The sequence below is a fragment of the Phodopus roborovskii genome, unplaced genomic scaffold (assembly GCF_943737965.1).
Source record: "Phodopus roborovskii unplaced genomic scaffold, PHOROB, whole genome shotgun sequence".
NCBI lineage: Eukaryota > Metazoa > Chordata > Mammalia > Rodentia > Cricetidae > Phodopus > Phodopus roborovskii.
In genome coordinates, this window is record NW_026126416.1 from 17,145,149 (window position 1) to 17,433,506 (window position 288,358).

Genomic DNA, 288,358 nt, shown 5'->3' on the forward strand with positions numbered 1-288,358 from the left:
GTCAAGCATCCATGGATGATTGTTGTCTGACTTATTTGTTACTCTGCTTGTTCTAGCCTGCTTCTTAAAGATACATTAATAGAAGTTAGTTCACTGACCACCACCATCAGAGTGGAGGAAGGGCTCATAAGGCATGCCCTCCCCCACTCCGTGAGGGACTACTGGCAGGTAAAGGTTGTTGGGGCATACATTTTCCTCAATGGTGTAGCTAAGCTAAATTATAGCCCAAAACCTATGCTCACAAAAGCAAACCTAGTTAAACTAAGACTCATTGGGAAGAGGTGAGGGGTCAATAGGAGGAAGGAGACAAAAGAAGATAGAGGGGATAAACATGATGAAGATAAACTATAGACAGGTTGTTTTTTATTTTTAATGTAACAAACTCATTGTTATAATGCAACTAATACATGCTAAGAAGACCAAGAAAATATAACATTCCAGGAACTTAGTTCACTGACTACCTCCATAAGGCTAAAGAAAACATCAGAGTGCTGGAGAGATCCTCATTCACAGGGCAAGGGCACCATAACAGGAGAGGGAACGACAGGCTACAATGAAAGACAGGCTACAATGAGTGCAGTTCCATACAATACGCTTTCTTTTATCCTGGTGTCTAGAGGGAGGCAGGGGGGATCACTGACTTCAGAGGTGAGAGTCAAAATCTGAAATCACCACACCATATTCCACGCCTTTGATTCAATATCAAGCATTTTCCATTATGATTACAGGCGGCCTCTCATCCAGGGCATTTCCCCCCTTTTGTTTAAATTGTTTCTTGAATAAACATCTCAAAATTTAGGATGGCAGCCAACAGAAGATCATTTCCCAGGGGAAAATGTTGGAATCTTTACAATTTCCATCAGCAAGAAGCGGAGGATAATGAAAAGTTGCCATTCATTTCCAGAGAAATTGTACTACACAACAAGGTCTTCCACCTTTCAATCCAAGAAATGAAAGGTAGTCTTGGAAAATGTTAGATTTTATAACTGGCAATACAACCATGCTATAAGATTCCCAAGGAAACAGAAACAGGCATGCACTTACTATGTTCATTTGCAAAGAGCTCCTGTTCCTTGTATGAGGAGTCAAGGATCTCGGAACACCGATCTGTTAATTACCAAGAGAATACTCTACAAAAGAAACTGTAACCTACCGCTTAAGGGAATCTATCACCTACCCCCTGTGGGATTTAGCTTGTTCACGAAAAATAAGCATATTTCCTTCAGGACAGATGGGAAATGTAAGGTGAAAATTCATTCTCCATGAAAAAAAAAAAATGTGACTTTTCCAAGAGGCAAATTCTCACCTGAAAGTGTGAATAACCCTGTGCATGAAAAAGAAATATCAACTCAGAGATCTGTCGACAAGAATGACTGCTGAAGAGGAATTGTTCTAATAAAACAGCTTGATGGAAATGAAAAGTAATTCAAAATAGAGTGATGAGGTCCAGCCTACAGGTACCACTGTGGCCAATCACATCTTTCTTCCCACTGAATAGAGCCTTGACAACAGGAGTGAGATTTATACACCTATTGCTATCATACGTGTTGTGTAAACATAATTTATCAAATCCCTGCAGCCCAGAAACATGAAAAAGGCAACATATCTATCTACACATGGAGCAAAAAGAGTTTCATCATGCTGCAATATCCTACATGGCAGGCTTTGTTGTATTTTAATGTGCACTCATACAAAAAAATACATTTATTTAAATGATTTTTACCAAGTCACTACTTTGTGCTAGATACTAGACTATAAGGGCTCTCAATACATGATGGAGAAAAAAGTACAGTCCCCAATATGTACTATTGGCACACTGAACTAATTACAAATAAAAGTAATTACATCATTCCCCCAAAAAGTTACAAGTGTATAGCATATGAGCAGACTCTACTTTGTTGTAATTCCAGAAGCAATATAATAGTGTAACAACTAGCTGCACAGCATTTACATTGCACTTGGTATTTTAACTGGTCTATAGATGATTACTTTAGGTGAACAGCCAGGTGTAATAGTGCACAACTCAACTCTAATCCTAGCACTTAGAGACTGAGACAGGAGGATCACAAGTTCAAGGTTAGAGAGTTTCAGGACTGCTTAGATTTCACAGTAAAACCCTACCTTTAAAAAGTTATAAATAAATAAATCATAGAGAATATGAAAAACTATAGCATCTCATTTTATGACTTTAGCAGTCTCATATCAGATGACTAAAGATGCAAATAATGTAACAAATAATGTAACATATGAATGGATTTTGTTATTATAACATTATAGTTTGTTTAAAAAAATTTCACAAAGATCTATAATTTCCATTAAAATGGATTATGAATTATTCATATAATTTTAATATATTGAGTAGATATATTTTTTAAAATATAAAAGATAATAATTTATAGGGTTATTATTCCCCAATATGTGCAAAACATTCAATAGAAAAAATGATATTGTTGCAATAAAAGCACTTTTGTTTTTTGTTTTGCAATAATAGAAATTGTAGTTGAGGCCTTAGCATACTAGACAAGCATTCTATCATTGAGCTACACCCTCATCCCTTATTGATATAATTGCATTGTATTTTTTTCAAATTTAATTTTAAAAGTTGGGGCATGTTTTACACTTCAGATGTCTCAATTCAGGTGATAAATTTTCATCAGAATATTCTACTTGAGTTTTAATTTCATAAAAGCTTGTGGTTACAAAAAGATTGACAACATCTAGAGAAGAGGCTGAACAGGTGAAACATTTTCTGCCCAGAGGTACTGAAGAGATGGGTCAATGGTGAAGTGTGCTCTGCTCTTGCAGAGGACCTAGTTCAATTCCTACAACCATATCAGGTAGCATACAACTACCTGTAACTCCAGCTCAAAGGAGACCTAAAACATCTGGCCTCTGAATGCACTTGTACTCGTGAGCACACACACACACACACACACACACACACACACATACACACACACACACACACATACACACACACACACCCATGCACAAAGAGCATGAAAACTAAATCTTTTTTATAATGAGTTCACACCTATAACCCCAAATCCTAGAGGTAGCAGGGATAAGAAGTTGGCCGGCTGCCAACCTAGCTAAACAACTCAGAGGAATAAGGCAGAGAATGATAAAGATACCTGAAGTCCTCCTCCACCCTGCCATGTGCCCAGGCAGCAATAGACACCACATACCCATCACATTCACACAATATGTTTGGACAGATTCAAGTTGTGCCCAATATTCTTAAATTTTTTTTTCAAAGAATGGAAGCCAGTAGGTATGACTACTAATCTGGATTGTCAACTTCATTACATCTGTAATCAACTAAGACCCAAGCACCTGGGCACACCTGTGAAGGATTTCTTGATTAGGTCATTTGAAGAGGGAAGACCCACCCTACACCAGGGCCACACCTTCTGTGTCAGCTCATGTAAAAGAGCACAGAAGAAGGAGACTTTTGCTTTTTCCCTGCTTGTCCTCACTCTTGCAGTCAGTTTCACCTATCATGTTGCTGGCACATTCCTTCCTTGGTATTGGAACTTACTTATTTGGGTTCCCAGTGTTGACTGAAGATGAGTATCTCTCTAGGAATCCTTCAGGACTCTGGCTCCAAATTGGGACTGCTGAGACAACCAGTCTTGTAGACTGAACAACTACAATGTTCTTGGCCTTTGTCCTGGGAGACAGCCATTGTTGGAATACTGAGATCACAGCCTGTAAGCCAGTCTAACAACTCCTTTAAACTATATGGGCTGGAGAAATGGCTCAGCATTAAAGGCTAGGCTCACAACCAAAAATATAAAATATAAATTATATACATATATATACATATATGTATATATACATATATATGTATGTGTATGTATATATATATATATATATATATATATTCTACCAGTTCTATTCCTTTAGAGAACCCAAACACAACAATGGAGGAGAATGAGAACATGGGACTAGTGGCTGTTGCATTGGTGGTATGTATACCTCTGAAAAGGGTCATTTCCTGGGAAATAGAGGAACTAGACAGGGCAGGCATGCCTATTCATATTATGCTTATGAAAAGAACACAGTTTGTGGGCTATCACATGACATATCTATAGCATCTATATGTATCTGCATCACTGCAGGGAGTGGTGAAGTAATACTTCAGTCCCAAGATATCCAGAGCTGACTAAGAATACCCTTTCTGTATTACACAAGAACGTTGGATCCTATTATGTTCATAGAGTCTTACATGCCTAAATTTCAAGTTTGGACTAAAGCCAGCTCAGATTCACATTAGTCAAAGAGTTGACTCTCCCCACAAACTCATTCCATTGGCCAGGTCCAAACTTTCTTTTATAAATCTGAGGTTGAATGTTTCTCAATAAAACATGCATTTTCTAGTTTTACTATGTGTTCTGCCATCCCCATCATGTATGTTATAGCCATTCAGGTTCTCTCATAATTCTTTCCCAAGCCTTAGATACATTTGAACTTGCAAAATGTGGTGCGAGTGCCCCCCCATAGTCATATGTTCAAATATTTGTTCTTTAGTTAGTGAAACTGTTTGAGAAGGATTAGGAGATGGTGTAGCCTTGTTGCAGGAGGTGTGTCATGAAAGGCAGGCTTGAGAATTCAAGGGCCACCCCCTCCATTTCCCCAGTGTGCTCTCTGTCTTCTGCCTGCAATTTGAGATGTGAGTTCTCAGCTGCTCCTGCTCAGATGCCTTCTCTGTGCCTTCATGGATTCTAGCCCTCTGAAACCATAAACCCAGTTAGATGTTTTCCTTTATAAGTTGTCTCAGTCATGATGTTTTATCACAACAATAGAGAAGTACCCAGTATACAAATCCAGTGAAGCAGGTGGCATAATTATAAATTTGCAAGCCAGAGAAGAAAATGAACTAGTATTCCTTTCAGAAGCCAGCCTATACCTCCACAGGTCCAGTTGATAACAGTAGAGACTGATAACAAAGGGATTCCTTTAGCACTGGCCTCTTCTAAATCAATTTTCCTTCTTTTAAATGTGTCTTCTAGTTCACATGTAAATACCTTTTTTGAATTTGAGTATGCTTATAACTATTATTAATTCTTAAAATAATATAAAATATTTTTAATCCCAAAGTCTATCTTGCGGAAATTTTTAGCCAATGTCTCCAGGAAGTTTCTAGGGTAATTGTGCCCCACCCTATCTCACACACACACACACACACACACACACACACACACACACACACACACGCACGCACGTGTGCAAGGAGTGCACACTGATTGGCCACTGATTCAGATAAGGGTTGCAAAGATGTCAAGCTCTTTTCTGCCCCTCCTTGTTACCTCCTGGGAAGAAATAGATACAACCTATACTTTCCATTTTCTGTGGATTTATTTTTCTTGTCAAGAAAAACCGTGTTAATATCTCCTCTTGGCTATATCACAGGCTCCCAGAGAGCATACTATAGTGGTAGTTTTGTCATTCTATCTAGGAATGTTAACTTTGAGATTTTGCAAGGATGTGGAAGTGTCTCAACTTTGAAAGACTCATTTCAGAAGCCTCCTTATAGGTATAAGATCAAAAGAACAAAAGTAACTAAACAAATAAGAAATAAGCCGACTGATTCTATCAGGATAAGTGTGTTGATCTGATGTGGTTATGATACATTATAGCTTAGGGGAAGGTAATAATTTGTTTGAGATAATTCCATGTGCATACTTTATACTGACTTTTAGGTAAGTATCAAAGTAATTTTATGAGTTAATTACAGAAATCTCATACACATGTCATTGTGGTTTGTTTTCATTCATTTCTTCCCCCACTCCCTTACTGTCTTAGGTTCTGTAATGGAACAGAACAGATAGAATGAAGTGGGTGTATATAAAAAAGGGTGTTACTACAGTGGTTTACAGGCAGTGATGGGGTAGTCGAACAATGGCTGTCTCCCAGTAGAAAGGCAAAGAACAGTGTAGTTGTTCAGTCTACAAGACTCAGCAGTCCCAATTTGGAGCCAAATTCCTGAAGGATTCCTAGAGAGATACTCATCTTCAATCGACACTGGGAACCCAAATAAGTAGGTTCTAATACCAGGGAAGGAATGTGCCAGCAACATGATAGGTGAAGCTGCCAGCAAGAGTGAGGACAAGCAGGGAAAAAGCAAAAGTCTCCTTCGTCTGTGCTCTTTTACATGAGCTGACATAGAACGTGTGGCCCTGATGTAGGGTGGGTCTTCCCTCTTCAAATGACCTAATCAAGAAATCCTTCACAGGTATGCCCAGGTGCTAGGGTTTTAGTTGATTACAGATGTACTCAAGTTAACCAAGATTAACACACACACACACATACACACACACACACACACACACACACACACACACACACACACACTTTGATTCGAGAATGAGAGAAAACATCTGATATTTGTCTTAGTGAGTATGTCACATTTTGCTTAACATAATGATTTCTAGTTGCATCTATTTTTCTACAAATGCCATGACTTCATTTTCTTTATGATTGCCTAAAATGGTATATATGTGCCTCATTTTCTTTATCATGCCTATCTTTGATGGACATCTAAGCTAGTTGTCATGAGTGATGCAAAACTGGGAAGAGCAGACATCTCTGATTTGTTAACCTAGAGTATTTCTGGAATAAAGCCAAAAGTGACGTAGCTGGGTCATAGAACAGCTTGATTTTTTAGTTTTTGAGAAATGTCCTGCAATGGCTGAAATGGGATGTTAAAATGATGCCCATATGCTCATAAGTTTGAATGCTTGATCCTAGTTGGCAAAACTGTTTGGGAAGGGTTGAGAAGCATGACCTTATAGGAGGAGGTATGTCACTAGAGGTGACCCCCACAAACCTGCTCCTTGCTTGTGGATAGAAGACAAGTTCTCAGTTACTGCTGCAGGATCATGCCTGCTTGCCTGCTGCCATACTCCCTGACATGATGGATATGGATCCTAACCAAGGGCCCCAAAGTTAGATGCTTTCTTTTATAAGTTGCCTTGGTTATGGTGTTTTGTCACAGTAATAAGAAAGCACTTCCATACTGACTTCTGATTAGATACACACATTAACAATCCCATCAGCAATTAATATAGGTTCCTCTTTCCCCATAGAGCAGCATATGCTGCCATTAATTTACTTGATAATTGCCATTCTATCCAGGTTGTGATGAAATATCAAAGCAGATCTAAAGATCTGCTGTTTATTATTTTCTCAAGTATTTACTAATCATTTGTATCTCTTTTGTAAATTGTTTATTCAAGTCATTGACCCACATATTAATTGGGTGATTTGGGCTTTTTCCTAGATGTTCTGTTCTTGCAGTTCTTTACATACTTTAGATATCAGTCCTCTAATGTGTATGTAGTTAGCCAAAGTTGGTTTTCCTTCTGTAGGGTTTGGTCCAGGCTAATGACCATTTTCTTTGTTTTTCAATTTCCTGAGATTCCATCATTCAGTCCTAGGATTACTTCCCAAGCTATGGTGTCCTTTTCAGAAAGCCTTGCCAGCATCTATGTCTTGACATTGTCTCCTGTAGCAGCTTCTAAGTGTTAAATTTGGCATTGGCTCTTTGATTCATTTTAATGATTTGGCAATGCATGTATATTTTTGTAATTAATGTCAGAGTGTATTTTTCAGTATTAAGCAAATACTTGTTTGCTTGAACCTACATTTTTCAAGGATTATCTTGAGTAGGGAAATCTAATACAGAGATTCTGAAACATAAGCATAAAAAGTATAGAGTAGGATGTGGGAAATGATCCCAAAGCAATAAATATTACTTAATTAGGCTACAAAATTTGGGATAACTTGCACTGTAACAATGTTAACTGATATATAAGACCAGTACCTAAGCCTCTGTCTTTTCTCTTAGGCAAATCTAAATGGACAGCAATCCCTACCTCAGGAGAGAACTATTTGTTACTTTAACAGATGAACCCACGATTAGATACTTGCTATTGGACTTCAGTAGGTGTTTGCCATGACCCCAGAGTTCTCCCAATATTAGTGGATAAAGATAATAGCCAAACATACAGCCTAAGAATAAGAGCAAAGTCAGATTCCAGATAATGAAAATAACAATGTAAATGATATTTTAACTTTTATTTCATACTGTGCAAATATGCATATCATGGTGTTTATGTGGAGATTTAGTTCTATCCTTCTACCTTGTGGGTTCCAGAGATTAAATTTAGATTGTGAGACTAGATGGCAGGCACCTATATATGCTGAGCCATCCCACTAGCCCCAAACTGACATTATTTAAAATCATTGCACAATTAAAGATCTAAGTCCAAAGTTAATAGAGTAATTTTTATCAGTGCTCCATCAGAGTCTAGTTCATTCATTATAAAAGGACAGAAAATGTATGCAATATATTTTTGAATATAAAAGGAGATACATGTAATCTGGCATTTGTCATATTTCCTGTAAAGCCCATCTGGCCCATTTATACTCCTCAAAAGCTCTAAAATATGGTCTTTCCATACTTCCCAAGTGTAAAATCAAAATTAAGCTTTTGTAATAATTCACATGTAGTTTGCTGACTCTTGCCATTGCTGAATTATTCTAAACTGTCCCATATAATAGAACTGGAATACCAGAGAGGCTAGGTCTCATAAAGAAAAGTCATCTCTGGGTTCTTAGAATATATTCATGGTTTGGGAATCAGCTGCATCACTCTCTGATTATAAAGTAGTGCCCATGGCATAGCTCTTAAGCAGTGGGCCACAGCAGAGCACCATATGTTCATCAGGGTGTCCCACAATGGCTGTAAGTCAAGGGTGATGCTTTGACTATGAATCTCTTTACAAACTCAGCTTAACATGAATGTTAATGTAACTTGAATGGGTACATTACATTTACAAGCCAAAAGAGTTACTTCTTTTGTTTGACAGATAATTATTTCATGCCTACAGAAGGAAGAACAAAGCCTGTCAAAACCTTGATCTTTCCTCATCATTGACCATGTCCAACACACAAAAAGAGAGAGGAACCTAAAAAGTTCATTTGCCCACTGGAGCAAATATTGGCCCCATTGGCCCCACAAAGTTTCCATAACTTTCTTAAAGCCATACTCTTTATAACACAAAATCAAAATGTCCTCCAAAAAGACATAAGCTTAGAAACTACATCTTATCATATTTCATACAATTATACAGAGGTTACTTATGAGATGATCCCCTACACCTTATAACAAATTTTCTACCAGGTATAGGTCCTACATTTTTAAAATAATCCCACCAAAAGGAGAAGTGTCATTGTACAATCCTCATGTATGAAACAAAAATCAAATGCATCTCTATACACTAACATTTACAGAAGATACACATTCATTTTAAGCTAGACCTATAGTGCATTAGGATTTTTGGTTGTGCAAATCTTGACATTAGGCTGTTTTACTAGAAGCTCACTGACTTCAAGCTCAACTTACCAACACCCTAGCAGTGCCCTCTTAGTGTGAGCAGTCAGGGATGATTAACTGAAAAATATTTCCAAGTTAAACATTGATTTGCTTTCTGCCTGTATTTATTCCTATCGTGAATGACCTTTCCATTTTTTTTAAACAAACAAAAAAAAAAAAAAAAGCAGGCACTAATGGCTTTGGATTCTTAGTGTGGAGCAGATTTTGTATTTGTTAGTTCCTATGGTTTTATCCTATAAGAAATTAAAAAAGCTGAGGCAATCCAAGAGATGTACACATTTACATATAAAGTCACACAAATAAAAATACACATAAAACATAGGCAAACACACACATACACATATCAAGATGCACACACAAATGTAATATATACACAAGGAAAATACACACAGATAGCATGCATACATATCCCACATACACACCAGATAACACACACAAACATCACATGCACAAACACACACCCTATTTATGACTTGAATGAAATCTTTTCTATAGTCACATTTCAATATGTTCTGCTTCAGTTTTCAGTTGCTTAATTGATGAGCTAGTTTCATTATTTTCTTGCTTTGCTTTAAGAAAAAGACTATGCATATATTTTATGTCCCTGAAATGGGTCTATTCCTTTTTAATTAAATTTTTAGTTGGCATACAAAATAATGAGCTTATTTGTGATATTTTATATTTGTGTGCTATTATAACTTTATTCATTTTTACTCCTGTAAGTCTTTCTCCCACTTTTCTCTTCTTCCTCTCAAATAATCTTCCTTCTGCTTCCATGTTATGTATGTGTTTGAAAGAGACAGACACACACTTGTTTCTACTCCCCATTATCATCTCTCATTTCCCTTTTAGAATCTTTGTAGTCCCCCTTTTACTTTTATGTCATATGAAATGTGTGTATGTGTCTGTCTGTTTCTTCTCAAGTCTGATCTCATGTATGCCAGGCTGGCCTCAAACTCATTATATAGCCATGCTTCTAATCCTCCTCCCTATACACTGAAATTATTATGGTGTTGCCTATCATACCTGTTTTTATTTTCGTCCTCCTTCAGTCCTGGTGATATATAAGATATGAACTCTATATCTTGAGCCATTATTTGAATTCATCACCAAATCCTGCTGAGTTTGGATCTCAGACTGACTCCTAAGCCAATAGAAATGTTTCTGGTTGATAGTGTTTTGGTTTTTGTTCATTTGTTTATGAGGTTTGCTTTTGTTGTAGAGATCACAACAGTGAGAGAGAAGGTGTGAAAGCCAAGAAGAAGGACCATCCTGAGGGGAAGCATTATTTGGGGCTGTTCCCTTCTCTCCAATCCACTCAGCTATCCTCAGGATCTGATACAGAAAACCAAAGCATCTACACTACACATAAGGATGCCTTTGCAAACTGACCTGTAGTGTTATCATCTACATTTTCCATACAGACATACCCTTTTTTCTGCGTTTTAATCTCCCTAATAATAGCTGGCACCAGCTTATACAGTAGGAGGCAAGCATCTCTGTGAATAAGGCTTTTATGATCCAAAATCATCTAAAGTATCCCTTATTGAAAACTAAATCTAAAAACCAGGTCAGATCTTTACAAATTTTGATTGTGAGAATATCATAAAATGACTATTTTGGTAGTGATTAAGGAATTATTGTTAATATTGTATTTATTTATTTGAGACGGGGTTTCTTTTTGTAGCTCTGGCTGTCTTGGAACTAGCTTTGTAGACCAGGCTGAACCCATAGAGATTTGTCAGCCTCTTGAGTGCTGGAATTAAAGGCATGTACCATCACCCCAAGCTATTGTTAATATTTCTAAAGATGATAATGTTGCTTTTGGTTTGAGTATAATAGCAAGAAATGATATCCATTGGAGTCAGAGGTCGTCCCCTCTTGAGCAGGTTAGTGCCTTTAGCTACAATATTTCCTATGGTTATTGAATCTGAGGGCAGTATATTTGTTGCATTTGTTTCAAAGTTTCTACAGTAAATCGATGCTTTTCTGTTTGCTAAAAACATTCCAAGTATGACACACTTGCTTCCTTTAAGATAAACCTCTTTCCACGTGACATTTCATAAAAGTTTCCAGTGAAAGGCATGACATGCAGAGGCTGGGTATTGTTTCTTGGAGTCTTAAAACCCATTAGCATCTTTTCCTGAAAGACCTAGTGGGCTCAGTTATTTCTCTCCTCTTTCACACATTTACTTCAGGTTTCAACATCCACACATTAACCGCAACTGTCTTCCTCCGCCCTGTGATTTTTCCTGCTGGCAATTATCTAGACACCCCTGTCTTGGCCAGTGTGTGTGTGTGTGTGTGTGTGTGTGTGTGTGTGTGTTTTCCCTGGGTAGTAGAATATGGAGCAAAGCTTATGTTGATTTTGTGCAGCCCACATTCCTGGAATGTTCTTGTGGAGTACAGCATTTGACCTGTAGCACGGTGAAGAAAGAGTTCAAATGCAAACTCCAGAGATATTTATCCCACAGAATAAATGCCAATAAGCAATTTCCTTTCCCAGACTACTAGAGATTTTCTTCAGATAGCCCATAACAGACAGAACCTGTGCCAATATTTTATAACCCATAAAATTTCTTCAAGCAATTGTACAGATTTCGAGCTACCCTTTGATCAGTCTTTTGTAACAGTGACTCTGGGCCATCGCCTAAGAATGATTTATATATATATATATATATATATATATATATATATATATATATATATACATACATATGGATCTGGCCTTCAGAAAGCTTCTCGTGAAAGCAGTAATCTGTTCCACCACATTCTTCCAGGACATAGCGATCAGCACTGGAGCTGGCCTGAATGGCCAGTCCTAATAAGACTGATACAAACGGCTTAAGTAATTGAATTGCTATATGGGATTGAATGTCTGACAACAAATGATAGCCATCTCTATTTGACCACCAAAGCTTTGTTCCAGCAATGAATTCATTTAGCAATGCACTTAGAGGCTCCTGGAGCCAAGGACAAATGACAGACTTGAGACACAAAAACTGGGCCAGCTGATGAACCCAGAGACAGAGACAATTCCAAAAAGTTAATTACAGCAAACAAAGGCAGCCAAGGATGACTTGTTGATTCATTACCATAATCACATTACTGCACTGGTCTCCCAGCCAAGGGTAGCATGGCTGCTTCTCATTCTGACCATGTACTCCCTACTCTTCCTCCTACAAACTACTACTGCCCATGCATGGCTCCTTGGCTGATACACTCCTACTGAGGTAACATGTTTACATGTTCTCGACACTGTTTTCTTATTTAAATATGTTTGTCAATCAAAAGATCCTGAGAATAAAAGACACTAAAATAGCATAAAATATTTGAGATGATGAATATGCTAATGACACTGCTTTGATCATTATGTGTAGGTATGTATATGTATAATTATTATATCAGTTTAAAAAAATTTTTAAGTGACATAAACATCACTGGCAATAAAATTATCTCATGTTTTCCTCAAATTTAGATTTGGGAAAGGCTTATTTTCTACTAAAATAGATTACAGAATCAGACTCATATCTGGTTCTATAATTTCAGATAGAGATCAGCAGGGTTTTATTAAATTATAATGCCAAATGTGCCCAAGAAGAGTTCCCATCAATTAGAGTATTGATGTTCAAATCCTACCCCAGGGTGAAAAGCAGCAAGAAATCCCCAAGGCCAGTGAGTGTGGGGCATCAACAATCAGCCAGCGTTCCTTGAGGCTTCAACGGAACTTTTTTTTTTTTTTTTTTTTTTTTTTTTTTTTTTACTACTGGGTATTTAGTTTCCCTAGTGGTGTGACATAAATTATCTTCGCATTTAACTCCTCTGCAACATATTTTGTCTGTCTGGAATGAATATCAGTCAGCAAGTGAAGCATTTCATTTTATAATCAACAGAGACATTGGCACAATAATCATGGCCAAAACCCTGACCCAGAAGCAATAGCTGTAGTTAGTAGATGCAGCATTGTTGCAAAATAACTATTTTAGAAATGCCAACTTAGTTAGGAGATTTGATTTTTTTCAAGATGAAGTTCTGCAAGAGGAAGCAAGAAGCATTCATCCTACATTAAAATGGAAACAAATAGGAAAGCCAGACATCTTTGCTTTTTCAAACAGTGGCACCAAAGAAGTCCAAATACAAATGTCTTAACATCCAGTCCAATCCTCCACATCTTTAAATAGCATCTTGCAGCCAGGGTTCCTTGCCCAACTTGGCAAAGGAGCATAACCAACTTCGTGGTCCAAATGGTGCCTTTGGATCTAAACTGAAGGCACATGAGCACATGCTGTCCGAACATGGCAGGTTTCGCCTTCTCAACTTACCCTTCTGCCAAATGGAAAGTGTAGTATCAAGAATACTTATGCTATGGCTACAGATCGCATCTTTGTTTTAACACATCATGAACAGAATCTTAAGAACAGTGTAATCCAGCCTTCTGAGCATGCATGTCTTAGGACTTTGCTGACATCTTTAAGAAGTTTTTTCAGAGGACAGACTTGTCTCACTTCCCTCTAATGGGCAGTAATAGTTTTTCTAGTTATCATAGTCATAAGAACACACCATCCCTATAGTTTCACATTCTAGAAAACTGAAGTCCTCTTGACAAAAATGACCCAAAATTCAGCAAAACATTCCAAACATCTGCTTCAAATACCGACTTATCCTCATTTTCTCTGAGCAAGTGAAGTAGTAGTAACCTGTGTATTGGATTAGCAGGGACAGTGTTTGCTGTGCCCAAAGTCATGATTTCTGAGAAGAGAGAAATGGATCTGCCTCCACTCTCCCTCTCCTACCCCTCCAGGACTGTCTCTTCCACCCCCACATTTCTTTCAGCATCCACTACATCCTGCCTACATTAGACTTGACTTTGCTCTTTCTGGGATTATGTGTTTTACTTTTCTTCCAATCATAAAGCCAAGGATGTGAACTAGTGGGTCTTGGATCCACCATTCCCCAAGGCCTAGCCAAACTGGCATTGCATAAGAGTACTGCAGATCCATTAAAGTGGACATGAAAACATGAAACAGACAGAAGTCTTCAAACTTACATTCAATGTAAATACATAGTCACACTATGACTTCCAGGTCATCATCACTTGACCAAGGAAACAATGAGCTTTCAGTTCCAGTGTTTGCTGTATTTCTTAATCATCTAAGGTGTGACCAGTACAAACCTCAAACCTTACAGCCACTCACTGGGTTAAAGGAAATGTATGTCTACAGTCTTAGAGCGGTAAATACCTAGGGCGCCTGTGACTAACGGTGAAATCACCTCTTTGCTGAGGTTCAACCTGGCTCATCTCCCAGCAGTCCCTTGATGATGCCAACTGTACAACAGTGAAAGTCAGGATATGGATGCCCATCTTATGGTTATTTCACATTTCACTCCTTTTTTGTTCATCCCTCTCAGCCTTGCCTCCTCCCACTACATGGCATGGAAAAATGTTTCTTCTCTGGAAATGTATGGGAATCTCAGAGCAAAGTACCCTTTCCTACCTCCTTATGGCTGCTCATCGGCCATGGAATGAGAGGCCTACAAGAAGCTCAGGCTAATATCTACCCTTGGTCTTGCTGTCTAACACATCCTAGAGCCTGATATTCACTCACAAAATATATGATTTCCTAGGATTTTCCAACCAGAGCAAATCTGACCTACAAACAAATTTTATAACCCCAAACTCACAAGTTAAACTGGGTCCACAAATGAGTTTTAATTATTTAATTTAATACTAGCTTTAGCTGGCTTGAAGAGGTGATTACCAAACTTTTTAATCAGGAAATTTTGTCTATTAATTCAGATGGTTACATGTTCTTTAGAAATTAGATTTGGCCACCTCTGGTTGAGGGAAGCAGAGAGATGACTGCTCTCTGACATCGAAGCAGCAAAGCATTTTCCACTGTCTCCACTGATCCTCATATTCTTAAACCTAGACTGTCTCCATTGATCCCCATGGCCTTACAACTAAACTTATTCCTCACCACAGTGCACCAGCCATGGCCACAATTTGGCAGTAGGTCACAAATGTGAACTTTAATACATAAGACTATATCACTTTATGTCTGTTCTTATGCTTATAGCAGCATTGTTCACAACAGTTATGATATGAAACAACCAAAGTATCTATTGATAAATGAATGGATAAAAAAAGATATGGTACAGCAGAATATTATCTGTCCTAAAAAGGGCAAGAAATCCTAACAAGGTATGGTGTCACATGTCTATAATCTCAACACTCAGAAGGTTGAAGCACGATGGTCCAGTTTGAGGCCTGATTACTGAGTTTTTGCTTTACCTTATATTTTATATTGCCATGTTTGGTTGTTATCTCTTAGAAGCTGTTTTTTTTTTTTTTTTCTAATGAGACTGAAAGGGAGTGGATCTGGAGGGGAGGAGAGGAGAGGGAAGGGGAGGGGAGGGGAAGTAACTGGGTGGAGTAGAGAGAGGGGAAACTATAATCAGGATATACTGTATGAGAAACGTGTGTGTGTGTGTGTGTGTGTGTGTGTGTGTGTGTGTGTGTGTGTGTGTTTTAAGACAGGACTTCTCTGTGTAGTAGGTTGTTCTGGAACTCACTTTGTACACCAGGATATACCTGCTTCTGCCTCATGAGTGAGTAGGCATGCTTTACCACCACCCAGCAATAATCTATTTTTTATAAAAGGGGAAGAAAGGAAAAAAGAAAACAAACAAATCATGAAGTTCTGACACATGCTATGATGTGTATTAACCTTAAGAACATTATTCTAAGAAAAATAAGCTAGCTACCAAAAGACATTTCCATGGTTCACATGCTGGAGAAACTTGATGCTATCAAAGTCACACAACAAAAAGTACAACAGTAGTTGTCTAGCATGATGGACATGGGGTTGGGCAGTGATAGCTTACTCAGCACAGAATTGCAGTTTTACAGTATGAAAGTAGTTGTGGAGATGGATGGTGCTGATATTGCACAACATTATGAATGTGTATAATACCATTGAAGACATAACACTAGTAAACTTCCTAAATATTGCTCCAGACTAAAAAAACAAAAGATTTTTTTCTCTCATCCAGCCATATAATGAGGTATGGTTATATAACTGAGTTTTGACTATACAGTATATATGGAAAAGATATGTGTCACTTTGTGGTCAGGGCCATAAAACTCCACACATGTCATTCCCCATTCTCTTTCCTCCTTCAGCAGATATAAGCAAAATGAGTGTTGAAAATCATAGTGCCTTAAGATCAAAGATCCCTGGCTTACTTTTGTCTACCCACTCACTCACCCAACCTTGCTATAGACTCTAAGCAAACCAAAACTGAAGATCCTTCTTTGAGCCTTTATGCATCTGGAATTTGTTACAGCAACTAGCATGATATAAATACAGCCAACTTTGAGCTAGAAGACCCAATATCTTCTATCTGACACCTTATCGTTAATCTGGGATCTCGGCCAAAAAGGGAGGTATAATGACTGACATGGCAAGGCCCCTCTTCATGTGATCTTTCATCTGCCAACAGGCTTGTCCAGGCTTGATCTCATAGTAGCAGATGCAGAGTCTTCAAGAGCCTAAGAGCATCAAGAAAGACAAATATCAAAGACAAGCATTTGTCACTCATATCTACCTTTGCTATCCCCCTGGTCAAAATAAGTCACATAGCTAATCCTAGTTAAGAAAGGAAGGAAGGAAGGAAAAAGGGAGGGAGGAAGGATGGATGGAAATAGATTTTTGTATGTGTGTTTAATAGGATTTTACTATGTGTGCCTCAAACTCATGTTCCTTATTCCTCAATCTCCTATGTACTGGAATCACAAATATGTACCAACTGCATGTCCAGCCAGAAATAGATTTCTTGTTTGGAATATCTTCAAAATGAAATTGTAAGAGATCATGCAGGTTAAGGTGGAAAGAATTTAGGTACATTTTCACTATTTCAAGTAACTTGTTTTCTCCTATCTAGTGTTTTCTTCCATATTTATAATCTAATTATAAATATAGATTATAAATATATATTATAAATATGGATGCCTTTTTTCTTCCAGTTTATTTTACCAGTATAAATTCTGATTTTTTTTTTACAGTTTGTTGTGCATTTGGAAAAAACACCAATAGACGTTTCACCACAATTCTCTAATAGCATTTTACCACTCTTTCTCAAGATCAATTGAGGTGCAGGCAATATTTCCCTTCATTCCTAATATATTTGTGCTTATTTCCAAAACCACACTTTATATAACCACAGTAAATTATTAAAAAGTCAAGGAGCTGTCTTTATGATACTATTACCTGGTAATGCCCAAAATGGAAGGTCTGTGCTACATGCTACTAACTACCTTAATAAACACTTGGTTTCATGGACATACTAGCCACACTTAAAATTAATGACTACATATGACTAGTAGCTACCATATGGAATAGTGCACAGAATTTTGTGCCATTGAAAATACTAGTAGGCAAGTCTGGTCTATGCCTTTCAAGCCCTGTTTGATATAGTTATAGATCTATAGAGATGAAATTCATATTGGCTACAAGAAGCCAGTAGTTAATCATTATCACCTTTGTATTCTAGATAGGGAGCCAAAGTTAGAGACATGACAGATGCTTCATAATAAATCAGTTCTGTAAGCAGAGATCTGAACATATGTCCGATCGTTTTAAAGGGTATGTTTATTTTTTTAACCATATCATTTTATCTCACATTTTAGGTTGAGTTTTTGAAAACAGAACCCAAGAGAAGAATTAATATATTAATGATTTATTTTATTTTATTTTTTAATGTTCCCAATAAGAACTTGTAAAAGAATGGAGGCCCCAGAACAGGGAACAAAAGGATTCAAGCAAGGAGGAAATTTCAGGCCAAGTCCTAGCCTCAGACCACCCTGCAAAACACTTTCAGGGTGTGAATGACACCCAAGAATCCAGTTGACTTGGAGATAAAGAAACTAGGTTTTCAGAAATACTGAGTAGTCAGTTCCTGGGCTGCAGGCTTTAGCAGGAAGACATAAACTCCCAAATATTTCTAATATCTGCTTGTCATGTAGTAAAGCAGCTGCAGTAGCCAGAGTCATCCTCTAAAGAAGGTAGTCATTACTGTAAGGTCCAAGGACAAAATATCTGGGCACAGGCTTCCAGAACCAGACAAGACAGATGAACAAACACCTGGAGGCCTCCCCAGTGCAAACCATCACTGAGCAGTCCACCTCACTATGCTTCCGAAAAAATGTGGCCACCAAGCATCTCTCCTACTGCTTTGTTGGACTAAACTTTAAAATCTAGTTGGTTTTAGAATAAATGCTCATTTCCTTTCCATGTCCTATTTCTGTGAGATATTTGCTCCAATCCACAAATGGGTAGGGAGGGTGGGGCTACCCTTGATAAGGGACATAAAATCAAAGGGCAGGAGCCATAGAACACAGATCCAAGGACATCCCAATGCAAACCATCCTACTGGGTAGAGAGAAATCTCTTTTGAAGAATCATTTTCTCCTATCCCAGTCTACCTAGAGGACAGAAATCCACACAGTGTAAGCCTGATGGACATCAAAGTTGGACATCCCATAAAAACAAATGTGTCTCTTTCCCTTTCTCATTCCTTTCCTTGTGTGTGTAATAGAGTATAACATTGTAGTTCCTCTAAAGACATGAACCAAAAGTAGCTGTCCCAGTTCAGAGCTCTACAAACCACACTGGCTTTATCATTCTTTTTGCTGATTAGTTGAAATTCTTGGTCAGAGAGGAACCTGAATATCCCATGTCCCATGTTAGGGTCTACCTCTTTCTGGCCTGGCGATCAGAGATCAAGGGAGAATAGGGCTGCCTCATATAAAGACTTTGATGGGTGTCAAGACAATAGTTTGGCAGAGACTTTCTGCCCAAAAATATCCACAGCACTACTTCTGATCTCTCCTACTTTTCAGAATCTTTCTCTGAAAAGGGGGACCTCTCATCTTAAACCTGGGCTGTGACTTTTAACAGCTCTATGTAACTAAGTAAGCTATAGAAGATGTGTGTGTGAGAGTGTGTGTGTGTGTGTGTGTGTGTGTGTGTGTGTGTGTGTGTTTTATGATTTCCAAGGTTGCTGCATGTGGTTCCTGCTAAATGTCCCTTTCTCTGCCTCATTTTTCTCCAGCTACTCCCTCTTGGGAAGCCAGTCATCATCCTGTGAGGAAAGCCTCGCTCTATGAAAAGGTTGCTTGTCAGTACTCAGCCCCAGAGAAGGTATCACCTAAAACCCAGCATCATCTACCTGACTTGTGAGTGAGGAGTTTTCAGACCACTCTATCTCCAGTAAAACATATATGCTAGTGTTGATTGATCTACCTGCTCAGCGGTTGGTCATTTATTCCTTAGCTATAGAAATATCTCAGTAGATTTTGGTGCCCTCATTTTCTTGTCCTTCATTGAATGTGTGGCCCTTTGATTTTACAGTTCAACGTTCTGCTTTTCTGACCTCATCTCATAACTTATCAAGCTAAGCATGAACGAGTAGTGGAGATGCATGGGAAAGCAGTTTTATTTATGGCTGATTCTATGTTTTTGTATTTTGCCAGCAGTGATTTAGGATCACGTCTCTTAGAATATTCAGGGCAGAGAAAAAATACTGTCAGATATATCTGTAAGTAAAAAGTATGGAGAACAAACAAAGGTGCAGTTGTCAGTCCAGTAGTTGTTGCATCTTTCAGAGTTTACACATGGGTAGACTGTTGTTTGCCTTTCTTCCCTGATAGGATGCATAACATGTCCCAGTGCTGCGAATGCTAGCCAGTATAGCGGGGAAGAAGCTTCCAGATCAGTTCCGACTTGATTTCTCCATGTCCTGGTGACTTAGAGATAGATGATAAGTGATTACAGCGACAGCCTTTTTCAGATGTAACAGGGCTGTTACACACATGAGCTCACAACAGCTGTGACTATATACACAAGACCTGCACAGGCTCAAATCAGATACAATCCTAGCAGGAGCATGGGAGAGGGTCATGAAGTTCTTTTTTTTTTTTTTTTTTCAGATATTTTTTTAATTTAATTTTATTTTATTTTATATAACAAAGTCCAATTAAATGAAAACAAACATTTATACACAATATTTGGGAATTTGGGCGTCGTTCTTTCCAAACTACTTCCTGCTGGTAAGGGGCGCTGTCTTGGGGGATTCGAAGAAGATTCAGATATCCTGGCTGTAGTCTGTAGGGCTGCTTTGTCCAGCTGTTTTGAATGTAGGATCAGCTTGTACTCTGTTTCAGGTGGTCTGGCTTGATCAAACCACATTAGTCTGGAAGGAATCCATATCTTTTTATTTTCTGTGGAAACAAAAATAGAAATCCTTTTCCCCAGTAACTTGTCCTTCAACTTAAATTTTGGAGTCAAAGCATTTTTTATTAAATTTAATTTATTATTTTACATGTCGATCCCAGTTCCCTCTCCCTCCCTCCCTCCCTCCCCCCAGCCCTCCCTCTCTCCTTCCCTCCCTTTTACCCTCTCTGCCCTCTCACATGCACTCTAAATAGCTGAGGTACTATTGGCAATTGATGGCTGATGAGAAAGGCAAACTTGGTTTTCTTCAGGGATACAGAAGAGCTACCCACTCTCTAGTGGGTGGCCTTATATCCGGGTATATACTGGCAGTGGTAAGTATATTCAGTGGGGCTTCTGGTCCCACGGCCGAGGAAACTGTAAAAGCTATGCTGAGGACGCTGCAGGGAGCTTGATTCACCTTCATCCGCGCGGAGCAGTGGCTGACCCCAGGCTTCCACCCGGTGAGCCGTCAGACATGAACGAATGGGTGGATTATTCAGTTACGGAGGAAGAGATCAACCTGACGAGAGGACCCTTGGGGCTGGGTTTCAACATCGACCGTGGGACAGATCAACAGTTATATCTCCAACAACAGTGGCATCTACATCAGCAGATGGGGCTGCAGCCCGGGATGGGTGGCTCCAGGAGGGTGATAAGACCCTCTGTGTAAATGGCCAAGACCTAAAGAACCTGCTACACTAGGTTGCTTCCAGGTTCTTGCTATTACAAATAGTGCTGCTATGAACATAGTTGAAAAGATGTCTTTGTTGCATGGATGTGAATCCTTTGGGTATATGCCTAAGAGGGGGATTGCCGGGTCCTGTGGTAAACTAATTCCCATTTTCCTGAGGAACCGCCATACTGATCTCCAAAATGGCTGTATGAGTTTGCACTCCCACCAGCAGTGGAGGAGTGTTCCACTTTCTCCACATCCTCTCCAACATAAGTCATCACTGGTGTTTCTAATTTTAGCCATTCTGGCAGGGGTAAGATGGTATCTCAAAGTTGTTTTGATTTGCATTTCCCTGATAGCTAAGGATGTGGAGCATTTTCTTAAGTGTCTTTCAGCCTTTTTGATTTCCTCCATTGAGAATTCTTTCTTCAGTTCTGTACCCCATTTTTAATAGGGTTATTTGGTGTTTTGTTGACTAGTTTCCCGAGTTCTTTGTGTATTTTGGAGATCAGCCCTTTGTCAGATATAGGATTAGTGAAAATCTTTTCCCAGTCAGTGGGCTGCCATTTGGTCTTGTCAACTGTGTCCTTTGCCTTACAGAAGCTTCTAAGTTTGAAGAGGTCCCATTTATTAATTGTTTCTTTCAGTGTCTGTGCCCCTGTAGTTATGTTCAAGAAGCGGTCTCCTATACCAATTTGTTCAAGGGTACCTCCTACTTTCTCTTCTAAGAGGTTCAATGTGGCTGGATTGATGTTGAGGTCTTTGATCCATTTGGACTTGAGTTTTGTGCATGGCGACAGACATGGGTCTATCTGCAGTCTTCTACACACCCTCATCCAATTGTGCCAGCACCATTTGTTGAAGATGCTGTCTTTGCCCCATTGTATAATTTTAGCTGTTTTGTCGAAAATCAGGTGTTCATAGGTGCATGGATTAATATCAGGATTTTCAATTCGATTCCATTGGTCTACCTGTCTATTTTTATGCCAATACCAGGCTGTTTTCAGAACTATAGCTCTGTAGTAGAGCTTAAATTGAAGAATGGTTAATGAAGATGTGGCACATCTACACAATGGAATACTACTCTGCAGAAAAAAATAATGATATCTTGAAATTCCCAGGCAAGTGGATGGCACTTGAAGAAACCATCCTGAATGAGGTAACCCAGTCACAAAAAGAGGAACACAGTATGTACTCACTCATATATGGATTTTAGAACTAGATCAAATGATCACCAGCCTATAATTCACACCACCAGAGGAACTAGGATACAAGGTGTATTCTAAGAGATTCATATAAAGTCCCTCACAGAACTGGGAGGAGAGGAAGTCATGTGCAACCAGGAGGATTGAGCCTGGTTAGGAATGGAAGATAGGAAAGAGAGAGAGAGAGACAGAGACACAGAGAGAGAACATAAAAGAGGGAGCCAATATTGGTTTGAAGATAAAGGTGAACACAAAGAAAGGTCGAGAGAACTACAAGACTGCTCCCAACTAACAATCTCAGCTTCCGGGGAAAGGCTATCATAAATGCCCTTCCCGGAGAGTGAGATCAACAACTAACTTCTCCATGGAGCCCTCAACTAATGCCTGTTGAAAATAGGAGCAAACACCCATACATAAACACTGAGTCAAACTAGAACCCAGAAACAGATGGAGAGGACAAGACCATGCGGTAGAAGCACATAGAGACAGCTTACCTGAACAAGGAGGAGTTAAGGGCCACTAGACTGATAGCTGGGAAGCCAGCAGGGGACTGACTCGGGCCCCCCTGAATATGGGTCTCAGCCAGAAGGTCTGAGCAGTCTAAGAGACCTCAGACAATGGAGCCAGGATGTATCCCTGGTGCACAAAAGGACTTTGTGAACATATCCCCCATAGAGGGATAGCTGCCTTATTCTAGAGACAGGAGAGAAGCCCTAGTCCCTACTTCACAGGACCTGTCAGATCTACATGACCCCAACTGGATGGCATTCCCCTACATATGGAATTGTGGTGGGGGGATGGGAGGGGAGGGTGTTTAGAGTGCATGTGAGAGGGCAGAAAGGGTAAAAAGGAGGGAGGGAGGGAGGGAGAGGGAACTGGGATCGACATGTAAAATAATAAATTTAAAAAAAATAATGCTTTGACTCCAAAATTTAAGTTGAAGGACAAGTTACTGGGGAAAAGGATTTCTATTTTTGTTTCCACAGAAAATGAAAAGATGTGGATTCCTTCCAGACTAATGTGGTTTGATCAAGCCAGACCGCCTGAAACAGAGTACAAGCTGATCCTACATTCAAAACAGCTGAACAAAACAGCCCTACAGACTACAGCCAGGATATCTGAATCTTCTTCGAATCCCCCAAGACAGCGCCCCTTACCAGCAGGAAGTAGTTTGGAAAGAACGACGCCCAAATTCCCAAATATTGTGTATAAATGTTTGTTTTCATTTAATTGGACTTTGTTATATAAAATTAAATAAAAAATTATAAATAAATAAATAAAGAAAGAAAGAAAGAAAGAAAGAACCTGCTACACCAGGATGCTGTAGACCTGTTTCGTAATGCAGGATATGCTGTGTCCCTGAGAGTACAACATAGGTTACTGGTGCAGAATGGACCTATAGCACATCAAGGTGAAGGAGAACCAAGTGGTATTCCTATAGCTATGGTGCTGCTACCAGTGTTTGCCCTCACCATGGCCACAGTTTGGGCCTTGGAGAGATACAGCAAACAGCTTTTAAATGCTTGCTGTCTTCCAGTGTGTTCAGTGAACCATTTCTGTCACTCACCTTCCCACCATTCTCCCATATCCTTTCTTCTCTACATAGCCAATACATGATTTAAAGTGACCGATTACAGTCAAAACCTTCCTGTTCAAACTCACCAAATTTTCTAATTCTACTGGGAGAGTAAAGGTATTATTTGAAGAAAAACTGGGGCCGGAAGGGGGAAACCTTGCTAAGAACAAGTGAGAACTTACATATTTTACTAGAGCTGCCAATAAAAATTCAGCTATCACCCAAAGAGGAAGAGCTCAGTCTTCCTGTTACCATAAATGACACCTTTTTCTTAGCTGGCATGCTCTGAAGGCTAGCTGTGCTATTTGAAAGGAGGAGCTGACTTTTCTTTCATTTTCAAATGCCTTTCCTTGTGAAGTATTTGTGTTGTGTTCTTTAATTTGTAACTAGGCATCTATAATGGACAGAGAGGCAAATGAAGTGTTTTTGTTTGTTTTTCTTTTACTTCAAAAACAAAATACATATATTCAGTAATACAAAGGCATATATGATAGCATAACATTGATGCCTTATAAGAGGTGATAAAACCATACTGGTTTCCAGGTTTCTAATGAACAATTTTTTGGGGGGACTAGGGGGCCATCATATTCCTTCATATATAATCAAGGCTCATACTGAGCAATGAGTTCTGGCTTGTAAAAAGATCTTACTTTTATACTTGTCTGTAAGTCCTTGTCCACCATAAAAACAAAACAAAACAAACAAACAAAAAAATGTACTCAGTGCTAAGGAATGATTGTAGTTGAAAAACTTCAAGAGCTTTTTGCAGAGCATGGATAATAGGGATAGCAAATTTCAAAGAGAATACTCAATCAGTGTTATTAGAAAAATAATAACTGAAGGAATTAATCAGAAACTGTAAAAAAGGAAGTATATTCAGTGGGAATAAAAAAGAGTATGTGAAATTGGTATGGGAAAATAAGAAAATAATAGGGGAATAAGGAGAGGGGAGAGTGGGGGGGATTTGCTCAGTGCCTATTGGTCCAGAAACTTTCAGAAGTAGCACATGCTATTCTTGAATCTTACATGTGATCTTACTACTTCCTTCTTTACTATATTGGCAAACAATAAGATCTAGGCCTTGCCCAATTCTGCCTTCAAAACATTACTAACTCAATAGTAGTTGGGTTGACTTAGGGATACTATTTCTAAGGATCCCTGTGAGAGTCTTAAGAAAAGTCATTGGGAACAGGCCATTTTGTTCAGATGAATCATCATCAGAATGTGGCCTTGGGCTATATGAGGCCAGCATCACATAAGAATGTACTGAAAATACAAATTATTGATCCCATTCAGAGCTATGGAATCGGAAGCTCCAGAGACAGGCTTAGCAGTCTCCAAAGAAACAGGCTGTCAAAGAAGAGAGATTAGAATTGTTAAACTTAGATTGAGATGATGTTGTTCTCAAGACTGACTCACTTCTGAGGGCTGGGCTTGGAACTCCAAGGAAAGGGCATGGGCAGATGATTGTAGTGTCCCTGAGAATGTTCAGAGAGTAGTGACTAACCCTCAGACTTGAACCAATGGCTGTTGCAAGAACTAACTGATATTGCCATAAAGCTTTGACACTGTTCAGGTGATAGTTGATGAATCAAGAGGTTTCCCCCTCTGACTTTTAGGGCTGCAATCTCAGTCTAGCAATCCCTACTGGCTGTGGTTGGCAAATCTGAAATGGGATAAATTTTAATCTCCACCCCAGCATCACAGAAAAGGCTGTAAGGGAAGAACTGAGATACTACCTTAGTAATGAGCCAAGATATTTGGAGCTATTATTCTCAAGGAATCTTATGGGATCTCCAATCTTTGGGGGTAGGCTGTCACCTAGACCACAGTGAGTGGTTGACAGTGCCTCATTTCAGGACAGGGTTCTTCAGACAGCAAGCTAGACTCCTGTTGCCCTCTTCTCACACTGAGATGGTTAGGGATTCTTTTCTCTGCTACTGAAGATGAAAGCCAAGAAGAAAAGTAGGAAATAGGAGAGCTAAATGAGGAGGAGTTGAAGATGAAGAGAGGAACAAAAAGCTAGGATTGTCCAGAACCTCTACTTGGCTTCAAGAGTCAAACATCTAGCAGAATTTTCTAGCCTATCTCCCAGGAACAATGGCATTCATGAGAAAGACTAACTCCTTATATTTCCCTTGTGCAGGCTGGGGCCCCATAAGCACCACAGTTATTTCAGAGTGCAGTCTCCTAGACTTTGAAAAAGTTAAAATCGCACCTACTTGAAGCGCTCTCTAACAGCAGGCAGCCACACCTCTGGTTCATGATGTTCATCCCGCTTCAGTCCCTGTCAGCTCCCTCTTTCACCATCGAGACACAACTGCCAATGGGACTGAGATGTCTCTTTCTTCTACAATCTTACTCTTCCAGGAAATGAAATGAATGATGCTTAGTGTGGAAAAATGCATGCATAATTTGGAATGGAATTTTTAAAAGGAAACTTTGAGGATGACAAAATAAATTATTTCTCAGGCAATTGAGAATAATGAGGACTCAATGAGAATCATGGATGCCCCCAGAGAGATGTGCCTTTCTTACTATTTCCCAATGAGCCCTAACCCGTATCATGTGACCTTAATTCCACACCATGAAAACAACTTTAAAAACCCCACATAATAAGATCTTTTTGGAGTGAGAAAAGGATGATTAATGGGCACTAAATAATAGAAGTACTTCTAGTGTGTTATTGCATGACAAAGTGACTATGCATTGTAATTATGTACTGTATATTTTGGATGTTTATGGGGAAACAGAGACTTTTTACCCTAAAGTAATAACTGAAGCTAGAGATGATAGCTTATACCTGTAATTCTAGCACTGGGAGACTGAGGCAGGAACACTGATTGTTGTGAGTTTACTACAGGTTACATGGTGTGTTCCAAGCCATTTCTCTCTCTCTCTCTCTCCCCCCCCCTCTCTCTCTCTCTCTCGCGCTTGCTCTCTCTCTCTCTCCATCTCTCTCAAGACATAAGAAAATAAAAGTGCTTGAAGAGGCATACTTAACTTGATTTGAATATTATTTGATTATGTAATTATATATATAATGGCATCAATGATAACCTACTAACATGCGCAATGGATTAATTTGAAAATAAAATATAGCTATAACATCCACCCCACCCCCAAAAGTAAAGTGAGATACATTGTGTATTACATCTCTGGTCACCTGTCTTGGGAAGGTCTGAGAACTCCAGACTGTCTCAATATTTGAGGTTGATTCCCTCTATCCTAGCTTTATAACTTTTCTTCCACACATCTGATTTCATGTAGAGCAACTTCTCTATAACTTTAAATCAAAATGAGTTTAAAAGATACAATATAAGCCTGTCTGCCCTGACCAACTATCTCTTTGTGGAAAGAACTCAAAAGTTAACTATTAATGTTCAAGAGATCCTCCAGCTTTGGGAGACTTTCTAGAAGACAAGGTACAAATCTTGATCCTGACATTCAAGGCCCTCCAATATCTGGCCACTCTTCACCCTTACACAATACTCAATCCACAATACATTCTTACAAAGTAAACAATCCTCTGTTAACAAAGTATACCCATGTTTATGTACAAGTTTTCTTTCTATATTTTATCTAGTGATCAAAATGCTACTGGACCTTTCACCCATCTCTTCTGGGGGTCCTTCTTCAACTGAGCCAATCTGTCTGTGGCTTCTTTCTGACTGTACATATCCCATCAATTCCCAATGGGAATGGCTAGTATGCTACCATGGAATGCCCATGTACTCTCATTGTCCACCTTACACTGTTTCTAGTATGAATATGAAATTCAGACAAAAACTGTATTGTATACATTGTCTTTAAAGCTGAATGCATTTAAAATCCACAGCACAGATATGGAACACACAAGTCAGTGTTGTTGGTTGTCAATAAACAAAAGTTGAAGCAATAAAAAGATGCTATCTTAGAAAAAGATAGGCAAGCATTCTGTAAACAAATATTTCATTAAAAGGTTTTAATAAATAACTCTATAAGGAAGTATGTCAAGTTTACAGGTGGAAAGATTTAAAATTCCAAGGACTTCATCTGCCAATTCCAACATTAATATAATTCCTATGAAAATAAAAATGTCTGCAAAATTTTTATAGACTTTGACATCCTGATTACAAAACCTATATGGAAAAGTAAAGGCCCAGTGGTGAGGTGGCACATACCTGTCAAGCTGATCTCAGTGAGTTTGAGCCAGCCTGGTCTACAAAGAGACTTCTAGGACAGTTAGAGCTGCTAAACAGAGAAACCCTGTCTTGAAAACAAAAGGCCCAAGGATAGGCAAGCCAACTTTAAAAAAGAATGGTCATGAATGGAAAACCAGTTCTTCCAAATACCAACAATTTGTGTGTGTTTGATACTGAGGTACAGCACAGTCTCAGCATAGGAACAAGCAAAGGTCAGAGGAATAGAATGGAGACCCCAGGGACAGACTCATTGTTCCATGAAAGTGTGACAGGAAAGGGACTGTAGATTATTGGGGAAACAATGCACTGGGAATGAATGTGGCTGGCAGAACAGCTTGTCACACTGCTGTTCATGCTCCATGTCACACTCAAGAATCCAGTTTCATAGCTGAAGAACCTTTCACTGAAATATAAAGAACTCAGCTTATGGTTTGAGGATAAGGCAGATTGTCCTTGGCCAATAATGTAGCTCAATGTGTAAAGTCACCTGCTACCAAGCTTGATGACCTGAGTTCCACATAGTAGGAGATGAGAATGACTCCCCTAAGTTGTCCTCTGACTTCCAATGCATGCCATGGCACATGTGCCCTACCCCCATCCCACTCCATATACAAATAAAGAAATAAATAACTTTAAGAACTGGTTTGTGTTTATGTATGACCACAGCATTTGCAAGAATATGAAACAATACGACAGAGTTGTTCTGTTGTAGCAGGAAGGCAAAGTGATATGATTCCCAGAGACAGCAATTCAACAAAAAGCCCACATACTTGAAGTTTAAATACACGTGGTGATGCAAAATCCCCCTGGGGGAAAGAGACCCAGGTTACAGTGCTCTGAGGCCACTCACACTGCCTGAGAGATGTTACTAAAAAGGTACACTAAAGTGGAAGTCAGGTCCTGTTTCCAAAGCAAAGATGTGTATGAGCTCAAAGTTCAATGAGATGTCCAAATCACACCTCAGGGTCTTTAAAGGAGAGGTACCACAAGTACTTCTTCAGTGTCTCAAACAGGATAGAACACTTAGCAATGAGGGTGGTTCTGATTTTTAAATGGAGAGCAACAGCATGCTGTGCAGCTCAATAGCCACTCAGCACCCGCTAGATTTGGGTTAAGCAAGCCTAATTCCCAAAGATAAAATACTCTAAAACTGGTTTTCTACCTTGCTTACTAGGATTCTTCTGAAAGTTTAGCTCAAATTAGATTTTCACAACTGGGGAAATGATGGTGGTCTGCAAACTAAGACATTTTTTTTTTTATCACATTTTAATTGTTTCTCACCCAGGGCACTGATCAACACAACTGGGTTTTCAAGAATGAAAAACGTTCAGCTTTTGCTATGAAATGGTCACAGGCCAGGGCATTTCAGGCTTCACATTTACAGCCAGAATAAATTAATTATTCTGTCCAGTTTATACCAAGAGGGAGGCAAAGACAACTGCCAAAGGTAAAGGAGGCAAGGTTTCCAACAAGGGGCCTATCTTTTGTCTGCTGCTTTTAGTGGCTTCCAAAGTGACCTATTAAAGGGATACCCCCAGCCCCCCAAAAGGGAAAAGAAACTATAGCTTTGTATTCCCAGCTCATGTATCTTCACTTGCAATCTTGCATTTAATTTCAGTGTAATATGAAGAGGCCTATTCTTTTACCAAAAGTTCCCTCTTCCCACCGGGCTTGTTTGTTATTTTATGTGTTTCTGCATCATTTGTAGACTTCGCTTTGATCTGCATTCCTCCTGGATGTGGGGTTTCCTTTTCAGCTACCAAAAGGAAAGCTGGTTTGTTTGAAAATCTGTTTATTTGGATTTTTTTTTTTTTTTTGCTAGCCTAAAGTTCCTATCTTTGTCAGGATGCTCAGAGCGTTTGCATCTATCTGCTAGTCTCAGACAGCACTTGCTTTCCCCCAAGGAAAAGGCAAACTTAGAAAGAATGCAACGTGCCCGCTTGTATTTGGAATACTCTGGGAAAGGAGTTTCAGAGGGTTCCCTTTAAAGCCTAGATTCTTCATCAGACACAGTTCAGAAGCAATGGTTCATACTTACACTGGAAAAAAAAAGGCTGCTCCTTCTCTCACTAGATCTCTCAACAAGCACATGTTTGCTTGAGTGCATAACTGAATGCAGACTGCATCTACACCTGCCACAAAGAAGCTGCACCCTCCCCAGGGAAAAGAAAGGGTGACATCCCTGTCCCCACTAGGCCAGATTATGGTCATGCTGTAAAAGAGGAAAAAAAGAAATCATATAAAGGTGGTATTAACAGCCCATTTCTATTTTAAGACTATTCTCCATTGGAAAGTCAGATCTTGATTCAGAGCTGCAACTAGCATCCAGTCTGACATTTGGGCAATGGCTACGTGAAAGACACTGAACACAGCAGGGATGCTTTGGAGAATGGAGCCATGGTTGTATCATAAAGGATGCTTCCTTGAAAAAGAATCATGTGGGGCATCATCCACTGGATGCAGCTGGAAGCATGTGGCTAGCAGCAGATAGTGGTCTTTGACGTGGTTCTGTAGGTGCAGTGGATTAGTTGTTGAATACAGTCTTGGGTTTTTCAAAGCAACACTGGAGCTTACCAAGCATCTATAAGTAGTGCTGGCTCTAGACCAACACTTCTTCCTAGGAACAGTTCTTCTTAGGAAAACCAAAGCTGGCTATAGACAAAACATAGGGAGGAAATAAAAGGCTCTCTGAATAGGGAAGACAGGAGACATTCTCCCACATCCTCCATACGCCTCTGTGACAGAGAAACAGGAAGTGTCCCCCGAGGACCTCACCAGACAGTCAACCTCATGGGGCAGCCATGGCCGGGACCCTCTCTTTGGAGACCAAGACAGAAGGATTCAATCTGGGAATCCAAACAAACTTAAGAAAACAATAGGCAGGACCAGGAAGGAATGGGAATTATTTGTCTGTTTTTAATAGAATCCTGCCTTGAAATTGCAGCTTTGTGCTAGGGGAAAAAAAAAATCACAGTTTTCTTTAAAGTTACACATGAACAGTTTCTGGCTTCAAAAGACAGAGAACAAAATAAACTCCAGCTGTTGTCTAAGCACCGCCCTTCTGTAGGACAGGAGAACCCAATATAGGTACCGCAGGACTGGTGGTTTCCCAGCACAGGTCTGGAGAGGTAAGAGCAATATAAGCTTGAGGCTTCTTGGAAGTTGAGGAGTTGCAAATTCCAAATAGGAGTTAAGATGCACTTGCTTACACCAAATGCTGGCCTGCTTTGATTTCTCAACATGGCCTTCCATTGACATAGCCTCCAGTCACCAAGAAGCAGCAACCTATCCTTGTCTCTCCCCTTTGGTAACCAAACCTCAAAAACCCAACTGCAGCACATAAAAGGATAGTGATGAGAGTGACTTTGTTTGAGCTGATCATTCAGATGACAGGCTGCTCCTTGTAAAGATACCTGTACATGTTTTAGGTGCTATTTTGGGGGCCCAGAAAAAATGACGAGGTGGGACCCTAAGTCAAACAGAATTTCATCTCAGAAGATGGAGACAAAACCAAGGATTTTATGGAACTATCTAGCAGCTCTCTGAGAGGCCAGCACTGGACATACTTTGTCAATTTCAGGAAGACCATTTAAAGGAGGGCTGGTTGAAGAGACTGGGTATCTTGGTCCTCAGAGTGAAGTGAGAGGTTAGCATCTGCCAGCTGAGCCTTAGTCTGGAGACATAAAGCCCACACGGATGCCTGACCTTTGATCTCTGGAAAAACAATGGACTCTTCCTGTCACCCTTTTCATTTTTCCTGTGCCAATGAGAAGAATGGGCTCAAGGACCTAAAGCAGGAGCCAAGCAAGCAAAGGCTCTTCACCATCCTTCTTGCTTGAGACAATCTCCTGACTTCATCTCAATTGCCCATTCATTATAATCTGCCACACAACATACACACCAAGGTCCTCTTTCTCCTTACTCAGCTCGCTTCTGTTTCTTAGGTACAACAGACAAGCCCAGAAATTAATTCCCCACTGCCAAATCTAACCCAACTCCCCTCCCGTCCCCTCCCCTGTGAAAGCAAGTCTATGTTACCCCTGCCCTAGACACTTACATTTCAACTCAAAATTAACCCAATAAATCTTTTCATTGGGCAATCACACACATACACACACACACACACACACACACACACACACACACACACACACAAGCTCCTGGTTGAACTGTCTCTTTCTCTGTATATATGAATGCCATATATCAGACTCTTTCTTCCAAAAGAAAGTCTCAGGGCTCAAATGCACCAGTCATCATGGGGTTTATAACAGTTACTTTTTACTTCTTTTCTTGGATATTATTCTATATTTTCTTAGGTTCTGACTATGCATTCTCAGAAGTCAAAGGAGAACATTTGGTATTCCAGTTTATCATTATCCTCTTTATTACTTTGAGGTAGAGTCTTTTAACAGAACCCAGAGGTATGCTGGCAGATGCCAAGCCCCAATGATTCTTCAAGGTCCTATAGCACATCCAGCTACACCCAGCTATCTGACATAGGTGTTGGGATCTGAATTCAGGTCCTCAAGCATTAAAGGTAAATACTTACATAGTAAACTTGCTCTCTAGACCCTATTAACTTCTGTTTGTTGCAAAAAAGGCTTGACTAATTTCCCTTAACTGAGGTTAATTAGGTCTCCATAGCACACTACTAACAACCACTATTAAGATGATAACAGACATTTCAAACTTGTAGAGAGCTTGCATGCCAAGAATCAAGCTAAAGTTTTTACATATGTTTTGATTTTCCTATAAACCATAAAAGGAAGAGACTGTTGTTGTATCCATTGTTCAGTTGGGAAGATGAAGGACAGAGAAATTATGGAGTTAATAATAGTGGAGCTGAAGTTTCCACTCAGGTCTATTAAAATATTATTTTTGTAGAACAATTTTAATCTGCTTTTGTACAAGGAACATGTCCTTCTATCATGTCTTTCATTTGTTCTCATACCTCTATTATTGCATCCCACCCTACACATGCAAGAATCAGTGTGGCATTTTCTAAATTCCTGTCTTGGTACTATTCTACATCCTAGTGTGTTTATGAGTCCTAAAGCCCCTCTCCCCCTACACTTCTTGATGAGACACACTTTGGAGAGTCCCTTGTGTAAGAGAAGGTGCCAGTTGCTGGTAATGTCATTTTTCTTCTCACTTGTTTTGTGCAGCCAAGTGCCGGGAGTTTCCACCATGGCTACATGTGTTGAAAGATGTTAACCATCCTTGGTGCTCAGGCTACAACCTGGGCCAATTAAATCAGGATCTCTTGGGTGGGGCTGAGGCATCAGCAATTTTTAGAGTTCCCCAGGTGATTTCATTGTGTAGCTAAGGTTGTCCATGCTGACTACGGATTTAATGTTCCTAGTACAATTCTGATACTATTTTTTTTATGTACTCTATGATTACAAAGCTCTCTGAATGATCTTCACATTTGGTTTTCTCCATAGGCCTCCTGGGTCATCTTACACAGAGTAGAAGTTTAATAAATATTATCCAGCAAGGGGTAAAGATTTTTCATGGGGTTCATATAGTAATCTTCCTTATAAGGAAGTCACCTTTAATTAGTCACCTGAGACCATTTATTCTCTGAATACTGCTTAGGTCCTGAAACAAGCCAAAAGGAATTTATTTTGTGTATGACATTTCCTATGGTGTTTTGTTTTGCTGGAACTGTAGAGACTAGGGAACTCTTATAGGGAATATCTTCCAAGTCTGCAAAAATGGGGTGGGAGAGTGTAAGAGCATGTTGCTAATGACACAGATCAGTGATTCTGGAATATAAAGGATATATTTGATGTGCACAGTATCCTGTATCCATATTTTCAAAAATTAAAGAATTCAGGTGGAGGCTAGTATAACAGTGAGCTGCTCTGGACTCAAAATCCCACTACTAGAGAGGCAAGGAAATCTGGAGTTTGAAGTCCGTCTGGGTTACATAATGTCTGAGATTAACCTGAACTACATAGTCAGATCCTGTCAAAATAAAAACAAACCCAATAATTAAAACCCCCAAAGAACTCAGCTGCTCACCTATAAGGCCTTACAGAGCCAGGTGATAGAAAACTTGAAAGCCAAGCCAACACAGTTTCCCTCAAGCCATGCTATTTTACCTCTGCTCACTGACTTTTTTTTTCCCAGAAATAAATGTACAGAAAAAAAAAAAACAAAAAAAACAAGTGTCATTTTTCTCAGAAAAGTTTAGCACTGCCCAGCAGGGGTGAGGACTCACAGCTTCTAGATTAGGAAAGAGTCAATATCTTGAATAGAGTGTCAAATCCTGTAACATTTCTCATCTCCTTCCTATAATACAGGAATTAAGCCCACATTTACCTTGACAAACTGCATCTCAGGGAGAAAAATGGAAGGGGGAACACAGGAGCACAAGAGGATTTTCATCTGGATTATAGCTTTCAGGTTGACATAGGCGCTGAGCTGGGACAGGGGGCTGTCCCTGCAGAGGCTCAATGAAGGACAGAAGAATAAAATACCTAGAGCTCTGTCAGTGGTATGTGTGCTCTTGGAGTCACATTATCTGACCACAAGGATAGTGACTGAGGACTGCATACTTGCTGGGTGAGAGGTTGCATGGCCAAGGAACAACCCACGAAGACCTCAACAGATGGGTCTGGGAGGGGTCGAGGGAAAGAAATACAGCCTCTCTAGCTTTTCCCAAGCCACTGACTTCAACATTCTCTTGGGTGGCTCTTGCTCACAGTAGCTCCTCACTGAGGTACCCAAAGTGAAATGTGCCTGGTGTTCAGCAGTCAGTAAAATTCAGAAATAATACTAATATGTTCCTAGGATGAATGCTAAATGGTGTAGCCATTGGGAAAATAGTTTGTCATTTTCTTACAAAGTGACCAAATAATACCACTCATTGATACTCATCTAAGAGAAATAAAAATGTGTGTTTAAAGAAAACTCTGTGCCCAGGTATTTCTAGCAGCTCTATTTCATGTAAAGGATGAAATGCAAAGATCTTTCAATTGGGAATGCACAAACTGTTCTATGAGCATGTAATTGGGAAATGTAAAAGGATAGAACTTAACTAACAAATATGAAAACATATGGGAATCCTAAGTACATTCTGTCGAGTCAAAGAGTCTGACCCAAAAAGCTACCAGTTATGTGGTTCCATTCATGGGACATTATAGAAAAGGCAGAGCTATAGAATCTAGGGGATGGGACTGTTATCTAGGAGCAACAAGAGGTAATCGGGCATGATGGGGATGCTCTGTGTCTAGACTGCATTTGTCAAAGTTCACTGAACACTACACCAAGAAGAACTTCAGATGAGCATGGTAGCAAAAGATTATAAGTCTAGCAACTTGAGAGGCCGAGGCAGACTACAGAGTGAATTTAAAGCTAGCCTGGGCAACCTAGTGAGATCTTGTCATAAAAAAAATAAAAAAGAAGGGGCTAGAGAGCAGGATCAAGGGTTATGATTAGGTAATACCATTTCTGAGCACCCCACATCAATTCCCAGCACCCATGTTGGGTGGCTACAATCATCTGTAATTCCAGCTCACAGACATCTGCCTGGACTCTGAGGGCAACTGCCCCCCCACACATTTAAAGTTAAATAAGGTAACAGTTTTGTTTTGTTTTGTTTTAGGCTTGGAATGAAGCTCGATGGTAAAATACTTGTTTATAGCACACATGAGACTCTAGGTTCATTCAGCCACTTGGTACAGGAAACATAACTACAGTAGAAAGACTTTTAGGCTTTTTTGTTTGTCAATTGGTTGATTTCAGAGACAAAGTCTCACTATGTATCCCTAGCTATAGTTCTTGAAAGAACACCAAGATGACCTCAAACTCACATTGATCCAATATATCTGCCTCCCAAATGCTAAGATTAAAGGCTTGAACCACCAAAACCAGATGAATAAGGGAAAACATTAATATGTAAAATTGAAAAAAAAACAGCAACAGGTTGAAAATGAGAAAGGATATAAAAAAGAGTTTTAAAGTTCATAGCACTTACAGGGTTTTCACTCATATTCCAGACCCCAGTTTGATCTTGATGGTAATTAGGAGGGCCAAGTAGATTTCCTTTGCGTGGCTCTGATGAGACAGAGACTCACTTTCTCTCCCTTTCCCTGGAGATCATGGTAAGGCACAAGCTGGGTTTCTTACTCTAATGGTCTCAGCTCCATGAAGATTATGTGGCCTTGTAGCACCTCTTTGAAGTCATTCTTTTAATCTCCTTCTGTTCCCCTTTCAAACTGGAAAAAAAAGGCAAATTATCTTCTGTGTGTGATCTGATTAAAGTACTATTTAGTACCTCTGTCTGCCAGTGGGGTTCAGGGTTTGCACCAGTACTAATAGGATTGAGAACATCACTTTTACAATGGTGCCCTGAGACCAGAAGTATCAGCATCATTGAGGAGCTTGTCAGAAATACAGAATCTGACCTTGGGCCTCCTCTCCTCCTACAGAATAAGAATCTGTATTTTAATAAGGTGTCCATATGGCTTACCTGCAGATTAGAGTCTAAGAATTTCTGTTCTGTGTTTAAATGTCCATCCTAACTACACAATAATCTAGAGTCCTCATAGCCATTATGGAAAAAATAAGGCCCCCGAGGTTCACTCAATCTACCATGACACTTACTCACTGATAACTAGCTATGTAGCTATGGAGATTAGGTTTTGTGCTTTATGGACCTCAGATTCCCATCTGTAACATGGGTATATTAGTGATGGGGTAAGGAAGTTCTTCTGTATATATGTTTCTCTTATTGGTTGATAAATAAAATACTGTCTGGCCAATGAACCAGAAAGATAGGCAGGACTAAGATGATGAGAATTCTGGGAAAAGCAGGCAGAAAGGGCCTGTCAGAATAGTCACCATGTAAGGACAGGGAAGAAAGGATGCACCAGGTATTCTCCCGTAAGATAAGACCACATGGAAAAACACATAATAATAGAAATGGGTTAATAATTAAGACAGAGCTAGCCAATAAGAAGCACTGGTCATTGGCCAACAGTTTAATAATTAATATAAGTCTCTGTGTGTTCATTTGGGACTGAAGAAGTAGTAGGACCAGGCTGGATAGATAAGAACCTCCACAACACAATAGTGTCATTTTTATAGTGTTGCTGTGGGGTTACAGCAAAGAAGAATATAACACCATTCTACTTCTACAAACCAGGATTACATGCCTCAGTTGTCTCACTCTATTTCTCAATGAACCAAGACAACTGAAAACTGGTTGGGAGAACACTGGAAGCCAAATCCCCTATTAGATGAGCCATTTGAAGGAATTAAATGGTTTGGGATGTACATGACAAGAGGGAGAGGCAGATGGCCTTGATAATTGTCCACTTCAGGGATTAGCAGACTGGTGACTCTCAGAGTTTGGTCTTTACAGTAGGACCTTGTTAACAATGTAAATTCTAGGATGTTATCTCAGACTGACTAGCAATTCTGTATTAAGCTTGACAATCACAAGCCTTCCTGATGACCGATGCTTCTACATGCTTGTAGGGCATTACCAATGATGACAAATCCCTGAATTTTCTGCTTTTATTTAAGGTCTTTCATAAAGAAGCAATACTTAGAAAGATTTACTGAATTCCTAAGCTCTCCTTCTGCTTCTAGGTTACTGGTTTTAAATGTCAGTATTAAAACACATTGGTGTGTGAAAACATGTCTACTTTTGTTATGATGTATATTTCCAGCCATCTACAACAGATTCATTCAACAGCTGGTAATCGTGTTTCTGTTATATGTCAGGCACTGGTCCAGACTCCACTAATAGAATAAAACCCTCTTAAGTGATACAATCATCACTTGTAATTGCTTTGTTAATCAAAAACACTGGTTAAAAGTGGAATCATGAAAGATAATACACAAATGCTTCACTTCAACAGAAAACATGCGAATTGATATTTGTGTGCCCATCTTTTATTCTAAAACAATTTTTTATTTACACTGGTAGGAATGCATCCAATCACATAGATAATACATCATTTTTTAGTTTTCATTCTCTAAATTGCAATGAGAGTTAGACACACAGAAAACATTCAGAATGCAAACTCTGATCTCTATTTTTAAGACATTTTCAATTCTGTTAAAGTTGTCTTGGTCACGTTTATTCAACAAGAATCTACTTTTAGCTACTCATATTTATTTTCCTCAAGTTATATTTGATTTAGTGTGCATGAAAGCAACAGCTCTCTTTTGGCACACTTATTTGGTAAGTTTATGTAACATTGTCTGGAATGATGTAATTATAATAACAAGTACAAGTTGGGAACCCACCCAACTGATGATTGGAAACTTTACCATCCTACCCCTCTTTGTAACTGTATTGCACAAGAACCTGAGAACTAAGTTTGTTGACTCCATGCAGTGGAGAACACATAGCATCTATTACAGGAAGGACAGAGAAGTTTGGTCAATCACATGATTAGTTTAAAAAAATTTGGTTGGTTACAGAAGATTAATTCAAGATTTGTTGTAGGGAGGCCTGAAGGTAACTTAGGTACACTGAGCAGAGCAAGTCGATTGTGATGCCATTTTAACTCTTGTTTCAGTTTGCTGACTCAAGTAGAGGCTGTTGAGTTCAGTGTGCTTACTCTAAGCTGCACATAAGTCCCAGAAGCTTACTGGGGACAACAAGCTTTTATTGAATAGTGAAGAGCTGACACTTTGCAGCTCTACTTGGTTTTGCCTTTTGTTTTAAATTTCACCCACAGAGGAAGGATCTTTTGCCACAATAACACTATACCCAACAAACCAGCTCTAAGTTTAACTTAAAAGAATCAGTTGTGAATTCTCACAAGAGTATGGGTTGACTGGAAGGTTCTGCTGACTGAGATCCATTCAGCTGACCTCAGCTGGGCTTGTTCATTTGTCTACAATTATCTGCTGGTTGAGAGAGAGAGAGAGAGAGAGAGAGAGAGAGAGAGAGAGAGAGAGAGAGAGAGAGAGGCTGTTGTGGATGATTTTTCTGTAGAAAGAGCAGTACAATCAACCTAACTCTGGGCATCTGTGCTCAATATCAATCAGGTCAGGGCTTCTTAAACATTAATGTGCATACAAATGACATGAGGGTCTTCTAGAATTGCAGGTTCTGATTCAGAGAGTTCTGGAAGACCTAAGATCCCCAAGATTCTGGTTTGTGTGTGTGTGTGTGTGTGTGTGTGTGTGTGTTTCAGGTTTTTTGTTTTGTTTTGTTTTTTGTTTTTCAGACACAGTAGGAACTCTTTAGGTAGCAGGAACTAGTCTTATACTCTTGTTCCCTTTCTTCAGTCCCACAGGGAAGGAATTATAGGTAGATGCCAATCTGTTAATTCTGAGACTACATTCAGAGGAGCAAGGGTCAAGTATGATAAAGCTATTGATGCTAGATACTCTTTGTGTGTGGATCCAATTCCTAGGAATTCTCCAGCACAACTTCCAGCCAAGACAGAGAATCTCTTGCTCTGCCTTCTTTTTAAAATAGTCCAGAGGAAACTCTGTTCGATTACCTTTGATGGCAAGGATTCACTGTATCCTGGCTGATTACAAAACCAAATTTTGTCAAAAGTCAAATTCCATGCAACCTCCATCACCAAGCCCATTCGAAGCATTTCAAGTCATCTCCTTACTTGTTAGCCTGTCTAACACACTAGGCCTCCTTTCTCCTCTTTCCCAGTTGGACAGTCTCCTAAGTCCTTCAGCTGCTCTCCTTAAAGGTTTTCATGTTAGGGCCTTATATTGCCCTTTCCTAGGCATGGCCAAGTTGGTCAGTATTACACTTAGACATGGTATCCACTATATACTCATATAATTTAAATCAGGGTCATAAGGAGATATTTTATACCCAACAAAACAGAATTATTCAAAAGAGCCGAATGGTAGACACAACTCAATTGTCCATCTCAAGAGAATGTATTTTCAAAAAGCATAATTCAAACATACAATGGCATCAGCATTAAATTATAAAGAGCAGGATCTGGAGAGATGATTCAGTGAGTAAAGTGCAATCACAAGAACCTAAATTCAGATCCTCAAGATCCACATAAGGCCTTGATGTGGTGACACATGCCTGTAACACAGACACTGTGTGGAAGATAGAGGAATCCCTAGACATCACTGGCTAGCCAATTTTGTTAAATCATATGTTCACTGTTCAGTAAGAGATACTTGTCTCAAAAATAAACTAGAGATAAATATATCAAGGTACCCAATATCAACTGCAGACTCAGGATGTGTACATATGGGGGCATGTACCTGCATGCTTACACACACACACACACACACACACACACACACACTTTTTTTTAAATGGAGATTAATTTTGCAGTGTTTAATCTTTGCAATAGAGACAGAGCCCATGTCCTTGCGTATGCTAAGCAGACATTCTACTGTTGAGCTATACCCCAATAGAGAAAGAGAATCCTAATTCATACTGCAATGTGCATAGACCTTGGGGACATTTGCTAAGTGAAATCAGAGATAAACACTCTATGCAGCCACTTTATATGGAGTACCTAGAGACAGAAAGTTAAATGGTTGTTGCCAGGTGCCCAGGGGAAGAGGAAAGACAAAGGGAGTTATTTAGTGGGTTGACTTTCAGTTTTGCAACATGGAAAGCTTTTAGAGATTATTGCACAACATCAATGCTCCAAACGCCATCGAACTTAAAAATAGTTCATATGGTAAATTTGGTTATGAGTACTTTACTGCAGTTTAAAAACAAAACCTAGCTCCCAGACCAGGAGAAGAGTCACACAGAAATATTAAAAGGCTAGTGAAAAATATGCAGGGACTATGGGTGTTGCTTGCTTAACTGCCAATCCCCTATATTTTTAGTAATGCAGTTTAGACCATGGGCAAATTGCACTACTAATGCATATTACTTGTGTGGTCTAGTTAAAAAACAAAAAAGCCCCTAAGTTCCTTTTCACAGAAATAGTTGATTTCTCTAGTTTCTACCTGGCTGTAAGAAAAATATTGCTACTTCAGTGCACAAAATAATAATCTTTTGGAAACTGAATTTCCTCCTTCATTGTTATTTAAAAATTTTCTGTCTTAACTTTACTGACAAAGGAAAAAGGAATCTTTGCCATTGTCCTGAAACAATTTCTGAATAGTACTTATAAAAAGTCTATGCATCAGCAAAGCTATATTATAGCTATCACTGAAGATCTAGACATTTATACTCCTATGCTCACTAATATTTATTTAGCCACCCTTACGCACTCTTGTTATAAAACAACCAAAAAATGATTTACCTTCCAAATGAAAACAATTAAACATAAATGTTACATTCATCCAATTTTGATGTTCTTAATAACTTCTAAATTGGAGCTCATATCAGCTAAAGAGACCACTGGCTTGAGAACAGAGGTGTCAAACACAGACACAGAGATGTAATTTATTGAGAAACATTAACCTAAACATGAAACACTGTGACCATTGGCAGGTGTAATCATTTTTCTTTGACACTCAAATTTACATGTTTTGGAAATTTTCCCAGATAACTCAATATATTCAAGTCTCTTGTTCTCAAGTTCCAGCTACCTTCCTCCTCCCCTAACCCCCTTAGATGTAGAGGTGGATTTCATTCTATATTTCTTTGGAAAAACTGCCTGCAAGTGGGGTGAAAACCGTCCCAGCAAGCACTGGACTATGAAAGTGTTCAAATGCTCCCTCCTTCTGGAAGTGTAATTTTCTTTAGGTTCCTTTAAGGAGATGCAAGTTTTGTAAGAGCATTTCACTTGGCCAGTTGTGCAAATGGCTTCATTTGGGTTATACAAAGTACCACAGAATTTCTATGAACCAAGTCATCAAGACATTCAGGTGCCATCCACAATCCAGACACCTCTTTGTACCAGTGCCACAGACAAGGACCAATGAACATTTCTAGAAGTTTTGTGAACATACAACTTGACAGCAACTTGTACTCAGGATATTTTCCCCTCTAGGATGAATTCTAAGAAAGAAGTATACTTTCCAAGCAGGACCATTTCTGCCCATAGCCCCCAAAATGACAAAATATCACTAAGAATGTTGGGTCCCAAGGAATGAAGTGGATACATCGGTCCAACACTGCCTAGTTTTTGCATATTATGTTGAGAATGACTTTCTGTAATTGGTTTGTTAAAGAAATATGGAAACATAACTCCATTCACGTTGACAGTAAGTGTAAGGCACAACCGGGCCAGGGCAGGCAAAATTATGATGATGTGCACCAAAGGTCAAACCAAAACAAAGTTTAAAATAGCCTCATACTATATTAGTCTTGATGACGCAACATACTTACAGTTTTGGTTTCCAAAAGAAAATTTAGATTTGTGTGTGTGTGTGTGTGTGTGTGTGTGTGTGTGTGTGTGTAAAATGTAAAATATAAAATGTAAAATGAAGCTTTGAAAAAATGTAATTGTGCTTAATTTATGCATGAGCATGTAAACTCATGGCTTATTTATGATTGCTGTGGGAACTATTATTTTAACTCGACTTTTAATACTTCATGTGCAGTCTACCCTTAGGTGGTGGTGGGTTTTCTATGCACAATTTCTTGTAATGAGGAAGAATGAGAAGAATCCAGGATCATATATGGGGAAGTTTTGCTTACCTGGAGAACTGACTAGGCAGGATTTTTGGGAACCTTGACTAGGAGTCTGAAGCAGTGATCCATTTGTAGGACAAGAGGACCTTGGAGGGCATATCAGTATTCTTTGTCTGTTCTTAAAAGGGACAGAAAGGTATTGTATCCATAAAATAGGACTTGAAAGTTGCATTAACCTTTCTGCAAGCAAGGGTAGAGAGAGAAGCTTAAAAGATGGCTTGGCTGTTAAGATCCCTGATTGCTCTTTTGGAGCACCTGAGTTCAGTTCCTAGCATCCACAGTTTGGCTAACTGGCATCGATAACATCTGAAGCAACTTTGGGAGGCCCTCAGGCACTTGACATACAGGTAGTGCACATAAACACAAGCATGCTAAACAGACATATGCATAAAACATATTCTAAAAACAAGGTAGAAGATTTTTAAAGAGTGTACTACTTATTTCTTCTCTTTAATTTGGACTTTACTATTTACTGCAATGAAGAAATGAATGAGAAGAACAAGAAATGGGGGAAAGAGCCATACTTTGGTTACTACCTCTATCTACACAACTTCTAATCCTTGAACATGGACACTTTGTTCTACTCTGCTGAAGTCCAATATTTGGGGGGTTTCTGCCATGTTCTTGGAACTTTGGACAATATGTAGCATATCAATTATTTCCTCAACATTTTATAGTTGACATTTCAAAGAGAGATTTTACAGTGAAGAAGTCTGTTCTCTAGATCCATCAATTCCCTTTTCTCATCACCTCTCTTTTCATTCTTCTGTCTTTCTAGGATCTCAATATATATACCATGCTGGCCTTGAACATAAAGTGATCCTCCTGCTTCCCAGGGGCTAGGCTCAAAGACTTTATTACTTTCTTTAGGCAGTATAGTATAGCTAGCCACCTAGCCATTCTCTACTTTTTATGTATTTGAAGTTACATTGTAAGTATCATTTCAAACATCCCTAAATGCTTTTGCGCTGATATAAGTAATAGACCGGTGCCGCTCAATCTACGTGGCACTGGTTTCAGGTGTGCTTGTAAATGAAGTTGATAATGCATATACCTGTGTCACCCAACCTACATTAAGACACAGATAGTACCCTTATCACATTTGCAGGAAGCACATCAAGCACATCAAATCTCCAATCACCCACCACCCTTACCACACTTCATTTTTCACCCTAGACTAGTTTTTCCTGTTCTAGAGCTTTGTATAAAGGAGCTCCTACATGTTGTACTCTTATGCCTGGCTTATTTCCCTTCACATGATTTCCTTTAGATCATCCATGCTGCTGCATGCAACAGTTACTTCTCAATATTGATTAGCTGATTCTTATCAGTGTTGACTAAGGATTTCAGTTGATTAAACGCTTTAAAATACAATCATTATAACTTGACCGGTCTTCTAGTAAGCACTATGGGAAGTCATTACTCTTTATGGATCATTCAATAAAGGTGCAACACCTTTATTTTGTGGAAATGAAATTGAGGCATCATCCTTAAAAAAATTACAGGTGATATCCAAACACGTGCAACAGGTCCTAGGGTGACTGATTCTGAGTCCCCCCCCCCACTTTCTCTAATTGACATTTTTTATGGGAATGTTGTCTGAACTATTCATTTACAGTTGGAAAGCACAGCCCAAAGGCAGGCTATGGCTTGGCAAGGGGAAATGTCCATATTTGAATTCTTTTTAGTACTAGTTCCCCATTCTCTATGTTGGGGCTGGGTGATCAAGGAAGTAGAGGACAGAGCTTCCACCCAGGGTCCATTGCAGTAAATGTAACTAGCTCCTTGGGGGACTCCCAGCTCACTGGAAGAGCCCCAAGTGAAATTTTTTGAAATAATCCCCTGTAATTCACAACTGTCTTCCTCAAATATGCATTCCCAGGCTCAGAAATGACTAGGGGTTCTGTGCTATTTGTTGTGAGAGTTTATCAGTGATCAGCATTCCTGTTATTTAGGTGCTTTTCACTACTCAAAACTACACTCTTTCCTATTAACAAAGTGAGCTAAACTCACCAGTGCACAGGTACTGATCTCAGCTTTCATGGAGCAGGGAATGTTACTAGCAGGACAACTGTAATCCCAGATAGCTTTCCAATGTAACTCAGGTGATTTGCTCAAAACTTCTCAACTAAATGTCTGAATCTTCAGCCTCCTCCCAGGTGGCATGGACAATTGGATACAGCTTTAAACTTTAAGACAGCTTCAAACCTTAGAATCTCAAGGATTGTACATTCTAAGACCACTCCAGCCTTAATGGGCTGTGCAGCTTGTTTCACACCACCAACCCTTTGCTTTAAAACCATGATTCAACACCCTAATTTGGTGACTAGGGGTAAAAGTGAGGAAGTTGAATGAGAAGTGGGGACAAATGTTTCTGGAAACGTTAGTGGGTAAAACCTGCACTGGCTTAACACTGACAATGCTTTGTATTAGTGATGATTGGTGGTAGGGGGCTGGGACTACTGAGAAATGCCCAGGTGGTTGCCGCCTGAGCCAGGTGATTCTGTGACCAGTTGCAAACTCATTCTGATTTTGGCTATGTGCTTCCCAATTATTAAGTTCCCCGGGAATGATCAAGCTGGAGAGCACTGCCATTAAGAAATCACCTTTTCCAGGTCTTCAAACGCCAAGATTGCTGAATCACCTTTGTTAGCCCTGAACCAAAGTACCGATCAGCTTTCATGGCCCCACTAAATGGTATCTGACGCTCTCTATACGCGGTCTCTTTAAATGTAGATTGCCACATACATCTATTTCTATGCTGTCATAATTCAGCATGTTGGAAACTTTTTTCCTTAACCTATCATGCTCTTTGTCTAGGAGGGTTAGAGTGTGGAACTGATCTAGGGAAAAGTCACGCTTTTCTTCACCGCAGGCCCAACGCAAAGTATAAAGAAACCCCATTAGTCCTGAAGTTCTTTAAATGGAAATCTAAAGAGTTCCGCTTAAACCCAGCTGGAGAGGGGCTGGCAGAGGCTTCAACCGGTCTGTGAGTTCCTTTTGACCTTGATCATGACCAGGAGTGTCTCTGCTAATTGCAAGGCCTAACTCAAGGTGGAAAATGACATCAGTTTCCACCACTACCCAGGAGAAGCCAAGTTCTGTGGCCCGCGACAGTAGTGAGGTCCTTTGCAGGCCGCGCCTCGCCACCCAGAGAGCAACGAGGAGGCCGCCTACAGGTGCAATCCCGCCACTGCGCGGGGGCGGGAGGCTGGCGGAGCCCTCCGCGTCTCTGCAAGCCCTCCCTGAATCCTGAGCAAAGTCCTTGGGTGCCCGCCGCCCTCTTCCCCTGCTTCCCCACGCCTCTGCCTTGGCGCGGTCTGGAAGGGAAGCTGGAAACCCTCCGAGGCTCCACGGACTGGGATTTGGGAAGGGATGGCGCGCGGCCGAGATTTTCCCTCGAATTTGCGGCAAGTCTGGCTCCGGGAAAGTTTTTCAAAGTTCCCAGCAGCGTCTACCCAGCTCGCCTCTGCGGGGCAAGCAGACGGCGGCGAGCGCGCCAGTCTCGCCGCCGCCAGCACAGAGCTCTGGGCTCGTTCGCTCGCTGGGAGCCGCCCGGTCTCCCGGCGGGCAGTCCCTCCTCCCGGGGCGAAAGCCGCAGCTGACGCAGGCGGCTCGGAAGGCGGAAGCCGCCCGCCCCAACTGCTCCGGCCGCACCGCGGCGCCTACACCTGGGGCTTGCCCGGGCGCTCAGGCCGCGCATCGAGGGGGCGGTCGGGCAGAGGCACTCCGGGCGTCTCAGAGCCACCGGCTTCTCCACGTTCCCCCCGGGTCCTTTCTTTCTCTTGGCCCGAGGTCCCCAGAGCAGTGGTCTGCGTGGGGGACCCCCAGGACGACGGAGCCACCCGCCACATCTCGCAGCCCCCCAAGCCCTTCTAAGTTCCTCCCCCTCCCCAACAACCCGGAGGAAAGGGGCGTGCCTGATGCCGGACACGCCCCTTATGAATATTAACAATCGCGCATGCGCCTTGTTCCTCGTGCTGGGTAGAGGTGGCCAGCCCGAGTCGCGGCTCCCAGACGGGCGCTCTGGGTCCCTCTCCGAGAGCCGGGCGGGCACGCGTCATTGTGTTACCTGCAGCCGGCCGGCTAGCTAGGCTCAGGTTTTTTTTTCCTGCTCCCTCCCCCTCGTTCCATGCAGCTAATCTGAAAGGGAATAAAAGGCTGCGCATAATCATAATAATAAAAGAAGGGGAGCGCGAGAGAAGGAAAGAAAGCCGAGAGGTGGAAAAGGAGGGGGAGCGCCTCAAAGAAGCGATCAGAATAATAAAAGGAGGCCGGCCTCTTTGCCTTCTGGAACGCGCTGCTCTTGAAAGGGCTTTTGAAAAGTGGTGTTGTTTTCCAGTCGTGCATGCTCCAATCTACGGAGTATATTAGAGCCGGGACGCGGCGGCCGCGGGGCCAGCGGCGACGGCAGCCTCGGCGGGAACACCAGCGCTAGCGGCGGCGGCGGCGGCGTCCGGAGTGCTCGCGGCGCGCGGCGCAGCGATGCGGTCCCCACGGACGCGCGGCCGGCCCGGGCGCCCCCTGAGTCTTCTGCTCGCCCTGCTCTGTGCCCTGCGAGCCAAGGTAAGAGTCTCTCTCCCGCTCTTACTCCCCGCGCTCTTCTCCTGGACGCGGGCGGCTGTGGCTCCCAGAGCAAGCTCCCGAGTCCTTGGACACCGGGCTCCCTGACCCCGACTCTTCATCCTAGGATCTATAGTGGGTCTGGGAACGCCGGCTCCCCAGAGGGAAGTCTCCGGCCTCGAAAGATAAACTCCTTTAGGCTGGCCAGAGTGTGGTCTTTTGGCCCCTCGGGGCAGTCCTCCGATTTTTCCCGCACTTGGTTTTTATGCCCCCGAATCAGGGCAAGCTCTGAACCTAGTTTTGCCAAATTATTTTCACTTGCCGCCTAGGAGTCTTCGCGGCTTAGGGGGTGGGGAGTCGCAAGGAGTCTCCACTTAGCAAGAAAAAAACTTAATCACGCGTTGACCTTTCTTCCTCGCCGGCAGGTGTGCGGGGCCTCGGGTCAGTTTGAGCTGGAGATCCTGTCTATGCAGAACGTGAACGGAGAACTGCAGAATGGGAACTGCTGCGGCGGCGCCCGGAACCCAGGCGACCGCAAGTGCATCCGCGACGAGTGTGACACGTACTTCAAAGTGTGCCTCAAGGAGTATCAGTTCCGCGTCACGGCCGGGGGACCCTGCAGCTTCGGCTCAGGGTCCACGCCTGTCATTGGAGGCAACACCTTCAATCTCAAGGCCAGCCGCAGCAACGACCGTAACCGCATCGTTCTGCCTTTCAGTTTCGCCTGGCCGGTGAGTGAACCGACTCCCAGATGGAATCGAACGCGGGGACGAGCCCTGTATTCGCTTGAGAAGATTTAATAGCTCCTGGCTTGAATTGGCCCTAAGTGGAGTGGCTTTTGAGGTGGCGAGTCTGAGAGTTCATGCTAGAGCTAGTTAGACCTAAAATGAGATGGGCCAGGCGGGTCTTCTTCCACACTGGATGGTGTTTGCTTAGCTTACTGAACTGGGGCCACTGAAGAGGACTGGGGGGGAGGGGAATTCCCAAGGATGCTAGTTTTGTACTTGATACTTGGAATAGCCACCACCAACCAGGAGGTCACTATAGATGATCTTTTTGCTTAACTGAAACTCAGAGCGCCCTGGAAGGCGACTTCGCACAGTTTGCCCTCCGAACGCTGTCCAAGTTGGCACCCTCCTCTTTCCCGTGAGCCGCCCCGAGGGCGGGTGTGTCCTTCCTGCAGGGTGTGGGGGAGCCGGTTTCCCGCGACTTCAGGGGAGATTTTGGTGTTTTGGAGGGCGCTCTCCCAGCCTAGGGTGGCGGCTGCAGGGGTGTCTCCGGCTAGTGCCCGGGCCTTAGTCTGTGAACCCCCGCCCCCTGTCGGCCCCTTTCTCCCGCCCCTGCTCGGTGTAGCCCTGGCTGCCTCGCTCCCAGCGGTTCCCCAGCTCTGGAACAGCTGTGTTTGCAAACTTCCCCGGGAAGGGCGGGCGCACACTCTCGTCCGGAGGGCACACGGCCTTCACAAGCCCTTCCGGGGCTGTGGCAAGGCTTAGAAGGGGAGGCCCGCTGGAAGTAGTGTTTTCGGGTGCAAGTGCATGCATTCTCATGTCCCTTCACGGCCCTCGGAACAGCTTGAGGCCGGCGTACAGCTGGCAGACTCTGCAGCAAAGCCCTTGCAACATCCCAAAATGGGTGGAAGGAAGATGGGTGCGATTGCAGAAGGGGAGGAAAGGGAAATGGTGGGGGTGTGCCCGTTGTCCAGGAGGCGTGACTCGCTGCCAGGACTGGTGCTTGGCCAAACTTGAGCTCCGAGGGTGGGTGGTAAGAGGGGGGAGCTCTGTGCCCCGGAGGATTGCTTTCCGCCACGTGCTCTGATGGGGTGCGCTCTGCTGCCTCCTACCCGCGAGTTTGGGCTGTGATTGGAAACTCTGAAGAGGGGCGGGAGAGAGGAGCCTGTCTGGCTCAGTCTATGTACGAAGCTGAGCTGGCTCTTAAAGTCTGGGTTTACAGGAGTTGGCCTTTGCTATGGGTGCGATAAGACAGTTATCAAAAACATGCTATTAAAAGGGTCTTATTTTGGCAGGGGACTGCTGTTGTAGGTGAAGTTCTTTTCAGATCTGCGGGCTGTGTCTGTTGTGGGATTTCACTTTTACAAAGAATGTTTGTCTTGTTTGTTAATCCCCTATTAGGGAGAACTGTAAGCTAAAGAGGTTGGCCACCTCTAAATCTGGCTGGGTCCAAGCTTAGGGTGAGTGCTGGCTGCCCTTGAACTGTGTTTGGAGTTTAGGAGGAAGGGGCCTGCAGGTGGTTCCACCCTCCCTAGGACCAGCCCGACCCCCGTGCTTTTCACAAGACCATAAAAGGAATCTTATTAGTGATGTGGAAAAAAAAAAACCCAGCAGGCCTGGCTGAGGTTTATTTTGGAGAGAGGGGTCAGAGGGAGGATGGCTTGGATGAAAACAGACAGGCTTGCTCCTCTATGGGCTAGCTGGGGAAAAGTGACCTAGACGTGTGGCTGTCTGCCTTTGACACCTAGCAGAGAGTTCTTCACAGACAGGGAGGTGAAACCCTATGAGTGGCTAGCAGGTTGCCATCACTGACTTGCTAGTACTCTTCGGTGCCTTTGGGCCCCATGGGTCACCAACCAAGAAATAGACTCAGTTTTTCTAGAAAGAGGGCGACCCACTGGGTCAGCACTGAGAATGTGGTTCTTTTGAAGCTGGGCCAAGTACATGCATCACTCATAAACAAGACTCCACCCTGCTGCCCCAAAAAAGGCCTCCTGTGAAATACAAGCTGTACTTCCCAAGAGAAACTGAAGTTCGGGTGTATTGTTTTAGTTTATTTTCCTCACTGCGGTTAGAGAAACGCTGCTGTCTGTAACTTCCAAGAATGACTCCAGGGTGAGTGTTTGCTTCAGTGAAAGCCTTCAGCTTCCATCCTGCTAGGGGATAGCGCAGCTTCATGCACTTTTTGCTAATTAACATTAGAAGCTTGTCTTAAAAACCTGGTCTCTGGAGTTGGTGTACCTGACAGAGTATGTGCCCAGTATTCTGAAAGGCTCTGGGTTTGACTCCAAGCACCACAAATTTAAAGCAAAACAAAACAAAACAAAACAAAAACTCCCCACAAAAACCAAAAGAAGTTTTTTGTTTTTTTTTTTTTTTTTTCTTGGATAGGTAAGAGTGGAATGTGGTGCATAGGTAATACAATTCAAGAGAAAGACAGAGTTTAAAAAGCAAACAAAAACTCCAGGCTACCTTGGCCTCTTAGCCACATAAGCTGCCAACCCCTAAGCAGACACAGTTGTCATTTGGGCTAAGTCCTCCTAAATTGGCTTACAAGGGAAGGGAAACACTGTGGTTAGCAAGGCTAGTCCAGTGAGAAAGGTCATGTAATACCTGTCTTTTGTTTGGTATTATGGCCCCCTTTCATGGTCTAGAGAGGAAGAAGAGGAAATGATCTGGTCAGATATGAAACACAATCTGCATCCCAGCATGTGAGATGCTCTGAAGTGGGCCTCCCTGCCATATCAGTGTCATGTCTGGTTATATCCCCCTTGGGCTACATCCCACTTGGTGTCAACTGCTCTGGCTTTGTGTCAGTGGCTTCTGGTTGTGTTGTCATTCATATTGCAAGGCAACTCTGCCTCAGCAACCAGCTTGATTTATTATTCTCAATTTGGGGTACTGGGTAATAAGAAGAATATCATTATGACAGGTAATTGGGCTTAACAAGAAATGATTTGGGAATAACCATTAATAAATCACTGAAATGGTTAATTTTCACCTCCCCAAATTAGTTAAAAAAAAAATCCCACTAGTGCCTGCTCATTAAAAATGCATTAGTGCAATTGCTTTATTTTATTTTATTTTTTAAAACCTGGGTCAAACAACTGGAGTATCTGGCTTTATCTTTAAATACTATTGACCCCATTCAGAGTCTTGCTGAGATCCACTTTCATTATTTTAGCAAAAGGTAATGAAATGTGATTGTAACATAGCAGAAGGATGCCAGTGTGAGCTCTTCTCACATTTACAGCCTGAGTCACTAAAGAACTGGACCAGTTAGGGTCAAGTTGCCATCAGGTGGCTAGTCACAGAATGTAAATGACCAGTCCTTGGTTATGATTATGCTCTCTGCCATCTTTCCTGTAGGTGTGTGTGGACACACGGATGACAGAGGAATAAGATTCTCTTTATGTTGTTTTTTTCTGTACCTTACCTGTGTGCTTAACGTGTGTGTAAACAACACCCTTGTGTATGTACTCAGCGCAAGGGATGTTCTGTGTATGGAGAAAACATTCTTTCCCTTTAAGAAATCTTCCTCAAAAATGTTTATATCACTGGACTTGGGGGAACACTGAGTGAGACAGGGTGGCTTGCAAACAGTAGAACAGCTGTGACCTGCACGGACTGCTGTTCCGAGTACTTACTGGTTTCTAATAGTTTTCCTTCTCTTGCAGGTATAACCCTCTGTTTCCTCCTTTTCTTGTTTCTTAGCAACTTGCTCAAACTTCCAGTACTTACAAGAGTTTGCATCCCTCCAGCTCCACACCCATATTTCTAAAGGGACTCAGAACATTTGTAGAAAATGGTGAAGCTTTAGGACCAGTGCTGTTGGAAGCTGAATGGGTCAGAAGAAGAGACTACAGCAATGTATTTAGATATATAACTTCCCAGAAAGCCAACAGTCTGAGTACTGCCTAGCATCTTTACAAGTACCGGGACCTTTGGGACACTTTGTACAGAGGACAAGTGGGAAATTTAGCATGGCTGTAAAGGCTGTTTGTGAGGAAAAAAAGGCCAAGGCCATAAGGAGTCTTCACATTTCACATGTGAAAACAGGAATGCAAGCAGAAAGCTTGGCCAGCCAAATTCAAAGTAGCCGCTGTTCCTGTTGAAGAAGGGCCAAATTTGGTCCCGGTGTCGGGCTTCCAGATTACACAACAATGTGAGGATGCATAAACTGTGGGTGTGCATACAGCTAGCTTGATAATCCATAATGACTACTAGGCCTGAGAATTCTCCTTGCTAAAGTTCTAGAGCTATTTCCCCAACCCAATGTTTTGGGATTCTAGCTGCTCAGAAATGATATTTAACTGCAGCTCTTAAATATACTTGAAAAACAATTAAAACAAAATAGGCTTAACCTTTTCTTCCAAGGGCTGGAGGACATATTTGGAGGCAAGAAAGTGAAGATTCTAACATTGTAGGTGAGAGAAAGTGGGTCTTGGGTTCAGAAACTGTTGCTGGCTGGCTTCTGATTATTGCTTGGTCCACAGCAGCCCCCTTGGCTTTTATTCATGGTGTCAGTAACATCTCTTACTGGAGCAGCACATGTGTGGGGAAGACATTCCCAGGGTGGCTCCTAGTGGTTAAAGGGGACATGTGAATAATCTGAGTCCTCTACCAGCTCAGCCCAGTTTTTATGCACTTTTGGTAAATAAGTAGAAAGGCTTCTTGTTTGGGCTTGCTCTGTGTGAACTGGATGGTTGTGCTTGGCTGGCTTCTTGGTATTCTATCTATTAACCTCACCACCCTTTTGTAACTGGTGCATTTAATTATCAGTGGGATGCCTTTCAAACAGGTAAGGGTAATGATGGGAAAGGGGTTAGGGGCCTCTCATTGAGAGTCTCAAATCTGGATATGAGCTCTGGGGCCCCTTGGTGAGCCTTTGAGGTGGGCTTTGATGAGAAAATCACCCTTTGTAACCAGATCACTCTCTATTGACATGTCAAACCCCACAGAAATGGTTGCTTTCTCTGACTAGAGCTTCAGCTTGCATGCACTAGGGGAGTGGTCTTTTCTTCACCCCTCACCTTGCCAAAACCCTAAAAGACAGGAATTGTGTGTGCCCACACATGGACTCTCTGAAATCTTTTTTGTTTCACATGTTTTGTGACGGGAATATTTTATACTCTGGCCACCCAGACACAGGCAGGACAATAGAGTTGGCTGGACTGACTGAAGTGAGGATTACAGAGAAGAATGGAGCCTCTCCAGAAATACTGCTAATACAGGACAAGTGACAGGAAGCAACAGTTGAGTCAGCAGAGTGCATGCAGGGCCCCTGACAGACCCGGGGCCAACAGGCTATGTACAATGGCTGTGTTGGCACTCGGGGCATTCCCAGGATGTGCATGCCTCTGGCGGGCCTGTCTGTCCCAGTGGTCTGGGGTTTTGGACTCCACACGCGTGCTGTTTGGATGGCGGTTTGTTTGTGTCCGTCAGCTTGGCAGGAGGGGAGGCAGCCACTTCTTAGGGCTTGGTTTGGCTGCCACTGTTGCCAGGAAAAGGAAGCTCCCAGCTGCCAACACAATCACCTTTGTTTCTCACATCCCCCCTGCTTAATGTGGCAATTAAGTGCTTACTGCTTTGCCCAGTGCCAAGGTAACCACCACCATGGAGTGGGGCAGGACAAAGAATGAACCCTAGACCGGCAGCTCAAGTGTAGAGGATAGGAGGAGGTGCCTGGTGACCGAGCTTTGGGAAGGCAACCTGGTGACTGTGAGATGCCTTGGGGACTTTGATGCCAAGACTCTTCTGTAGGTAAAATTGCATGGAAATTTCCCAAAAGGCCATTCTGAAAGCTGACCAGTACTTTTAGATGCTTCACAAGAATGGAAGTCAGCTGCCACACTGCCAGATGTCCTTGAGCCTGGGGCTGGGAAGGGCCAGAAGTGACTCACTTGCAAATCTAGATGGAAGATCTGGTAACTATCCTGCCTCTTGCTTTACCCCCAGACTACTACTTTGGGGAGGCCGAGGACACACAAAGAAACCCAGGGGACTCCTCAAAGTCTTTTATTGTTTGAACCCCAGCAAAACTCAGGGTTTGCTTTTTGTTTGGTTTTGGGTGTGAAGTTAAGACTGAGCAAAACTTGCCTTTCTAAGCCCCTTCCAAACCCTCCTAGGACTGGCAACTTGACCTCTTTTGGGTTTTCATAGCAGCCAGTTACATGTGGCTGATTTGTGACTGGCTATCTGCTTGAGTGACATGAGGTACATGAGGTACACATGGTCTAGAATCTCAGTGTTCAGACATATAAGTTGGGGATGTACAGAGGTCAGGCGTGGGCCTGGGAAAAAATTAAAGCTCCCTAGCAACTAATAATCATTGCCAAATTATCTTGATTGTTGATCTATAGTGTGGGGATGGAGTGGGAGGGAAGAATGCCTCTTAATAAAAGCCTTGGAGGGAATCCTTTCTCTGAAGGCAGGGCACCCATGCCTCAGGAGACCTGGAACTTTAATCCAGGCTCTCAAGAGAGCAAAGTCCAGGCTTGACTGTTGTCACTGCAAGCCCCTACCCTTAGTTCTAGCCCATTTGCACCTCCCCAAAGGAAGACATTGGATTAAGGGATCATACCATCAGCCTTTTCGCTCCAGCCTGGGTAGTGTTGGTCAACAACTTTTGAATCCAAGATGGACCTCGAAGATGGCTTGATCTTACATGTTCTTGTGCAAGGTCTAAGGATGTCTTGTGCCTTGAATACAAAGCTGAGAGAATACTGCTGTGCCAGCTGGTTCCAAGGCACCTTCCTTTGCAGTGGTGTTTGTGGGTATTATGTGTGTTTAGTGCTTGTGCAAGTCTGTCAAAACTCTTGGTATCAATGCATTTAATCAGAGGATTAATTACAGCAATATTGTTGAAGTGAAGGATGTGGGCCTCAACGTGACCAACAAATGAAGGGCTTAATTATACAGAATCAGCCACACATCTGGCCTCATTTCGACTTGGCTCTCACCATGAATCAGTAGAGAAATATAATTTCTTGTGCTCTTAGGGAAGAGTCCTATAATTTGTAGGAAGTCCTAGGAAACTTAAAGAGGCTGTAAATAAGGTGTAACTTTCACTAATAAAATATTAACGACAATAACAATGTATTTGGACCCACAGCCACTAACAGGAGAGGGCTGGGTATGTGTCCCAGCTTGCCTGGTTTTGCTTGCTTTGTGAGCATTTTCCCACAGTTATCAGTGAACGAAATGGAATCCTGCTGTAAGTATGAAACATATTTCGGCTGAATTCCAAGGCAGGGTCTATCACAAGATATTTTTGTAGTCAGGGCAGACCTGCTGTGTCACTGAGAGAGTAATAAGCTGCCCTTGATTTATGAATGAAACCTCCTGCTTTTCTCCCATGCCTTTACCCTATCGGTGCCATCTCTTACCCTGGCAGTAGCGTTTCTGGTGGCGTTGTGGTTATCTGAGCACCATAAGCATTGCATGGGTTCATGGCGGTGGCAGAGCAAGGCTACACAAACCTGTTCCGTTTCTTTTCTCCACTGTATTTCTTCAGTCCTCGGATAGGCTTAGCAAGCTTTGCCTGAGTGCCTATTGTGAGCGAAGATTTGAGTAAAAGTGGAAATTTGCTAATGGCTTGGGTCTTGGGGAAGAGAGGGAAGAATTCAGAGACAAACTTAGAAGACAGCAAGTGCTTCAGTAGGATAGCTGGCATCTTGCCAGTATCCTGGGAATTTGTTAAGTTACCTAACTGATCATTCCAGGAATGTTTGATCTTATTGACAGATACGTTCATCAATAAATATAACCCATGGGTGTGCAGGGGCCTCTCCTTTGTACTTTTCTCCCACAGACTGCCACAACCCACCCCACCACCCAAGCTAGGTTGCTGCCTTTGTCTTAATTCTTTGAGCCTACCCCTCCTTCTTCCTAGAGTCACCTGATACTTGTGGGAGCTGGGATGGTCTCACACAGACAGGGCTTTCAAAGGGGTTCTGAAAGGGAAAAGGGGGCCTCCCTAGGGACTGCCACTACCAGGGCCCAAAGCGTAACCCAAGCAGTTCTCTCTCAGTACAAATACCTGAGTAGGTTGGCTTGGGATAAATTCTTTGTGTGGGTTTTTTTCTCATGCACTAGAACTAGGGACTGGAAACTTTTGGGAAACCTATATGTTACGTGTTCCCATATAGGGAGGTACACTATTTTCTGATCAGTGCTCTGGGCTCCTTGCTTGCTTGGCCTGAGCCCCAGTGTGCCCCTGCTGGGTGAAAGGAGTTGTCAACCTGGAATGAGTGCTGAAGACAAAAATTGAGTTTGGTCTGGCTTCAAATATCCAGTTGCCTTTTTGGTTTTCTATTTTGGGGCGGTGGCAGGCAGAGCACACAGGGAGGCCCAGAGATTGCAGCATCTAAGCATTGATCCCCTATATCTAAGTAACTGAACTTTTGCTTACCTGTCTTGCAGAGGTCCTACACTTTGCTGGTGGAGGCATGGGATTCCAGTAACGACACTGTTCGTAAGTATCTCCTCAGGGAATTCTTCTTTAAATGCTGTTGGAAGTGCAGCGCTTGGCAACTCTGCCAAAGTCCCCAGCGCCCCTCCCCCCACCGGGGCTGAACCTGTCTGTGGAGTCTGTTCCTTAACTTCCTAGAACTTCCATCTGAAATATTAAGTAGCCAGAATAGACTCCCTGGGTTTACTCAGTCCTTGCAGAAAAGGGACCTAGATTATCTCTGGATGGAGATCTTAATGGTTTTACAACTTTAAAACCTTGTAGACTGCTAAAGGATCAAAGTAATGACTCCTTAAAAGTCCATTTAAATTTGAAGTGAGCGTTTAATCTCTCATCAGAAAGATAAAGCCGGGAGGTGCTGGGCTCTAAAGACCAACCTTAAATTTCACTGGGTGTGCAGGTGAGCCTCAAGCCAGTCTGAGTTTCCCACACTGCTCACCACAAACCTCCCATTGAAGCAGAATTTCAGAGCCCCTGAAGTCATGACCTGCCCTGTCCCTTCTGAAAGATGGCTCTGTTTTCTAGGCCCGCAGAGTGGTACAGTGGGGGCTGGTGAGGCAGTGAAGGTGTGCCTAGGTGACAGTGGTCAACTGTAACTTAACATGTTTTCCCTCACATCAAAATAGACAGTTTCTTTTTTTATTACTAGAGCTGGCCTGTCATTGGAAAACCTGATTCTCTCTGAAATTCTTTGTTTTGTTCAGGAAGAATACAGATTTTCACCTTTGCTCTCTGCCTTCTCTGTCATGTGCCTTCTGCTTCTCTGGCTTACTATTTCTTACATTTTGCACTGCTAATCAGATCTATGTCCCTTGTCAACATCATTGTGCTTTTCTATTCTAGCCAAAGGTAGTTAGTATCTGGCATGGGCGTCGTGATGTTGCATTTAAATTCATTGGCATTTCAGCACGGCTGGATTCGTGAGCCTCTTAGGGTCACAGAATCCTTGCCCAGTCTTCATGTGAGGCAGGCTGCCTGACATTTGGGATGCTCTCTTGGTTTGGCATCCCTGCCTAGGAAGGGGCTCATGGAAGGCCAGGATCTCAGCTGCCTCATTATGAAGGTCATTTACACTTTGAGGGGAGTGGTAGGGCTCTTTGCCAATCAGGCTTGCTTATGGTTGATGCCAGCCAAGGTTATGGATACCTGTCTGTTCTCTGTCCCCCTTCCCCCAAACACTGAGCTCTGTGTAGACATTCTATCATTTTACCTTAAATGCAATTCAATGCATAGGGGTAAAGATGTGGACCTTCTACCCACACTGGTACAGGAATGGTATTCAACTGGCAGTTCGAGTAATCCAATGGATGGATCTATATCCATCCTTGACCAGGTCAGGATGTCTGATAGGGACCTGGGAGAGGATTCCCACCCTAGCATCTGTGGCATATAGGCAGTGCTGTCTGTCATCTCACACTCCGGAGTGTGTCTCCAGGGATCTACAGTCCATCCACAGTTCCCCAGGGTTCTCCACATTTCTAGGCAATGGAAATCCGTACACTTTGGGGTTCCTGGATATCTCATCCCTTCCGAGGATAACTAGTTCCTGGGTAGGAGACAAGGAAAACTGAGATGAGAACAAAGTGCTTTCAGATCTCAGTTTCTAGGAAGAGTGGGTGACACAGTCAAAGCTGTCATTGCAGTTAAGAAACTTACATTATGAGTTTGGTGGTTCCTGTACTTTCCTGTTCACCATCTGCATCTTTCATTCATATTTCCAAGGCATCACAAATTCAGTGGTCAAAGCCAAATTTGGGGTCTGTCCTCTCCAAGAGCCCTTTCTGGGCAACAAGCATCAGTATTTGGACAACCGGTGCCGTAAGCCATACAGCTGAAAGTCCCCTGTGTACTCTTTTGTCATCTATATCTACACAGCCTTCAACTTCTGGACGGTCTTGTCCTTTTGCTCTCCATATGAATCCAGCTGCCTCCTGCCACATCTACTGCCGCTGCCCTGGTCCACTTCACTGCCTGCTTGCATCTGAGTTAGCATGACTGCCACATGGTCTGTCCTTCCTGGCTCTGGTCAACTTCCAATATCGTCTCCATCTTTGTTCCTTTTTCTTGAGCATAACATTTGCTGGTCATCCTAATGGTTAAAGCCAACTGCTTAATGGCTTCCCATAGCCCTTGGGTCAGATCTTGGTGTGCCTTTTCTTCCTTTTCTTTGTGGCTTGACCATGTCTATTGTTTCTGTATCTGTGGCTTCTTTAACCATTTTCATCCTTGAGTGCATCACATTTCTTTCTTGTCTCAGGACCTTGATGTGCACTGTTTGTTCTTCCTGGGATATTTGGTTCTTTGTTTTCTTTATCCTCTGCCCTTCCAAAGCACTTGACGATGCCAAGGAGTCCAATGGTGTGGGCTAATCTTTGGTAGCTCATCCAGTTGCAAATGTCCTGGCTTTATATGTAACTTACAGGCAGATCCCTGAGTCTGTGGACAAAATTCCTTTTCACATCAGCTCTGCCTTTAACCCTAATGAGCAGAGTATAGACCAGATTAAGTTCCAAGGCTGGCTCCCACCCTAAGTCTTCCATCCCTTTTTAATGTGGATCAGGACTGTAGCATATAAAGATCCAAGTTTCTCTTTTTCTACCTGAGCAAAGAATTTCAGTATATGGTAATGTTCAGTTGATTAATGGATATGTAAGCATAACCAGGAATCCTTGAGACCAAGGCTTCCACACAGCTGAGACTTCTCTGCTAAGGCCTCTATCTAGGTTTTCTTCTTAGTTCTTGAGTTGTGTTCTTTGTGTTCCCTCCTCCTTTATTTTTGTTGTACAAGAACATGTGTATGTTTCATGATGCACTTTTATGCCATGGAAATTTACCAGGATGTGTGCTAACATTCTTTTCCAGTCCTTGGGCTGGAATACCCCAGCTGAGCTGCCCCTAGTACTTAGTGGCCTGAGCTAGTGGAAATGCTGAGTCAGGTGGCAATGTAGAATCATCACAAAATAAACTCAGGCTCCACAACCCAGGCAGTGTAGAGCATGTCACATATACTGGTGCCTTTCTTCTCAGAGGGTGTGAAGTTGTTTTTATGGCTCTGTTAGCTCTCCTGAGGGTTCTTAAATTATCATCAGCATTTCCTGAAAGTAGATACAAAGTGCAATAACTATAGACTTGCCCATCATTTGGCAGGTCAGGATGCTCCTGACCTCTGGTCTCATGTCTGGGAGAAGCTAAGGTACCTTAGTGGCATGGCTACTGTGTTTAATAATTCCTTCACAACCACGAGGTAATAGCCCGCTACATTTCTTAACCGAACCTGCAAAACAAACAGGCAGTTAATGGAGAGGCTTTTTTTTTTTTTTTTTTTTTTTTTGCCATTCTTTGATCTGTGTATATTTGCAAAAACTCAAGTACAGTGTTACCTGCACATGGTTCTTCTGTGTGTTGCTGCTGGATGTGAGCCTGAAGGAGGTACATGGGCTTGTTCAAGGACTTTTCCTGCCCACACCACCATCCAGACTGGCTGGGGCTGTGTTGGTTGTGGATGGAGCCACCCAAGAGTTCTTCCCCTGGTCACCTGTAGGGCTTGTCTAGCTTTGTCAAGGAGCACAGGCCCAAGGCCTAGAAAAACAGTCATGTGGGTGTGCAAGAATCACAAAGGCATTGCAAGTAGGGCCTAAGTTGCCTCTCCAAGGTGGCCTTGAATTTGACAAGGTGATGACTGGCAGGTTTAAGAAAACAAACATAGCACCAGGCTGAGTGCTGACTTAGAGCCTTGTTACTTGCTCTCATCCTTCTGCACTACTTGCTTCTGGGGTTTGGAGCTATTTTAGTACCTGTCTCTTCTCTTAGATTAGATTGCAGGTGACCTCAGTGTAGAGGCCAGGTCTTATTGCTTCTGAGAACTGCTTGGTCTTTAGACATTTACTCTGCCTAGCAGGCATTTTTTAAGGAGCCCGACTTAAAACGGACACAAACACAATGATGCCTCAACCTACCCGTCTGCAGGCTGAATTACTGTTTATTAATGTGTTTGTTTTTCATGTGTTGCAATACAGCCCTTGGCTTCTCAGTGAAGAAAAGAGATTTTCCAAGGGAATCTTGGAAGTAAAATGGAAATAAAGATTGCTAACCTTACCTGGAATGGTAAAATTTCTGTACAAATAAAATTACCCAAGGGGCAGCCTTCTATAATATTTCAAAGTTTTTGCAAAAGAGTGTGGCTAGCAATATGTTAGGAAAGTCAGCAAACGACATAGAGCACAGGGACAAACACAAATGGTCACTGTCACTGAAGGCCAGTTAAAAGACACTGTTTTATCTGTTGGGCAGAGATCAGACTATGGTACTTCTGCTGGTGCAGCAACTTGTGCTGTTGTGGGACAGACCCACAGGGCTTTGCTGGCAGGGAGTTGGGGATTTCATGTGGGGATGGAGTGTGTTGTTTGTGTGCACTAGCCTCCGTATGATATTTCTTGCTGCTGGCCCCACATTCATGGGCAGATTTGTTCAACATGCTTGTTGCAGCTTTGAATATCATGAGGCTAACTTTAATGACTTGAGTGCCCATAGAGCAAGGATGAGGTGCATGAATTTAATGGTATTGCCAAACAAGAAAATATATAAAGCACCTGGCAATGAGGTTAAGTGATGAATTGGCATACAGGGAAGAGGGTACAGCTTTTTTCCATTACTGTTTGATTTTTGTGTTATGTGTGTTTGTAGCTTGAAAGCGGCCAAAATGGTCAGAGCAGAAGATGGCTATTGTGATGTTAATGAATTTCATCTTTTTTTCTCCCCCTCTAGAACCTGATAGTATAATTGAAAAGGCCTCTCACTCAGGCATGATAAACCCCAGCCGGCAATGGCAGACACTGAAACAAAATACTGGGATTGCCCACTTTGAGTATCAGATCCGAGTGACTTGTGATGACCACTACTATGGCTTTGGCTGCAATAAGTTCTGTCGGCCTAGAGATGACTTCTTTGGACACTATGCCTGTGACCAGAATGGCAACAAAACCTGCATGGAAGGCTGGATGGGTCCTGAGTGTAACAAAGGTATGTGTGCATGCAGCTGGGTGGATTGGTAAATGTTGTTGGCCTATCACTTTTGGTGCCAGGTTCAAAACCGTTCAGTAGTCAAGTGTGAGGGCAGGATATTACTGTTATCTCGGACCAAAGCATGAAGATGCTGTGTGTAGAAGATTCTGGTGGTACCCTGTCCAGCTCTCCTCTACCAGCTGGTGTCCCCATCCCCCAGCTGCTATGAGTGTTGGCTGCTAACAGCTCGCAGCTGCTCCTTCTCTAGGGAGTTGTCCTTGGCCAAGCAGGAACCACTCTCTGCTCCATCCCTGCAGTGAACAGTTACTGAGTGACTGACACTGGGAGGTGGGGGTGTTACAAAGGCCAGCCCCTTTGCTTTAAAGCTGTGGAATAAGATTCACACTCCAGAGGTTCCCCTGGGATCTCTAGGAAGTTGGACCCCAGCTGAGACCATATCCTTGCTCAATTCCTCCTTCAGCCTCATCTGCTGCCTTCCCATTCCTTTCTCCTATTTCCACCTCTCCTCCTCAGACTGTTTCTGAGGAGCCTGATGCCAAACAGGAACAGGCCAGGACAGGGTTGCTCGAACAGACAGCGCTGTGGGGAATAACTGCCCCCAGCTCATGTGTCACTGCAGCTAGTTTCACTGGGCATCTGTGAGGTTGTGGCATTCTAGGGGAGGGGATAGATAGGTGGTCACCTTGTACTTTCATATTCCTTATGATTGAACCCATCTGAAGGAGTCTAAGATTTTAGAGGCCCTTACTGTCTCTTGTCCCTTATATTCCTGGAATTAACAATTCTAATTCCTAGCAATAGAGTTGGGGGCTCGAGCTCATATGCTATTCCCTCATGCACATATAATGTACCTTGCTTATTTGTACAATAATAATTAGATAAACTCTTTGAAGTGTGAGGGATGGGGCATGAGATGGCATGTGGTCTCTTGGACTGTATTCCTTTCTTTAGTAGCTAGTATGACTGACAGCAGTTTGTTTAAAGAATGGCACTTCTGAAATTGATGTCAGATGCTCAATATATTAAATAATTGTTTTTTTAAAATTTAATAGCAAATACTTAAGTTCTCTAATGTCATTCTCTCTCTCTCTGTCATCCTCTCTCTCTCTCTCTCTCTCTCTCTCTCTCTCTCTCTCTCTCTCTCTCTCTCTCTCTCTTTGATATCTTTCTTTCCAGTGAGCTAGTATTGAATTGCTGTTTGAGCTTCTTGGCCACAAGATTAGCTAGCCTTGTTCTTTAGCCCCATGGGATGGTTGAAACCAGTCATTTAGTGGGGAGGCTCACCTGAAGATACTGTGGTGAGAGACAGTGTTGGGGTAGGATGTTTTTTTTTTTTTTTTTTTTTTTTTTTTTTTTTTTTTTTTTTTTTTTATCATCTGTCTCTTGTAAGGGAAACTGGGCCGAGGCAAAGCTCAAGGAATAGACATGATAAGGGCTTTCCCCATCATGTACCTTCTTTTTGTCCCCAAATAGTATTTCATTTTGAAGATCTGCTTACATGGCCTTGACGTTTAAGCCTGGGTTTGTTATTTGGGTTCCCAGTTTTATGCACTCAGCCACTCTCAGGCCAGTGGCCTGCAAGGTATAGGCAGTGTTGTGTACTAATGAAACTTTCTGTTTTTCCCAGCTATATGCCGGCAGGGCTGTAGTCCCAAGCATGGTTCTTGCAAGATCCCAGGTGACTGCAGGTAAATGACGACTAACCGATGATCTCCGGTACTTTCTCCTTTTGTTCTTTTTTTTTCTTTGATGCAACACAGAGACTGACTTCATTGTGAATGTGCCTCTTTTTCTTTGGAGGAGGATGAATAAGTTGGGGGGAAAAACAAAACAAAACAGGCACATCCAAAGCTTATTAAATCATACCAGCTGTTTTGTGGAATGCACTTCTTTTGTGGGGGAAAAAAAAAAAAAAACAACCAAAAAGTCTTAACGGGCATAGCTGGCATCTTCATGTATTAACTGTTCTGTAAATTGATAAGACATGTTTGTAATCTTCCTTAAGTGCTGATGGACTGAACTGGGATGTAGCTTTGTGTTCATGTGTCTCCTCCTCCGCCCTGGCTTTCCCTCTGTCACCCTCCCCCACTTTTCCCATCAATAGGCAAAAGTCCAGCATTCTTTAGAATGGGATTAGTACAATCTCCTGGCCCCTTTGCAGGCAGGAGCTGGGCTGGTGCTGAGAGGTTAATGGCTGTGCTGGAATCTGCTCAGTTGAGGCTGATGAATGTAGACTTTGCTGCTGGCCTTTGAAGTCTGTTCTTTATGGTCCAGGACAATACTGAAGCCAAACGGAAACCTAGCCTGCCTGTTTCCCCTTCCGATGCCGGTTTTGGGGGCTTTTTGAAATGGACATTATGCCAATTTGGAAAAGCCTTGTTTCAGGAAATACCTTTGGTGTCTTTGGCATTTTCACTGGCCCCAAGCTTTATTCTCCCCCAAGCCTTTAAGAATTAGCAAATTCAGCAAGACGCTAAGGGAACCCTTTGGTCCTGTCACCTTTGCTCTGGAAGGCTTCTTTCTCTGACTTGAGCTAAGGTCAGTTTTTAAACAGTCTAAAGGCGCAAACTCCTACAACGAGGTACCTGGTGCTCTCACTGAAATGTAGCTTTTGACTTTTGGGGTCTGTGGTCAACCCAGATGGGTTGGTTGTATTGCCCCCAAACTATAAAATTAACAGGGAACTGTTAGAAGTACAGGTCCCCGGCACCACCCAGTTACCACTGACTTCCCAACCTTTAGTTGGGCCTAGGAGTGTGCATTTGCCAATGTGATTTCTCCCTTAGTAAACACCGAGGCTGCTGCTTTAACTGGTTACCTGTAGGATTGCCCTTGATGACTCTTCACTGTGCCCTATGTTCTCTTCCTGAGCCTTGGGAGGGCTAACTTAAGGCTGAAGAGGGATTCAAGTCAGCTGGAAGTAAACTAAGAACAGGTTGTCCTGGAGTTGTTTCTTCCTGCATTCTGAAAGCTGATTTGCAAGAAGCCTGAACAGGATTTGCCCACTAGAGATGTGCCTGGTCGCAGCTGACTGTGGCGTCTAACAGCATCTCCGTCAGAGACGGTGCTGAAACCCACCTACAGAGACTGCTAGTGAAGGCTGTTCTGGAGAAAATGAGAACAGCAGTTATATTAGGGCCTTGCAGCCTGCTCTCTACTGAGATGAGTATCAGCAAGGCTGGCTGAGATGTGTGCTACTGTCATCAGAATAAACACACTGCTGGGCAGGGGAGGTCCCTCCCAGCCAGAACAACAGGCTTTGTTTCCAGAATTGAGCCCTTTCTCTTTCGAAGTCTCACCTCCCACTCCCTGCCCAGACACGCACCAGTGCCCTTATTTACTTAAGGTGCAACTTTCCCACACGCCATTTGCATAGTCTCCCAGCCCAGTTCCTTCTCACTGCCTTGAAAGAAAATCAAAACAGAACCTTCCAGCTAAGGAAGTTCAGGTTGGGTCCTGCTCCAGAAATAGTTGCATGGCAAGTTACCTGTAAGTTGTCTTTTGGATTATGTATTACATGGGCTTTTTTTTTTTTTTTTTTTTTTTTGAGTCACCCACAGGAGAAAAATTCACTTGTTTTGTTGTGCCCAGGTAGACTCAGGTTGCCCCTTCCTGGGTGTACAGGCAGGTTTAGTGCTAGTCTGCCAATAATATCAAACTTAATTATGAGTCATCATCTCAGGAAAGTCTCTCAGTTTCTCATGAGAATGCTGATCATCTATCATTACACTGGGATAACTTGGTAGATGTCTCAGTTAGGGTCAGGATTTTTATTTGTTTTCATTTGAAGTCATCCATGGCCTTCCATGGTTGCTTTTCTTTTTTTTTTTTTTTTTTTACGCTTGGGCATTACACCTTCATTAATTAGGAGGTTAGGTTGGGTCCTCAGCTGTCCTGCTTGGTTTTATTAGGCAAACTGAAGAAGCATAACATCACTTGGGACATTGAGGGAAGGCGGTATTGCTGTGGTCCTATCAGCTCCCTTGTGTCTCCTAAGATAAGAATACTAATCTGACTGAATGGCTCCCTACCCTTCTACCTCCTGTTAGCTTGGATATCTGCCTCTTACGAAAATCATTCCCACCAAATGACATACTCTGTTCTTAGGTCAGTCTTTTAAATAGTGACTTGTTATTTCAACTGATGGTCTCCTTTACAGACACCAGAGTCCTGTGTCTGATTAACAGCCCCACATTCTAGCGGCTGTCCCTGTTTGGGCTTGGATGGCTGTCTTGAGAAGTTAGGAAGCAATCAGGATTCTCAAGGGTTCAGTGGCTTCTCAGCCTGGGTGATTAGCTAATAGCTAGATTTCTATAATTTTCCCATGACCAGGATTTGCTCTTTGCCTCCAGCTCTCTGGAACTCTTCCTTCTGGTTGGGGAGGGAAGACTGCCAGGGGGTGGGGTGTTGTTGTTGTTGTTGTTTTTCCCCAGAGTCACAGCTGAGAGATTTAGAAGTAGCTGGATCTGATCCTGCCTTTTTCTAGGCTCTGCTCTAGGTGGAATCTTCAGGATCTATATTTGTTCCCTCTTCATGCCTTTGTCCAGCTGCTTGCTGCTAGTCTCTGCCTTTCCCCAGCAAGTAGCAGAGGGCTTGAAACTTGACGGGGGAGAGTGGTCTGAGGCCTTGCCCTCTCCCACTCCAGGTGAAGGTTACACCTACAAAACTAGGTAGACTAAGCTGACCCTCTTTTTTTCTTTTTCTAAAGTGAGAAATAACTATAAATCAGCAAGCATGCCAGGCCAGAGGAATGGGTCATGAATTATCTGTTGCTCCTCTCTCCTACCTACAGAGATGGGTTTAGAGAGCCAGGTCTTTGTAGTGAGGTTTGATTCTACAAAACCAGTGAGGCACTTCCCTGCCGCTCTCAGGTCTCACTGAATTCTGTGCACCAAGGTTGTGTGGAAGGTGGAGGAAGGTGTCACATGCAGCCTGCAGAGTTGTATGGCTGTTGTCACCAGAGGCTTCTTCCCCTTGTATGGTCTGCCCTGACTAGAACCTGGGATTGATTTATTCCACTCCCTACCAGGGAGCCTGAGAATAGAATGGCTTTGTAGAGGGTACCCCATGCTGGCTGCTCCCCAGACAGCTCTCCTTTTGTGGGAGGGGAGAAGGGGGGACAGAAGCTCTAGAGGACCAACTTTAGCCTAACTGTGAAAATATTAATACAGAACTCCTGGCAAGCCTGGAAAGTCTGTCACCCTATCCTTCATGATTAAACAAACAACCGAGTTTTATAACTGTGTATATCCCTAGCTGCTCAAAACACTAACGAAGGGCTATGCTGTCTGTCTGCAGGTGCCAATATGGTTGGCAGGGCTTGTACTGCGACAAGTGCATCCCGCACCCAGGGTGTGTCCACGGCACATGCAATGAACCTTGGCAATGCCTCTGTGAGACCAACTGGGGTGGACAGCTCTGTGACAAAGGTATGACCACTGTGGAGCCTTGGGGGTAGCATGAGGACTCTGCAGGGGTTGAGGAGTTAAGTGATAGAGCACCAGAGCAGCAGCAACAGCATTAATGCATTAATATCACTTTTTTTTTTTTTTAATGTTGCTGGAGCTAAACCCAGGGTCTTGTGTATACTAGTGCTCTGCTACAGCTACACCCTGACCCTATTTAACTTTTTGTCAGGGCTCTTACTAGGAATGTTTGAATTGACCTTTGATATTGTTGGTTGATTATTGGGGGGAGGTGGTTAGCCATATTTTTGAAACTGGAATGGCCTATACCTGAGACAAGTTAGCAGTTTTTTTGGTGTTTCTCTCTCTCTTCTTCTTCTTTTCTTCTTCTTCTTCTTTTCTTCTTCTTCTTCTTTTCTTCTTCTTCTTCTTTTCTTTTCTTCTTCCTCTTCTTTTCTTCTTCCTCTTTTCTTCTTCTTCTTTTCTTCTTCTTTTCTTCTTCTTCTTCTTCTTCTTCTTCTTCTTCTTCTTCTTCTTCTTCTTCTTCTTCTTCATCATCATCATCATCATCATCATAATTTTGGGGTCTTTTGGCAGATCTGAATTACTGTGGGACTCATCAGCCTTGTCTCAACCGGGGAACGTGTAGCAACACTGGTCCTGACAAATACCAATGTTCTTGCCCAGAGGGCTACTCAGGACCCAACTGTGAAATTGGTAAGTGGCCCAAGCTGGGTGGGACCCCTTTGCCCTCTATTTCTGTACACATCATTTGAATATAAAATAGTTTTTGTTTGTTTAAATTTTTTTCTTTTAAGACACAAAGTTGGGTGGGTAGGGAGGGGGGGTTGGATTTTGGGAGAGAACCTTGGAGGAAGAAGTGAATATGATCAAAAATATATTGTGGGAAATCTCAAAAAAAAAATAAATAAAATTTGGAGCTGGGAAGTGGTAGCTTGAGATGTCATGTTGATGGTCACCAAAGGATGTTGGGTTTATTTGTCCCAAATCCAGTGAGTCAACTCGGTGAAGAAATGCAGGACAGGGCTGGACAACTGATGAACAGAAGCATGATTATTACCTAAAATTAGTTAACATGGCATTGTTTTGATAATGGCCTTCATGCATATTCATGGAGAAGCTGGATACATTGAAAATATCAAAAGAAAAACCAATACATTTAATACACCTGTAAAAAAGATGAAACAGTCCCCGCCCTCTTATGAGCCTATGAAATATATTGACATCCCTAACATTTTGAGGTGATGCTGACAGTGGGAGGTTGCTGGATTTTAAATGAACCTCAGTTCTGGCAGGTACTGAAAAAACTAAGGAGACACTTAGTTGCAAAGTTTCTACCCTAGTCACACTGCAGCCAGAGTTAGATCACACATTTGCTTTTGTTGTTTGTTGTTGTTTTAGTAGTAAACTGCTTAGGCTAGTCTCCAAGGCAAGGAGACTGGATGGTGGAGGGAAGGGATGGAACAGGGTACCACATGCCATCTTTCCTCATTGACTGCCTTTGTCATACAAACAGCTGAGCATGCTTGCCTCTCTGACCCCTGCCACAACAGAGGCAGCTGCAAGGAAACCTCCTTGGGCTTTGAGTGTGAGTGCTCTCCAGGCTGGACTGGGCCCACATGTTCCACAAGTAAGTCAGTCCCAGGTTTGGTCCTGTGTCTATTCTGGAGAGGGTAGGTGAGAGAGACCTGGGCTGCTCTAATTTATGCATTAGTAATTAGTCTACCTTGGTGAGAGAGGGGTGGGTACACTCAACAGTTTTGGATGTTTTACTAGCACTTGGGCAATTTCCAGAAGCCCCCTAAGGTGGCTTAAGGTGATGTGTCTGTGGTGGATAGAATTGGTTTCCTTTGCATGTGAGCTTTGGACTTGTCTCCACCAGTCCTGTGGGACAAGAATTTAGATCAACCATTGCATGTTGTCATAGGACTCCCAGAGAAGGGGTTGAGTTGCAGCTTGGCTGTGAGGCTTGACCATATTATTGGGGTGCTTTTCAGTGAAGAGCTCTGGTCACACGCAATACCGGAATTAGGCAGTCTGTGGTCTTTAATGAGTTCCTGGAGTTTTGAGGTTCAGTCAAGTGAAAACCACCATCCTTGGCACCTTAGGAGCAGTGTGTGGCGTGGTTAAGGATGTGGGCTCTGGAGGTGTGGTCCTTGCCTCTGTCCTTGCCATGACTTCTGGAACCCCCCCGCAGTCCTTTTCAGTCTTTCCTGCACCCTCTTAACCGGGGCAGTAGCAGTTCCCATTTGTGGTTGCCATGCAGTCTTGGTGATCAAATTTATAAATGGAGTGTGGCACACATTATAAATGAATGAGATCTCTGGCTGGGGCTTTTGCATCCTCTATGTATGTGATGTTTGGGAAACCGTGTAAGCAGATCACAGGAGTAAGGTTTTCCCTGTGTAAGAAAGTTACGTTTCTGTGCCTCCTCCTTTCGATCTCTGAGCCAGGAAGGGAAGAGTTCTTTTAAAAGTAAAGATTAAGCAGATATGAAAGTCCCTTGTCACTACTGAGTTGATGCTCTGTGTCTCTTTCCCTCCCTGCTTAGGGACGGATTAACTGATCTAGGGCAGTGGGGGATTTAAAGCTAAAATCAAGGCTTGGGCCTTTTCATCACCCTCCTTCCTCATGGCACTCCTTACACTTGGAGTAGGCGTCTAGTTTCTAGGAGAAGGCTCTTCCCAGGGAGGGTGCCCTTGCATTATCGAATTGCCAAGTGGACCAAATGAAATTACACTGCTGCCCCTCTCTTGTTCTCATTGGACAGACATTGATGACTGTTCTCCCAATAACTGTTCCCACGGGGGCACCTGCCAGGATCTGGTGAATGGATTCAAGTGTGTGTGCCCACCCCAGTGGACTGGCAAGACATGTCAGTTAGGTAAGAAAACGTGTTGTGACCATAATTCTTCGCCAAGGTTGGCTCTGTTCATTAGAGCTGTGAGGAAAGATGATCACATGGCCCCGCAGAGTGTGTTTGTGTGTGCATTTGCCCTCTGTCATACTAAGTAATTTATTATCAGGGTCTAATGGATCTGGGAGAGATAACTTACATGCAAATGGCCTAGCATTTTTAGGTCCTGTGGGAAAGTCCTGGGATTCCTTGAACCATGTCAATTGTCTGTCCCAGGAGTGTTCAGCTGGGTCCCAAACAGAGATGAATGAGGAATGAGCTGTCTGCATTCTTTTTGCCACATTTAAATCCCAGCAACTGGGCTGCACTGGGTTTTGCCCAGAACTGCCTGGTGACTTTCTGTCATTCTGTTGGGGACCGATTGTTAGCCAGCAGCCCAAAGGAAAGTTATCAATTAGTGTCCCTTATTGGATAAAGGCTGGGGAGAGGTCGCGGTGCTCCAAATAGAGGACACCTACTATTTCTTATTTAGCTAGCTTGTTAAAATGTCTCGTATTTCAGACCAACACTATGGTGTTTTCTTTTCAAGGGGATGAGTGGGGAAGGGGGAGCAAATCCCCGTTTGTCACTGCTCATCCTTGCTTCTTTTCAGATGCAAATGAATGTGAGGCCAAGCCTTGTGTAAATGCCAGGTCCTGTAAGAATCTGATTGCCAGCTACTACTGTGATTGTCTTCCTGGCTGGATGGGTCAGAATTGTGACATAAGTGAGTAACTTTGTGTCTGTTTTAATTGTATGTGTGTAACAGGTGATGGTGCCTCTTATTAATTCATCACCCCTGCTCTATTTTTGAAACTTCTGTTTCTCTTTCTCTGGGGTGCTAGGGATGGGACCCACTGCTTTGTATGAGCTGTTTAAGCACACTCTGCCTGAATAGAAGGAAAACCTTATAGTATAGCGGGAAGGGAATGTTTTTGGAGAGGGAGGGGCCAGGCTAGCACAGCAAGGAAAACATACAATTTATCAGGCTTGTTAGCTGCTAAAATTGGGCATATTCTGATAAGGTGATTAAAACAATGATGTGAAGTTTCACTCCCTTGTCTGGGAGGATTAGGCAGGGTTCCCACCCAATGTAATAACTTTATCTCACCGGAAGCACAGGGCAATCTGATTGAAACTTTTATCAGCCCTGTACTTTTCAGGTAAGCCCGATTGAATGTCATGTGCCTCTTTAATGTGATGACTTGTTTATTTTTTCAGACATCAATGACTGCCTTGGCCAGTGTCAGAATGACGCCTCCTGTCGGGTACGTAAATCACTGCTTAAATGGAAACAATCTTAAGATTTATGTGATACTAGGAGAGCCTTGTCCCCGTGGGATTAAAAATGTAAGCGAAAAGCTGAGTCCCTCACCAACCCTAGCCTCCTGAGAGCCATTTAAAGGCATGTATTCAGACCTGCTAGTCCACAACAGAGCTTAGCATATGACCAAGTTGCCAGAACCACAGCAGCCATGATACAGCACTGATGCTCTGTATTCGTGAACACATAGAAAAATATGCATGTGTTTCTCCCCCGCCCCTTCTCCTTTTTCAGGATTTGGTTAATGGTTATCGATGTATCTGTCCACCTGGCTATGCAGGCGATCACTGTGAAAGAGACATCGATGAATGTGCTAGCAACCCCTGCTTGAATGGGGGTCACTGTCAGAATGAAATCAACAGATTCCAGTGTCTGTGTCCCACTGGTTTCTCTGGAAACCTCTGTCAGGTGAGCGGAGGCAAAAACTTCAGATCACTAAGCTTTAACATTGAAACATTTCTCTGCCACCGCCCCTTATTACTCCCCATTCTTCCTTGCCCCCTCCCCTACTCTGCTTCTTAGACCTCTGATGTGTGTTAGCACCCTACTGACTTGGGAATTTCTGTTAGACAAATGCTGGTAGAAGGAGGTGTTGATGAATGAGTTTCTTCTTGATGACTGTGGCCTGTTTGCTTGGCTTTGAGTTTCATTACCTAGCCCTGCTTCTGCTCTGTCACTCTGCCGTGTGACAGAATGATTTCCTGGGATGTGGCAGACCCCAAGGTTTATACAGGGGGAATGTTGTATATGGGGTGTCTCCCTGTAGAAATGGTTGGAGGAGTCGGGTGTTTACTTCTTTGGAGATGTGATGGTGACACCTTGTGTTACTTTGATCCTCTCCTTCTTACTCTTGCCATTTGACAGCTGGACATTGATTACTGCGAGCCTAACCCTTGCCAGAATGGTGCCCAATGCTACAACCGTGCCAGTGACTATTTTTGTAAGTGCCCTGAGGACTATGAAGGCAAGAACTGCTCACACCTGAAAGACCACTGTCGTACAACTCCCTGTGAAGGTATTCCCCTTCCCCTGGACCTGTTTCTCAGATCATCTCCTGCCACATCCCCTTCTAAGTGGTAAATGATGGGGAGGAAGGTTACAGATGGAAAATACTTATCTGATCACTTAGGGAAACAAAAACATATGGAGCTAATCTGTCAGGCTGGCAGTTGGGAGAACCACGTGTATGAGTAGCCCAAGGGAGAGAATGTGAAATCCATTTATCATTCCAGTTCAGAAGTGACAGAGTTTGTGACAAAAAGAATTGCTCTGAGGGGCATTGTCAGTGGTGTCCATAAGTTACAGTAGCCATGGCTGGGTGTTGGCCACTAGCATTTAGAATGTCACTAGTGCTTGCCACTTGTGTGTATGTGTGTGTAGCTCATTTAAAAATAAGTATATTGATCTATGGCTATTATATCGGGTAGTATAACTTTAAATATATAGGTTTGTTCTTTAGCTTTACTTAAGATAGAGAAGGAGAGCTAGGCTCAGTGGTGTTGTACACTCTAGTCCCATCACTCAGGAGTCGGAGGAAGGTGTTATAGGCCAGCCTGGTATACAGAGCAATTCCTAGGATAGCCTGGGATGGAGGAGGAAGTGTGAAGGTGGTCTTTCTTCTTTGACAAGCATTTAACAAATCAGATGTTAAGGTGTGATTAAAAGTAACTTTAAAAAATATTCTGTCCACTTGGGAGTCCTAATTTTACCTGTCATAGGAACATTGTTGGGTTTTGGTTCCCAAGTGCCTCTTGATGTCTTAACTCATTAGCCCAAAAGTGGCAGTCTCTAATCAGGCAGGCGTGGGCTAAGTTTTCTGCTTAGAAATGCTGTCTGTGGGCATGTGGTTGGAATCTGATCCCAAGCCTGTTATGTTCAGTGATTGACAGCTGCACTGTGGCCATGGCCTCCAACGACACACCTGAAGGGGTGCGGTATATCTCCTCTAATGTCTGTGGGCCCCATGGGAAGTGCAAGAGCCAATCGGGAGGCAAATTCACCTGTGACTGTAACAAAGGCTTCACCGGCACCTACTGCCATGAAAGTAAGACTGCCCTGGGAATTGGGAGCCCTGTGGGTAGCCAGCTTAGGGAGCATTTGTGTTTGAATTGCTTAGTCAGGAGGTAGACCAGTAAGGGTTTGTTTAGGTTCCATATGGAGGGTAGTAGTTTATTGATAAGACCACCAACAACCTCTTAAGCTTCCCAAGATGATTTTGTAATGTTCTGGAATCTAATGGATTTGAGTGGCCCCTCTTTAATATAGTTTCTCCCCCAGGCCTACCAAATAAGCCAAGTGAGGGTCTTAAAGAAAACAGGAGGTACCTTCTAGAAAGGGTGGTGGTGTTGCAGGTGCATTCTCAGGAGGCAGCTGTGAAAGTCAGCAGGTAGTGCTTGATGACACGATGACATGACCCTTGCCATTCAGGCCCTCATTTTCCCTTGCACTTCTTTCACAGATATCAACGACTGTGAGAGCAACCCCTGTAAAAATGGTGGCACTTGCATTGATGGCGTTAACTCCTACAAGTGTATCTGTAGTGACGGCTGGGAGGGGGCCTACTGTGAAGCCAGTGAGTCTGCTACTGCTCTGGGGGACAGATGGCTCCAGGGTGAGGGGTGGGAGTGGGTGGGGTGGACCAAGGATGCCACTTTCTCTTGGGAAGCCTTTCTTGGCTGAGGTCTTCCTGAGATTTCCATTATGTAAGGAGTACAGGTTTTTCTGTCCGCCTCCACTCTTGTCCCGAATAACACACAGAGACTGTGTATTTGATATTATCCTGTTGGCCAGTTACTAGTTTTTTATCGGCTAGCTTTATCTTAATTATTAACCCATTTCTGCTGATTTATGTATTTCTCTTACCGGGGAGCCGGTGGCATACTGCTTTCTTCAGACTCTCCATCTTGACCCCTCCTTCCTACTTCCTATTTCCTCCTTGTCTCCTAGTCCCTCCTATCCTTCTTTCCTATTGGCCAACAGTGCTTTATTATTAACCAGTATGAGAAACATATACAGAATGACATCTCCCATCACCATTATATGGCAGTCATGATGCCCTTGTCTCATTTATCACCTTGCTATTTACTAAGTCTGCTGGGCAGCACTTGGGAAGAACCGCTGCTGGGGAATGATAGAAACAGATTAGTAGTTAGAGTAAGTGCTTGGAAGGAACCTCTCTGATTTGATTGTAATTTCTGTCCATGTGGATTTTAATTGCCGTTGGCGTTCCAGAGGATTGTATCCTTTCTTGACTTGCATCCATTCTCCCTAGCTGGGAACGTCTGGAAAAGGGTGATTATATTGAATTCCCGGGACAACTCACTTGTTCTTAAAGGCAGCATAGAAAGCCAGGGTTGGCTCTCACCATAGGAAAGATGCCCCTTATTATCCTGAATGGACTTGAAATCTCCTTAAGCTGGGTCTCTTTGGTTCTAGACATCAATGATTGTAGCCAGAACCCCTGTCACAATGGAGGTACATGTCGAGACCTGGTCAATGACTTTTACTGTGACTGCAAAAATGGATGGAAAGGAAAGACTTGCCATTCACGTAAGTGTTGCTGCCAGGGTCCTCCTGTTTGTCTTCTGTGGGAGGGAGCTCTCTAGCAGAGTCACTCATGCTCTAAGGTCTTCTTTCTGCAGGTGACAGCCAGTGCGACGAGGCCACGTGCAACAATGGTGGCACCTGCTATGATGAAGGGGATGCATTTAAGTGCATGTGTCCTGGTGGCTGGGAAGGAACAACCTGTAACATAGGTAACCTGATCTGTGCTTATCTGCCACTAGGCTTTTGGGACGTGATGATCATTTTCTTGGGTCTGGTTCTTGCCCTCTCGGACTACCTTGGATCCTCAGGATCCTTAACCTTCTTTTGTCTTATAGCCAGAAACAGTAGCTGCCTGCCTAGCCCCTGTCATAATGGAGGCACTTGTGTGGTCAACGGCGAATCCTTCACCTGTGTCTGCAAAGAAGGCTGGGAGGGGCCTATTTGTACTCAAAGTGAGTAGCCTCCCTTGAACTCTCCCTGAGCTGCTGCAGCCTATCCTTGACACTCCTGGGGACTTGCAATTGAAACCAGAAACACTGCTGTTTGATGTCCACTTCTGAATCACCTGGGTCCTTGTAATGACTTGATGGGATACAGCCCTGACCTGGTCATGAGAAAGTCACCCGTGAGATAAGTGGGGACAGATGGTTTCTCTGTTCCCAGCTCCTGGTCTGACTAGCAGCCTGCCTCCTTCCCCACCCCCACCCCTCCTGCCCTGCCCCCTCCTCCATTCCCTACCAGGGCCTCTTCCTGTGTACATGTATCCCATGGCAAATGAAACTCAGTATAGTCCAGGCCTGCTTCCAATTTAGACTAGGTTGTCAATATCTGGTGTTAAAGTGTGACTTTATCATTTGGGTGTTATGGAAATAAGTAAATGGTATTTCTGCAGAGAACCCAAAGTTAATTTTTTTTTTTTTTCTTTGCAGATACCAATGACTGCAGTCCTCATCCTTGGTAAGTGTGGCAGCCTTTTGAGCTGGTTCTTGGCTATAAGGTGCATGGGAATCTCCGGGGATGAAGTTGAAAATGTAGGTTTAGATTCAGGAGGTCTATGGTGGGGCTATGTGTTTCTAACAAGCTCCCAGGTGACCGTGCCCTGCTGCTCTGTGGGCCACACTTTAATTATCCAGGTTGTGTCTTCATTTAGAGCAATGATTCTCAACCTTGGGCTGCACACGAGAATTATCTGGGGAGCTTTTAAAAGTCCCAGTGCCTGGGCTGCAAGCGAGACCTAGGAAATTAGATTCTCAGGGGGGCTGGGACCAAGGCATCAGTACGTTTGAGCTCCACAGTCAGCAGCAGATATGGCCTGAGGTGAGAGCTGATGTCTGTGGCAGGCATGGCTTTATATGATGGATGAGTTGTAGACCTGGAAGTTGGTAACTAAGGTCACCTTTAATTTCTTAGTTACAACAGTGGGACCTGTGTGGATGGAGACAACTGGTATCGGTGTGAATGTGCCCCTGGTTTTGCCGGGCCTGACTGTAGGATAAGTAAGTATCACTGTATCTCATTTTCCCATGGCTTTACTTGTCTATCTTTCTCAACATTCAAATCTTTCGTTTTTAAGGACAATTAAGACTATATTAGTCCAATTAGTCTCCTTCCTTCAGCTTGGATTTAAGTACCCCTGGCTGATTCTCTCCCTGGTCATTCTCTGGGTGGCACAGCCTTCCTTGTTCTCAGGGACCGTGCCAGCCATAGAATTTGACAATTGAGCTATGTGGGACTCCCGGGGAAAGTGTATGCCTCCGTCGTGATTAGCATGAAACTATGGCCAAGCTATTGTTCATGAAGGCAGCTGGGTGTCTGGCTTCGTAGACTATTCTGTACTGGGCTTGACCAGGCCCCAGAGAAATAATGAGAATCAAAAATGAGAGAAAAACTGAATTCTGAGTTTTTTCTACTTTTAAAAGCACCCCCTTCCATACACACAAAAGTACAGAATACTTTTCTGTTGTTCTTCTCCTCAAATTCTTTGAAATATTAGTGGTATTTTCAGTCCCACAGTCTGACATGGACTGGACTTCAGTACTAGATAGGTTATATTTGCTTTGCCTTTTAAATCAGACTTTGGCAAAGGATGGTCTGGGGACCTGATTGGTCCTACCTGTTTCTGTAAGTTTTATTGGCACTTGGCTATACTTACTTGCTCTTACCCATTGTCTGCACCTACTTAACAGGGTGCTACCAGACTCCATGTGTTGGGACAGACTTTATGGCCTAATAGAGTTAAAATTTTAACTTTGACCCATTTTGGGGGACCAATTGCCAGCCTTGCTGTATACTGCACTGTCAGGAGAAAGAACCTGAGGAACATTGTGCCTCTTTGAAGGCTCTGGCTTTAGATGTCAGGGTAGTCGTGGCCTTTGGGGGTCAGTAGCTAATAGAGGCTTTATGAACAATTAGTTATCTGTTTGTAGCACACATGGTAATTCACCAAGCTCATTAATGTTTGTGAAAAAAAACTTTCCACTAAAGCCTAAACTTGAACCCATTTCTCTTAGACATCAATGAATGTCAGTCTTCACCTTGTGCCTTCGGGGCCACCTGTGTGGATGAGATCAATGGCTACCAGTGCATCTGCCCTCCAGGACATACTGGTGCCAAATGCCACGAAGGTAGGTATGCCAGGGTCTGGCTGCCTGTGTAACTATTGACAATGGGGGCACCATGCTCAAGGAAGAAGGGAAAAGCAGGAAGGTAGCTGTTGACATCTGTTGCCACAAAAATCACTGTGTAGCAAAGTTTAAATCCTTAAAACCCAGTGGCTTTCGGTGTCTGTGCGTGCGTGCGTGCGTGCGTGCGTGCGTGCGTGCGTATCTTGTAGCATGATGGTTGAGCAGAGTGATGATTCCAGGTCCAGTTCTGGTTGACTGGTCATCAGCTATCTGTGAGGCCTGTACTTTCATGGTAGATGGCAGGCACACAGGGGGCCAGCTCAACTGTGAAAGCTCTGTTAAAGGGTCTCTCCGGTCACATCTGCTGACACTGCTTCAGACAAGTGACCGAAAGTGAGCAGTCAGTGGGGATGGCTAGTGCACGTGCCTGACACTGTAGGAGGAGCTGTCGTCACGTGGCAGAGGACATGGGTGTAACTATTTCTTAATAGGGAGGGGGTAAAAAAAAATTCAGAACCATGATCCAGTCTGTGGCAAAGGAAACTCCTACTTAAAGTGTATCCACCTTTCAGTTTCAGGGAGATCTTGCATCACTATGGGGAGAGTGATACTTGATGGGGCCAAGTGGGATGATGACTGTAACACCTGCCAGTGCCTGAATGGACGGATCGCCTGCTCCAAGGTAGGGCGATGCTACAGTTGCTGCAGTTCCCGAGTGTTAATCATGGGTGGACATTCCTGCTAAGCAACCAGCTCCTGCTTTCTCCTCCACAGGTCTGGTGTGGCCCTAGACCTTGCCGACTCCACAGAGGGCACAGTGAATGCCCCAGTGGGCAGAGCTGCATTCCGGTCCTAGATGACCAGTGCTTTGTGCACCCCTGCACTGGAGTGGGCGAGTGTCGGTCCTCCAGTCTCCAGCCAGTGAAGACCAAGTGCACATCTGACTCCTATTACCAGGATAACTGTGCGAACATCACTTTCACTTTCAACAAAGAGATGATGTCTCCAGTACGTAACTTCTCTGAGAATGGGAATGTGTCTGCTTGTTTCAAAGTAGTATGGCAAGTGAGGGAAGTGGGGGTCATCTACTTCTAAGAGACAAAATTTGGCCCTAGAGAACAAAGTGAGGCTTGAATCTACACAGTTGATAAGACCACGAACCTGTTTTCTTTCCATTGGTTTACATATTTGTTAATGTCTTTTTTTTTTTTTTTTAAATCATTGTAGGGTCTTACCACCGAGCACATTTGCAGTGAATTAAGGAATTTGAATATTCTGAAGAATGTTTCTGCTGAATATTCAATCTACATAGCCTGTGAGCCTTCCCTGTCTGCAAACAACGAAATACATGTGGCCATTGTGAGTATAAGACCATCTCACTGCTAATTATAATTAAGGGGAATTAAGTTAGGCAACATCAAACAGCAATTGCATTGAAAGCATTAGGCACCCTTGCTGTAGTGTTATTTCTAATGATGACTGTCACCTGATAATACACTTTTTTCTAGTCTGCTGAAGACATCCGAGATGATGGGAACCCTATCAAGGAAATTACTGATAAAATAATAGATCTTGTTAGTAAACGAGATGGAAACAGCTCACTTATTGCTGCGGTTGCAGAAGTCAGAGTTCAGAGGCGTCCCATGAAAAATAGAACAGGTGGGTGTCCATTTGGAACTTATCCTTTTCTGGGGGCTGTGAAATTGATTTGGCCACACAATCCAAAAAAAAAAAAAAAAAAAAAAAAAAAATAGCTAGGAATGAACTGATAGCCACTGCTTGCATCTTAGAAGCCCTTCTACTGAAAAAACAGCTCAATCTACTTGCCTAAGGTCACAAAACCTATATTGGTATTGGCTGATGAAGGTGAAGAGGTACACACCTGACCCCACTCTCCCATTAGTATATGTGTACGTACTATCTTGTTGCAAGCACCCATGAAGAAGAGGTGCGATCTAAATCCACTGCAAAGCTCTGGGTCAGAGCAGCACCTGCCCTGAGCTGGGGATGCTCTACAAAGGCAGCTTTGGCTTTTTTCTAAATCCTAGCATAGCTGGTCCTGAGCACTGACAGGCACTCATTGGATGGATGGCTTTAGTGTCTTTTTCAGATTCATCTTTTGATGATCTGGAGTGCCCCCTGTTCAAGATGATCAGAAACCAGGGCTTCTGACTCTGGGGAATTTGCATTGTTCATGGCTTGCCTTGGGTTTCTGTTAACTCTGAGATCTGCCCTGATTCTGAGCCACCGAAGTAGCCACACTCCCTGGGGCCAGAACCAACCCCTGTCGTGTGGAGTTAGGAGAGACCATAGGAGTGCTACTGTCTAGCTGGTGCCGTAAAGGGCCACCAGCCATCTCAGCCATAGCCTATCAAGCTGTGAAGTGACAGACTGTAGCTGCAGTCCTGAAAAGGGACTTGTCCCCACAGTGCCCCTCTTTGGAACTGAATACGGGAGATTCTTCTGTTGCCATGGTGATGGATAGCTTTTTTTCCTTTTGAGTTAATTGGTCTTTTGCCTATCTTACAGATTTCCTGGTTCCTCTGCTGAGCTCTGTCTTAACGGTGGCTTGGGTCTGTTGCTTGGTGACAGCCTTCTACTGGTGTGTGCGGAAGCGGCGGAAGCCCAGCAGCCACACTCATTCTGCCTCCGAGGACAACACCACCAACAATGTGCGGGAACAGCTGAACCAGATCAAAAACCCCATTGAGAAACACGGAGCCAACACAGTCCCCATTAAGGATTATGAGAACAAAAACTCCAAAATGTCAAAAATAAGGACACACAACTCCGAAGTGGAGGAGGATGACATGGATAAACACCAGCAGAAAGTCAGGTTTGCCAAACAGCCAGTGTACACACTGGTAGACAGAGAGGAGAAGGCCCCCAGTGGCACACCGACAAAACACCCGAACTGGACAAACAAACAGGACAACAGAGACTTGGAAAGTGCCCAGAGCTTGAACCGGATGGAGTACATCGTATAGCAGACAGTGGGCTGCCACCATAGGTAGAGTCTGAGAGCACCCCGGGGCTTGTAGTTTCTTTAAACTGTTGTCGTATTCCAGTCTGAGGCTGTTGACTTAGAATCCTATGTTAATTTAAGTTTCGACAAGCTGGCTTCCACTGGCACTGGTAGTTTCTGTGGTTGGCTGGGAAATCGAGTGCAGTGCTCACAGCTATGCAAAAACTAGTGAATGTGCCTGGGTGTGCATTCCCTTGCAGCCGACACATCGGGGGCCCCCAGGAGCTGCCCAGCCCTAGGCCAGGAGCTGCCACTTGTGCCAGCGGTCCTAATGGTGACGCAGCCTTAGGATCATAGTTTTATTTATATTTATTGACTCTTGAGTTGTTTTTGTATATTGGTTTTATGATGACGTACAAGTAGTTCTGTATTTGAAAGTGCCTTTTGCAGCTCAGAACCACAGCAACTATCACAAATGACTTTATTATTTATTTTTTTTATTGTATTTTTGTTGTTGGGGAGGGGGGCTTTGATGTCAGCAGTTGCTGGTAAAATGAAGAATTTAAAGAGGAAAAATGTGTCAAAAGTAGAATTTTTGTATAGTTATGTAAATAATTCTTTTTTTATTAATCACTGTGTATATTTGATTTATTAACTTAATAATCAAGAGCCTTAAAACATCATTCCTTTTTATTTATATGTAATGTGTTTAGAACTGAAGGTTTTTGATAGCGTTGTAAACATACGACTTTTTTTTTTTTTTTTTCCTCTTTTGGTGAACTTTTCTCATTACATGTTGCCTGTAAGCCAAAATTAAGGTGTTTGGAAATAGTAGTTTCTCTTGAAAGGGTAAGATAGGCTTCTTCACCTGGGGATACTGATGGAATTTTTTTTTCCAAGGTCAGGTGTTTAAACACTTCCTATATAGCATCACTTTAAGACAAAGTTTAAGGACTGGCTGGGGCAGATTGAGAATTAGTCTAGAACAGGTTATTTCTTTTCTTCTTCTTCTTCTTCTTCTTCTTTTTTTTTTTTTCCTGCTTTAGACTTGAAAAGAGACAGGCAGGTGATCTGCTACAGAGCAATTTAAGGGAACAAACTGAGCTATGACTTACTGTAGCCAGAATGTGAGTGGTTGAATCTCATAAAATATCCAATTAATTGTGTGAAGTTGGAAGCACACCAATCTTACTTTGTAAATTCTGATTTCTTTTCACCATTCGTATATACTATTGAACCACTTGTAGCTTTGATTTCGTCGTTGTTGTTGTCTACTGCATTTAGGGAGTATTCTAATAAGCTAGTTGAATACTTGAACCATAAAATGTCCAGTTAGATCACTGTTTAGATTTGCCATAGAGTACACTGCCTGCCTTAAGTGAGGAAATCAAAGTGCTATTACCAAGTTCAAGATCAAAAAGGCTTATAAAACAGAGTCATCTTGGTTCACCGTTGAGACCTGGGAAGATACTTTGTATTGTCCTATTAGTGTTACACGAACATAAGACTGCATCTTTGATGTGTTGTTCCTGGCAATAAATTTGGAAAAGTCATATTTATTAAATGTTTTTGTATGAAAACCCGGAACAGTGTGGCCTCTTCTGAGCTTATGTAGTTCCTTGCTGCCTTTTCCATCCCACTGTTTGGTGCTGGCCATTCCGTCTGATGGAACATCTGGAAGGGGCCAGGGTGATGCACTTTTGAAGGCTTTCAAACAGCAAAGCCTCTCTGAGTTCTCAGAAACATCTTGGGGCTGCTGTGAAGGCGGGAGCTGTGGGGGAGCCCTCGATTGATTCCCTTGTTATTTGACAAGTGTGAATACTGCTTGAATAAATACCACTGGATTAATGGCTTGCAGTGTGGAGGTGAATTGTTTGGGAGCACTCACAGGGAATGCCCGCTGCACTAACAGGGTTTTAAACAGTTTGGGATTTGGTGTTGGGGTGCAGAGGGAGACTTAGTGCTCTCTCATTTTTTTTCCCTCCTACCTGTTTGGATTGGATTAATAGTGATACCTTGCTGTCATTAAATACCACACACTATGGCTTTGCATGTGTGCCTATCCTGGAGATTCTCTATGCCACACAGTAGGTAGTCTGGTGTTAGGGCCTGTCTAGTCACCACCTTGACCTGGAGAGTGAATGTTGGGTATCTGGCTTTCCAAGAGCTTACAAGGCCCAATTGCCCTCCATATCTGTAAAGGATAAGAGCTGTAGCCCCTGGTGGCTTCAGGGGGCCTTGTCTGTTTCTACACTGCCAGGTTCAGGAAGCTGGCCTCTGTTTCCTCTTCAGCAAGGGATGAGCTGTGAAAGCCACATGGATGCATTCCAGCAGCTCTGCAGTCACCTGGAATCCCCTGCTTCTGGTTAGGAAGCCAAAGCTTGCCTTTGTCCTAATGCTCCCCAGCTCGTAGTAGGAGCCTGTGCAGGAGCCCCTGAACTTAATGCTGTAACACAAACTGGGTGAACCAATGTGGAAGATGTATGCTCTGCTGTTTGTGTCCTGGGAAGTTTTCTCTGTTTCTCTCAGTCTAGGGATGAGTGAAGGGCTTTAAGTGTCCCTGAACCCCTGTGCATGAACAGAAACCATCAAAGGCTTCAGTGTCTCTAACAGCCCTCACAGTGCCCAGCAGTGTTTTGTTTGGGTGCCTCATTGAGGTACTTCAGAAGGATCCAGATAGTGATGAGTTTAGATTCCCATAACATCTTGCCTTGGTAGAGCAAGACTTTGTCATTAATCTCTATGGTAGACAGCTGGTTCCTGCAAGGTGGCTTCAGAGAGGGAGAAGTAGGGACCCTATGAGCCAGGAGACAGTCTTGTTAAACAGATTCAAAAAGTATTCTGAAGTAATACCTTGTTCTGATGGTTTGTAAACTCGGATTCTGCAGGACTCTAGAATTCCTTGGATAGTTGCCAAGTAGTTTTGTGCCAAGAAAAAAAAAAAATTAATGAGCTTCTGCAGTTCTTCATTCCAGGAGGGAAGTGATCTTAAGATTCATGGGTGTTGTCTTGACGAGCCTTTGGTCCCGACACTGAGTAGTGGGAGGGCATAGGTCAGGCTCCTGTGGGCACGGCTCAAAGCCAGGATTGTGGAGAGAGAAGGAAGCAAAGGAGGCGTGGGTATGCAGAGGTCAGGGGATAGAAAAGAGGACTCAGCTTTAGCACCCTGGAGATATTCTGAGCCCCATTGAAGCTTTGGGGGAGAAGTTTCAGTCCAGAACCTCACTAGCCAGAATTCTGATGTTATATGCCACGAAACTCCACAAGAGACTTACCCTGCAGCTGGCCATTCTACCTGAGAAACTCCCCAGATTCTAGACAACTGTGGAGCAGGAGTCAGGTGGATACTTTACCTAACTAAAGGCAGGTGAGACTGTCAGGAAGCCTCCCACTTTGTTCAATGCAGAACCCCAGGCCCAGCCCAACACCCTGTAGGATCAGAACTCACCAAAGTGGAATCTCAGAATCTCCTTTCTTAACAAGCTTTTGCCTCTGTCCCTTCCCCCTTTTGCTTACACACAGTAAAATCTGAGCACAGCTCCACTGAAATATTAAAGTATACACTCTTCATTAATTACAATGTTTTCCCTTCTTGTTAAATGGAATTAAATAGCCTGGAAGCCAGTTTGTTGCTAAATTACCACCTGACATCATTTTTAAGTAAAATGATTACACTGCCCCTTAAGCAAGTTGTGGTCTATGTGATTCATCTTTATTAGCTGATCTGAGGGGTCAGTGAGTCAAAGTTAACTTATTTAGTGGTATTTCTTTGGTAGAAAGGAGCCAAAGCATATGTATGGTCCCTGCCTTCCTACATGTTATACCTGTTTGTCTCAAAGTGAATATGCTGCTGAGTAGCAGCTGCTTCTAAAGAAAAACAAAACAAAAATCATCCTGAAGGCCTATCCGGGTTTGAACTTTAGCTGAACGAAGCCCCACCACTTCCGTTTTGACTGTGGGTAGCTTTCTTGCCTTTACTTGGAATGAGAAACAGTTCAGAGGTTCCCGGGCTGGGAAGACATAAGCACACGGGTTATGGGAAGCCTTCTCCTGCTAATGTGTATTTATACTTTGTAAGCTCTGATTCATCCAAGCATTGGAACACAAATCTGCTTCCTGAGGTTCAGTTTTTAAATAGATAGTTTGCAAAAACAACAATTATTTTTCTTAACATTTTTTTCCCCCTCACCACACAAGCAGCTAAACATCCTGGCTCAGACTATGTCAGTCTTTAACAATGCCAACAAATGGCTTCGTTATCTAAGGTAGAATGGGCCCCCGAGGCAGTTCTTTGAGGTTCTTGTCCCAGAAGCCTTAAAAACAAGGTTTAGAAGTCATTAGGACAATCTTGTTGCATCACTTCAACTTCATGCAGTGTTTCTGGGTGTACTAAAAGCAATGAATTTTCCTTGGTGAGCAATTGCTTTCCGGTGGTCGTGGGAAGGGCAAGCAAGATTGGGGGTGGGTGCTGTGTGGCTGCCTAGCAGTCAAGGAACCAAACATCTCTATGGCATCCTCTGAGACCATGTTAAAAGGGTGTGGCTCCCTTGCTTTGGACATACATTCTACCTGCACTACTTGCTCTTGCATGCCAGGTACAACCTTTCTGGCATAGTGTGTGTTTCTTTCAAGTCCAAAGCAGCTTTTACAAGTCTCAAATTATGTATCATTATGCATGGGTCCAGTATTAACCTGTGATATGCAAGTCAGGGAAATTATCTTGGAGTAAAAGGCTCTTAAATCCAGTAAGAGCCTTGAGTAGAAGTCTGCCCATAGCCTCCTCAACCCTCCCCTCTAAAAATACCCACACCAGAGTACCAAGGGTCAAATTCTTTATCCTCAGAGCAAAAACAGATACCAGCAACATGAAAGTTGCAGCTTTGTTTTAAAGTCACACAGTCCTGTCAGGGTGTGTGTGGCTCCCAGTGACTCCAGGGGAGCCACAGGTCTGCAGCTGCCTTTCTAATGACTAGTCAGGCAGCCATACCCACTGTCCCCTCTGTGATTAGCATAAGGAGGTTGAAAAACCTCTTTGCTTCATCCTCACAGACACGAAGTTAAGAAGCCTTCATTGCAGAGTCACCGAATGCCAGTATAAGCAGTGATCTTCCCAGGCAAAGAATCCCAGAGGGGCAAACTGAGGAGGCCTCAAGAGGTTTGGGGCTAGAATTTGGAGCCCCTCCTTCCTGGGCTGTTCTGTGTCATGCTTCTTCATCTGGGGACTTAACAGATTTATGCCAGGATCCAGCCCTGGCTGAGATCTCCATGAAGCACTGTGATCAGTGCTAAAGGCTCCAGGGAAAGACACTGTGACATACTTGAACTATCTGGAAAGTGGCATCTCTGAGTCGGGGAGCAATAGGTGCTTTCTGAATCACAGATGAAGTCCCAGCCCTTTGGGCTGTTGCTTTGTTCTTGGGAAGTTTTGGACTTCCTCTTCAGGTTCTGCTTCATAGAATTAGAAATTGAATTGCAGGAAAGGGGGGTCTGACAGGAAGTAGACAGGTCTCCATAGGTTTCACCTTTCCCTTGCTCGTGTGCACATGCAGTTTTGTACACACACACACACACACACACACACACACACACACACACACACACACACACACAAACTTCACGGGCGTTTTGTTTTCATGACTGTGCTGTCACTGCTGGGTTTGCCTGTCTCCCCAAGGCAAGTGTCTTGTTGGGTTGTTTGGTAGTAGCAGTTACACAATTAAGCCTTATCCCATGTTCCCTAAGGGATGGCTCCTTCTATATTATAGTAGAAAAATCACCATTTAAAATCACTATAATCCAGACTAAGTGTATGAGCCAAAGGTGGCTATGTCCAGCGGGCCACTGGTTGCTACGGCTGGCTGCTACAGACATGTCTCCACAACTGCCTGGCCGCAGCTCTGCTTTCCCTTACTAAAATGCTACTCACTCCCTGCCTTCTTAAGCTGATGAATTAGAATCTCCCCTTGAATCACCTTTTACCCATCTGTCCCTGTTTGTAATGTGAGTGTGACCAGACCATCCCTTTGCACCAGGTACCCATGAAGGAATGATTCGGATAAACTACATCCTGTGGAGAGAAATATAAGTCCTCCAAGTTCAAGTTGGGACATTCAAATACGCCCTATAGCTTTGTCATGTTGGAAATATATTTTACAACATTCATATCACAATGCAGCAGCAGCATAGGGCAAATGTGAATGGCCTACGGGTTTGAATAAAACTAAGGCAACGTGCCCCTGGGGTAAAGAAAAGGGGGCAGGAAGGAAGGGGTGAGATGGCAAGAGGGTCAGGTCTCATCATGCCCTCCTTTCTCCATCCACACCGAACCATCTTCAGCTTCCTGTGAGTTCTCATTAGGACAACGCTGGCTGTAGTACAGTTGCCAGAGAGGTTCTAAAACATTTCTTCCAGAACTTCTGCTTCCACACTGGCCTATCGTTTGACTGTTACTTTCACCCTCTTGGTGTGCAGGCCAGACTGTATGCTCAAAGGCAAGAAGAGCTTTCGGGCCAGACTTCCTTGATTACAGTAATGTTCTTCCATCCACATTTCCACTTTTGGAATTTTCTCCCACTATGGCTTTGTTTCTGTGCTTTCAGTTTGGGCTGACTTGGAAATCTCCAGAATTCTTTGGGCCTCAGTTTCCTTGTCTACATACAGCATTGAAGAAAATAGGATGCTACTAGGTTTTCAACTGTGGTATGATAAGAATCCTTTACAAGATAAAGATACTCAGTTAGAGCTGTAAGCTGCAGGATCTAGTGGTAGACCAAAATCTGTAATGGCCTTCAAGGTTTTCTGGCCTCTTGTTATTTAACAAATACTGGTACTACAGTGATGGATGTTTGTAAATGTGATGTCTCACTTGGGTGGACATTAAAATATAAATTTCTCAGGGTCACCGCATAGTCACAGTACCGCAGTAATGTTTTTGTTTGTTTTTAGAAGAAACATGTCTCTAGTCACCAAAGGAGAAGTCAGTGGACTCGGTGTGTGAGATATTCAAGGCAATGGAGGTTTCTCCACGAATGAGGTGGAGAGCACAGATCTAAGAAAGGCTTCTAGGAGATCCCTGGCATAGTCAGATGGATGATGAACACCCTTCATCTGCTGTTTCAAGGAAGGTTACAATGCAAGGGAGCTCAGGGATGGCCCTTTGCCTGCTTGAGCCTTCAGATGAGAAAGAAATGTGACTAATATTCTATTTTCAGTGTTATGAAGATGATGAACAGAGGATCTAGCTAAAAGGTGTCATAAATGATGAGGAAATTGGTTTATACATTGTCAAGGCACTAAATCCGTAGCAACTGGTTATATAGCAAAGGAAAGCTACAGCCCTCTTGTAAAGAGGATTGAACCAGGCTGTGCTCACATCCAGAAGCTCTGTTTAATGGAGACGATACAGAAGGTTGACTTTTTCCTCCATCAATTTAGCGCTTGCTACCAGTGTAGCAGAAAGAAAAGCCCATTCAAGATGAGAGTGAACTACAGGACTTCGGGAAACAAAACAAAAATAAGCACACATACCCAAACCAGCCTGGGACCAGTTTAATTCCACACAACTGTGTGGTCTGCATGGATACATTGCTGACTACTTCATCTGACTAATGCAGTTCTCCCTTCATCCTCCTTCATCCACTAAAAATCAGTGCCCAGCTCAGAAGATGCCTGTCTTTGGAGAGCATGACAGGACTAGGTTCCCATTGTTCTGAAACGACTAGTTTCTTTCTTTTTGTTTGTTTGTTTTTGTTTGTTATGCTTTTTGTTTTCTGAGACAAAGAGTCCGTCCTGGAACTCACTCTGTAGACCATGCTGATCTCAAACTCATAGAGATCTGCCTGCCTCTGTCTCCTGAGTGCTGGGATTAAAGGTGTGCACCACCACCTGCCAGTGTTTTACTACTTTTAAGGGTTTTCATTAGACTGGGCATTTCAAAAATACCTTTGTAATGGTTCTTCCCCTATAGTTTTCCCCAACAATTACGTTCACACCATGATTGTCACATTGCTTAGTAGCCTCTCCCCCCCCCTCCATCCAGGACTGAGAACAGACTAAATGTCTAGATCTTCTCCCTGCTGTGTTGCCCTCATGTACTAGGCAGCTGTTCTAGGCAGACATGCATAGAAGCTAAGGTTTCTTGTAAATTCAGTGGGCATTCCTAAAATATTATAGTGATCTGGGATTAGACCTAACAAACATGCAGAGCAGTCACCCAGTTCATGTACAACCAGGGTTCAGGAGAACATCAGATTGGTAAGAAATGTCACCTTCAAGGGGATGCATGCCTGTTTAGAAAGTTCACATGGAGCATGTTTACCTTCAAGTCCTTTCCAAGTAGAGTTTCTTAGCTTCCCAGTAGATGCATGCCTCAGCCCTCTACACCTTTGTACCTGGTCCCAGAGATCCTTCCCAATGGACTGAGCCCTTCTCACTGGTGAGCCACTGGAGAAAGCTTTTCCATGTATTTCTTGTGCATCTCCCACTAACAGAATAGGACAAGGAAAAAGCTTACTTAACAGGGTAACATTTTAGGGGGGAAGATATGTAAATAAAACCATGGTGCTATTTTATAAGCTTCTGGCATCCTTAGAAGAATGAGGCTTTTTCTAGGTTCCTTCTTTTTGGGATATGTACCAAATGCCCAGCCCGACGCTGATTTACCAACTCAACCTCCCTCTAACGAGAATGAATAAGTTGGTATGAGCCCTCCCAGGCACCCACAGTGGGTTTGGGAAAGAAACCTCTGTGTTCTCACCAGACAGGCATGTGAGGGAGGAACTAAATAGGCCTCAGAGCCACTGGGCCTAGCAAAATTTCCAGGCAATCCATCACCTGCCTCCCCTGGAGAAGGGCTGCCAATCTGCCCACTGCTTGGGGGGCAGGTGGGGAAAGGGTGTGAGACATTCAGTAGGAGTAAGAGCTGTGTGTGTCTGTGTGCTTGTGGTGCAGTGAGTGCTCTGTGCATGGGGACAAGCAGTAATAGAAGAGCAGGCGAAAGGGCGTGGGAGACTGGGGACTCCTTTATAGAAGCTCCTTTGCCCTAAAGCAAGTCAAATCCCTGCTGCGGAGTTGCTTTCTCTTCCTCCCTTTTGAGTCTTCTGTGCTGAGGTGACCTCTCCCCCGTGGAGGTCAGTGCTCTGCTCACCCTGACACACTCGCCTTCTGGGGCTTGATCGCCTTAGTGCCTCAGGAAAAGTCTCCAGCTAGTTAGTTTCTGAGAGAAAGGCTGTAGTAAATCTCCTGCAGAAGCAGAAACATTTTCTTTTTAAAAAACACCACGTGCGCGCACACACACACACACACACACACACACACACACACACACACACGCACATACACACACACACCAACCACACACGAAACGTCTGGGAACTGTAGAAAGCAACAGACAAAAGAAAACTGCAAACTACACATCATCATGGAAGCTTCTCACAGCCTACTTCTGTCTCTAATATAAATCAGGCCGGGTAATGAATGAGGTTTTAAGAAATGTAACCGAACTTAAAATGCAAGGTCAGTATCTCATCCTAGGTAATCCTTCGCAGGATGAGAAAGTCTCCTGATTTTCCCACAGGGTTATTTCACATGCGCTTTCTGAGCCAAACTATTTTAAAAGCATTCATTCTTCCGCTGCTCTGCCAAATGCTAGCTTGAGATTCACATGCGCTTTTAGAGAGCCTATTAATGATATTAATGATCGTGGATCAAAGGCAAACCCCAGAGGTTTATGTAGAAATTCCAGACAATTATTTAGGCACTTTGAAAACTCATCTTCTGAATGAGGGTAGCAATATCTCAATGTGGGGAATGCTGTTTTTGGATGTGTAGGGTCTAACACAACAGAATAGAAGAGGCTCAGAAGTAAAGGAAACACATCCCTTTGATTAAAATGCATAGCTACTAATTGACCCCTCATCCCTAAAGACTTCCTACTCATTTGTCTGAAAGTAGGTGTACTCTGAATTTGGGGAAGGCCCTCTTACAAGGGGTACTTGTCTGTCAACCCTGTTTCTTAACATCCTGCAATTACATACCCCATACTGAAAAAATAGTTCTTAACTATGGCATCAGATGAGAATCATTGTTGGAGGGTCTTCAAAAATACTAAAAGGCAGGCCCAACCAACCCCAGGGACTTAGACTGAGCTACAAGCTACACAGCTACAACTAGTATCCACTGTAGGGAAACACATCTGAACAAATGGAGAAATTAACATAGGGGTGTGGAATGCTTATTTCAGTGCTTAAAGGGTTGTGGGTTACCCTTTAAATACTAGACAATTTTGACAGATTAAGAAATGAAGGTTAAGTGACTTATATTAAACCATATATTAAACCTATAAATGGCAGTGCAGCTCCTGGACCTAGGGTTTGCAGCTTGCAGTACCTTGCTGTTACATTGTTCCAGCCCTCCAGCCCAGGTTCCAGGCCCAGAGAAGGGATGACCAAAACACTTAGAAATAGATTTGCTCTCATTACATTTCCAAACTGACACTGAAACTCTTTTGGAGGGACTTATGTAGGGCTACCTGGGAAATCTATTTACAAGTGACCGAAGACCCAAGGGCCTGGAATTTTAAGGTGATATGGGAAAAGAGGTGGCCTGAACTTCAATTAGTCCCAAATAAAAAAAAGACCAGATGCTCATGTAACACGAGTTCACATGGTGAATATCAGGATTCTCTGGGAAGGTGCACAGATCATGTAAAGCCCTGTCTAAGAGGTCCACTGAAACTCATTTGGGAGCACAGTGGGAACAGACTCTTACTGTTAAGACAGCCCAGAACCTTAAGGGTCAATTTAATCTTAATGTTTCTCACTATGTTTTCTAAACCTACATCGTTAAGGGTAGTGGTTCAAATGGTTCCTTTAACTTAGCAAGATTTCCAAAACCCAAGAAATGCCCATGGGAGGGAAGAAATTCTTGCAAGCAGAATATAACTAAGAATAACATGTTCAGAAAAGGGTGCTTTGGATATGCATATTTGAGCTCAGTTCCCTTGTTTTTGAACAGCATGTCTCTTTCTTACACACACACACACACACACACACACACACACGCACACACACACACACACACACACACTCACACTCCTAGAAGAGGCAGGACCCAGACTTTGAGGTTAGTGTGAGCTACATATCTAGTTAGTGAGGACCCCACACCACCCCTGCCAAGTAAGAAATTTGGATGAAACAACACAAAACCCAAATATTTATCCATAAAACAGGTACATTCTCACTGCAAAAATGGTTCTATTCTGTGGACATTCAGACTGTTTAAGTTCCTTAAATGAGAGGACCATGGTTCTTTTGGCTATTTGGCAGTATCCAATTTCACCTGGAAACTCACTCTGAGAATCTGTCAAATTACCATCCATTAGCACATATCAGATGCTTTGGGAAGCCAAATGCATGGTTTCATTGAGTCTTGCTTCAATAAAATACAATTCCCAATCTCTGGTGATGGAAACTATAATGCAATATGGTGATATTCTGCTGCCGATGAAACTCACCTGGATAGACTCAAAGCCCAGTCTGATTGAATCCACATGATATAGAAAAAAATCATTCATCTGAGGTACCTGTTAGGCTACTTATTGACACACATTTTCTCCTTGTCTTGTTAAATATATATGGAAACCAAATTAGAGGGAATTCTGTGCAGATTTCTGAGAATTTAATTATACTCTGGAACTGCATGACCGATGATATATTTGGTTAGATTTTTGTACTGAGTGATTACTTGAGTTAACTTCATTTTACAATGCTTAATTTATTTTGTACTGTGGAAAGCTTCAAGCTATTTAAGAGAAACCAGTTTAGTTTTGACCTTTTTTTTTTTTTTTTTTTTTTTTAAACTTGCTTTGACATGTTTCAGTTCATCGCTGTTTCAATACTGGGGAATGAACTCTCTTGTCTTGACAAACCAAATGTAGTGATTTCCTCATAAGAGAAAAGAAGAAATTAAAACAATTTCCATATTCTAGTCCCAGCATGCTGCACAGGGAGGCTTTTGGCTCTTGAAAAGTTGCTTGTTGTTCTGAGAGCCATTCACTACCGTTTTGTGGAAATATTACAGTAAGGTCTGCCAAGGAGCTTAAGGAAACACGAACACCGCCACTGATCCTGGGCCATTTTCTTGGGCACAGATGTTTCCCTCCCTAGGTGTCTGTTTCAATCAGGGCTCTTTCTGAAGCCAGAGGCCACTGATAGTAACAATCTTTGCTGAAATCCAAATATGACATCAAACATAAAACAATTATACTAAGACCCCATCATTGTCTCCGAGAAGTTTCATGCTGAGAAGCTACAAAAATCAAAATACAGATTGTGTGTGTGTGTGTGTCTGTCTGTCTGTCTGACTGCCTTTTTCTTTCTTATTGGTACCTTAGGAATCAAATCCAGAGTCCTTCGCATGCAAAGCACCCACTTCACCAACAGCCCCATGAGTCTTTTTAAAGAATGAAATGCATTTCGATATTTCTTTAGCATGAAATAAGGGAACAAGAGCATGTAGCCATTACTCTGTTTCTAGTGCCAAGTGACCTTGAATACTTAAAGAATCACATGTATATCTGGTGAGTTAACCTCCAGTGGCAAAGAAAAGCAACTGTACAAGAAAAATCTCAGATTGTTCCCACACTTTTTGATTATATCTGCTTGTTTTGAGATAGGTTCTTGCTATATAGCTCTGGTTGTCCAGAAACTTACCATATAGACTAGGTTGGCCTCAAACTCAGATATCTGCCTGCTGAGTGCTAGGATAGCACCAGAGGATTTTAAATGGGAAAGGGAAAAAAGAAAAGAAGAAGAAGAAGGAGGAGGAGGAGGAGGAGGAGAAGAAGAAAAGACCTAACCAACTCACATTTATTAAAATGTCACGTAAAAGTACACGAAGGTGGCTTAGTATCCCAGACCCTGAGCATCCCAGATACTGAGAAAGTTCTTCAGTTACAATAACATTAATGGAATTGGATGGACACCTGTAAGTGTCAGAATCATAGGGACCTGAATATAAGTTTAATTTGGAGTATCAAAGGGTTGAAGAACTTGTTTGTGACTATCAACACTGATAGGATCTCAGACTTTCAAATGCCAAGTTATTACAATTGTTAAGAATATAAAAAACTCATAATTCCCAATAGCAAATAATATTTAATATCCCACCTGATATATAACAAAACACTCGGGATTAATTTTCCCCTTTGTCTGTATATTCAAAGAATTGTAAAACCACTCAAGAAACAAAAGATGCAGAGGTGTTCCAGATATACTGCAGGAAAATGCTTAAAGGCGAAGAAAACTCCTTAAACATATGCCACAGTGTGGGAGCACAGAGCCATTCCCTGCTAATCCTGTTAAAATCCACTGTGCATAAAAGGTTGTGAGAAAGAATACATCTACATACAGTCCAAACATACTATTTTTTCCCTCTCATTGGTCAAAATAATCATTATTTCTACAACAGAACAGATTTGAAAAACAAAACATTTCTTGCAAGTAAATTCTTCATTTAAGTGTAATTAAGTACTGACTATGGTCTTAACCATTAAAGAATTAAAACCCTGTTTATTCCGGATCAGAGTATCTTAGTTCTGGAGTAGGAAGCACCCATCATTCTGATAGGACAGGTTTTGACTCTAGGATCTGAGTGAGCTGCATCTTGGTGTATAATGCCCATACTTCCATTGAGGATTCAATGGTTTGAAGTTGACTCTCAAGAAAAAGTCTAGATGGGAAAGTAAAGGAACACCAGCAAGCAGTTTCTGGCCCTCTGAGGCTGGGATTATCAGAGGACACTTCCAGGCTGACAACTTAAGCTTCTTGTCTTTCTTGATAGGCAGCTATAAAAACAAAGAGAATATTTAAATACCCTGTGGATTTTTCCAATTGGGAACTGGAAAGGCCATTGAGCTCCTTTTGGGTTCTGCTCTGTCCTAATTGTAACTAGAATATTGGAGATGTGAATGAGGACAGGGTCAGACCCATGCTACCCAGAACCCAGCTGTTGCATGTACATCTCTGGCAACTAGAGCTATAACAGCTGCCTAGGTGCTGTGTCCATCCCTTAGTAGTGCTTGGGAGCTAAGTGACACACACTGGCCCCAATCTAAATGCTCTACAAGTCCAAGGGAGCACTGGGGTGGGGTGGTGATGGTGGTGGTGGTGTACATGTCCACATGTGGCTCCAGTGGATAGAAGCCATAGTGGCCAGGCTGGAGGAAATAACTCCTAGGGAATTCTTAACTTTAGTGTTCTTTCAGAATCCTAGTTCCTCAAAGGCTCCAATGCCTGTATTTCACACAGAACCACATGAAAAAAACCACTAACCTATTTTCATTGTCAGGTACTCCTTGGTTTGAGGAGCAAGAGGACTGCAGCACTAGAACTGGCCAGCAGCCCATGGCACTGTCTCTCTGTATCCCATCAGGAGATCTTCACAGTGATGGGGTGACAATGCCCAACATTACTGAGACATTGCTTACTCCTTGCCAGGTGGAGGACTCTTTGTCAATACAATCTTTTTTAGAGACAGTTATAAACTTGATGAGAAAGTAACAAGCCTATTAGACAAACAGCCTCCAGGAGGTGACTGTGAAGACTAATTCCAACACAAACAGTTGTGTTTTTTTTTTTTTTTTTAAGATTTATTTCATGTGTATGTGTGTTTTGCCTCCTTGTTTGTATGCATACCATGTACATGCCTGGTGCCCATGGGAGCCAAAAGTGGGTGCTGTGTCTCCTGGATCTGGAGTTCATTCATGATGGTTGTGAGTCACCTTGTGGATGCCTGGAACTCAACCTGGGTCCTCTTCGAGAGTAGTAAGTGATCTTAAGAGCTGAGACATCTCCCAGCCTCCAAATATTTGTTTAATGTAATTACCCCAATTCTTTTCAAATCCCAGGAACTATATACTTAAGCTTTTCTTGCCGCTACATCCTCTGCTAGAACTTTGCAGCTTCTTTCTTTTTTTGCTTGGGCCGCCTTGAACTGTAGCTAATCTTTCATCAACTGCAGCTGAGCGGTTTCGCTGCGCCAGCCCTGGGTTGTTTGTCATAAGGTGTCTGGAGGAGAAGTTTTCCGAAGCATGTAGCTCTTCTTTAGCTGTGGCTTTTGCCAAATCTTGATTCAAAAGCAACCCTGTATCTGACAACTCTAACGCTGGCAAAACACTGACAGCTGTGCTCTCCTCCACCATCACATCTCCTGGGATTAATCCATCATTTCCAAGAGAAACTCTCCTGCGGTGGCCAGAGTCTTCCACAGAGCCACAGTTCCTGCTTTTCTGTTGTGTCTTGGCTGCTCGTGGACTTTGCTTTGGACCTGGTGATGCTGACTCATAGCTACACACAGGGCTCCTGCTTAGAAGCCCCGTCTTTAACCACTCCCCAGGATGAGGCTGTTGCTGGCTGCTAGTGTCTTCTGGCTGAGTCTGAGAAACATTTTCCAGCTTTTGAACAGGAAGCCCCCGGTGGCTCTTGGCTGCTTTTACATCATCTTGTGCTTGACCCATGGTTTCTGACAGGAGAATGGCTGAGGCATCCCTCCTACTTGGTACCAAAGCAATGACTGAGTCACTAGGTCTTCCCACAAGGTCTGTGCTGGTCTGTGATTTGCTCTCAGCATTGTTTTTTGCTTTCGTTCTTCTCACACTAAAACAGACAATAAAGATTGTATGGCATGTGAGGTTCACAATTGGCATGGATTCCTCCAAACCCCCCTTGTTACACCTGAGAACAAGGCATGTGCCAGCTGGTTCCTGCCCCAGCATATCTAAGAAATCCCCAAAGCATATGTTGAATACAGACTGGATTAAGTAATATCCTCCCCATTTCCCACTAAACGAGGATATGTTTTAAGTTTTCATTGCTGGTTCAGCAAAGGATTCATGGTAGAATCACTTTAAAATTGAATCACATTAGCCAAAGCAAACAGGTATGCATGTTTTAGATGTCAGAGTCAAATACTCCCTGGGGTTGATATACTGACTTTTACTAGGAAGGAATGGTTACGTACATCCAAAGCACAGGATGTGTCTGCATATCCACACATATGCACAAATACACACACACATGGTTTATAGTTGTAAGTAAATACTAATCTGAAAATTCCCTCATTACATTTTAAGGTATTACTCAGCAGGTGCCAGGTTTATTTATCAGCCCTATGGGAATAAGTCTCAGTTAATCAGACTTGGTCAGTCCTAGAAAATAGTCACACAACTAACATTAAATAAAGTACAACATATTTACTCTATCATCTATCTATCATCTATCTATCTATCTATCTATCTATCTATCTATCTATCTATCTATCTATCTATCTATCTATCTCCCTCTTCTACAGGAAACATGAGAAAAGACAAACTTTAACTATAAAACAAACTTCCAGGGCAGGACAGAAACTTCACAGAAAATTGAAAGACTAAAGCCCTTAGTTTTGGCAAGGAGTTGACAATCATACATTCACAAATAGCAAGAAATTTCTTCATTCACTAAAATCAAGCACCGAAGTTAGATTATTGACTTTGGCTAAGCTTTGTGGAAAAAAACCCATAAATATGTTGCAGTAAGGGGCCCAAGGACTGCCATAATTACACTAAAGTCATAGCAAACTTCTCACAAAGGGAATGCAGTTTTTAGGTCTGCAGTTACCTCACGAGCTGTGTGAAACACACCACTAGCAGGTGCTTTTCATCTTCAAAGAGCTTGTAATTAATCACTCCTTGCAACACACACACACCTGTGAAGCAAGGAGTCTATTCCCACTGTCCAGAATACAAGAGCAACAGGAAGGTGGGAAGGACATGTACTAATATGTGGCTGTGGGCCAGTAGAAACTCCAATGGCAGAGGGGCTTCTGATTAGGTTCCATACACTCTCAATAACTCAACAGACCTCTGCTGTACTAGCTACACAGGTGGTCAGAAAATGAGAAAGAGGAAACATGCTGGACCTACATTTCTTGTAGAGCGTTTCTCTTGCACTTTGTAGCAGGAGAAGGAGAACTCTTTGCACACTCAGCAAAATAGTCAGACACTCCATGGAAGGTTCTTTTTGTCTAGTCCAAAAGATAACAAAGGTTCAAACAAGGTCTATTAGCTTAACACCAGAGAAAACAGTTACACCAGGAATGCTCAGGCAGACAGCTTTACTTCTGTAAAGACGGAATAAAACAGATTCCTGTTTTAGGCTTTTTCAACTGTTTTCAGTTGGGATTTTCTGGTGTCACAACTAGTTTTATATTCTTGTCTACACAATTTATGAATTAGTATGTACCACAAACATACAAAACCATAATGTGAAACATGAAGATCCCAAGCCATCTAGAACAATATCTGGTCTCTGTTTTGCCCCAAAGGGCAGAATCCCCGTGCCAGCAGCTTGTGAGAAGACAGCAGCCAGTATCCTGACGATACCGAGATTTCCCCCACATTTCCCTATTTACCAATATAGCCTTTCTTAGCCTTAAAACAGTATCAAGTTAAACCTTTTAATATTGGTACTTTTTTTTTAAATGGAGTTTTTAAATCTTGGTTATTAAGAAAACAAACAACAACCAAAAAAACTAGGAGTCTCTGCCTTCTTCTAGTAGTCACTGCCATCATTTAATACACAGATTATCTATCTTTAAAAAACATACCCATGAAGTTTCATAAAGAGATAATTACAAAATTTAAATTTCTTCCAACCTTTGCCAGAGCTGACCGATGTAATGTTTTTGGAATTTCTTCCCCTAGGTTAGAAGCTGATGGCCCAGATAAGGTGTTATCTGTTGTTGTTCTCTGGTATGTTCAAGTACTCTTCCCCATCAAATTCATATAAAATGTTGTAACCATGATGGCCAGTTGGTTCCTATTAGTTGATCTTTGTTTTACATAGGCTTACATAGGAGTGATTAGTGATAGTCCCTGAGATTCTGAAGGATGGCAACTACTAGTATTTATTATTACAGAGTATCTGGAATTGATTTAATCGGTGTTCACAACATTAAGTTACGAGGGTCCTTGAGCTCTGGGACATGCCTGTGCTTCAGACATGGGCCAGACTCTTTCAAACACATGTCCACTTGTAACCTAAATTGGTTTTAATTGTCAGTCAACAGAGTATAACTAGCTATACTGGATTATATTGCACTGTAATGCGTCATTCTTTTAATTTGTTGTTTCCTAAAATTAATTTTTGGAAAAAGAATAAGTTAAGTCAGAGGGGGGTAGACAAAAGAGGGGAGGCTGAGAGAGATCGGGAGTGATGGAGATTTATATGTGAAACACTTCTAAACATGTCCTGCATACCCTTTAAATACAGTTGATTTTCCCCTCACAGCCACACCCTGTAAATGCTGTATTTTCAGAGCTGAACAATTAACATAAGGAACATGAGTCAGGCTTTGAACAACTCTGTGGGAACCAGAAAGCCTTTTGCTATTAGGAATGATGTAAATTCCCCAAGGCTGGAAGAAGTCCACAATGGAAGGCAGACTGGGTCATAAATAACAACAATGGGTTCTGCACACACTGTATAAAGTATGATACGGCCGTAGTGACAGGCTCTTCAAATCTCAATCTCAGTGTGGACTCAGCCACTCACTCAGTTATGTTTTAAAACCACATGTATTTCCTCTGGGAACTTCAAAAACGTCTTTAAGAAATACAGCAGGCTATTCTTGTCTTAAAGCCCTCTGACAATGGGGTCAGGGATGTCTTTGGAAGAAAAGTGACAGGGAAATGTTCAGTTCAAAAAGTATGAAACCTGTGACTTCGAAAAAGAAATGGGGAGAAAAAGAGAAGAGGGGGAGGGCAGGGAGGAGGCGAGATGGGAGGAGAAAAAAGATGGGGGAGGCTCAGGAGGGGGGGAGAGAGAGCACACACACAGTCCTGAATGTACACTCAGCAAGGCTTGTCTCTAACTTATAAATTAAAACCACATTCAGCAACTTGTTGAAAGAGACATATTTACATTTGTATGAAGACTGGGTGGGCAGGGGGAAAAAGATCAGTCTCCTTCAGTCCTTGAACTGTCAGGACTCATTACATGTCTCTTGTTTATACATTTCTAGGGTCAGTTCACATCGCTTTGTTACTACATCACAGCTCATGCTCTCTAGTGTTCTAGTCCTCACCTCAAAACACTAAAGAAGCAGCTGTCACCTGGGAATAGGATTTCCCTGAGGGATTTTCTTATCTGGCATAAAAATGAAATCTGCTACTTATCCAAAGACAAAACTCAAAAATGCAAATACATGGAGCACATAGTAGGGCTGCAGGGCCTCTGAGGCATACAGGGTTGACACCACTAGTTTTTAGATTTCCTGTGAGCCATGAGCCGGCCTTCTGCAAGGAACACAAACAAATCTACCATATTCAAAGAGGCTAGCATTTAAAGCTCAAGTCCAGAGTAGGCATGCTATGGAGGGGACTTACTCTTTACAACCCGCAAGTTTGCTGTCTGTCTAGGCCAAGGATAAAGTTCTGGGAATATCATTTCTTGGTATACTCTATTACTAACCACTTGGCCAGTCTCCACCACTTCATTTTGTTTCAAGTTTTGGTAATATTTAAGGGTTCTGTTTTAAGAGCTCTACCCTAGAAAGTACTAAAATGGGAGTGGAACAAGGCTACTGACCCCAGAGTCTAGCCTAAGGAAAACCCTGCCCTCAGCAACTTGTACAGCCCAGGTAGGCCCCAGGGCAAAGGTGGCAGGCCTTTCACTTTCTCTCTGGAGCCCAGGAAATACACTTCGAGTTTGAAGCCAGCCAAGCATGCCCTCCTATACTGGTCCAAGGGAAAGGTTGAACAGGAGTGTAAAAATACAATGAGGAAGGACAGTATGCCATGTTGTCTGTTCTGACCTGGAAAACATTAAATTCCTGTCAGAAAGGATGACAGAGGACATCCCCACCAAAACAAGATAGGCAGCTATGCCACACTTACTGTCTTCCATTAGAAAACATTCAAGATGTTTGTGCAACAATGGTCAATATTCATGTTGCAAAGGTACCTGGCATCTGTGAGTACCCTCAGAGTTCATCCTACAGTGACTGGGCGTACTGACCAGAAGTTTTGAACACTGAGGGACAGATGAAGAAATGGGCTTAAAATGACAAAGAAAACACCCACTTGCTCCTGAGTTCCGATCTTCTCAGAGAGTCTGGAAGGCCAGATGGGACTCTCAAAGGCTAGTAGAAGACTGCAGAAGGCTGGCTGCAGCAGAGGCACCAAGGGAGGTCTGTTTTTTTTTTTTTTAACTAGATTCCTTGGACTCACCGTGGAAGTTCTGATTCACAAGCTCTGAAGTGGGGCTAGGAGATCTATATTTAGGTTCCAAAGTGATTCACATTCTGCTGATATACATGAAACAACATTCAAGAAGAGAGCAATAGAGAAATTAACTTAACCTGGTACACTGAGACAGTGAGACAAACTTGGCAAGGTGTGCTTGCATTATCCAGCAAAATCACCTTGGGAGCTTGTTAAGAAATGTTATAGATTCCACCCAGAATCTACTACATTTCTGTCCCTAGGGGCTGGGGTCAGGACAGTTATATTTTAGGCAAGCTCCCTAGTGATTCTTATACCCAGAATTAGTGAACAGGTTTTTAAAACACACAGAACTGGTTACAGCAGAATCTGGTGGAATGATCCAATTCGGTATCTCTGAACTATGGCAAGCATAGATTGGAGACCTTAGTGAAAAGATGTAGACCAACAACAGAAAAGACCTTGCTCCATGGAGCTTCTGTCAACAGGGGAAACAAACATACAACATTGTTTGCTTGTTTGTGCTCTCTGATCCCCCTCCCGCCCCCACCGTCACAGTCAGCTGTTGCCAATGTGATGTATTAAGAGGCAGAACTTTGAAGATGTGATTAAATCATGAGGGTTTTGTCCTTATGAGTACCATGATACTCCCACATAGAACTTGACAGAGGAAGTCTGTGCTTGCCTTTCTGTCTATCATCACATGAAGATCTGTTCCCCTTTTCCTTGTAATGATGTAGCAGTAAACTACCAACCTGAAAGCAGGGATCAGACACTCCCCAGATAGCCAAGCTACTGGTCCTTGTTCCTGGCGATCTCAGCTTCCAATACACCGAAATATATTTCTGTTCTTTAGTTATCAATGCAAAAGTGGGCGAGTCTTTGCATATGATGTTCAAAGCCCCTCAGACTAGAGCTACAGGGGAACAAGTTTGCATAGAAAAAGCAGATGAAAAGATACTAAAGATGCAGAAAAGGAGACAAGGAAGTGTTGGTAAGGAAAGAGGATGAAGCAAGAAGAGAAACAAACATCAACAAAAGTGCTACAAGTGGCATGCTGCTCTTAGAATCCAAACAAAACCCAAAGGATCCCTAGGCAGGAAGTAGACCTTTTAGATAAAGTGCTGAGACTTAAATACCCATCATAGGTGGAGGGACATCAAGACAATAATAAATACCAGAACTCTCTGGTACAAATACAATGTGAGCTGTACAAGTAGCGTGTGAAATTTTGTACACTCCACCTAAAGAAGAAAAAGGAAATTGGTGAAACTAAATTTGAATATGTACCATTTAATAACCTAAAAGTATTATAACATGTAACTGATATAAAAATATTGAGCCATTTAATGCACTGAGTTTATGGCAGCCAGTACGTACTTTATACAGAGTGTATAATTTCTGACTTGCCATTCAAATGCTTATAGGCAGAATATAGTCAATGGAAACCATATTAGCCAGTGCAGGCCTAAACAATACTTTGGGAGAAGTTTTCATTGAGAAAAAGCAGAGAAATAGAGGCACAATTCAAAGTTATTCCTGACATAGCTTGGTGAGGCAGGTTTTATTACTGTTCCCACAGCCCAGGGCTAGATGGTATTGGTCAGGGACTAATTCAACATAAACAGACAGAATGAGGCAGCAATGCCAATGACTACATGACAAATGTAGTTTCTTCTGGGAAAGTTCTGTAGCCTGTTTTCTAGTATTTACCTAGAGACACTGGGACTTTATTAGCTGAGGTCGGAATGGAGGTTGAGATTTGGGAGGCCAGGTCAGGCCATTGATCACTCCTGTGCATGATGGACACACATAGTTTACTTGCTGAATTGTACTCTTGGTATATCTCACAGCCGTGGCTGCCCCTGTACAAGGGTTCAATCACCAAACTGCTGTTCACAAGATTGTAAAATATGTCACATGAGGACAGTACAATTCTTCCCCAAGGGAGTAATCAATGTAATAATATATTTTTGTCACCACAATTGTCATCATCTATCGGGAGCTGAATCCAGTTTCTCACTATAATGTAGAAGAGTGTCTTCTGATTCTGTTTTGTGCACCCCAAGTTAAAGTGATAGTCCAACTATATTTTCAAAGGAGGCACTTTGCCAGTATTATAATACGTGTATACATCTGAGGCACACTCAAAAAGTCACTGCTTTTCATTTGTCACGATCACAGCTGCCGAGGTGATATATCCAGGACTTATCAGCAAATCAAATGGCAGAGAGCATGAAGCTGAAGGACAGTGTAGCACAAGATCCCACACTCTCTGTTGGCTTGTCCCAGGGCCAGTTTTACAACCTCCTAATGGCCCACTTTCACTTTTGCTTGTGAGTAAGGAGAACACTTGGAGCCTGGAAAGTGTTACACTATCTTTCTTGACATTATTGGTTAAAACAAACAAACAAAAACATAAAGAGACCCTGATGTCTTCACAAATCATTTGGAGTTTGTAAAAAAAAAAAAAAAAAAAAAAAAAAGGAAAGGATTCTTTCTATACCTAAAGAAAGTCACAGTTCCAGATCCCTCCTTTTCCAAACATCTCATCTGTAGGGCTGCCCTAGGCAGTGCTTTTTCTTCTCTGCAAACTGGCCACATATCATTGGCTGTCATGGTGGGATGCAGGTGTAGCAAGAGTCAGAAGTCCTTGGCTACAGTTCCTTCTGGTCATTATCTGGCTCAAAGATTTGGAAAACTGACTCATCTTTGTTGAGCATCAATTTCTTAATCTCTCTCTCTCTCTCTCTCTCTCTCTCTCTCTCTCTCTCTCTCACACACACACACACACACACACAAGGCAACATGGCTTGTGTTGTCTCAGGTCTCAGTTATAGTTTCTGCTGCTGCACTAAAGCACCATGGCCAAAGTAACTTGGGGAGGAAAGGGTCTAGTGCATCTTACACTTCAGTATCACAGTCTATCAGGAAGTGAGGGCAGGAGCGGAAGAAGAAAAGAAGCCATGGAGGAATGCTGCTTACTGGCTTGCTTCATGGATTCCTCAGCCACTTTTCTTATAGCACCCAGGACCACAAGGGGAGGGGTGGCACTGTCCACAATAATGAGGGCTGTCCCATATCAATCATCAGTAAGATAATGCACCACAGGCTTTCCCACAGACCAATGTGGTGGCAGCGTTTTCTCATTGAGGTTTCCTCTTCCAAAATGAATCTAGCTTGTATCAAGTTGATATACAACTAGCTGGCACAGCTGTCTTAGGTGGAGGTCTGTTCTCTTTCCTCTGGGAAGAAAAGACCTTGAGATGCCAGGACCAACCACCATATACAGGCAGAGTACTGGCACAGAGGCTGGCAGAGCTAATAGTGGGTGGGAAACTGAGTTTTCAGAATACTGTGTCTCTGACCAATCTCTACTTAAACTCTGGAACTGTCAGGTACATCAGTAAAAACTTGCTCTGCCTGTCTGTTGAAATAAAAAGGTTCAAGACTCATTGAATCTCTCCTCAAGTTTGTTGTACTGAATAAGTTATTATAGATGCCATGCTCCTGCACTCTGCCAACAACACCTTCTATAAACAATAAGAGCACAATAAAAGTGTAATACATCATATCCATCTATTTAGGGAGCATGGAACAGTATTAAAGTATGAATCTGAAAGCATTAAAGTATATAGTGTTACTCTAGTGCAGTGACTAGTTTCCAGTCACATCTGGGTTCTGAAGTGTGACCCAGTTTGGAAGCTGAGACATTTATAAGAGAGGCAGCTGAAATGAAGCTTGAATATGGGAAAGACATCATCTCAGACCACAATGTGGCATAGCCATCCCAAGCATGAATCCTAACAATGAGAATAAGGCATCGTTCAAAGTCCATTTTCAATATTTTCTTAAGTTGTTCAGTAATAAGTTAAATAAATAAAAGGGGACAGACAGAATATGATCATAGCAAAGGACAGACACACTCAGGTGCATCATGCATCAACTCAATGCACAGAATCAAAATGGAATAAAAGAAACAAATGGGAGGTGGCATCTTATGAATTCCACAGGACTGAAGTCATTTTTCTAAGGACAAAGGACATAGACATGTGTTATGTCACTTTAAGCAAAGCAGGTGGGACAGGGATGAGCAGCTCTTAAATGGAGCTGTGTGATGAAGCATGTCCTTCTCCATTTCAAAGGCTCTATTATGCTGAGTCATCTGCCCATTTCTCACAGTGAGGGTAGAGTCTTTTTCTCCCCTGAGCCTTTCACTCTCCAGCTTCCATGAAAAATTGAGTCTCTAGGAGAGAGAGAACCAGGCTTATGGACTGTGCTGTCACCCAGGTTAGTCACAAATATTATTATTATTTTTCCTTTAAAATAATTAAACAGTTTTCTTTGCATAGTGCTGAGGATGTAGTTCATTTTAGATAAGGTACTTGCCAAGCTTTCTTGAAGTCCTAGATGTGAGTCTGAATACCGCATAGTCTGGGCATGGTGGTCCATGCTGCTAACCCTAGCACTGAGTAGACAGAGGCAACAGAGTCAGAGAGCAACATCATCCTCAGAACATAGTGAGTTTGAGGCCAGCATGGGACACGTGAGATCCTGTCTTGAGAAAGAATAAAATAATTCTTCTTTCTTGAAGCTGTGACTGGGAAGCTGCTGTATACAAATCTAGGGAAATACCTGTAAGTAACTGCAAAGAATGCAGCCTTAAAAATGGTATCTGTGAAAAATCAAGGAAGTGTACATTCCACAGGGATTTTCCAGTTTACATTCACCTGCCCTTGAGAACCTAAAAATAAATTCTGACCGACCTTAGCTACTGCTGAGTCTTGGGTACAGACAAGTATGACAAAACACAAATCTTATTAACATATAGGTTTGTGTCTCTGGCTGACATGGGGAGCTACTGACTAGTATTGCAGTTATATAAAATTCATTTAACTTTGATCAGATGAATATTCAAATACACCATAAATTACCTTAGGGAAACTTGGCCTATTTCCAGAGTCTCCTCGTTAAAATGTTATCTCCTCTACCATATCTGTGGCTGCAAGTTTGTCAGCAACTGTAGCAAGTAGCTGGCCCTTCATTCAGGGCTCAGACTGCTGTGACTTCTCAAGTGGCTAAGTTCAAGGCCTTGTACAGAAACAGAGAAGAAAGTGGTAGGTACGGCTTCGCTATCCAGGTAGTACAGCTGGCTAAAATGGTGGATGAAAGAAGCCAGGATACTAGTGGGAAAGAGGCAAAAGGCCAGAGAAACATCACAGATGTCTGTCTTATTTCAAATTTCTTTCTAGATATGGCCCCCCTCCGCCTGAGGATATGGAAGAAATAGCTCTTGCAATTTTCCTTGAGCACAGACAGTCAGGCCTCCCTCTTTCCAAGACTCATATCTCCTGATAGGAACAGCTTTTGTGGACTTGTCTGGGAACCTCATCTCTATCATGACATCGTTTCCTTGGGAAAGTGAGCATTCTAAGACATCTGCTTATTAATGAATTTTCCAAACATAACCCATTCACACATTGAACTCTGTCCCTATGGCTGTTCTGTGGGGCATGGGCTCCTAGAAATTCAGGCCTGAGAAGTCTGCTATGTCCCAATCCCTAATATCTTAAAGAAATGACTGGGTTTCTCCTTCAAGCTTCATCTCAACACAAGTCTGCTGACAGCTGCTATAAATTCAAGGTGCTTAGAGGGCTAGTCTCTATATTTCTTCCTCCTCTGCAATTGTCAATAGAGCTCCACATGACCAGCTGACTACATGGACGTTTATAACTTAGCCTTTTGCATTTTCAGTCTTTGTAGTTGCAAAATGAAGCTGAGATGAAAAGTAGAGACAAAAACAAGGGCCTAACCCTTCTTGGGAGAATGCTACGTGCAAAGGGTATTACCAAGCATCACTCTCATCTCAGGACCATGAAGAAGACATATAATCATTCGCTAATCTAGCAGTATAGCATTTGTATTAACTCTTCTTTGGGGTAGAAGGAAATAATGGTGATAACAATTAGTATTCACAAGTGCATCAGAGTTTATAAGCCATTTGATTATTTATTGTTTTACTTGACTCTCAGGAAAACTTAGTAAGGCTTGCATAGCATATATCACGTCTACCTCTGTGTACCAAGTCAGGGCTGATTTTCTAATGCCAAATGCTGTCTATGTCTGAGGACTTCTGGCAAGTAATGGCAGATGCAGTGTTCAATGCCAGGTCTTTATATTTTAACTTCAATGTCTTTCCCTCTAGTCTATTCCATATTATATGTTTTCTAGTTAACCTGCAATACACCTGGTCACTGAGGGGAGTTTGTATGTCTCTGAACATAGAAGACATCATGCAAAACAGGCACAGAGAGGATCAGAGGGCCAGACATGTCACTTTCAATTACTCTAGCTAATTACCAGTCTTAGCGTTTAATTCAGTATTGGTCAGAATTACCTGCTGGTAATGAAATACAACACACCTCATTTGCAATATTACTGGTTAAAAATTTGGGAGGGTTTTAGTATTAGGAAAGGGGAAGGAGACCTCAGATTACTATAACAAGTATGCTATATTTAATCTTTAAAAATGATATTACCTGAGAAATAGTTTTTTTCTAGTTTTCTGTGTCATAGTCTATAAAAATAAAGCAACAAAGAACATCTTCATTGCCATCACTAGCAATTTCTTTAAGATCAGTTACCTGCCAATCCTTTTAAGGGCTGTGGGCAGGGTCCTGCTAAGTCAAACAGTTCCACAGATGGCACTGCCCAGATCTGTCCCTTGTCTATCTGCTGAGCATGGAGAAGGAATGGGCAGTCAGTTTCTACAGGGAGCAAGCACTGTGAGAATTCTTTAGCACTAACCCATAGTCTGACTTAAGAGATACACTTAACTCAATGCTTACCTCTTGTCTTTTGTCAGGATATTGGAGCATTCCTTCTAGCAAGATAATGTTCCAGTGAGGACCTGTCCTGTGCAGTTGACAGCATTTTCAAGGGAGAATACCAGTGAATATTTCATTCTAGGGGCAACAGAGAAACCTAAACCCTAAGAATGATTGTCATGAGACCTAGATGGTGAAGGCCATCAGTGGAAGTAAGAGAATATTGCTTTCCCTTAAAACCTACATACCATGATCAGCATGAAGTTGATCAACATACAGAATAAAAAGGACTCCACATCTCAAACTCATAAATTATAGAAAAATACAACATCAAGACTTTCCATAGTAGAAATCATTATGGAAAAGACTCGGATTCCTCCTGTTATACATCAATGACATATAATGAAAGACAAATGATAAGCTCACTTAAAATTACTCTCCTTAATCGATACGGATATTTTATATAGTAAGTAAAAATAGAACATCAATAGAAAAGTGGAAACAAATTAATTTATAAATGAATAGGGTCCTAGCTAAAATAAATATGCACTGACCTTAGTTATGACACCTGAAGAAACAAAGATCAGATTGATACCAGAGGGCTGGGAGTTCATGGGCTGGGATGGGAGTCAGAGGTAGCTTTCACTTTCCTTGAGCATATTTGTATTTAGTCTTTTGGTACAGTGAACATATGGGATTTGCTAAGGAAGAACCAAGTGTGGAAAATCAGAAAGTGGGAACTAGTAAATAGTCTTTCCTCCAAACTTAGAGGCCTTTCACAGGTGTTGCAGGCACATCCTGACAGCTCCATGTAATTCATCATGAATCCAAAGTGTAATCGGGGACAAGAATGGCTTTGAAGTCTATGATATTTCATCCAAAACTTGGAAAAGTCATGGACTACTTATCCTCTCATCAGAGTACAGAAGTTAGTTAGTAGACTCAAATTTTTAAGTAGTATATTTCTTCTGTTCCTTGTATTTCGTTTGTTTTAAAAACATAAGGCCAAGCTAGGTGGAGTGGCACATGCTTTTAATCCTAGCACTTGTGAAGCAGAGGCAGGAGGATGTATGTGAGTTCGAGGCCAGCCTGGTCTACAGAGTGAGTGCCAGGACAGGCTCCAAAGCTCCAGAGAAACCCTGTCTCGACCAACTCCCCTCCCCCGCAAAAAAGTAAAAATCTAAAACATAAAGTCTAAAATCTTATAATTTTGTTTTTATCTTTCCTAAAATGAAACATGACTCGATTCTGTAAGATTATTGTTGCATTAAAAATAAATTTATCTTGTGTGAAAAGCATATTAAAATTCTTACTTAGTGCATTTTCATTTTCTTTTTCTTCCTGACAGAAATCCCATCTGAGAAAGGATTTTTGGGATAATATGACACTGTCTTTCATATGGAGGAAGACTCAGCCAGCATTGGTTGGACTGTGCACAGCTGAGGACCATAAGACCCGTGGTCAATATAACTCGGTCTTTAGTAGTAGTTTATTGCTTGAGACTAATTTTTACTTCAACCTTATATTCATAAAGGAGTTTTTTTTTTTTTTCTTTTTTACAGTAGCCTGGCTTAAGAGAGAAATTCAAGTTAGTATTTAACTGCTGTTCATTGTCAGGACTGCTTAGTAATCTTTCTATGCAATCCATGTTACAGAAAGGACCCTGCCCTGATTGCTGGGATGGGTGTGCAACTTTGACCACTATTTTCATAGCTCAGCCACAACCCAGATGAAGAACAAGATGGTAAACCCCAAGATCTGCTTTGGGGCAGCACTAACACTGTGTGTCACTTTCTAATTTCCAAAAGGATCTCGAACTTAAACACTGTACAGCTTTAAAAGAAAGAATGGAGGTCTACCATGCGGGGCTTTCTTTTGGAATTCTAGAAAGGGTATGACTGATTTTAGGTGACCAGGATACTCAGCAGTAGTGTCAATCTCCCAGAATATAAGCCGTTAGAAGGCAACACCATTTTCTTATTTTTGTGTCATTGAAGCCCAGTAGAGACCCTGGTATAGAGCCAGCACCCAGAACATTCTGTTCCATGTAATGGTCAACGCAGATGGGAACCATGGTCTCCAGAGACTAGGAGTGGCTTGTAACTAGCACACAATCAAACAGTTGCTTTGCAATGACCCTGAAATGTCCCAGATATATACAAAGGTCCATGGTTATTTACATAACTTCAATAAAGAAATCACAGAAACTAGCAAGTAACTTCAGATCTCTCCAAACCTTCAGGGTTTTACATCTGAAAAAGAACAGTCTCTACATAGGAGACTTAAGTTTGGGATAGAGGTAAAGGAAGGAAAATAAGAAAGGAGGGAAGTTAATATTGTGGAATAGAACCAAGCACAGTAAAATTTGACTTGATATTCTTTATTGCTAAGGAAATAGTACATGGAACAAGTGAAGGTAAAAACTGTCTGAAAGACTCTGGCTCCATATCCAGCAGTAGGTCAAATCTGAGGCTACAAGAGTTTTGAGTTTCTTATGAGAAACTCTAGTAAGAAAAATACAGTGACTCATTTCATAATAATGCCCTTGCTTCCCAAAGTACACAGCTCAGTTCCCACATCCCAAACATATGAACACTGAGCAGGGCTATTGCAACACGGAGCACCTTCCTCTACTGTCTGCCTCTCTTATGTTGTTTGATCTGGGACATGTTCTTCAGTGCAGCTATCTTGAAGAATTAGCATGGTAAATACTGCTGGCTTCCTAGTCTGAAGACTGAAAGACTCCCTCAGCAGTTTTCAATAGATGCTCCCAGATTTCATAACTTAAGGCAGAGAACACTGGAAACTAAAGGAAAACTTCCTAAGGACTACAGCCCCGATGAGAGGTTGAGGCTACTGTCAGGAACAAGACCACTCCCCATCTTATAAAAAATTATAAGAAAATAACTGTAGTTTATTGCCAATAGAGCTACATGGAGAGCTAAGTTCCCAGGCCTTGCCTAATCAGAAGTTCCTTGGGAAGGACAATCAAGAGAGAATGAGATGGATCCTGTCCTTTTGTCAGATGGATCCTATCAATATAAAATGAAAAGAAATTCAAATTCTTGGGAGGGGGAAACCTGACATCACTAGATTTGGGTGTTTGAAGTTCATCATAAGAATGGATTATTTCTTCTTCTTTTTCTTCTCCTCCTCTTCTTCCCCCTCCCTCTCCCCCCCCCAGGAGGCATCAGAGAAGGAAGGATTGTTTATTGTTCCCCAAAAAGCCGAGACAGGTGGACTCTAAGAGGTCAGATATCAATGGAGGGAAGACGTGTGGCTGACTTGTGAGGAATTTACAGGAGGGCCTGGATATTTCCCAGCTTCTCCTGACAACATACCTGAGAGAGTAGTGGGCCGAAGGCCCCGAGGAGGGGGGTGTTCAGCTGAGCCTGCAGCACATGTGGCAGTGGAGCTGTTTGGTAGTACCAACTGTTTCCCTGACTCTTGTTTGTATTGCTGGGAAAGTGTGCATATGAGGGGAAATGACACGTAATTAAAAAGAGCCACCAAAAGTAACGGAAGAACTGTGTGACATAGATGACGTTTTGCTTATGAGCTAACATGGTCAATTTTGGTAGTGTACGCAATGAAAATCAGAACATGTTAAAGATGAGGAAACTGAACTCCCTGTGTAAAATGTTCAGACTGGTTAATGAAATGAAAATCCACAATGAAAGTTTTCAGTAATTAGGAAGTTCTCCAGATTGCAGGGTTTATGTAACAGCAGCTACAGAAAACTTACATCTGTATAAATACTAGAGCCCCCAAGGGGATAATGTTTCATTTGTATTCAGATTCTTTAATTCCTCCTTAACAATTTAAGATATTAAGTATTAACATTACACATCAGATATAAGATTTGATTTCTCCTGTATCCCATCTGTAAGCAATAACATTCTGGTAGAGGTAATAGTTTTTTTTTTTTTTTTAAGCCATAGATCAATTCTTTCTTGCTCTGAAAAATCAGTTAAGCAATATTTATTAAAATACAGGCCAACATAATTACTTTAGCATTTATTAATTTACTGAGATAATGCAATGTCCTGGAAATATTTCAAAAAACAAACTTTTAAGGCCTTTGGCCAAATTTGCTTCGCTGATCTTATTTTATGTATATATGTAAAGTGTCTTTGAGGGAGGAAGAGGAAATAAAAGGGTTACACTGGCTTTTTTAAAAAGGGTCCTTTGCTCAAAACAAAGGAACCAAATACAAGTACCAGTTTCCAGCTCTTTGCTTCTCCTGGGTCTCACAGAGCATATGAAACACTTATGTATTTACTTAAGATGAGATAAGAAGCTGCTTTCATACCATGTGGGCCAAATTCCAAATTTCTTATGGGTTAAAAAATAATAAACAATAGGGATAATCTAATATCCCCACAAATTATTTTAGAAGCACAATAATCATGTCATACTTTAAGGCTGGGTTAATGTCTTCACTATTTATTTTCCTGTTCATTGACGGTTCAAGCCATAGACCTACTCTTTTTTTTTTTTTTTTTTAAAGGGCAATTTAAATAGACCAAACTATGACTGCAACAAGATACATATACACACACAAGGACACTGTCAAGAGCACATGTTAAGATTAAAAGACACAGCTGTAAGCTATAGCATTTTGAGTAGGCTTTCTACATTTCGTTGAGTAGAGAACTGCAGTGAAACAGAACGAGGCCTTGATAGAGCTCAAGCTTAGCATGAGAAAAGAGAGCAAGAGAAAATGAACTCTATTAGCTATGAAATAATACACTAGGGAGTAAGATTCGTTCTCATGAAAAAACGTCAATGATTCACCATGGAATACAATTCAGAAGACACTGACCCAGTGGAAACTTCCAGTGGAAGCTTCAATTTCCGCTGTTTTTCATTTAAATACCATCACAAACACCATCAAGGTTTTCCTGATGTGCTGATGCCTCACTCAAAGTTGAAAGTGATAAGATACTGCTTATCAAACTAAATATTCATGGTATTAGAGAGGGAAGAAACAAAAGCTCAAAAGGCTAATTGATCAACGAATTAGCTGATCAGTGTTACCATGAAAAATAGGAGATAAGGCATCTAATCTCTTAAAACACACAGAATAACTGCTAATAGAAGGCACCCCCGACACCACCACACACACATTACCACTACCATCACCAGACACACATTACCACAACCACACACACATTACCACTATCATCACCATACACATACCACCATTACACACACATTACCACTACCACTACCACTACACACAACACCACTACCACACACACACACACACACACACACACACACACACACTACCATCACCACCACTACCATGGTCACTCAGTACTAAGAAGAATCTATCACAGATTTTTTTTTCATACATACCGACTTTTCATTCTGGCTTGCCCAAGTACCAGGACCAAATGCAAGCTGACTAACACAGACCACAAATCTGTCAGGAAATATACGAAGTTCTGTACAAAACAGAGAAGACCAAGTTACTAAAAGCATGAATACCATGCAAATAGAAATTCTTCTTCCCAGGTTCTTGGGGAATGTTTTGTTATGGCAATGTGCACATGAATGTGGTTGAGATCTCTTCTCCCTTCTTCTTGCTACAGGGTTCCAACCACTTGGGCAGGGTGAATTCAAGGAAGAGACAAGGGTTTGCAAAATGGTCCACCTCAGCCACTGAATTAGTAGAACAGACCATTATTACTGCTCTCTGTCTTAGTATGTTGGATTCCTATTTGGGAACAAATGGTTTCTAATCAGCACACAGACTTAAAGAGAAAGAGGAAGAATGAGAGACTCAAATCTTTCATGTTTTTCCCAGGTAGTTTCTTTTGTAATCTTCCTTGTCAGTTGCTCCTGAAGAGAACTAGAGGGCTAATTCTGTACTAGACAGCTGGCTTCTAAGCTGAATCAGGACATGAAAACAACCATTGCTCTTAGGAATTGATGGCTAGCCTATTAAGGGTATGGTTAATTATGCAACAGTAGAGGTGGCATTAGGCCTCAGCCACAGCAATTGCCCAAATCTTTTTTGTAACATATACATATATTGATTGCTAAAAAACAGTCATTTCTCTAAAATGGAACGATTCCTTCTCAGACATGACCATGTTTTTAAGACAGTGTTATTAATTAGCTTAAGTTAGGAATCAAGTAAGTGAACCCTTTCAACACTCTGCAAGTGAGGTACTGAATGAGATAGTAATACACTTCCAGTTGGTTCAACTGTTCACCACAAATGTGTTAATTATATAAAAACATAATATGAACACAGGTAACACCTTGTACCAATTGGCTAGGTCAGAGAGTACCAAATACCCCTACACAGTTGATGTTCCTGGAGTGGTCCCACTGGGCCACTGCTGTTCCTTTGGTCACTACCATTCTAAAGCATGCACCTCAACATAATAGGTCACCTCGACATAGCAGGTCAGATGTCCTGGTTTACTTGGCTCCCACTACCTAATGAGGATGTGCCAAGTACTCAGAACTTGCCTGACTTCAGCCCAACCTGCTGTTCTGATCTCAGTCAACCAGGCCTCCCATAGGAAGGCTTTGTTGTAGATGGAGTCAGAGGTATGTCTAAATTTCAACCACATGCAAGAGTTAGATCTGAATGGGGACCTCAGATATTTTTGGAAAGCTCTCAGAACAAAATTACAGAAACAATTAATATTTATGTATTACTTCTTGAAATAAATTATTGCAATAGGGATTAAGTGGTAAGTAACCTCTGTTCTACTTAATAGAGGGAAAACAAGCCATAGAATTCATTATTTCTCCCCTATTAAATAAATAAGAAAATTAAAGAAAAATATGCTATTTGGGAGATCAGAATTGAAATTCAAATGATCACTCCATCTATTTTATATTTCTATTTTTCATCTAAAAAAAGAGTGATAGATTATGAATATTTCTGAATAAAATATGAATAGATTATGATAGTCAAATCAATTCAAAAGTATCTTTTGTATCACTTTACTTGAGCAAAATTTGATTTGTGATACTTTAATACTTAAATAAATATTTAAACACCAGTCCTACCAGGATGAATAGCAGATTGCATTGTAGGAGATAAAAGATTAACTTTTTGAGTAAGGTAAACAAAGTAGATGATTCCATTAAGAGGCTAATATAGGGGCTGGAAAGATGGCTCTGTGGTTAAAAGTACTAGCTGCTCTTCCAGATGGCCTAAGTTTGAGTTTTATAACCCATCATGGTGGCTCACAATCATCTCTAACTCCAATTCCAGGAGATCCACTTCTAGCTTCCAAGGATGCCTAGCACACATGTGGAACATACACATACATGATGCAGGCAGACCTCATACACAGAAAATAAAAATAACAATTGTTTTAAAAGAAGGTCATATATTTGAGCAACATTTAAGAGTTAAGAAAGTACAGATAATCATGAATATTCTATGAGCAAACCTCCATGAAGGCAATTCCTAAGTTCCTGTTTCATATCTAATATTCATAAGGACATCATCCAAAATAGCTAACTTTCTAATGTTAAGACCTACACAGAGGGGATGGCCATTATCTCCTGATTTTACTGTGGTTGATTGGACATGATATCATTTTTGTATCATGATTTGCAGAAGTGAGAGTTGTGACCTGGCTTCATTAAATACTTAAGGAAGGTTTTCTGGATCTGGGCTGGGAAAATGCTTTCTTATTTCCAAAGCTCATGTGGTGCACTTACCCTGACAGAATTATCCAACATTCACATATTCACTGAGTCACCTTTGAAACCTAATGAAAATGCTGCTATGCACCAGGAAAGTAAAGTCTACCATGGTCCACTCTGTTCTTATGAGCAGTAAGCACTATGAATGGAATATGAGGGATAATATATGCCTTGAAATAATACCAAGTGATGTAGTCACAGCAGCAAATAGTAATGTTTAAATTTTCAATCCTCTTTTGGACAAATTGTGTAAATGCCTGATCCAAACTACTGGATTCTTACCAGTGTTCTGTGAGCTCTGAATACAGCGAAGATGTATTCCTCTCTTGACGAAATAGGCTGTGATCTGAAAGCCATAACCTGTAATATGACAGTGACATCGTTAGATTATAAATCTGTCTAAATTCCAGAGACCCTGCCCAATGCCTGTCATACAATAGACACTCAATAATTAAAAAATAAAAGAATAAAAGAAGTAACAGAGCCTTCACACAAGTGGACAGAGCAATATTATCTTACTGGCTTTTCTAAGAGGCAAGGTCAAAACACCTGGCATGACCCTAAGTCTCTGAAGTAGCTCAGTCACTTCATCTGTAAAATGGGACAAATGAGGACGATTAACGTATCTAAAAATTAATGTTTTCAGATGAATGATAGATTAAGTCTAAATTGATGCAACAATCTTGGCCATCTTCTAATGTCCACTACTTATTATACATTAAAAAATAGTTGTATTCTTTATAAATAAGTCACTCCTTAGTTCAAGTGCAGTCACATCTTCATAAAGGATGAGAAGTAAGAAATACTGCATGAGCTGAAAACCAAACAAAACACCAACAACATCCATCCCCCCTGAACTCCCAACTCACTGGAACACATAGAAAACAAGACTACAAATATGTGGGACAATTGGAATTCCCATATGCAGTTGACAGAAGTACAAATAGGCACAGCCATTTTGAAAGAGTACTCAATACCTAAAGGTGAAGTTTACAAATATGTATATTTCCATTATAGCATTTTTTTTTACAATGGTCTCAAACCAGAGCCAAAGTGAAGATCCAATAAGAGCAGAATGTTTTTAAATGATGACATAGTGTGAACTATTATGTTTCCCTTAAAAATGTGGAAACTATAGCTACTGCATAAACTCTGCCCCAAACAGAGAATCCAATCTGTGAAATTGCCATCAACTCATCGCAGTGCTAAGAGAACTTCAGGCAATCCACAGGAAGCATTTGCCTCCCTCCTTTCTTCAGTGCCTCTCCTCCAGTTTTCCTTGGGTGATACAATACTCAGCCGAGTTTTCCTGAAAACATCAAGTAACAGTACTTGTAGTTACCAAAGTCTTGAGCATTTCCTGGCACTGAGACAACCAAGAAAGCTGTTACAGAGGCTGAGAACCATCAGAACCTCTGCAGGGAAATCAAGCCCATACTGTCTTTAGCTTCATGGCAAAGTTTGTTCTGAAAACATGTGTAGAGTTGAAACACAACTCTTCTGCATTTACTACCCTTCCTACCATCCTGCAAGCAGCCTGAAGACATAGGAGAGCACAGACTCGATGATGTTCTGTCTAAACATGCAATGGCTTTGACAGCACAATTACTTCAGTCATTGTGAAATGACAGGGACATCCACGAAAGGATAATCTCCAGATTTACAATGATCAAATATATTCTTCTCACCACAATAAAAATCAGACTTATGCCAGTCATATTGCTTGCTTCTGCTAAGTTCTGAAAATATGTACAGGGCTGGCATTTCTCTGAGTGCTTTAAATAAGTGTTTCGTTCTTTAGGTCACTGAGAAAATATAAGTCACCTCCACATCTGCTTATTTGCCTTACTCTGTGTGTGTGTGTGTGTGTGTGTGTGTGTGTGTGTGTGTGTGTGTGTGTGTGTGTGTGGTTATAGGAGAAGAATCTGTAGCAATTTGGAATTCAGGAACACATCAAAATGTAGAAGTGAATTTTCACGTAATTGTTTATGAGTCTTACAAAGGACTTAACAAGGAAGAGAATGTACAATAGTCCTTGCTACTCTGCAGGTCTTAGCAATTATGATGCAGATGGCATGTTCAAAATTTCAAATTCTTCCTGACAAAAATCTCAGCATCAGAAAGTTATAACCAGGAAGGAGCTAAATGTAAAGCCACTCATGAACGTCACCGTTCTGTGTTCATGGAGCCTGCTACCTGGAAGATACCACCTAACTGATAGAGAAACTCTACACCAAAAAGTCGTAAGGAGTAAACAATCCTAAACAACAAAGCTCTAATACAAGATCTTCTCCAACAGAAAGTAGTACAAGGCATATAACAAATGATTTGTTAGTGAAATCATTAGTATTGAACCCAGTCCCATGAACCTATGCCCCACTCTGTTGGGCCTAAAGAGGCCTGGGCTCAACCCCTAGTGGAACTTCCTGAGCCTGACTAAAGTTTGGCAACCTGTCTTTGGCCTGTGACCTCCAGTGGGAGTGACTCAGCAAGGCCCTATGTATGACTGCCCCCTGCCTAGCTAACCACTAGCTTGGTGGAATATTATTGGCCCTTTTTCTTCAGGTCGCTTTACCCCATACTAAGATTCCCACCCCCTACCCCAACCCTATGTAAGTCCCCCTGCTTCATACAATAAAGCAAGTTCCTGCCCTTGACCAGGCTCCCTGTTGAGTCTGATTGTCCTTGGGCTTGGGCTGGGGAATGGGTGGACAGTATGTTCACCTTTCCTCTGTCCTCTCCTCTGAGGGAGGAATTGCAGAGGGACAACCTGGCACCATCCCACCCCTAGGACAGAATTATGGCCAGGAATCACTCCTAAAGTGGCTTGTATTATTAGTAATCTTAGGAATTGTAGTTCAGTGGTCCTTCAAACGAAATGTTAACTTAAACAGAAAAAAAAAAAAAAAAAAAGATTTGCACCTGCTTAACTGAATTCCACTGGCTATATGAAACTTTATTGTTTAAAGAGAGATTAAACACAAAAGGTACTTGTGTTAGTTCTTAAGGCAAACTAAACTTGATATATAAACAGAGCGAATTACTGCCACTGAAACAAACTGAACTGAAATGCTTTGGGAGATGTATTCCATTTCCATAGATAACAGGGAGAGATAAAGACTACTACATTCTTATCTTTATTCTTAATGAAATTGAGTTTACAGAGTTCAAATGGCCACTGAAGTTTTAAACTCACTCTGGGTTAAACCAAGGCTGCACACTCTAAAGATAACAGTAATATGGCAAAGAATCCAGATGTCTGTTTCTCCCCAACTCATCACCATCTCCCAGCTTTCTATACTTACATTCTAAAGGCAGAAAGACAAGTTAGGTTCTCAGCCATTGTCAGAAGTCTGCAGCAGGCTGTGATTAATACAGAGACTCATAACCGGTAGAATTACCAAGAGAGGATGGTCCAGTACTTGGCCCTAAGTGGGTCACTAATATCACCCTTCCCAAAGTTTAGACAATTATGAAAGAGACGAAGGAAAGACTGAAAGAGACAGAGAAAGGTGAAATGTTGCAAAGAAGACATCTGGTCATGACATTGCCATAACACTCAGAAACACTCACTAGATCTGTGGTTACCTGTACAAGATTGAGCCCATCATTATTCTATTATGAAATGGGGAAGGGCACATGAGGCCCCAACCCTTCCTGGAAAATTACAATTAGTAGTGTGGGGGAAGGGCTGTCACCTCTGTGGTGTAGCCAATGGTAAGTTGTCCATGCTCCAGGAAAATAACTTTCTACCCATCTTCCCCAAAGCAACTCTTAACAAGCTCAGTGGGTAACACACACAGAGAAGACATCAAAGTAGGAGGGGGACTTGCTGGGAAGGATTTCAGCTGCAGGAGTGGAGGAAGAGACATAGTGATGGGGTGGGTAAAAACGACTGAAATCCACTGCACAAACAAATGAAACTGCCAAAGAATAAAACATAGATTAAAAATCCCAGCCAGGAGACTGGGGAAAAGATACATATAGAAATAAGTCTCTTTTCATCTCAAGTCCCCAGCTATGTCCATTCCTAGATATAATATTTCTCAGTTAATTAATGCCATATGATTGTTCAATGCTAAAAAGTACACCTCATCTCTAGGCAGCCCCCAAGGAAGAGTCTCCCTTTTGCATTTCATGCTTGGATAAGGAGCTGATGTACTTCTCTCTATACTTCAAATAGCCTCCAGCTCCCCACTGAAGGCTCAAACGAGGACCAGTTGCCACAGCTTCTCTACTGGGCTCCACTGGCTGTACACAGAAGGTATACAGATTCTTAAGAAACAAGAGTATTTGTCTTAAACTGTCCCACTCTCTCTTTGTTAGGAATAAGAGGACTTAAGGCTGAAGACATGGTTCACAAGAATGGTCCCTAAGCCACTTGCTAATAACCTAGCCCTCTGAAAGTTCTTGAGTTGGGGCCCCACATTTGCCTTCAGCACTGTCTTCCATGCTCCGATGATTGTGGCCCATTCAGGCCTGCTTAAAGCATCCAAGTCCAATGTTCCCAAATCAAGCCTGTCACAGCAATATGCTACTCCTTGTTACCAACTTCTGTCTTAGTGACTAGTCTATTGCTGTGAAGAGACACCATGACCCAGGCAACCCTTACAAGAGAAAGCATTTAACTGGGGTCTCACAGTTTCATAAGTTTAGGCCACTATCATCACAGCAGGGAACATGGTGGCATGCAGGAAGGCCTGGTGCTAAAAAGTAGTTTGATTTGAAGGTGGGGGTGGGGACAATACAGGATGGATGGGATACTTGATCGGACAGACAGAGGCAGACACACATTGAGCGAGGCAGAGGCCAGGTTTGACATCAGTTTCACAGCAATAGAACAGTAACTAAGATACTAATTTTAAAGGAGTGGCTATTTATTGGTTATTATAATTCATAGTGCCAGGACACTGAGAGAAAATGGCCCTTGAATTACTGTGAAACTATTCAGCCTCATTAGCTTTCCTGTGAACTCATAGCCAAAATGACTTGAGAATCGCTGCAGCTGCCAAGGGAAGTTGGTAGTACAGTACCTAACACAGAAGTTCCACCCTCAAACTGTTCTGAGACCATGTATGGGGGAAGCTGTGTGCCCTGCTGGGCCGATGAGATGGTATGGCTGGTATGCACTGTTTCACAGGTTTCCTACAAGCTCTACCCACCCACTGCATGCTTTCTTCCTGCAAAGTTTCCTCCCAAAGCACAAGGCAAGTTCAGGAAGAGCTTTCGTATCCTTCAAACTTCTCTCATGGAAAGAACTTCAACTGATCAAATGACCATAAAACTTCAAATATTCAGAAAATCAAACCAAATGCCAAAGTCCAGCAGTTCCACCATCTAGACTCAGCAATGCGTAATGACCAATCTTTTCTCATATTTCATATATATATATTATCTAAACCATGTCAAAATAAGTTAGTCATCATGAAGACTTACTTTCCTAATATGTGAGTATGGCTCCAAGAACTAAGGAACATCTGCTTTATTACCCACATAAAACAGGCTGAACATACTGAACCGGAAAGGTCAAACTCTAAAAATCTGGAAATCTTTGATCACTGACATGACAATCAGAAAGTTTCAGATTTTGGAGCATTGCAGAATTCTGATTTTTAAATGAGAAACATTCAAACAACGAACTCTATATAAAAATTCCCAAATCCAAAAAATTCTGGAAGCCTGTAACATCTCTAGTCTCACATACTCTGCATAGCAGACAGCTCAGACAGCCGGTGTAAATTCAGCTTTCTCCAACTGTCCCCAAGTATAGACCACCTATAACTGTTCCTACAAACTGGGACCCAACCTACAAACTGGGACCCAACCAAAGATCATGCACTTTAGTAATACTCCTCCCCACTGATTGAGCTGTCATCATGAACATTTTTTCTTTTTTAAATTATATGCACTTTTTTACTTTTGGTGTTGGTGGATACCTGCTCACTATGAGCTTGTGGAAGACAGGAGAAAACTTATGGGAGTTAGTGCTCTTTCTACCACATGACTTCCAGGGAATCAAGCTTGGTCATCAGGCTTGGTGGCAGGTTACTTCAGCCTTTGTAAATCATCTTAAGAGAATACCCCCAATTCTGGATTTGAGCTTAAAAGAAAAAAAAAGAAAAAAAATCTCAGCTGCATTTCATCCTGATTTGCATAGTCTTTTAGAATGCCAGAAATGTTAAACTTCTGACTTCTTTAACTGTTGAAGGATTCTGCGGGCAAAAATCAGAGCTATAATTGCAGTTCAAAGACTAGAAGGCCAGCAACTTAAATATTTAATTCTGCTAACGACGTCAAAGAAATCAATGGTACAATTGTAGATTCCCAACATTTGACACAGGTAAGCTCACTGAAGTGGTGGTGTATAGTCTCATTTTTATTATGAGAGACTGCTGTGTTCTGTTAGAGTTGACTGCATGCCAGCACACACAGGGGATGGTTCCTGGTCTGAAGCCAGGAGGAACAGCCCACTTTCCATTTGAAGACTTGGTGGCAACTGAGTAAGAGAAAAACGCTGATGTCTATTACACACTGACAGTATTTTGTGTACTAGATTAGGTCAGGGACACAGAAGATGGGGAGTATTTGTTTTATAGCTACTTCACTCAGAAAAGAAAGCATATAACTCATTACTTTGTAAACCACATCTATTCAGAAAGTTGCACATGTCCTTAAGAAAATGCCTAAGACAGAGAGGGCAAAGAAATTATAAGCTCAATACTGCCTGCTAAAACATAATGAGAAACTGAGGCGTGGCCTTTGGAGAGCCTCCATGGGGCCTTGTGAAGCTTGTCACTGGCTTACATGTTACCCATACGATTGTTGGTGATAGGTAGGGCTGGTAACAGGGATTTCATGGGAACTAAGACTCAAGAGTTCTGCCATAAACTTAAGAATATGTTCACAGGATCCTAGACTAAGATGGCAACTGACAAACATATAAATAGAAAGGTTCACCAACCTTGATCTATTCCAACAGGACTGTAAAATCACAGTACAAGACAGAACCCTGACAAGCATCTTGTCTACTTCCTGACTTTTGATCAGGATATAAAAAAAAAAAAAAAAACCTGAAAACAAAACCAACTTGAAACATCAGGAGAGAAGATTCTGTACCTATATGCAACTCCATCCTTCCTTATCAATGGAATCTAGTTATAAACTGCATGCCTTCAAGGCAAAACACGTGATTAAAAAAAAAAAAAAAAAAAAAGCTTGAAATTTGCTGAGAAAGCCAAAGAGAACCACCTTCTTCCTTCTTTTTAAAAGGGGACACAGGCCATTCAACTCCAGCCACCAGCTACTAATAGAAACCTAGGACTTGAGTATCAGAAAAATCAATAATGCAAACTTCTATATAAAAACTATTCATACTTTAAATTGGAAAGAAATTCAAACTTAAAATACAGTGTACAGTATTAATACATTTTTTCTGATATGCAGCACAGTCTGGTGCTGCCAGTTTGTAGTCACCGTATCAGTTCCTCACACTAGGGAAGCCTGCTGCTTGGTGTCTTTGGAAGAGCCTATGGAAAGCTGGCCAGTTCCAAATGCTCAGATAAGTAGTACTCAGCTCCGATTTAGTCATTTATTCTAACCTAAAAATTATCAGGTGCGGGACATGTATATCTACGTGTGATTCCCCTTGACTCCCCTTGACTCTACTCTAAAGTCCCAACATTAAAGATACATGCATGGATCCTAGCTTCTACTATCTGAGAGCGATTATGAGTATAGAAAAGAATCATGATGGGGAAAAGTGTCAGAAAGAGAGACAGAGAGGAGAACAGAACTCACATGATAAAAGAAAAAAAAAAAAAAAAAAAAAAGAAAGAAAGAAAGAAAAAAGAAAGTGGAATAGGAGCAGTCCAAGTTGGGGAGAGTTGGGGAAGAAGGAAAGGAACAGAGAGGACCAGGCAAGACAAATCATGTGTGGAAATACCAGGAGGAAATCTGTTATTTTATATGCTACTTTAAAAAAAGAAGTAACCATACAATAATTTTAAAAAATTATGTTAAAAAGAAAATTCAATGTTGTTGGTCATGTTGGCACACTTCTGTAACCTCAGCCCTTAGGAGCAAGAGAAAGGAAGGTGTGCAGTTATTCTAGGCTATACAGTGAATTCAAGGTCAGCCTGAGCTATAGAGCAAGGCCCTACCTAAAAAATGAATAATAAATATTTCAATGTTATTTTTCCACACCCCTTCACATTCCCATTTGTGATTTATTTATTTTATATTACATTTATTTGTTTGTTTTTCAACTAAAGGGGTGGGGTATATATACCATGGCACGTATGTGGAGACTAGACAACAATTTGCAGAGTAGATTCTTTCCTTCCACTGTGTTCAGGGTACCAGGTACCAAACACAGGTTTTCAGGATTGGTTGCAAATACCTTTATCAGTTGAGTCATCTACAGCTCCCATGTATGGGTTTGTTTAAGACAGCATCAAGTCTAGCAATGAACTCCAATGTTCTTCCTGCCACCTCCCAATGCTGATGTGTATGTACAACTACACCTACGTAACATGTTCTGTGGTGATATATTATTTATGATTTATTAAAGTTTGCCTGAAGGTACAGAAAGCAAAGGTAGCCACAAGCCATAGAGCAAGCAATGGTGATACCCACTTTTAATCCCAGCCACCATACTAGCTAGTCATAGAGCCAAGTGGTGGTGGCACACACCTTTAATCCAAGTACTCAAGAGACAAGCAAATGATTTCTGTTAGTTCAAGGCCACACTGAGCTACATGAAATTGATCCAGTCCTATAGAGAAAAAGCTCACTCAAATGTGATCTCAGCACTTTAAACACAGCACTAGGGAGAGGTATAAGGAAAAAACAAAGGATCCTCATGTGAAAAATTTGTCTTCAGCCACACTGAAGAGAGGCAGCAGTCTGGGATTACACTGTGAGGCTTGGTGGAGACAGGATTGCAGTATGAAATTTGGTGGAGAGCACCGTCTTTGAGGTCTTTGAGAATTCATGGAGACAGGACTGCCATTTCAGTCTGATGCAGAGGTTAAGAGCTAGTGTCTAGGCTGCTTTGCTTTTCTGATCTTCAGCCTAAAGCATGAACCCCAATATTTGTCTCTGGGTTTTTTTTTTTTTTCATGTCACTACAATGTCCTTTAGATAGTAGACAACAGGCAGTGACTAATGTATGTCTTGAGATAAGGTCTTTCTAAGTAGCCCAGGTTGGATCATCTTACTAATAATGCCTGAGCCTTCTGAGTGCTGAGAATATATTCATGTGCCAACACATCCCAGAGAAGTGTTATTCCAGTATCATTCATATTGTATGTAAAATCACTGTCACAGATGAGAAGTTAAATATCAGACAGGAGGCCCACATTGATCCACAATCTCAGTTCTGTCATGCATGCCTTTTTCTGCATTCCTTTTCAATTACCTAAACTTTATTTGTAACAAGTCTCGATGTGGTAGAGCAAATTCTTCTCTTGCTCCTCAATCCTTTCTTTTTCATCAATAATACTTGTTATTCCTGGCCTTTTGCTCTTTCATTTTCATGCAGCTTGTCAAACTACATGAAAATAATCCTTTTGGACATTTGATTTAAAAGACTCCAAACCATATAAAGATTAGTTTCAAGAAAACTAACATTTTCCAATAAAATTTATTACAAATTGAACATGCTAAAACTCCTGATCATTTTTAAGAGCTTTAAAGTTTTTGCAAAAAGTTAAAAACTAGTTTTATGCAACTATTATACTGCTTTGATTACTAAGCCTAATAATGAACATTATTATGGAGTACTGCCCTCTGGGTATAACTATTGCAATGCTGAATTTTCTGCAGCTCTGAATACCATACAGATCCACACAACACTGACTAAGGTCCCTTCACAGATGGAGGTAGGGCTCATAAGGAACACTCTTCTCCAGGATATAATCACAATATTTACTGACAAACTTTTTAGTTCCATTGTTTCTACCTGTGCTTTTGCATCCCTTGTGTTATTCTTTGGCTTGAGATTTCTGGTAGACCAATGAATATTGTTGCTAGCAGGCTAGTAACTGACACTCTCAATTATGAAGTAAATACTTAGTGTTAGCTTTAGACAGTTTTATATAGTTCAGGCTGGCCTTGAACTTGAAATCCTCTTGTCTCAGGATCCCAAAGGCTAGGATTGTAAGCATATATATCATCATATCCAGACCCACACTGATCCCCTCCCTATGCCAATAGACTTTCAGTGTTTTGCAAAATATACTCTTGAACAGAATGTGTCTGTAAACAAATAAACAGCAAATTTACCTTAGGTGAACAAATTCTAACTGATTATTTTTAAATGCATTAATGCAAATTTCAGAAAGCCAAGTAACTGATCTGTTAAATAACTGGAGACTTTCCATTGAACTACACTCAGGGTTAATGCCTATCCATATAGCCTAACCTAGTACTTTCTTTTGCTTGTGCCATGTTCAGCCTGGAAGAGCCAGCCACTCCCAGTGCTGGAGGAGGGCTCTCTGAACCACTTCTGATGTGGAGTACTGTACATTCAGGAATTAGTCTCTGCTTAAATGAACTCCATTAAATTAACTATTGTCTCAAGCTTTTAACAAAGCCTAGTGGGAGAAAATGAGTTTTATCAGCAGTCATAGGAAAATGACAAATGGACACACGTACAAGGGACACCATATACAGAATCAGAGACAGGTTGTTAACTCAATATATACAGAAGGATGGATGTTGATGAGTGTTTCACCTTTTGAATTCATCATAGATAAATTATAACTTGCCAGAAACATGAAGTTTATGGAGAGTTAAAATAATGAATAAAACTTTAGAGAAGGACCAATGAGTATTCTGGGTGACTCTATTTGGGAGGCAAAACAAAACACATTTCAGAGGAGAAGTAGTACTGGGGGATATACTGAGAAAAAAATTGACCAAAAGGTGAGACAGATCCAAAGCTAAGCATGTTCACCTAGAAATCCAATTGCAGGGTGTGTGTGTGGGGGGGGGGGGTAGGGATGGCAGAGCAATGCTTAAGGGTAGCAAAGAGAAGCTCACAAGTACTAGTGAGACAAGGATAAGGACAGAAGTTTCAGAAATGAGCTTAAAGAAAACAAAATGCTGAGCTGGCCACCAAGAGGTATTTGGTAGTATTCTTGCCATAGCTTCAGGGGAGAAATATGAAAGAGAATACCAGAGTGGCTCCAGAAAGACAAACATCTGGGTAAAGGAATTTAGTGGCAATGAGAAGCAGAATAGGACACAGGGCTTTAGAGGAATCACTAAACAAAGGGAAGGGCACAGTGTGGTTCTTTCACTCCACAGTTAGTTTTGTGTTCATTTCCTAGTTCTGGGCCCTGGTTTTTTGATTTTCTCCCGACAGATAGCCTGTCTTCGCCCCTACATTTGTTGTTCAGCATCTGGCTATCTAGAACACGTCTCTTAATTCTATCACTGTAATTTAGATTTTTAATTCCATCTGAGGAAGTGTGAGGTACTTTTTCTGGTCCTAACGCAATCACTACTCAAATCATGGAAGATAAGACTAAATATTTTCCATGTTGATTAACTCTTCCACTTTCTCTTCAATTGTTAAATAAACTATTATGATGTCCAGATAAGCATTTACTAATCTAGAGTCTCTTCGGTTCCTAGTCATGGGTCTACAGTGCCCATATTTATTGCCTGCGGAATGTGAATTTTCACATATGGCATATAAGATATATAGCCCAACAGCTATATTCTTTTTAAAGAGCTCCAGGGAATTTGAATGCAGAGTCAGTTTGGAAGTCATCAAGTTCTAAATATTATCATGTTGATTTACAGGATGTCACAAATAAATTACTGAGAGTCTTGTTAGAGTAATGGTAGTATTTCACAGAATTCTTGGGAAAAAAAAAAAAGACATATGATCTGTCTGTGAAAATAAGAGATACATTGCTCTAGTTCCTTAAACACAAACAACCAGGTCTTTGTCAGAGCTTATATAGAAAAGTGAAGGGGCACTAGGAAAAAGGTAATTTCTAAAGCATCCAAAGCTCAAAATACCCACGCAACTCAAGAGACATTAATGCATATTAGCTTAGTTATCACCACACGTCTTTATAATATCTGCAAATAGGTCTCATTCCTTCTTTGTTTTCTCTTCCTGAAAAAGAAGAAAGAAACAAACCCCACACAGTTCTCAGTTTTTATCTTCTACAAGTCCTTAAGAGTTCATATAAAATGTGCCTTGATGATACATTAAAGTTATGATTATAGGCACACAATGCCTTATGCTCCCTCCTAAGATTTAAATCAGATTTCATGCAGATTCAGACTGATAAAGGAACTATGGCTTTCCCCCACACACCTACCTTAACTTTTTTTTTTTTTTAAAGACAAAGTCTTACTACTTAATTTTATTTAGCCCAAAAACTCACTATATATCCTAGGATGGCCTTGAAATCACAGACATATCTTGCCTGTCTCTGCCCCCAGGGTGCTAGGATCAAAGGTGTCTATCACCCTGTATAGCCTACTTTGATATTCTTATCTTAACTTCCTATTTAGACAAGTTTCAAAATGAGATATAAGAGCATTGTTATAATTTTGTTTTGCTTAAACACCATGGTTCATTAGCAACATAAATACAAATGAACAAATCTAAAATCCTAATTGATAAAAATACATAGAGAAGAAACTTCATCTTCATTAAATATACAGTGTTAAAATGAAATTAGGAAGTGCTGTAAGTAGACACCAGAGTTTGCTGGAGGAAATACAACAGAAAATGCTCCCCAACTGCCACTAAGTATTCCTAACCAAGGATAAAGACCTACTGCCAACAGGACTTCAACCTCGTTAAGTCTATGTCACTGACTGCCAGTGGACATACAACACCAGAATTGGGAAAAGGTCAGGATGCCATACTGGCAGATAGCCAAACCCAAACCTGAGAAATTCCAGAATGCTTAACCTGCTTTCTTCATAAATACATAGGGAAACAAAAGAAAACTGGAAAAGGAATGGAAAATTCATTTATCGAAAAGAGATACATCCAAGTATTTGGATAAATGGCTCAACCTTATTCGCATCTTGATTTCAATAATTCAACCCTAAAAGGATGAAGACATTCAGAAACCTGAGGATGGATAATAGAATAAAAATATAAACTCTGTGGGGCTGTTTCATTTGCAGAAAGTTTTCATATAGCATAGGTTGGTCTCAAGCTCTGTATGCAGTTGACGTTGACCCTGAACTCCTAATCCTCCTGCCACCACCTTCCAAGAGTGGGATGACAGGCATGCACCACCATACCCAATTCAACTACTTTTTGTAAAATTAGCACTTAGGACATTTTTTTTTGTTTGCTTGTTTTAGAGATGTTTATGGTGAATCCTTTATATATAAAATTATTCTAAGTTTTACATTAAAACTATCAAGGAGGGGAGGGAAAAGTAGAGGGGTTATAAGTGAGATAGTATTGGCTAAAAGAGAAAAAGTGATGTAGACAGTAGGTTAGTGGGTTCTATTATATGATTCTATTTTTGTACTTAACTGGAATTTTTGATATTTTAACAAGTGAAAGTAAAGAGAATTTTAAATAACATAATGTGATGAAAATATTCAAGGACCATAAAGATGATGTGTTTCTTCTAAGTATTTGTGTTCATATAGCCCTCTCTTCCAAAGCCTCAGAATATAAATCATGACTGAAATTTTCTTCTACAGGTAATTTACTAAGACTGAAAACAGTATTTAACAAGGAATGCACAGGTATCTTTTACTCTGTTGTAAATTGTTCTTCTAAGCAAATAACAATAATCCAAAGGAAACCAAAACAAAAATGCTCTGAGAGGTAATTAAAAAGCTCCCACTTTCCTTAAGCCTCCAGTGAGGAAGCTAGTGGGGAGAAAGGATGGGACTTGAGCTTAGCTCAGTCTTCCAGAACTCATCCAGTTTCACCTGCCAATACTGACACCCAGGAGACTTGTCAGTCACACCTGATCTCTATGGATAGCTAATGCACATTCTGCACAGGAAGACCCTGACTAGAGCAAGGATCTCTTTATCTGCACTGATTCTGCAAACATACAATAATCACAATCATCAAACTTATGGAAGTTTTCATCTAAGACCCTAGAGAAAACACTTTTGGTAAGATCAACAGCATTTTCAAAACTATTACGGCATTAGTTGTTTTTAACTATTTAAAATTACATTTTCAATGACCAGGTTAAAATAGACTCTTTCTCTCTTTCTCTCTCTCTCCCTCTCCCCATCTCCTTTGTGTGCTTGAGTGAGTGAGTGTATGTGTGTGTTGGGTAAATCTCTTTTAATGTTTTCATTTTGGTGCATGAGTTTGCACATGTAGCGTACATAAAGGTGTGTGCAAGAGGACATAAGGTGTCCTACTGTATCGTTCTGAAACAAATCTCCCATTGAACTTGCATCTAGGCTAGTGACTGGCACTCTGCAATCTTAAAGTCTCAAGGGTGGATTGGAAACTAGGACCAAACTCAGGACCTTGTGTTTACAAAAAGAGTCACCTCTCCAGCTAAACCAAAAATGTCTGAAAAGAATGGAAAGAGTCTGTAAGATAGCTCAGAAAGGTAAAGGTCCTTGTTAATTCTCTCTCTTTCTTCTTTTCTTAAACCTCCTTAAATGAACAGACATCTATCTGCTTTTAGAGTAATTCCTAAAGCAACAGTGAATGAGTCAGTGTAATACTGGCAGGACAGCTGCACAGAAATACAAACCAGAGCTAGACACAAGTACCTACATTTACTATCACTTGCTTTTCAATAAAGCAGCCAAAAATTAAAAGAAGTTAGACACATCTCTGTAACAAGTGCTACGAAAATAACTTCATATCCATCTGCCAAAGAATGATGTGTAGTTGCTTTTCTTTGTACTCTTTGGGGGCCTGCCACCCATTTCCCAAATGAATACACAGAGACCTTTGTAATGGCCCACAATTCATGTAATGGTGTAAGGAGATAATCAACTCAACAAAGTTGTTCTCTGACATGCATACCATGCATGGCAAGTGTATAGAAACAGACACCCCCATACACACAATAAATGAGAGACAGATTGACAGGAAGAGAGAATTTCCTCTAAATGAAAATACCAAGCTAGGAATGGATAGCAAGTATCTTTAATCCCAGTACTCAGGAGGCAGGAGCAGATGGATCTCTGTGGGCTTGAGGCCAGCCTGGTCTACAAAGTGAGTTTAAATATATCGTAAGTCTTGGAGGTATGAATGTTGAAGGCTTCCTTGTCCAGTGACCAATTTAGCCATTCTCTTGAATCACTAGACTACTGCATACTACTATACACTACAGAGCCACCTGAGACAGGTAGACCCATTTTTTCAGAGAAGAAAGGACTCAATTAATTAAAAATGAGTATTACATGGAAGTTCCTTTATAAGAGGATGATTAATAAACTACACTTTGATTAAGATGTACTTTACTAATGAAGGGGTAAATTTACACCATGCAAAAAATCTCCCCAACATTCACATTACATCCAAGGGAAGCTCCGGGCTATTTTTATTGCCAAACAGATCCTAAAAAGAAAGATTTGCTAACTATTTCAGAAATGCTTCCTATTTAACAGAAACTTTTACAAGTCATTCTTGTAAATAATGAGAATGTTGTTCTCCCCAAGGGAGTATTTTCTACATCAGTGTTTCTAAGAATATACAGGGTTAAAACCATGTAAAATAGACTTTCTCACAGTTGGGCAGAGCAAAACACCACAAATAGGAAACCGAAAAGCTAGAGGGTCAAGACACTAGACTTCCAGGTCAGACTTCTGGTTGCAATTAAGCAAAATCCCTGCAAATATTTGTAAGGAAACAATATTTTGGGTGTCCATTTGCAAGGCTTGCAACTTATATGGCAGATATCTGTACTTACATAAACATTCATTGAACACAGAAACATAATTCACATAGTTACTTGAACATGTTATCTATGGCCCTAGGAATGGAATTTGATTGATCTCAGCTTATAACTTAAAACTAACATCTCTTCTACATAATCATCCCCTCCGCACCCACTCTGAGACAAGGTCTCATGTATCCTAGGCTGGCCTTGAACTCACTGTGTAGCCAAGTATTACCTTGCATTAATTTACCTGTCTCCATCTTGTAAGTGCTAGGATGATACACACATAAAATCACACCTGGTATATATGGCACTGGGGACCAAATCCAGGGCTTTGTTTATGCTAGGTAGCTCTTATTAGCTGAGCTACTGGCCAGCCCAGGCATTCACTGTTTCATGCTTGAGATTATGTGGAGTGTTGTTGTCATTTATTATTTTTAAATAACAACATAGTACTTTTCTAAGGTAGTTCACAAAATAGATTAGACTAAGTTCCCGCTAGGTTATATGGCTTATACTAAAATAGTTTCTTTCTTTAATTTTTCCCTTATTTTACATATCAATCCCAGTTCCCTCTCCCTTCCATCCACCATGTCCTCTATGGACTCCCACATCCCATCCTCATCCACTCCCAAGGGAGGATAAAGCCTTCCATGAGGGAACATCAAAATCTGTAAAGTCATTTGTGGTAAGGCTTAGACCTTCCCAGTATCTCTAGGCTAAGGGAATATCCCTCCAGGGGGGAATGGACTCCCTAAGTCCATTCCTGCACTAGGGATACATCCTGTTTGCACAGCCAGAGGTCCTATAGACTGCCCAGGCCTCCTAACTGAGACCCACATTCAGGGGCTCTGGTTCAGTTCTATGCTGGTTTCACAGCCATCAGACTGTGTTCCCCTTGTTCAGGTCAGCTCCTCCTTGGGTTTCTCTAGCCTGGTCTTAACCCCTTTGCTCATCACTCCTCCCCTCTATGCAACTGGATTCCAGGAGGTCAATTCAGTGTTTAGCTGTGGGTGTCTGCTTCTGCTTCCATCAGCTACCAGATGAAGGCTCTAAGATGGCATATAAAATAGTTATCAATCTTATTATTGGGGAAGAGCATTTAAGGTAGCTTCTCCACTATTGCTTAGCTTGTTAGTTGGGGTCACCCAGATAGGTCTCAAGACATTTTCCTAGTGCCACATTTCTCTTTAAACATATAATGGCTCCCTCTATTAGTTATTTCTTTTCTTCTCTATTCTCCCCCCCGCCCCCGAACACAATCTTCAGGCTCCCTCATGGTTTCCTCTCTCCTCCTCTTCTCCCTTCTCTTTCTAACTCCCTCTCCCCTCCCCCATGCTCCCAATTTGCTCAGGAGATATTGTCCCTTTCTGCTTTTACAGGGTACCATGTATGTCTCTCTTAGGGTCCTCCTTTTTTCCTAGCTTTTCTGGAACTGTGAGTTGTAGGCTGGTGACACTTTGCTCTATGTTTAAAATCCATATGTAAATGAGTACATACCATGTTTGTCTTTTGGTGACTAGGTTACCTCACTCAGGATGGTTTCTTCTAGTTCTATCCATTTGCCGTGAATTTCAAGATTTCATTGTCACCCCCCACCCCCACCTACCAAGTAGTATTTCATTGTGTAAATGTACCACATTTTCTTTATCCAGTCTTCAGCTGAGTGGCATCTAGTTTGCTCCCAGGTTCTGGCTATTACAAATAATTCTGCTATGAACACAGGAGAACAGATGTCCTTGTTGCATGAATGCCCATCTTTTGGATATAAGCCTAAGAGTGGAATTGTTGGATCTTGTGGGAGACTGATTCCCTTTTTCCACAGGAACCGCCACATTGTTTTCCAAAGTGGCTGTACAAGTTTACACTCCCAATAGCAGTGGAGGAGTGTTTCCCTTCCTCCACATCCTCTCCAGCATAAACTGTCATTGGTGTTTTTGATTTTAGCTACTCTGACAGGAGTAAGGTGGTATCTCAGAGTTGTTTTGATTTGCATTTCTCTGATGGCTAAGGATGTTGAGCACTTTCTTAAGTGTCTTTCAGCCATTTTAAATTTTTTTCTATTGAGAATTCTCTATTTAGTTCCGCATCCCAATTTTTAATTGGATTATTTGGTGTTTTGGTGACTAGTTTGTTGCGTTCTTTGTATAATTTGGAGATAATCCTGTCAGATGTGGGGTTGTTGAAGATCTTTTCCCATTTTGTGGGCTGCTGCTTTGTCTTGTCAACTGTGTCCCTTGCTTTACAGAAGCTTCTAAGTATGAGGAGGTCCCATTTAATTTAATTGTTCATCTCAGTGTCTGTACTAATGGTGTTACGTTCAGGAAGTGATCTCCCATACCAATTTATTCAAGGGTACCTCCCACTTTCTCTTCTAAAAGGTTCAGAGTGGCTGGATTTATGTTGAGGTCTTTGATCCATTTGGACTTAAGTTTTATACATGGCGATACATATGGGATCTCTCTGCAGTCTCCTACATGCCAGCATCTAGTTATGCCAGCACCATTTTCCCATTGTATAATTTTAGCTTCTTTATGAAAAATCAGGTGTTTGTAGGTGTGTGTGTTAATATCAGCGTTTTCAGTTAGATTCCATTTGTCTACCTGTCTTTTTTTTTTTTTTTTTTTTTTTTTTTTTTTGTGCCAATACCAAGCTGATTTCAGGACTAAAGCTCTATAATAGAATTTGAGGTATAGGATGGTGATGCCCCCGTTAGTTCCTTTATTGTACAGGGTTGTTTTGGCTATCCTGGGTCTTTTGTTTTTCTATATAAAGTTATTATTCATTCAAGGTCTGTCAAGAATTGTGTCAGTATTTTGATGGGGATTACATTGAATCTGTAGATTGCTTTTGGAAAGATTGCTGTTTTTACTATGTTGATCCTACCTAACGAGCATGGGAGATCTTTCCATTTTCTGGTACCATCTTTAATTTCTTTCTTTGAAGACACAAAGCTCTTGCTATATAGGTCTTTCACTTGTCTGCTTAGTGTTACCCTAAGATATTTTATGTTGTTTGTGGCTATTGTAAAGGGTGACTTTTAAAATTTATTTCTCAGTCCCTTTATTGTCTCTTTATAGTAAGGCTACTATTTTGGTTTTTTGGGTTTTTTTTTTTTTTTGTTTTTTGTTTTTGTTTTTTTTTTTTGAGTTAATCTTGTATCCTGCCACTTTGCTGAAGATGTTTATCAGCTATAGGAGCTCCCTGGTAGTTTTTTGGGTCACTTATGTAAACTATCATATCATCTGCAAATAATGAAAGTTTGACTTCTTCCTTTCTAATTTGTATTCCCTTGATCTCCTTTTGCTCTTATTGTTCTATCTAGAACTTCAAGCACAATATAGAAGAGATATGGAGAGAGTGGAGAGCCTTTTCTTGTCCCTGATTTTAGAGGAATTGCTTTGTGCTTCTTTCTATTAGTTTGATGTTGGTTGTTGGTTTGCTGAATATTGCTTTTAATATGTTTAGGTATGTTCCTGATATCCCTGATCTCTCCAAGACCTTTATCATAAAAGGGTGTTAGATTTTGTCAAAGGAGTGTTGGATTTTGTCAAAGGCTTTGTCAGCATCTAGTGGGATATTGGTCTGTAGTTCTCTTTCTTCGTTGTGTCTTTGTGTGGCTTGGGTACATGGTAATTGGAGCTTCATATAAAGAGTTTGGCAGCGAATCTTCTGCTTCTATTTTGTGGAACAATTTGAGAAGTATTGGTATTAGTTCTTTGAATTTCTGGTAGAATTCTGCACTGAAGCCATTTGGTCCTGGGCTTATTTTGGTTAGGACTTTTGATGACTGCTTTTTATTTCATTAGGGATTATAGGTCTGTTTTTTATTTAATTTTGGTAAGTGATATCTATCAGAAAATTGTCCATATCCTTTAAATTTTCAAATATTATGGAAAACAGGTTTTCAATGTATGATCTGAAGAGTCTCTGGACTTCCTCAGTGTCTGTTGTTATGTTCCCCCTGATTTTGTTAACTTGCATGTTCTCTCTCTGCTTTTTGGTTAGTTTGGGTAAAAGTTTGTCTATTTTGTTGATTTTCTTGAAGAAAGTTAAATTGATTTTTTGCATTTCTTTGTTTCTACTTTATTGATTTCACCCCTCAATCTGATTATTTTGTGATTTCTACTCATCCAGGGTGAGGTTGTTTGTTTTTGTTCTAGAGCTTTCGCTTGTGCTGTTAATTCTCTAGTGTTACCATTCTCCAGTTTCTTCATGTGGGCACTTAGTGCTATCAGTTTTCCTCTTAGTGCTGCTTTCAAAGTGTCCCATAAGTCTGGGTATGTATATGTGCCTTCATTCTCGTTGAATTCTAGGAAATCTTTAATTTCTTTATTTCTTCCTTGACCCAGGAATGGCACATTGTTCAATTTCCATGAGTTTGTAGGATTTCTGCAATTTGTGTTGTTGTTGAATAACTTTAAAGCATGGTGGTCTGATAAGATACAGGGGGTTATTCCAATTTTTTTTGTGTCTGCTGAGGTTTGCTATGTTGCTAAGTATGTGGTTGATTTTGGAGAAGGTTCGATGTGGAGCTGAGAAGAAGGTATATTCTTTTGTGTTTGGATGGAATGTTCTATAGATGTCTGTTAAACCCAATTGGGTCATAACTTCTGGTAGGTTTTTTTTTTTTCTTTGTTAAGTTTCTGTCTGATAGTCCTGTCTAGTGGTGAGAATGTGGTGTTGAAGTCTCCCACTATAAGAGTGTGAGGTTTTATGTGAAATTTGAGCTTTAGTAATGTTTCTTTTACGAAAGTGGGTGCCTTTGTATTTGGGGCATAGACAAGATTTTTGTTTTGTTTTTATTTTTGTTTGTTTTGGTCCCATATTTTATGTCAATTTATAAGCTGGAAATTTTCTCTTCCATTACTTTTCCTTCCAGTTTTAGCAGGTAGGAGTGTTAATCATTTTTACTGACTCCTACAAGTGACATGTCTTTGGAAACTAGACATAAATCATTAGTCTGCAAGGAGCTGGTAAAGAGCAGGCCTCTCAGCCAATTGGACAACTCCTCTGAAAACATTCTTACAAACCAGTGATTGACAGCAAAGATCCTTCTAGCATCTAAGACTCAGGAAAACTTTGGCAGAATCAGTGTGAATTTTCTAGTTTCAAGACATGTAGCAAATTAAGAGCAAAATTTCCAGTTGCAAAAGCGATCAGATTTAAGCAGACTTGAAAGTAACACAGGACTTGAATGTCACAAGAGCTCCAGCAAAAATAACAGGGGACTCAAATCGCTACAAACACCCCAGCAGGATTGTCACTGCAGCTGTGAGAGGGAAAGCAGCAGTCCACTGACCCACCAGTGGGATTGACAGCCAAAGCTCCGTCTCAAGGAGGACAACAGGCACTTCATGTGTTGAAAAGAATGCTATTTTGTTCACAGAATTTTCTTTGAACACACACACACACGTATAAAATGAAGTAAACAAAGGATGAGGCATCTGCAACTCTGCAACATCCCTCTCAATGAAGTGACTCTGGTAGGTGGGGCCATTACTTGTCTGAGTTTCATTTGTTTTCCATAAATTGCAGTAAGAGGTGAATACCATCTTCCCTGCATTTGAGAAATCAAAGCATCTTGAGCTGTCACTGCTGCTTCTGCACACTTTTAGTTAAATGTCTAAAACTTCAAGTTTTAAAAATTGCTCATCCTTGGAAAAATAATCTCTACTGACGCCACAGTAATATTCACGAAAGGACTTATGGGCACTTACTTTCATTATTGTCCTTTCAAGATTTGTTTTTTCTCCTGTGTGTGGATGAAAGCTTAGAAAATGTTTTGACTGAGTACATTATGGGGAAAAATGTAAATAATAACCAAAGCTATTCAAATACATGTGTAAAAGGTCAACATGCTTCTACTATGTTCTGTGACAGACTAGGGAAATCCATGTCAATTCTCAAGTGGCTGTGAACAGAAAAGACAATGGGTAAGAATTGAGAATATTCAACAGAGCAGGTAACAGAATATGTGCTGTGTGGACTCACTACTCAGAAAACCACACAAGAGACCATTTCCTCCTCTTACAGTCCCTTCCCTGCTCGAGGGAGTCAGAGACTGCCTCCTCTCCCTCGGTCTGTGGTTGAAGTGCACTTCCATCCCCGCGGTGGGTGTGCATGCAGAGCTCCACCGAAGGACTGAATCACACAAGAAGTGATGATGAAAAGCAGGTCTATCAAGGGCTTGTGTTTGCTGAGGTGTAGCTGTTGCTGGATGCAGGATGTATGATCTTTTTAATTATTGTCGCTGTTTTAAATCTGACACAAGCAGCGGCTTAAAGGAAGCATATAGGTGGTGTGCTACAGCATGTTTGCAGTCCTTCCTGAAAGTGTCAGGGCTGTGCTGAGGAAGGGCTGGGCTCAGGGGAAACGTGTTTCACTTCCAAAATGTATTTTAGTTAGGAAAAGGCTCTGTTTTCAATAGGCTGGGAAAATAAATACAAAACAAAATGCCACATACACATCTTCACTCCCAGGGACATCAGGGAGTAGAGCTCACCACAAGCCCTAGTCTGAACAGCAAGAAGAAAGCTTTCTTTGGCAGGGTCTTGTGTTGCATCAGGCACTGGGGAAGGGAGGAGAACATTTCTCAGACAGAGGGAAGAATAGGAAGAACTTGCTTGTTTTGGCCATTCTTGTCCTTTTCTTCTCTTGTGTGAACACCCATCGATTCTCTAACACAGTGGCGATGTGCCCCAGCACCAAAGGCTACAAAGCAGAAAAGGTAGGTGAAGATGAAGCCTTAGTCCTCCTACCTTGGCCACTAGCATGGCTTACCTGAGATGATACCACAAAAGCATGAGCAGACGGGTGTTCATTTTGGCTGAAGACTTAAGGTCAGATTTTAGAGGAATATTCAACTGAGAAGAACAGTCATGGAAAAAAAAAATCAAAAAAAAAAAAAAAATTTCAGCAGGCAGAAACCACAATACTCAGGCAAATTTAATTTATCTTATGACATTTTCCAAAGGGCTGGGTTTCTTAGATGTTAACTGTGAAAAGGTTATGTAGAATAGTGTAATAAGCAGTTTAAAAATTCTTACTGCTCTACAAGCACAAATGGGCTGCTATCTATACAATTTATTGCACCAAGTACTTTGAACAAGAAGATGAGCTATTTGGGTGTCTATTTTCCTGTCTCAAGATCAGAGACTGGAGATACAAAGTCTAAAACAAAGATGCACATATGGTAATTAAAGTAGAACACTGCTCCTGTGCCTGAGTAATTGAAAAAGAACCATGCCTTAATAACAAGAAGACAGTTTATGAAAGCATGAGTACATACTAAATACCTTAAAGGAGATATAGGAAAGTCAGACATTAGATGGCTGTACTTCACACAGCCATTGACATTTCATAGTTACATGACTTTTGGACAGGTTGCACGCCAAGACTGGCTCTCATCTTCAGAGAAAGGGGTTAGAAAATGGTGGCTGTGGGCTGCAGTCACAGCCCAGCATTGGTGCACCTGTGTAGTTGTAGAAAGCCTAAGTTTAATCCCCACCAATGGGAAGGAAATGTGGCTAGAAATGCCTGTGTCACAGGCTTGCCTTGGGTATGTGTTAGACACAGCCATGCTAGTGTCCCCTGGGCTGACACTCAGCAATAGGCACAAGTAAGCAGATACTAAAGGACTGCCTGGGGGGGCGGTGGCTTAGAGGAAAGCATTTTCTGTCACTTTGTGCTGGGTGAGTCCCCTGTCCTGTAATCTTACACTGGGATAGGATGTGGTTTGGGGAAATGAAAGACTACTTAATGATTTGCAACTCACAGACCACCTCCACCTCAGCTGCAGTGCAGACCAGAAGCACTGTCAAGAGACAGGTGGCCAATGTGTAGCCATAATTCCTCACTTTTTCCCAACACTGTGCTTCTTCCCAGTGTCTGACAGTAGTAGGACCCTGTCATGGAATGGTGTGAGTTTTTTTCCAGACAGGCAGAAGCAACATAAAAGCTGACAGTTGAGAGAGCATTGTATTCTGGGAAATATAGATTAGTTAGTGTAGAAGGACAAAGTGAAGAATAGGCAGGGGAGCTCTCCAGGTATGGTGGGCAAGGCCACTGGGGTACTCCCTTCCCTTTGGGGAATAGAGCTTCCTGTAAGCTCAGAGTCTCATAGGTCTACCTAGGACCTTCCAAAGTCTACAGGACTAGGGGTTTGGCTTACCCAGAATTCTTAACAGCCAGATTTCACATTACCATAACCTGGGATAGAAATGTTTGCCATCTTCAGACTCAGAAGGTCACTCTTATGACTGTCCAATAAAAACAAGACAGCTGAGAGACCTGACTCCTCTACCAGAACTCAGCTATAAGGTTCACTGAGGTAGACCAAGCCAAGCATAGCTTGCTAAAAGATGCTAAGAGAATGATGAGCTTATGTGAATGAAGACCTGTATAAGAAAGACACCCCCTACCAAATGATTTCCCGTCCTCCCAGAATCCTCTGCAAAATGCTGACTGGCCAGTATGAGAAGAGCATTGAGATAAGGTCTTTGAATGAAGAGCCTCCTTTAGGGTTAGAGGCAATCTCAGAGCATCAAGAGCTGGAGGGAGTAATGATTTGAGCAGATGGTGTCTCTAAACCACCAAAGCCCTGAAGTAGGAAGACACGTGATGACTACAAGGCTAAAAGTACTAAGGCAATTAAAGGTCATAACTGTGTAAATCAGTCAAAATAAGACAACGGATTGATAAAAGCCAATGGTGTTATGAAATCAAACAATACTCAAACATACCTGTCTTTATATAATGATGGAGAGGTTTACTGAAAATTCAGTCAGAATGCAAAGCATATTCTAGGGCCCGGTGGAACTTAGAAAAGCTTGTAAGCTAAAGGATGAAAGGTATATTCTGACCAGCAGAGCAATTGGTACTATGTCCTGAATTTTGCAGATGAACATCAGTTTGGGGCTGAAATGTGTGTAAACTAAAGCTGTCTCCATCCCACGCCAAAGGCTGTGTTTCAGAACAGTGACTGCTGGCCCTCTTAGAGATCCCATGAGCTTTAACCAAGAGCCAGCTACACTCTGGCCTGTGTCAAATAAAGAAATTGAAAAGATTATTAAGCTAGAGTTCTTAACCAAAAAAAAAAAAAAAAAGCTCAAGCTGAGGACTGTCAATTTTATTTTCAAAAGATTATTTTGACAGCAGAGGTGTGGGTGAATTAGAAGGAAAATCTGGAGGCGATGACAATAAGTCATAACTGATTATGAAGGGAGTGGCAACAGGAAATGAAATAAAAAAGAATGGAAAGAAAGAAGGAGGGAAGGGGAAGGAGGGAAGAAGGGAGGGAGGGAAGAAGGAAGGGAAAGGAATGAGAAAGGGAAGAAGGGATGGAAGACAATTCAATACAAGACCAATCACTTCAGTCAGTGAACACATAAAATAAATGAAAATAAAAGAACACACTTCTCCTGTTTGAGTTTTAGGCTGCTAGTCTGTCAAAGATTAAAGACAACTGTAACACCCAATTCTGGTCAAGACTAGAGAAAAATGCTGAGGTGAAGGAGTTGAGGGAGACATCTTTTTGGAAACTTCCTCATGTCACTAACTTACACTGACTATAAAAATGGCTGTTCAGGTGACTTATAAGGATGAAGCATATATATGTTATGCTGTTCACTGACTTTGTAAGTAACCTTAATGCCTTTTTTTTTTTTTAAATAAGATTAAAGAAATAGCCTTGGAGGAACTTACACAGTTGTCATAAAGAACACTCAGAAAGCATGAATAGCATTAATCTTATTAGAGCGATGAGCAAAGCTATGAGCTTGGAGACTTCGGCTTACCTGGGATTACATATTTAGTTTACATGCCATGCTGAGGCACGTTATCCTGATATGGATCTGGAAATGGGAAAAAGAAACTGGCCCTATCAGGTGAGCCTATCAACTGTAGAAAGTGATCCAGTGGGAGAGAGAAGTGTGTAGCATTCCTACCTTGGAAACAGTGTGAGGAGGGCAAGTGCTCAGTACAGTTCTCGGCAGCACGGTAATCTGGAAAGAAGCTCTAGAGATGCCAGTCAGCCTTCCCCTCACAGGAGAGAAAGGAGGGAGGGAAGGAGACCACAGCACAGTTAAGTTGCAATATGGTACAGGTTACAGAGGTATTCAATTCCAAATAACACGTGGTCAGAGAAAAGGGGAAATGAGGGACCCGGTAAAAAAATATAATTTGAGTGGGGACTTCATTTGCCAAACAGCAGAGAATCTATTAAAAGTAAAAAGACAGAACTAGAATTAAAGGTTTGCAGGAAATAAATAAGACCAGGTAGGGCACAATTCTTTTTTATTTTTTGTTTTTTTTTTTTTAAGTTTTAAATTCGTTTTACATACCAATCACAATTTCCCCTCCTTCTTCTCCTCCCATTCCCTCCCCTATCTACCACTCCCCACCCCCCATACCCCAACCCCCAGCCACCAGTCCATTCCTAAGAAAGGATAAGGCCTCTCAAGCACTGGGCTGAGCTCCAGGAGTCCAATCAAAGAGAGGAAGAGGGATTATATGAGCAATGGGGGTCAAGATCATGACCAGGAAACCCACAGGGACAGCTTATAGACTCTAGACCTATAGCTAGGGAATCTGCATGGGATCGACCTAGGCCCTCTGCATGTGGGTGACAGTTGTGTAGCTTGGTCTGTTTGTGGGGCCTCAAGCAGTGGGACCAGGATTTGTCCCTGGCACAAGAACTGGCTTTTTGAAACCTATTCCCTATGGTGGGATGCCTTGCTCAGCCTTGAAGCAGCAGGGAAGAGCTTGGGCCTGCCTCAATTTGATATGCCAGATATGCCAGGCTTAACCTTATGAGAAAAGGAACGATGAAGGCATTATTGGAGCCAATCACCTATAAACACACACACACACACACACACACACACACACACACACACACACACACACACACACACACTGCTGCCACAAACTTCCCTGCATGCAGGAGAGACAACAGAGAATCTACAGGGCAGGACTGGTCTGTGGGAGGCTCACACATTTGTGGAGAGTTATGTGTTTGCCAAATGGTAGGAGGCTAAGTTCAAGGGACTTGTGATCTACAGATAGAATGATTGTCCTGGTTGGGTTTTGACTAGACTAGGGAAAACAAGGCTTTAATTTTAGCAAAGGCTCCAAAAGAATGGAACTTATGAAGAAAGGAATTAAACCAAAGGCACATAATGAAAAATTGGTACAAGCTAACAGGCAGTTCCCAGCAGAGCTTGGTCTTTATCCTAGAGACCCTGAGAATATTCTAAATGGCTTTCTACAGATATGCACAAGATAAGACCTGTGATTTTAAGGGATGGCCTGACTATAGTGTGGACAGAGGTTGCACACTGACTACATAAAAAGAACCTGCTACAATTGTCCAGGTGAAGTGGGAATACAGACTGGCTGGTGGCTACAGGGAAAGGGACTGACTGTGATGTGAATGTCTATAGATATGCTTGAAGGTTGTTAGAATGAGACAAGAGACAAAATAGGGGGTTTTCCTAGAAAGTTTACTTTTAAAGAGGGTTATATCGTCTCACTACACTAAATGCAATATCCATTCCACTAGTGGTCACCAGAGGCTGCACAAAGAGTACAGGGCCTGGTTTGTGTTTGTGCAACTAGATAAAGTCAAGAGCAGATGACAACAGAAAAGTCATTTGGGAGATGGATCAGGAGTTAAAGCATTTGCTGTGCAAGGACGAACACTAGGGTTTTGATCCCGACAACCCATGTGTCAGTGGGCACAGTCATCTGCCTATAATTCCTGCCTGGGAAAGTGGGGATAGAGGATCCCTAGAGCGACATTAGCCATATCAATGAGTTCCAGGTTCAACTGAGAAAATCTGCCACAATGGGTAAGGCAGGGGAGTGCTCAGTGATAACTCCTGACATCAACCTTGTGTCTCCACATGTATGTATACACATGTGTTTGTACACACATGCACACAAAGACATACACCTACATATCCAAACATATATGCACACATATATCAATATCCTTAAAGAGCTCTTACAGGCTGGGTGTGGTACATGCCGGTAATTTTAGTATTTGGGAAGCTGAAGCAAGGATGTCAGTTTGGGACTAGCTGAGATTCTGGACAACTGAGGAAAATTCTGTTAAAGAAAAACTTATAGCTCATATAGCCCACTAGTAAAACACTTTCAGAGTCTATGTGACTTTAGTAACACACACACACACACACACACACACACACACACACACACACACACACTCTTACAAGTGCACAAAAGTATAAACATTAAATCAGACTCTGAGTAACAAATATGTGTATTTCTAGAATGTTAACTGCACTTTATTTTAGAACTAAAATGCAGATGCAATCCAAATTCTACCAATAAATTAAGGTCACAAATGTTTAATAGAATACTTTGTAGTCATCAAAATAGCAACATAGACCTGGAATAAGTCAAAACAATCTTGAAAAAGAGTAACAAATTACAAGACTTAAGCTTTCTGATTTCAAAACTTACCATAAAGCTATAGTATATCAAGAGGCTGTAGAACTGGCACCAGAGAAGACACAAACAACTGAATCAGAATAGAAAGCTCAGAAATAAACCAGCATCAATGTCCAAATGATTATTGACAAGATTACTAAGATTACATTGTGGAAAGTAGACTTTTAACAAATGATACTAAGGAAACTAGTCATCCACATGAAAATGAGTTTTAATTTTAACTCAAATGGGATCAAGTTCCTAAATAAAATGGTTAATTTTTAAAGTTCCACAGAACTTCTGTTTTTAGAGGAAAAGTTTCACACATCAGGATTTGGTAATGACTTCCATAGGCATAACATCACAGCATCAGCAACAAAAGAAGAACATGGCGTTTTGGCTTTAGCACATTCAGAATCACCTATCCACCAAGGTAGACCATCAAGAAAGGGAAAAAGATAAGCCAATGAATTTGAGAAAATATTTGTTAATTACATAGTTGATAAGGAATTAATATGCATAATATATATGTATATATATACATATATACATATATATATATATATATCCCTCCAACAACAACCTTTGCCCCCAAAAATCCCAGTTAAAAATGGACTAGGCATATAGATATTTCTCCAAAGAAGATATACAAATAACCAATGAATATATGAAAAGGTGGCTGGCATCACTAATAACTAGGGAAATGGCAAAACAATGACAAAACAAACCACAATTAGAGATTGCTTTACATATATAAAGACAGGTATTATCAAAATAATTGGGAAATAAGGGTTGGCAATGGTGTAGAGCAAATGGGACCCTTGTAATTGTGAGACTGTAAAATGATGCAGTCATGGTGACAAACAGTATGTTATTATCTCAAGAACAAAATCAAAAGAATTACCCCATGACCCAGAAATTTCTAAATGTATATTCAAAAGAGCCAAAATTATTGAAAAGATTTGTATATCAGTGTTTGCAACAACATAGTTCATAGAAGCCAAAACATGGAAACAATTCATCAGTAAATGAGTGAACAGGCAAATGACATACACTGGAAGATTACAAAAGGTATGAAATTCTGATAAATGTAACTGTAAGAATGCTGAAGATATAAATGTAAGGGAAATAAGCCAGAGGATAAAATGACAAATACTATATGACTTCTCTCATGTGAGATGCTGACAATAGTAAGAACAATAGTGGCGAAGCAAGACCTTTATTACCAGGGTGGCAGGCTAGATGAAGACACGCTATTCATGGGTGTAATGAATAACAATGAAAAACTGTACAAAAATGTGAGCATATTTATGCTACCAAAAGTGTACATTTGAAAGTTGTTCAATAGTAAATTTTATCTTCACTTTACAACAACATATTTTCTTTAAATGGTGATATATGAAATTATTTTTACAATATATTAGGTGGGGGAAAGGTTACAAAATTGTGTATAAGGTAAGATCATTTTGTCTGTTTAAAAATCAACAGACCCTTTCCTCACACAAACCTGAGGACATTTTTGTGACATTTTTGTTCCATTTGGGACTGGAACTGTTTGTGAGAGAAGCTTAGTCTCTTTCCTCAGCAGTCAGGGCTGGGATGGGAAGGGAAGGCTGGCTGAATACTGATGAAACCACCTACTATAGCTGCTGCATTGGGAACAGGACATTGGAGTGTTGCTCCAGATTTTTCTCTGGTACACCACATAAAATGTGAGACTGGCCAGGTCTACTTAGGTACAGTGGATACAAAAACCTATGGCTTTTGTCAGATTTTATAACAACACTGAGTGGCAAATCAGACAGCATCGTCTAAAGCAGTGGTTCTCAACCTTCATAATTTAATACAGTTCCTCACGTTGTGGTGAACCCACCCCAGACATAAATGTATTTTGTTCCAATTTCATAACTGTAATTTTGCTACAGTTATGAATTCTAATGTAAATATGTGATATGTGATTCCTGTGAGGTTGTAACCCACAGGTTGAGACCCGTTGAACAGCAATATTGCTTGGTTGGAAGATATCATTTTCTGGGGCCTGGAGAAATGGTTCAGTGGTTAAGACCACTTACTGCTTTTCTAGAGGATCTGGGTTCAATTCCCAGCACCCACATGGCAGCTTACAAGTGTCTGTAACCCCAGTTGTGGGGTACCTGACACCCTCACACAGACATGCAGGCAAAACACCAATGCATATAAAAATAAAAATAAATTATTTAAAAATAATTAAAATGGTTAATTATATTAACCATTGTTCTCTGAAGCTTTTTGGTATACTTGTTTACCTATCTATCCATACAAAGTGAGTACTCTGCATCAAGGAAGTTTTCAGAGGAGTACACAATTCAGTATTTTTCCTAAACAGATGTTCCGTTAGCATAATGGGATTCACAACAGTCTACCCACTGTAGTCTGATAATCACCATGCACCAACTATATTTATAGCCCAGGCTACTATAATGCTGATTTATAAGTGAGAAACAAACAAAATGAAAACAAAGCAGAAGACTGAGGGAACAGAAAAAAAAAAGCCAAAAACAAAAAAAAAAACAAAACAAAAACCCAAGCAAACAAACAAACAAAACCATCATGGTGGAGGCCACAAGAACTAGATCTGTATCTGAGCTCTGACAATTATCCCTCACAAGGGTACTCAATAAGCATGTCACTGCATCTCTATCACAGGCATCAAGGTAAGTACTAGGGACAGGATGAGGGGAAGGTACTAAAGAAGCCACAATCTCTGTCCTGAGATGACTTTGTATTGTCTAGTCATTTAATCTACAGACTCTCCGCTTCCTCACCTGTTACACACATCATCATGTCATCTCACATAGAATCTCAATGTTGGTGCCCTTTATGTTTAGGAGCTATTAGTCTATTACAAGGGGTTTCTCTGTGTCCTGTGAATGTAGTGTTATCCCTGGTCTCTACCCACTATGGGCCAGCAGCATCCCACCCCTTGCCAGTAATGACAACTGAAACTCTCTGCACACATTTCCAAATGTCCCCAGGGAATAACATTGCTCCTGTTTGAGAACATCTAAAATAGAGTGACATATGGGAAAACATTTTTAAAAGCATAAGACACCAAATCAATTTATGTCAGAATTAATATAAATCCATTTGTAAGACTATTTGTCAAAAAAACCAAAACAGACCTTTAAAATTTTACAGTTTCCTTAAGAATGTTTTATTTGCTATTTTTATATATTTTGCCTACCATTAAAAGCCCTTTAGGGCTTTTTGGTGAATTTTTGTTACTCAAACACAGTATCTTCATTACAGCATATTTTTTTAATGTATCACTATGCTAACACAACAGAGTCAAATATAATTGCAATCTCTACAAAGCAGAAATTTTATTTTCTTTGTCCAAAATCGCAGTGCTTGTTGCCTACCTTTTAAGGACAAGGGACTGGATCTTGTGAATTCTGCATTTGAAGGCCTGTGCTGTTTATAAATGCCCACGTACTCCTTAACTCTGGAATCAATGGCCTCCTTTAACAGCAAACAAACTTCCTAAAGTAAATTTAAAACATTAGACATTTCTAGTTTAATGCAATGCAAAGAAGAAAACATTACACACATTGAAAAAGCACATGCTGGCATTTAGTTAGCTTTTTAACCTAGCTGTGAGAGGTGAAAGGAATCCTCTACAGTCTTCAGGAGTGCACTGCTCGTTAAATGCACTATCAATGACTGACGGTGGCTCTGCCTCAGTTTCACAATTCCAACAGGAAGATTTAAAGGCTTCAAAAGAGGGGCATAACTTCAAGAATGTTTTCATTTAAGTATCAGTCCACTATACTGTGATGGATAGAAGGGAAAAAATCACATGGAGCTGTCTACACAGGTTCAGCATGGGACTCAGGAGGTACTCACAGAGGCAGAATGCAGTGTAAGAACACTCCTATTGTCAGAACAGGTAGCATGGAGAGGCCACAGCTGCCACAGCTCTGGCCCTACTGTCTCACTGCACTGTTGTCCTACTTGTAGATTCAGTGTTACCTGATGTTATTTGTATAAGAAAAGCCAGAAACAGTGGAAGCTTTCATTTTTCAGCATGGTTCAAATTTATTTTTTGTATCTTCTTGTTGTGTAAACACCATCATTCATTAGTCTCTGGCCTTGGGTTTACAAACACAAGAGAGTCAGAGTGGTGGGTTAAAAAGAAGTGGGGAGAGGGCAATGTGATCTGCCAGCTGTTGTGATGATGCTGCAGACCCAACTGCTTTTGAAAATCACATTAATATCCTTCATTCATGAATGATATAGATCATGTCTCTGGTATAGATTAATGTTACTAGGTAGCAGGACCAGGTTTGAATTCAACTTCAGCAGGCTGCATTATTAATACATTTCTAGAGATATTGGTTGGCATATAATAATTACAAAGAACAGCGACAAAAAATAACTCAGAAATCCAGCTGCACAGTATGTATCAATATTCTCTGTGGTGTTTCCTGCATTACTGGGAAAATGTATTTTACCATAGGAAAGCAGGGGAAACTACACATGAAACTAAAACTTAATGAGTGATAAATCCTAGATCAATTCCCAACACTTGTGTGCAGATTCAGAGTTGCTCAGGTCGCCTCAAACTTGTTCCACTTGTTTCTCAGAAAGACAATCACAGGTTAATCGTTGGGGCTCTTTATAATTACAACATGAACCAGGTTTTTGGTTGCTTGTTCCTTTATTACAAATAACCCTTAAACAGTGTATAAAACTCTTGATTTAACACAAACATAGACATTTCTACATAAAACACAAATGCCAGTCTCCTCTCTCCTACTTTTTATTTGCAGCTAAAAGATGCAGTGCTTTGTAAAATATAAAGATATTCATTTACAGCTGAATGCTTTGGCACTGTTCACACAACACAAAGGCAGCCCTGCCTCATACTGTTGTTCTAGCAATTAAATAATTTTTGCTTCACATGCAGGGTTCAACTATGACTGAGCTAGAAAATATGTGGAAGACACACAAGGCAACAAGGATTGTTAAAATTTGGCCATAAATACCCTATAAGGCTAGAACTAAAAATAGTATGACAAAAATAGAGCCCATACACATGAAGTTTCTCACTATATTCCAAGTGTTCCTTATGGGAACCAGGTTTCAGGAACTAAAAGATGGGCAATGTTCAGAGATGACCAATACCTAAGAACCAATTGTGCCAAGCTTGGTAAGTCATCCTCTTTAGACCTACAGCAATGCAAGAGAAGAAAACAGCCAGCAATATCTGAGAGGAAGGTGAGGGGACCAAGTAAAAATCCACATATGAACGGGAGATGGCACAGACTCACTAAGCTAACAGGGGCTTGTGTTTGCTTCTGCAAGTTTAGAAATGGGACGATTTCAGTTTTCACATAAGCTGGACTCAAATGAAACATGTTTAATATATGAACCCAGCCCTCTTTTCATACAAAGTGACTGTTAAAATGCAATCAAACTGGTTGCTTATGAAACCCCAATCATAAGATGATCTAAAGATTAAAAACAAGGAAGTTCGGCCTGAACAAATGTGAAGTCATAACCTTTCTTCTTCAAGTCTCCTTTTGAAGACACAGACAGAAATTACCTCTGACTGACTCTATTATCAGTGAACACATATTGAAGGAATAGCTTAAAATGAAGGTAGCAAATTATCATCTTTGCTTTGAGAGAAAGCTCCGCTTGGGAGAGTAAGCAGATCTCTTATAGTCACCACTGAAGCAGCTCTCTACAGGTCCCATCATGCACCTCTGCTAAATCATGCCTCACTGCTCTGGAGTAGGCCCTGTTGGAAGATTGCAGCTGCATGTGGCACCTTGACAAGAAATTTAGCCTTGTGCTTTCCAGAGGAGGTGATTCACATCATCTTAGCTCTAAAACATTCCATACCAACCATTTCTTGGTCAAAACTGCCTAAATATCAGCATTTAAGGTCCACAGCTGAAGTGTTCAAGCTGTGAAAGAACATGGGAAAGTTGGGTCTGAAATGGTGGATTTGAGAACCTTTCAAAAGTCATTAGGGTAAGATCCTTTGTATGAAATAGTCGTCAGTTTGGTGGAATGAATGCACTAATTTGAATTATATGGGCATGTGTTAGTGACATAAAGTTTGAGTTTATAAGAAGGAGAACAGTGGAGAAAAGTCCTGGCCTGCTAAATATAAAGTCCTCTAGAAGACAGCCCATAATCAATTCCCTTAATGCTAAATTCACCATATGAAGCCTTGTGTCTTCGTCTCAGCATTAGGCCACTAGGTATCCTCACAAAATAATGACCACGAAGTACTGGTGGTCTTATCATTTGACCAAAAATGTATTTTTAAAAACAACTTGTTGGTTGGTAGGTCAGTTACAGTGAGGTGAACAAAATATTACAAATAGCATTTTGCACTCTTCTGTTACTAGTTTCCTTACTATTACTACTTAATACAATTTACTTCTCTAAAAGTAATGGCAGCAGATAAATACTATGAGGGAAATGAAGAACAGTATGTTTCGAAGGTTTTTAAATTGGATTTACTCATTTACTTGTAATATATATGTGTGTAGTTGTGCGGGCACACACATGACATGACATATATGTGGAATTCAGAGGACAACTTACAGGAGTGATTTCTCTCTTTCCACTTTTGCTTGTCCTGGGAATTGAAGTCAGGTCTGTGTTAGGTTGCAAGCAACTTTACCCACAGAGCCACCCAGCTGGCCTGTTTTGAACCTTTTGAACCAGCCTCTGCCTCAGGACTGATCCCTGATCTCTACAGAAGGAAACTATGATTTTCCACCACAAGAGCTCACAGAGAGGGAGCTGAAACCACAGGAGACTGAGGCCTTATCTGGTCAAACTCCTTCATTTGAAGACAGAGGAAGCCTTGTGAGCTCCTGGGGAGCTCAAATATCATAGAATCAAACCTTGCAAACCATGGGTAGAAACTCAAGGGTAACTGGTGACTGACTGCAACTTAACTACTGATAACTTTTTTTGTTTGTTTTTTTGGATTTTGGTGTGTGTGTGTGTATGAGTATGTATGTGCTGGGAACTTATCTTGGGTCCCTAGGAATATGCCACCTCTTTAATAAATAGCTAACTATTGGCTATAAAGCCTTACTATTAGGAAAAAGTAATTGAGTGACACATTTTCTATTTTAGATGCACTATACATGTTTAAAAAATACTCAGGAATGGCAGAGATTCTTGTTTACTCTGGCAGGCAATTTACTAGAAAACCAAACTGCTCGTGATAATAGCTGCTCATCTAGTTTTAGGCTGACCCTCACATCTAAGGTCACTCTAAAGTTTAATCAACTGTAGCGAATTTTGGTGGTAAAAAGTAAAATAATTACATTTTCCTTAAATGTTCCAAAATATTTCTAGACTATGAAGTTCACCCACAGTATTTTTCTTTCAATTTCTCCTAAAATGTCACATAAAGCAGAGCAGACCTACTTACTCCAAACCTGTGTTGTTCAAAGCGAATCCATCCATGCCAACTATCTGCTTTACTGGCTGGCCAATGGGGGGGGGGCGACACATGGGGGGGGGACTAAAGTTCCTTTTCACTTGTCAAAGGCTCACGACAACGAAAGAGGCAAAGATGAAAGTAAGGATTAATACAGATGTAGAGATAGTGTTGTGTGACTTCCACACCTGTTCCAGGTGCTGCCAGTCTTCTCATCGCTCAGATCAAAATCCCTACTTGTTTGGAATAGTTTGGCTTCTCTTTCCTCCCTTTTTATTATAGAGAACCATTTTCACCAAAGTAAGAAGGATTATAATTTTTGGTTTAAATAACAGAGCCTAGGATGGGGACAGACAGATAGTGAAGAACCTACCAAGCATGTAAAGGTCCTAGAGTCAAACCCTACGAACGAACACACACACACACACACACACACACACACACACACACACACACACACAGGTCAACAATAGATTTAGCATTTGAAACATATAGCTGTGTCCGTTTCTCCTTCACTCAACTTAAAAAAAAAGAGAGAGAGAGAACATTAATGACAATGAAAGCAGACAAGAGCTGACATTTCTTATGGCAGATAAAACAAGAAATAGTGTTTAAAGAGCAAAATTTTTTGTTTTTGTACCTCTTTTTTCTGTTCAGAAAACCAACTGGAATCTTTGTTTGAACCTTGTGGCACTACATGAAGATCCACGAGGACAGCAAAATTTCCACACTGAAATAGAAGGGGTAAATATTTATTAATGGCAAGATGTGTCTGCAGTTCATGCCCAGTGGACAACTGCAAATAATCTCACAAAATCCACACACTAGAAAACAGCAACATAATCTCTTTTGGATGGAATCTCAGCTTAGCTACTAATGTTCACAAGTTCATATTTATAGTGGAGATTCTAAAAAGAAATATAGGCTTAACTAGGACAGAAATGACAAAATAACTGTCTCTAGACCACACCTTGAAAGGGGCTCAGCAGACCTCTCAGGGGCAGCTGGAAGTCTGCCAAACACAGAAAGAAGTTGAACAGGGCAGTACTAGGTAGATTTCAGACAAGAAAAATTCTGTGTAGAGCCAGGGACATCCTTTCTCCTGAGTAGTAAAGAATCTGTGTAAGCTTTTGCCTTGTGATAAGGAGTTAGCTTGGACTAGAAATAAACACCAAGAAAAAGAAGAAGGAACCAGAAAATAAAGGGGGTAGATATTGGATGTCAGTTATCAAAACTAAGCTAAGTTTCAAATACGCTATGAATTTCCAAAGCCTTCTTTCTTGCTATATTGGCTAACTCACACAAAACTTGAAGGGGGAAAAAAATGGAAATATCATAAGTCTGTGTGGTACAATAGTATAGTCAACAGGGTGCTTAAAATATGGCTACTATGGCTTACGGACATTTTAATTTTATTTAAAGTAAATTTGATAACCCTATGTAGCTAATGTCTGCACTGAACAGTGGGCATATAGATCTCAGGAAAAGATGGAGCCAAGCTAGAGAGATGGCTCCATGGGGAAAGTACTTATATGCAAGCATAAATACCAGCCCTGATAAGTATGTACCTCAAGTCCCAGTGCTAGGAAGGCAGAGACATGAAGATTCCATAAGCTTACTAGTTAATCAAACTGAAATGGCAAGCTCCAGGTTCAAAAAAAGATCCTGTCTCAAAAAATTAAAATGAATATCAATGGAGGAAGATAATGACCTCTGACCTCATGTAGGGACTCATACAGGGATGCATGCCGGGGAACCTATAGTGGAGAACAAATGTGTACATACATACAGACACACACACACACACACACACACACACACACACACACACACACACACACACAGAGAGAGAGAGAGAGGCTGTAATGTTACAAATCCTCATACCTCATGAGTCATTTCTGAGATTCCCAAGATAACAATAAACAAATACTAGGAACGGAAAGAATGTATAACCAAGACCTTAGGTAGAAGATGTCCCAAGAGACCCAGAGCGTCAGTCAATAGACCTGTAGGAGAGTCCCTTTTATAAATTTGTAAGAAGGTCTTTAATTTCATTTTTCAACTTTCGTGAAAACATAGTGAAAGTAGATTTAACAAATGGTGCTGGAGCATCAGATACAAACACAGAAAGAGAAACTCAACTGCAACAACCTCACTACCAGACACAACATTTAATTTGAGATGGATTACATACTTAAGCATGAAAACAAAAACAAAACAAAAACTATTGTACTCATAAGGGCAGGAAAAGATCTCTTATGTATAATCTAGAACATATGAAACATCGAGGGAAAATTTGTTGATTAAACTGGACATCATCAAAGGAAGAAACCTATGATCATCATCAGGAGTTTCACCAGTGGAATGCTATGTGTGAGGCAAACTGGATAAAATACACTCATAAACACTCATGTCTGGCATGAAGAACTGGTATCCAAAAGATGGAAACAACTTCCACAGATTGGTAGATTTTTTTTTAAGAATAAGTTCAAATATACACCACAAATATGAAAAATGGATGGTTGAACATGAAAAAGTGTTCACTACCACTGTTCACCAGTCAAAGTCAATTCCCACTCAACAGCTGTAGCCACAAAATGCATGAGAAGACTTAATGTACAAAGACCAACACCCAAGTGGCAGGAAGGAGATGGAGCAGCACAAACTGACACACTAGTGGGAATGGAGTTGGGTTGAACCACTTTGGCAAGTGGTTTTCCAGTTTCCTACAACTAACCATGTACTTACTGCATAGGACAATAAGACCATTAGGCCAGCCAACGAGGCTACCCTACAAGTTTACCTAAGCAACAGAGCTCTCTTGTTCACACTAACTCAAACTGAAGACAGACTTAAGGAAAATAAACTAGTTATAGTTTAGTCATGCAATGGAATGGCATTCGCCAAAATGTTGACACATCCAAAATGGACTCATCTCAAAGACAGAATGAGCTAAAGAGGTCATACCAATAGATGCCTCCTATATGGTTCCATGACGGGAAGCTCTACAACAGCAAGAGCCACATGTGGTGAAGTGCCAGGGCAGTGCCTAGAGGTATATGAAGAAGCCAAATGTGACAGGAGACTGCTGTGACCTGAAGGGTATCTTGGTTGTACACCTAAAAGCAGTTCTTCTGATGGGGGATGCCCTTCTGTATATATGTTTCTCTTATTGGTTGATGAATAAAACAATATCTGGCCAATGAGACAGGAAGATAGGTGGGACTAGGACAAGGAGAATTCTGAGAAAGGTTGGCAGGTAGAGCCCACCAAAGACAGTTGTCATGTAGTCAATAAAGCAGCAGAAGGTCTGGACATTCTCCAGTTAAGCCAAGACCACATGGAAATACACAGATAAATAGAAATGGGTTAATAATTAGACAGAGCTAGCCAGTAAGAAGTCCTAGTCATCAGCCAACAATTTTATAATTAATATAGCATTTGTGTGTTTATTTGGGGCTAAATGGATGCAGAAAAATCAGCAACATTCTTCTCTTCTCATATTTAATAAATAATTTAAAATGCAAGTATTGTTATTTAAGAAAAGTGGCTAAAGAGTGAAAGACAGCAAGCAACAGAGTTCAAATAGAGGAGTGTTTTTATTAGGGGAAAAGAATTGAAAGGGGAAAGGGGAGCCGGAGACTGGCCTCCAGAGACAGGAGTAGCAAGAAAGAGGAAAGAGAGGCAGAGGGAGGGGGGATGGGAGGTGAGCAGGGCCCTTTTAAAAGGAAACATAGTGAATGTGCACAGGTGGTGCTCTTAGTAGCTGCAGCTGAGGGTATATCCTGTCAGAACCCCAAGGACAGGCCAGTACATATGCCTGAGTACTAACAGAAGTATGATGAAGAAAGTGTGTTTTCATTATATGGCCTCTTATGACATCAGTATACTGTGCCTGTCTGAATGCAATTTAGTTTGATGCATCTAGAATTTTATTTTAAAGAGATCCAAGAAAATATTGGAATGCCATGGTAAGACTGAGAACTGCTTTGTTAAATGCAAGTCTGTATATGAGTTATGATGAAAGGCTGATTTCTTTTTGTGGGCTGTAGTTTAAAAAAAAAAATGTTTGAAAACCATACTCAAGTATACTGTTATGCTTAGAATTTCTTCCAAATCATATCTACCCTTTAAGGAGTATGCTGCCACCAGGTGGAAGTCATACGCCACGACTACAAGATTTTAGCTGAGGGATATTAACATCTTCAGCCAACTGAAAAATCTGAGAAAATGTTCTTAGAATGTTTTTTAAATACATAAACTTCAATATATTGGATTTAAAAAACTGTGACTACATTGAAGTACATTTATCAAAATCTTAAAAAGTAACCCCAATTTGTGGTATAGTAATACGTGTTTTGCAGGCAATGATTTGTATCACAGTGACAAGAGCAAACTGAAGGAAGTGAAGTGCATCTCTGGCATTTTCAGATGTCTGCAACATTGTTAACCACAGAGAGTTGTGGTTTCTAGTGGCCATTAGCACTGCTAAAACCACTGTATTATGAATCCTACAGTAATGAAAACTTGGTCAGAATCGAGCTCTAGATTTCCCATCAAGTCCAGTGAAGCTCCTAATGAAGCAAAAGGCTCAATCTGGAGTTTTCTCCCACCCCAGTCTATGCTTGATTATAGATTAATTAGGTTTTTCTTTCTTTAAATAAATAAACAAATAGAGAACTTTCCTAGCTTTCTAGAAGACTCTGTGCTGGAAGGTTCTTCCTGGGCAGCCAGGAAGCCTTGATTCTCTGTAGCAGGAGCTTAGCTATCTACGCCAATCAAGAGAATTGTGCCTTCTAAAATTCTCTGCTCTCAAAGCTCCACTTTTTTTTTTTTTACTATGAGTAAACTGAGGTGAACAAAACAGATTTCAGAGCACAGTAGCAGGCACAGCCTCCCTTTCTCCTCAGCCTTAAAAGGAGGTTGTTACCACTCTCAGAAGAAACATTGCAGTTCTCTTCAGGACAGGAAACTTTAGAACTATCACTTCTTCCAGGCCAGAGCCTGTCTTTAGAAGTAAATCCAAGGGCTATGAGAAATAGCTTCAAATCCCATGCACAGGGTTGTGCATATACGCAGGCCAGGGCCCTCTCTCACTTTCACTTCTGGGAGATACCCCAACATTGCCTCTCCCTAGTCCTCTTGAATAGGTTGCCTCATCTTGAAAGTTTCCTTTTCTTTCTTTACTTTCTTTTTCTTTTTTTCTTTTTTCTTTCTTTCTTTTTTTTCCTTTCTTTCTTTCTTTCTTTCTTTCTTTCTTTCTTTCTTTCTTTCTTTTTTTTTTTTGATGAATGCTCAGACATCCATCCACTCTTGTTCTTCAGAGTCTTTCCTAGTGGTGTTCCACATGAACCTGTAATGTCATCAACAGGGTACCTCTGTTCTAGCTAAGCCCAACAGTCCAAGCCTTTCACCAGGCCTCAGTACTATTTCCCATTGTGTGGTGGGCTCCTCCACCACCCTCCAAGCCCACCAGAGGCATAGGAAGCTCTAGGAAGCTTTTCTGGACAGTTTATCTTTGTCCCCTGGATCAGACACATTCTTTAAGTGCTTTATAGACTTCTGCATTAAATGACTGGTCTGTGGAGAAGAGATCCCTGCTAGAACTGAACTTCAGTACAAATGGGTCCATACCCATGTTGATTTTAAATCCTCTAATTAGCATTCTAGCGCCCATGAACATGCTTCATATTTAGTAGCAAGAAGAAAGAACACATAACCGAACAAATTGCCCTGAGTTTTAGGCACATCAGCAAGGAAGGAGCTGGCTCTAAAGCCCTTTTTGGGAACAAGGCCAATGCACTGATGAACCTTCTCCTCTGCTTATTCTGTAGGGATAACAATTGTCATCACCAGTGACAGCACTTATTTTTTCAAAATTTAAAGTACAAAGATCCTGGGACTACCTGGCCATAAACTCAACGCCAGACAAGCACACTAGTTATTTCATCTACTGCATCCCTAAGAATGTCAGAGGTGCAACTCTATGTTGTGCTTTCTCTCCAAGTCTTTAGAGGAGACCTTGTCTTCTGACTTCACAAAAGTATAACACAGAAGTGAGAATGTTAGCATGCCATGAACATCAATACAGAAGTAGAAGGATTTGCATATTGTCTGAATCCCTTGTTTAACACAGGAGCATAGCAACATAGTACCGCAGGACACACCACACCCTCATACCCCTCCCCCCTCCACACACACAATGTTCACTTTAGGACCAGAGGTAGCAGAGTGAAGGCCCTGCCTGGGAGCTGCGGACTCAGTGAATCCCATGGAAAAACAAACTGTGGAGAAAAAAAAAATAAAAATCAATGATAGCATTCAGAAAAAGGGACCCCATTAGTTCTGAATGCTCATCTCATAATGCAGATACACAGACCTAGGTCTGTACATGATAGCAGGAAGCTCCAGGCTACAGAGGAGCCCTGGTTGGGCAGAGGGAGCAAGAGACTCAAAGGCTAGAAAGCTCTCCAAGGTAGGAGAGAGGAACATGGCAGGCAGTAGAAACCAGAGCCAAGCAGATGTGTTTAAACCCACTGCACAAAGAAGACAGGATGGAAAGCCATCCGAGGTGCTGAGGAGATCCCTTAGGCATCAGTTTTCCTATATGTGTCCTTCAAAGAGATTTCCACTCTAAGATCCACCTCCCTGGTTGTCTATATTCTTGTTTCTATGTATCCACATAATGCATATTCTTCTGTAACTGTCACCACAGACACACACAAAATATGGCAGTTTATCCTGTCTATCATTCTACCACGGCTCATACATTAGGAAACCCCACATAATGTAAAATGCCAATTGCATGGCTAGAAATCACCTTATGAACTACAGCAAATGGCTGGAGAAGGTCCAGGGAAAGATCTCTGCAAAGCATATGCTCTTCCCTACGGTGTTCTATGACACACCCAGGGAAAAATTAAACTCAGCACTGGCACAGTACTTCTTCCTACCTCTGTTCTAAGCTTACCACAGGCAGCAAACACATGGCTATATCCATCTGTTCCATACAGAGGCCTACATCAAAACCTTTTTTCTGTTACCTTAGAGTTATCGATTCCCAGTACTCGGTATGACACAAAGGTAGCAAAGAGGTAGATTTGTTAAATTAGGGAAAGCATCACTGGTGAGAACGGTCCACCTGCCTTGTTGCTCTAGGAGGGACCATCTCCCTTTCTCTTATAGTCTGTGTTCTAGACTACAGAACCAAGCTCATGATCTACGAGTAAGGTTACCTCACATACAGAAATGGGCAATATCAATCTGTTGAAACCAAAGGGCTACTTTCTCACATTCAAATCAGTCAGTAGAACAAGATGCAAGAGCAAATCTAGGCTTTGTGAACAGGCTCTGTCAGAGGAATGTTCTTGCGTCAAATCAATGGATGACTTATTCTTTGAATTCAAGCTTTTCTAGTTGAAAGAGATGCAGAGAAGGGAGTGGTCTATATGAGGCCAAAGGGAGTTGGCAAAAGAGCTGCCTTTTCCTATTTGTTCATTGTAGGGCTTCTAACTACAAGTCAGGGGTGAGCAATTTTCTAGTCATTCCAAAATTTACAAAGAGTCCTTACTAAGATTGGGGAAAGATTCTAGAGACAAAGAGGAAGTCATAAAGAAATGAAGACAAAAGATGAGGGGAGAGGGAGAACAAGTAGGCTTGATGATAGCCTCCACAAGGAGAACAAAGGAGGACTGGTTGATGTCCTTTAGCCAACTATTTCTGGTCTTCTACTCAGAAGAGAGAAAGACATTTGCCTTTTGGTTAAGGTAATGATAGGGCAGCCCACAGACATGGCTTGGGAAAGGACACACCATGATGCTGGAAATAAAGAAGTGGCCACTGAAGGTGGTGATAGTGAAGGCATGCTTTAATAAGCACCCTGGGACACACACACACAAAACTAGAAACCCTATTCTCCAATGTACACAGAGTGCAGTTAAGAACAGGCTTCCAGCCACTCACTGTTTTAGATCCTTTCCCTAGCAATGCTCAAATGTAATCTGCAACCCTCTCACCTCAGTCACCTGGCCTGTGGCAGGCTCAGAGCATGTGTAGCAATGAGGGACACAATGGCCTAAGTATAGGGCAGATGATGTCAATCCCTCTCTCCTCTCTTTTCCCTCCTCTCAAAGATCATATTTGCTTCAAATTCCAGGACACTTTAGGTAGACGATATATTGTCAATTAAAGAACTTTAACATGTGCAAATATTGATCTATCTACACTGAAATCTAATAAATACCTTACAATTCTTTTGTAGCTTTATTCTGGTAAGACTGTTTCTTAGAAGAGCAGGCAGATGGCTTATAATCATGCCAGATGGCAAAGTGAAAAATATAAATGCTGCTCCTAAATATTTCTGCAACAGAGAACATGAAGCATAACTCACTAGAAATTACTGTGGACTCCAGAGAGTCTATGAAGGGCTGCAGAGCAGGCAGAGTTGGCCACATACAGGCTGGTCTGGGCCATGATTGGGACCAACAGCTTATGTACCCTAAAGTGAAGTTTGGAAAACATCAAGAGTATCAGTCCCTGTAAATTTCTATCATAAGTCACAATCTCTCTCCATCTCTCTCCCTTTCTCCCCACTCTTTCTCTGAGTATATGCGTATATGTGTATGTGTGTATATGTGTGTGTGTGTGTGTATGAGTATGTGAGCATATGTAATGTACACATGGGTGTGTGTATGTATATGAGTTTGTATATATATATATACATATATATATATATATTAGTAAACACTCCTTTATATCCCCAACAATAAACTAATCAGGTTAACTTGAGGTGAAAGAATTTATAAAATATTATTATGAGTCAAAGAAAAAAACCCTCTAAATATTCCCTAGTAACCAATACCTAGAGTGAGAGGTAACTGTAAATGTAGGGCAGTGTTAGAGGGAGATTTGAGAACGATGCGAATCAAGGTGGAGGGCGGTGGCACAACTTTCCCATCTCTTTGGGTGGAACCAAGTAATTTTTAACCAAGAATTTGGGGAATTTCAATGATTTACGGGAATCACATTTCTTTGGTTAAATACAAAATAATTTAAAGAATACTCCCACAGTCCCACAGCATTGTTCTTTTCTTCTACTTTAAAATAACAAGGAATTTGCCAAATAAAGTTGTGACTAGCACTTAACCCAATTCAAGTTGTCATTTAGTTTTTGTTTTGTTTTTGTTCTTTTGGGGGTAGTAACTTCTGGGCAAATACTACTCATACACAAGTGTGTATGTGTCTACACTTGTACGCACGTGCACACATAGTCTCTCTCACACTTTTAAATGGAGTGTCAAGGTTGACAGGGTAAAGACAAGGGTACACATTATTTGTACAGAAAAACAAAAAACAAACAAACAAAAAAACAGAATCTAAGGATGTAGCTGCAAACTGAGACATGGCCTTAGAATAAAGACCCTCAAGCACACTGCCCATGAGAGGTTTGTACTTCTGCAGGGCTCAGAGTCAACAGAGCTGGAGAGGCTACAAAGAGGCAAGTGCTGTCTCCATCCTTGTCACACTCTTCCTCTTGGTTATTATTCTGGGGAAAGCTCTCTGGGTGTATAACCTGAACGGGATTTACTATCACAGCCTCATCTTGACCATTGGTTCTCAAAGTACCAGCAGTTTGTGTAGCTAGTTTGTTTGAACTGCAAATATGAGATCCCATGCAAGTTGGCAGGAAGGGCACGAGGCCCTGTATTTTACAAGCCTATATATCACTCTCATGGCTGCTGTAATTTAAGAAAGTCTGCTGTATGTGCTTATGAAGCCCAGAGGACTACTCACAGCATTCTCAGTATAATATAGGAAGAATCTGACAAGGCCTCATCACATAATGCAACAGAAGGTGCTAGTTCACTAAAATAAGCAATTCCAAATGCTTTTAGTCATCACAATTTTTTCATGATTATGATTGGGTTAGTATGAATTGTTGTCTTTAAAAAGAACAATAAAAATGTCTCTGGATGTCAATTGTGACATTGAGATGAGATGGGATGAGAACCACAGATGAAATAATGCCTTGTTGAACATCTAAAAAATTTACATCTGGGTCACTTCAAGGTTTTGATAATAACATGAAACCAACTAAGCATCCTCTGAAGTAGGATGATAAAGATGGTGATGGAAATAAAAAACCTGGATCATGGCTGACAAATAGCAAGGACTAGTAAGGAAAGACCAGAAATGGAATGAAAGGGGAAGAAACTCCAACCAGTGAGACTTTACAACAGTGCTTGAGTTCTTTAATGGTGAATCCCTAGGCTCATGGGAGTCCATTCTGGGGGAGGGGTAGTACTGTAGTGCGCTGGGCACTAGTTGTGGCACTGTATTCAGAACTGAGAGATGACATGGCAATGCATGTTTCCAAAGGGACAGAATGAGGCATTTCATCTTTTAATTATGAGGAGGAATCAAGAAGAAAACACCTATTTTTAAAAATCACACTTCTTTTTCTTTCTTGAAGGGTTTCTAGCATGCCATGACTAGTAGAAATTAGGGGAAGTACATAGAAATGCCAGTCAGGCACTGGACAGTGTCTTACTATCCTTCACAATACATCACTAGAACAGTGTCTATTCCCAGTGGCCAGTGGCCCTCATTGCCAAATACAATGGTTCAGTTCTTGGAATTCTGTTATTTTACTTCCCAGTGACACCTAACAAAGTTGTTCACTCACCCTGTCCTCTCCTTGATGTATGGGACACCGGTAGCCTGCTTTCCTGGTTCTCTTCCCCCACTAGCTACTCTTTCCCCGTATTCCTTCCTAGCTTGTCCCCATCACACCAACCTTGTAAATAAGGAAGACTTGACAGCTCAATCCTTGAAGCTCTCCTAGCATCACATACGCTCACACCTCAAGTTTTAGATATCTAGCAGTTCACAAGGTGATGGCATCCAATTTATTGCTGTTGTTATTATTATTATCATCATTTGCAATAGCTTGGATCTCTTCCAATTCCAGATACATGAATCCAGTTACCAATTAATGATCCTATGTTTCCACTTAGATAATGAACAAGCAATTTAAAACTACACTATACATATTTTACTCTGGAATCTGCTCCCACCAGATTTTGCTGGGCCTGCTTGGCAAATGGCAACTGTCTTCCAGTTGTCTGAGTCAAAAACTGGGTATTCCATTTTGGTGTGTGTCCTTTTCTCATTTTCCACATCAAATTTGTTAGCAAACCTTAATAGTCTATATTTTAAAGGGTCTGGCTGAGTGTAGGAGCTCAAAAACATTCTGACAAAATGGATTTCAGTGAATTAAAAGAAACAAACAAAAACCAGAGCAATGGAACAATTGGGTATGGATTAACAGTCAGCAAACAACCAGAGCCACAAGAGCCAGATGATACATCTGAATCTTGCAGGAGATGGGAAGAGATTTTTTCCATGATTCCAAGCTCACTCTGCCTCTTTCAAAAGCTCCTTTGTCTATATAGTGGAAGATACTGTGAACCCAGCATGATCATATACTATGCAAATGATGGTAAGTAGAAATGAATAGTGAACATCCCAGGCAGCGAAAACTAGATTTTGAGGGGTGAGGAATCTTAAAATTATATCCACATGGCTTGGAGGGATGAGAGTAATCTAACTAGTAAGTTTTTTTTTGTTTTGTTTTGTTTTTATTTGTTTGTTTTTACCATTAGTGGCCAGAGTAAGCAGTGGCAGGATGGCCCCTGCTTTATGCACTTAGTGCTTAATTGTTATGAATTTTCAAACTGAGAGAATCTGTCACATAGTCCAACAAGGATGACCTCGACGAAGCAGCGATACTTAAAATCATGTCATAATGATGGAGTAAGAAAAGAAAATGTTAACTTCCAAATCAAGAAAATAGAATAAAATAGTATGAACAAGACTTTTAAAGGTTGATAAATACTCTTATTTAGTTTGTTGCGGCCTTAAGGATAGAGAACTAGGCAAAGAAGAACAAACGTGAGGAGACAGCTGTATGTACCATGTAAGGAAGACTTGTAGACCAGAGGGCCTTCCACATAGGAAGTGATCTGCCACAGGAAGTGCCCTCACCGCCCAACCCAGAAGACACCAAACTCATAAAATGGGGTGACTGCATGAGTCACTACACTGCCACTACAGAACACAAGGCTTTTTTCCTGTGAGAAGCGAGAAAAACCACACAGGGGAGGATAGACCGACTGCCTTGGTGTATTTGGGTCAGCCACTTCAAACATCCAGGAATGTACCAATGGTTGCTGGCTTTTATGTTTCTAAAAAGTGTCTAATGATGTGGGCTAACTGACCTCAAGAATCAGCGAATGTGTCTTCCGAGGGAAGTTTTAAGAGGGACAGCATGGGCTTGAGAGTGGCACATATATATGGCTCCTGGGAGCCTATGTATGTAAGTTCCTAAGCCTGTTTGATTCTCAGTCTCCTTATCTATAAAATAGGGAGAAATAATGACAATGTAGAAAGTGAAGTGTTAAGAGGTAGTAACTATATCATTAAATTAGTTATACATTGAGAGGAGTTAACAAATAAATGACATCATTCTCACCAGTAACTCAACCAGTGAAGGAAAAAAAAAAAAAAAAAGCTGACCAGCACAGCCCAGTGTCTTTCTGTGATAGTAAGGATTTTCTTTATCTGCAGTATCTTGAGTCATGAGGGGAGTGAGGACAGGTGAGATTTGTTAATTAGCAATTATTCATTAATTTCAATACCTGCATATAGCTATTGGTAAGCCATTGGACAGTGAAATTACTTCCCCAAAGTGACTCCTTGCTTGAAACTCTTGGTTACATTATTTTAGTGAGAGACTAAAACCACAAACAATCAGGAACCCATAATAGGAAGTGCCCAGTGATACAAGGGGATTCCCATCCCACAGGGAATTCCAGAACACTCCTCAGCATTGCCTGTGAGGGGATGAGAGGGACTAACCTGGGAAATTTCTATGAACTTTACCAAAGAAGGTGTTAGATTCAATAAAAGTTTTAAAGATATTTTCCTTATAAATCAAAGGTGAGCCAGTAAAAATAATTACTTAGAAATAGAGGATTAAGAAGATCAAACTCTTATTCATCTTTCACCCTGCTTTATCAAATCAAAAGGGAAAAAAAAAAGGGCAAAATTCAAGTATGATTCTCAAAATCATTGCAGTCCCTTGTCTAATCATCCCTTGGTTTTGGTGGGAATGACCTTTAAAGTTTGCTTCTGAGTTCCCCTCTCTCTGTGTGTTCAACTTCTCCCAGCTAGGGAAACAATCTTATAACTACTTTCCACAAAAGGATCAAGAGTTCAAAGGGAATTTTCAATCAATTCCTGCCTAAGGCAGGAAACTGAAATCCAAACGGGACAAACGTGTGTTAGAAAAACAAGGTCAGGGCTGCTGGTCAGAACTCAGTTTTTCTTCCTCTGGCCCATTTTTAGAGAACTACAAAGAGGAATAAAAGGAGGTAGTTAATTGGTCACAGGACTTGTTGAGAGCCACCTCTACTTTCCTTTTCTAATTGACTGCTGGGAATAACACCCTCTTCAAGCAGTGCTCAAAGGGGAAACATGCTGGGACAAGGGACCCCTGATGAAATGGCTTCAGAAGCTGCAGATCATTAATTAAGAACATTGAGGGAGAGGTTGAAAGCTTAGCTGAACTGAGTGGGAGGGACAACTCAGTATCAGCTGCCACCTACACATTAGCAATTAAGCCTTATAAAGGTTCTCAGTGGAAACTTACATCTTGCAGGCATCCTCCTTCTGGTAAGTGAAGAGTCTCCTGAGGCCACTGAACTCTGAAGACTACAGCACTGACCTTGGAGTAATGGTTATAAAATCTACTGTTAGCTACTCCTGATTCCCAGGACCTGGGTGATGGCTCCATGTCTCCATGACCTAAAACAGTATTCCTCTAGCTTTAATGTGTGTAAGAGTCACTGAAGCTTGCTGAGGCTTGCCCTGGAGGGATAGGGGCAACTGAGAATTTGCACTTCTGACAGGATTCCAGGTAACCTTGATGCAGCTGGGGGCCACACTCTGACAATGACCTACACGGCGGTTTGTGTCCCTGGACACATATAGAAAGGCTGTTTCTCTTCTCTCCCCCCCCCCCCCTCTCTCAATACAATGAGGATTTGCAATGGCACGGCCTCATGTATTCTAATGCTGCTTGGGCTTCTTTGTGGATTCCCTGAGTAGAACAACTGGAGATATGGGGGAAATGATAAATCTGTGCTTCCTTCAAACGATGATGATGAACTCTGACCTGAGAATTCTAGAAGCTGAGCAGCAGGTAATGACTTCCAAACATGCAAAATCTTCCGAAGTCCCTACTGGGTTATTCCCTGTGCAGCACATCCCTTTCCCCTTCTCTTCTGTTGAGATCACAGTTTACTCTTCCTCATTCCTACTTATCTGCCATTCTGCTACAAGCCTCCCCTCACTACTTCTGCCATAACATAGCTAGTAGAGGATTATTCTCAGGAAATCAACAAGTCCCATGGTGCCTGTTTCTAATTTAGCTGACAGAGGGACTAAATACTTTTCTTTGGTGGGGAAACAAGCCGCTAACTTATTTTTGGTATGTGCTTTCTGATTAATTCTGCCTTGGGCACTGGCCCTTAACAGGAAATCTTTGCCCCATCCTCAAATCCTCATCTTCTGCAAGCAGCAGGCCCTGTATGGCATACATTGGCACCTATGAGGAAATGTGCCAGGGCAGTTTACCTCCAAATAATATAGTTAAAGGAAGATTCTAAAACTTTACTTAGGTTCTAAATTATGGGGGTAATTTTGCCCCCAATATACAGTTTTACTCCTACACACCATGTCTGGAAACATTTAGGGCTGCCACAATTGGCATCTAGTGGGCAGACTACAAAAGCTGCTGAGCATTCAACATGGCACAGGCCAGCCCCCACTACAAAAGATGATCTGGTTTATCCTGTCATTAGTGCCCACGTAAGGGAGCCCACGTAGAAGCTCCCACATGGAGCTGGCTGACTTCTCAGAGCTGGAGAATTTATAAGGATCAGAGGCTAGGAGGAGAAAGCAAACAAGGGCAAATGGTCCAGAGTGGGTCAAGTAAGAGTTTGGGCTGCAGTGCATCCTTTTAATGCCTAGATCACAAAAAGGTTTTCCAAGTCTCTGTCATTGGCCAGGGTTTTCATGGAGACACCATGGAACATGTTAGCAAAACAACTGCAGCATGTGACTCACTACCTCACCACCTGACAGGCTACCCCACTCCAGAAAGCGTTCTTGACATCACTGCTCACTTCTAATAATGAAGGAAGGGTAGAAGAGAGACTAAATGAGGGGGTAAAATCTATAAAATAATGCGGAAGTTATAACAGACTTCAGAAATAGACTGCATTATGATAGTAACACCACTGCTCTTCTAACAATTTGTACAGAGCTCTTTAGATAGAGATAGGTGGATCATTAGCTAAAGATTCTTCCATGCATCATAATAATCTCACAATAAGATTCATGGCATTAGATGCATTTCCTCTTGTTATTGAATTCCTACAAAAATTTGTCAATTAACTGTCAATATCAAATCGATCCAGCTGAAAAGATGGACATTATGTCTTTATATCCTAATAAAGTGAATAAGCATGGTGGCTAGCTTTTATCTGTACAAGCCTTCAGGTTTAAAAGTCAAGTAGCCACTTAATGGGATAACTAAAACTCTATATTTTAAAAGGATTACATTAAAGAATTACTTAAGTACCTCATAAAACATTATTTCCCTCATTAGTATTCACTGTGGTTCCTCTATACAGCAAAGTCCATTCATTCACCTGAAAGTTATCTTACTTCTACTGGGAGGGGGAAGATACGATGCTGAAAGAGTCAGAAAAGAATAAACTGTAGGGCCTGTTCTTAGAGTAGTTACCCCACAAACAAGCATTGAAATCCAAAATTCTCTCTGCCCCCTTCCCAGTGTAGTCAATTATTTCCGTGTAGTCTAAGTTTTACAGTGTAACATGAAGTAATCTCTGAATTATAAAGCACATAAATATGTCACCAAGAAATACCAAGATGCCCCAATGAACATGAAGTGTTTATCCCAGGCCTATAATATTCTCTACACTAATGCCTTCAGAGATATTATATAATAAAGATGATTAAAGCTTTATTTATTGCAGTTGTTGCCATTATCAATGATGCAATTCACACAAGTGTTAGGTAGTGCAGCAGCCAGACAGGCTTTCCTAAAGCAGAGAAAAAAAAGCAAAAGAAGTATTTTCACCAAACAGAGAGTGGCCAAATATGGAAAATGATAGGGATATCCAAGGTAGTCCCCACAAGCCAAAACTGTAAGGTTAGACTCTCACATGGTTCTAAGGTCTGTGTATACATTATACTGTTTAAAGCAAACATTCATTTCAGTACAGGGATTTATGCCACCTGGCAGAGCACAACTGATCAAAGTGACAACTGAGGATAAATTTGCTTCCTTGTAAAAACTCAGTGCATTGGTAGCATTAGCCCCTTTCCAGAAGTGCATAATGGTGGCCATGCCACAAAGTTACCTGTCATGTAGGGTAGCACCTGCCACAGGACACAGAGCTCATAAACACCTCAGGGAGCTGCTGGTTCCTAAAGGTCATGCATGCGAAGACAAGGACTCTTCTTTTCCTCAGATAAGTGAACAGTTGTCCACAGGATCAAGCACTTTCAGTATGTGTCTACCTCAAGAAACAGAAGCACTGTCCATTTGCAACCCACCCTCCACATGTTAATGATAGCTCTATGCTCCACACTCCATGTTTTAAAAAGCTGCTCTAAACATCTTGTAGAGGAACTGTTATAGGACAGAAGATGTTTGCAAACCACAAATACCACTCTAAACACCCCAGAAGTACTCTATCTTTCCAGGCTTCTATGCGGGAGTCTCCAGGCCGCATCCTAGCTTCTTTTTCTTCTTGACTAGTGTTTCCAATTTCACATTCCCAAGAAGGCTGTTTGCAGCTCAGGGTCTTCTGGCTCACAAGAAGCAAAGAAATTTCTAATCTCCTCTCTCACCGGACAAACCATTTGCTCTGCTGTACTGGCTCACTCAGCACCTGCTTTGCAAATATATTCACCTTTAAGAAAGGAAAGGGCTTGGTTTCAGTTTACATTTCAGGCCTACGTCAACAGTGAATGGGTGGGTAGAGGGGCAGAGGATAAAGAACATGAAGAATGTGTAGAGTTAGATCATTCTCTCCCACTTGGGAAGCTCATAAGATAAGGAAGGAAACTTACATACCTTCATTTTTCAACTTGCCTAAAACTACGTATCCTCCTCAATCTGCTTCCTCCCCAGTTCCAGCTCAATGGTACCATGATTCCCTTCTCCAGAAGACACATACAGCTTCCCACCCTGGAGTTCCGCCTTCTCATCTCCACATACAGTCCAAGCCATCACTGTTTTGCTTGGTCCTCCACATCAGTCTTTTGTAGTCCCCTCCCTCAACTCACCTTCAGTCTATTCCTAAAGGGATCAGGCTGTGATCATCCTTGTTCCCAGTCCCTACTCCACCAGAAGAATTCTGAGAGGCTTTTTCTCTACTGTTCTCAGAGAAAAGACTAACGCTGTGAGAACATAACCATACATCCTGGTTTGCCCAAGTCAGTGACAGTTTATGTGCTACTGTCAGGGTAACTACTGACAGCCAGTCTCTTCTCTCTGCAATCTGCCTCTGCTCTTGTGATAGCTGCATGGTCTTCTGTGGGCTGTGCCCTGGCAAGGCTCCAGCCTCATGGAAGTCTACTGTTTCTGTGCTCTGTGGCGCTCCGTCTCTGCTCACCGCTAACCATCCATATCTTAGGCATTTGTTATTTACTGAGCATACGCCAGCCCAGTGCCAGAAGCAAACATAAAGCACAAGATAGAACCTTGGTTTGATAAAAGGCCTTTCCCATCTTGCCTCTACCACCTGTGGATTCAACCCAAGGATTTCTGCAGTTTGGGCTTGTGTTTTCTTCACAGAAACCTGTTACTATGTACCAAGGTGAGACTCCCTTTATCTAGCTGGCAGCATTGTGATCCTCCTTTTCAAACACTGATTCAATATTTCAAATTTTCCAGCTGATGGCATGGTTGGTCTGATAGCCAGATTCCTCCATGAGATGATATGTTCTGCATTTAGTTTTGTTATCTGTTAATACCCAGTGCCTAGGAAGCCTGAGAGAAGGTACTCAAAAAGGTACTGTCGAAAGCAGAGGGACAGCATACCTGCTCACCACCTTGGGGCCAACTCTCCTTCCTAGTCCTTGAACAGCTCAGATGGTATTCCACATCACCCCGACACTGGCTGCTGCCCCTTCTTACCCTCCAAGGTGCATGGCTGCTCTAGGGATCTGGCAGTAAAGCAAAGACACTCTCCCTTCCATGGCCTCACCATCACTCTGCTTTACACCCAATATAACTCTTCTTACTCCATGAAAGGCAGTAAAGGAAGACTTACTTGGAAACCATACCCAAAGATGACAATGTGAGCATCTAACAAAACATTTAAAGGCCGAGAGATGCTCTTTTTGCATGTCATCAAGCTATCCAGAAGAAGCAAGTCTTTCCTGCATTAAACAACCTTAACACTGTTGTAACTTAGCTCATATGTCTCCCCATTGCATAGTGAACCTCTGCTGTATTTGTACAAATAAAAGGCCCATTAAACAGATTCCACAAATGGGGTTCTGAAATACTGAGCTTTCTTTTTGCCACAAACTTATTGCTTGTGGCTTATAAAGGTCCATTTTTCTTCAGCTTCTACCCATAACATCTCACATCCTAAACTTTAGCTTGAGTACAAACTACAAAAGTCTGTGAACCCTCATACAGAAGGGTTATTTTATGTGATGGGTGTCTATTTGACACTTGTGTGCCTGTTGCCACAGAGGCTAAACTGAACATCTGACCCCTTGGAACTGATGTTATAATTAGTGTGAGCCTCCATGTGGGTACAAGAACTGAACCCAGGTCCTCTGGAAGAGCAGCCAGTGCTTTTAGCTACTGAAATATCTCTGTAGCTCCTCGAGATGCTTGGGTTTTTTTTTTTTTTTTTGTTTTGTTTTGGTTTGGTTTTTGTTTGTTTGTTTTGTTTTGAACCATACTATGCTGCTACCAAGGAGTCTGTGGTAAGGTGGGAACTAGACGGGTCATTTTTATGAGGTAATTTAAAAGGAGAACATGCTTTTCCATATAGCTGCACCATGCCATAGCTGAGAGGGTGGCATCATTAACATGGACAAGAGATCCCCCTCCCTCCCTCAACTCAAATTTCTAAACTGAGGGCCATCCCATGTAAAGATGCTAATACCAACTTCTTTATAATTAATTGGCATATCAAATTATATATAATTTTGGGATTAATCTTGATGTTATATGTAGGCACTGAAGAATGATTAAATCAAGCCTATTAAAATATTAATCTCAGATCTAGAGAGATGACTCAGCAGTTAAGGGCACTAGCTGGCTCTTCCCAAGGACCCAGGTTCAATTCCCAGCACCCATATGGCAGTTTACAACTGTCTGTAATTCTAGTTACAGGGTATCTGATCCTTTCACACCATGCACATAAAATAAAGTTAAATACATTAAAAAAGTTAAAATATTTACCTCACCCATTTCTCTACATAAATCACAATCATTTCATTATATGTGTTTTTGTGTACTTGTGTGTACATGTGTTTGTGTCTATGTCTCTGCATATGACATTTGCCTGTGTGTATATATTTTATGTGTATCTATGTGCATGTATTTCTGTGTGAGTGCATGTGCTGGGTGTGTATGTCTGTGTGTGTGTACATGAGGATATGTGCATCTGTGTGTATGTGTACTCATCTGTTTGTGTGGGTGCACTGATTTGTGTCTAGTGTGTGTATGTGTGCAACTGTATATATGTGTATATGCATGTATGTGTATATGTTTCTCTGTGTTTTAGTTACTACTCTACTGCTGTGAAAAGACAACCTGAGAGCATTTAATTGGGGGCTTGCTTACAGTATCAGAGAGTTAGTCCATTATTATCATGGCGAGAAGCAGATATAAACAAAAGCACTTAATTGGGGGCTTGCTTACAATTTCAGAGGGTTAGTCCATTATTATCATGGCGGGAGACAGACAGGCATGGCACTGGAACAGTAGATGAGAGCTGTACATCATGATCCACAAGCAGCAGGCAGGTGGGCTTTTGAAACCTCAAAGCCCACCCCCAGTGATTCAAGGCTCCAACAAAGCCACAGCTACTTCATCAATGCCACATCTCCTAATCCTTCCCTTACAGTTCAACAACTGGAGACTAAGCATGCCAATAAATGTCTATGGGGGGAGTCTCATTTAAAACATTACACTGACAGAGCAGATACACAGACACATACACTGTATATGTAGCCCTGGAGACTGAATGCAGTGTTTGCTACATAATAGGCAAGTGCTCTATTAAGGAGAAATATCCCCAGACCTGATTAGGCTTTTTATTACTATCATTAAATAAACTAAGCATGGATAAATGCTGTTTTCTTACACCATAGTGGACCATTTAAGCCCTCTTTCTCACTTAGTAAATTCACACCCACAGGGACCACACTTCAGTAAAACACAGAAATGCCAAAATAGCCCATATCAAGAAAGGTAAATCTTGCCAGAAAGTGCAAAGAAAACAATGTTTGGAGTATAATGTCACTTAGAGCAACAAGAATCAAGGCCCTCGGTAATGACAGCCTACAAGCTATGAATGAGGGCTCAGTGGAATGAACAGCACAGATGTGCAGATATAAAGGCTGCATCTCTGAAACATCATCTTCCTTCTCAGAACTCTGTCTACAGCTTCCTCTACTAGAATCGTGTCCCCCACATCCCTGGGACAGAGCCTCCTTGGCTTTCAACTCCAATGTTCCACTGTAGAGTTCAGAGTTTGTCTGATTTTGGAATATTTACACAGACTTTACCAGCTGAACTTCACTAATCCCCAAACCCCAAATCCAAGTCTCCTGAATTATAATGTCAACACTGAAATGGTTCAGACTGCAGACTTACAGATTTGGCAACATTCAATCTGTAGCCAAAATGGCCTTGACTGTGCACTGTCTTATGCTATCTTCATGAGCCCAAAGACCTTTGTGGTCTTTAAAATTGTGTTTCCATGCTGAGAATTATTCCTGGTACACAGAAAAGAAGAGCTAACATTTATTAAATAAAACACCCCTTTTTAAGAGCAATATGAGAAACATAGGAGCAGCAGACAACTAACGCCCTTGCTATCAAATGTTACATCAAGGAGGCAAAATCAAACAGGGTTACATAAGACATATAGTATACAATGCAACTCTGCAAGATACAACTTAAACAACAGCCAATGAAAGTAAGAACATGCCCCTTCTCAAACACACAGGAACCTATCTGTGCTTCAGACTAAACCTCAGCTTTCCAAGTGACTCTGACTTGTCAAAGCAGGGCAGGCATGAGGCGGGACTGAGGGCCTGATCCTTTAACCAAGTGGTTCTCAACCGTCCTAATGCTGCAACCCTTTAATACAGTTCCTCGTGTTGTGGTAATCCCGAACCATAAAATTATTTTGTTGCTACTTCATAATTGTAATTTTGCTACTGTTAGGTAATATAATGTGGATATCTGATATATAACCCAAGAAGCCAAGTGAAGGGCATCAGATCCCACAACAAGCTGGTCAGCTACTTAGGTCTGTTTGATGCATCACTAAGTCGTTGTCTCTGTTCAGCAGACCACCAATAAGCAGTCTACCATGGGAGATGCAATATGTTTTAGAACTAGTAAATTTGTGTAAAGGTGAGGACTACAGCAAGGTGTGATGGTGCACATCTGCAGAACGAGTCACTCAGGAATCTGAGAGCATCTCTTGAGCTTAGGACTTTGAAACTAGCCTGTGTAACATAATGAGTAAGGCCTTGCTTTAAAAACATGGTGGAGTGGGATGAGGCCTACACACACACACACACACACACACACACACACACACACACACACACACTCACACACACACACACACACACACACTCCAGTGCATGTGTGAAATCTGTTCATCAGTCTCTGTCACTACACTTTTATGTAGAGTTGAGTTGCAGCATTGGTTCTTAGGAAAAGTTATTAGTAACTGTTGTTTATTTTCCACCCCAACATCAACTCAGGGAATTAAAACACACTTTTAAAGAAGATTTGCCTCTATACCAAAGCAGTTATTTTCTCTTTATAATCCAAACTATTTTTTAAAGAAAGATGAGAAAATGTTGCCGCTATACCAAACTTTATGCTCATGCCATAAATAATGTGCAAGTTAGTTGTTTGTTTCTCCATGGCAGGCTCAAATCCCCATTTTAATCAAAACTGATTTTGAAATGTATTTCTTGATTTACATGTGGCCAAGGAACTTCTCACCATGTGAGCCCTCAGACTCCTTCATGGAAAGAGCACACTTCCCAAACTCCAAACATGAATAACCAGTTACTCTTAACTTCATCAAAGTTTAATAGCATGGTGGTAATTTCAGAGAAAAACCAAAACCTAAAAGCCACAAAACAGCCATGGTACTGTTTACTGACTTTCCAAATGTGTTAACAGACTTCACAAGGAAAAAAGCTCAAAGATTCACTGAATTGCGTAAACACACAAACTCAGACCAGAAACATAAAGATCAACCAGTAAGATGAAAGTATGAGCTAGTGTGTTAGTGTACTTCGATCTACAAAGTTTCACTGCTGGGACTACCTTCCCTTACTTTAAGGAGGATGACACAGGTAAGCCTTTTTATATTCATGCTTCCAAAAAGTATTTATTCATCTCATTATAAAACTTCACACCATTCTTTTAGTCTTTGCAAATAGGAGTCCCTTACATTATTACTTGATGTGTTATGAAGGCAATATCCTGTGTTCACAGCATGGGTTCCCAAAACTGCTGCTGAGGATTAGTCTTCCATCTGAGTGCTGTTTGGGAAGCCAACATCACTACAGTCAGAACTAGAATCTGTACACTGCCAGCTCTGCTGCTCAGCGCCCAGCTCCCATTCTGTGGATGAAACCTCTGCAGACTGAACATGGTCTTGGATTCTGTCATTAACACAGAAATGAAACAATTGCCAGACTAAGGGCAGAGACTCAAAGGGCTTCCCGAACTCATGAAATTCTCTTGGCATAGAGATTATTGCTAATTTTGGCTTGTGCTAGTTTATATCCAGGGGGACTAGCATGAAAAGAACATTTTATTGATAGCAATTATGGCAGGAAAGTCAGTGAATTTTCCATGATTTTAGTGTTCTTCCCTTCTTAGAGACACTGGGATTACAGAGAAAAAGTAAGAGATCACCATGATCAATCTGAACACAGATTGTATCTCTTCTGTAATATGGTTAAAGAGCAGAAAGTAAAATTAAATTATGAAAAGAAAACACCTCTTAATAGTTAGACAGGAAATTTCCATTTCATAAGCAGCTCTCTTAAAACTACACTTTCAATAGTGTTAAAGCAGAAGCAAACTAGGAATATGCTTTTGGATTGTTGAACACCATCCAAAATTTATTACAAAACCAAAATCCTGAAAACAAATAGACTAGAATTCCCTCTGAATAAGCCATGAATGTACCAAAGCATTTATTTCCACGCACAAGTCAAAATGAAATTATAAATTTGCCAGGTTAGTCACATGACTAAAGAAAGCCCTGGGTTTTCTCTCCAGCCTCAAAATGGGCTACATTTAGGGTAATGTGAGGGGTCTGAGATGTTTATAGTCATGCTTAGCAGGAAAAAAATCCCAAATCATAAATTTAGCTAACCTAATCAGTCAAACTGTTACGCCTAAGGAAATATAACTTGCAGGAGGAATGTTGGCCAGCTACTCTGGGCAGGTGGGTACAGGTTTTTACATGGAGTACAACTGTGTTCTCTTCAGTGAACTCAGACTGGGCAGAAAGGCCTATGCTCTGCTAGAATCCTGTCCCCCCACATCCATGGGACAGAGCATCCTTGGCCCCCATCCTGGTCCATAAGCAGATATTCAAAGGGCTAGTGTGGTAGAATGACAAGTCGCTATCAGAAGGTAGGAAGGAGACCAGAAAGGGAGATTAGATAATGGGAGAAAAGATAAGATTTTTCCAAGGCTATTGCAAAGTCAATGAAGTTTATTCCCCAAGAGCTTTAGCTTCTAACCAAAACTAATTTCTGTCTATAAACACTGAATTGTTGCTCGTGTTATTGCTCAGAGGTGTCAGATAAAAGAGAGTAACTGGGGAAGGCACAAATTTTTCTTGAATGATTCATCTCATTTTAAAATTCATCTCAAAAATGATGGCTAGATTTATCCATCCAATGTGAAGTTCCCACAAAGCATCAGGGTCAGCACAGAGCTACTCCCTTTCTTTCCCATTCTGGGATGTTCTTTTGTCCTCTTATCAAATCATAGCAAATGGTAAAAAGCTGAAAAACTTTGTTGTTGTTTTGAGACAAGGGCATATGTAGCACTTAATGTAGTTAATGGCCTGGGATCTTCCTGTCTCTGAAGTGTTGGGATTACAGGTACGCACTAGCATTCCAGGCAAAACCTTAGGGAACTTTTTAAAAATTATTTTCTAAGAATGTAATCTATTTTTATTAATTTCAAAAGTGGAAAAATTTAAACATTAGGCTAGCTAGACATCAGAGTGGGTAAAGAAACTTGTCAAACAAATTTGATGACATGAGTTCCATACCTAGAACTTATATAAAGGCAGAGGAATAGATTCTATAAATTGTTCTCTGCTACATATTGTAGCACATGCCCCCTGAAATACATTGTTTTGGGCTCACACATACACACAAGACGTTTTTTTTTAATCTAATGTAAAATAAAAAAAAAAAAAATTCTACTCTTACTAATAAATGTTCAACACCCAAAGTGACTAATTACTTGTGTAATCTATGCATATTACACATAGGTATGTGCATGGGTGGGTTTATGTGTACACAATTTCTAAGGGATCATACATAACAGAGGATGACATTTCTTTTCTGCTCTCAAGAATATACAGAAAAGACAGGATTGGGGTTATATATAATTACAGAGGCACCAGCTGTTCCCTCTACCCTTCACTTTCCCAAATGAAAAAGCAGAATGGAATGCAAATGATGAGGAGTAATTATAATAATAGGTAACTGTAGGGTCTTTCCCCCTTTGCCTTCATTTTTAACGGTAAAAAAGTCACAGACAAATCCTGACACTCTGTTAGTGGTAAAAAAAAAAAAAAACTTACCTAAGGTACATGGAGATGCAAAGGCAGTGCTGTCTGAGAAAGCCAACACGATAATCTGGGGACGTATTGAGTAAACGGAAATGATGCTACAGAGGCAGTTTCAAGTTAGCTGGTTCCTGTTTGCATCATAAAGCCACATCATAAAGCCAGTTCAATTACTTCAGCAGGTCAATCATGAAGTCTTCTATGTGGCCTTCCCATGCCTAAGATTACTGACAGTTTCTCTTCATATTTTTGATTCCTTATTTCTAATGTTATTCATGAATATGGACACTGCAGCCCTCCATTTTAGGCACAATGAAATTATTGACGGCCAGGATTTACATCTTATTGGCTTCTTTATAGAACTTTAGCAAAGGGCCTAGTTTATGGTGTGATTGCCTATTGTTAAGCGAAAGAATGATGAGCACAGCATCAACAGCTGTGTGGTGATGGTACCCAGAGGAAGATGTAGTTTCTGATTAGGAGTAGAGACCACATATCTTAAAGAGCCTCATGCGAAGGAAGCTATTTTACGGTTGGATGGTGGCTCCATTGTCTATGCCCTAATTCCAGAATGTGGGTTACCGTATTTAGAAAAGGGGTCATTATAGCTATAACTAAGTTATAGGTTTTGAAGACCGCACCCTGAATTATCAAAATGGGACCTAAATTCAATCACAAGTACTCTTAGAAAAGACACAGAGGAGACAGCCACGCTGATGGAGATTGGTATGAAGACAGCAAACCGACATGTTCACAAGACAACAAGACTGGCAACCAGCAGAAGTGGGAACAAGCCAAAAAAGGAATTCTCCTCTAAAGCCTAGTCCACCTGGCAACTTATTGGGGACTGTCAGCTTCCAGAACTGTGAAGGAACAGCTATATTGTGTTTTCTACCCGCTTGTGGTCACTTGTTAGTGTCCCAGGAAAGGGAGCTGGCATGTGAGGGCAGCTCCAGTCCCGGTGCCCGTTTCACAGGGTTAGCACTTGTCAGCTGCCTCACTGCTTCTGAAGCTTCCCTTTATAGGAAAAAGTGTCTCCTGACAAGAGATACTACCAAACCAATCTTATTTGTTAATGAATTACACTCAGCTCACTCCAAAAACAAAACAAAAAATATCAAACAATTGACAACCCAATCCCCACAATCCCCATGCATCTGCTTGAGAAGAGCTGACTCGGGTTACTTTGTTACACCTACAGCAGAGACCACACATCTTATTGACTCTCCTCCATAGTCTCTTTAAAGACAGAGCTTGATGACATGCCTTTATGCAGGTAGAAAGGTGAGTGAGAGTCATCCAGCCTCAGGAAAAGAGAAGAAAATATGCAGGGGTATCAAAGCTTGTCTCCACACTGAAACACAAAAGTCGGTATTATGGGGTAGATGAGGTTTGGAACAGACTAAAAAATGGCAGCCAATAGGCAGCAGGGGAGGGGGCAGCAATGGATGGTCCCTACCCCTCCACACAATCCTTTCTCAGGAGACTATTAGAAGAATAAACAAACAAACAAACTGAGAAAGAAGGCATCATGCAGGACAGAGAGCATCGATCTGAAGGAGGGAGAGGCAGGTTGAGAATGACATCTGATATAATGAATCCTAAAAGCAGTGGTCTAATATCTTCAGGAAGGTATGTACTGATACATTACTTGATGGGTTTGATGACTGGGGAGGGGGGTCTCTTTGGGAGGATTATGAAGCTCATTAGGATAACACTGAACAAAATAGTCACAGACACAAAACTATACCAAGGGAATAACTCTAAGTTCCTGGGGGGGGGGGGCATTGTAACAATAAGAAGTGGATTCATGGTAGAAAGTTGGAAATCACCAGTGAAAATACTTACATAGCTATAAAAAATGAACATTAAATCAACACAGTGATATAACTATGGAAGATAGAAACAGGGGCAGCTTCTAGTGTACAGATGGGAAAATGAGATGTTTAAGAGTGCATGATTCCCATCATAGATGTTAACAGGTTGTGTCAAAATTTGACAATGCAAGAACTTACACTCTAACTAGAAAATAAAGTATTTTCTGGGGTAGATGACTTGAAGAAGGACAACAGCAGAGATGGGAATCTGCTACTTTTTGTTAAAATGCAATGTTTTATTTGACATATTAATATATAGGAGTGATAAAATAATTATAAAAACATGTTTGCGAAAAATTAAAAGGCTGCTATACTACAAAGACTTTGTTTTCTTTACAGTTTATCTTCAATAATGTGCCACTGACTTTTTAGCCACATGGAATTAACACACAAAACACAGCATCACCCTGGCTCTAAATATGATGATGAGAGCAGAGGGGAAAAACCAGATGTGAATACAAGTTAACAGTCTATTATGTCGTCCTGGCAACAAGAGGTAGAGTCAGCCTGAATCAAGAAATGACAAGGAGAAATGTCCAAGAATTAAACAAAGAGATGGGACAAGCAATGAGATCTTTGGGAAAGACTCAGCTTCTGATGTGGACAAGCACTATCATTAACCCCAGTTTGGAGATCTGTAAACTGAGGCTCTGAAGAGATACAAACAAGTAGCAAGTAAATGGCAGAAGCCCAGGCCAGCTCTGTGCTGTTTTCTGCACATACATCACTTGGCTAACTAACACTACTGCCACCCTGCAACACATTGGTCAAATAAAACTTGAAAGTAACTCACAAAAATATTAATTATTTTAAACATCAAAGCCATTTTTATAGAGAGAGCAAACTGAATTTCCAATTAAACCTCTTGCTATGACTGTTTTCTCATCACCACTGAGTGGGCCCCTGGGAGCTTGGTTTCTGACTTCACTGGAATCCTGGACAGAGCTGATGGAACTATCATGGTTCTCAGCAATGTGGATCTCATGCAGGATCATGGTCAAGAGTGTGTCCCTGCAATGGTCACTTTCCTGCCATGCAAACTGAGGAGCTACAGTAGAACCTGAAAAGACCCAGAAAGGTTTCCAAAGAGGAGTTGCTGGGAGACACACTGCACAGGGTCTCCTGTCCTGGATTTCTGTGAGCTGTCCCCTGTCACTGTATACTAGATTGCAAATGAAGACAACCAGTCATTTAATCAACTGCATGACACTGGCAGCCTTCTTCCCTCCCATAGTTCTAGTCCTAGTCCTACCTCAGGCCTGCTCTCTCAACATCTACCACACCAGTCTTCATGCCTTGCTGAGCATGCGGAGCCCCGAGTATGACTGTAGGCTCTGTACTCAAGCATCCAGCCCAGCTTTCCCAGGGCTATGCCAAACAAGAGGCAGAAAACCCACCAAATACCTACCTTCACTTACTGACCCCCCCTTTTAAAAGTAATACACCCTCAAGCATAGACTTAGTATCTAATGGATTCAGTCAGAACTTAGTTGCAGATAAATGATGACTGACCTTGATTATAAAAGTTTTAATAAGACCTCTGTTTGTGATTTTTAAACTTAACATGAGCTTTCCCCATAAGATGTCCCCCAGCACAGAGCCAAAATACACCATCAACTGTGATAAATCATTCATCTATACACCCATCCTTTCATTTATATCTGTACACTTATTCACTAATTAATACTAAATATGTTTGGTGCCATGCGCCCTGCTAGGCTTGGGGAGAACATGAATACATTGTCATGGTCCCTGTTTTCCATGACAGTTTCATTTTAGAAACAAAGAGTTTAATGCAAAAAGGGAAATTATTCATCATATAATCTCTTTACATAATGATGTCTCAGAAATAAATTTTAAAAGGCACCTGACTGCATCAACCTACAAATATGGAACATCTTAGTCAATCTGATAACTGTTTAAAAAAAACAAAAACAAATAAGAAGACAGTTGTCGAGGGAGCCAAGGTGGCGGGCGAATTAGAGGCACCAAGCACTTGCTAGCTTCTCTGTGGTGATAAATTATTTGTGATTTATTAAAGTTTGCCAGAGGATTCTGAAGCAAAGTCAGCCACAAGCCACAGAAGCCAGGCACACAACTTTAATCCCAGCAGCCAGAAGCTAGGAGGTGGTAGTACACACCTTTAATCCTAGGACTCAGGATTAAGAGGTAGACAGATCTCTCTGAGTTCAAGGCCACCCAGGGATACACAAGATTGAATCCATCTAAAACAGTAACAGAGCACATGCCTTTCATCCCAGAACTGGAGGACTATAAAAGATAGAAGCAGGGTCTTCAGTATTCAGTAGGAAGATTCATTCTCTAGGCATGCTAAGGAGAAGCAGCAGTTTGAGGCTTGGTGAAGAGCTCCTAGATCAGCCCTTCCAGTTTGAGGTAGAGGTGAGAGCAAGTGGCCCACTAGTTTGCTTTTCTGACCTCCAGCTTGAAGTGTGAACCCCAATATCAGCCTCTGGATCATTGATTAATTTGTGTTATACTTCTCAGCCTTTCAGAATTAGGAGTGGAAAAACAGCTTCCCTGTGAGTTAGAAGATGGTGCATGCGTGCGTGTGTGTCTGTATATGTATGTGTGTATACATATGTGTATGCATATGCATGTATGTGTGTGTGCACATGCACCTGTGTATCTGTGTATATATGTGTGTGTTTTATGTGTGTGTCTGGCATGGGACACAACAGGACTGAAGTTTAATATTACACAGAAACTTGGAGACTCAGACAAGTTAACAGAACACAGACTGAGAAACAGTGTGTCAGCACTGGGCCCATGCAGTTTGATGATGAAGCAGAGAGGAGAGGTAAGAGAAAGAAGGGAAATCTTACATAGAAACATGAGGAATAGAAGGCAGTGTGACCACAGATGATCTGGGAGCTGCATGCTATGCTGGTGTTTGGAGAAGTGCTGTTTCTCAACATAACAGCATGGCACCACCATCTAGGAAGGCATTCTGAGAAGACAGTACATGAACGTATTGCTCTGGGGCTCTTAATTAAGTCACTATATTTCCCTTTAGTTTGGAACCCATAGTAGTACAGTCTAGTTACTTGGCCAGCATCTGCCTTGTGACCTCATGTGACCCTAGCCAAAGTCAGTGAAACAAGTTCACTGAAAAATACGTGCAGTGGGATTCAGGTCTGAGACACAAATGGTATGAAACCCACTTTCTTTTTGATTGACAGCTGTCTCTAAATGCCAGCTAGAATGTGCAGACATTGGGCAGGGGTGTATTCACACAGTGACTGGGCCTTAGAGACCACAATGGAAACTGCTACGTGGAAGGTGGGAAGCACAAGACCATCTGTGGCATTCCACCTTGAACAGTCTGCCATCCTGCCATGGGGAGATTTCAAGGGAATGCTTGAGATCAAACTGAGCAATACATTTTAGTTCTAGCTGACTTTAGAAGTACATCAAACTAATATACCTGGAAACAAACAAACAAACAAACAAAAAAACTCCATCTCAGAAAATTTTGGTTCCATGGTACTCTGCACTACCAAGTGGGTAAATGAAGCTATTTCAACCATTTCTGATCCCAAACCACTCCCACAGAGCAGACGGTATTGAACACAGAAAAAAGAAAGAGGCATATATGGCCTGGCCTCTGCCTTTGCCTCCTTCAAGAGGTTCAGCAAACCAGAAGACAAGAAGATACACATTCTTGCCTATGGAACCACATCAGTGGAGACAATGTTTTTAGTTATATAATTCTTTTTGTATTAAGACCACACCGTTTTTCCTTTTTCACTGCTTCTCTTCACTCATCCATCACCCTCTACCTCGCTCTGTCTTTGTATTGGCAGTTTTTTCTTCCTTCCCTCCCTCCCTTTCTTTTCAGTATTCTGCTTTGGTTTTTGTTAACTGTTTATCTCTTCTCCCAATACTTAAATTCTTTCATACCTTTTTAATTTTTGTCTTTATAATTACAATCTTAACTTTCCACCTTTCTCACACTTTTTCCTTCTACATTTTTAAATATCCAAACTTTTCTTTTGCTTTTAACTTCCCTTTTCTTCTTTCTTTATTTTGTTCTCATTTTAAACACCCATCATCATCATCATTATATCTGCATCTAACAATCATATTAAAGTTAGGGATGTCATAGACGGTGCTTAGTTTTCACTTTATTTTTTTTTTTTTTTTGTAGTGGCTCACTGTTATTTGTTGCTGCCATTCTTATTTCTTTGATCCTTTCTAGGCTGTAGTGGGATCAAGCCTGACACTTTTCTAGTATTGTGTCAATACTCAGCTTCTGAACTTACCCTACTAGCCTGGTTATGTGTCAGCACAACTTATTCTACCCACAAAACACCCTATCTTAAACGGTAGTGAATATTTAATTCAAAGTATAAGCGATAAAATCCACAAACTGTTGACAAGGCTCCAAGATGCCATGGCTAGGTGGGGCTGAACACCCTATCCTGGCTATATATCCCTGTAGTAACAGCAGAGAAAAAACAAAAACACTATGTACATTCCACCTATGAGAGATCACAGCATGGGCTGTTCCCATACTTCTTCAGACCACGTGCTGCTGACAACAGTATAGTAGTAATTACAAGGACATACCTCATGGGTTCCACTGCATAAAACACACATGCTTGATTTATTAGCCACATGCCACTCTTGTAAGAACTACAAGGAAACAAGACCCTCAGGCTCCAACACAGTACAAACTGTGCCAAAATACTAATGCCTCCAAAGACATAAGAATCTGCACTAGAGCTACGTAAAACCTGACTAGAAATCTACCCAACATAATCAGCTATCCCCAGACATGTCATCAAGAAAAGGATAGTCCCCACAAAGACTCATAGAAAACTGAAAAAATAAAAACACTCTTAGAATTAATCCAAAATGTCAACATTAAAAGATACAAGAAGTATGAGAAAACAGGTGACATGACTCCTCTAGAAGCTCACAATTCCCAACCAAATGACTCCAGAGACTGAACTGAAACCCATGAAATACTGGATGCAACATTTAAAGGAATGCATTTTTAGAAGATCAATGGATGTCAAGAAAATAAAGAAAAGTAACTACACGAATTAAGAAAAGCAATGTAGGATATGAACAAGAAATTTAACATAGAGTTATTGGAAGGAAACCCAGAAATCTTAAAAAAAAAAAAAAAAGCTCCCCATACACACTTAGGGACATAGCAAGACTTTTGTGAAGTGATTGAAATTCAAACCTAGATACTAGATAGAAAAAGAGATTAAGGTGCTAAAGGCAGAAAAGTGAAATAACATGAGACAAAGACACCATCATCAAAATCCAGAAATTCATTAAGGATTACCATAAGAAACTTAATTAGAAAATCTAGAAGAAACATGTAAATTTCTAGACATATAATATCTCCCAAAAATGAACAAAAAGAATATAAGAAATCTAATCAAATCAATACCACCTAATAATAATATTACAGCAATAAGGACTTCTGACAAACAAAATCTGAAGGCCATAGACAGATTAGATTCCCTGCTTGATTTAATTAAAGAGCTAGTATTAACGATTTCTAAATTATCTTATAACACAAAAAGAAAAGAAATGCTTCTAAACTCATTCTGTGATGCCATTATTACTTTGATGCCAAAACGAGGTGAAATTTTGGTTAGTGCAAGACCACTGATAAACACAGATATAAAAATCCTGAACAAAACATATCTGCAAGTCAAACTGAACATAACACAAAGATCATACAACATAATCAAGTCTGTTTCTTTTCAGAGATGCAAGGATAGCTCACCATATGAAAGATTACAAATGCAAAATCACACACAAACAAAACAAAAGATAAAAATTGCAAATCATATCAACAGGCAAAGCAAAAGTACTTCACAAAACAGTGTCCCTTCATGAAAAAGCTTAGAAGAAAACAAGCATAGAATGATCATACCAAACATAATAAAGGCAAAATACAAGAAGCCTATAGCCAGCACCACACAGAATAGAGACAAACAGAAAACATTTCATTTAATTAGTAATGAAACAAAGAGGAAGTACTCTTATATAATGCAGTATTTTAAATTTTAGCCAGAGAACGAAGGCAAAATAAATATATAAAAGGAATACAATAGGGAAGGAAGAAGTAAATTTATCCAAATCTGCAGTTGACATGAGCTTATATTTAAAGGACATTAAAGACAGCACCAGAAAGTTTTAGAATTGGTAAGTTCATCAGAGTGGACACAAAAGTGATATAGAGAAGTCAGCAGCTTTTTCATAGACCAAAACCAGCAAACCAGCTAAGAAAAGAATAAATAAGACAATCCTATTTTAAGAGCCTGAAAAACAAATAAACAAACAAATAATAAACAAATACAAAATACAAAAACCCTTTTAAACAAATGAAAGATCTCCACAAGAAAAACTGTATAATAGGGGAGAAATAACTTGAAAAAGACTTTTGAAAATGCAAAAAGACTTACATGCTCATTGTGAACATGACTGTATTATCTAAGTGATCTTACAAATAGCATTTATATCTCTAGAATTGTTTATGTCCAATAAGTAGAAAAGTATATGTGTGAGATGTGGGCATATATGAATGATATTTGGAAAACATATTTTGACCTCTCTGCCATGTGTTCACATTACAACACTGATTTAAGGAAGGAGGCAGTTTGTTAGAACATATAACAAATCTGAAAAAATAGTATATATAACATGCTGAACTAAAAACCGTACTGAAAATGCTGTGCCAGGGCACTGTTCTTAGTTTGACCACTTCCCCAGAGTACAGGTGACAGCCACTTGTCCTTGTTTAGGACATAGAACAATGATTATTCTCCCCAGAAATGAGACAGACAGACAGACAGACAGAAAGAGAGAGAGTTCCCATTTGTGGGAACATTAACCTGTGAGGTCAAACATTGATTACTGTTGCCAGGATTTCTCCCACAGTCCTTCTTCACCTTATTTTTTAATTAACAACTTTTGTACTTTTATTTTGAGATTATCATAATTACATTTTCTCCTTTCCCCTTAAACCCCTCAATATAGCCTTCCTTGCTCTTTCAAATTAATAACCTCTTTTTTTCACTGATTGCCATTCTACATGCATATATGTATGTATGTATGTATGTATGTATAAGCATACATATTCCTAGTCTTTCCTTAGTATACTCCCATCCTTAGCTTTTGGAATAGGAGCATTTACTGTCTGCCTCTATACATTATAAATATATAATAACTTTTTTATATTTTTTTATTTAAATTTGAAACAAGCTTGTTCCCATACCCTCCCATCCTCCACTGTTCCCTCCACCAACCCCTATTCCATCCCCTTTCTGCTCCCTTGGGGAGGCCTTCCATGGGGAGTCTTCCAAATCTGTCATATCATGTGGAGTAGGGCCCAGGCCTTCCCCTAGGAGTCTAGGCTGAAAGAGTATCCCTCTATGTGGAATGGGCTCCCAAAGTCCATTTGGATACTACCAGAGGCCCCATAGACTGCCCAGTCCTCCCAACTAACACCACATTCAGGGGGTCTGGGTCAATCCTAAGCTGGTTTCCCAGCTATCACACTGGAGTCCATGAGCTCCCCTTTGTCCAGGTCAGGAGTTTCCATTGGTTTTTCTAGCCTGGTCTTGACACCCTTGCTCACCACTCCTTCCTGTCTGCAACTGGATAAAGACTCATGGTTCAAGAATTTGTCTTGACTCTCAGATGAGACTCAGCTAGTTTGGTTAAATAAATTTTGTATTACTAGACAGACAGGGGTAAAAATGTTATGAATTAAAAGTAAAGTATTTGGTTCAAATTGGACTTCTGATGGTTCAACTTCATTATAGACTTCCCAAAACTTAAAGTCACCTAGAAGACAAACCTTTGAGCATATCATGAAGGAATTTCCAGAGAGGTTTCCCAAGAGAAGGCCCACCCATAATGTTAGTGTCACTACTCCACGGGCAAGGGATCTAGACAGAATAAAAGGAGAACAGATGAGAAACTGAACAGAATGCCATAGTGGCATTTGTCTTCCTCTCTGCATACTAACTAAACAAAATATGACCAGCCTCACACACCTGCCACCACAGCCAAGAGCCATTCTTGCTGCCACATCTTCCCTGTTATGGATCCACCCCCCAATGAGTGTGGTCGGTGCCACAGAAAGAGACAAAGTGAATATCCCACTACAATTCCCCTTTTAGTCTAAAGAAAAGATTTAGGCTTGATACAAAACTATATACAAAACAGTAAATAACAAGTGTGCTCTAAGAAAAGGAAAATCGAGAACAAAACTACCTACATATCTAGTCCTAGGGTGAAGGCATAACAGAGTTTATAACAGAGTTGGGAAAACTTAAGCCTGGTACCTAATATATCTAACTAGGAAGAGAGAATAATAGTTGTGATAGTTTAATCTTCAACCTCATCAAGACCTGAGAAGGAAAATAACAATACTAGGGTAGACAGGAAATGCGGATGGGCAATTTCCAAATGGTGCAGTGAGGACACAAACAGCAAACTACCTGGACAGTCACCCAAGGTCTCACAGCAACATTGGTACACCCAGTTTTGGCTAAGGCCAAGAGAACTTGACAGACCACAACAACAGCAGGGAGGTAGAAAGGCTGTCTTACCCTGACTTGGCAAGGTCTAGCAGTCTTCTATATTTGTCTCCTGCAAGCACATAGGACTACATATCCAAATTAGTGGTCAAGGTGGGGGCAGTTCTTTGCCCAAGAGGCCATTAGCTGAGGAGAGAATGGACTCCAGCAGGAGCAACAACAGTGTCCAACATATTTTCGGGAAAGTACATGGTGCTGTCAGGAGCAACAGTGTCTCACGTCAACGGAGTACTAATATTAAAACATTTAAATGCCATGTTCTGCATGTCTATGAAGTGACTGAAGATTAAGCATCTATGTCTGACTAATCTCATAGGTAAAGGAAACATGAGTGAAGATAATTGTTTGACTGCCGAGGAAATAACAACTGTTAAAACAAATGTTGCTGGATTAATTCAATTTATATATTTTAAAAATGCTTTGACTCCAAAATTTAAGTCTAAGGACAAGTTACTGAGGAAAAGGATTTCTATTTTTGTTTATACAGAAAATGAAAAGCTGTGATTCCTTCCAGACTAATGTGGTTTGATCAAGCCAGACCCCCCTGAAACAGAGTCACAGGTGATCCAACATTCAAAACAGTTTGGACGTAGCAGCCTTGTAGACTACAGCCAGGATTTCTGCCTCTTCTTAGGAAGCCCCATGACAGTGCCCCCAACCACCAGGAAGGGGTTTGGAAAGAACGATGCCCAAATTCCCAAATATTGTTTATAAATGTTTGTTTTCATTTAAATGGGGTTGATTATAAATGGTTAATGACCACAACCAATCTCTTTTTAAAGCTAAAAAGAGGATCATGATAAGGATATGATTACTTTGTTTTGGAATGGATTGCCATTTATTGATAAAATTTAGGGTCAATTTTGTGATGTGTATATTTCTCCTTTTGTTTAGGCAATGTCGTTTATATAGCTCATTTAGAAATGTAATGTATAATGTAGTATAAATTATAGATAATTACCTATGATAGTCAAAGCTTAGAGTTAAGTTAATTAGGTTTTTCATGATGCACAGAGATATATTTGAGATAAATAGGTATTCTTCAAATCTTTCAAAGACCTACAGGATATGGCATTTAAAATGGTTTAGGGTTTTTCGTGACAGTGAGACATAACTGCTCCTGGCAACACCACCTATGTCAGAAAGGAAGATGGACATTAAAGAAACTCATAATGGAGTTTGCTTTCAATAAGGCAAGACTAGCCATTTGGACAAGATACTACTCTTGTCTGGACTGTTTGCCTTTATGCTGTATAAACTGGACATGCAGGACCCAATCAAGATGGACATTGCTACAGAGTTCCTGCTTCATGGAAGAGTCTTCCAGACAGTCTGCAGGACACAGAGAAAAATGACTGACAAACTGCCACTACAAGAAGACAGTTTAAAGTTTCTTGCTTTTTTGAGGAGTCTGCCAGACACACTATGGCCTATGGGCTGAAGATGGAAGATTACAGAAGAACTTCAGGTGACTGACCAGGCAGTGAGTTGTCTCTGTCATTTTTGTATTTACTGATCCTTATTAAACCGTGATAGATGGACTTTATATGAATCTCTTAGAATACACCTTCTACAATTGTTCCTCTGATGGTATGAATTATAGGCTGGTGATCCTTTGCTCTAGGTCTGAAATCAATATATGAGCGAGTACATACCATGTTTCTCTTTTTATGACAGGATTACCTCATTCAGGATGGTTTCTTCAAATTCCATCCATTTGCCTGCGAATTTCAAGATTCCATTATTTTTTTTCTGCAGAGTAGTACTCCATTTGTAGATGTGCAACATCTTCTTTATCCATTCTTCAGTTGAGGGGCATCTAGGTTGCTTCCAGGTTCTTGCTATTACAAATAATGCTGCTATGAACATAGTTGAGCACATGTCTTTGTTACATGAATGTGGATCATTTGGGTATATGCCTAAGAGGGGATTGCCCGGTCCTATGGTAAACTAATTCCCATTTTCCTGAGGAACCGCCATACTGATCTCCAAAATGGCTGTACAAGTTTGCACTCCCACCAGCAGTGGAGGAGTGTTCCCATTTCTCCACATCCTCTGAAGCATGAGTTGTCATTGGTATTTCTAATTTTAGCCATTCTGGCAGGAGTAAGATGGTATATCTCAAAGTTGTTTTGATTTGCATTTCCCTGATGGCTAAGGATGTTGAGCACTTTCTTAAGTGTCTTTCAGCCTTTTTGATTTCGTCTATTGAGAATCCTTTCTTCAGTTCTGTACCACATTTTTTAATAGGGTTATTTGGTGTTTTGTTGATTACTTTCTTGAGTTCTTTGTATATTTTGGAGATCAGCCCTTTGTCAGATGTAGGATTGGTGAAAATCTTTTCCCAGTCTTTGGGCTGCCGTTTGGTTTTGTTCACTGTGTCATTTGCCTTACAGAAGCTTCTAAGTTTGAGGAGGTCCCATTTATTAATTGCTGATCTTAGTGTCTGTGCTCCTGGAGTTATGTTCAGGAAGTGGTCTCCTATACCAATTTGTTCAAGGGTACTTTCTCTTCTAAGAGGTTCAGTGTGGCTGGACTGATGTTGAGGAAAATCAGTAGCCCTATTACATCAGATGACAAAGAAGCTGAGAAAGAAGTCAAACAAACATCACCCTTTACAATAGCCACAAACAGCATAACTATCTTGTGGTAATGTTTACCAAACAAGTGAAAGACCTATATAATAAGAACTTTGTGACTCTAAAGAAAGAAATTAAAAAAGATACCAGAAAATGGAAAGATCTCCCATGTTCTTGGATAGGTAGGATAAATATAGTAAAAAAGGCAATCTTGCCAAAACCAATCTACAGATTCAATGCAATCCCCATTAAAATCTCACCACAATTCTTCACTGACCTTGAAAGGATAATAATCAACTTTATATGGAAAAACAAAAGACCCAGGATAGCCAAAACAACCCTATACAATAAAAGAACTTCAGGAGGCATCACCATCCCTGACTTTAAGCTCTACTACAGAGCTATAGTTCTGAAAACAGCCTGTTATTGGCACAAAAATAGACAGGTAGTCCAATGGAATCTAATCAAAAATCCTGATATAAACCCACACACCTATGAACACCTGATTTTCGACAAAACAGCTAAAAGAATACAATGGGGTGAGGAAAGCACCTTCAACAATGGTGCTGGCACAATTGGATGTGTAGAAGACTGCAGAGAGACCCATGTCTGTCACCATGCACAAAACTCAAGTCCGAATGGATCATATTTTCCTCTCTTAATAAATGTGGGCATTTACATTAATAACTAATGGGAAAGCTTACACATCATCTCTATTAGAATACCCTGCTCAACCTCAAACTTCATAGAGCTCTGGCCTCTGCAATTCCCAGGTTTGAATCTGGTTCTTCCTTTTGCATCTCTGCATCTTCAGGAATGACATCTCAATACATGCTGCAACATGGTAGCACTTCAGCCTGGTCCTTGGCCATGCTGTGATTCATAGGCTTAACTTTAGGTACCAGATGGCAGGTATGACAGAGACCCAGAAACATATAATGGCATGGAATTGAATGAGAATACTGACTTAAAATCATTCAGAAAATCTGAAGCTTTTCAACGACAAAAAGCTAACCAGTTAAAATGATCTGATCTGAATGGACAAACAACTCCTTTCAAGCTCTTTCAAACACACCAAGCTTTCAGGTTGGCAGTTGCCTACATGATAATCCTGACCAGAAAATAAGTATATTAGCTATTGTATAGACTGAAACAAAAGAAAAAAGAGGCTTCTCTGAGTATCAATGCCATATTTGGACTTTGCAGTCCTCTGGGATGTAAAACACAGACCAAATTATGGGCCGCTTTAAAACAAAGCTGTAACTATCCACACATTTTTCACTCTGCTAAAAGGCAAGATGAATGAAAGCCAGTGGAGATAACTGAAGCCACTTTGAGATTGTCTTTGCTAATACCAGTAAATTCCTTCTTAAAAAGTAAGGCCTTTTTGTTTTTCTTTTTAGGACACTTTTTGTCATTAGATGCTTGTATCACTAGTGTCCTTAAAAGGGGTGAGTTGCTTGTTGCTGAAACTATCTTGATGGAGAAGGTCAGAGAGAAGCATCCTGGAACAGACATTTGCAAACAAACATGCTCTTCAAAGGCAAAATGCCCACTCCTGGGACCTGCCAATATGAAGCAATTTCTCCAACAGCCCTCGGGTAGCCAGCTCCTAACTCTAACATGAAATTGAGCCTAAATGTTTGGTGGCCGTACCTCTATGATAGTCAACAGTCTATTTACTCTGAACTGCAAAACTAAAGTACCCTCAAAAAATAAAAACTGGCCCAGTACTTACAATTTGTGTGTATGTGTTAATCTTGTTAAAGGCAATACTAGACCAGATACTATGGCCTAGTACACTAGGCCAGACAAAAACAACATCAAGAATCAAGACAAAGAGATGATTACACAGCAAAATCAATGGAAAATCTTTGTTTTCTCTTAAAATATCAGTTTTATACCAATAATCTGATACCCACCATATAAATAACCATACTAATGGTGACATACGCAAGTTTTTAAGTTTCCAACTTAGAAATTATTTAAATTTTAAAAACTTATCACTGAAGCGAGCTGATGGGCTAGGCTTATGTCATGAATTTTATCCAGAAGACATCATTTCCTTGCAAATGCTTGAAAAATATCAGTTTCCTAAGTCCTCAGTGTATTCACATTATAACTGCAAGTGTTTTGACTGGATTATGTTTAGAGCAAGGAGCCAACCCTACTTGAAATAGGCCAAACAAAGTAAAACTAGTTGCTGCACTAATGGACTCATCCTTGCTTTAACTACTTCTTTCTGAGTTTCAGGGAGCAACTGCATTGCTTCAAACGCACACCTGTTTCACCAGAAAATAACTCTGTAAAACGTTCAACTTAGAAATAAATGTGAATTCAATTTAACACAAAACACATTGTCCTTCAAACTTTTGCCTTCAATACTGCATGTTCTATTTTCTATAATACTTCAAAAAGGACTAAATTCAAACAGTTCACATTCCCAATCAAAGAACAAGGTCCTGAAGCCAGAGACCTGTGTTCCAAGAGTGGTTTAGCTGCCAGCCCTATTCATAACGGCTTAGCCTGACATGCAGCAGATATACCAGAGCCCTGTGATGCTTCTCCTCAACTCAAAAAGTATTAAACTGCAAAGAAATGCTCAGTGCTAGGTCAATGATCACCATATTTTTATTGTCTCTTTCTACATAGAAACTACAAAAGGATATGCTACTTGTTTCCCAGCTTATAAACCTCCAGCCCCTCAAAACTGTTTCGAAGAATTTCTCTCAATTTGATGCAAGTTAACTTGACGTGAAGAAACACGCATATTTTTTTTTTAAACCACATTAAGGCTCCCATGTGGCCCATTAAAAGTGTTTGGGATTATTAGTACAGTTATTAAATGTTTAATGCATTATGCAGAGGGGGATCTTGCCGTGCTTGGAGGACTTTAACTTCAGTCGGTTCTGACTGGAATGCTAAAACATGAAAGCTAACTGTTTGCAGATTTTTGCACTTGGTGCCCTAACATCAGTTAAAATGTGGACTACAAGAGGAAAGAATTTAGCCAAGAGCTTAACAGAACAGAGAAAGAAGTTGGGGCAAGAGTCAGGCAAACAGGAAACATCCTCTCATTTGTCCTGGTGCCAAAATGAACTCAGACAGTTGTCCTGGGGCCATGTTCAGAATCTGGGAAAAACATACCAACTAGAATATACCTTGAAGGATACACACTGAAGAGCTGGGGCGGGAAGAACAGCCCAGTCATTCCACTTCCAGGAGAAGGAGTTTGTAACCAATGCTACAGGCACCTTTCTCTGCACTTTTCACTGAGTGAGGAGTTGGCGGGAGCCCCAAATGACTGTCCTCATTGTGGCTAGGGTCACTGCTTTGGAAACCATACAAAAAAATACCACCCACAAATAATCAGAGCAATGGAAATTATTTTTAAAGATTTCCTTTTGGCACAGGTTTATCTAACAAAGGCAACTCCCAATGGAAATTAGATACAAGTTGGTATTCTCTTTAAAGCACTGAGCTAGAAAGATGAGAAACTAATAAGGCACTGAATTGGTGGGTTGCTCTCCCTCCATGGCTTCAGTAGAAGGCACAGGTATCCCAGGAAAATATGTACCTTGATGGACAGGCAGATGTAGGCTAAACAGACTTCTTCACTCTCAAACAGAGGATTGGTGGACCTGGTGTTCCTGTTTTCCACATTCTGTAGCCTAGCCAGAAAACCTCTAAGCTAACCAGAACCCACACCCCCCCCCCCCTTGAGTCCTATGATCCCTTAAATCTGTAGATGATACACACACCTGGCATATTCATGCTACTCTTGGGCCTTGAAGCGCAAGCACAATTCAACCAAAAAGCCTTCAGGCTTAGTTATTCCTTTGCTGTCCCTGAAAGGTCCTACCTTCCAGCCACCCTCTGATGTTTATGTCTAAGAAGGGTAAGCAAGAAGGCAGTAGCAATCACCTCTGCTGCTTCAACCCAGTCTTCTAGTTGCACGTGGCTGATTTGTTAAATTCAATTACTTCATAGTAATTGAAAGTAAGTTCTAGAGTCAAGAGAGTCCCGATCTGCAACCAAATCTAATTTTTAGCTTTGTAATCCTGGGTAAATAAATTTCCTTGGCGTAAAGGAAATATAAACCATATAAAATCCACAGCAGGGACTACCAAAAAGATGAACAATGGACACTCTAGGAGGTCTTTGTTCCTCTCCCTGAATTTCTTCTACTGTTGGGTTATTTTATTGATTGTCTATTGAAAGGTCACCTGACACAAAAATCCCTGACTGTGACAATAAGCTAGAGTTTCTGGTTCATCTTTGTCTCATTATGAACTTTCAAGTATTAAAACAATAAAGTAACAATAAATTCATTTGCTGAACAAACACAGCCTTGGAATAGAAAAGATGTAATTATTAAATAATCATGCAAAAACAACAAAACCTGTCATACTTCAGTGCCTTTCAGTAAAAATTTTATTATCAATAACAACAGTAAAAAGTACAAATTGTTCCACATTATAATCTGCTTTTGCCTGTTAGTGCAAATAAACCTTATTAGGAGACATATATGCTCATTTCTGTGCATTCTATTTATGTTTGGTTTCATGGAATAATTGCAGAATTGAAGGATTTTGTTGTTCTTGCTTATTTTGGTATTTCTAGGGATTTGTTATTGTTTTATGTTCAGGGAGAGTATCTTTTTTACAAAGTCCAGACTAGCCTCATAGTCCTCCTAATATAAGAAAAGACTATATCACTTGCAAAGCTAAAACAGCCTTATCTGAAAATGTTTGCTAGCCCCTGAAGAAGTGTGTTCAAGTAATAATCCAGAGACAATCTTCCACTCTTAGAGTCTCAGATTCCTACATCATTCTCCAACAAGGGGGGAAAAAAGTGGGGGAGGGTTTACTTCTAATGATAAGCATACATTTTCACTTTGTGAAGAATCCATCTTTAAAATAAAACTAAAATTGACCAAAGTATAGCTTCCCCAAGGACACCACATTTTCAAGATTCTGGCAAGTGAGAACGGATTCAAAAAGGAAGGAAAAGCTAGGTGTGATGTCTAGAACACATGTGTGGAGTCACCAGAAGAAGTCAACTATTTGGATGGAAGAAGGAAAGTTCAAATTGGAAAAGACAAAACTGTGGTTGTGGCAGGCAGCAAAGCTGTCACAGGAGGAGCATGCGTCCATCTGCACAGCCCAGTGACTCATGCTGACTCTGTGGGCTGCCTACCTACCAGCAGACCTCCAGGTGCTCACCTGAGAGCTGGGGAAGTAACTCCTTCCCAACAGTGAGGGAGAGGGTTAACAGAAAACCAGTGTCCGGCTCCACCTTATCAGTCACCAACTGTGACTGTGAAGAAGCAGCTGGACACAACCTGACACATTGGAAATCCCGTAAAGAGCCAGCCTTGGGAACTCAGTGCACAATCTCACTACTGGGAAGGCTGACTGCTAAGACTTCAAGGTCAGCCCGAGTGACAGAGTGAGAGCCTGTCCAAAAAAACCAAGACCAACACCAAACAATAATAGCTCAAGGAGGTTCCAGGGAGGCAGATGTTGGTTCAGTATAAAATCCTTATCTTACTGCCACCTGGTTATCAGGTGTGTGAGTCGGCTTTCCACTGCTGTGACCAAGTAACCACAATAAATCAAATAAAGGGGGAAAACATTTGTTTCAACTTATGATTCCAGTGGGTTCATGTCACAAACACTTGACTCAGTTCTACAGTCCTGTTTGCTAAGACAGAACCCCAGGAAGCTGGTGGGGGGGGAGAATAAGTCAAGTCTACTTACCTCATGCTGCTCAGGAAGGGGGGGGGGAAGAGGAAGAGAGAGAGAGTGAGAGAAGGAAGGAGGGAGGCAGGGAGAGGGAGGGCACACTTGGCATCTCAAGAGTCCCTGCCCTCTAAACCCAGGAGGTAGGACCCTCTGATCCAGTCACCTCTAAGGACTGTACATTGAGTACCAGCGTTCAAAGTGGGTCTCTGAGAAACATTTCAGTTCCAAAGAAAACATGAGATGAGCAGATGTGGTTCAACACCTCAGATGCATGTTTATTCCCATGAATCTCCCCAGAGGCATTATGACCCCATGGCTGGAAGGATGCAGAAGGGACTGTGAAAGAACCTGACACATGTCCCATTGTTTTGTTTTTATTTTTTTTCCCCCTCAGAGACTCTGATTAACAAAGTTGTATCACAGAGAAATAAGATAAAGCAGATTAAATAGCTGTTTCCAGATTATGGGAATAATGTATTGCAAACATTTTAAGTTTTGAAGACTCATCAGCAACTCAAAGCAGAAAGAAAACAAACTGGTTCCCTTTTGTCAGCAAGGTAAACAAAGGGACAAGAACATGGCACAATTCCACAGTTGTGTGATGAGTGCACCTGGGAAGCAGCCAGAGGTTTGGCTTCAAACAACAGACACAGTGGTTTTGGCTGACAGGATCCTGCAGAGGTACACTGTGCCCAATTCAAGCTGGGTCCATTCATGCTGGCCCATTAATAATTTGCCAGGTGCCTGAGGCTACAGCCAGCGCCCTCACTGTAGCCTGCCTGCCTTATTATCAGCAGAGCTAGGCAAGCTCTAACAGGCAGGCTCTGTGCTGACAGTCAGACAGGGAAGATAGCTCACTGCATAATGGGGCTGAAGGCCGAGCTTCAGCAATCTAGCTTGAAAGATAAATATGACCATAATATGTAGTTCTCATGGCTCATGGTATTTTTAAGGGAATGAGGGTCATTAGTTCAGAGTCTAAATATAAATCAAGAGTCTCTCTGTCTCTCTCTCTGTCTCTCATCAGGAGAGAAGAGAAAACATGAGCTTTCTGTGGCAAACAGTTGGGACACTAAAAAGTCATTGAGGTGAGTGCAATGAACAGACAAGTGTACAATGTGCTTGTTTGCTTTCTGTTGCTCTGATAAACATCATAAGCAAAAGTACAATGAGGAGGAAAGGATTTCTTTCAGTACACTTTCAGGTCACAACCCATCACTGAGGGAAGTCAGGGCAGGAAGTCAAGGCACAAACCTGGAGCAGAAACCATGGTGCATGGCTGCTCACTGGCTTGTTCCTTGGCTCACTCCTTAGCTCACCTTTTCATACAGCCCAGTCCTTCTTGCCTCTGGCTGGTGCTATGTACAGTGGCTAGGTCCTCTCACATCAACAATCAAGACAATCTCAAACCAATCTGATTGAGGCAATTCTTCAACTAAGATTCCCTCTTCCCTGGTGACTCTAGGTTTATGTCAAGGGAGCAATAAAAACTGACTGTAAATTGACTATTAATGCTTACCGTCTATTTCCCCTCTGGAAATATTAATAAGAAATGGCTTTTCCCATACATACTGAAGCCCGGATGCTATCCAGTTCAAGCCCTCACCTGTCAATAAAGAGATGCACTTTCCAATATGTAACATGACATTCTTGGCAGGGTGCTTCAATTTGTCTAGTGGCAAATTCTACTCTCACTTTTGCAGATAAGGAAATTGAGGCTCAAAAATTGTCACTCAGCCAAGGTCTCACACCTAAAGAGTAAAACGAGACCACAGCTACCAATTCAATGGTTTTTGATCACCTTACTAGACAACGTTTGAGTACTGGAAGCCTCAGACAGGGTGGGAAAAGAGGCAAGTGAGGAAGAAAAACATTCATTCTTCCCTCAGACACGCATTCCTTATGCCATCTCCACCCAACCATGATGTGATCAAATCCAGAGTCATAGCAGGACTTGCTGAGAGAAAAGTAAGTGTGGAGGCATCAGGGCAAGAGGGACAGTAAAGGGGTGAAGGACACAGCTAGTGCCTCAGGTGCATGTGTAGTACTGCAGCACGGCTAGGACAAGTCCCCAGGCTCCTATCTGAAAGCAGATGGGGGAATATACATCATCAGTGTTAGCAGTGGCTCTGTGGGAAGTGAATGGTGACAGGTAAGGAAGCAAAGGAGCTTAGGTGTTTTGGGAGCAGCTGATACCTCTGCCCCACAACATACCCCACCAACCCATTCTCACTGGCACCCCAAGTGCTGCACTGACACCTCCCAGTACACTCCCCCGCCTTTTATCAGTAATTTCTAGAAAAGGGACAAGAGGAGGACACTAGGGTTCAAAGACCTAGAGATTTCTCAAGCCCAGATCCACAACCGTCTTCTCTGCCCATCTCCTGCCACTTCCAGGATCTCTACTGTGAATCCAAGCAACCAACAGCTGCTATACAGCAATACTCCTATGGACTGTGCTCTTCTTGGAGTGTGCGAGCATGCAGGTTCCACAGAAGATAGAAGGATGCACTGGGCTTCAACTCATCAGCCTTAGATATAAATTCCCATTCAACCAAGTGCTAGCTAAGTCACAGTGGCTTCCTCAGGAAAACAGTGATGATGGTTCTTATCTTTACCATGTAGCTATAGCAAAGATTCAAAGAAGGTGCATTTGCTAGAACCTGGTACCTTCCAACACAGCAACTGTTGTTACTCTTTTCTTCTCACTTAGTATTGGTGAGGTGGCAGGGCCTGGCATGACACAGGGTACAATCTTCTCCTTTCTGCCCCATACTTTTGTTAACTTTCTTTCTTCCAGAGACTTCACATGGATGCCAGACAAACTGTATGAGGACCAAGATTTTGTTTCAAGTACTTACTGACTTGTAGCAACAATCATTTACTTTTAAAAGGAAACTGGATATTTACTAAACTATACTGCATGTTTTACTTTTTTACACTGGCCTGCTTGAGATAACATTATAAAATTAAGGTCAAAACAGGCAGTGTCCTTGTCAATAATTTCATTATAAATAATTCTGTACATATGACTTGTTCTACTTAAGTCAAATTAAATTCTATTTAATTTTACTTTATTATACAGCCATGTCAAAAAGTTCAATGACTTTTACTCTACCATCTCCAATTTTTAATTATTATTAGTAATGCCCAAATGAACATCTTACAGTAAAAACATTTGTTTAAATGTTGGAAGGATTCAGGTACTTTTTAAAAAGCTTTACTTTTGAATTTATTTTATGTATATGTAAACGGCAGGCCCCTAGTATGGCTCTCTAACACTGGGAAAGCAATGAAGAATGGTAATTTAAAAACTAATGTTGGGGTTGAAGAGATGGCTCAGCTGTTAAGAGCACTGGCTGCTCTTCCAGTGGCCCTGGGTTCAATTCCCAATACTGTCTATAATTGCAGTCCCATGGGATCCCATGTCCTCTTCCCATGTGCAGACAAAACACCCACAGATACAAAATAAGTAAATAAGTAAATAAACAAAATAAAAGACTTCTAAAGTTTAAGTAGATACAGGTGTGAGTATGGCTTAAAGGAGAGTGTGTATCTCCAATTCTTAAATGTATACCAAGAGAAAACAAAATTTTTAGCACTGGAAAAATGGCTCAGCAGGTCAAAGCACTTGCTTTGCATGTGTGACAACCTGTGTTCAATCTAAGTCCCATGGGGAAAGGAGAGAGCCAGGTCCTGAAAGTTGTCTTTGGCCTTCACAGTGCTCTGGCATATATACACCTGCACTCACTCACACACACACACACACACACACACACACACACACACACACAGAGAGAGAGAGAGAGAGAGAGAGAGAGAGAGAGAGAGAGAGAGAGAGTAATAATAAATAAAATTTTAAAGATGAAACAAAAGTTTTTAAAACTGGAAGCAAATATCCCAAACCACTAACTACTACATAAACTGGGTGTGATACAAGGGTACTGGCATGGTACTTTTTAGATTTTCTTATTGTACTTTGAAAATATTTGAAAAAAATAAAACAAGAGACTCACATCTTTTCAGTCATATCACTAAGTCATGTGTTCATATGGCCACGGTTTCAAACAGTGCAATCACGTCTACTTTTTGCTATATGCATCTATTAGAATTGTAGACTAAAAGAAGCAGGTTGATGTCTACCTGCATTTATCCTGCATTGTTTTCTCCGAAGTCTTGTGAGAAGAGGAAGCAGAAGAGAGCATCATCACTTGTGAGTGGTTTCACTCGTGGCAGAACCCCACCCCTAGATCACAGCTTCACCTAGCATGACCTTTTCTCCCACCTCATTTTCTCTCCCTTCCCACCCTCAGCACCTTTGGTCTTACTGTTTCGCTGCCTGGAGCATCAGACTCTTCATAGGCTCTTGGCAGCTTCTTTGTGTCAGTTCAAATTATCACGAACTCATGAGAAGACTTCCCTAACATCCTTAGTCACACAACTCAAGAGATTTTCAAGGTAATTTTCTCATCCAGGAGAATACCCTACTTTCCCTCCCTTGTCTCCACCACTCCGCCCAACTTGTCTCCTCACTTTTCAAACACATTGGTCTCCTAGAGGTTTAGACCTCCTCAGGTCCTCTCAGGGAGGGCTTCCTAGGTTGCCCTACTTAACTTCCCCTGAAATTTCCTCTCATCTCCTTCTCAGTGGTAGCTGTGTGAGGTGAGGGAGCTGCTAAACATAACTGACAATCAAAGCATCATAATGTGTACTAGATATATATAATTGTTATTTCTTAACTGTGCTTAAAATTGGATAAATTAAAACAAAACCAGAACCAATCCTCTATGGCACGCTTGATTCAGTCCACCTGTTACACCTTTCTGGCTAGGTAAGACTGGGCACCTATCAGCCTCTGTCATCTTAGTGTTTGTTTTGGTTACTGCTCATGGCCTTTCTCCTTAGTACACTGTGAGTCCCATTAAGAGAAGATATGTATGTTTTGTTCATCAACCTATAAGTCTTAACAGTGTCTCAGTAAACAATTGATAAGGAATAGATCCACTTCCTAGCAATTGCCTGTATCCTCTTGCTTGCTTCCCTGATTGCTTATTTAGTACTTGTTTTTCCCTCAGATGACCAGAGTGGGAACAAGCAAGCAAAGAAAACTGGCCATTTAATCCACACGCTCAGTGAGTAGTGACAAATCCAACACATTTCTTGATGTGTGCCATATATGTGTCAAAGACCACATGGGGCTGGGCCTGATGTGGGGCCAAGAAGGAGTTTCACAGTACTCTAACCCCCCATTCATTTCCTTCTTATTCCCTGGAAGAATATTAGCCATCTGTAAAGGAATCACAATTTACCTATCGTAAGTACAACGCTAGGATACATTTGTATTTCACTTATTTTGTATTTCACGTTTGGAAGTCTCCTTCAGACTGTAATTGCAGCCTAAATCCCAGTAGTAAACAAACCAGATTGCATTTTATATGTTACCATGAGGCTCTCTCCAGGTTTGCTCTTCAGAGCCAAGGAAATGTTGACACAGTTGCACACCAAGTTTCAACATGCTGATCATGTTAAAATAGTGCACAAGAAATATTTTTCCACTTTATAAAAAGCCAGACTGTTTACATGCTTAAGTGGCCAGAGACTTTGCTATCTGTGTGTGGTCCTGAAGTTTCAATATCATAACCATGAGTACAAAGTGAGGCGGCAGGCAACATACTTGGCTATGAGGCTATGATGTTCCACAACCAAAATGGGAATCAAGACGTTCCCACCAAAGAACCAAGCAACAGGCAGGTTTAAATTGGTAGTGGGGGGGGGGGAATAATTTAATTGAGCTTGGTTATATGTGTACTTGTCTAGTGATACATATTATTAAGTAGAGAATCAAGAGGGAGAGGAGAGACAGGAAGGGTTCACAGGGGTTTCAGCCTATAGGTTTCTTACAAAATTACAGAACCATGCTGAGCAGTGTTCAGCAACTCCAAGCCTGTAGTCATGGGGTAGAAAGGATCTAGGAAGCAGTTACTGAGCACAGATCTTAAGGACAAACATGAGAACAAGGAGTGACTTTACTTCAACTTGGCCCCAGTGGCTCAACACAGGCCATGGGCACCCTCCCAGAAAGCACCAAGAAGTCCAGGCGCCCCAAGTTCACAGCCAGGCCAAAGGAGAAGACAGGCCCCATCTTCTGGGTCTTTTCCATTTTCCAAGCAGCACTGGCTTTGGCTGACAATCTAGTGTTTCTTCAAGCTAGAAATAGAATTTACACAGAAGTTCCACCCTGTCCAGACAAGATAGAAGTGACAAGAGACCTCACAGAAAGAAAAATTATCTACATCCGTGTAACTGAAGCCATGTCCACATTCCCAGAGTCTAGAGTTTAATGCCTGGGACAGTTTCTGATTCTGGGCTGTTTGCACTTATCATTCCTCAAAGTCCCAAATGCTTCAGGTTAGTGAGCACTACCGGTTCTCACGTTTTTTAATGGCCTTCCATTTGAAGGACCTTCATAGTACACTGTATGTAAACAAAAAAATAAATCTTGTAATGTGTGCAACATGAGATGGCCTTTCCCTTTTGGTTGCCAAATGCACATACTGTTACTCTCAGTTGACCGAATAAGTGAAAGAATGGTACTTCATTAATTGTTTTTTTCCTGGCATTAATATTTCTTTCCTCCTACAGTTTCTTTTACAGTGTCTTCTGTGGCTATAGGTCAGAAGAGTTTTCCTGTTGCTATGAGAACAGTGTAAATAAATGAACGTTAAAATTCACTTTGGGGAAAGGAGCCACCATACTTCTGGCTACCTAAGCCCTGCTAGATGTGTACTGCATACTCTTCCCTGCAGGAATAGAGCAAGGCCATCTAACATGCTGTTCCATCACAGCTGCTATCTTTGGGGCCAGGAAAACCCCAAGAGCCTTGCAGAGGCTCTATAACTGCTGGGATTTCTCTACATCTACTAATAGCCTCCTATGCTCAGAGAGAAATTTAAGTTCAATGTTACACTTTCAAAGTGCAGAAATGTTCAAGTCTCCCCAGCCTCATCAAGTATCTGAAATGCTCCCACTCCTAGCAATGTCCCCGAGTACTAGAGTGCTCCCACCCAACACTGTCACTGAATGCTACTTGCTATGAGGAACTCTGGAAGCACCTTGGGAAGGACAGGATTGAAAAGGCACAGCCTCTACATGTGGATGGTATGGGTCTCTTCCATGCCTTCTAGGTTTGCCTCAGTCTTGGAGTGACTAGATGAGGGGCTAGAGTGATTCCTCAAGTAGGATGGTTCTATATTATAAAGGAATTCTCCAGTCACTGTAAATCTGACCATTCCTCTAGCACTGCTGGGTCTCAAAAAGAAGGGAGGAGGGGAAGAGAGAGGGGTCACATGACTTCATTTAATCACACTCTAGAATTTGAGAACTGGAATCCCCAGTGGTAGGACAAGCCAGTCAATAAAGCCAACAGTATTTGGGAAAAGTCAAAAGTACTTTCTACCCTTAACAAACTGTCTAGGCTCAGATTCAATGTAAAGACCAATTCACAACAAAAATTACAAACTCATGAATCGAAGCCAAATAACAATTTTGAAATGTTATTAGCACATATTAGCAAACACACCAAAGTCCCAAAATATGCCAGACACTGTTTTAGATATAAGGACATACCACTAAATAAGTGAAGTTAAAAAGAAGGAGGAGGAGGAAAGGAAGAAAGGAAAGGAGAAAAAAAAGGAAGAAAGAAAGAGAAGAAAAAGAAAATCCCTGCCTCTGCCTTCGTGAAGTTTGTGCTGTGATAAAGATGGAGGAGGGGAAGGTAAAAGAGATGTCATATTCGTAGACAGTCCATGTGTGGTGGGAAGGAACAAGCAGACAAGAGAACAGGAAATGATGGAGATGGCTTGGTTCAGGGGGTTTCAAAGAAAGGCCTCTGAGTAGAGATCATGACAGGAAGGAGTGCACACTGTGAGCACCCTGAAGAAGCAACACAAGCAGCAAAGCAAGACAATGAAAAGGAGGTGGAGTCTTCCATGAATGACAAGTAAGAAAGCATTTTGACTGGCCTCTAGAACTAAATGTGGTGGCAGCCACCAACAGGACTAAGTGCAGTGGCAGCCATCAAGAGGGAGTGAAACAAGGAGGCTTCTGGGGAGACTGTATTATGGTAAAGAGTCTGGCCACTGAAGTTGGGGTACCACAGCAGTACAAATGCTTCACACTGCCCCAGGTGTCAGCAAGTGTTGTGGTGAATGTGAACTATCAGGGGTTATTTAAGTGAGGACAGATTTAATTCATGGTGACAACGGCCTCTCTTCAAAGCAGCTCCAAGTCCTTTATTACTAACTAGCATCATTGTTGAAAGGAAGGATCTTAGGGCTTAAAAGAGAATAAATGAAACTCAAACTTAAACTGAACTAATTTCCTCTGTAGCTTTAATGGAGACCATTCTAGCTAAGAGGATGTCTGTGAAGTAAAGACAACTAGGAAAGGCACGGTGGCTGTCTGCTCTCAAGGTTCTTCATAGAAACAGAAGCAGCAAGGCTGTAGGTGTATGTAGGGAGAGCAAGAGAACAGCTTAGAGGCTATCAAGTCTGAAATCTGCATGACAGACCAAGAACCTGGAGATGGGAGAGCTGCTGATGCAAGCAGGGGCCTGGAAGGAAGTCTAAAGGTTAAACTCCTTCCTTAGGGTCCAAGCTTTAAGACCTTCAGATGATTGGAAGATGATAATATGCTTTACTCTAGAGACACCGTGTCTGATCTGACTATGCTGCCCAGGCTGGTCTTAAACTCCCAATTCTCAGGGTGATCATGTTAGGAGAAGGTCATAAGACAGTAATACTTGTCTTGTATGTTGTCTATTAGCACTTGTACAAAACACTCCTGGCCACCATTACCATTATCACCATCACTATTAATACCCATGTTTCTGCTACAGAGCAATTATATCTTTACCTGTTTTAGTGGCAACCAATGCAAGCACATGTAACCAAATTTGCACTTTGTATGGAAATTTTCATGATTTATTTTAGATATAATTCACATTTAAAAACCACCCAATGATTTCTTCCAACAATATCAGGCCAGTGGAAAGGGAATCCCTACCAAATGAATACAGGAATGACCGAATGACCAATTAGTACTCTTATGCAAAAACCTGGTGTAGATACAGCCTTTATCTATGCTGGTCTCAAACACTGTACATTTTATGTTTGAGCTCAGAAGCTTCCTCACCAAGGACTTTATCTCAAAACAGTATTGGCCAGAAAACAGAATCCCAAAATAGGAACATGGGGTTTAAGGAGAAACAAAGAATGTAATAATGGCAGAACTTACAAATAGACATTTATTAGCCCATGGTGGGAAAAAGTCATAAACTTTTGACAGATCATATCATAAATGCAAAGTTTGCTTTTTGTTGGGTTTTTTTTTTTCCGCTTGTTTGAGATAAGGTTGGCTTCAAACTCATGACCATGTCACTTTTTAAGTGAATATAAAGAATAATTTAGAACTGAATAAAGCAAGGTGGGCATCTATGTATCTGTTTTGAACCTGAATGTTATTTCCTAAGGAAAATAGTAACATTATAAGGATGAGACACATTAAGGAGATGGCTTACTTCATTTTTGGTTGCAATTCTCATTGAGAACTTACCATCTAATTGCTTACGTTCTTTTCTCTCGCTTAGAAGAAAACAGGCAAGTGAGAACTGCTATTGCTATGGTCTAGATGGGGCAGCCAATGATAAAGCTGTCTAAAGTAAAATTAAATAGTGGATGATTTTCAAAAAGAAATGGATTTAATATGGATTTTTTTAAATAAAATCTGGACTCTGTGAACAATCTAAAACAGAATGTAATGGCAATTAACCAGTTGTGAATTCTGTCACAGAAATAAACTTGTAATTACCAAAGAATCAACAATCAACATAATACATAGGTCCTTATTCTGAAGCGTCACTCTGGTCCAATTAAAAAGTTTGAAATCATCCACAAATTATTGTAAGTATAGATAAAACAAGGTTTAAAACCTAGAAAACTGAGCTGGAATATAGTTCAGGGATGAGTAGTGTTTGACTAGAATTCTAATGGTAAAATGAAATAATGAAGAAAGTCATCTTAGGGCCCAGAAACAGACTTGAAGTTAGCAAGGAACAGGGGAATACCAAGTTCTAGGCAAAAGTCAACAGCCAATTCATTTTGTGCAAGTTGTTTAATATGTAAGCAAGATGTGCTAAGTCTAGGTTACATTATAGAAAACTGTAATACTGAATAACAAGACTTTGTTAAAAAATTTGGGACAAAATACATGTGGGATATAACTGTAGATAATCTAACCCTAGTTCTGATTCCCAGTTTCTCCCTAGCCCCCTCACAGTTACAGATGGTAAGTGACAGAGCTCTGAACCACAAAACAGAGGTCTCTTGGCTAGGACTCCTTTTCTGACAAAGAGGACTTCTTAATGTATACATCTCTTCTTCCATTTGCCCTTTCCCAACCTCTTCCTGCCTGGTACACAGATGTGCTATCTGAAAATTAAGTGGGTAGTTTGTAGCCATGAAACAAAACAAAGAGGTGAAGTCCCATGGGTTAAGAGGTGACAAGCTGAAAGACAGACTAAGTTGCTAATGGCAGATCCTTCTCTAGATTTTATATTATACAAGAAAGACAACATCTGTTAGCCTGTGATTCTCAAGATGAATTTTCTTCTGTTATACTCTTAGCTATACAATAAAATGAAAAAATTATTCTAAAGAAATAGAATAACTATACATTGCTTCTAAACCAGAAAAAGGACTTCAGCATAGCATGAAATATAAAACATTTGGGTGAAATCAGAACATCAGAAGGACACATACACAAACACACACACACACCCCAACCAAAATATAAACTATAATAGAAAAATTTTTTCAGCTTAATTGTTATTTCCAGTAAGTGCAACCTATGAATAAGTATAGATGACTACACTAGGCAAATAAATTAATACATAGGTAGATGATAGATATAGATAGGTAGATAGGTAGATGGATGGATGAATAGATAGGTAGGTACCTAGGTAGTTAGGTAGGTAGGTAGGTAGACAGACAGACAAAGAATCCATTGTTCCTAGATGATAAATAGGAAAGTCTCGAAAACAAAATTTAATAAAAAAAAAAAAAGGAATTTGCAACAAAGTACTAACAGCAGAAAATACATTATCCCAGGATAAGGTTTCATCTCACTAAGAAAAAAACACCTGATGATATAAACAGAAAAATCTATAAAGATTTAGCAGAGCAACTTTCAGAAACAGGAAGCAAAACTGATAAAATGTAATAAAAATCGCAAGTACATAACCAGAAAAACTGCCAGAAGCTTAGGAATCAGGTAAAACATCAAAGCCCACACAAGATCATCAGGCCCTTATAGGAAATGGATAGTTTTACACATAATAGTTATAATTGCAAACATAATATAAATGGGCTATTTTTCTGCATTGTCCAGGGAATGAAGCCAAGAAAAGAATATCTGTAACTTACAGAGAACTTATGGAGAACTGACTACATGGACATTGAAGATCATACATAGATGACAAAACTAATGAAAAATTTCAAAGCTGGACATGACAGCAAATGTCTTTGATCCCAGCACTCAGGAGACAGGAAAAAGAATCTCAGACTTGAGACAAAATCTCAAAGAAAGTAAGAAAGTAAGCGGCAGGACGGGGTTCCAATATAAGAGACACATTCAGGATTTTGACTGGACAGATATTTTCAGTTAAACTTAAAATGCACAAACCATAAAAGACTAATAAACCAGATATTAAAATTTAAAACTTGTTCACAACAAGCATACCACAGACAAAGTACAAAACCAAGTCACCAGCTAGTGTTTTTACCTCATATAAAAGACACAGACCACTATGCAGAAAAATGTATCTATCAAAAGATAAAGACAAGTCAGAAGAGATAACACTCAGAAGGCTGAGGCAAGACATTACGAAGTCCAGGCAAGTAGAGACAATCTAGCAAAATATGAGATCTAGTCTCAACAACAAAAACAACAGAGAGATAAAACAAAAAAATTAATAAAGGACATGAACCAACTATGCATAAAAACAAACCATTTAAGTTCTTTTCTCATGCAGAAGACCAAAAACAGCAAAAACTGTGGCAATATCAAAAACTCTAAAGCACAGAGGAAAAAAAAAGAAAAGAAAGTATTACTATGTAAAACAAAGTACGGTGTCTAGTGTGGCCAGGCTGAATGTCTTCTCCAGTTTAGCAATTCCAAGACTTCTGTCCAGAGCTCCCCGTGTACACATGTAAATGCCCATGGCAAATGGCTGAGGACAACACAAAATCAGAAAAAACTTGAACACTCTTTAGAAAAGGTACATAGCCTATAGTTTACAAGAGGGAAAACTACATACCAGGCCTATCACAGTGTTAAATGCATCCATATGCTGACTTCCCCAGTCCTAACCCAACCATGAGTGGGAAAAGCAATTTCACAGCACTACACAAAGCATGCACCAAATGCATTGTTTGTGCAAAAATAATTCCAAATGTTGTTATAGGAAAGGCATGAAACATATGTAGGAATAATAAATACAAAATAAAAATAGTTATTTGTAGGCCAAAAGTTGTAGACAAATTGAAGAGACATACACAGGAGAACATAAATATATTTATAATTTTTAACCTAATAATACTAATAATGCCTCAGGCATTGGCTAACACGTCTTCCTGAACATTTATTAATCAATTATGCATCAGAGTTCACATGTATAAATATGTATATGTACATATAAGCAGATGTGTATACATATGTGTATATGATAATACATATTAATATATAGTTTATATTGTACTAGGAAATATATATAATCATTATGTTACATATTAGGAAAGATTGATGATTTAACCAAAGAAATCACTTCTGAAGTAAAGGAAGGAAGGTAGGAAGTGAGTGAATGAATGAGTTCAATTCAGATATGAAGGATTTCAGGAAAAAACGGTAAAGCATAATAACTACTTAAAACAGGGATTCTCAATCTTCCTGATACTGTAACCCTTTAATACAGCGTGGTGACACCCCCCAACCATTAGATCATTCTAATGCTATTCCATAACTGCAAAATTGCTACTCTTATGAATTGTAATATAAATATCTATGTTTTCTGATGGTCTTAGGTGGCCCCTGTAAAAGGGGTAGAAACAGGTTGAGAACCACTGACTTAAAAAAATACTTAGAAGCTGGAAACAGTAACCACACCTTTAAACCCAATACTCAGGAAGCAGAGGCAAGAACAACTCTGAAAATTTGGGACCAACATAGTTTACATATAGTTCCAGACCAAAGGAACAAAACCTCAAAAAAAAAAAAAAAAAAAAAAAAGGCAGAAAGAAGAAAAGTCAACCATTAAGCTATAAGATACCACCAATGATGCAATCAAGCTTGTGAGTGACCAAGAGCTGTTTAATTAGACTACAGGCCCACTCAAAATAGACCCTAAATGAGAATCTACTACTGCTACTTTTCTAAATAAGAATAATTTCTAACTGTATTCTAAATACTCTTCTAAACACAGATCAATGTAGCTCTCACCTTCATGAACAAAGCAGCAGATGGAGACTGTTGCAGAAATCCTCAACTGGTCAAATGGAGACAACAACTGAACATGAGGTACCTGTGGTGGTCTGAATAGGAATAACCCTATAAACTCAGGTTTGAATGCTTGGTCCATAGGGAGCAGCACTACTAAGAAGTGTGGCCTTGTTGGATAGGTGAGGCTTTGTTGGAGGAGATTTGTCAATCAGAAGCTCAAGCCAGGCCTAGTGTGTCTTGTCTCTCTCTGCTGCCTGCAAATCAGATGTAGAACTCTCTGCTACCTCTCAAACATCATGGCTGCTTGCATGCCACCATGCTTCTCACCATGATGACAATGGACTGAACCTCTGAACTATGTCACCCCCCCCCATTAAATATTTTCCTTTATAAGAGTTTCCATGGTCATAGTGTCTCTTCACATCAATAGAAACCCTAAATAAGACAATTGACAAATCTACAATTCAACATCTATACTTAAGGTTCAGGGAACATTGTAGAAACTGGGGTAGAAGACTTTAAGAGACACCAGTCTAAAGCTAAGCCCATGAGATCTCAACAGGACCTGCATAATGACAATACCAGTTGGAATGTCAACATATGTAAAAGGGAAATTTTGTAAGGCCCTACAACAGATGAAAGATCTATAGGCAGTCAATGGTTGTCAGAGAGTCGGGGGAGAGAAAAAACGAGACTGAATGAATGAGTCTTCTCTAGGGAGAAGCCCCCTGATACATAAAAGTTAGCTGCTTCAAATGCAAATCCCCTGATAAACTTGCTCTTGTCCTAAGTGGCCATCCCTATACTTGTGTGTATATATGCAATACTAATTAGACTCTACAAGACAGAAATCACACACACACACACACACACACACACACACACACACACAGAGAGAGAGAGAGAGAGAGAGAGAGAGAGAGAGAGAGAGAGAGAGAGAATATAAATTTGAATAAATTTGAGAGGGGTGTGAGGAGAAATGGAAAAGGCTGGAGGGAAGAATATTCTGAAAATGCATGTACTCATGTATGAAGTTTGGAAGGAAGAAAGGAAAGAAGGAAGGAAGGAACAAAAGAAAAATTGAACAAAAGAAGGATTAAGTAGTGAGGTGTGTAACGATGAGCTATTTACAAAGTGGAGCCAACTGAAAATGTGCTAGAAATGCTGTCTTTCATATACTTTCCACTGCATAGTCTCAAATAGGGGAGGGTAAAAATAATCATGTAGGAGTGTGAACAAGTAGCAGAGAACAAGTAAGGAGCTACAGAATCACAGGACTGAAGTCAAAGCAGGCACACAAGCTGGCCCTTACCATCACAAGTCACGCTGCAGGAGGACAGGGGAGAAAGACACCAAAGTAGGAACAAACAAGAATGAAAAATCCTAAATCACTGTTTGACCAATAATTTCCAACTCCAGGTTCACTACGTCTTTTGTACGTATAACTGACACTAATGCGGGCAGGGTGGGATTTTCGTTCCTCTTTTAACTCAAGTTTCTCTGGAAAAAGTAGAGGACATCAAAATTGTTAGTCACTGGATGAAAGAGTGGTAGGTTTAGATGGGGTCAAGAACTGGTGCCTCCTGGGCAGTGTGATCTACAAAGAGTCCATGAAACTATCACTCTTAACCTAGAACCTGTGAGGTTGTTTTGTTCTTAATTCTCTCTTCACAGTCGTGATGGTTTGAATGAGAAATGACCCATGAAGTCTGGGGCTTCTGAACACTTGGTTTCCAACTGGTGTGCTGTTTGGGGAGTTTAGATGGTGCAGTGTTGCTGGAGGAAGTAATCACTGGGGTCAGCTTTGAGATTGTAAAACTTGTGTCAATTCTAATTTGCTCTGTGCTTTCTGTGTGTGCTTCAAGATATGAGCTCTCAGCTTCTGTTCCTGTCACGCTGCCTGCAGCCTGCTGCCAATCTCCCTTCTATGATGAACTCATATTTCTTTAGAACCATAGCCAAAATAATCTGTCTTCCATAAAGTACTTTTGGTCATGATGTTTTATCCCAGCAATAGGAAAGTAACTAATAAATGGAAAGAAAAAATTTTATACGAAAACATACACATCAAAATAAACAGAGTACCTCTCATTATCACTGTCTGATTAAGTTAGTATTAAGACTCAGAACTTAGAGGAAAAGAACCACACTTAGACTCAGAAGTGGATGATTTCAATAAATTATCATTTATTCAAGAACAATATAAATTATAAGTACCATTATCAACTTTCCATACTCAAAGAAAGTTACAACATTATCATACAAAGACAGTTATAACATTAAAAAAAATGTCCCACAATTTAAAAAAAAAAATTTTAATCTCTTTTCAAAACACATGTTTTGTAGGTTTGCACAGTAGAGATTTTATCTGAAGATTTCAGTGAGGGTGCTTTTTCAAAGTGTTCATAACCATACAGACACACAAGTGACTCATCACAGCCATCTTAGAATTAGCTATGAACAACAAAGATATTTTAGGTTCTCATTTTGACCTATGAAGGATGCTTGAGTGGGTGAAGCTAAGCAGGAAACAAATCAGAGAAAATATGTAAACCACAAGTATTAGAAAAACGTCAAGAACACAATAGTACTCCTTAAAAATTAAAAAAAAAAAAAAAACCTAGAAAGCTTCATTTAATTTAAACTTGGTATCATATAGTGAGTATGTCCTTACCTTCACCACTTCTCTATAGACTGCAAAGGGAATAGGAACTGTCAGGACCCATCAGGACATCCAGCCATAGCTGACCCACTGCCCTGTAAAATTCTCACCTTGGGCTTAATCTAGGTCCTAGGTCTCTGGATGATAGCAGTCTGAGGGCAGGGGACCTTCTAGCAGAGCAACACCATATGAGTGGGATTGGGGAAAACTAGGGAAAGCCCCTAATAAAAGAGCAAAGGGAAACTTTTCATATATCAAAAAAAAAAAAAAAAAAAAAGAAAAAGAAAAAAAAAGATTTCCCTTTTTTTGTGATGCTAGAGAGATGACTCCGAGATCAGAGTACACATTGCCCTTGGAGAGGACCTACGTTAAATTTCCAACACCCATTTGGGGTAACTCAAAGTCACCTGTAATTCCAGTTTCACTGGGATCCAATGTCTCTGGCCTCCGTGGGCATTAGCAGTCAAGTGCATATGCACACATGCATGTGTGCAGGTATGTATGTACACACACACACACACACACACTCGCATAATTTAAAATAATAAAATAAATCTTCAAACAGATTTTTGTAGTTTGAATCAAATACATGATTTTTTTTTAGAAGTAGAGATAATTTCATATTAATTTCCTTCCCTTAAAGTTTAAGGCACATTTAAAGCATATCCTAGGGTCCAAGGTACATTATTTGGGAGATATAGCATGTGTTTAGGATTCCCAAGAAGAGCTACTGGTACAGAGGGATTCCTCCCTCTATCCCGTCAAGATATCAGTGCCTACAAAGTCTTCACTTTGCATCAGCAAACTACCTGCAACCTATGGACAAGCTCTATATGAGCTGCCTAACTCAGGGGAAGTCTGGTGGTGAAGCACATCAATAGTGTAAGCATGCTGTGTTGTTTTACAGTCAAATCTGAATCTACTGACGTTTTAATTATTCTCTGTGCCTTGTGGCCCCACAGTCAGCACCCCATCACTCAGACCACAGCCTGGCGGGATTTACAGTCTGCTACCAAATGTAGGTTTTACCTAAGTCTTTATCATTCTATTTATCAATGAAGACATGGGAGTCAGATGTTGGGGTGAAAATATGCTAGATCAGACAAGCTGAGAAGCAACCAGCTGACCTTCCTTTTTGGTGAGAGAAGTGGCTCTACACTCATTCCAAATCAAGAAGACTGCAAGTATTGAATGAAGTTCCTCCCTAATTCTTCGTTTTTATCTCTCCACATTCCTAGGTTCTCCATATTCTCTATGGTTAATTCTTGTCAAGTAATCACTGGCTCCACTCCCTGATCCAAAGTTAATTTTATTAACACAGTCTCAGAATTTAACAGTGCAATCAAATATCCCGTTCACATTGCTCCTGTGCTATTGTTTGCCAAGGCAAGGTCTCCAGCAAATAACCAAGTGGTTGCTTCAGGAACCCTACAGTAGGGCTACGGATGTTTGCAAGAAAATGTCCTAATTGTCTAGTGAAGAAAAGCTCACAAATGACACCCAAATTACATTAGCTCTTAATCAGTAGAAAACAGATATATGGTTCTGAGTACGAATGTTCGTAGGGTACATAATATACTCACATACAGACTAGACATGCTGTCATTGTTTAGTGTCAACTTGGAAGAGACAGAATTGCCCAATCCTATGGCTTAAGGGAAGTATCATCAATGACTCTTTAATGAAAGAACAAAACTGGGAACTGAAAACAGCATGCTTAAATATTTTAGCTACATTGAGAAATACAACTACAATTACTTTGCTGAAAACTGAACACACATTTTGAAGTTTAATCATCAACTACCACAATGGGAAGGCCCTGACATTATCTACTCTAAAAGTAGACTTTACAAGTAATGAAAAAGAAGTTCAAGTTGAAAAGTTTGTTCAAAGTTTTGTGGCTCTTCATAATCAAGTCTGCACTTTCCTGAGGTGACCATAACAGTACCAACAACTGGGTGATTTAAACCAACAATAGTTGTCCGTTTCTCTGAGGGCTGTGAAGGAAAAGTCTATCCCATTTCTCTCTTCAGGTTTCTAATGGCTTTGGTGCCTGGTGGCTTGTTGAAGGAGTTCTTCAGAACATCACCAAGTACTTGTCTGTCTCTCTGCCCAAATACCCACTTCCTATAGGAACCATACGAATGTCTTTGTTGACCTCTTTCCACACCACATTGCCATATAAGGTCACATTCTAAGTACTAAGTGTTAGTCAACATACAGGGACAGTGAGATAGCTCAGTGTGTAAAAGTGCTTGCCATACAAGCATGGTGACATGAGTGTAATTCATAGAACATATTTAAAGGTGGAAAGAGAGAAGTAACTCCACAAAGTGATCTTGGGATCTCTCCAAGCCCATTAGGATATCAGCAGAGTGAGTACCACGTAACATAATAACAACAACACAAGAAACATGCTTTTTTTTTTTTGAACACACAAGAATCAACCCTTTAAAAAGAATTCTACTCAGGACCTAGGCAAAGTTCAGATCTCTCGACTCAGGCCAGTGTCCCTTTCTATAACAAGGTTTTTCTATTCTTAGGACACTGCAGGCTGCACAGGAAAGAGGCTCTACATAAATTAAGACATGCCTTCCACACAAAAGCTCATACTTCACAAAAGGCCAGAACACTTTAACGGACCTGTACACAGAAACTATCACCAATCTGGTCGCAAATGTTCACCAATGTATTTTGTTCTCCTTCCTTATAACAATGTCTGCAATGCACATGCAATAGGTCTGCTAACATCTCTACAATGCCCAGTGTGTTTCATCAGAGTGATGAAATCTGACTGTAAAAGAACAAGTGCAACTTGCATTGTGCCCATAGCCTCCCTCCCATGTAACAAAGCCTCCCTAGAAAAGCAAATGTGTGTAGGTTTCCTTTGGTGAGAAAAAAACGTTGAGGTCCTGGAATTGCCAATAGATTTTGATGTCATTCTATCCCTTGACTGGCACATAAGCATGCTCAGAGGCACTGAGGCCCATGGTTCAACTGCAACACCAGGGCTTCAGCTTAGTAGCATCTTTGAAATGGCCTCTGTTGGAACTATTCAATCATCACTCCCCCTGCTGCCTAAGTATTCTTGAAGCTAAAGATAACTGTCATATTGTCTCACTGTTTTCCATTATAAATTAATGACATCTGTAATACTGAGTCAGAAAAACGCTGTCCAAAAATCCTTATTAAAACTTACATGTAACTGATTTCTCTAAGTGGCCTCTTGACAAACACATTACCCACCCTTTTCCATTAAGGCCTTTAGAATCCTAATCTACAGCTGGCCTTGGAAAATTAGGAATTATGTTTAACTGCAGAAGATCTAACACATAAGTACAATTTTTTTAAGTAATAAAATTGAAGTGAGGAGGATTAGACTAGATTTTGATTTTGTTGTTTTGATTTTAACCCTTCAAGAGCTAATGCATGAAGAATCATTTTCCACGAATAGAATGCCTTCCTATCAATATTTCTTCTATAACTAAATTCATATAAACCCAGGACATAAGATTCATACCCATACATAACAGTTGCCTCATCTTTATCTGAAGATCAACATTTGAAGACCAGGCTAGCCTCAAATTTACAGGAATCCCACAACCTCTGCTTACTGGGTGCTGGGGTTAATTGTTACATGTCTCCAATGTACTTGAGCCACGACTCAAGAGCACAGTGGCTCCTCAGTGCTTAAAAACACAATCCAGTTTCTCAGTTAGGCCCCCAAAGGTCTGTAGCCACGATTCCACACAGCACTGGCTCCCACTTCTTCCCTGGCTTTAGTCAATCCTGCCTCTTCAAGGTTCCCTTTGAAGCCATCTTCATCTCTACCATGCTGTCTGTACATGTGTCATAGTGAGTTGGTTCTGTTTAGGCATTCTGGTGCATCCCCTGGGATTGCTGAACAATCAATGCCACCATCACTCTCTTCTTGACATGTTATATACACAATTTAAATATGGGAATCCCATATTATTAGCTATCTTTTTCACATAAATATGTCTTTTAAGTCTCTTAGTTTGTTTTGTGTTGCTGAAACACAGTGTCCAGGCCTGGTAAATATATTTTAAAAAGGAAGTTTGTTTGTTTATTTTTTGTTGTTGTTGTTCATAGTTCTGGAGACTGGGAAGTCCAACACACTGCCAATGCCTGCTTACATTCTATTGAGGGCTTCATGCAGGCTGGACACATGGCTGAAAAACAGGTAGCCAGGTGGGTGCAAAAAGACCAAAACAGAGGAAGAGACTCACTATAACAACTTGTTCTACCAGTAATCATTTCACCACTACCAGAGAAAAACTGTCTTGAAAGCTAGCAATCCATTAAAAGACACCAACACTGCTACAATGGCGGACAAGCCACAGCATGAGTTTTGGGTGGGAACAAACTATCTCCACACCATAACAATTTCATAAGTACAAGAAATTTTTCTTCAGGAAGACTACATCTTACATATTCTTTCATTCACTTAGTCATAAAATTCTTATAGACACAGGTAACAGATAAAGTATTGGATATTTAAGAAATCCATAAGGTTTCACAATGTTGGTATCTCCCAGAATGTCTCACATGACAAGCACAAAGAAGAAAAGGCTATGGGAAGTTTGCTATACATTTATTCATATGCCACTAGCTTATCACCAAATCATGGAGTCCTCAATGGATAACTCTTAAATAAGTAAATAAAACTAGTAGTAGCTAAAAGGAGTGGTTACCTCTAAATTCCTTTAATAACATTTTATAAACTAAGACCAGACTCGATTTGACTGTTAGAATGAGTAAATAAATAAATAAATAAATATTCTTTCCCACTCCTCCTAAGAAGAATGAGATGAAGACAACAAAATGTATTTAATATAAATTGTAATAAACAAAGGTGTATTTAATATAAATTGCACATAGCATTGGGATATTCACAAGAAAGAACACTTGAACAAATAAGTAAATCTGTATAGTTTTTACTCTAGAGTTGATGTAGAAGTAAACAGTATTGGGAAAACATGAGTAAAAGAATTACACAAATAAGCCCAAATGCTGGAAGCTAGGTGAGATGATGCACACCTATAATGCCAGCACTCAGGCTGTAGAAGCAGGTGTATCTCTATGAATTTGAGTCCAGTGTGTTCTACATAGGAATTCCAGGACAATCTGTCTCAGAACAAGGCAAAAAAGATTGACCTAGGGCTCAGAGATGACTCCAACAATAAAACGCTGACTGTACAAGCATGAAGAAACCCTGTCTCAAAAAATAAGGCAAAAATGACAGACCTAGAGTCATGTGTGTTTAATCTTAGCACACAAGAGGCAGAGGAAAGTGGATCTCTGAGGCTGAGGACAACCAGTCTACATATTGCATTTGAGACCAATCCAATCTATATATCAAGTTCCAGGCAAGCTAAGGCTACATAGTGAGATCCTGCCTCAAACAAACAAATGTAAATAGCACCATAGGAGGACATCAGATACTGGCCTGTGCCTTCCTTCCATGATACACGCACACACGCGCGCGCACATACACACACACACACACACATATAAATATATACATCACACACACACAAACATGTACTGATCCATACATTACATACACATGAACATGAATATACATATATATTACACACACAGCGATGCATACAAAGTAAGCTCTAATGGTAATGATGGCAGAACAAGGGTATGTTTCTTCAGATGTCTCTGCCTTCAGGGTTAGGGAACTTTTTTCATCTGGGTACAGGGAGGGTTCTTCCAGGACACAATTCTTACAACTTTCTCAAGAAAGCAGTAAGAAACTTCTTCTCAGGTGATGGAAGGTAAGGGCAATCTGTTTCTGCTGCTTCACAAATGCCACAGTTTCATATGTAGGGGTAGTGTGTCCTTAACTCCATCACTGAGGTAGATATTCCACAAATGTCATGGAATCATAGTTGGAAATAGTATCCCCTGAACCCTATCACTGAGGTAGACATTTTATAGAAAAGAATTTATTTTCCTTTTGGCTTCTAGTTTCTTTTATAGCCAGAAATTAATAACAATCTAACTTTGCATTTTTGCAATAGCCAGGCTATTTTCAGCTAAATACCACCCAATCCATACTAAAAATCTTAATTAGCAATCCAATTTTTTGCTAGTAAAACTAAAGAAAACACATGTGACCCATAAAATTATGACAGTATTGATGGGGGATATCCTTCTGTATGCTTTGAATATATGTTTCTCTTACTGGTTGATGAATACAGCTGTTTTGGCCAATAGACAGGCAGGATTTAGCCAGGCAGAATATCCAAACAGAGAAAGGAAGTCGGTGGACTCAGGGAGATGCCATGTAGCTGCTGAGGAAGCAAGAGGCCTGGACATCACCAGTAAGCCAGGAGCAGATGGAGATAACACAGATCAATAGAAATGAGTTAATAATTAAGAGAGACCTAGCCAATAAGAAGCCTGCGCCATCTGCCAAACAATTTATAATTGATATAAGCCTCTATTTGTATAACTCGAAAAAACGGCTGCAGGATAGGGCAGGATAGAAACATTTCTCAACACATTATCTCCTATATGCTATGGATTCATGACAACAAATGAAAAGACAAGCACAAAAGATGAGGAGATGGCCAGGTGGTGGTGGCTCACATGTTTAACCCCAGCACTTGGGAGGCAAGGTAGGTAGATCTCTTGAGTTCCAGACTAGTTTGGTCCACAGAATGAGTTCCAGGATAGCCAGCGCTACGCAGGGAGACCCTGTCTGGGGGGGGGGGGGGGAAAGGGTAAAAGGGTGAGGAGATGAACTAGTAAATAACCACTATCCTGAAAACTGTCACCAATACTTCTCAATCTGGAAAAACATCCACTGAACAAACATGGATTCTATGAACCTTTAGCTCTGAGCTAATCATGGCAGTGGACACATGATCATGATCTCAGCATCCAGAATGCAGAGGCAGGAGGATGATGCAAATTCTTGGCCAGGCGAGTCATAGAGTAAAACCCTGTCTCTTAAAAAAGAAAGAAAGAAAGAAAGAAAGAAAGAAAGAAAGAAAGAAAGAAAAAGGCTTTAAACTGTTTAGACTGGGGTATCGCCCAGTAGTAAGGGTATGTGTTCAGTATACATGAGGCTCTGGGTTTCCTCCTGTTTTTCTGAGGATTGCATCCATTGGTTTGCGCTTTGGTGTTTTTGTTTGGAGATTGAATCATGTAATGTAGCAGGGCTGCCATGAACTACAGGCAGTCTGCTTAAGCTTTCTTGGTCCTGGGATGGCAGACATTTGCTGCTGGCAAGACTCTTGGTTTAATATTCTGTACAATAATAAATAAAAGACAGCTTTATTAGCATGCATTTGTATCTCACAAATATTCTATTCACAAGTTTTAAAAAATATATACAGTTCTACAGCTCTCTCCATAATCTAATTTGAAACTACTTCCAATATTCCTAATCTACACACCTATCTTATCATTTTCTTTCTTCTATGAACTGTGGGAAATGGCTATTTGGGAAGAAGAATTAACTATGGGGAGGGGAAGGTGTCCATTCTAGCCTGGCCTGCCATTCCCAACAAGAAGCACGCTCTGGACTGGAGTTCAACCACAACCTTGAGAGAGTAGGAGCCCGACATAATGATGGATAACTATCTCAACTCAACTGAACTTTCCCTGCAGAAGCCATCCTCTGCAGTTTTACAAATGTTCAGCCCTCAGATAGCTTTAAGGAAAATCAAATCAGCATCAAATACCAGGGGAAGAATATAAACATTCATTTACACTACCCTGAGACAAACAGGGTATGTGAAGGAACCACACAAAACCAAGATTGAGGTTCACAGCCCAGCTTTCATTCTGCTTCCATCAAAAGCACAACACACACACACACACACACACACACACACACACACACACACACACACGAGAAAAAAAAATAAAAGAAAGTAAGAAAGAAAGAAACAAGCATCAAGCATGCAGAAGGCATGTGCCCAGCCCCCAAGGGAACACAATAAAGAAACAGGAATGCCAGATTCTACAAAGGAGGCTGGAGGCCCAGAACTGACCTTTGACCACCTCAGTCCCCTCCCCCACCCCAGCCCCCTATGCATCTATTTCCCTGAAGCACTCTTCTAAAGGGCATGGGACAATGAAAAGAGGAGCCAGGAGATCCAGGTTCCCTCTTTGCATTACACCTGCCCCCTACTTCCTAAAACAGTGTGTTTAGTGTGCTTGGAAAAGGCAGTGTGCTTAATAAATGGTTTTAAATTATAAATCACCATAACAGAAGTAGTTGTCTTATCGTTAGGGGAGGATGATTCCAAGTCAGTACTGTTCAACAAGATTTCAGATAGTAGTGTCAGTTTCCATAAATGCATGGCTTTGCATCAGAGACCAGCTTGAAAACTGACCCCCCAGCCTCTATTCTTGACAAGAGCATGTGAATTCTGTGAAGACCTCTGTGGAGACTGGTCAACATTATGGTGTAGTTCCAGTGTTGTGAGAGTGTAATCAGGTACATGAAAGCATCCTCCACTTTAGTAAGTGGTTGGATAAGTGTGGGCTGCCCCCCCCCTTTTTTTTTTTTTTTTTTTTTTTTGCTTTCACAAAGGCTTTTAAATGAAAGTTTGTAACAAGAAAACACTATGCAACTGTAATCCCAGCACTTGGGAGGTGAAATCTGGAGGACCAGGAGTTCAAGGCTGACCTCAGACTCTGTCTCAAAAATAAATAAATAAATAAACCAAATATGAAAAAAAAATATGACTATTGAACTTGAATTTTAAATTGCTGAAATAAAAGACCTATGAAATTGAATAGCAACCTAAATAATCTTAAAACTAGATGATATTTTTAATTTGTTTACTGTGAAGGCTTGCTTAGGAAGTACTAATTACAAAGTACTATGTCAGACACTGTGTTGGTTTGAATAGGAAATACCTCCTATGGCAGTGGTTCTCACCGTTCCCAATGCTGTGACCCTCATGTCGTGGTGACCTCCCCCCAACCACAGAATTATTTTCATTGCTACTTCATAACTGTAGTTTTGCTGCTGTTATGAATCATAATGCAAATATTTTCAGAGATAGAGGTTTGTCAAAGGGGTCACAACCCACAGGTTGAGAACCACTGTCCTATAGACTCATGGATTAAAGGGCTGATTCCCAACTGCTGGTGTGACTTTACAAGGCATTTGATACTTTACCACGCAGGACCTCACTGGAGCAAATAAGTTATAGGAGTAAGATCTCAGGAGCTAGAACTGGCCCTGGCAGTCTACTTGTGCCTGTGCTGGCTTCTGTGGCTGTCCACGTTTCTTTTTTCTGCCATCTCTGTACGCGCGCGCGCACACACACACACACACACACACACACACACACACACACACACACACACACACGTGCATAGAGTTTATGTCTGCAATCCTAGAGATGGAACCTAGGACTCTGGCATGTTAGGCAAGCACTGAGGTCTAACCCCAGTCCTTCTACATTTAGTAATATTTCTCAGGATTTAAACTGAAGATTGAAGGAAGGACATAAGACATTTCTGGTTATAGAGAAAAACTGCTACTGGTACAGAGATCTGAAAAACTTCAGATTACATAGGAGTGTTAATGTTCTGTGATAGTTTTTTAAAATCGGCATTTAGACTGAATAACACTGGATTTAAAATCCCCCACAACATTGCAAATGGATGATGGGTACATTAATGTTCATCACATTCCTCCCCTTTCATGAAATTTCCCATAAAAGGTTTTCTTTAAAATCTGCACATACATACCCTTCCCATGATCCCTGCTGTGCAAGGCTGATTAATGTAAATTTTGCAGAACACACCCTTCTATGGATAATTTTAACTTTTCCTAAAAATAAACATTCTAGTCACCAACCCAAGGAGGGGGCAGTGGCTCAGGAATGCCATGTCATGGCAGATGGAGACTCAAGTCATTGTGGGAAGTGAAAGTGATGCAAGGAGCATCGGAACTGATACAGCAGCATCTGATTCCTGGACCACCCTTGCAAACAGCAAGCATTTCATCAGCTGCTGGATATGCTGAGCAGCTGGTGGCAAACAGCACTCATCAGTGGTGATTGATTAAAAACGCTAAAGCTACAGCACATTTTCAGTTGTTTCATGTGTTGGAGGAAGTAGGCATGGAGTGCTGAGTCAGAAACGAATATGCAGACTCATAGATGACTAATGACTCTCTGGAATGCATTCAGTGCTTCAAATTTAGAGATTTCACAACAGATTCATGCTACTGAAGATTGGGTATCCTCTCCTGACACATGATGTCCCCTATGGAGTAGACGCCCAGAATTTTTACCAGAATGACATGACATGTTCTTTACTACTTTCCTGCCACAGTATGTCTAATCACCAGGATACATATACACTGGGGTTGTGAGCAACACAAACATACCTCAAATTTCACACCAATAATAAAACCAGTAGTAACCTGCATAGAAAGCAACCACAATTGTCCTTAGCCCGGGAACCCAGAGAAATGTTCAAAGATTAGCTTTATTACAGCTACCTCTTAAATGTCACTGAAGTCCCTCCACAAACACTCACTATTATGATCTGTAAGAGTGTAAGTGCATGGGATTTCCAAGAGATAAACAAAACAACAAAAACCCAGCAAACTTTACAGGCCTCTAACCAAATGTCAGTACTGGGTAACTTCTAGAGGAATCGGGGCCTTGTTTCTGGATAACTAGCATGCGTGAGGGTGGGCAACAGATGGTGTATGTACCAAGAGGCACTGCTCTGGAGCAACAATTGAGGCAGTCAATCTCCATACCTGTTCAACTAGCTTCCAGACGTTTGGCAGAAGCACTACACTCTTGCAGGATATGTTGCTTGGGGACTGGGTCAGTGTCCTCCGAAGTGCACTGAGGAGCAGGCAGAGACCAGCAGAGAGGGAGTGGCATGGAAATGCAGAGGCCACAATCCTTCTCCAAGACAAGGCCACAGTGGAGCAGCCTGGGAATGGGGTTATCGGTAGAACAAGGCTGCCCTGCAGACCTTCACAAAGCTCAACAGCACTCTGTCAATTCCCTCTAAGTCACTCCCACTCCTAAGTCATAAATAAAACACCCCTTCCTAGTTCCATTTAAATTCGTGAAGATTTGCTACTTCCTTCAAAAGAGCCTAGACTAACCATTACCCCCGCCAATGCACTTTTTATTGCCTCTAAGACATTAAAGTCCTTTGGGCAACTTTTGAATTTCTTGACCTGCTCTGCAGAAATTCTCATATCATCCCTGAAAATGCAAGAGGGAGGAGACTATCTAGTATGCTTACATTGCCCCTCTTCAGAGTTAGCCTGTATAGGACCCCTGTACAGGGAGGGCAGTGGCAGCAGCTAAGCCACTCAAGCTGAGGCAGGACAGGGATCTGGCTCAAGGTCTTCAAAGAAGGCAGTACTGAAGGAGTTGAAGACAGATAGTTATGGTTATAGTTTTCCTTAGTTAGGCTTAAAGATAAGTTACTTAGACTTTAGACACACAAAGATAGAATAGATGATGGAATATTTTCTTAAATCTTGCTAAATGTTAATGGAACTGTGATTCTTACTTGATAATTGTTGTGTTATATATTTTGCTATGTTAAGGTTAAAACCCTTCTTTTTATTTTAGACAGAAAAGAGGAGATGATGGTAGATGTCATTCTGTATATGTTTCTCATACTGGTTAATGAATAAAGCACTGTTGGCCAATAGGAAAGGAAGATAGGAGGGACTAGGAGACAAGGAGGAAATAGGAAGTAGGGAGGAGGAGTCAAGATGGAGAGACTGGGGAGACAAGAAGCTGGCCCCTTTCCCCGGTAAGAAGACCACGTGGAAATATTAGATTAACAGAAATGGGTTAATACTTAAGACAAAGCTAGCGGATAAGAAACAAGTAACCAGGCCAACAGCATTGTATCAAATACAGAGTCTCTGTGTATTATTTGGGGTGGGCACAGCGGCTGGACAAGACCGGCAGTGGGAGGAAAAACCAAACTCCTTACACAGTACATCCATGGAAGATGCAGCAACCCCTGGTGGGTTGGCTCTGCCTCTGTTTCCTATCCACCATGTGAACAGTTACCACCACAGGAGCCACTACACTCTTGTTCAAGGACAGTAAAAGGCATGAGGGGGAGGGGAGGGCTACCTAGGAGCACAGCAGCAAAGATAAGCTTTCCCACAGTGGACATACCTAAACCCACAACTTCCTGGAGGAAAGCAAAGGCAAAGGCAGCCAGGCCTGAAGGCAGGTGCTAACAAGAAGCTGAAGCAAGTCAGGGCAAGGGCTCAACAGCAAGTGTCATCTCAAAAAGCACCAGCTGCCTCTGAATCAGCAGGTCCCAAACACAGGTTAAATCACTTCTTACTTTGAGAGCTGGGCTTAAAGAAGAAGCAAAAAGAAGGCAGCCAGCAAAGGTGGAAAAGCCCAGGCTGGCTCAGGCACAGGAAGATTTAGGACCCAGCTGGCCTTCCTTTTGGGGTTAACCATGATTCTATTTAACCACAAAAAAAGAAAGAGAAAACTCTACATGGAGAACAGCAACTGTGCTAGAACTGAAGGAGTAGGGGTCTGGAAAGGACTCTTCAAAACAAAGCCAGACTTCAGGCATTATCTGGGGGGGACTCAAACTGATGCTGGTGCTAACAGCAAACACTCAGGCTTTGTGCATAACTACATCACTGTAGTTAACAGTCTTCCAACAGCAGCTTAAGAACAGCATCTTCAGAATCTGGGGCCTTTATAAGAAACACCTACCAACATTGCTTGCATGGGTCTTTAGAACTAATCAGGAATCAGTGAAAGGAATTTCAAAATAAGGCACTTCCTGCAATACTCAGCCAGAAAAATATGAATCAAAATAATTAATATTACAGTGATAACTGTCATAGCCAATGCCTTATACTTGTTAAGATGGTTGCTCAGCAGTGTGGTAAACATCATTTTATTTAACCTTCACATCAACAGAAGACAAAAGTACCACACTTAGAGGAGGCGTTGCTGCTGCTGCTCCAGGGAATACATTTTGAGCATCAGTGCTTCAGAGACTACACTCTTTTTCCTCCAACCCAACTTCTTTGCTGAGCTTCCTAACTCAGGTGGTTCTAACCATGTAGATTCAGACCAGGACAGTCCTCTCTCCCCCCAGTCTTGGCCTGATCCACACAGGCTTAACACTATGACTACCTCAGTAACTGAACCAAATGCTGGCCATCCCATATAACTTTTGCTTTTTTCTCCCAAACAGTTATCTGAAATATCAGTAACTCGGGCGATCACACACCAAAATGCATTTTCAACCCTGAACTTAATTTTAAGCCTATTTTCAAAAAAATAGTTACACCATTTTAGGGATAATTTATAACATCGAAACAGTGAAACTTGTTTTTTGTTTGAGTTCCTTATCTTAAAAGTATATATGCTGGTGCATGTGAAACATGACTAAATACCCAAATATCTTTATATTAAACAACAATGCCAGAAACTTCAACCTGTATAAAAAACTGTTTAATTAATGCTATTTATGAGTTATTATTAATGTCGATTTCATTAACCCTAATAGTTAAGGATTTCTTTTTATTTTTAATTGGGGAGAGGATAGACAGATGTAGAAAAAGCACTAACTGACATGTGAGTATACATGCTCCTGAACTCACAAGGGGGCACTGGATGGCCTGGAGCTGGAGTTACAGATGGTTATGGCCCACCCAATGTGGGTGCTCAGAACTGAACTCAGGTCCTCTGTAAGAGCAGTAGTATATGCTTATAGCACTTCGCCATCTCTCCAGTCCTAAGCTAACATTTAACAGATAGATACAAACACTCAAAACAACTTACCCTTCCAAAGTACAGGTTAGTAATAATGCCTGTCACCTGCTCAGCCCAAATTCCTTGTGCTATGTCCCAAAAAGAGCTCTTCAAATACAATTTTTAGTGCCAGGCACTACATATTTGTACACTACATACAATAGAAGTGCCAGGCAATACATATTTGTAGAGCCCAGAGATTCAACACCTCATTTAGTTAAAAATACGAAAATCATGATAATCTCAAAGTACAACTGACAATGTGAGCTCCTCCCTCATCTTTGAAAACAGACACTCATTCTCTACCATTAAGCAAGGTCTCAGCCCTCTCTGGAGGTGACACACAAACAGTAGATGTAACAGTGTGCAACTTCTAACGAACCCTCAGGAAGGCCAGCAGCTTACCCTTTGAATGTGCCCTGAGGAAGAAACTGTCACACTTAAGCAAACTAAAGCCAGCCATCTAAATGATAAGAAGGCACTTGAAAGCATGAAGGTATCCGGGAAAGAACTGAACAGGCCAGTGAGGTCTTGAGATTGTAGCCCAGTTATTAACTGGAAGCATCCAAGGAGTGACCGGAGGAGATGCCATGAAAAGCAGGAACCATCCAGCTGTTTCCCCTCACTGTACTGTATAAGTTAGCTTAGTTACACAGAGATAACTGAAGCTAGTGGAAGTTGCCTGCCTTGTCCCTAATCAGGAATCGATACCAAGGACTGAAATCGAACACTTCTGACTTCTCATCCTAGCTACCCACCACCACAAGTAGCACAGAGCACTAACTGACAAAGAGGACACTGAACAGATTGACAGGGCACAGCAGCCCACTCAGAAGTGGATCAGAGATGTCTCTCTATTCAACTTGGTCATGACTAGGCTTTGCAGAGTGCACTAGCGCTTCTGTTTCACTCGGCTGCTTTTAAAGGTTGACACAATTTCTCACTGCAAACTCCCTGAGGATAGAGGCAGATGATCGGGCCTGCTTGTGTCTCAAATGCCTAACCAGGGCTTTGCAGGCAAAGACAAATAAAGACTTGGTAACTGAAACCTCACATATGAAAAGAATTAGACTAGTCCTCACTCCAAAGAATTATGAGACCAAGAACAAATAAGAAGTCATGGCCAAGTCCCTCTGCTGCACAGAGCATCACTGTAAAACAATTACTGAGGGCTCCATGGCATGCATAGAATGTTATTTTTCCAAACAGTTTCATAGCATTATACCTCTGATTATTAATTTGATATCAAAAAACCAGAGAAACAGATAATACTGTTATTTTTAACTGTAGATAAGGAGGTAGCTGCTCAGAGTATTAACATGATTTCATAAGTGTCATTTTCTAAGCGAAACCACAAGATGAACTCAGGCATCCTGGGTAAAACCTAATGCTAGTTTCATATTCTAACATTCTTTCCTCAAAACCCTAATGACCTAAATTTCAAGAAGTGACTGGGAGATGGCTCAGTGGGTAATGTGCTTGCCATCTAATAACGAGTGCCTGGGTTCAGATCCCTAAGACTCGTGTCAAGCCAGGTACAATAGTGTGGGTCTATAATCCCAGCACTTTCATGCCAAGATGAGAGACAGAGAATTGCTGTAATTCACAGGCCAGCTAGCCTGGTGTATGCAGTGGAAAACAAGAGACACTGTCACAAAGTGGAAGTAGGACCAAACCCAAGTTTGTTCTCTCTGATATATGAATATGAGGCATAGCATGCATCTGACACACACACTCACACACACATAAATTAATTTCAAGTTGTACTATAAAAGAACCTACAGAAATAAGCACAAATGGCAAAGAATCATAGAAATGGCATCATGAACAAGAAGCCAAAACTCATCCATAACACATAATACATTTTTCAAATATAAAGAACTGATGCTTCACCACAATCTTTATGATGTTACATAGTTTGTGAAACAAACAGCAGAACATTCTCCTTTAATGTCACACAGAATATATCACATGTGTGTATATACATATATGTGAATATACAAAATTGCCAAATAACTGCATAAGTAACAAGAAGTCTTGAGATCAAAGTGCTACTCACATGCTACTCACATGTGACAGAATGATACACACAGAGACCAAATTTCCTGTATTACTTAATGAAGGATGTTCCAAAGGTACTCTCAGAGAAGTATCTAGAAGGGTTAGGTAAACACTAGGCATCTTCACAGTTGACGGGTAATGAGGAGATAGCTGCACACTTACAACAATGTCATTGTCACAGAACTCTCAGTGACTGTGAAATACAAGGACACGCAATATCCATCTCACCCCTAACTTGCTTAACCAAATGTCCCCCAAACTGGCACTGACTAGAACACCACGAGAAGAAGTAAGTAGGAGAGCAGTAACCAGAACAGCACTTCTCAGTCCCTTCTGGCCCCTTCTAAGCCTCTACTGCTAGGACAGGTCTGGGCCCCTACAGCTTTCCAAAAATGAAGCGGATTCTTCCTCTCAGCACACCATTTCTAGATTCTTGAACCTAGAACAAAGCACATGACAGGTGGCCTCTGCCACTCTCAGAATGATTTCTCTGAGGCCACTCTGGATAGGTCTGGTGATCGTAACTATTTCCACTATAGTGTTCAGTATGGTGTATCCCCAGTAAGTACATTCAGGCAGAAGCAACAAAAATACACATGTACAACACAGACTCTGAATGTGTGTGGGGGTACAGCCAATGGGCGAACAGACAGGTATTTAGGGTTGCGTGATAATCTGGTTCTGAGCCAACCAATTTCAAAAGCATTCAGCCACTCTGCTTCCTTAGCTCACAGTATTTGGAGAAGTTACCTTATGAAATATAGAACGATGATGCCCTCTACAGCCCTCACAGAGAATCCATACAGTTGGTGAAAGAGCTGGAATCTACCTTCCTAATAAAGATTGATTCTTAACACTAAAGGATAAAATAAAACACACATTTAATATGTCTATCAGGAAAAATATCAAAGTATTGTAGGTTAACACTGAAGTCAATTAAAACAATCTTAAATGACATAGAAGCAAACTCTACATGCTGTCATTCTGCTTATCTGTTTAAGTGGAATTAATTAGGTAACTGTTGGTGTTACTGTTGGTGTGCTAGAGAAATAGTTCAGAAGGTAAGGAACAAGCATGAGAACCTGACTTTAATTCAAAACTGAGAACACTTGTAACCCCAATACCAATACTGTGGAGGCAGAGACAAATGGATCCCTGTGTCTTGCTGACTAGCCTGTCAAACCTATTTGCTGAGTTCCAGGCCACAGTGACCCTATCTCAAAAGAAAAAGCATAGACAGACACTGAGGAATGCCATCCAAGGTTGTTCTCTGGCCACACAGATGTGCACATGTGTACAACCAAGTGCACACATATACCAACATGCATAAACACAACCAAATAAACAGAGGCTCTTTGTAAAAGAATTATTTAAACTATGTTCAAAGTCACTAGAGACCACTATAGAAGACACAGGAAAAGATAGAACCTCAAAATTAAGAAGACACAACAAATTGAAGACTATACATTGCTTGACCTGAAAAAAGATCACAAGGAAAGAAAGAAGGAGTGGTACCGACCACCCCAGCAATACTCTAGAAAACACTCAGGGCCTATGAATATATAGCAGAAACAGAAGAGAAGTCCTTCTCAGGGGATGTTCTAGGACAATGTGTGCAATATATGACAATAAGCCGCACATACTTGGCACTGAACAGAAAGTAAGAGTGTAAGTAGCATAGGAAAAGTCTGGATTCATTCATCTGGCAAACCTGGAAAAGAATAATAAGTAGCATGAACTATAGAAGAAAAGGTGAGAAATAATAAAAAGAGAAAAAAAATACAAATATATCAATTCCATAGGAACAGGTGGATCATTTTCCCGAGCTGCAAAATGAAAACTAAGACCATGTCAAGGAGGAAATGGACTGTAATTCCCAGAGCACAGTCTGAGAGTTGACACTAGACCTGATTAAACAAAGAGAATTACACAATCACCGAAGCAAGGAAACAGCACACAGGCACTTGTCTGGATGAATGAGAGCGGCAGCAGGAGGCAAGCACAGAAAACTAGCAGAGAAAAGGCAAGTGAAGCCAACAAAGGCTTCCACAGGTACCATGGGAAAGAGGAGCAATCTCAAGACACGAAGAGGATGGACACCTTAACAAGTGACAAGGAGATGAAGAACATCACAAGTAGTGCCAGGAACCTGCAAATCAAAAGGCAGATCAGATGGAAATTAGAAGCTGTGCTCTGAGTTTGAGGGTTACAGCCATGAACTTAGAAACTACTTAGAAAAAAGTAGGAAGGTGCAGCTTAAAAGAGGATGAGAAGCCAAGGCTGGATTTAAACATGTTTTCAGTTATGAAAAAGAAAAGGGGGGGGGGCTTCATTTTAAAGTTTTAATTTTAAAGCCATCAACACCCAAAGCACATATCCTATAGAATAAGAAGATGTCCCACATCTCTCCACCCATGGCAGAATTAACTGGACAATGTCAGTAAGCTGATAGAAATTTTGTTCCAGCTCCATCAAGTAATCAGCACACATTTAGCTGCACGCATTTCCCAAGCTGGCAATGCAGCAATGCAAACTTTGTGGAAAACAGCAGCCTACATGAGCAGAGCACATCGCCAGCCACTAGATTACACCGTATGTCTTCAAAAGAATAAAGCTCTTAAAAGAAACTGAATTAAAGTGATCTGAAGGGTGGTGGATTTGAGATCCAGAAAAGAAACATGCAGGTGTTCCTTATGTTTTGAAAATGTGGTAACAATAAGCTTTTTTTTTTTTTTTTTTTTTGTTTTGTAAAAATATTCTCAGAGCTACAAATCACTCTCCAAAAAAAAAAAAAAAAAAAAAAAAAAAAAAAAAAAAAGAAAAATTATTTCTAGTAAAGAACAGAATACTTAAAATGCTTTCGATTATTCTCTAAGAGCACGTCAGTTTTATCTTCCTTAAAATTTAGAAGATCGGTAAGTAGAACTCACCTATATGAGATGAGTTAACCTATATTGAATCAAAACTTGCTTCAATCTTGTCTTCAATGTGACACGCCAGATCATTGCATCAATTTTCAAATAAGCAATGGTGACACAGTCAGTGGCACATTCCCCTTTAGGGTACACCAAAAACCTAGGACACAGGATGTAAGTGATTCACAGAGGCAAGCTAGGAAGACAAAAGCCTCATGACAGCCCATCTGCTGCTCAACAGTCTCTTTCTCTGGAAATGTAATGCATTGCTCTTCACATTCTCTTGTCCTATAATAAGAAAATTACATCAATTCCTGAACATATTTAATTTTTTGTGGTGTTCTACAGAATACGAAGACTAATATTAACTGAAGATCTAGACATAAGAACTAAAATTGCTTTCAAGGACAAGAAAGAAACAGCACAAATAGGATACAGAGAAATTTTTAAAATACAGTAAACTCTTATTTCTTTTTAAGATTAATAAACCTTTAGATCTCTTCAAATTTACAAAACAATTTGGGAGCTTTCTTAGCCAGTACCTCCCCACACACCCCAAAGAAAAAGCAGACAATGTTGAACAGCAAAAGTAGATGCTGTCAGCCTTCTGCAATGGTGGGAAGGGGCGAAGGGTCACTGCACATTCCCTGTAGAAGACAAAGCCAGATCCACATTCCAGGGAAATTTGGCTGGTCCAAGTTTTCCTTAAATACAGATTGGCCCGCCTGTCACTAAGCCAGGCTCTGTAATCTTCCCAGGCTGCCATTGCTAGGGAAGCCAGGAATCCCTTCTAATTAATCAACTCTCACAACAAAAATTTTCCCACCCACAAAAAAGTTGTGGGGAGGGGAAGCGGCAAAGCAGTCTTCATGGCCAAAAGAATCTTAGACTTTGCTGTAATACCAAACTAATCCAAGAAAACAGATGCAGGAAGCAGAGGAAATGATCTACAGAGACAGACAATGAGCTTGGGAGCTCTCGCTGTACTGCTTCTCTGAAGCCCAAGTTAAACATGTTAAATCTTAAAATGTAATTACTGGGAATGAGGCCTGGCAACATTCTACACTTCTTAAAGCCAGAAATGGGACCATGAACTTTCCCCAAGGCACACACCATATACGTTATTGGACATTTAAAGCAATAATTTATTGTTCTGATTTCTTTTCTCTACCATTTTGTGATTTAATGGATAAACATCTATGATTAATAGCTATGTGTTCATAACCACTTCTATTTGCTTTGGGCTTCCTTATGTTTTAGCTGGTTTAACACAAAGTTAATTTCATTGAATGCTTACTATGTCATGGTTTAAGCAGGTGAGAGCACTAAAGGATACAGCCATTTGGGCCCGTCTGTCAGGGCCAGGAGTAACTCAAGGGCACAGCTCGTCTGACATGCATCAGACCTGGCTTGGATTCTAAGCACTGTAGTGTGAGAGTCTGTGTGTGTGTGTGTGTGTGTGTGTGTGTGTGTGTGTGTGTGGGTGGTGTGGGTGTGTGTGGGTAGGTGCGCGCCCGCGACACCTGCACCTACTGAGCATCTGATTTATGTCTAGTAGAAACTGAGATGTGCTATAGGAAATATTTACATATTATAAAAATAAAGCAAAGTGAGTATATATGTTTGTATATGTTGCAGACAGTGGGACCTGCCTTTATTAGAACTACTCAAATCAGCCCATTAGAGCAATAAAAGCAGCCAGAGACAAGAGATTAACAAATAGAACTAGCTGTGTACAAATAAAACTTTATTTTCTAAAACAAGTGGCTGTCATGTGTGCTATAATTTGTTAACTTCTGTTTAACCCTGAACTTTCCTTGCCTTTGGAAGTCTATATAATTATGAATATTTTAAAATATTGGGATGGTGCAAGGCCTTCATCTAAGATCACTATAAAAGCTTGGAGAGACATCCCTACTGCTACCACTTGTATCAACTGGGATGGGTCACTGCAGTGTAGGACAGACCTCGCTGCTGTAAACAGCAGGGATGCAGATATCAAGGGGTCATGAAAGCTACTGCTCCAATGACTGCTGTCTTAAACAGTGCTGCTATTTCCTGGAAATCTGGCCAGGGAGGGAGTAATATAAGAGATTTAAATTCCAAGGACCCAACAATTAAAGAATTAAAAAAATAAACAAACAAATTTTAAAAAAAAATCAGATTAATGAAGGTCTGGAGAACAGTCTTCATTTTCAAAGGGAAAAGCTGTTTGTTGGAAAGTTAATCCCATTTTGAAAACATGATCTGTCCAAGTATTTTTCAACCCAGGTTGTCAAAAAGTAGATGCAGTATTTCATTAAACATGTATTTATTCACTTAGTTTCTGAATACTATGCAGAGACAGATTAAAATTTTATATCAAAAATAAGCCCAGAAGCCAGGCATGGTAGTGCTCACCTTTAGTTCCCACACTTGGAAACAGAGGCTAGCAGATCTCTGTGAGTTCCAGGCCATTCTGGTCTACACAGTGAGTTCCAGGATAGCCAGGGCTACACAGAGAAACTGTCTCCAAAAAACAAAACAAAACGAGCTCTTTATGGCCCCAACTGCCACCTACCAGAGGCAACAAGACTGAAAACTTAGCTATTTCATCTGCTACTGATCATCATGCTTCCATTATCATCTCTAGAAAATGATGACAATGCCTGCAACCATCTTCCCACACCTCTCTTCCACCAGCCTTCCAAAATCTGGAGTTCACAATAGCATGAAAGGTTAGCTTTGTTCAATGTTGAGCCATAGATTATATTTACTCTCTTATTGTGCACAATTCTCTTTTTACTTAAGAGTTAAGAGTTACATCATTTTTCTTATGTTAGTTTCCTAAATTCTTATGACGAAATTATACCCAAGCCTTCTGACACACCAGAAAAAAAAATTCTTTATATATTTAAATGCATAAGGTCACTTCCTCCTCTTCATTTTTTATTTGCAAGTAACCATGCTTCCTGTATCAACCAAAAAGACTACACTCCGCTTGACGCATCATAATCAGCATGGGATTTGCTTAGGCCCAGGATATCTTGATTCTCTACATCGAGGATTGTATGTCCATTGTATGTATGTGGTCCATTTTGGAGAACCACATCCTAAGACGGGGCACACAGGAAGGAAATTTCCCTGACCTTAGCATCTTTGAAAATGTCTCTATCCCACCATAAAATGTGCTCACGAGTTGGACTGTGAAAAGAGTTCTGGGTTGGAAAAGGTTCTTCTTGCATTCTAACCGATGAGCACTGAGGTGCTACTATTCTTGTTGCCTCACTGTTGTTGAGCAGGCTGTCCTAATACTTCACCCCTTCTCTTCTGTGCTGTTGTTCGTTCTCCTTTCCCTCCTCTCCTCCTCTCACTCCCTACCTCTTCCTCTGCCTTCTCCCCACACAGTCTCTGTTGTGAGACTGTAGTAGGACAGGCTTTAGCACAATACTTTCTCGTTGATTTTGTTAGACCGTCACTCAACCCTTTCAAACAGGAACTTTGTGTCCTTAAGGGGTAAATTTTATTATTTTTTGATTTTTTGATTTTGGTTTTTGTTTTGTTTTGTTTTGTTTTCCTATAGTGTTCCATTCTACTACGTGTCTTTTTTTCTAGAACTTCAACTTTTGGTATCAATACAAAATTCTAATTTCCTTGGGTTTCTTTTTCTCTACATTTTTAAAACAATCTTTTGTTTTAGTTTCTGAACAATACTCCTTGATAGGCCTTGATATCATCTAAAAATTATGTTTCTATCATGTTTTATAAGTACTTTTTGCTATTATCAAGACTTTCTCTTGTTTATAACATCCTGATCTTGTTTCAGCATTATAACAGATTTCCTTTTGCTCTGAGAATACAAATTAAACTCTATACTTTCTCTCCCTCCCTGAAGGTTCTCTGACCTTGTGAGTTCATTCATTCACTTTGGTCTCTATTTCTTATGTCTAAGTTTCCCTTCAATTTGTGCTGATGGTATTTTTCATTCATAATTAAAACAATGAAGTAGTACTGGAAGCATTGCACATATGACTGTGCTTGGCTAACTGAGACTCCCGTAGGAACCTGTGTTTGATTAATGGATCCCAAATGTAGGTTACATTAATGTCACACAAATAGACTATAATTTGGGAAGTACAATTAGAGATAAAAAGATATTTCAAAATTAAATTCAATAGCTACAGCAACTATGAATTTTCATGAATATATGAGTATAGTTTCAAACTATAAAAGGAAAATTCAATAAAATTTTAAGGAGAAAATATATAAATATATACATTTTAAGTCATAGTTAGGTATTTTAATATATATTTCAACTGACTGAGCAAATGGACAAACAATATTAGCAAATACATAGCAAATGATATAACACAACTGTCAAATTTGACTTGTTTTATGTGTCTTTATTATATATTACTACACCTAATGTTTTATATATATATGATATAAAATCATTCTAGATAATATCACATTTTTCAAATGCTTACAAAGTAGTATTTTACCAAAACAGAACTTCCCTAAAGACCAACTTAAATATGATCAATAGAAATTCCCAAATAGAAATATGCCAAAACATATAACATAATGAAGTTTATGAATTATTTGGCCAAATCCCTGCCTTAATTGCATCTACTGTGAAGGAAAAAATTTAGTAAGAAATGTTTTGACAGAACGGTACAGCTTTAAGTGTACACAACAGAAAAGACGGTTGTGGTAAAAGCTTAGACTTCTGCCTTAAGAACTTGGGAAAGGAAGAGAAAATATACCCAAGTAAAGGAAAGAAAGAATAGATAAGAAATTGAAGGAAGAGAAACAAGCTCACTGCAGACAGGAAAAGGTCAGGCCAGAAGGTGGTTATCTGAAAAGAATAGTAAAAGTAACAAACCCCCTCAGCACTATCAATAACCATGACTTTATGAGGGTCAAGTCTGGCTGTCAGGATATCTAGAACCACCATGGAAGACTGGAGATGGTGGAGAGCTAGACTCATAACGTCCTAGTGTCACTGACAAGAAGAGGGACTTAGAACTGAAGCCAATTCCATTGAACCTGGAACTAAAAAAAAAAAAAATTACTCTGTGTAGATCTGTGTATTCTTTCATCACGTAATTCAGTGTTTAGCACAGGTGTTCTCTATCCATAGACATCATCAGATAATACTTTTAAGTCCAGTTTGTCTATAACCAAAGAAACAAGTTTTCTGGGGACAGAGCTATTCAACAAGCCTTTTACTTCATTCCTTTGAGAAACAGTGACTGACATTTGTGAAAATGTAACTACGACCGTTCCTCCTTCTATCCAGAAGGCACCAGTGAAAACAGCAGTCCCATCCATCTAGAACCTTGGAAGCAGAGAAGGGAGGAAAATCAAGGAAGGAAATAAAGTATCTGGAAAATAAAAATTATATACATACATACATACATACATACATATATCTCGCACGCACACACACACACACACACAAACACACACATCCTACCCAATTCTGTTGTGGGTTCTAAATGTATACTGTGCACAGGTTAGTAGAACCCTAAGCCATGAAAGTAAATCTGGTCTACAATGCACAAATGCCAATGACCTCAGCAGAAATAAAGTTAAAATCACTCAACTGCTCTTCAGAGCACATCTTTCTACCCATGTACGTTGGAGCGACTACATATACATGAATCCATGTGTATAATACTATATACAATATTAAAAAACCACAAACATAGACTATAATGTCAGCACTTCCAAGGCTGACGAAAGATCATGAGTTTTAGGTCTGTCTGGGTAGTATAGCAAAGCCTCATCTCAAAATACAAAAACTAAAGTTACTATCATACACACAATGCAACAATTTTGGTGACCAATTTATTTCATACTTGGTAGGTAATATTGGAAATAACAGAAAAACTTAAAGGCAATTATTAATTAATTACTGTAGAATTATTATATTAAGATGACTGAATGAAGAAATAAAATTCTTTTATAATTGGGCATGCATACAAGAAAGAAGCCGTAGAATTTGAAGAAAAAAATGTAAATAAAAAAATCATAACTAAAGTTAAAACAGCTATTATTCTTTTCAATTAACACCTTTTGGCTTGACCCCATAGTGGGTGTGGGTGTGTGTTTCTCTTTCACCTGTGCATTAAATACAGATGAGAAGACTTTGGTTAAGTGGAAGAAACCTGACAAAAAAACACTTTGGAATTAAGAGCTGACATTTAGGCTGGAAAGAGGGGAGGGACACTCTGAAGGAAGCATTTAGCTAATGGGAAGGAAAAATCAAAGGCTATACAACATACACACCTTCTGGACCTGTGCACTGCAGAACGCATGTGGTGAGAGCACCAATGGCATGACACCCTGGAGCACAGCAGAGCCACTTACAAGGGCTCTATGTCAAACACTTAGAAAAGAGTCCAAAGTAAAAGTGCTGTGAGAGAGGTGGTAGGAACACAATCACCAAGGGCTGGACCAGTTTCTGTAGCTAGTCTGCAGGCCTGAAATTCATGCTTGTGGGAACACCCCTGGACCTGAAAGCTGGGTTCCAAGACATTCAGACACAGCTGGGAGATGGGGTAATATGGTAGCAAAGTCAGCTGTGTCAGTGTACAGCCTGTTGGGGGGCGGGTCAGCATATCGTCTCTGACAGAAGGAAAACTCTAGGGCTCACATGTCACAGCTGATCAACATTAGGTGCCCTCCTGAGCCTCAGAAAGCGTCTGATGAACTCTGCAAAGAGCCTGATCCACTACAGAGCACACAGCTTCCTATGGAACAGCCTAAGACAGGTAATTCTCATTCTCCCAACCTGTAAGCAAGTCATGACTTACAACTATTATAAGTTGTAAACACGAACAGAGACAATTAGGACATGCAACCCTAGGTGAGAAAATGAATGAGAATTTTCCAAAACTGAATGTATTATACTGCATTCCAAGATGGATAAATCGATACCTAGAAATTTGCCTAGAATTAAACTGTAGACTATCAAAGACAAAATAAAATATTCAGAGCCAGCAGAGACAAAGGACATATAACAAAGAAAAGAATTGATTCTATTAGGCCATCAAGAAAGAGAATGACCATAGTGGGCTGCCAAGAGACTTCTTTGACAACTAGACTCTGGTGAATCCAACATCTCCCCACCCAAGGAGCTTCCCTTCTCTGGCCTAGTCTTTGTTCTGATCAAATAATGCAGCAGGTGTGGTAGCTGATACTTAAATCTAGGCCTCAGAGGGTGAGCGACTTACATTGCTCTTTACTTGTAACTCTTGTGTGGGGCCTCTACACTTAGTCACTATGCTAGGAGAAGCAAAAGACAACAACCAAGGAGATTAAAAAAAAAAAAAAAAAAAAAAGCAAGCAACAATGACTGCCAGCCGCCATATGAGGATGCCACACTTGCTTCTTCACCTAAAATGAGTCCCTAAATAACTGCAGTCCCAGCTAGTATCAAAAGTATCTACCACATATACAAACTCAGGAAAGTAACAGGACATTATTTTTAAATTATTATTTTAAGTAATAATCACAACCCCCCCCCCCGTGTTCCTCCTGTCTTTCCCCCCACCCCATGACATGGTCTCACTGCGAAGACTAGGATGGCTTTAAACTAACAGATATCCACCTGCCTCTACCTCCTGCATTCTGGGATTAAAGGAGTATATCACCAGATGTTTTTATTTACTTTTGATTTTTGAGACAGAATCTTGCTACATAGTGGAATAATGTTCAAACTAGTATTATAAAATCAATTTAACATTATTCTAGAAATCTAGATGAAGATGAAACTACATTTTTATAACAAATAGTGAATGTTCCCCACTTAGGCACCCTTATGAAAGAAACACTCAGAAACACTCAAGAGTATATGCACACTGAAGTAATCATAAACAATAAAATTTATAACTATGATAGCAAACTAAATAAGCACCAAGAATAAAACAAAATGACAAAGTAACTTTTCCCAATCTGATTAACCAAATACTAGAATTTGGGCTTTTTAAATAATATTATATTTTTATTGATTATCTGGAAATTTCACACAACGCAAGCTGATCACATTCACTTCCTGGTCCTCCCAGGTCCACACTCCCACCTTTGTAACCATCCCCAAAACAAAAGAAGAAAAAAAAAAAAAACATATCAAGTCCAATTGTGTTGCCCATATTCTTAATGCAGCATGGTCAAACACCCAGTGGCCTGCCCCTTAAATAAAAAAAAAAAAAAAAAAAAAAAAAAAAAAAACAACTGAGTCCTTCCCCAACCCTGTCACAAGCTATCAACTGTGAAGAGCTACACTTCAGCTTCCCTATCACAATGGCTTCCATTATTACGTGTGTGTGTGTGTGTGTGTGTGTGTGTGTGTGTGTAAGGTAGGTGACTGGACAACTTGCAGGAATTGTGTGTGTGTGCAGGGTAGATGACTGGACAACTTGCAGGGACTGGTTCTCTCCTGCCACCATGTGGGTCTCAGGGACACAACTGAGGATCAAACCCAGAGAGTCAGGCTTTGTGCCAAGTGCCTCTACCTACTGAGCCATATCACTGGCCCTGCTGTGGCATTTTTAACTGCTATAGAAGATAATGAAGTTACACAGAACTGACCAGGAGCACAGTCAACATATACGAAAGTGTCTCACACAAGGTATTTATCAAGTCTTCCCCTGGCCCTCCCCCACACAGAACCCGTTATCACTCTGTATCTCAGAAGCTCTCAGCTCTACTATCAATAGACAGAGAAGGTGAATTTATAAGAGAAAAATGAAAAAAGTCAGATGTTCTACTTTCCTTTCTGTTGCTGTGATAACACATTCTCCAAAAGCACCTTGGGAGAGAAGTTTATTTTTAGCATTACATATCACAACCCAAGACTGAGGGAATCAGGCCTGAACTCAAGGCAGAAGCTTGAAACCGAAACAATGGAGGAACACCCCTTCCTGGCTCACCCATTAGCTTTCTCCAGGGCTCACTCACATGTTCCTGCTTACCTCACTTCTTACCTCACTTTCATAGCCCAGGACCACAGAGAGCTGCTCATGATGGGCTAGGCCTACCTTTAACCATAAATAAACAAGACAACCCCCCTCCCCTCCAATCCACTCTAGGAAACTCCTCACTGAGCCCTTCCTCAGATGACTTCCCTCTGTAAAGCTGACAATGAAAGCTCAGAAGGCAGCAGGCAAGCAGGAGTGCTCTCTCAGCATGCACCCAGATACAACAGCTCAGCTAGCTCCTTTGATGGTGGTCCATTTTGTCAACTTCAGAAGTCATGCCATGGACACACAATGTGAATGATTAATATCAGCATTTGGAACAAAAGGATCCTACACAAAAGATTTTAAGCAAAGAATTCCTTATAATATTAAAAATTATTATTTTCCTACCCATCACTTCATAAAATTTTAATGTTGACCAACTTAAAATTTCCATCATTCTAAATTTAAAAAGTAGAGATCAACTTAAGAATTTCAACTTTAAATTAACACAGAGCATAAGAAAGTGAGTGACCTTCTAAAGGCAGCCGCTGAGCGTTACTTACTTTAATGGCAAATTTCTTAGATGCCATTTCCAAATGAGCTACGTGTACAGAACCTGCAGAAGAGAAAAGAAACCTATAGTTAGATATATCAAATATCTCTTTGGGGGAATGTTATATGGAAGAGCTGGTTTAATAAAATATTACTAAGCAGTATGAGATAAAAGTTTAATTCTAATTGTCCTTAACTAAAATATTATGCTAATACCACAACCTAATATCTGATCTAATAACTGTATAAGCTCGGATAGCTTCCCTACAGTACTCCACCAAATGTTTGTAATCAACTTGCATTTACCCCAAAAATGCAAAGGTGGTGTAACATCTGAAAAGTAAGCAAAAAAATATACCTAAAAGTTGTCCTCTGACCTTCTAACATTCTGTGGTAGGTATATGAACTCTCTATTTCTGTCTCTGTCTCTCTCACACACACACCCCAAATAATTAATAATGCACTTTTAAAGAAAAACCCCATAGCTGAAATCATACATGAGTAAGCATTTCCTCCCATTAAGATGAGCAAAGGGCAAAGTCTTCTCTTGTCACTTTTATTCAAAACTGTACTAGAGAGCAAACAGACAAGGAAATGAACTAGGCATCCACAAAAGGAAGAGATCAAACTACTTTATTCACAAATAACATGCTTTTGCATACAGAAAGTTTTCCCTCTCCCTTCCTCTTTTTCCCTCTTATCTGTGTCCCTCCCTCCTCTCCTAGTTCTTACACACACATACACAAAGGATCTATTACAATTATAAACAACTTTGGGAGAGCTGGTGAGATAACTTGGTCCTATTAAAATCCAGGGTAATTTGGTATGACAGTAAAGAAATATGAAAAGTGAAATTAATAAAACAATTACATTTCTGATAGCAGAAAGAGAATATGAAGGAATAAATATAATTAAAGAAGTATAATATTTGTACACTAACCACCATAAAACAATATTGAAAGAAATTAAAGACTGGGCTGAACAAATTAGTTCAGGGACAGAGTACTTGCCTAGCACGAGCAAGTCTCTACCATCAATTGCCAGTGCCACAAGTCAAAGAATAATAAGCCTGTGTAAACAGCAATATACCTCATGTTTACACTCAAGGATTACAACACTTAATACCATTAAGATAACAATATCTCCCACACTGATTCTACCAATTCAATGCAATCTGTATCCAACTCCTCAAGAAAAAAAAAAAAAAAAAAAAAAAAAAGAAAGAAAGAAAAGAAAAGAAAAGTAAGCAATCCTAAAATATCTAGGAAAATACAAGGTATATGAGTACACAAAACAATCTTGAAAAACAAAGACTTGTGTGTCCCCATTTAGAAATTTAATACAAACTTGAAGCAATCAATATCACAGGGTACTTGCATTAAAACGTACATAAAAATCAACTGTATAAAATCAAGAATGCAAAACTTAGATCCTTACTTACAGCCACACGATTTTGAGTAAAGGTGTCAAAACAATTTGATGGGGAAGGAATTCTTCAACAATTGGTGGTGGGACAACATGCAGAGAGCAATACACTTTGTCCCTTCTATCACACTTCATACAAAAATTAACTCGAAGTGCACCAAATACCTAAATGTAAGAGCTAAACTATAAAACTCTTAGGAGAAAACATAAATATAAATTTTATGACCATTCATTTAGCCGATACATATGTGTGTGTGTGTGTGTGTACACACACACACACACACACACACACACATATATATATTTGAACTTTGACTTTTTATTGTTGATCTTTATGTGTTCTGTGTGTCCCTCACTTGTGTGGGTATGTGCATGTGTGTCAGTATGCACATGTAGGTGTTATGGAATATAAGTTGAAGACATGTCACATTAGTTTATGATGTGAAATATTTAATGATGCAATGTGTTTCATTCTTTTATGTTGCATTTGTTTAACTGTGTAAAGCTGTGTTACTCTGCCTGCCTAAAACACCCGATTGGTCTAATAAAGAGCTGAACAGCCAATAGTTAAGTAGGATAGAGAGATAGTTTGGGTTGCCAGACAAAAAAAGAATAAATAGTAGGAATCTAAGCTGGAGAGGAGAGGGAGGATTGAGAAAAAGAGAAGGACAGAAGGACACCAGGAGTCAGCCACATAACCAGCCATGTGGTAAGAAGGAAAGATAGATACATAGAATAAAGAAAAGTAAAAACCCCAGCTTAAAAAAGATGGATAGAAACAAGCCCAAGGCCTGGCATTCGTAAGTAAGAATAAGTCTGTGTATATTTATTTGGGCACTGGGTGGCAGGCCCCCAAAGAGTAAAAATAAAACTATATGCAGGTACATGACTATGGAGGCCAGAAATCTTGCAGGGAGTCTCCACTAATCTCTCTCTCCCTTATCTCTTGAAAGTTCGCTGTCCTGAAGTTAACAGATCCAACTATCTTAGGCCAATGAGCTTTAACCATCCATCTACGTCTGCCTCCCCAGCACTGGGATAACAGATGTTGTCACTACTACACCCAGTTTTTATGATGGCTCCTAAGAGTCAAACTAAAGTCATGATGTCTACACATCAATTGATTACCAACTGAGCTATCTGATTAAAACTAGCCAGTACAAACTCACAGAATGAAAAAAAAAATATGCTTATGATCCAAGTGATAAGGAATTCACATTCAAAATACATACAGAACTCCTACAACAACAGAAAAGAACAAATAGCACAGTTTTAAAATGGGCAAAGGGCTTAAATATTTCTTTCAAGAAGATTTAAAAATGGTCAATTACAGACATGAAACTGTTTACCATCATTAGCCATCAAGGAAATACAAATTAAAACCACACTAAAATGCCAATTTTTATCTTCAGAGATGGATAAAATCAAAGCAAAAACAAACAAACAAACAAAAACAAAAAATGTTCACAAAGAAAAACAATCATTTTCATCCAATCCAAGGATCTCTAGTCTAGAAAATCACAAGCACACAGGGAGTGGAGGCCTTCTAAGTCCACATGTGTCTCCATCCTACCTAGATGATCCAAATGAAGGCAAATTTGGAGAAGTGGGCTGACATAAAACATGGGATCTAAAAATATAGGCATCTGAGGTTCCCCAGGAAGCAGCCTAAACAGATGGCACTAAAGTGAAGTCTACAGCCATGAGACCCACAAAGATTCTAGTCATTTTAATGTTGCAGCTCAAACACAAACCAGAAATCATTCATCCCGATCCTATCGTGAAAGAAAACGAAACCAAACAAAAACTCTCTAAACAATAGAGAATTTTCAGAAAACAACAAACCAAAACTATGATAAGTAAAATCACTGGAAGGGTGGGACAGTCAAGTTAAGTAAATGTCTCAGAAACCAGCCAAAATGAAAACAATGAAAAGACAAGAGAGAATTAAGGAGCCAGTACAGGGTAGCTTAGCACATAGAAATTAAGATGAAAATTAGGCCTTTTCCTGGTATGTTTTATAGTGACATTTTAAGTAGAAAAAAAAGTAATCAGGACTAGGATATAGAATACAAAGAAATAATTAGGTGCCAGAATTGGATCCAGATTGTCCATACCAGCCCTGGGAGCTCTAAAACAAGGGAGAAATATCTTCTAAATTTCTTTCCTACTTCCAACTGCATTTAAATATAAGGAAATAAAATACATTTAGACATTTAAAGTCTATAAAAATTGCTGTGGTTCATACACTCTTTCTCAGGAAATACTAAGACGTACTTTGCCCAAATGAGGAAATTAACCAAGAAAGAGGAAGAAGCAAGAAATGGAAAGCCAAGAGAGAAAGCGGAAGCAAGCTACGAATCCTGAAAGGAGATCCCCATATGAGTACTGAACATATAAGGGGGAGCCACTGCAGGCAGGTTTTAGGGCTCCCAGAATAGCACATCCTGTCTGATCCATGCACATGAGATGAATTTCAGACAAGCAGTAAAGAACATGACATTGAATTAGGAAAGGCTCCTGGAAATCTAAGCAACTCTGTAACAAGCAATTACCAATTCTAGCATAAACAAGACCTGTGCCGACAAGAAAAAGAGTACTTAGCACACACAGCTCAGTTGTAACTAACATTGATAGTCATGATAGTAAACACTGAGTCTTGACCTAAACAATATATGCTGACCACAATATTACAGACATGGAGGCTATAAGCATATGTGTGGATATGTATGCTTCTGAGGGAATATAAATCAAAGGGAACAAAAGGTATCCCTGATGTTCATGAAACATTCCAAAACCAAAGCCTGGGATCAATAGTAACAGTCATAATAAAGCAGAAATATGTTGGCAAGTTATTTACCAATATCAACCAATTCTGTAAGTGTTAAATTCTGTACCAACCTGAAGAGCACAGTAGAGTTAATATGACGATGAACGGAAGATTCTATCCATAAGCCCTATGTGGGGGACTAGCTGTCTTTTAAAATTCTGTGCTCAATACTTTTAGAATACTATTATCCAACAGAAATGCAATGTCAGCAACAAATTTAATTTAGAAGTTTCTAGTAGCTACATTTCATAAAAATCAAACAGAAAGAGGTGAAATGGTTTCCACAATATTTTTGATGCTGGGTAGATGGCTCAGTGGGTAAAAATACCACATAAGAATGAGTTCAAATCACCAGATCTCATTTTAAAAAAAAAAAATGAAGGAAGGAAAGAAATAGAAAATCTGTGTGGAATATTCCTTTACACCATGTAAATCCATGTCACTGTGATTGGTTTAATAAAGAAGGGGACTGGCCAAAAGCTAGACAAGATAAGGGTAGAGCCAAACTGAGAATGCTAGAAGGGTAGAGAGAGGGAGACCCAAGCAGATACAGATAGAAGCAAGATGGACATGCCATACTGAAAAAAGGTACTAAGCCATGTGAAGAAGCGTAGATAAAAATATGGGTTCATCAAAAATGTAAGAGTTAGCTAGTGATAAGCCTGAGCTGTTGGCTTATAAGCACTTTGAGGGCAGAGAAAGGGTAAACTAGGAAGCCTGCTGGTCTGTCATCATAGCTGAAAACCTGCCCTTCAGACTCATGGAGGGACTATGGCTCAAGGAATAAAGCAGAAAGAACTCCTTTGGCCTCTGCATGTAGACCCTGCCCCCATGCACATTCATAACACACACACAACATAATGAGTTATAAATATCTGGGCTACAATGAGTGTTCATAATTACTACTACCTGGTCATGAGTGTTCTTTTTATGGATTTGATAACTTTTTTTAATCTGATAAACTTTGATTCTAATTGTTAAGTAAACAAAAATATCATTACCTACCTTTTAACTCGTTTTAATTAATGGTGTTCTTTTTTCTACTTTTTTAGACAAGATCTTGTTATGTAGTCCAGGATAAGCACAAGTTCATCAGGTAGCCCAAGGTAGCATCAAATTAGCTATGTAGCTGTCCTTAAACTCCTGATCCTTGAACTTCAGCCTCAAGAGTACTAAGGTTTCAGGCATAAGAAGCTACAAACAGCTTCTTATGTTTATTTTCATCTTAAGCATGTCCATTTATTTATACATGGATGTGAATAGGAAAAAAAAAAAACCCTGAAGCTCTCTAGGGCTGGGATGTTACAGTGATTAGTCTGAAGACTTTAGATCTTTGAAATTCTTTTACTTGAGCCTGATGAATCAAAATCAGTCTTCTAAAATACACTAATTCGTGATTGAACAATGTAGCTAAAACCTTAAAAGAGCCCCATTAGAAAGGTACTTAAAAATATTCTGATATATTTTCTAGATGAAAAAAAGAAACATTTCTTTCTCAACCAAGGATGAAGCATGTGTAGTTATTTTTCTATCCTACACGGGCTTTCTCATCCCTCCAGGGTGCCCCACTTCACTCTGAAATAAGGTAGGCCTGTCTTCTACCCCATAAGCACCTGAAATCTTTCAGGGAGACCACAAAAAATGATAAACTACTACCTGAAGGGGAGGGAGGGAAGGACAAGATTCTCTCTCTCTCTCTCTCTCTCTCTGTGTGTGTGTGTGTGAGAGAGAGAGAGAGAGAGAGAGAGACAGAGAGAGAGGGAGAGGGGGTAGCAGGCTTTCTTTTGGGCCACCAACCAGCTCATAAATCATGACATGGAGATATATTATTAATTATGAATGCTCCGCTTTAGCTTACCCTTGTCCCAATAACTCTAATAACTTAATTTAACCCTTTTTGCTTCATCTACATTTTGCCTTGGGGCATTTTACCTATCTTTCATTCTGTATGTCCTATTCTGTGTCTAGCTTACTGGCAACTGTCTGATTGGCTGGTCCTGGCCCTCTCTCTCTCTCTTTCTCTCTCTCTCTCTCTCTTTCTCTCTGGTCCTCTCTTCTTTTTTTCTCTCTCCTACTTATTCACTATGTCTGCCAACACTGCCCACCCTCTAATGTCTACCTATTGGCCATTCAGCTTTTTATTAAGCCAATCAGATGCCTTAGGCAGGTAAAGCAACCCATCTTGATATAATTAAGCAAATGCAGCATAAACAAATATAACACATATTTGCCTAGTTAAAGTAATATTCAACAACAGAGATGGCTGCATGTGAAAGTATTAGGACAACTGTCTGGACTCGGTTATTCCCTGCCACCTCATGGGATCTAGGGAGTGACAGGCCTGTGCTTTAGCACCTCTATCCATTCAGACAAGGCACAGGCCCCACATTTAGAGTTGGCTAAGAGTGAAAGCTGATGATTCACAGGATAGGAGACAATTAAGCAAGGTGACCTCTAAGGTCTTCTATTTCTAAGTATCGACCATCCTAAACTGAACAGTAGTTAAGGAATAACACCAGAATACAAATTCTTTTGAGGAAAAGTATCCCACAGCTCATTTGATAGAACCCCAGTAGAAACACCAGACAGAGGCAGTAGAAGCATACTAAATCATAGTCAATTCTATACACAAGAGACACCTAAACAAACAAAAGCATTCTGAATAAAACAATCACAAGATAAAAAAAAAAAAAAAAAGCCAGGAGCACAGCACAGATGACAACATCTGCAAGGTTGTTTCAACACAGGTGACTGAGGCAGAAAGACTGAACACTGCAGTCAACACACTGTCAAATTAGTCAATAAAAATGAACAAATTCACATGATTCTTCTTTAGTACAAGCAGAAGAAAATAGCTATAAACAGCAAATGTTTGTGGGCAGAGGCAGGCATTGGCAAGACTAAGTCTCACTGGATCGTCATAGCTGACGAGCTGCAGCAAACTCTGAATTTGCATCTTCCTACATTTGCCTCTGAGATTACAGGAATGCACATATATATGAGTATTCCTAACACTTACTACTAACTACAAAGTCTTGACAGGGAACCTGAGGAAAAGCAACAACTACAGATGTTTCCAGAGAAGGGAGACCATCTTCTCAGGCATAGTAAAGCTACACTATATTATAGCTGTAATGAACTGATATTCAGCCTTCTGATAGCAGGCTAGAAAGAGCCTATAAATTCACAGAAATGACACACAAGAACAATATTGTAAGTTAGTGAAAAATGAAAAAACCCTTTACCAACATGTGGTCAAACTACTAGTCTCATTGGAGGGGGAAAAAAGGAAATTGGATAAATTCAAGCTTCCATATGACATACAACAGCAATGTAGAATGTTTTTATTGAAAGAAATGAAAATATTTTTCATTTGGGGCTATAATCTCATAGAACACAAAAACAAACTACAAATGTGATAAAAATTTGTTAAGACAATTTTTTAAACATAAAATAAGAAAAGAGTAACTAAAAAAAAAACCAAAAAACAAAAAAGTGCATTTCCACTAAAAGATTGGTCATATTAAAATTAAAACTTTCTGGGGCTGGACACATAGTTCATCTTAACCTGGGTTTAACAATAACAACAAAAAGCAAATGTAAAACTTCTCTCCCAACTCTGAGAAAGCATTTACAACTCACATATCTAACAAAAAATATTTATATCTAAGAGTCATAAAACAAAAAAACTCCCGATGCTCAACATCAAAAAAATATCAAACAATCCCATCAGAAGTGAGAAAAGAACATAAACATATTTCACCAAAGGCAATTAAGCAGTCAGCATATGAAATCACATTCAACATCATTAGCTATCAAGGAAATGAAAATAAAACCATCAGGGATCACTGCATGCTTACCACAACATTAAATAAAAAACACTCAGTAAGAAAACCAAATGCTAGAGATGACATGGGTAAGACAGGCATGCCACATCAGTGGTAGAGTGCCACTCTGGAAAAGAAGCTGGAATTTCTTATAAATCTAAGCGCATACTAAAATAAAACTCCAAGTGGCACTCCCTGAGAATGTATCCCAGAGAAACAGGCCCACTTTGAAGCATAGGAAGAACCTGGGTATCTGTAATGGATAAGCAGCTAACAAACACTGGTATAATATGCTATGAGACTTTACTCAATATAGGAAAAAATGAGGTACTGACATGCTTAAAAACATGGATGATTACACAGAGAAACCATGTGTTGAAAAAACAAATTTATACGTGTGTGTGTGTGTGTGTGTGTGTGTGTGTGTGTGTGTGTATACACAACCTGGATGAATGACAAGAAAGCTATGATAAAAAGAGTCAGGTGTGACACTATGTGCCTATAACCAATTCCAGCACTCAGGAGGCTGAGACAGAAGGATCATGAAATTGAGGACAGCCAGGGCTAATACAGTGAGCTCAATCCAGCCTGGATTACAAAGCAAGACCATGTATGTATGTATGTATGATACACACACACACACACACACACACACACGTTATAGTATGCTATAGAGTTCCACTTAATGTAGCAATTGTGAAATGACTTAACTATGGAAATGGAGAACAGACTTGGTGGCTGCCAGAGCTTAGGGAGGAGTGATATGACTATAAGGAGGCAGCAGAAGGAGGTCTTTAGGGGGCACCGATACTTCATTCATGAATAAAAAATAAAATTGTACAAACTGAGCAGGCAAATTTGAAACTAGTTAAATTAAAAAAAAAAAAACTTTTAAAAAGAAACGAATGTCCAGTCTATGGCTTTTGTGCTTATATTACAGCTGGGCAAGAAGATAACACTAGAAGAAACTGAGTGAGGGTAAACATAACCTCCCCTCCAGTTTTTAAAAATATTTTCCTATGCATCTATAATTACTTCAAAATAAGATTAAAAAAAAAAAAAAACTTAAAAGTTCCTGTTCACCTGCAAGCACTGTAAGGAACTGGGGGAAGTTAGACATCAAGAGAACAACATTTACAAGACATCCCACTAAAGGCTCTGTGCCCAAAATAAAAGAATCCAGTGGGGAAAAAGAAGAGCTCAGAGGTGGGAGAAGGGTGGCTATAGCTCCTGTTTGTTATGGATGTCTGTACAACATCCAGTCTTTTCCTCCTCTGCAGAGGTAAAGGACACATGCCTCATGATTCTTTTACAAAACCTGAGAACAATATCTCCACACAGAGCAACGGAGTAGCACATGCTCTCCTCCTTTACTACCGGCACACAGCCTGTCACCTTGGGCCTAACAGGTAACAATCACAGGTATTATCATCTGCCTCCCACAAAGAAAAATGGTGCTAAGGCCATATGTTGGTACCTGAAACCCACTGTAACAGCACAAAGAGGTGAAGCCTTTGGACACTACTGTGCTTGCGGACTGTATCCCTCCAAATGGGACTGATGCCCTCAACAATAAAAAACAACCAAACAAACAAAACAAATGCAATGGACATGTAAGGTCTTCTGTGTTGAGAACACTGCAAGATAACACATCTACAACTTTCCCTTCAGTTGCCCCAATTTATTAATAAAATTTTGAATAAAATACAGTAAAAAATAAATAAAATAAAAGATACAATTTGAAGCAAATAACAAGCCCTCATCAGACACCAAATCAGCTAGCAAGTTGAACTTGGATTTTCCAGCCTCTATAACTATGAGCAACGTTTCTGATGCTCATAAACTACCCAGTTTAGCCCTAACATGGCATGAGCATGTCTGTAATTAAGAACTTGGGAGGTGGCGACAAGGATTAAGAGGTTGAGGTCATCTTTGGCTATCTAGCAAGTCTGAGGCTGGTCTGGATTTCTCTCAAAAAATAAATAATATTACTCAACATAAAGTATTTTGTGATAACAGCTCACACATACTAACACATGTCAATGCCAAGAGTTCTAGATCCCAAAAGTGTGTTAACCTGAGGGGTCCCCACAATCACTGCCTCTTAAAAGTACTACTTGTCTCCTCAACTCTCAGCATCTAACACCATCACTAGTGGAATGTGACCAGGAAGCCTATACTCAAAATGGTTAGGCTTTGCACATAGCATCACAAGCCCTTGACTAGAATCCTTGCCCAACCTCCTTCCCAGAACCAACCTCCGTGACATCTGCACTGACTTCACCCTAACAGCCCTTGGCAAATGTCCTTAATTATGGATCGCTAGGTACTTGAACCTCCTCCCACACATTCTGAACTGAATGTTCTCTCCTAAAGTATCCTGTTATCCAATATCCAACAGTGGGGTCACCTGTTCTTGGAGACCTTCGTGACTGTTTAGAGTGAACTGTTCCTCTCTTGGACTCATACTCAGCTTACTAGACTCCACATAACCCTGGTCCTCAGAGTATCTCCTCTGCTTGACTGCAAATTCCCTAGGACAAAGTCTTTTCAGGTCCTCCTTAATAACTGAGCCATTACACAAATATATGACAAAAGTTTGCTTACTCAACTTTACTCTCCTATAGGCTGTTAATATATTTTTACATTTACACCCATTTATCCAATGAAACTTTAATGTCTCCAAGCCCAAATTCTCCATTAAATCGTTTAAATGTTTCACCTGACCTTTGGGCCCCTTTGCCTGCCTTCTGCCTGAGTGCTTGAGACCATCCAGAGCCTGCCTTCCCCACATCATTGGCCCTGCTGTGGCCTCTGCTTGAGAGACTTTCACACAGAGTTACTGACATCGAACTCCTGACACATCTATACCCACGGGGACAGCAGGGCAGAGAGAGGGACTCCACCTGCACCAACTGGAAGAAGCAATGGGAAGACAGTAATACAAGAAAACAATAATGGAAAGGCCAGTGTGACACAACCAGAATCTAGAGACTCTACACCAACTAGACCTGAACACCCCAAAGCAGATGAAGTAGAAGAAAAGACCTAAAAAGTAACTTCATGAAAATGACAGAGGCCCTTAAAGACGATATGAGAAAATTTCTTAAAGAAATAAAGGGGGGAGGGGGGACTGTAAGAAATAGAGGAAGACCAAGCCAAAAAAAAAAAAAAAAAAAATCAATCAATAAATAAATCTCTTAAAACAAGGACAGCCAAGGGAAAAAAAAAAAAAAAAAAAAAATCAACCAGATGAAAAAACAATTCAAACAGTTCAAGACCTAAAATCTGAAATAGAGACAACAAATAAAACACAAACTTGAGGGAATGCTGGAAATAGAAAAACTGGGTAAAATCAGGAACTATAGATGCAAGCATAGCAAACAGAAATCAAGAGATAGAAGTGAGAATCTCAGAAGTTGAAGATAAACTAGAGGAAATAGGTTCATCGTCCAAAAAAAAATCTTAAATCCAACAAATCCTTGACACAAAACATCCAGGAAATGTGGGATACAGTGAAAAGACCAAACCCAAGAATAATAGGCATAGAAGAAAGCGAAGAAGCCCAGCTCAAAGGTGCAGAAAACATATTCAACAAAATCATTATTTAAAAAAAAAAAATTTCCCAATTTGAAGGACAAGCCTATGAAAGTACAAGAAGCATACAGAACCAAATAGACTGGGCCAAAAAAAAAAAAAAGTTCCCTCCCCACATAATAATCAAAACACCTAACATACAGAATAAAGAAAGAATATTAAGAGCAGCAAAGGAAAAAGGACAGGTAACATAAAAAGGCAAACCTACCAAAATTACATTACATCTGACTTCTCCATAGAAACTCTGAAAGTTAAACTAAGAGCCCTTGGATGCCAGCCCAGGCTACTATACCTAGCAAAACTCTTAATCACTATACATGGAGCAAACAAAAGATTCCATGACAAAACCGGATTTTTATAATACGTATCCACAAATCCAGCCCTACAGAAAGTTCTCAAAGGAAAACCCAAGGAAGTCAACTATACTCCCAAAGACACAGACAATAGATAATCCCATTTTACCAGAACCCAAAAGAAAGAGTGGGGCAAATATACTCACAATACCACCAACAACAACAAATCTAAAACAAACAAGAATTAACAATCAATAGTCCTTACTTTCCCTCAATATTAATGGTCTTAACTCACCTATTAAAAGACACAGGAAAATGGAATAGATACGAAGACAGAATCCATCTTTCTGCTGCATACAAGAAAAACATCTAAAATTCAAAGACAGACAATACCTTGGGGTAAAGGGTTGGGAAAAGATCATCCAATCAAATGGACCAAAAAGGCAAGCAGTGATAGCTATCCTAATATCTAACAAGTTAGACTTCAAGGCAAAATCAATCAAAAGAGATGAAGAAAGTTATTTCATATTCATCACAGGAAAAATCCATAGTACAACATCTCAATTCTGAACATCTATGCCTCAAATACAAAGGCATCCACATTTGTAAAAGAAACATTACTAAAACTCAAATCTCACATAAAGCCTCATACACTCATAGTGGGAGACTTCAACACCCCACTCTCATCACTACACTGGATCACCACACAGAAACTTAACAAAGAATCAAAAGAACTAACAGAAGTTATGTCTCAACTGGGTTTAACAGACAGCTATAAAACATTCCATCCAAACACAAAAGAATATACCTTCTTCTCTGCTCCACATGGACCTTTCTCTAAAATCGACCACATACTCAGCAACATAACAAACCTCAACAGATACAAAAAAAAAAAAAAAAAAAATTGGGATAGCTCCCTCCATGATTTAAAGTTGGAATTAAACAGCAACACAAATTGGAGAAACCCTACAAACTCATGGAAAGTGAACAATGCACAACTGCACCATTCCTGGGTCAAGGAAGAAATAAAGAAAAGAAATTAAAGACTTCCTAGAATTCAATAAGAATGAAGACACAACATACCCAAACTTATGGGACACTTTGAAACCAGTGCTAAGAGGAAAAGTTCATTGTATTAAGTGCCCATATGAAGAAAATGGAGGATAGTCACATTAGAGAATTAATAGCACAACTGAAAGTACTAATTCAAAAAGAAGCAAACTCACCAGGGAGGAGTAGATGCCAGGAAATAATCAATTTGAGGACTGAAATCAATAAAATAGAAACTAGAAAAATCATAAAAAGAATCAATGTAAATTAAGAGTTGGTTCTTCGAGAAAATCAACAAGATAGACAAACCTTTATCCAAACTAACCAAAAAGCAGCGAGAACATGCAAATCAGCAAGTTGAGAAATGAAAAGGGGAACATAACAATGGACACTGAGGAAATCCAGAGACTCCTCAAGTCATACTTTGCAAACCTGTACTCCACAAACTTCGAAAATTCAAAGGGAATGGATAAATTTCTCGATAGGTATCACTTACCAAAATTAAATCAAGAACAGATAAGCAGATAAGCAATTTAAATAGACCTATAACCCCTATTTAAATAGAAGCACTCATCAAAAGCCTCCCAACCAAAAAAAAAAAAGCCCCAGAACCAGATGGCTTCAGTGCAGGATTCTACCAGAAATTTAAAGAGCTAATACCAACACTCCTCAAATTGTACAATAGAAAGAGAAGGTTCATTGCCAAACTGTTTTTACAAGGCTACAATTACCTTGGTAACCAACTCAAGTCTAAATGGATCAAAGACCTCAACATAAACCCAGCCACACTGAACTTCTTAGAAGAGAAAGTGGGAGGTACCCTTGAACAAATTGGTACAGGAGACAACTTCCTGAACATAACTCCAGTAGCACAGACACTGAGATCGACAATTAATAATGGGATCTCCTGAAACTGAGAAGCTTCTGTAAAGCAAAAGGACACAGTCGACAAGACAAAACAGCAGCCCACAGAGTGGGAAAAGATCTTCACCAACCCCACATCTGACCGAGGGCTGATCTCCAAAATATACAAACAATTCAAGAAACTATTCACCAAAACACCAAGTAGTCCAATTAAAAAGTGGGGTACAAAACTGAATAGAGAATTCTCAATTGAGAAATGGCTGAAAGACACTTAAGAAAATGCTCTACATCCTTAGCCATCAGGGATATGCAAATCAAGGCAACTCTGAGATACCATCTTACTCAAGTCAGAATGGCTAAAATCAGAAACACCAATGACAGTTTTGCTGGAGAGGATTTGGAGAGAGAGGAACACTCCTCCACTGCTGGTGGGAGTGCAAACTTGTACAGCCATTCTGGAGATCAGTATGGCAGTTCCTCAGGAAAATGGGTATCAATCTACCACAGGACTCAGCAATTTCACTCTGAGGCATATACCCAGATGATCCACATCCATGCAACAAAGACATCTGTTCAACTATGTTCATGGCAGCACTACTTGTAATAGCTAGAACTTGGAAACAACCTAGATGTCCCTCAATTGAAGAATGGATAAAGAAGATGTGGTACATTTACACAATGGAATACTACTCTGCAGAAAAAAAGAAAAACCAATGGAATCTTGAAATTCGAAGGAAGAAACCATCCTGAGTGAGGTAACCCAGTCACAAAAAGAGGAACATGGCATGTACTCACTCATATATGGATTTTAGACATAGAGCAAAAGATCACCAGCCTACAACTCACAGTGCCAGAGAAGCAAGGAGACAAAGAGGACCCTAAGAGGGTCATAAAAGGTCCCCCACATAAGGGGAAAGGGACAAGATCTCCTGAGCATATTGGAGGGGGGGCAGTCGGTGGAGAGGGAGCTAGGAAAAAGAGAAGGGGAGAAAAGGAGAGGAGAACACGAGGGACCAGGAAGATTGAGTCTGGGGATGAATAGACAAGAGCAAGAAAAGAGATAACCATAATAGAGGGAGCCATTATAGGTTTGAAGAGAGAACTGACACTAGAGAAATATCCAGAGACCTACAAGGATGACCCAAACTTACAATCTGAGCAATAGTGGAGAGGCTACCTTAAATGCCCTTCCCTGATAATGAGATTGATAACTAATTTATATGTCATCCTAGAGCCCTCATCTAGCAGCTGATGGAGACAGAAGCAGACACCCACGGCTAAACACTGAACAGAGCTCCTGGAGTCCAGTTCCAGAGAGGGAGGAGTGATGAGCAAAGGGGTCAAGACCAGGCTACAGAAACCCACGAGACAGCTGATCTGAACAGGGGGGAGATCATGAACTACAGACTGATAGCTGGGAAACCAGCATTGGACTGATCCAGAACCCCCGACCATGGGTCTCAGTTGGAGGCCTTAGGCAGTCTATGGGACCTTTGACAGTGGAACCAAGATGCCCCTGGTACACAAAAGGACATTAGGAGCACATTTCCCATGGAGGGATGCTCCCTTAACCTAGAGATAGGAGGGAGGGCCTAGGCCATACTCCAAATGACTTGGCAGATTTTGGTGGTCCCTCCTGGAAGGCCTCATCCTCCCTGTGGAGTGGGTGGGGAATAGCATGGGAGAGTGGGGTCCAGAGGCATGAGAGGATGGGAGGGAGAGGGAACTGGGATCAATATGTTAAATAAAAAAATATTTTTAAAAATCTTTTAAATGTAATTCAAAATATTCTGAACAGATGTTTATAAACAAACAATTTAATAAATATTGAATTAAATATTTAATGTATCAGACAAAGTTCAGAGAGCTGTGATCTAGATACCAGTGTTTTATGCTGTGAATAATATATAATGAGACTGGGAATTTGGCTTGGGGTTTATGCCACATGTTAAGCCTTTGCATTTAATATTTAGCTCTAAAACACTGAACAACTACAAGTAACTAAATAAATGAACATAAATTTAAAAATTAAATGGAAAAGTTTCAGAGTAGTCTTTCACTGTTTTTTCAGATTGTTTTTGCTGTTAAACTACTAATTTCTACCATTCATTTGAATAGAAAAGATATTAACCTTGGAATTATATTTTAAATTAGGAAACAACTATTCTGCAAGAGTAGGAAACCCAGTGCTTAGGGTTTCAAGAACTAATGTCAAAAAAAATAGGTAGCTATAGAGCTACCTATTAAAGTCTAAAGTTGTTGGCATTTTCATTGTGTTAACTAGTTTTATGAGATCCAGAACAATCTTCAAAAGAATGTATTTTCCAAGTACATAGAAACTGTATACTTTACATAAGCCTGTAGAGGAGTTACAGCACATCATAAAATCTTACAAATACCATCTTCTCTTTTGCATTCCTGGACCTACTTTCTCTAAACTGAAAACAAGCAGGCATTTCTTGACAAAAAAGATACTTGAATAACATATGACCCCACCAAACCTCATGCACTTGCATGTGTGTGCTGACAGGGAGAGAGAGGGGCTAAGCTTTTTAGGAAAACTAATTTGGGGAAGGAATAGAAGCAGATTAGACACTATCACATGATTTTCCTGTCATTTAAATACAGAGCAGAGATAAACTCAAATAAAGAAAGTCAGTGACCTTCTAGATTATTCTGTGGGAAAATCTAGGGCAGTGTGAAATCCCCATTTGTCTTTCTTTCAGTATTTCTGGCCTGGGTGACAAGCTTTTAAAAGCATCCACCCCAGTTTAAGAGGCCAAATATTAACTCTAGGCTTCTAACCTCTCCATTTCAATTTTTATATAAGAAATTATTATGCTTCTATCATCTTTCTACAAAGCTTTCTAGCTATGGGAGTAGAACAGAAAACAGTAACGGCCCTAGGATTTCTGTCATTACAACTATAATTAAAACATGAGAAATCATCAGTGTTGTCCCCCAACATGCTACTATTATTATTAAACTGATACCCAGGAACAAACTTTAGAAAAGGTCAATAAGTGACAGATGAGCAAAAGTCCTACTGGTGACAACTTTGATAAAGGTTAATAGGCAACCTCAGCATAAAAAAGAATTGACTGTTCCTATGATGTGATTATAAAAACAAGCATCAACAATGGAAAAATAATCATTCAAACAACAGAAATCTGACTTTCTTCTTCTCTCCATTGTTATAAAATGTTGACCAGATGTTGAAATGCTGTAACGGGATGAATCCCAATTACTGATTCTTTCACTCTCCTATCATATCAATCATAACTCAAGACCTACCTACATCTCCCCTTCCTGCTGAGTCTTCAGCCCAGCCAACCCCATGGGATGCTTTGCTTACAGTCAATATCTATTTATCATGTGATGCCTTATCAGAAGCATTGCCATGAAGTCTAATCAGGTCTTCAGACTCTTGATTCTACCTTTTCACATAGCCTGAGTCTATTCAGCTCCTCTGTGTCTCTGGTTCTCTTCTCCATGAAACAGGGTAACTATTGGGCTCTGAGGTCATATATTTCTTTACTTGGCTTCGTGCCTGGATCTCAGTGGGTGATTAGTCTTAAATATAGCCATGAATGTACAAGCAGACATCATGCAATTAACTTTATAACCTAAAACCTATTCTGATAATTGCTATTTTCCAATCACCTTCATTGAAAAAATATCAAACAAACATAAGAAAAGGCATTCTGATTATCACTAACACACTCTTCTTAAAATCATTGTTCCACTAGTTGCTAAGGGTTGAAGGACAGGGGGGCATAAGGGATAAGTGGAGAAACTGGTGGGAGGTTGTGAGTAGAGATAGATGTTGATAGACATGCTCCACATCCCCATTTCAGTGGTAGTTTCATAACTCTGCACAAATGAAACTCAGGAAACTGAGCCAAGATAGATTTGCTTTTTATGGCACACCAATTTAAAATATTTTTAATTACAAAACATCAATCATTCCTAGAGAATAAATTAAAAACAGTGACATAAATAAACTTTTATATCCAAGATATTTGAACAGCTGTATTTTGAATTATCCACATAGTAACATAAATCAAATTGAATTTTAAGCAAGCTTTGACTTATTCTAACATAATGTGTAAGTACTACTAAAAATGACCAATGGATCATTTCTCTATAAGAGGAACACTAAACCTCAATATATAAGTAGTATTCTCTGTCTGCTGACAAATGGGAGCTCTAGGATGTCTCTTCCTTGGCTTTACAAATCTCTACTTTGCTATCTCATGGGTCTCTAGTGTACATGGATTATTGTCCAAAGTCCCTAAAGTATTTTATTCATAGTAACCTTTAAAGATAGAAGGCAGATTAAATGATTATACATATACATATCAATAGATAACAATCCTGGAACTGTAGAGATGGCTCAACAATACGAGTTCTTGTTGTTCTTGCATAGGTAGAAGTCAGTAGATCCCATGTCAGTACCTATGTGAGGCAACTCACAACCATGTGTAACTCGGGCTCCAGGAGATCCAACATCCTTTCCTGAGCTTACAGGTACCTGTACTTACATACACATACCTACACAGAGACACACAAGTACACACACAATTTAAAAATTATTAAAAATAAATAATCCAGGTGGGCAAAGCCTGTGATCCTAGCTACTCCAGAGTCTGACAAAGAAAAATTCTAAGTTTAAAGTTAGCTTGGAAATCTTAGCAAGACTCTGTTTCAAATCTAAAGTGCAGAAGGGGAGTAACTTTAATAATAACTCAGTGATAAAGCATTTGCCTGGCAAGTGAAAGATTCAAACCTGAGAACTAAAATTTTTTAAACACAGAGTTTTATATTGGACCCAGGAGCACATGCATGTTATATTACATTTCCAGCACTTCCTTTTGCATTTTTAAAATGTCATATTTCATTCATAAGAAATTAAGAAATAAACTATAAATGGTAAAATAACAACACAAGATGTTTTACCACTGTCCTCTTCTGGTTTTGTTAGATATAGAAGGCATTGAGTAACTAAGGTTTTGTTGTTTTTTGTTTTGTTTTTGTTTTCAATTTAAATAAGCTGGAGAAAAAAAGCTATGTGAAATTGAGCACACTGAAAACAAAAATTTCAATGGTTATCAACTAGTGAATTATACAGAAGATTATGTTCATTATCTGACTATGATGCTGTTTCACCAGTGTATGTAAAACATATCATGTTGTATACTTTAAATAGATGTTGCTATTGCATCACAATTTTATCTCAATAAGGTTATGTTTAAAGGTCTTTTTATTTAAAAATCAATCTTCCTGGCCTGGGATATTGTATTTAGACCATCCTCTTTTTCAAACAGATGGACATAGTGGAAAGCCAAAGAATTTCAGACACTGGAATGCATAAACAAAAATCTTAATAATCCAAATTTTTAATTACAATATAATAAAAAAAGCTACAGTTAATATTTTCATAGCTGTTACTATGTGCCAGGCACTACTTAAATTTTTTATTATTTTTAATTATGTGTATATGTGTATGCCTATGTGTAGATATGATCATGTGAGGGTAGATACCCATAGAGGTCAGAAAAAAGCTGGAGTTACAGACAATTGTTAACTGCCTGACATATATGTGCTGGGAACTAAACTCAAGTTCTCTAGAACAGCACACGGCTATGAACTGCTCAGCCATCACTCCAGCCCATGCTAGGTACTTTTAAAAAGCATGTTTCTGGTATTAACCTATCTCTCACATAAGTCCTACCTTAAAAGTTACAAAACTAAAGCACAAGTGTAGGTGATCTCTATTAGATTCCAGAATTTAGAGCTGGTAAGTGAAAGAGGTGGGATGTAAAGCCAGGGCAGACAGTTTCAGAACTGATCTTATCTACCTACACTATCAGCACTCTCAATATACCATCCAGCACGTAAAACTGCAAACAATCAATGTTGCTATGTAATAATGTTTTCCTTCACAGTTATAAAACATACATATCCACAATGGAAACATTCATGTGAGACTCATTAAAACAAGCGACTTTCATTCTTCTTTCCCACTTAATACATTGAGCAAAAAAAGACATAGACGGCAAAGTAAAAAATTACTGGGAAGCTGGTTCACCACACTCCCTAGCTACTATTTCTCACTGTTCTAAAAATCCAAAAATCCAAAGTATTTGAAGTAAAGCCACCAGGGAGGGGAATAAAAAACCTTACTCATAACAGCATGAAAAATATAAATATCACTTTCAGTGCTATCAAATACCCTAGTAGTACCTCCTCAATGCCCCCTTCCCCCAGAGTCCAGATTTCTGTCTATAACTAGTATGAAGTCCTAGGTAACTGTCATGGGCAGCCAAGTTTGAGAACTCCTGATTTTGATTTCTCATTAAAGGAAGACACAGAAGAAAGCTTAGGGCTACAAAAAAAAAAAAAAACCTACGATAAGCCATAGCCCAAAGTTTCCAAGTCAACATCATACTGTGCCCACATGTAATTTCTAATCATTCAATGTAAATTCCCAGATGATGCTGACCCAAGGCCATAGTAACTCAAATATTAGCCAACTACAATTATGGTTATATACAGTACCTAGGAAATAGGAGAAATGAGAACATGTTAAGTTGCTTGCCCAGCAGTGCTAAGAATCATAGAACACTGTGTTCCTGTTTCCAGCTTGGTACTTGGCAAGGCAATTTAATGAGAGCCCCAAGAAATGGCTGAGTGGTGTTTTTTTGTTTTTAACTTTTCTTTGATATGTTATAGCATAAAGCTAGTTAAGTACTGAACAAAAGCACTAAGTGAATTAATGAACGAAAGAACACAACCTACATCACAACTTAAAATTCTCTGAGAATGCAAGGCAGCAGTGGCACAGGACTGTAAACTCGGGATTTGGCAATCAGAGGCAGGAGAATTTCTGTGAGTCAGATCCAGTGCAGCTTGGTCTACAAAGTAAGTTCCAGGACAGCAAGAGCAGTTACACGAAGAATGCCTGTCTTGAAAAAAAACAAACAAACAAAAAACAAACCAAAAAATCTCTGAGGTCTACATGTACACACATGGATGTAGACCGCCATAATTTGATTCAAGTTGCTGTCCTGTCCCTTTGCCTGTATTATTTGAGAGACAGCCCCTCAACATTATTTTCATTTTAAATTTCAAGTCTCCTTGCTCCCTGATATTTAACAATTTTGCAGCTCGTAGAGTGTTTTCAAAATTAATGGAGAAAGAAGGAATTCCTGAGAGAAAGACTGGGGAAAGTCTCAAAATTCAAAACCACTTCTGTACGTAGTGGTACAAAAGATGGACCAACAGTTCCGTGGAGCTGAGGTAACAGATTGCCGGAAGTATCATGCTCTTACCTATGCTGGTGGCGGGAGGTGGGTTCGGGCTTTTTATGTTTTGATACTGCCCAGGGTCACTCACTGTTGGACTAGAACCTGGATGTGGAAACTCTCGCCAAAAAGGCGGTAGACTCAGGGGCTTTGGCTCACTTCCCCTTACCCAGTGTCGCCCCGCCCAAACACAAGATGGCTTGATCGGCTTCACAGGGGCCAGAAGCCATTGCCAGGACTTAAAATGGCGGCGAAACGCTAGGTGAGGTAACCGGAATAACCAGAAGAATCTGCCCAAACGAAAAATGGCTCCCGTTCCTGATAGCAAAGCTTTATAACAAGACCAAAATAAAAATGGCGACAGGAGCTCGCCGACGTGAGGCTGGGAATGCCATGAATACGATTGGCAGATAAGGAACCATTGTAATTCAATTATGTTGTGATGGACAGATTAAAAAAAAAAAAAAGAAGCCCGTGTGGTTTCCATGGTATCACAAAACTACTAGGGCAGGTGTGAAAAACACTTGATAAAGATTAAAAGGTTGGTTGAAAGATAAAGGTGGCTATCACAATGCCAGAAAAGGCTAATTTAAAGTACGCCTCAACAGAACCCCGTAATATTTCGGGTGGTCCGAGAGGGCAAGAGACGCAAGTGTGAAGCGGATTAAAGAATGGCAAGAACACGGAAATTAAGCAATCAGTTCCGGCTCTGCGTCGGGGACTCTAGCCTTGTGCCTAACACCGCACCAAGACTGGGCGGAAGTTTCCTGGCCGGAGTCGTGCTCTGACTGCGCATGCCCGCTCTCCGACCTTACTCCGGGACCGTAGGGCGGAGCCTACAGTTTCAGGCACCCTGAGAGAGGAGGGAATTGAGAGCCGAGTGACAAAACACGGCGCTCTGTGATTGGTCAGAGACCGAAAGGCAGCCAAGACTGGTGGACTCTCCATTCATTACAGAAATACCTATCGGGAGAGCAGAAGGTCGCAAATTCCGTCGCCTTCTTGATGCTGGCGTGCGTTTTTAAACGCTTTCAGCTTCGGTAGCTTGCAGAGAAGACACCCGGGTGGCAGCCGGAGATCTCATTAGCCGGAGCTTCGAGCAAATACCGGAAGAGAGGGCGGGCGCGCGCAGCTGCGCATGCGTCTCTCTGCCTCTCTGGGCAAAGGTAGCGGACTCCGCAGCGTGGTGGCGGTGCCGGCGCGGTTCCTGGGCTCCGGTGGCGGCGGCGGTGAAGGCGGCCTGGCCGCGAGGTGCAGCTGCTGGTGGGCAGGTGAGAGCGTCCGAGCCGCCAGTGCAGAAGCCAGCTTGCGGTCCCCCTGCGTCACCACACGCGAAGGTCGCGGGTGGCCTCGGCCAAGGGTGTTTGGGGGCGGGGATACGGAGGCAGCTGGCCAGCAGAGAGGCCCCAGGGCAGGCTTTGAAAGTGGTTTCAGGACGTGACAATCGGATGGTCGTGCGAGTGTGGGTGGCCAGAAGCGTCCGGTACCAGATAAGAATTGGAATGACGCTTCCTAAAGCCACCTGCGCGGTGAACTGGCTGCAGAAGTTTCCCTGGGAAACAGTCCGAGTTACCTGCGCTGTCGCTTTCCACCTGCAACCCGCAACTCCTCCCACTCCTTCACAGGGAGGGTGCTGGTACTCCGGGGGCTGTCGGAGCGTAGGGGCATCCCTGAAAGGGCCAAACTGGAGCATAGAGCTCCGGCAGCATGCTCATGTCAACTTTGAGAACAGAAACAGCGCTTGGGCTTTTGACTGTGTAGTGAAGAGGCAAGCACATCTGACATGAGGAGAGTCCAAGAGATGATGTTCATCTTCCTGGATCATTTTCTATTTCCTAGGAGAAAAGAGTTGGGATTAACACCATCTGCTTTCTCGTTGTCACATAGTGTGTTTCATATTGAATCACATAGTGATTATTTCATATATCAGTGATCTAGACTTACAGAGTTCTTCCCGCCTAGAACTTGTAGTCTAGTAAGTTAATAGACTTACTTGAAAATAATGAAGCGAGAAGGAACAAGTTTTAGATTGAGTGCCAGAGCAAGGTTCAGTGGGTGAGGGACACCCGAAAGAAAAGCAGAAGCTCAAGAACTGTGAATAAATGCCAGGCCCATAATACTACAAGAACCAGAAATTTACTTTTTTTTTTTTTTTTTTTTTCTTTCCGTTTTTCGAGAGAGGGTTTCTTTTGTAGCCCTGGCTTTCCTAGAACTCGATAGACCAGACTGGCTTCAAACTCAGAGATCCTCCTGCCTCTGCCTCCAGGATGCTGGTATTACAGGTGTGCACCACCCTCACCGGGCTCAGAAATTTAACCTTTAAGGTGTACTTTATTTAGAGTTGCTGGCAACTTGAGATAGCAGAGCATTGAGATCCTGGGGAAATATAGGACCTAAACTATTTAAAACAAGGCATTTGCCATTCTGGAGTTCCGTCTGGACATCTAGTCCCAGGCACTGCATGGAACAGGGTCTAGTTGGTGTCTATTGATATCAACTGTGTATTCCGCCAAGCATCACCTGGCTTGGAGGGTAACTACAAACAACCACAAACAGTTTTTATGAGAGGCTATCTGAAGGTTATGTATTATTGTTGTTTATTGGTTTGTATATGTTAATAACATGTTTAGAGATTCTGTAATATAGAATATAAAAATGACCTTTGCTATTAAATAGAAAGTTGCCCCTACTCATTTCCTATCATACTGAGCCACCCTCTGAGGACTAAGAAAGCAAGATTCTCAAGTTTCTTTTCTACAATGAGAACAAAGTAGAGGAACCAAACAAATTCCTGCCGAGTTCTCTGTGGTAAATGGCAGTTAACTAATCATGAATATTGACTAAAAAAAACATTGGGATTAATTCAGAGGAAATAGAGAAGTATGGTTTTGAAAACTGAATAGATTTGTGTTGTAGACTTACTTATGTAAAGATGTGTTATATTTGTTTATGATATTACTTTAACTGTGGAAAGCTGTGCTACTGTTTTCCTTGCCTGCCTAAGGCATCTAATCTAATAAAAAGCTGAATGGCCAGTAGCTAGGCAGTAGAGGGATAGGCAGGGCTGGCAGGCAGAGAAAATAAGTGAGTGGTGGGGGAAGGAGAAGCCTGGGGCTAGACAGCTCCCAGCCAGACATAGAGTAGAACATACAGTATGAAAGTTAAAAAGCTCAAAGCAAAAAAGGTAAAGAAGAGAAAAAGGTTAATTTAAGTTATAAGACCTAGTGGGATAAGCATAAGCTAAGGCCGAGCGTTCACAACTAATAAGTCTCTATGGCATGATTTGGGAGCTGGTCGTTGGCCCAAAAGAAAGCCTGCTATTGAATTAGTTCCTTTGTTTTTTGCTCTTATACAGTGTTTAATCATGGATTATGATCATCATCTTCTAAATTTGGTCTTGGCTTAGAGGACAAAAACTATTCCTTATTTGCCTTGGTAGTTTTCCTAGTCTAATAATATTGCCAGTATGTGTGGACAGCCAGTAGACATTTGAATAACTAACTCCATATGTACATCAAGTGAAAATTGACATGAACACTAGAGACATTTGGGTTAATACAATATTTTCCTAATTTTTTGTAAATTATAGCCAGAAGATTAGATGTATAATCACATTGTTCAAGGAGTTTCTGGAAGGGCCTACTTTTATGTATTAGAAGTCATGCATATGTACCAGCAATAGCTGCAATATATTGAATACTTACTGATGCTCACCCTATAGTGTTATAAATATGTATAATAATTTTTATAATGTGATTGACTATGAGATTGAGGCAGGGACTGATTTTCCCAAGTTGATAACAAGTTTGTGATGAAGGTTAAAGTTGATTCTCATGTTTGTTCAAAGCTTTTGTTCTTGTCCAACATTTCTGAAAGTGTAGGTCAGATATCAGAACTCTCACATCTAATCACTTGGTAACTATAGCCTGATTAACTATTATCAGAGAAGCATACATGACATCTACTCTTTGTTTATTGCTTTTTCAGATTTCCTTCACAGCTTTACTGGCTTACACACTTGACTGTTAGCTTGTAACATATTATATTCTGACACACACACACACACACACCATGGAAGAGCCCCCAAAACTACAAAATCTGTTTCTTGAGAATCTGAATAGTTTTTTTATTTTTTGTCTAACATACCTGAATTGGAGGCCAGCCTGAATTACATATGGCCCTGTTTCAAAAGGGGAAGAGGGGGACACACATCCTTCCTGATGAGATGATCAAATAATGCTAATCGTTACCTGTACTGAATCCAGGCTGCATCAGGTATGTTAATTGCACCACAGTTTTTTGATGTGGAAGCTACTATTACTCTTTTGCCAGTGGTGGGAAGAAGTGGCTTAGCTGAGACAGTATATATAGTTAAAGAGTATTCAGGGGAGATTTGAAACATGACTTCCCATTTCTCTGTGTAAGTTGGAATTCAGAGGCTTTTGGAGGTCACTCAAACAGTAGCTCTCAAACTGCAGCTATAGGACTTCCTGGGAATTGTAGTAAATGTTTCTGGACAATACCCTGGAGTTTCCGCTTCAATGGTCGGGGCAGCCTGAGAATTTACACTACTGCTAAGTTCCCAGGTGATAACTAGTGCTATTGATGATGAGACCACAAAAGAAAAAAAAAAAGTCATTTTAGAGGTCATAAGTTTCTGGACTATGCTGGGAGTGGGGGGGGGGGGGTTCAAATGACATGGCAGGTTGTGATGACTGGCTTGAAGAGTGAGGGAAAGGGCAAAATACATTATATCCGGATCCTCAGATTGACGAGCTTAGTATAAAATACTTCTAATCTTACTTTCTTTATAATTATGTATATAGGTATGTATATAAGCCTGAAGGGTCTGATCATCCAAAACTAGAGTTACATACAGGTACTTGTGAGCCACCTGATGAGGGTGCTTGGAACCAAATTCAGTTCTCTTCAAGAACTCTTAGCTACTGAGTCCTGTCCTTCCTATCATACTCCATACCCTCCCTCCCCTGATCCAAGAATCCAGATGTAACAGCAGGCAGGAAAGAAAAGAGGATTTTGTTGTTTTTTACTCAGATTGGTTTTTTTGTTTGTTTTAATTAGTTTTGAAATAGAGTTTCATGTAGCCCAGGCTACTTGCTGTTTTGCTGAAGGATGGATGATCTTGAACAATGTTATCTTCTCAGTGATTATATTGTAATTCCCAATCCTGAGATTATAGGCTTTGATTCTTTACAGTGGAGAAAAATGGTCACAAGCATGCAGAGGAAGATGACCTTTGAGTGTGGTAGGTTGAAGATAGAAGAGAGGGGCCAATGGTGTTAGAATTGACAGCGTGATGACAATGAGACTGGACCATAGGCAACAGCTTCCTTATTTTAGACAGTAGAGAAGTTTAGGATGAGAGCTGGGATGAGTACATTTTTACAGTGTGGAAAAGAAATTGAGGGTATTAATATCTCATAACTACCATCCTCTAGCCAACACATTATTTGCAGAAATAAAGGTAGGATAAAATAAAAATCTCAAACATGATGAAGGGTAGAAATTAGTCCTTTGAAAATTTAGAGCAGACTGGGGGCAGATAAAAATCTGTGCTGTCACACTGAGAACCAAGAAACTAGACATTTGGTCTAGAACAATCTGCATGATTTCCAATCCCTCTCCCCCCACCACCAGTACCAATGTCCGATGCTAATCAGAATAATTATAATTCAGGTATAATATTACCAATGATAATTGGAAAAACCAGTGAAAGCATGGGAGACCTCTGAGACATCTCTAAACCACTGTATCTTTTCTGATGAGTCACAGACTGCCAGGAGACTCACTTCTCAGCCACTAATCAGTTCTATTTTGGAGTCCACAGTTAATGACACCCTCATACAAGTCTTATAAGGGTTTCAGTATTGTTGAGTTTTAATTATAAATACACTGAACTAACAGTAAATGGTAAAGAATAGCAAAGACTTTGAAATTCTCAGAATGTATCAGTTTTTAACATTTGCTGACAACAGATAAATTTCCTGAGTTAGATGTTGATCAAGTTGTCCTTGAACAGTAAAGTAGGATTGTACACAGTGGAAGCTGTAGAACTCAGCTGTGAACTGAGTTGTGAACATTGCTTCATCAGGAGTTGATGTGAGTGTGTGTGTGTGTGTGTGTGTGTGTGTGTGTAATGTATACATACACATATTGTGTGTGTGTGTATTTATAAGACTAGAAAAGTCTAACAAAATTGGTACCATTTTAGCATATAACTCTAGAAAATGTACAGAAAAGGCAAACCATTATTCTCTTTACCATGCTGAACAGGATAGGCATGAACACAATATGCATTCATTTTCTTTAAAACTGTACATATAAGGTATCATGTGGTGTTTTGACACATGTATATGTTGCATAATGATTAAGTTAAACATAACTCTCTCAAAGGTCATTTCTTCTAGCCTTTTTTAGTTGTGCCTAGTGACTACACTAAGGACCAAGCTTGAATAGTTGTTTAAATTAAAAGTAACAAGAATATATTTTAAAAGGACTAAATTTTTTAAAAGAACTATTCAAGTCAATGATTGTAATTCAGAAATAATTAATTCACAAATATCCATCATCAGCATTTTTTAAAGGCATAAAGTTATAGTAAATATCAAACATCCTAAACAAGATCTTTGTCAGTGAATTCTAACATTCTAGCTGATGCTCTCTTCGGGATTATGTTGCATTTTGTGCAAGTATTTTTCGTTTATTTTAAGCAGAATGAACTCCTTACATTGTGCCTAGAACACCAGCAGATGGCGCCCAGGAAACCTCATAGGCAAAATACAAGTCTGGTTTTTTAAAAACAAAACAAAAACTGTATTCCTATTGTTAGTAGAAAATAACCACATGATATCTAGAAGCCAAGTATTTGGGTTTTGTTTTGTTTTTTCCTCTTCACCTTACTGTCATTTCTGCTACCAAGAAATCTGTTAGCTGAGGATGTAACAGTTGCAGAAAATCTGACAAAAGTCTTACTAGGAAATTGAAGATAAAATTTCTTCCTGCAGAAGTAAAAAGAGGGTTGTTGGCATCATAGATAGAAATGAAATAAATTTTAAAAATACTTGTGGTCTGAAGTATGTATTTCATTGTTTTTTTTTTTTTGTGTGTGTGTGTCCTTTAGTTACAGTTACGCATAAACTAGAACTAAAGTTAATGCCACTAATCTAAACTGAATGATACAGACCCCTGTGCTCTGATTTAGGGCAAGTAGCATAAGACCATTGTCAACCACTAGAACCCATGACAGGCTCAGAACACTCTGAAGAGCTCATCTTCATTATATTCTGGAAATTCTAGGCCACTCTATGTCAGTTTTTCGTTTTTGTTTTGTTTTGTTTTTGAGACAAGGCTTCTCTATGTATTCTTGATTGTCCTAGAACATATTTTGTAGACCAGGCTGACCTCAAACTCAGAGCGATCCATCTGCCTCTGCCTCTAGACCTGGCTCAGACAGGAGCTCATTATATATTTATTTAAATTAGAAGCAATCTTACATATCAATCCCAGTTCCCTCTCCCTCCCATGCCCCCCACCAACCCTCTCATCCTACTCCATCCACTCCCCAGGGAGGGTGAGACTGTTCATGGGGGATTATCAAAGTCTGTCATATCATTTGGAACAGGGCCTAGGTCCTCCCTCATGTGTTTAGGCTGAGAGAGTATCCCAAAGTCTATTGGTGCACCAGGGATACATGCTAGTTCCACTGCCAGAGGCCCCATAGACTGCCCAGCACTTCTAACTGACACCCACTTTCAGGGGGCCTGGTTCAGTCCTGTGTTGTTTCTCTAGCTGTCAGACTGGGGTCCATGCAGAGGCTCATTCTTAACTTTTGAGAAATGGCTTCATAGTCACCTTTTTTAAATGTGTGCATTGTAGTTTGTATGTCTGTACTGCATGTGTGTCGATGCCATGCTGGATTCCCATTATTGGAGTTACAAGTGGTTGTAAGGAGGTCTGTATAGATGCTGGGAATTAAATCCAGATCTTCTACAAGAGCAACAAGTACTCCTAACCACTGAGCCATCTCTCACCCTTAAGTGTACTTTATTGAAGTGCAGTATACTTTATTTGAGACCATTTATGTTTTGAATCTGTTTTAATTTTTATTTTTTCCTTTAAATGTCATCTTTTCTTAGGTTTCCTGATGTCAGCAGACTATGAGCTTCCAGAACCTCTGGAGAGAATACAAAGTTCTGATTGTTATGGTGCCTTTAATTGGGTTCATACATTTAGGCTGGCACAAAATCAAAAGCAGCCCTGTCTTCCAAATTCCTAAGGACGATACCACTGAACCAGATAGCCTGGCACTTGCAAGTCAACCAAAGAGCCAACCCTAGAAGAAGTAGCAGGCTTTCAGTTTTCAGGTAAGTTTCATTAAATCTGGTCAATCATTTGTTACTTTCCAGTAATGGGAACTTAACTTTATAGTGCTCTGGCAAGAAAAAAACCGAAATTGAAATATTGTTTTTATTAAGGTATACCCAAAAAAAAAACTCATTATTTTTTAGGACAAAAATAGGTTAAGTTTATAGTTTCAAAATAATTTTCTATGAATAGAAAATCACTGAATTTAAGAGGATATGATTATATAGCACAGGCCTATAATCCTCCATCCATAATTCCAAAATATGAAAAGTTTTAAAAAGCAAAGCATTTGTCAAACTCCTTTAGCAGCAAAACTTGATTTTAACTAACATGAGACATTTGGAAGTATTTCTTCCACTTAATCCTAACCTTTAGCTTCTCTGCAGAAATGCCTTTGGTAATAAGTGCTGTGTTGTGGTATGCATTAACTTATCATGTCAGCACATTTTTTTTCCTAATGTCTTTTCTCATCTTGAGTTGAGAAATGTGCAGTAAATGGCATAAGGTCAGTGGTTTTAGGAGAACCTCAAGGCAGTTTTACTCATTTAAAAAGAACTGATGTCCTAGCTTGCTATAAAACTGATCATTGTGTGGTTGTGGTGACACATGCTTTTAGTACCAGTACTGAAGAGGCAGAGACAGGTGGATCTCTGTGAATTCGAGGCCAGCCTGGTCTAAAAAGCAAGTTCCAGGACAACCAGGACTGTTTAAAAAAAAAGGGGGGGGGTGGGGGAGCTGATCATTGTCACTTATAATCTCAGCACTCTGGATTGTAAGGCAGGCAGGAGGATCAGGGATTGGGGGCAACATAGCTGCATAGTGAGACCCTTCAATAACAACAAAAATTTATTTTAAATCAAGATTTTATTTTTAAATGTTCATGAGGAGAAAAATAAAGAGCATGGTATAAAAAGTTGGGTGACAAAATATTTGAAACTTGACAACTTAAAATAATAGCCTTGGGGATAGCCTTATTTAAAAGGACTGGGTGGGAGAGGAGATGCACCTGCAAAAAACAGAAGGTGACAGAACCCCTGGAACTGTAGTTACAGGTGACTTTGGGGCATCAATATGAGTGCTAGGAACTGAACTTGGGGCCTCTGAAAGGAGCAGCAAATACCCTTGACAATTCCAATGCAGAAAGACTTTTCTTGAGTAGCAAAAGGAAGTTAGATTTATTAGATACCTGATATTTATAGATAAGTTCTTTAAGACTGCTGTAAGGCCATTAAATTGTAGAATGTGTAGAACTTTAGTTTTTGTCAGATGTGTTTAGAGGCCGTGTATAGTCAGACTTCAAGACAAAAAAATTTTTTTTCCTTGTGAAGAATTTTATCTGATTATTCTTTATCATTAAAAAAACAAAAAACAAAAAAAATCAAAAAACAGGAGTCAGATATCAGAGAAGCAGCAGAGCAGCCACCAGTAACCTCCAGTCTCTTCCATTCCTCTATCAAAAACAGAGCTGAGATCCTCTCTCGGCCCCACCTTACTACATCCTGTCTCCTGTCTGTCCCCAGTCCTCTAAAAACTCTGGTTAATTTTGTTCTGCTAGTGGCTAGCTCCTCTCTCTGATTCCAAGCAAACCTGTCAGAATATGATCAAAATATCACATAACTTCCTTGCTCAAAAATGAAATAATAAAGCTGAGAAAAGAATGTATTTCCTAAAATATTAGGTGATCATAGTTTAGATGCGAGTGAGCAATAGATAATTTTAGAGGGCATGGTTTGGTGACCCACACCTGTAATCCCAGGATTTACGAGACTAAAGCAAGAGGATTGCAAGGTTAAAACCATCCTGTACTATGTAGTAATACAACTTTGTCTCCATAGAAATAAGAGAAACGAAACCAAACTGAAGCCAGGGCTTCCAGATAAGCAAAGCTTTAGATAAGTGGAAGCTAAAGCCAAGGTCAGAGTACATTAAACACTAACTCTAAATAAGCAAAGCTTGTGACAGAAAGTGCTATGTCTGTCTGCTGATACTTTTTTATTTTGTAGAAAATTCCAGACATGAGAAAACAAAGGGCAGAAACTGATCCTCCAAGTACACATTAACACCAGTATTATGAGTCTGTCTTGGTTTAGGGGCAGTGCTAAGGGTTGAAACCAGGGCTTTGCATATGTTAAAAGTGCCTTTACTAGTGAGCTAGGCACACTTTTCCTTGTCCTTTTAATTTAAAGTAAATCCCTCATGCAACCTTTCTGTGTATATTTTTTATTATTAATAGTAAATATACTACTACAATGGGACTACAATTTGTACTAATCACACTGAGAAAACTAACAAGAACTCTTCACTATGACTTCATAACCAGGCCCTGATCATAGTCCTTAATTTGTCTTTAAAATCAACAACAAAATGGGTTTCTTAGAGTCTAGATCCAGACAAGCACACATTTGGTAAACGATAACCTGTTTCTACAGGATTACATTTCCCCTTCTTACCTACTTTGTTAGAAATCTCCCACATTGTGAATTTAGCTGATTGCATCCATTTCTGTAAACTAGGAGTTAGAACAAAAGCCTATTTTCATTTTCTGTTGATGCTTTATTTTGAACAATGCTTGTAGATAGGAATGTGGTTCATATCTTAGGAAATTCCATTGCTGAGATCAGTTTGGCCTATACCACCACAGGAAGACATGGTTTACCTTGGTAAGTACCATGGAATAACGAATAAGATTAGTACTATTTTAAAATATTTTTATTCATTCATTCGTTCTTTCGGTGATGTACCATAGCACACATGCAGAGGTTAGAAGACAATTTGGGAATCAGCTTCTCTTCCATCATTTGGATGCTGGATTCAACGCAGGTCATCGGTTTGGTGGCTAGTGCTTCATCCATTGAGCCACCTTGCTGACCCAAGATTAGTAATACTAATGCTGAATTCTGTCCAAGTGGTTAGCACATTCCTGAAAATAATAATTTAATAGTTAAACCTTCATCTTTATGACACCAGACCTCAACAAATAAAATCCATAACCTGAATTTCTTATTCATGATTATGATTATTAAGGCATCAGAATTTCATGTCTCAAGGTATGCACTTTACTCCCCTATACACTACTACATTTGTGCTTCTGCACTTGTATATATAACATTATGCGGTACTTAGAATTTACACTTGGATTGCAAATCATGACCTCCTTTTCTCTCTGTCATTGAGTGTATTCTTCAGGTCTTTTTTACTTATTGTCATTGACCAACATTTTGGAAAGCTGGTACACACCTTTAATCCCAGAACTTGCAAAGCACTGGAAGGCAGATCTCTGTGAATTCAACACTAGCCTGATCTACAAGAGCTAGTTCTAGAACAGGCTCCAAAGCTAAACAGAGAAACCGTGTCTCTACAAACCTCACAGCTATCTTGTTGTCATGTATTTACAAACAGGATTGGTTTGAAATGACGTCCTGTTAAAGCACAATTTCAAAGGAAAACAAAACAGTTAAAAATAAAAATTACATCACATAAAGAAATAAATTTTTTTTAGGTCCTGAGAGAACAAGGCCTTAGTTTTTTGTTGTTGTTGTTTTTTTGTTTGTTTGTTTTTGTTTTGTTTTTGTTTTTGTTTTTTTCTAGTGGAAAATAATTTTTTTCATACAATATATTAATCAGTTTCCCCTCCCTCATCTCCTCCCAGATCTTCCTTACCTCACCTCCCCACCTTTCCAACTCAAGGCTTTCTTTCTCTCAAGCAAAAAGAAAAAAGAATAAAACAAGCAAACAGTGTATAAGAAATACACATGCAAAGACATGCACAACCAAAACCCATACAAACACAAAATCAGAAGCCATAATGTACAAGCAAAGGTCAAATATGGCTTAAAAAAGGCACTATGAGACAAAAATGAATGAATGAATGAATGAATGAATGAATGAATGAATGAATGAATGAATGAAATTGCAGTAATACCAATGAGTTCTTTTTGTGTTGGCCATCTGCTGGCCATGGAACCTACTCTTCTGTGTGGTTTGTTACTCTATGAAACTTTAGGAGAAACTCTGTTTTTCTTTGAGTGCAATTGTCACTTGGAAATAGCTTCTGAGTTAGGAATGGGAGTTTATGTCTACTTCCCCATCTTAGCACTGGAACTCCATTTGTTTCAGACCTGTGGGTGTTCCCACAATTGCTATGAGTTTATATGTGTGCCAGTCCTGCTGTGTCTGTAGACACTCTTTCCTTGGAGTCATCCGTCACCTCTGGCTCTTCCAGTCTTTCTGTCTCCTCTTCCACATGGTTCCCTGAGTCCTGAGGTGGGGAGGGTTAGTTAATGAAGATTCCCCATTTAGGACCAAGTGTTCTCATTCTCTGCACATTGTTCAGTTGTGGGTTTCTACTAGTTCTCATTTACTGCAGGAAGAAGCCTCTCTGATGGCTGAGCAAGATACTTAATTATGAGAATAGCAGAATGTCATTAGGAGCTCAATGGTGTTTACCTTTCTCCTCTGGAATTGTACATGAATACTAGTCAGTAAGGGTGAAAAAAGGAAGAAAAACCTTAGTTTTATAATGAGCCATTCCTTTTCTAGAGGCAAGAGTATTAAATCCATTGGTTTCCCTTTCTCACTTCCAGTATGTTTGTGACATTTAAAATTATTTTTCTAAAAATGGAGCAGACTATTAAAATTATTGCACTTGCCTATAAAATACATTGGAATTATTCTTCTAAATTTTTTTATTATTATTATTTCTTATAGAAAGAAGCACCTTTGAATCTGAACTTGATAATAAAAGAAGAAATGAAAAGCGCCAGTTGGTTTAGAAAGAACTGGCTTCTTGTAGCTGGGGTGACTTTTATAGGTGTCCATCTTGGAACATACTTTATACAGAGAGCTGCAAAAGAGTCTGTGAGATCTCAGTCCAGGGACAAACAGAAGAATATTGAAGAATGAAGCAAAATAAATACTTGGAATTATTAATGTCATTAAATTAATATATGTTGGTTATTTTCTGAAAACCATTTGATTTTGTAGCTGGTAATGCTGAATGTGCAGACTTTCGTTAAGAATAGTTTTTTAATGTTAAAACATGTGACAGTATAATAAATGGGACAAAAAAAAGGTGAACAAAATAAAGCTGTCTGTACAAGGTCCATCTGAAGCAGGATGTCTCGTTTCGAAGCTAAGAAGCCATCATTGTGTAAAACTGAACCATTGACAAGTGAGAGTGTGAGGTCCACACTTTCTGCCTTGAAAAGAATCCTAGCCTCATGCTATGGCCCTTCAGGGAGGCTGAAGCAGCTGCATAATGGCTTAGGGGGTTGTGTGTGTACAACCTCACAGTCCTCAGCTTTGCTTCGAAACCTCTCAGTCACCCATCCAATTCTAAAGGTCCTAACAGCGTCTGTGCAGAATCATGTGTCCTGCTTCAGCGACTGTGGCTTATTTACAGCCATTCTGTGTTGTAACCTGGTTGAAAATATTCAGAGAATAGGCTTGACACCCACAAAGGTTATTAAGTTAAATAAATACCTCTTGGGTCTGTGCACTAGTTATCTCAAGTCTGAAGCCTGTAGTTGTCGAATCCCAGTTGACTTCAGTAGTACACATATCTTCCTAGGCTTGGTCCACAGTATCTTAACCAGCAAGCCTGCCTGTATGCTCAACAGAAGGGAAGCAGATCACATCAGTGCTTTGATTTTGAAAGCTTTTTTGCTTACAATTCCAGAAAGCACCAAAGACCGAGTCATTTTAGGGAAGCTTATAATTGTTCCCTTAAAGGGCCAAAGAGTTACAGATTCTACTGTATTACCTGGACTGATGATTGAAATGTCAGAAGTTCAACTAAGGATATTATCACCAACCCAAAAGTCAAGTGCCCTCAAGGTGGCGCTCTTCTGTGTGTCTTTATCCGGAGATTTTTCTAATGTTGGAGAAGGAACAGTGGTGGTCCCTTACCAAGTGTCTCTTGAGAATGCAGTTCTAGAGCAATTGCTTAATCTGGGAAGGCAGCTAGTTGGTGACCAGGTAGATCTTGTCCTGTGCCAAAAAGTCATGCACCCATCTTTGAAACAGTTCCTCAGTGAGCATCACGTCATTGCCATCGACAGAGTTGGAGTTTCTCTGATGGAACCCCTGAGCAAAGTGACAGGTAAAACATTCTATTGGCTTTTGTACCTTAAAGCTAACATATCACCCTCCCTTTTTGAGCAGAGAAGTTTGGGTTGTGTCACTGTTAATACCTTGAAAATATTTAGATACCACAAACCTTACAGCATTTGACTCATTTCTGACAGCAAAAGTTTTTCGTGGAAAAGATCCCTTTGCCCAGTTACTTGAAACAGAATGGCAGTGGCCATTTTCCATGGACTTTACAACCCCAAGTATAGCCTGTTGTGATCTAATACTTAGTATTTTACAGGCAGTTAAAAAGTCTAACATAAGGTCCTTAATATTAAACCCAGTTTTAAAATTTACAAAGCTTTTAAATCCTATTATATTCATTTTTATCATACTTCCAAGAAACATATATATATATATATATATATATATATATATATATATATATATCATTCACGAAGTATACTTCTAGGTGGGTTCTTAAGAACCAAGGGCACCCTTTACAGTTAGACTTTCTAACAGACCTGGCTCTCAGACCTTTAAACTCATTTGGTGAATTGATAGGTAAAGTAACAATCACAGCTCAACAGACTAAATACGCTTGCCTAGGACAAGAGTAAGTTGAAGAGTCCCTTGTGTGAGCCACTTCTTAAATCAGTGTCCCTGTAACTGGACTGACAAACTATCAGAAATTATCAGTTACATCCATATTGTTTGCTCTTTGTTTAACAAAGACCAACTATGTTGTTGGGCTGGTCCCAAAGTGCTGATGCTATGGAGCCACATTAGCCTCACAATAGTTAGAACTACATGCTACCTGCCTTGTGATTCACAACTCATTGGACTATTCTTAAAGTTCACTACTTAAAAACTGCATGTATGCCAAATGTTTAATACTGTCAGCCACATGACCATCAAAATGAAAGTTACTAGGAACATGGAAATAATTATTTGGAAGTCATTTTTGGTATTGTAGGACAGATCTAAATTGTTTACTGATTTGCATTTGGTCTGGCTGGTATTTTGGATTTGGTAAGTTAAAATGTTGTAAACAGGCACTGGTTTTCTGCACTAGTCAGATTTATTATTTAGCTCAGATACCTAGAACACACTGACTCTAATTATTAGAGTTTTCTGGTCTCTAGACCTAATTCCCAGCACTTGGGTTGAAAAGGCAGGAGGATCAAGAGCCTCACCTACATAGCAAGTTTGACAGTCTGAACTACATGAAATATCTTTTAAAAAAAGAAAACAAAAACAAAAAACAGTGGCCTACAGAAAAAGTGAATTGCTACAAGTCATAGCTTTGTTATAGCTTTGATATTCAAATGTTAAGTGTTATCGCTTATCAAAGTTGGTGTAGATTTCTATATAATGAATACATTTAGAGATGCAATATTCAAATCACCTTTATTTGTATTTTAAAGTGTGACTTATGTAACTTCCCTTATGATAGGAGGATAAACAATTAGGAATGGTATACTGAAATAATTTTTTTTTTATTTTGGCACTTGCATACCTATGTACATTTTTTTAAAAGCTCCTAGGCAAAGCAAGAGAGAGAGAAAGAGAGAGTGGCTTATATAGAGTTACCAAAGAAATAAATGAATTTTTTCAGAAAGGGTTTTTCCACACTTTTTCAAAATTAATGAGGTCCTTAATATGGGGTTTTTGATCTGTAAGTAGACTTTCAGAGATCCTGGACTTCCTAAAAATATATACATTTTTTTTGTGTGTGCTTTTTCCTGAGAGTACAAACTAGCTTTTAACTGATGTTCAGATAGGTATGTAAGTTTGGTAATATAGCTCAGTATTAATCAAGTAGACTTGTATTATTTATTCCGCTGTGTGTGTGTGTGTGTGTGTGTGTGTGTGTGTGTGTGTGTGTGCGCGCGCGCGCGCGCGTGTGCGTGTATTGCTAGGTTTAAACCCAGAGTCATGCCCATGTTAGAAAGATGCTCTAGCACTGACCACTGTGCATGGCTTTATTCCCTGGGCAGGAATTCCTAGATGGTCTAAAGTTTAGAAGACAACCTAAGCACTAGCATTCATGCATGCAGCCCTCTGTTTCCTGACTGTGGGTATGATAAGAAAAGTTGCTTTGGGCTCATGCTGCAGTGACTTAACCGAGGACTGTGGTCCAGAATAACCCTTTTCCCCTTTGATTGAATATTTTGTTACAGCAATAGAAAGGTAGCTGTGACAAAGTTCATAAACCAAAAGAGCCTAAACAAGCAAACATAGCCATATGTACATTTGTTATTCCAGCATTCAAGAAGCTGAAGCAGGAGGAATACTCCCAAGTTCAAGACCAGCTTGATGTACATGTTTAATTCCTGGCCAGCCAGGACTAAAAGAAAGAAATACTATTATTTAAATAGCAGAACATAAATTTCAGAGATATAAGATGCATTTTATTTCTTTATCCTATATTTCATATTTTAAATGATAAGCTTTGTTGTGGGGGGGTTATACTAGTTAGGAATTTTGTTGCTATTTGTTCATTTTAAGGGCTCCATCTTTGCTGATACAGTTTATATTTTCTATACTTTACAAAAATAGGAGCAACACCTATTGGTTCCCTAAACACAATAGCTTCTACTACTTACGGAAGTATAAAAGATTTGTGCTCTGCAAGATTTGGCTCCAAACATTTTTTCCATCTTATTCCTAACGAGGCGACTGTCTGCAGCTTGCTTCTCTGCAGCAGGAATGACACTGCCTGGGAGGAGCTAAAGGTGGGTGAACTTCAGGGCCTATAGCAGGAATCCAGTCACACAGCAGGCATTGCAGGTTGAGGGTTGTGCTGTTTCTGTTCATCAGATTTTTCCATAATCTCCATAGTGCTATAATAAGTAAAAACAAAAGGGGACAGGAGTAGGGACTGGAGGTGTAGTTCAAGAATGGAACATGTGCTTGGTACATACAAGGTCCGAGCCTAACACCAAAGGAGGAAAGAGGAGAGGCAAAGGCTCAAGTAAGCTAATTTAATTGGCTGTTATAATAAACGGGATATATTATATCATTTATCATTTCTGCCTTTTATAAGAAACTTAAAGGTTCTTGATGTAAAGTTTTTCTGAGAAATTACTTGAATTGCCTACAGTATCCCACCTTTTGACATAATACCACATTGCCATATACAAATGTGTTGCTGCGCTCATAGCTCTTCTGGGAGCCATGTGGCCCATATACCACAGATTGAACATGCCTGGACTGTTGTGTACTGTTGCTAATGTGTATGAATAATTCACTCAATGAATTTCCCAATCACCCACCTTTCAGTAGAGTTCATTGTTTTCTGAAAGTTTTATATAAGGGTACTGACAATATATAGAATTGATTGCTGGTTTAGGGATTCATATATGCATAAAGATTCATCCTTAGTAAATCAGAGATTTGCATGGCTTTTACTTACTATTGCTTGGTGCTATCATTTCTAAACCAACTTTATGGCATTTGTACATCTTTAGACTTTGATTTTAATGGGAGGACCAGCAAAACTCATCACAGATGCTTTTTAAGCCATATGCTTGTGAGCAAAGGAGATATGAAAGAAAATATTAATCTAATTCCATGAAAACAGACTTGTGGCATATATGTCTCTCTTCATTTTCAAGTCTTTATTGGAAATATTTATCAATCACATTGCTACTTTGATAAAAATAGATTTTGTTCTCTAAGAATTAAAATCTGGCCTTTTGTACTACTGAGATATCTGAGTGGACAAAGGCACTGAATACCAGGCCTAATGACCTGAGTGTGATTCCCAGGTTTCATGTGGTGTTGTGGAAGAAGAGAACTGACTCCCACCCATTGTCCTCTACCCTTTCCCCTGTGCCACAACACATGTGCACACTGATGACCCCCCCCCCTGCATACACACAAAGATCAGACTCCCAGAAGTTGCCCTCTGACATCTACTCATGTGTCCTGGCATGCACCTCCCCCTGCCACACACACAGAAAATTAAAAATTAAAAACATGGTTCTGAGTTCACAATTTAAGTTACTGTGAGAGCATGGTGCAGTTAACGTACCAGAGTGAGATCCTGATTCTAATGTGTTTCTTCCTTAGCTCACGTGTCAAACAGCAATGCATGTCTTGCAGTTAACAATCAAGGAACCATGGATTTTATTGGGTGGTGGCTGTACAGAAACACATTTGGCTGCTTATATCAGACACAAGGTAAGTTAAACATTCTCCTCACATTACTTAAATTTTCAGCAGTTTCTGTTTTGTGAGACAATGGCCAAATCAAAATACCCAAAAACTTCTGGTACTTAATTTTTCAAATCTCAGATAATGTGGTGGGAAATATTTCAGGAAAGTAATAGTTATAAATACAAGGTGCTAAATTGATTGTATTGATTATTATGAATCTACTCTAGCAAATGGTCATGTTCTTTGAGTGTTATCCATATGTAATGCACACTGAAGCTGTTGTTCTGTTATTGGGGATTCTGAAATTCAGCAGCACCTGATGTTCTAATTGTAATTTTAAAAAGTAGTGCAAGAGAAAGGCACCATGTGACAGAATTTGGGTGGAGGGGTTTTGATTAGGGGAGGGGGAGTGGAAAAAGAGGGGAGGGGCGAGACCAGCCACTGGAGACAGGAACAGCAGAAGAGAAAGGGGGAGGAGAGACGGAGAGACGGGCAGAGAAGCAGAGAGAGAAAGAGAAAGATGGGAGGTGGGAAGGGCCTTTTTAAAAGGGCATACAGTGAATGTACACAGATGGTGCTCTTAGTGAATGCAGCTGAGGGCATATCCTGTCAGATGCCCAAGGACAGGGCACTACAGATACCCAAATACTAACACTAATGCTCACAGCAGAAAGCTGTGGTTTGAAAAAAGTATAACTTTCCAGAAAAATGAATAATGCTTTTCCCAAGAAGAGCCAACTTCATTCATTAATGCATCCCAAGGATCAGATTTCACATTTACTATTTACTTTCTGTGTACATGCACACTTGGCATGTGTGCATTAATATATGTGCGTGTTCAACATGCCATGGAGCCTATATTTGAAGGTCAGAGAACAACTTCCATGTGTGGATTCCAAGGATGGAATTTATTGTCAGGCTTAGTGACAAGACCTTTTACCCACTGATCCATCTTTCCAGACTGCCATCACAATTTTTAACTGGATACCTGCCTGGTACGGGCTAATTCTACTATCTAGAACTTCTTGTTAGTCTCCATTTGCTGAAAGTTCTTAGATAAGTGTGTTATAGGTCTGAGTAGTTATTTCATAAATCCTAACCTACCTTGTTTGAAAGTGGATACAAAAAAATAAGCATGTTCTCCACATATTCCAAGTTGACATGTTCCTGAGAGGCCCTACAGAGTTTCCAGGGGGTAACTGGGATGAGAGAGACAATATACATTTTTAACAGGCACGATCCTATCACATTTCCCAGATCACTTCAAATGCAATTGAAGATAAAGCCAATTCCTGAAAAGTTATCAAAGTATACTTTATGAAAAATAAAATGCTAGCCAACCAATGGATAATATTGTAATCTACAAGCAGGATTAAATGAATAGAGAAAAAAAAATGTTTTGGAGAAAAGAGGTATCTTAAGTAGATTTTTGAAGAAACAGTACAGTATTGAACAATGGGAGAAATGTATAATATAGATTATGTCATTTGGCTTTTAAGCCCAGTTTCAAATGAAAATAGGAACTGTTTACAGAGTGGGGATATGTGTTCTTCAATTATCATTCAGTTATTAGCTTGCTTATTTACCAAGTCTATTTTAAGACATTTCCATGGATCTTGGGAGATTATTCAAGGTAAAGTGTTTGCTAGGAAACTTGAGTCCTACCACCATCTAAAAATTCTAGCACTGGGAGGAGGAGACAAGAGAATCCCTGATGCCCACTGTCCACCAGCCAGCATAAGCATTCAGTGGGAAGCCTTGTCTCAAAACTGTAAAGTGGGAAACAAGATACAAAAGTATCTGACCTTGACCTTTGGCCTCCGTGTATGAATACTGTTCTTGTTCTCTCTGTCTCTGTCAGTTTCTCCCTTCCTCCTTCTCCCTCTTCTCTCTCCTTTCTCCACTTTGCCTCCATAGTAATTTAGGAAGTTGGAACTAAAAGGAGGTTTAAAGTCTAAATACTTTTTGATTAAAGAGAAGAATCTTCGTTTTTCAAACATTGAAGTGAAAATTACACATATTCATAAATGATCTCTTAGTTATAATTTTGCAATATAATTTTAAACTGATCTTAAGCATTTAGCTGATAAGTACTTTATTTGGGATGTTAGTCTTCAGCAATTTTGCCCTATATGCATGTGGGTTTTTTTGTTGTTTTGTTTTCTTTGTTAATCCTATAATCTGGTCATTGTCCTTTATATATTTAAGGAGGTACCACCAGTCAGCCATTTAGAATAAGCTGATGAAAGGGTCTGTCCATTCACTCTGCTTACTTGACTGGGAATATACATTGTTACTCTGGCCTACCAGGTTGACTCACCCAGGCCAATCAGCATTGTTGCTAAATCCTGAGGAAATGAAGATGAATATAACCTTATGAACAAGGTTTTGATCAAGTATTATGTTTTTCTGAAGCATTTTTATATTAGTTGATCTGCATGTTTTCACTAGTCTTATTCCTCTTTAGGTTCTTAATGAGGCAGAAGACATTGTCAGAGAGGATGGTTACTCTAAAGCAGAACTCCAGATCGCTACTGAAGCATTTTGCAGTGCTCTAGAGTCCGTTGCTGGCTCTTTGGAACATGATGGTGGTGAAGTCCTCATTGACATGAAGAATGGACACTTTTGGTCAGGTCCATCCGATTCTACTTCTGTTGTTAACTGGCCTGATATGCTGTCAAGATGTGGGTGCGGCTTGTACAATAGCCAGGAAGGACTCAGCTGGTCTTTCTTAAAATGCACATATCATCCTTTTGCACCTCAAACCTGCCTTGCACAGGCTGCTGTGGGCTCAGCCAGCAACCTGACTGTGGACTGTTTCACTGCCAAGCTTAGTGGCCTACAAGTGGCTGTAGAGACAGCCAATTTGATTTTAGATCTTTCGTATGTCATTGAAGATAAAAACTAACGTAAGAGATAGGCATATTTATGTTACGAAACAAAATAGTTCAGATGTCTAAGAAAAAAAATGGTTATCGTTCCCTCCCAAAGGCCTGTTCTGTATAGGTGGAGCAATGATTTATGAAAGTATAGACTTACCTACTTAAGGAAGACTGTGGATGTTAAATAGACATTAATAGAGTAATAATAATTCTTGATGCCTTTGCATCATCACCCCACATTTGGAGGTTATAAATACTAAAGATAGTGTGTCGTCTAAGAATATGCGAATTTCTCTTGTACTTTTTCCAAGTTGTTACAATGAGGAGTGACCCTGAACCTTTCCCACTGGCAAGATAAGAGTCTTTACTTTTCATGATAGCCATAGCTTTTCATAAAACTTGATACTTTCCTTGATGTAACATTGTTGCTCTCATTTTAAATACTATAAAAAATTGTTGGGATGTCTTAATAAACTCATTGTGTTCACTAAAGTTGTATATAATCTTTCCTGGAAAATACTGAAAATGTAGCTAAACATAAGTAACATGTTCTTGCAATCTCAACTACTAGGGAAGTTGAGGCAGGAGCATTGCTCAAGCCAAGCCAAGCCAAAGGTCTACCTAGGCAATAGTGAGACCCTTCTCAGAAGTAGAAGACTATGCTCCACTAATTCTTGAAGAAAATTATCCAAATTCAGATGGTAAAATACAGCATGAAAATTCTTGATGAAAACAATTTCAGAGAAGCTCATTCTGGCAGAAATAAATGACAAAAAATATAAATTTATCATAAGCACATTGTTGTGATTAAAAGTAAGACTGAGGAGCAAGAAATCTCAGAAGTTAAGTCCACTGGTTGCTCTTCCAGAGGACCTGGATTCAATTCCTAGCACTCACATTGGCAGCTCACAGCCTTCTATAACTCCAATTCCAGGGAATCTGATACCTCTTCCGACCTCTGCAGGCACATGGTGTACAGACATCCATGCAGGCAAACTTTACTCATTCGTGTAAAATAATTATAAAGTAAGATTGAGATCAGAGTATTGCCTTAGGAGGTACATTAGCAGACAAAGCAGGAACAGCTGATAGCTAGAGAGAGGAGAGACACAGAGAAGATAATGATGCAGAAGCAAAGGAATAGTGACAGTGACCTAGGGCTTTTGTTGGGCTCACAGGACATAGAGTATTGAACAAAGTGAGTCATTGTTGTTAACAGTTGAGTAATACTCCATTGTGTCATGTACCACATTTTCTTTATTAATTCTTTGGTTGAGGGATATCTAGTTTTTTTTCCAGTTCCTGGCTATTACAAAAAAAAAAGCTGCTATGAACATAGCTGAGCAAGTGTCCTTGTGATATGGTAAAATGTTCTTTAGGTATATGCCCAGGAGTGATATACCTGGATCTTGAGGTAGATTGATTTCTAATTTTCTGAGAAATTACCATATTTCCTAAGTTACTGTACAAGTGGTAGTTTGAATGTAATAGGCTCCCATAAGCCTGTGGGGAGTGGCACTATTAGGAAGTGAGACTTTGTTGAAGTAGGTGTGGCTTTGTTGGAGGAAGTGTGTCACTGTGGAGGTGGGCTTTGAGGTCTCATATATGCTCAAGCTATACCCAGTGTCTAAGTTTACTTCCTGATGCTTTTGAATCAAAGATATAGAATTCTCAACTTCTTCTAAAGCACTATATCTGGCTGCATGCTGCCATGTCCCACCATGATGATCATGGACTGTAAGCCACCCAGTTAAATGTTTTCCCTTATAAGAGTTTCCCTGATCATGGTGTTTCTTCACAGCAGCAGAAACCCTAACGAAGTTGGTACCAGTGACTGGGGTAATGGCTGTGATAGGCCTGACCATGTTTTGTGTGAAGGAATATGGACCTTAGGATTGTGCATTAGAAAAGCAGTTGGATGCCTTAAGTACAGCTTTATGAGCCAGCCTAGTAAGAACATGGAAGACAGTGGTGTTGAGTGTGATTTAAACTGTGGGTGCCTGGATCAAAAGATTTCAGAGAAGAAGAATGTTAGCATGTGACCTAGAACTAGTCTCATGATATTTTGGTGAAGAATGTGGCTGGGTTTTGTTTGTTTGTTTGTTTGTTTTTGCCATGTTTGAAAAGTCAACTTTAGGCTAAAGTGAAGAGTTCTGGATTAATTCTGTTGGCAGAGGAAATCTCAAACCAGTCTAGTATAGATGGACTGTCGTGTGGTTATTAATGGTAACTAGTGAAGATTTATAATGAAAAGGATCAAGGAAAAATACAAAATGTAAAATCTGAGGAGGAAAAGGAGCACCAGGAAATGGAATGGAGCCAAGTCCTGTGTTCAAGGAGATAAACAGATTAAAAAATGAAATAAAAGGAGTGGTGACCTCAGGGAAAGCTCCCACCCAGCTAAATTTCCAACTTGTGAGAAGGAATTAAAGAAAAGGTTAGTGCCAGGTGTGGTGGTGCTCTCCTTCCATCCCAGCACTTGTCAAAGGCTCTTTCAGCATCTAATGAGATGATCATGTCTGTGTGTGCGCGCGAGCGTGTGCGCTCACATGCGCGTGCATGCACATGTGTGTTTTCTTTCAGTGTTTATATGGTGGATTACATTGACTTTTTTTATGTTTTTCTTATGTTCATTTCTGGGATTAAGCTTACTTGATCATGGTGGATGATCTTTTAATGTGTTCTTGGATTCGGTTTGCAAGTATTGAGTATTTTTGCATCTATGTTCATGAGGGAAATTGGTCTGTTATTCTCTCTCTTTATTGAGTCTTTGCAGTTTGGTTATGAGGGTAAATGTGCCTCAAAAAGTGAATTTGACAATGTTCCTTCTATTTCTAATTTGTGTAATAATTTTAGGGGTATTGGTATTTAGAGGTATTGAAGGTCTGGTAGAATTCTGTGCTGAAACCATCTGGCCCTGGGCTTTTGGTTGAGAGACTTTTAATGTCCGCTTCTATTTTCTTAGGGTCATAAGTCTGTTTAAGTTTATCTGATCTTAATTTAATTTTGGTAAGTGGTATCTATCAAAAAATTTGTTCATTTCTATTAGATTTTCCAGTTTTGTGAAGTAAAGGTTTTTGAAGTATGACCTAATGATTCTTTGAATTTCCTTGGGGTCTGTTGTTATATCTCCCTTTTCATTTCTGATTTTGCTAATTTGGATATTTTTTCTCTGCCTTTTAATTAGTTTGGATAGGGGTTTTTCTATCTTGTTGATTTTTCTTAAAGAACCAACTCTGTTTCATTGATTCTTTATATTGTTGTTTCTCTAATGATTTCAGCCCTCAGTTTGATTATATATTGCCTTCCCCTTATGTGTGTTTGCTTCTTTCTGTTCTAGAGCTTTCAGGTGTGCTATTAGATACATAATATGAGATCTCTAATTTCTTTATGAAGGCACTTAGTGCTATAAACTTTTCTGTTAGTACTACTTTCACTGTGTCCCATAAGGGTATGTTGTGCATTCATTTTCACTGAATTCTAGGAAGTCTTTAATTTCTTTCTTCCTTGGCTGAGTGGTGATTCAGTAGAGTTGTCCAGTTTCCATTAGTTTGTATCCTCTCTTTTGTTGCTGTTGTTGTGAAATCCAGCTTTAATTCATGGTTGTCTGATAAGGTACAAGGGATTATTTCACTTTTCTTTTATCTGTTGAGATTTACTTTGTGATTGAGTCAGTTTTGGAGAATATTCCATGAAGTGTTGAAAAGAAAACATATTCTTTTATGTTTGATTGAAATATTCTGTAGTCATCTGTTAAGTCCTTTTGAGTCATAATTTCTACTTGCTCCATTATTTCTCTGTTTACTTTTTGTTTGAATGACATGCCCATTGCTGAAAGTGGGGTATTGAAGTCACCCATAATTAGTGTGTGATGTTACATATGTGAATGAAGCTTTAGCAATGTTTCTTTTACAAATGTGGATGCCCTGTCGTTTGGGGCATCCAAAAGATGTAAGAATTGCTATCTCCTCTTGGTGAATTTTTCCTTTGATGATTCTGAAATGTTCTCCATCTCTTTTGATTAATTTTGGATGGAAGTCTATTTTGTTAGATATTAGAATAGCTACCCCAGCTTTCTTCTTAGTTAAGTTTGCTTGGAAAGTCTTTATTCAGTGCTGTACTCCGTGCTAATTTCTATAGTTGGTGCTGAGGTGTGTTTCTTGTTACAGCAAACTGATGGATCCTGTTTTTATATCCATTCTGTTAGCCTGTGACTTCTTATTGGGGAATTGAGTCTATTGATATTAAGAGATACTAATGACCAATGATTGTTAATTCCTTTTATTTTGTTGGTGGTGGTAATGGTGGTGGTAGTGAGCATGAGTGCCTGTGTGTATGTGTGTGTGTTTCCCTTCTTTGGATTTTGCTGGTGTGAGGTTATTTATTGCCTGTGTTTTAGTAGCACAGGCAATAGATAATGTTTAGTGGTGTAGTTAACCTATGTGAGTTGGAATTTTCCTTCTAGTGCCTTCTGTATGGCTGGATTTGTAGATAGATTTGTTTAAGTTTGACTTTGTCATGAAATACCTTGTGGAGATATTTCTACTTTGTGTATGAGGGATATATATTTTTTTCTATCTATGGTGATTGAAAATTTTGGATATAGTAGTCTGGGCTGGCATCGGTGGTCTCTTACAGTGTGCAAGACATCTGTCCAGGCCTTTCTGGCTTTTAGAGTCTCCATTGAGAAGTTGGGTATAATACTAATAGGTCTGCTTTTACATGTAGCTTGGCCTTTTTCCTTTACAGTTTTTAATATTCTGTCTTTGTTCTGTATGTTTACTGTTTTGATTAGTATGTGGCAAGGGGACTTTTTTTCTGGTCCAATGTATTTGGTGTTCTGTTACTTTCTTGTACCTTTCTAGGCATGTCCTTCTTCAGGTTAGCAAATTTTTCTTCTATGATTTTGTTGAATATATTTTGGGCCTTTGTGATAGGATTCTTCTCCTTCTCCTTCTATTCCTACTATTCTTAGGTTTGGTCTTTTCATAGTATCCCAGATTTCCTGGATGTTTTTTATAGTAATTTTTTTATATTTAAGAATTTCTTTGATCAATGTATCCATCCCTTCTATTATATCTTCAATACCCGAGATTCTCTCTTCCATCTCTTGTATTCTGCTGGTTGCATTGTAGTTGTAGTTGATTGCATTTGTAGTTCCTGTTCACTTACCCAGATTTTCCATTTCCAGAATTCTCTTCTTTTGGTTTCCTTTGTTACTGCTATTTACATTTTCAGATCTTGAACACTTTTCTTCAACTGTTACTTGGTTTTTCTTAGCTTTCTTGACATTCTTTCCTGTTTTGTTTTCTGCTAGATTTCTTTAAGTGATTTTTTTCATTTCCTCTTTAAGGACCTCTATCATATTCTTAAAGTTGGTTTTAAGGTTGTTGTCATGTGCTTCAGATACTTTGGAATGTTCACGCCATGCTATAGTAGAATAGCTAGTGGTGCCATATTGCCCTTTCTGTTGTGTTCTGATAGTTAGACATCTGGGTTTGGGATGATTATAGCCTTCATATAGATTCCTGTGTTTGTCTTTGTAGGATGGGTGTGTTGTTCCTTAGTTTGTTTCCTCTCTGGTCTTCTGACCTAAGTGCCAGAGGTTCTGGTGACTAGTGAATCTTCAGGTCCAGTAGGGTGTCTCCACTTGGGTTTTTGCAATCTATAAGACCTCTAGGGTTTTGGGTGCCAACTTTGCTCTGAGGTCTTAGGTACTTTGAAATTCCTAGTGTGCCATGGCCTCCAGTAAAGCAAAAGTTTTCTTCTAAAGTTGTGGGCTGATATATGGAACTCAGGGGAAGGGTCTAGTTAGGGGGTGTTGTGCCAGTTTTAGGGAGTGTTAGCTGGCAATTGTCAGTGACTTACGTTGTGTCCTTAGAACTGGCCTGGTGTTGGGTAAAGTAGAAGTCTTCTTCCGAAGTTGCAGGCTAGATTATGGAGCCTACTGGAGGGGATGCTGGCAGGCTTTAAGGGGAGTTGGTAGGTGGCGTGTGGAATCTGACCTTGGGTCACTAGATCAGGCCTGACCTCAGATAAAGCAGGTCTTTTGCTGAAATTGTAGGCCAGAATATGGAGCCCAAGAGAGAGTGTGCAGTCTGGGGCTGTTCAGAAGGCTTTAAGGAGTGAAGCAGCAAGAAAGCAGGAATTGTGGGATGTATTATAATGCATTTCTATACCAACCAT

The 288,358-nt window shown here is 40.4% G+C and overlaps 3 protein-coding genes and 1 non-coding gene across 5 annotated transcripts; 2 read left to right on the forward strand and 2 right to left on the reverse strand.

The window, feature by feature from the left end:
* Positions 1-24,716: 24,716 nt before the first annotated feature.
* LOC127221681 (small nucleolar RNA SNORA40) lies at positions 24,717-24,839 on the reverse strand. Its single transcript, XR_007834475.1, has one exon. It is a non-coding gene; the product is annotated as a small nucleolar RNA SNORA40 (small nucleolar RNA).
* Positions 24,840-46,867: 22,028 nt separating this feature from the next.
* Jag1 (jagged canonical Notch ligand 1) lies at positions 46,868-82,299 on the forward strand. The gene is made up of 26 exons (XM_051183288.1): positions 46,868-47,446; positions 47,869-48,174; positions 56,596-56,647; positions 61,409-61,663; positions 63,294-63,354; positions 66,965-67,095; positions 67,669-67,788; positions 68,609-68,722; positions 69,863-69,976; positions 70,602-70,715; positions 71,210-71,256; positions 71,547-71,720; positions 72,177-72,327; positions 73,192-73,356; positions 73,771-73,884; positions 74,748-74,861; positions 74,954-75,067; positions 75,194-75,310; positions 75,788-75,815; positions 76,269-76,354; positions 77,369-77,482; positions 78,055-78,164; positions 78,257-78,490; positions 78,710-78,841; positions 78,991-79,141; positions 80,012-82,299. Exons 1-26 carry the CDS (start codon positions 47,366-47,368, stop codon positions 80,467-80,469), a joined length of 3,657 nt encoding a protein of 1,218 aa, XP_051039245.1. The 5' UTR covers positions 46,868-47,365; the 3' UTR covers positions 80,470-82,299.
* A 12,776-nt stretch (positions 82,300-95,075) lies between these two features.
* Slx4ip (SLX4 interacting protein) lies at positions 95,076-239,539 on the reverse strand. Of its 2 annotated transcripts, XM_051183289.1 has the most exons (7): positions 239,491-239,539; positions 151,636-151,725; positions 146,941-147,061; positions 115,503-115,580; positions 112,899-112,987; positions 97,408-97,508; positions 95,076-96,100 (listed from the first exon to the last, which is right to left on the reverse strand). In XM_051183289.1, exons 1-7 carry the CDS (start codon positions 239,515-239,517, stop codon positions 95,356-95,358), a joined length of 1,251 nt encoding a protein of 416 aa, XP_051039246.1. In that variant the 5' UTR covers positions 239,518-239,539; the 3' UTR covers positions 95,076-95,355. The 2 variants fall into 2 exon arrangements, with proteins under 2 accessions (XP_051039246.1, XP_051039247.1); XM_051183290.1 differs by lacking the exons at positions 97,408-97,508; positions 146,941-147,061.
* A 34,433-nt stretch (positions 239,540-273,972) lies between these two features.
* Mkks (MKKS centrosomal shuttling protein) lies at positions 273,973-282,708 on the forward strand. Its single transcript, XM_051183291.1, has 4 exons — positions 273,973-275,157; positions 277,689-277,864; positions 279,204-279,314; positions 281,758-282,708. Exons 1-4 carry the CDS (start codon positions 274,173-274,175, stop codon positions 282,196-282,198), a joined length of 1,713 nt encoding a protein of 570 aa, XP_051039248.1. The 5' UTR covers positions 273,973-274,172; the 3' UTR covers positions 282,199-282,708.
* Positions 282,709-288,358: the final 5,650 nt, after the last annotated feature.

Excerpts from the sequence above, each read along its gene's own strand:
- Jag1 (XM_051183288.1), top strand. The coding sequence starts at position 47,366 with ATGCGGTCCCCACGGACGCGCGGCCGGCCCGGGCGCCCCCTGAGTCTT. Across the intron at positions 71,257-71,546 it reads AGAATGACGCCTCCTGTCGG|GATTTGGTTAATGGTTATCG; the intron begins GTACGTAAATCA and ends CTCCTTTTTCAG. Across the intron at positions 71,721-72,176 it reads TCTCTGGAAACCTCTGTCAG|CTGGACATTGATTACTGCGA; the intron begins GTGAGCGGAGGC and ends GCCATTTGACAG.
- Slx4ip (XM_051183289.1), bottom strand. The coding sequence starts at position 239,517 with ATGGCATCTAAGAAATTTGCCATTAAA. Across the intron at positions 151,726-239,490 it reads CTAAGAAATTTGCCATTAAA|TGTGGAAATTTTGCTGTCCT; the intron begins GTAAGTAACGCT and ends CTTCTATTTCAG. Across the intron at positions 115,581-146,940 it reads CAGTCCCTTGTCCTTAAAAG|GTTATGGCTTTCAGATCACA; the intron begins GTAGGCAACAAG and ends GTCATATTACAG.
- Mkks (XM_051183291.1), top strand. The coding sequence starts at position 274,173 with ATGTCTCGTTTCGAAGCTAAGAAGCCATCATTGTGTAAAACTGAACCA. Across the intron at positions 277,865-279,203 it reads CTGCCTGGGAGGAGCTAAAG|CTCACGTGTCAAACAGCAAT; the intron begins GTGGGTGAACTT and ends TTTCTTCCTTAG. Across the intron at positions 279,315-281,757 it reads CTGCTTATATCAGACACAAG|GTTCTTAATGAGGCAGAAGA; the intron begins GTAAGTTAAACA and ends ATTCCTCTTTAG.